This window comes from Myotis yumanensis, unplaced genomic scaffold (genome assembly GCF_028538775.1).
Source record: "Myotis yumanensis isolate MYYU_CA2020_CCGP unplaced genomic scaffold, mMyoYum1.0.hap1 SCAF_1, whole genome shotgun sequence".
NCBI classification, from domain to species: Eukaryota; Metazoa; Chordata; class Mammalia; order Chiroptera; family Vespertilionidae; genus Myotis; species Myotis yumanensis.
The window spans coordinates 72071743-72329483 of record NW_027223752.1 but is presented as its reverse complement, the minus strand read 5'-3'; the positions used below and the strand labels follow the sequence as shown (position 1 = coordinate 72329483).

The following is a 257741-nucleotide window of genomic DNA, read 5'->3' as shown; positions in this document are numbered from 1 at the left end:
GGAAGAGAAATCAGGAATCACAGTGGACATCTGGTAGTTAGCACATTGCTTTTTAAAGGAGGAGATTGGAAGGAACGGGAGGTGCTCCACTCAGGAAGCAATAGCAGAGGTTTGGCAGGTGGAGGAAGTGGTCCAGGCAGGCTGGGTCCCGGGCTTGCTGAGATATAGGGGGGAAGGAGGGAAGGACTTGAATGGGCGGGACTATAGCTTGGTGAGAGGCAGGTGTCATGAAAAGTGGGAGTTGAGGCGTGACCATGGGAATTACCAAAAGGGAGAAACTTCCAGCAATCAAATGGCTTCCCTAACTAAAGCAGAGGTAAAAGGGGGCCGCATTCATTTGTTCCTAATGCACCCAGGCTTCCTAGAGGGGGGGCCTCAGTCACCAATGGTTATTAGGAAGGGAGCTCCTTGGGGTATTAAGGACACAGAGTGACCCTATTCCTGCATCCCAGCTCAGACTCTGCCACCAGCCTCTGATGATCTTGAGCAATTCCCTTCTCTAAGCCTCAGTTTCCTCACCTTTACTACCTTTAAGCTTATGGGGACTTGCAGGCCACACGAGGAAAGCACAATATAAGGCATAAAACTGAACAAGAAGGAGTCCAGAGAGCGGCACTGGCTGAGTGTTTAGGAGTCAGAAGTTCTGGATTCAGATACGTCTGTCTTGCTCAGACACTCACTAGCTGGGCCTCTAAGCCTTTCTGAGCCTGTTTCCCCACAAGTGAAATGAGCAAAATAGCATCTTGAAGAGTTATTGTGAGGTTTCAAAATGACTCAAAAAATACGCCTGGCATTCAATAAATGGAAGTTAATACTACACAGAGGGATTAATCAGGGCTGCTGTGTGCGATTGGCAGCAGGCGCCTGGACACAGGCTGGGTCTCCCAGAGGAGTGGGGGGCTGCCTCCACCATGCCTGGGATTAAAAGTGTCATTTCCTTGTCTGGCCAGTGTTGCTCAGTGGTTGAGTGTTGACCTATGAACTAGGAGGTCACGGTTTGATTCTCAGTCAGGGCACATGCCCAGGTTGTGGACTTGATAATGATTCTCTGTCATCATTGATGCTTTTCTCTCTCTCTCTCTCTCCCTTCCTCTCTGAAATAAACTATATATATATATATATATGATCTCAACAAGTTTTTTTAAAAAGTGTCATTTCCAGCTCTAACCTCTTACCTTCCACAGTGGAGAAGTCTGAGGACCAGGCTCTGAACATGGCCCATAACCGGGGCTGGGTAGGCCCAGACATCCTCCTCCCAGAGTGTGAGGCGAGCTCCCTCTCAGTGCCAGGGAACATGGTCACCACCCCTTCAGGGGCCAGGCAGAGTGGGGAGGCCCCAGCAAGGCTCCAGCGGCCTGAGTCTTGCCACCATCCCATGGCAGAGTCATTCCAGCGTTCCACAGCCATTCTTTCGGTTTAAGAAATCATCCCACATAGATGCAAAAGTCAGACAATCATAGTAAGGAGCTGTCATTTATTAACTGGCTCTTTGTGTGAGGTGTCTGTACACCTTTTCTCCTATTTTTTATTTTGAGAATGTTCAAACCTACATAAAAGCTGTAAAAATAGTACAGCGAACACCCATAGACCTAGATTCACCAGTTCACATTTTGCCGCATTTGTTTGATCTCTCTGTATATGTGTTTTTCTAAACCATTTCAGAATAGATTGTAGACTTTGTCATGCTTCACCCCCAAAATATTTCAGCATATATCTCCTAAGGAAAAAACGTTCTGCTATGTAACCCAATACTATAATCAAACCTAAAACATTTTACAGCAACATAACAGTATTATGTAAATTCACATTTAAATTTTCCCAATTGTCCAGATAATGTTTTTTAACTTTTTATTTCAAAATCTAATAAAAGATCATGCTTATTTAGTTTTCATGACTTCTTAGTCTTCTTTCATCTAAAACAGTCTCCCACCCCTGACTTTGGTCTTTCATGCCAATAACGTGGGTTTTTTGTGGTTGTTAATCCTCACCTGAGAATATTTTTTTTCCATTGATTTTTAGAGAGAGAGTGGAAGGGCAAGAGAGAGAAACATCGATGTGAGAGAGATACATCAATTGGTTGCCTCCTGCGTGTGCCATGACCAGAACCAGGGATCAAGCCTGCAACTGAGGTATGTGCCCTTGACTGGAATCGAGCCCGGGACCCTTCAGCCCATGGGCTGACGCTCTATCCACTGAGCAAAACCAGCTAGGCTCATTAACGTTTTGAAGCTGAAATTCAAATTAGTTATTTGCAAAATGTCCCTCAATTTGGATTTTCTGATGTTTTCCTCATGGTTAGATTCAGGTTGATTTGCATATTTGATTCTCCTTGCGACTTCCTGATGGATTTTACTACTTCATTTTGCAGAAATGGAGGCCAAGGCTCAGAAAGGATTGTCTCACAGCCCCTGAGGGGCTGCCCAGAGGGTGGATGCGGAGCCTGGTCCTCAGCCTGCGCAGGCTCCACACTGCCTGGAGCAGCTGTGAGGTCTTACCAGTTGGGTTATAGGATGGATATGTTTATCAGCCCCTTCCGGAACCTTGACCATGAATGGAGAGCAGATTTTGACAGGACCTGGCATGGGAAGAGGAGTGATATCTCAGGAGAGGGGCACCTCCAGCATATTCTGCAGCGAGCCCAGTCTCCACAGTCAGCCTGGCTGGAACCTCAAATACTCCTTTAGGCTGTTTTAGAAATTTGACTTTTTCCACCCCTTTCTAGACTTCCAGGGGAAGTGATGCGTCACAGCACACACACACACACACACACACACACACACACAGCTCGGGTATAACAATTTCCTGGCTACCATCATAGGTGAATTCTGTCCCGTTGCCTAGCAACCCCAGGGTATTTCTGCCCTTCCCAGCCAGACGGTGGGTAGAGAGGGCAACCACGAGACTGGCTGGGGGTCGCCTGCTGTGGAATCTGCTGGCCTGCTTCCTCCTGACCAGTGCCTGACAGCTAGGTGCTCTGGGGAGTTACCTTCCTCCTCATGGGGAGTGAGCAGAGCCTTTTGGGGCCTTTCCTCCTCCACACAAACGCATGTAGAATGAGGGCTCTTCCCGGGGAGGGGTGCCTGGCTAGGAAAGGGAGGACGCGCCCCTCACCTGGCAGGGCATCTTTGAAGAGAAAGGGGGAAAGGAGATGCTGGATGAGAGCCGCGTTGTGCCAGGACAGGCTCGCTGCCTGTGGTGTGGCGCCACAGAGGCCCAGCGACCTGCTGGCCCACAGTGTGGGTGTGGGGCCGGCCACGCTCCCCGTGAAAGGAGGAGCTGGTGGATGGTCCATGCACCGGCAGCTCCTGAATTATCCAAACCTGCCGCTAAACTTGAATGTGTATGTATAAGTTTAACCACTTTATTGAGGTAAGATTTAGGCCAAGGGTCCTTGTCTGGGATCCTCAGGGCCCCTTAGGGGTCCGTGGACAGAATTCAGGGGGTTGGTAAACTTGGGGGAAAGTTACTCTTTATTTTCATGAACCTCTTCTGAAATGTGTGAAATGTTGGAAGTTCATAGTTTTATGAAATAGTAAAATTGGTGACTTGGTCATCTATAGAAATACTTTTATATCATTTTGCAGTTGTTGAAGATATCACAAACTATTGATTATGCCAATAGCTCCTTAGAAATTATGACAGTTATTAGACCTGCCACTAGATCCTTAATGTGTTCATAAAGAAGCACACATCAGTATCACATTTTTGCTTTTTAATATATTTTATTGATTTTTTTTACAGAGAGAAAGGGAGAGGGATAGAGAGTCAGAAACACTGATGAGAGAGACACATCGATCAGCTGCCTCCTGCACACCTCCTACTGGGGATGTGCCCGAAACCAAGGTACATGCCCTTGACCGGAATTAAACCTGGGACCTGTCAGTCCGCAGGCCGACGCTCTATCCACTGTGCCAAACGGATTAGGGCTGCTTTTTAATATTTTAATAACTAAATTATAATGTAATTGGTTTCCTTTGCAGTCCTATGCATTTTTTTTAATGCAAAAAATTATTCTGAGGCTTCACCAAACTGCCAAAGGGAGCTGTGGTACAAAAAAGGGTTAAGAGGCTCAGGGTTAGACTATGGAAGTTTTTGTTAAACTAAGACTCAAGTATATATTTGGGGGAGTCTTCTAATTTGAATGTTCAGTGTTGATGCTAACTAACACAAACCACTCTATAACTTCTTGATTTTTTTATCCTCACCGAGCATATTTCCCATTACTTTAATTTTATTTTTTATCACACATTCTGTGGACTTATTCATTTTATTCCACCTCAAACACAATTCTCAGAGCTGCACAATTGCCTCCTGAACTTCTCTGGCCCTTCGGGATGAAGTTAGCACAAGTCCATTGTGTTTACTTTTCCCCAAGGCTTTTAGATAGAGTGGAAGGGAGGGGGAGAGAGAGAGAAACACTGATGTGAGAGAGATACATCGATTGGTTGCCTCCCACATGCACCCCTACTGTGCTGGGGATCGAGTTGCAACTGAGGCTCATGCCCTTGACTAGAAATCGAACTCGCAACCCTTCTGTGTGCAGGCTCAAGCTCTAACCACTGAGAAAACAGGCCAGGGCTGATGTGGGGTTTTTAAAACATGTTTTCATTAATTTGAGAGCGAGAGGGAGAAAGAAATAGAAACAACGATGAGAGAGAAACATCAACACTGACCCGCTGCCTCCTGCACGCCCCCCACAGGGGATTGAGCTGGCAACCCTGGCATGTGCCCTGACAGGGAATCCAAATGGTGACCCTCTGGTGCACAGGTTGACACTCAACCATTGAGCCACACTGGCTGGGCTTCCTGATGGTTTGAGCGACTACTTGACAATCCAGTACTGCCCTGCTGCCTCAGCTTCCGGGTTTGCATTTACAACAGAGGTGGTGCCAAGCAGCTTCACCTGAACAGTTCCATTCTGGTTAGAAAAGAACAGAGACAGAGTAGATATGTAAATGATGATGGTACAAAAACCAGCAGCAATGGTGAGGAAGTCAGCTGGAGGGCTGTATCGAACTCAAAGAGCCTGCAGTCTAGTGCCCCACCCCACCACTGTCAGGTGAGCAGAATTCAGTTGCGGCAACACAGTCTCATTTGTCACATAAAAATAATTATTTCAACGGATTGTTTTTCGTGGTAATTTTGTTTTGGTTTCCACAGTAGCACAATAACTATTAGCATCCATATATTTAGCTTCATTTTTTGTACTTGCTTGAAAAACAAGTCGACAGAGCACTTTTCCTTTAAAGGGGGTATGTTACTCACAGGTGAGAGATGCTGGGCGCAGGGACGTACTGACGCGCTTCGTGTTTCCTTCTCTAGCTACCCCTTTTCCACTGAAGAATGATGAGTTAAGGTCTCAAGCTTTAGAGTGACTTGATTTCAAAGGTTTCCCAGATACACGATTAAATCGCAAATTACTTAGTCATCTCTGGAGATGTGAAGTGTATGATTCCTTGATTTGTCTAGTCACTCTCGCATCGCGAGGACTGGAATAAGGGTGTTTTTTATTCCAGTGAGCTTTCTACACCGTTTAACTTTCTCAAGACATGGCTTCCTTGTGATGTGAGCACTAATAATGAGGTTGGGGGAGCACCTGACAGGCCACGCTGAACATACGGCGTATATGAAACGTCCCTTTTTCCTGCTCTACCCTAGAAAGCATTTAAGTCACATTTTCTAGAGCTCTATCATTTAGTGTATATCTGCTATATATGTGGTATGTGTGTGTTTTTTCTGTTTTGTAGCAAGGCCTGAAATGAGAAAACCTACAGTGTCAGAGGGTTCAACTTTGATTAACTTTTACCCTCTTAGGGATCAAATATCAAGCAGTTTACCAATGTTAGTGTTTTATTTTTTTAAGTTACTATTTTTTGAAAGCGTGTTTTATTATTTAAATATGATTTTATTGATTTAGAGAGAGAGAGAGAGAGAGAAACATTGATCGGTTGCCTCTCCTACATCCCCAACCAGGGATCAGTTCACAACCTAGGTGTGTACCCTGACCGGGAATTGACCAGGAATTGCACGGGGTGATGTTCCAACCAAAAGAGCCACTTAGCCAGGGCGAGAGTACGTTTATCGAAGCCGGAACAGTGCAACAAGGGAAGGGCTTAGGGAAGGAAAAGCAACAGGAAAGAGCCCAGAGGCGCTCTGCTTTGGCCCTCCAGGAACATTAGAAGAAAGCAGTGAGCCCGTTGGGGCTGCTGTCAGCTCACTGAAAAGTCAGAGAAAAGGGGCCTTGGAGGCAGGCTCAGGGGGTGAACCCGGAATAGCTGCCCTGCCCATTGCTCCCCTGCCTTTAAGTCTTGTGGGAACCCTGGGAGTTCAGGCAAGAAAAGTGAAGGTGCACACCTGCAAGGGACGAAAGCGTGGGGGTGCTCCAGAGGACCCCCCCCCCCCCCCTGTGTTAGTAAAGCAGTGTTATCCCTTGTTGGACTCTGAGCCCCGTTCAGTACGGCAATGTCAGTCCCAGCTCAGGCTTCCTCTCTGAGTCCCAGCTGCTCACACTGCCCTCCCCTGCCGCCCGGGGCCTTTCCAGGCGTCCTGTGACCTCACTCTGTGTTTCCAGGCTCCTCAACAGCCTTCGGAGGAGCGATGGCCAGCCTCGGACAGCATGTCCTTCCTCAGGGCAGCTTCCTCTTGGCACTGCCTTCTCCCCACCCAACGGTGTGTACTCCGTGCTGCCATGTCCTTACAAGTACAGCTCCCCGTGTCGCCACGTCTGACTCTGAGGCCGGGATGGTTTCTTGTCCATGGTTCTGTGTACCGCGCCAGCACGGCCAAGGGTGAGCCTGAGAGGGGGCAGTGAAGGATTAGAAAAGACAGACAAGAGAAGAAAGCTGAGGCTGGGTGGGACGCTGTCCTCTCTGATGGAGAGAGACAGCGCCACAGACTACAAGCCGTGTCTTTATTTTATAGCAGATTCCATGAGACAAAATGAGGGCATGATCAAGATGTTTACAACATTCTCGTGGGGTTCGATCCTACTCAACTACATGCACCTGAACTCTATCAAGCCCACATCACTCAGGCACGTGGGGCCACGTGTTCAGACCGTAGGTTCAAGCTTACAACTACAGCTGTTGGCTATAATTGTGCTGGGAGGGCTCTGGGACTTGCACGTGGCCATGAGAGGACTGTGCCCTCTCACTAATCCGAGGCTTGAACCTGTCCAAACACTGTAGCCGCTCTCCACAGTTCTGGCTCTTGAAGTGCCCAGAAAGCTCAGTTTTAATTTCCTTTTCTAGAAGGAACTTGGAAAATAAGTCTCCCCGGACGTGGCTGGGGGACTCTGCTTGGAGAATATCACTCAGAGCACATCAGATGAGGCCCCTGGACAAGGAGTACTTTTGTGTATGTCTGTGGTAAAAAAAAAACAAGGCAAAACAAAACAAATAAAACCCATAACTCTACCCTCTTGACAATTTTAAAGATCACGGTACAATATTGTTAACTGTATGCACATTGTTGTACAATAAATCTCCAGAACTTTTTCATCTTTCATGACTGAAACTATACCCATTAAACAACTCCTACTTCCCTTCCCCCCAGTGCCTGGCAACCACTATTCTACTCTCTGACTCCATGAGTTGAACTTCTTTAAATAGATACTTCATATACTATAAGTGGAATCATGCAGTACTTGTCTTTTTGTGGCTGGATTATTTACTTAGCATAATGTCCTCAAGGTTCATCCACGTTGTAGCGTGTGACAGGATTCCTGTAGTAAGGCTAAATAATATTCCATTGCAGGCATATACCACGTTTCGTTTATCCATCCACCTGTTGATGGACATGTAGGTTGTTTCCACATTTTGGCTCTTGTGACTAATGCTACAGTGGACGTGGGGGTACACATATCTCTTCAAGAGCCTGTTTTAAATTCTTTTTTAAAAATATGCTTTTATTGATTTTTAGAGAGAGAAGAAGAGAGAGGGAGAGAGAGAGAAACATTGATGTGAGAAACATCTATCAGTTGCCTCCCACACCCACCAGGAATTAAATCAGCAACCTTTCAGTGCACTGGACGATGCACAGTCAACTGAGCCACACCAGCCAGTTTTGATGTATAAGAGAGGTTACTGAATCATATGGTAGTTCTAGTTTTCTTTTTGAGAAAACTCCACACTGTTTCCTATTGCAGCTATGCCATTTTACAATCCCATCAACAGCGTATAAAGGCTTCCAATATCCCCACATCCTCACCAACACGTCTTTTTTTTTTTTTTTGATAGAGGTCATCCTAATGGGCATATCTCACTGTGACTGAATTGCATTTCTCTGATGGTTAGTGATGTTGAGCATCTTTTCATGTGCTTGCTGTCCATTTGCATGTCTTCTTTGGAAAAATGTATATTCAAGTCCTTTGCCCATTTAAAAAAATTTTTTCTTGCTGAGTTGTACAAGCTCTTTACTAGTATATATGCTGGCTATTAACCACTTATCAGATATGTGCTTTGCAAATATTTTTTCCCATTCCGTATGTTGCCTTCCTACTATTTTGGTTGTTTCTGTAGTTGCACATAAGTTTTTAAGTTTGATGTAGTCCCATTTGTCTGTTTTTTTATTTTGCTTTATGGTGTGTGTTTTTTGTGTTGTATCTAAGAATCATTGTCTATTCCAATATTAGGAAGCTTTCCCTTATGTTTTCTTCTAGTAGTTTCAAGTCTTAGATTTAGATCTTTAATCCATTTTTTAGTTAATTTTTGTAGCTGGCATAAGATAAGGGTCTGTCTTTATTCTTTTTTTTTTTTTTTAAATATATATTTTATTGAATTTTTACAGAGAAGAAGAGAGAGGGATAGAGAGTTAGATACATCGATGAGAGAGATCGATCAGCTGCCTCCTGCACAGCCCCCAGTAGGGATGTGCCCGCAACCCAGGTACATGCCCTTGACTGGAATCGAACCTGGGACCCTTGAGTCCGCAGGCTGACGCTCTATCCACTGAGCCAAACCGGTTCGGCAAGTCTGTCTTTATTCTTTTGCATGTGAATATCCAGTTTCCCAACACCATCTGTTGAAAGGCTGCCCTTTCTTCCTTGTCTTGGCACCCTTTTTGAAAATTACTTATCATATACACAAGGGCTTATTTTTGGGCTTTCTGTTCTGTTGCATTGATCTCTACAGCTGTCTTTATGCCTGTACCATACTGTTTTGATTATTATAACTTTATAAGTTTTAAAATCAGGAACTATGCAGCCTCCAGCTTTGTTCTTCTTTCTCAAGATTATTGTGGCTATTCAGGATCCTTTGTGATTCCATATGAATTTTAGTATAGTTTATTTCTATTTCTGCAAGAAATGATGTCACTTGTAGACCAGTGGTCCCAGAATTCCTGGATGGCATTTGGGGTGCTGAGAGTCCTCTAGAATTGTGTGTGCCTGCCTCCAATCATTTTTACTTGGTCTCTGCTCAGACGTCGGAGGGTTCCCAGGAGCCTGCAGATTGGGCTCCTGATCACACATTCTACAAAGGTCAAAATGATGGCCATGGGCAATGGATTTGTCACGATACAGGGGAAGTCACACATAGGCATCAAACCCAAAGGAGAGCATGGAATACAAATGTAGCCTGATTGTTAATTAGTATTGTTGCTGTTGGATTTTTCAGTTACCACTATTGACACTTTGGGGAAAATATTGCTGTCTTGATCTGCACCCTTGCAGGCTTTATTAATTAGAAAGGAATATTCCATCAAATGATTATCACTTTAGTGTGTTTTGTCCTAAAATAAATACCTGTTTTTCTCAAAACCTGTCTTTCTTTTCTGTTTGGGTCCCTGGTGGTCTATCATCTCAGACTGTAAGCCCCACAGGGGCAGGACAAGTGTCATTTTTAATTGTTCATGTCTCGTCATGTTAGTGTGGGAGTTTGGTGATGAAGCTGTTACTGTGCATGTTCCCTGGTGGTGTCTAAGCAGGTTGGGGGACAGCTTTACATGTGTTGACACATATTGTTCAGCAGCTTGCATTTTTTTTTTTATCCTCACTCGAGGATATTTTTTCCAATGATTTTTTTAGAGAGAGTAGAGGGGAGGGAGAAAGGAAAGAAGGAGAGAGAGAGAGAGAGAGAGAGAGAAACATTGATGTGAGAGACACATTGATTGGTTGTCTCCCGCACGTGCCCCAACTGTGTGCGGCTGGGAATCAAGCCTTTGACCGGGAATCAAACCCAAGACCCTTCATCCATGGGCCAGTGCTCTAACCACTGAGAAACCCGGCCAGGGCAGCATGTACTCTTAAGCACAATGGAACAAAAATCTTTTACAATAATTGTTAATGCAATCATTGTTAAAGACCTCTATGGACTGAATGTGCCCTCTCAAAATTCAAATGTTGAAGCCCTAATCCCCAGTGTAATAGTATTAGGAAGTGGGCCTTTGGGAATCAATTAAGTTTAGATGAGGTCATGAAGGTGGAGATCCTCTCTCTCTCTTTCTCCCTTCTTCTCTCTAAGCATGTCCTTGGGTAATGTTTTTTTTTTTTTTTTTTTAAAAAGATTAATTAATTAATAATAAGCAAGACTAAAAGTTGTTCAGAACAGGTTTATTTTTTTTAACTTATGTACTATTTTAGATCTATTTCTTTCAAAATATATAGAGAGAGAGATTATAAGTCTTGGGATGCCTGTAAATATCACTCATTTGAACTGTATGCCACAGACTAGAAAACTTCACCTTCTATGTAAGGTCGTGTTCTTTCCAGGATATCTAGAATAGTGGTTAGGAACTCACAGTTGGAAATCAAGATCTGTATTCAAATCCCCGCTTCATTTCTTACCTGTATAATCCTGGGTAAATTCCTTCACCTCTCAAAGCTTCAGTTTCTGGATCTGTGGAACAGAGTTTGTTTGAAGGTTTAGATGGGATAATGCATGTAATGCTCTATAAACTGTAGCCAATCATATAAAGTACTACCAACACCATTACTGAGTCTGGCCTTGTGAACTAGCAGGTAGAATGAATGAATGTTGATTTTCTGGGTAGCAAAAAGTCTTCCCATCCTCTACTTAAAAAATTTTAAATATGTTTTTATTGATTTTAGAGAGAGAAGAAGGAAGAGGGATAGAGAGATAGAAACATCAGTGAGAGAAAATCATTGATCGGCTGCCTCCTGCACGCCCCCTACTGGTGATCAAACCTGCACCCCCAGGCATATGCCCTGACTGGGAATCTAACCTGTGACCTCTTGGTTTCTGGGTTGATGCTCAACCACAGAGCCACACTAGCTGCCACCCTCTACTTTTTGGTGATTACTTTTATGTGTCAATTTGCCCGAGCCACGGGGCACTCAGATATTTGGCCAAACATTATTCTGGGTCTTTAAAAATGAGATTAACTGAGTTCCGGGCGAGTCTCTAGGGACCCAGACTCATACGGGAGAAGTGGGACTGTCTGGCATCGGTCGGAACCCGAGGGCAGCTTTCTCTCCCAGGGGCTTGCAGCGATTACCGGGACACTGAGAAGCAGAGCCTCTGAGGGCAAGACTGAGAGTAGCCATAACTGTTAGCCCCACCCTGTTGATCCCGTGGGACCTGCCCCACCCAAGCCCTGCAGGGAGGCTTTTGCTGGATAGCCCCAGGCAAAGGCTAGATTAGCACCTCCCTAGAGATCCAGGAGCCAGGAAATCCAGAGGTCAGAGTGGAACCATCCAGTTTGCAGCTCCGTGGAACCATAAAGGACACACTCAGGGGGCAGACTCAGTGAGCACCAAAACCCCATTGAAGCAAGTCTTGCCCCATAAGGGTGTCTCCAGCACAGAAGTTCTCCCACTACAGACACAGCTGATTCTCACAACCAATTGGCCTGGAGGTCAATTCCTCCCAGTGATACCTACAACAATCAAGGCTTAACTACAACAAGACTGTGCACAAAGCCCACAAGGGGGTGCACCAAGAGTGTCTACCTCAGGTAATTGGGACACTTAGCACAGAAAGTCACTCTATCGACACAGCGAAGCATAAAAAATGCCGAGACAAAGAAACAGGACACAAATGACAGAAATGGAGGAAAGCAAACTGCTGGATATAGAGTTCAAAACCACACTTTTAAGGTCTTTAAAGAACTGTCTAGAGCCACCGATAAATTTAGTAAGGCCCTCGAAAAGACTGGTGAGACCACCGATAAATGTAGTGAGATCCTCAAGAAAACTAATGAGACCCTCAATGTTGTGATAAAGGACCAACTAGAAATTAAGCATACACTGACTGAAATAAAGAATATTATACAGACTCCCAACAGCAGACCAGAGGATCGCAAGAATCAAGTCAAAGATTTGAAATACGAAGAAGCAAAAAACACCCAACCGGAAAAGCAAAATGAAAAAAGAATCCAAAAATACGAAGATAGTGTAAGGAGCCTCTGGGACAGCTTCAAGCATACCAACATCCGAATTATAGGGGTGCCAGAAGAAGAGAGAGAGCAAGATATTGAAAACCTATTTGAAGAAATAATGACAGAAAACTTCCCCTACCTGGTGAAAGAAATAGACTTACAAGTCCAGGAAGCGCAGAGAACCCCAAACAAAAGGAATTCAAAGAGGACCACACCAAGACACATCATAATTAAAATGCCAAGAGCAAAAGACAAAGAGAGTATCCTAAAAGCAGCAAGAGAAAGAAAGTCAGTTACCTACAAGGGAGTACCCATACGACTGTCAGCTGATTTCTCAACAGAAACTTTGCAGGCCAGAAGGGAGTGGCAAGAAATATTCAAAGTGATGAATACTAAGAACCTACAACCAAGATTACTTTATCCAGCAAAGCTATCATTCAGAAGTGAAGGTCAGATAAAGAGCTTCACAGATAAGAAAAAGCTAAAGGAGTTCATCACCACCAAACCAGTATTATATGAAATGCTGAAAGGTATCCTTTAAGAAGAGGAAGAAGAAGAAAAAGGTAAAGATACAAATTATGAACAACGAATACACATCTATCAACAAGTGAATAAATAATCTGATGAACAGTATGAACTGGTGATTATAATAGAATCAGGGGCATAGAAAGGGAATGGACTGACTATTCTTGCGGGGGGGGGGGGGGGCGGAAGGGGTGTGGGGGGTGCGGGAAGAGATTGGACAATAATCGTGCACCTATGGATGAGGACAGTGGGTGGGGAGTGAGGGCGGTGGGTGGGGTGGGAACTGGGTGGAGGGGAGTTATGGTGGGGGAAAAAAGAGGAACCAATGTAATAATCTGAACAAGAAAGATTTAATTTAATAAATAAATAAATAAATAAAAATGAGATTAACTGTTGAATCAATAGATTGAGTAAAGCAGATTGTTCTTCCTAATGTGGGAGGGCCTCATCCAACTAGTTGAAGGGCTGGCTGAATAGAAAAGAAAGGCTGACACCCTCACTCCTGAGAGTAGGGGAACTCCTCCTGCCTGGCTACCTGAGCTGGGACACTGGTCTTTTCCTGCCTTCAAACTCAAAAGGAAACATCTGCTCTTCTTCTTGAGTCTTGAGTCTGCTGGATTTGAACTAGAACTACACCATCAACTCTCCTGTGTCTTTAGCTTACCAACTGCAGATCTTGGGACTTCTCAGCATCCATAATGGTCTGAGCTAATTCCTTATAATAAACACACACACACACACACACACACACACACACACACACCCTGTTGATTCTGTTTCTCTGAGGAACCCTCAACAACTTTCGAAAGATATTTTTAAATTACAATTAAGATAGTCAAAATGACTAGAAAACCAACCGAAGGACTGGTATGAGCGTAAAATATACAGTTACTCATAGGACTAAGATGAAGTGAGGGTTAAAACTGAGAAAATACAATGTGTAAAGGCCATAAGCTCATATAATGTAGCTATAGGACAACAACAAAAAAGGGGGATGGGAAGGAATGGGGAGAGCATATTCAAAAAAGCAATTTTAACTGTTCTCAGTAATTTTAGCAATGGTGGCAGTATTCATGTTATTCTGAGACTATTGTGTATGTGATGTGGGATAAAGTAGATCATTAATAATGCGATATTCTAATTTTATCCTGCCCTGTGTTGTTGAGAAGTAGGCTCCTTGGCTAGAAGAAAAGATGCACTGATATCACGCACAGGCGGTTAAGTGAAAGCCCTGTAATCCTGCGTTCTTTGCACGAGCCAGGCTGGCCTTCCTTGTGCCGCGTCCTTTGTGTTCTCGCACCCAGCATGACACGACTCCAGCTTATTGAGATTCCTCTTGCCTGAGAATTGCCCTTCCATTTGCCTCCCCAGTCTCCACTCCCAATGTCATGCTTATAACACATGAAAAGGCCCACCAGCTGGAGTGTTTAAACACCTTTTACTAACCACATGCATGATGAAGTGGAGGAAGTGGGTCTGGAGAAAGAAAAACAAAAAGCTGCCCCATAGAGAAGGGCTGTCTTGATCCCTGACAACTTTCTTATCCCTGGTTCCACTCCCTTCCCGGGGCCTGGCTGCATTTCTGTTCTTGGGCTCTGTGTGGGTTTTTGTTTTGTTTTTGTAAATCCTCACCCAAGGATATTTTTTTCATTGATTTTTAGAGAGAGTGGAAGGGAGGTGGGGAGAGAGAGAAAAACATCGATGTGAGAGAGACACATTGATTGGTGCCTCCCGAACATGCCCCACTGGGCGGGAAATCAAACCTGCAACCCAGGGACACGCCCTTGGCTGGCAGTCAATCCGTGACCCTTTGGTGCAAGGGCCAACACTCTAACCATTGATCCATACCCACCAGAGCAAGGACTCTGTGTGTTCTCATACTAAGCTTCCCTTTTCTGCTTAAGCTTTCTTGAGAATTTGTTCTCACCTGTCAGTTTGGAAAAGGTCTAGCTAATTCTTACTAAAGTATACATGACTAATAAAATGCCCTAAGATTTCTAAACAAAAACAAAAACCTTAGTCTTGATTCTGAATTGAAAGCATCTGTAGGAACTCATGAGATATTATATTTTTATTTATTGACTGATCTATCAATCTATCAATCAATCTCTCTATCCTAGCTGTATCATCCGACGAGGCCTAGAAACAATAACCAACCCAGTAGCAATGAGTACCTATAGTATTCAGATTGTAGTCTTGAAATATCATTTTCTAGATATTTCTAGATAAACCAGAGCTTCTTGGAGAAATGGTTAATTCTAGGTCTGGGGTAGGAAATAAACAAGATCAGCCTGAACATCTGTTTTACTGGATAGCAAGGAAGTGATCAAAGACTACTGTGATCATGTCAAAAGACTCAGGATCCAACTTTAAAAGGCTCCCACCAGGCAAAAATGAGACAATTTTAACTTCAATAATTGTAACTTATTGAGACCATTGGCTGCATTCAAATTTGTGATTTCATATTATTATTTTCATCTGCAGCCCCGCCGGTGTGGCTCAGTGATTGAGCATTGACCTATGAACCAGGAGTTCACGGTTCCATTTCTGGTCAGGGTACATGCCCGAGTTGTGGGCTCGATCCTTAGTAGGGGGCATTAGGAGGCAGCCGATCAATGATTCTCTCTCATCATTGATGTTTCTATCTTTCTATCCCTCTCCCTTCCTCTCCAAAATCAATAAAAATATATTTTAAAAAATTATAAGATAACTAGAGGCCCAATGCATGAATTCGTGCATGGGTGGTGGTGGGGGGGGGTCCTGCTGGCAACCGCCTTGGCTGGCGTGGGCCACGCCTGTGGGCTGGGGGCAGCTCCTGTGTTGAACATCTGCCCCCTGGTGGTCAGTGCATGTCATAGCCACTGGTCGTTCCACCAGCCTTTCTGCTGTTTGGTTGATTTGCATATTAGGCATTTATTATATAGGATAATAATGGCAAGTCCATGCATACACAGACACATACAAACTCTTAAGATTCTAAATGTTATTTAAGAAGATACATGCAAATGCTAAAACCTTAATTTTAAACTAGGTGTAGAAGAGTTCAGTGGGGTCCTCCCCATAAATCTGGTTTGGTCTCCACCAACTATCACCTTGATTCTCTCCGAAAATGAAGGCGGTGGACAGGATTGATTCTTCTGAGCATATGTTCCAAAAAGAGTGTCTTGCAACAAGGTAGTTGTCAAAACTGATTTTAAGGTAGTTGTCAAAACTGATGAAAAGATGTTGGAGGCAGCCTTGTGGAAGCAAGTGCCTGAGGCTCGCAGAGAGAGCAGCCAAAGTGTGGCATCTTTTTGACATGCCCACTGTTCTACGTAGGCTCCCACTCCTATCTCACAGCGTCTCTCTCCCCTCCCTTCCTGTCAGACCCAGCGCTGAGCTAAAACCAACATGTGAATTCTGTCTGCCTTGCCTAGACCCTGCCTTGCAGCTCCTGCATGGATCTTGCTCCCACTCCCCTTCAGGCCCAACCAGTTTTTCTGGAAGCAGCATTTACACTTGTGGGTGAATTTAAATCTCTGAGTTACCTTCTGCAGGGTCATAGGCATTTACACTTTATCTCTACTGTGATTCCAGACTTGCAAGAATTTTCGTGTGATTGTAATTTGTCACCATTCCCACCCTTCTCCCAGAGGGTCCTTTCCATTGGACATTCACCCCAGGCGTTCGCCTTCTTCCCCCAGCTTATGAGTGGCTCCAACAGGAGACCCTGGCGTCCTCTGGCCAGTCCACTTAGCATCCTGCCTCCACCCACCCACCTCTTTCTCCTCCTCCAAGACATGGAAATATCGATATTTATTAAAGTGAATTGTGGCATAAAGGAGATATTTTGGCAGTTCTGGAGTTTTTCTTAAACCCAACAAGGAACTCAGGTACTAGGAAAAACAAGCACGAGATGTCTGGACATATATAACTGTCACTGTCAAATAGCTATCTCCGAAAACCCTTCCTTTAATATTTGCGTGGTCTATGAATAAATATGGGTTAAGTGTGCCCAAAGCCATTTCTAAGTAAGTAGCAGCACTCTTGGTGTAGAGCAAGCATGTCAAACTCAAAGGCTAACACGTGCCGAATAAACGAGGCATGTGGCCTGCGGGCCGTGAGTTTGACATGCTTGGTGTAGAGTATCTGCTGTCAGTATGATTGTGCCGAGGAGATACAAACACCAATTTGAAAGCTGCAAACATTCTCTATTCTCCTGATGTGTATTTCAACTTTTTGGGGTTCTCTTCTTTCAAGGTAAAAAGGATAAAATAGAAGGAGGGGTACACACCTCTAAAATGAGGCTTTTGGGTATCAGAAATAGAGTTAGGAGATTTGGGGTGTATGCACACAGATTTAAAAAAATGTTGATTGTATAGGGAATATAGTCAATAATATTGTAATAACTGTGTATGGTGTCAAATAGGTACTAGATTTATCTGGGTGATCAATCACTTCCTAAGTTATATAATTGTCTAATCACTATGTTGTACACTTGAAACTAAAACAATGTTATATGTCAACTGAAATTGAAAAATTAAAAAAAAAAACACTTTTAAAAAACGCTGATTTCTATTCAGTACCAAGTGAGTGTTGTTAATGCCTTCAAATGGGTCAAAATGACTGAAGTATTGAGATCCAAAATGATTGAAATAATCCTCTGTCTTTGTTTGGGTATCAAAGTTGTGGGTATTATTGTACATTTCAGTATCTAAGTCCCTTGTCCCTCCTGGTTCTTGTTTGTCTCTTGAATGAGTGCCCTGTGCCCGTGTTTCTACAGCAGAGCTTCCTGTTGGTGTGTAGGTGGCCTCGGTGCTGTCTGAAGCATCACAGGCTGAGACCCGGTGCTGATGCATGCTGTGAGTCAGGAATTCTGATGCCCACATCCATCACGGTGATTGGTCTCTTTTCCTGTCACTTCCTGTTCCTAGTAGATCAACGGGCTAAAAATGCCCCCATATCAGTAACTGTTTACCAAACCACCTGCACATAGAGATCACACTGCTTAGGTTTACAAGTGAATACCCAAAACAACATTTGTCTTGTTGATGCCATGATATATGTAGCAATCCCACCAGCATCTATGCTCCAAAGATTCATTAAAGTGGCCATCGATTCTGTTAGTATGTGGATCCTATTGACAAACGATGGCTCTCTTTCCATTGAAATATGGTACTTGCTTCAGTGAATCCTAATGTACAGGTTTCAACATCATAATTGCATACTCTAAACAGGATAATCAAGCTTCTATAAATTGTTTATACCCATTGTCTCCATTTCATAACTTCCCATTTATTCCTCAACTCTGGCCCCCATCACTCTATAGAAACATCTTTCTCCAAGGTCAGATCTAGGGTCCTCTGACTCACTAGACCCAGTGGGTATCTTCAGGCTTCATTCCTTTTTTTAAAACATATTTTTATTTATTTCAGAGAGGAAGAGAGAGATAGAAACATCAATGATGAGAGAGAATCATTGATTGGCTGCCTCCTGCACGCCCCACACTGGGGATTGAGCCCACAACCTGGGCATGTGCCCTGACCGGGAATCAAACCGTGATCTCCACACTCAACTACAAGCCATGCCGGCCTGGCGAGCCTTCATTCTTGACTTCCCAGCAGCATTCAACCCAGTGGACCACTCTCTCTTTCCTGAAATACCCTCATTTTTTAACTTTTTGGAAATCCCCTCTACTAATATTCCTCCTCACTTTCTGACCTAACTGCTCTGGCTGCTTTGTGGGCTCATCTCCATCCAGTCCTTGAGTTTGAGGTACATCACGATCTTTCCTGGGCCCCTTTCTCTCTTACTGTATGCTTTATCCACCAGCCATCCGTTCATGCTCAATGTTTCAAGTATCACATATGTCAATAATCTCACACACAAATCTCTGGCCCAGGCCTCGCCCTCTGAATTATAGACCCTTGTATTCAGCTACTAATGAACATCACCACTTGCATGTCTCAAAGATATTTCCAATTCAAAATGTCCAAAACTCATGGTTATTCCCCAAGAAAAAGAAGGAGGTGGGAGAGAAAAGAAGGGAAAGGAAAGGAAGAGAAGGAGAAGGGAAGGGAGGAGAAGGGAAAGGAAGGAACAAACAAGCAAGTATTGCTTTTTGTGCTCCATCCCTGTCACAGTGCACATGACCGCCTCCTTCCAGTTCCACAGGCCACATACCGGGATTCTTGCTTAACACCTTTTCCTCCCCAAGTCGGGATTCTAGTCAATCTCCAGTCCTGTTCCCTTTACCTCCAAAATGCCTCTTCTCTCCATTTCTACTCAATCTCCTTACTGCCCAAAAGGAGGTGATAACTAACATTATCTTGTGCCTGGACTATTGCAATAACCTCCTTTCTCTTTCCCCAAACCACCATTGCCCTCATTCCAACCCAACACTGCTTACAGCCTTCAATAGCTTCCCTCTGCTCTTAGGATAAAGACCTAAAGACCCACATTCTCAACACAGCCATAGGCCCTGCATGGTCCAGCTGTTGTCCTCCTCTCTGATCTCCATTTCCCAGAACACTCTCCCTCCACATACGTCTTTCTACCCCTGCTTCCCTGCCTACCACAGGGCCTCTGCACATGCTGCTCCCTCTTCCGGAAATGCTCTAATGCTCTCCCTCCCCTGCCTCCACCCCACTTTGCCTATGGAACTTCTCATTCTTCGGATCTTCTCTAATGTCACTTCCTCTGGGGAGCAGCCTCTCTGACCCCTAGAGTAGATCAGTTGGCCTGTCATAGGCTCTCACAATGAGATGTACCTCATCTCTATGGCACTCCTGTCTATGTGTCATCATCTATCTACTGGTGCAATGATTTAATTAATAGCTGTCTCCCCATTAGCCAGTGGGTGGAGGCTGTGTCTAATCCTGCTTACCTTTGTACCCTCAGCTGAGTGTGGGAATCTTGCCTATTACAAATATTGAAAATGTTTAACAACAAAAGTAGCATTTCCATTTTGCTTTAAAGAAGCATTTAATGGGTTTGTATTTACATTTCCTTAAATGACCGAAATGTAGAGGTTCCCTACTCTTACCTCTTTTCTTTTGGTATGTGTTTCAGTCATGGGTGGATCTACAAAAATGAGGGCATGGTGGGTAGCCAAGAAGTCAGAGTTTGCAACAAGTGGTACTTTTGATGTCCAGGTCATGTTTAAACTTTGAATGTCCCGGGTGGTTGTGGCACTTGTTCTCACTGCTGCCACGAATGTCTCTCGAGAGACTGCCACTTGTTTCAGGGGACTGTGAACCATGCTACCCACAAATCCTCCCAATTCTGGACATTCAAAAAAATACACACACACACACACACACACACACACACACACACACACTAGAGGCCCGGTGCACAAAATTTGTGTATGGGGGGGGGGGGCGCGGTTCCTCAGCCCGGCCTGCACCCTCTCGCAATCCGGGATCCCTCTCGAAATCTTAGACTGCTGGCTCCTAACCGCTCACCTGCCTGACTGCCTGATCACCCCTAATCCCTCTGCCTGCCTACCTGATCACCCCTAACGCCTCTGCCTGCCTGATCACCCCTAACCATTTGCCTGCCTGCCTGATCGCTCTAACCGCTCTCCTGCCTGCCTGATCTCCCCTAACCATCTCTGCCTTGGCCCCCACACCCGGGACCCAGGCTTCCCTCTCTCTGGCTGGCCACAGGCACTTGGGACCCCAGGCGGCTTCACCTGGGTCCTGGCTTTGTCAGGAAGGACGTCCAGAATGATGTCCAGAAGATGTTCTGTCTATCCGGTCTAATTAGCATATTACCCTTTTATTAGTGTGTGTGTGTATATAGTTGATTTCATAGAAGAAGGAAGAGGGAGAGAGAGAGATAGAAATACCAATGATGAGAGAACATTGATAGGCTGCTTCCTGCACGCCCCCCCACTGGGAACTGAGCCCACAACCCAGGCATGTGCCTGACCAGGAATCAAACCATGACCTCCTGGTTCATAGGTCGGTACTCAACCACTGAGCCACGCCAGCCGGGCTGAACATTTTATCATCATGTTTTCACAACCTGACAACCCGGAGGTCAATCAAGGGCATAAAAAATGCAATGATCTCTAATGACAAGCACTGATACATTGAAGTCACTGGGTGTGGACCCAGCATACCACGCCCACCCTCTCTACTGGGTCAGCTCCACGCGCTAATACCCCAGCTGGCACTGTCCTCGCTGTTCCCGCCTCTCCCGCCTTACCACTCTGTAGCCGCCACTTTCTTACTGCTCCAGCCACTGACTGCCAAAAAGAGACCAGGGCCACTACCCTTTCAACTGACACTCAACTGCAGCTGCCATCCCCTTCAGTGTGGGGGAGGGTGATGGTTCCTTCACCGTCACTAGGCCCAGCTCTCTTGAGTCTGGGCCAAACCCTGAACAGTCTGGCTTGTGAGCAGAACACTAGCTAATTTCCCTGGATACTGTCCATGTAACCCAACCCTCTCCTACCTGCCCCCGCCCCCCCTACCCCCCCAGCTTGCTTCTCTCTGAAGATTGGGGTAGCATTTTTCTTTTCCTTTTTTTTAAAATTAATCCTCACTCGAGGATATTTTTTCCCATTGATTTTTAGAGAGAGTGGAAGGGAGGGGGGGAGACAGAGAGAAAAACATCGATGTGAGAGAGACACATAGATTGGTTGCTTCCACAGGTGCCCCTTGACCAGAATTCGGGCTGATGCTCTAACCACTGAACAACCAGGTGGGGCTGGGGCAGTATTTTTCTACCTTTCTTATTCCGGAGAGTTAATTTTGGAGCATCCAGAGCCCAGCCTTGAATCCCAATAGGCTTCTGCCATTTCCCCCGGGACACACAACTGGGCCTTCAAGTGGGGGAGGATCTTTGATACCAGCTGTTATCCTAGACCCTGCGGTGGCCCAGCACAATCCTCGCTACACTCTCCCCGCTGCGGAGACCTCTCCTGTCCCCTCACCCTCACATGGTCTGTGCCTCCTCAGCGCAGTGGTCACTTTCTCAGGGAGCCTCCTCTGACCCGCAGACCAGATCGGATCGCTCTGTGCTTTGCTCTCCTCTCCTCGGGAGCTCTTACTACAGTTTGTAATTCTATATTTGATTTCTATCTGCATCCCCCTCTAGAAGATAGGGTCATTGAAGGCAGCAATTCTGTCTTTTTTGCCCACCATTGTGTCCCCAGCAACCTGCACAGCATCTGGCCATGATAGGGGCTCAATAAGTATGTGTTGCCTGAGTGGATAAACTATGATTCACTTCATGATGTGTCCATCTTTTGAGTGCCTGTCTTCAATAACCCCATTTCTCTATGATGGCAAACAAAACACTGGGGAGCAGTCATTAACCAGCTTGCACTGCATGCGTTACCACCACAATATTGCTACGTGTGGGTTTGATACTCCAGCCCCATATTTTATTAAAGTATTTCGTTCAGATGGTAAAAAACACTCTGGTACCGGCTTGCTTGCGGGAAGTTAAACCTGGCTCTGGGGGGAAGGGTCATGTTACGACACTGCAGATAAGGGAGGATACCAGTGCCAGGTGGGGAGGAGGCTGCAAGAGGCCCTAGCTCCCGCCTGGGGACATTCTACCTCCTTCCTTCCGCTGTGCAGATTGCAGGGGACTTGAAGAAGGGGTGGACAGTTCCAGAACCAGCTGGCAGCTATTCCTACGATCCCGACAGTCATGAGGTGGCCCTTTGGAGGGATCTTGGCAGGGAACTGTGGTTGGCCTCAAACATTTCCCTGTTTGCCTTGTGGTTTGTCGAGTCATCACACCCTGTGTTGTTGGAAGATGACAACAATATGTTTGACCCCAAATGACAACAAAGCAGCTGTGATGCAGAGGGACGAGGCTGGCCTTAGAGTGAGAACCACTATCCAGTTCACTGGTTCTCAGTACAAGTCACACACCAAGAATGAACGCCCGGGGAGTGGAAGGAGGCCTCCTGGGAGCATGTGGGAAGGTGGAGAGAGCACTGGGTTTGTGGTCAAGGTTATGGGCTGCCATAGGTGACTGCTGTGCGGAGCACTTTGCATGCATTATCTCATTTAATCCCACAATAGCCTATGAGGGTTCGTTCTGGTCATCACCATTTTTCAGATAATAAAACCGAGTCAGAGTGAAAAAAAGTGTGCCTGAGAGAACACACTGAGCAAATGTCAGAGCCAGGATTTGAAGCCAGATCTGTTTGACTCCACATGGACCCACTTAACTCTGGGACACACTCACTGCCCATCAGGAAAGTTGGGTTTGAGCCCTTGTTCTTTTTTTTTTTTTTTAATATATTTTATTGATTTTTTACAGAGAGGAAGGGAGAGGGATAGAGAAGTTAGAAACATCGATGAGACAGATGTTTAGAGACAGCTGCCTCCTGCCTCCTGCACACTCCCCACTGGGGATGTGCCCGCAACCAAGGTACATGCCCTTGACCGGAATCAAACCCCAGGACCCTTGAGTCCGCAGGCCGACGCTCTATCCACTGAGCCAAACCGGTTAGGGCATTGAGCCCTTGTTCTTCCATCATGATGGTGTGCCTCGGAATAATTACTTCAGTTCTATAAAAGTTTGCCCTGGCCAGTGGTTCTCAATGGTTAGAGCATCATCCCTCACATGAAAGGGTTGCAGGTTTGATTCCCAGTCAAGGGCATGTGCCTGGGTAGCAGGTTCCATCCCTGGCCATGGTCGGGTGCTGTGCAGGAGGCAACCAATTGATCCACTTGATCTGTCTCTTTCAAATCTCTCTCTCTCTCTCTCTCGCTCTCTCTCTCTCTCTCCCTTTCTCTCTCTCTCTCTCCCTCCCTTCCACTCTCTCTAAAAAATAATGGAAAAATATCCTAGTGAGAATTAACCCCAAAAAAGTTTTATTATCTGCAAAATGTAAATAATATCTATGGTGGAGGGTTTCTGTGAGGATTAACAGAGGCAATGTGGATGAACTGTGCTAATACAGCAGCCACCAGCCACGTGTGGCTACGAAACACTTGGACTGTGACTAGTCTGAATTGAGATTTGCTGCAAGTGTAAAATAAACACGGGATTTTTAAAGACTTAGTATGAGGAAAAATGCAAAGTATTTTATTAATTTTTCATATGGAATATATGTTGAAATGATAACATACTAACATCAATTTCACCTGTTTCTTTTTCCTTTGTTAAATGTGGCTGCTAGAAAGTTAAAACAACATATGTGGCCCTAGCTGATTTGACTCAGTGGATAGAGCATTGGCCTGTGGACCGAACAGTTTCGATTCTGATCAAGGGCTCGTACCTCGGTTGCAGGCTCCTCCCTGGCCCAGGCCCTGGTCAGGGCTCATGCATCAGATGGCAACCAATCGATGTGTTTCTCTCACATCGATATTTCCCTCTATCTTTTTTTCTCTGTTTTTCTCTAAAATCAATGGAAAAATATCCTCAAGTGAAGATTGAAAAAAAAAAGACATGAGCACAAAAACTACATATGTGACTCATATTTCTATTGGATAGCACTGCTCTAGACCACTATAAAAATGAGTGATTATTGTTATGGTAACTTCACACAGAACTACATGCCATTTCACCTACACAGTCTGACATACACCGAGTCCCCATTTTTCTAAACATGTTTTAGTGAATTATTTATTTTTAATTTTGTATTTATTCATTGATTTTAGAGAGAGAAGAAGGGGGGGGAGAGAGAGAGAGAGAGAGAGAGAGAGAGAGAGACCTTGTTCAAGTAAACAAGGTCTTCCAAGCGGAGGGAAGTCTCTAAGTCTGAGTATATAGATGAAAACTGAAAACACTCTGACCCAGATTCTTTTTTTTTTTTTTCAGATTCTTTTTTTAAATGTTTTTTTATTAATTTCAGAAAGAGAAAGAGAGAATGAGAGAGAGAGTAGAAATATCGATGATGAGAGAGAATCATTGATCAGCTGCCTCCTACTTGCCCCCTCCTGGGGATGGAGCCCTCAACCCGGGCATGTGCCCTGACTGGGAATCACACCCTGACCTCCTGGTTCATGGGCGGATGGATGCTGAACTCCCAGCCAGGCCTGGCCCAGATTCTTTATTCAGGTAACTGGACAGTAAGCTGCATGTCACGGAGCACAAGAATCATGTTTCCCTTACACATAATAGAAATGATCCCCATTTTTCTTCCACTGTTAATCAAATGTCGCTTGTCCCAAGTCATAATAACATCTGAATCATTGTTTCAAACCACTGCCTATCAAAGCATATCATGTTAGCGTATGCCTACATTCCGTCTTGTGACTTTTGACCCATCATTCCAGTCTAGGTCATTTTGGATCCTGATACCCTGCTCGAGCATCGTGCTATCCCTCTCAGCTTCGTATATGTCTGCAGATTTCTTTTAAACCTCCTGTTGTTCATTCAGGTCAGTAAGTGAGACTAGGGCTCAAGACAGAACAAGCAACTAAATTATAAACCTCCATTAGGACAGAGGGACCACACTCACTTAGCTAAAAAGAGGACTGATCTACATTCCATATTAGAGTTATATTACAGGAAATTGCAACTTACATTGAAATTACTTTTGCTTTAGTGAGGGTAACACTGCCTATGTAACACAAAGCCCCAACACTGCAGAGGCTTAACCCTGCAGGTCACTCTCCCTCACGTAACAGTGCAGTGCTGAAGTTCCTTCCCGTGACTCAGGCCCGCATGTTTCTTCCCTCACCTGGCTCGGCCATCTCCTAGGACTTTGTCCTCCTCTTCAGCCAATCAGCAAAGGGGAAGCTTGGGAAAAGCACCCACATTTCTTAAGCCTGTCCTGAAAGTGGTATACAATGGCCTTTGTTCACGTTCCATCAATGCAAATTTAGCACACGGTCCCACCTAGACATAAGGGAAGCTAGAAATACAATTCCTGTGTGGGAAGCCCTTTTCTAGAATACATTATACTGTGAAAGAGGATCATGAAGTCTGATAGTCCGCTCTCCATTTCTACTGCCTAATAAATGGTAATTATTTCCTTAAGAATTAAGGCAAAAATGTCTAGATGTATTTTCATGCTTCACCATACAACATTACCCATTATCACTGCCCTCAAACACATTAAATAACACTTAAAATGCATTGCATAAACTAACAGGAATAATAAAAGACTGTAATCACATATTTTAGAGGGACACTGTGCTATTGCACCAAAGGCAATGATCATAAAAGGGTACCCCCAGATGGAATGAGTTAGTGAGTTAGTCATAGGAGGATGAAGGAGGGAGTGGCAAGATGACCAACCACCACCTCTATTCCCTGCATTAAAGGGGCAGATGCAGAAAGAGGAAAGATCAATCAATTCAAGGAAGGCTGTAGTCTCTGTGGTATAAACATTCGAGTTGGTAAAGAAGTAGTCACCTAATTCCCTTTTTCAATTTCAGTAACAAAAATTAAATGGTTATTCATATTTGCTCTCTCTTGGCCTAAGTTTCTGGATGACTTTCCAGCTAAATAACTTAGAAACACCGCTTAATACCTAAACTGTCATATAAAGAAGTACAAAATTATAGAAAATGTTAAAGGGTAAACATGAACAATGACCCCTCTATTTCTTTATATTACCCACAGTGCCTAACAGTGCCTCGCCACAGCAGGCACCTACTAAATATCTATTTATTTTTTTATTAACTAAGATGTATCCAGTCCAGCCGGTGTGGCTCCATGGTTAAGCAACAACCTATGAACCAGGAGGTCATGATTCATTTCCTGGTCAGGCACATGCCCAGGTTGTGGGCTCCATCCCCAGTAGGGGGCTTGCAGGAGGTAGCTGATCAATGATTCCCATCACTGAGTTTCTATCTCTCACACTCTCCCTTCCTCTCTCTGAAATAAATAAAAACATATTATTAAAAAAAAGATGAATCCAGAGTTTGTTATGATTGTATCTTACCTGAGTATTCTCTTCTAAAGTATTTATTTTAATAGTTTTATGTGTATTATAGGCATCAATTCCCCCTCATGGGTATTTCTTTCTTTGATGTGAAAAGGGTACATTCTATAAAACTATGAGGTCTTCCTATGTCGTTAGTTCTGAATCTGCTACCCAGCTCTGAATCTGGCAATTGGTTAAGAAACTAAATTTCTGTTCTTTACATGATTGAAACATAATAAATAAAATGTCTAAAAAGATGGACATTTTTCTGTATAAAAAAGCAGTCACTTTGTTCATATCATGCTTATTTACCTATGTGCTAATGCGGGGAACGGAAGGGGATCGATATTATGCAATAAATGCTTTGTATTCTTATAAAATTTTAGTATGTTCTGCTGGGGTTTTTGTGGGAGTTTTTGTTTTTATTTTGTTTTCACTTCCGCAACACATATTGCCCCCCTCTCATCATGATTTTTTAAATTAAGTTTATTGGGATAACATTCATTAATAACATTGCATACATTTCAGGTATACAACGTTATAATATGACATCTGTATACTCAATTCTGTGCTCACCACCCAGAGTCCGTCCCACACATTGGATCCCTTGTACCTTCTTCATTCTCTCCCAACTCTCCTTCCCCTCTGATAACCACCATCCTGTTGTCTGTAACTATGAGTTTGTTTTTTGATTGTTTTGCTTGTCGCTTTTTGATTTATATTCCACCTATAAGTAAAACCATACAGCTCTTGTCCTTTTCCATCTGACTTATTTCACTTAACATACTCTCAAAATCCATCCATATTGTTGCAAGGACAAAATGTCATCTTTTTTCTGGCTGAGTAGTATTCCATTGTGCATATGTGCCACATCTTCTTTATCCAATCGTTTATCTAATGACACTTAGGTTTTTCCATGTCTTGGCTATTGTAAATAATACTATGTTCTGCTGTTTTAAGAAGCTCCTCCTTTAAAGTGGGAAGACCTTTTTAATCTATATCTAAATCCCAGAAGCCACACACACAAATAATTGACAGATTTAACCACATTAAAAAAAAAATACTCCTGCCCTGACTGGTTTGGCTCAGTGGATAGAGCATCAGCCTGCAGACTCAAGGATCCCAGGTTCGATTCCGGTCAAGGACATGTACCTTGGTTGCGGGCACATCCCCATAAGGGGGTGTGCAGGAGGCAGCTGATCGATGTTTCTCTCTCATCGATGTTTCTAACTCTCCATCCCTCTCCCTTCCTCTCTGTAAAAAATCAATAAAATATATTTAAAAAAGAAAACACTCCTGCATGACAAAAATACTATAAGCAAAGTCAAAAGACAATGTAAAATTTGGAAAATATTTGCAAATTGCATAACTAAAAGCTAATTTCCCTGTTATATAAAGAACTCTTAGAAAAAAACCCCAAAAACTAATAGTCCAATAGAAAAGTAAGCAAGGGATATAAAAGACCATACATAGTAAAGAAATACAATGAGTCTTAAATATATGAAAAGATGTTCAACCTCATTCATAAGTATAAATTAAAACTATACTGAAAAAGAAAAAGAAAAAACAAAGCTACACTTACTGAAAATATTTTTCACTAAGTGTATGCAGCAAAAATCGGAGCCTTTGATAACACACTCTGTAGGTGAGCATGGGGATCGGAGGGTGCTGTGGAACAACCTCTGCAGAGCATAATTTGACAATATCTCTTAAAACCAAAAATGCACTTACCTTTCCGCCCAGCAATTCCACTTTTAGGAATTTACCTCAGAGATATAACGTATGAGCAAAGTGACATGCACACTAGATTATTCATTGTATTATTGTTTATAATAACAAAAATACTGGAAACAACCTAAATGTCCATAGATAAGAGGGCTGGATAATTAATTTATGGTCCATTCATACAGTAGAACACTATCACATTGTGGAAAAAAACTTTTTTAATATGGAAGCTTTCTATGAGCTGATATGGAAAGACCTTCAAGATATACAAAGCGGCCCTGGCTGGTTTGGCTCAGTGGATAGAGCGTTGGCCTGCGGACTGAAGGGCCCCAGGTTCGACTCCAGCCAAGGGCATGAAAAAAAAAAAAAGATATACAAAAGGGAAAAGCGAGACACAGAGCAGTGTGAACAGTATGCTACATTTTGTATAAAAGAGGGGAGTGTTCCTATGTGTTCATTAGAACGTAAAGAAACTCTGGGATCAGACTAATAACAGTGGAGGAGAGTAGCAGAGAACTGGTGGGTAAGAGATGCTAGAGAAGGAAGACTTTCTTTTTATTACTTAAATTCTTTATTGTTTAATGTATTACATAAGTCTCCTTTTTCCCTCATTGACCTCTCCCGGCCGCTTGAGGAGGAAGACTTTGGTGAAAAAGTTTCATGTATCCTCTGATATTTGAACCTCGTTAATGTATTGCCCATTCAATAAGTTACACTTTAAAAAGTAACACGATCTTGGTGGACTTTTAATTCAGCGTTGATAAAATGACAATGGTCTTAGGAAAATGTGAATTTTCACACCCAGCGACGTAATTGTGTGGTGCAGATCATCTTATGGCTCGTCTTGTGCCCAAGTCTCTTCTCCCTGATGAATCTGCCAGCCCTCCCCTCTGCTGGAGCCTCCACAGTGTCTAACCCCGGCTCCCCGTCGGGGTCTAAGGACAGCTTGTTGGTTGGTTAGGCTTCTCAGATTTTCATCACAAGCACTTCTTACGTGTTTTCCGCTTTTTCCTTTCAAGTAATTCAAAATATTAGAACGAAAGGCCAAGTAAAGTAGAAACTTGACAGGTAAATTGGGCCTCCTGAGAGTGCATCTTCAGGTTTAAAAAAAAAAACACAAACTAGTTTCCATCTCATTGGGAAAAACGTGTTTGCTTTCTATTCAGTCAATTCCCTATTGTATGTTGGGTGGTATTTTCTGGTTCAAATGACTGTCTGCACCAAATGCCAACATTTAACATTTTTTTCCTCGCTGTGAAAAATCTATTTCCTCCACTCCTGTTGCAAGGCCGACAACTCTCCCGTTAGAATCTGCGAGTCTTTCCCACTAAAGGATAATTCAGCTGAGATGTCTGATTTTACGATTCAAATGTGATCTCACTTCTCCATGTGAGCTGCTTCCTGAAAAATCACTTAGTGGAAGAAAGACACAAAAACCCCGTCTCCAGCGCGTGCTGCGCTGTGCTGACCACTAGGGCTGGCGGCGGCAGGGGCAGCCAAGTCTGACAGCCTCCTCCCCGGGGCAGGAGGCCCTCCCCCGCGCCCCGCCCTCCACCCATCTCCTCCGGAGGTGGGAGCGGGTCCCCCCTGCAGGATCTTCAGAGAATCGTCTCTAGGCAAAGCATTCTAGCGTCCTGGTTACTGGGAGCGGGGTGTAAAGGGCAGCTTCCTCCCTGCAGCCTGCCGCTTCCTGGTGGGGGGCCTGGGCCAGCAGCCGTGGGCCAGGGGCCCGAGAAGGATCGGGAGGAAAGGTGTCATCTGCTACCCCAGGCGGAGCTCCGGACCCCGCGTGGACAGCGCTGACCCCGGACGGCACCCGGTCCCTCCCCCAGGACAGAGAGAGCCGCTCAAGGCTGGTTCCCGCGGGTTTGGCGCCCTCTTCCCTCCCCCTCACAGCCTTCTCCTTTTCTTTTTTTTCTTTGTTAATCCTCACCCGAGGGTATATTTTTCCATTGATCTTTTTAGAGAGAGTTTTAAGAGAGAGAAAAGGACAGAGAGAAGCATTAATGTGAGGGAAACACATTGATTGGTTGCCTTCTGCAACTGCCCCAACCGGGGCCGGGGAGGAGCCTGCAACCAAGGTATGTGCCCTTGACCAGAATCGAACCCAAGACCCTTTGGTCCGCAGGCCAACGTCTACCCACTGAGCCAAACCGGCTAGGGCAGGGCTCTTCTTTTTCTAGCCCCAGCTTTTCCTTTTCCTAATTCATTCCCAACTAGAGGGTCCCTAGAACACTATGCTTAGGCAAGGTATTTGGGGGCAATGAATTCGTCTGGCTGGGCCTCGTTTCCTCTTGTATATAATAATATCAAATTTTACAACCTTTAGAAGACTTTTTGGTAACTCCCTATTAAGTTAAATGTACACTTACTTAATTCAACCCCTAAGTAATTACCCAAGAGAAACGAAAATCTATGTCCTCTGAAATACTTGCCTACAAACGTTCATAGCAGCTTAATTCATAACAGCCAGACTAGAAAAACTCAAAGGTCCATCAACAAGTAAAAGGAAAACACATTGTGATGTATTCATACTTCTCAGCAACAAAAGGAACAAACTACGGGATACATGCTTCAGCACGAGCGAATCTCAAAAGCATTATTCTAAACAAGGCATACTCTGCGATTCCATTTATATGAAGTTCTAGGAAAAGCAAAGCTAATCTATGAGATAAGTCAGAACAGTTGTGTCTCTGGATGGTAGGGCTGAGAAGGGCAAAGGGGACTTTCTGGATGATGGAAATGCTCTTTATCTTGCCCGAGATGAAGGTTACACGAATATATTTGTCAAAACTTATAAAATTTTATTTAAAATTTTGTTTTATGTAAATGTAACTTTAATTTAAAATTATCTTTTGCCCTGGCCGGTTTTGCAGTTGGTTGGAGCATTGTCTCGTGCACCAAAAGGTGTAGGGTTTGATTCCTGGTCAGGGTGCACATGGAAGGCAAATGATCCATGTTTCTCTCTCACATCAGTGTTTCTCTCTCTCTTTTGTCCTCTTTCTCTAAAATAAATAAAAACATATCTTCGGATGAGGATTAAAAATTTATCTTTGAAAAATAATAGTAGCCCTAGCTGGTTTGGCTCAATGGGTAGAGCATTGGCCTGCGGACTGAAGGGTCCCAGGTTCGATTCCAGTCAAGGGCTCATGCCTCGGTTGTGGGCTCGATCCCCAGTAGGGGGCCTGCCAGAGACAGCTGATCAATGAGTCTCTCTCATCATTGATGTTTCTATCTCTCTCTTCCTCTCCTTTCCTCTCTGAAATCAACAAAAATATATTTAAAAAATAAAAATAATCGTACCTATTTTATAGTGCCGTTGTAATTATTAAATGAGTGAATATGTAAAGTATTTAGAGTAGTGCCTGACACAAAGATATTACTATTTAAGTATTTATATAACACTTAATAGTTCATGTTGTTCTTATATAGCATTTGTATATAATATTTATAATTAATCCAAAATCCATGAGACTGTGGGACAGACTTACATTTCAAGGTTCTATATGACAGAATTTTCCACAAAGGAATTCACACTGACGGAGGAGGAGCCACACCACTGTCCCCACCTCATAGGAGGTTGTGAGGGTTAAATGGGCCATGTGCCTCCGCTCCATTTGTATTTGATTAATAATATTTTAATAGTGGATAGTTAAGTCATCCAATTTAACTTCCTGACATAATTTCTATATCCGTGAAATGTTGCTTCAAGTCCAAATACCAACGAAGCACAGAATGAATCAAGGAAGCCACATATTCTGTGATCCGGACACTTACATATGCAACAACTCCATGATGACTGCCCATAGATGAGCCAGAAGACATCACCTCAAATATGGATATTATTTATCTATTTGATATATTTTTATTGATTTCAGAGAGGAGAGGAGAGGGAGAGAGAGATAGAAACATCAATGATGAGAGAGAATCATTGGGGATCAAGCCCACAACCCAGGCATGTGCCCTGACCAGGAATGGAACCATGACCTCCTGGTTCATAGGTCGAAGCTCAACCACTGAGCCACACTGGTGGGGCAAATGTGACTATTTAAACTGCCCCTCTGTGAGGCTGCTTGGCAGGAGAAAGAGCATGACTGCTTGGTGTAGAGAGCCCCTGGGAAGGCACATGGGCATTTCTTTAATAAATTGTCAGCTGAATCCAGGGCGACAGGCAAAGCCACGTCCTGGAAACACATCTTGCCAAAAAGGGAGAAGTGTTCTCAGCTTGACCTTCATTTTTGCCCAGGTGCCGGGGGAGTGGGTTTTATTATGTAAATCCAGCCAAGCACCAGGAATGAATAGGACTCGGGCCCACCCAAGCTCCTTTGTCTTGACCTTTGGTGAAACTTCCTGGTATTTGGGGTATAAAATAAACATGCTGTATTGGTGCTGGGTCCCAGTCTCTCCATCAGAAGAGGGCATCGGTCCTACCCAGTCCCAGCTTTTCCTTCCATCTCTGTGTCTGTCTCTTTCTTTCATTTTCTCAATCCCCAGCCGCCCCTACTCAGGAACCGGGCCGCTCTCTAGCTGCGCTGGATGCAGAAAAGAGAGAACTCTCCATAGCCTGGGTTTTAATGCTGGTCAGCCCTTATTACATGTGATATTAGGAAAGGTACTTAATCTTGCTAACCCTCAGTTTTCTCATCTGTAAAATGGGAATAATGCCTACCCTATGTGGATTTGGGGAATGGTTGGATGAGAGAAATGATGTGTTTCAGAAATAAAAACGGTGCTAATCTCTGCAGAGGGTGAATGCTGGCGATTAAAGGGTATTTATTTATGTCAATTCTCACCTGAGGATATTTTTTATATTGATTTTTAGAGAGATTGGAAGGGAGGAATGGAGGGAGGGAGAGAGAGAGAGAGAAACACATCGATTAATTGCTTCCAAAATGTGCCCAGAAGTGGGTGGGGAGGTGGTGGTAGGGTGGGGGAGTGGAGATCGAACCTACTGCTCAGATCCATGCCTTTGGCCAGGATCCATTTCACCACCCTTCGATGTGAGGCTGATGCTCTGACCACTGAGCACACCGGCCAGGGCCAGAGGGCCTTTTTGAAGCAGGCTGTGTGGTGTTCCCATGAGCAGTTCCGAAAAGGTGGGACCCAGCTGCTCTTTTCTGCATGAGGAAAGGGGAGAGATGGAGAAGCCCAGGGGAAGATCTCGGAGCGGGTGCCTGGGGCTGGGCAAGATTCAGAGAGAGGATGAGGAACAGCCAAAAAGGCAAATAAGGAAAGAAATGGTTCATGGAATGAAATGCTGCACCCTGTGCTGTACGTATGAAATTCCCTTTTCTTGGTCTCTATAAGCCTTAAAAAAAAAAATCTACAAGATTGACTCAAGTTCTTGTGTAAATGGATGTTTTGCAGAGGAGTGAGAGGACTTGCCAAGTCCTGCTTCAAGGGTAGCGCAGGGAGAGAGGGCAGGCTGTACACACCCACACCCACACCCACACCCACACCCACACCCACACCCACACCCGGCCACGCATCTGCAGGGCACGCAGCTGGGTCTGGCGCGCCGTGTTCCGGCAGCGGCTGCCTCCTTCCCCAGCGCGGGCTCGGGGCGGTGGCCCTGGGATAAGAGGCGTGTTTGCGCCTTCAGGTGGGCGCTGGCGGGTGAGGGTGCGGCTGGAGTGGCCCGTGGGCCAGCAAAGCCTCCCTCTCTGGGGCGCACATTATTCCCTCTCCATGTGGCTTCTGGCTGGTCGTCGGCGCTGGGCGGTAACTCGCCGCGGCCTGGTGTGACTCTCCCGCGGAGGTTCTCGTCCGGCCTCGCGGGTCCGGGGCCGGCCTCCCGGGGCCTGGCCACTGTGGCCCATCGGCCGGGGCGGTGGCAGGACGCTGTCTGCCCTCGGGCCCCGCGTGGACGGGCGGCTTTGCTCACCGAAGCCCTCGATCGCGACCCCGGCCTCCCGCCCGGCAGCCGCCCGCCCACCACGGAGCCCGCGGAACAGCGCGCGGTGCCCGGCCCCGCCCAGCGCTCTCTCCCCGGGGCCAGGCCGGGGTCAAGGTCTCGGCTCCGTGCGTCCCCGGCAGCGCCACCCGCTGGTGCCGAGCCGGCGGGAACGTGCCGGCTGCTCCCGCGCGGATCTCGCACGGCCGGTTCCACCGCAGCCGACCGGGCGGCGACTGGGCGCCGGCCCGCCCCCTCCACCCGCGCAGCTCCCCGCCGAGACCGGGAGGGCGAGGCCGCGAGGGGCGGGGCGCGGGCCGGGGCGCCGCCCCGAGGTCCCTCCGCGCCAGCTGAGTCCGCCGCCCGCCGGCGCCTCCGGGGCCCGAGCTCCGCCGCTGGGAACGGAATGTTTCGGACCCGCGTTTTAAGAGCACGCGCCCGAGTAGCGTGGGCCGGGGCGGGCGCGTGTGAGACGGGGCCACAGCCTCCGTGCGCCCAGGCGGAGCTGCCGCTGTGCACGAGCCCAGCCCCCCGGCTGGTAAGTCCCGGGCAGCCCTCCAGCCCACCGCAGAGGTCAGCAGCTCCTGACCTCTCGCCCTTATGTGCCTCGCCCTGCCCCTCCGCTTCCCAGACCCTCTATTTTTGGGGATAGGCATGAACTCCCCTGGCTCTGACCTCCTTACTTGCTGAGTGTCCATCATTCTCCTCCTCCTCTTCCATCACCCATCCTCCTCCGCTTCCTCCTCCTCTTCGCCTCCTTCCTCCCCATCGCCCTGTCTTCCCCGCTGACCCAATCTCCCCCAGCCCTACTCCTGACTTCACCGTCATCACAACTCAGGCTCGCTTAGCAGCTTCAGCAAGAACCCTAGTACTCTAGTCCCACCCCCACTCTCATCCCTGTGTCCCAGTCTTCACAATTCTGTGGCTATTTCAGGCTCCCTATTCCCCACCTCACCAATCTCCATCCTTAATGTGTGTTCCCAACACTGCCCTCCCCCAGCGTCATCATGGTCCCTGACTCAGCCCTCACCCCCCACCTCCCTTGAATCTAGAGTCACTGTCCCAATCCAGCACAGAACCTTCTCCCAACCCGGCCTATGGAATTTGGGTAACATGCCGCTGTCCCAGGCCCCACCGCAGCCGGGACCCTCACTTGTACTCACAGAACTATCAGTTGAGTCCAGAGGCCTGGCAGGATCCTCTCTTGTTCAGCAGACCTGCTGAGGGTCCACAGAGCAGATTCAGGCTCCTGCTTTTTCTACCCAAAGGATTGGAGCCCTATTTGTTTGTTTGTTAATAGTTTATTAATTTTTAGAGAGAGAGAGAGAGAAACATGGAGGTGAGAGCAAAACACCAATGGGCTGCTTCCTGCAACCCCAGCAAGCGCCCTTGGCCAGGATTCAAACTGGCAGCCTTTCAGTGCACGGGAGGACACCCAACTGAGCCACACTGGTCAGGACTGGAGCCCTGTTTTTTAATCTCACCTGCCATTGAGGGTCCTGCATCCTCCAAGGACCTCCCGGGTGATGAAGGATGAGGGGAGCTTACCTCATCCTCCCTCTGGCACACCAAGAGATGCTATTTAATCAGCTAAACATTCCCAAGAAGAATTGATAAAGGAAGCAAGGACTGGTTTGATCCTCAAAGTTTCGGCTGCCCAGTTTCCTGAGGTTGATAATGGCAACATAGCTACTTTACCCCTGTAGCACCTACCACACCTAGGATGGACAGCCAGTCACATGCCAAGGGAGGCCACTCAGGATGCGTGCTATGGCGGGTACCCAAGAAGATATGTGTGTGCAGGCCTCTCATGCCCTCAGAGCTGTTCTTGGCCCATTACTGAGAACATACTGCATCCTGCCTCCGGATGAAGTCAGGAGTCCATCCTTTCAGGGATACACATAGAAATAGTGTTTCTTGCGTTTTTGGATTTATTTATTTTTTTTTGGTACCAGGAAAAACATTGGTGGAGGGACCAACAGGGGATGTCTAACTTTTTACTTTGCCAAGTTCATTGATAAATAACTGGCATCTGCCCTAGCTGGTTGGGCTCAGTGGATAGACCATCAGTCTGTGGACTGAAGGGTCCCAGGTTTGATTCCAGTCAAGGGCATGAGGGGACGTGCAGGAGGCAGCCAATCAATGATTCTCTCTTATCATTGATTGTTTCTATCTTTCTTTCCCTCTCGCTTCCTCTCTGAAATCAATAAAGATATTAAAAATAAATAACTGGCATCTACTGTCACCATCATTTCATTTATAAACAAACTTCTTCTTAATTCTAAAAATATGGGAATGACGTCATTGAAGGATTACTAACAGATTTTGCTTTTGTCAACTTTTTATTTTGAAATGATTTCAAACTTACAGGAAAGTTGCAAGAATAGTACAATGAACTGCTGTATACACTTCACTCAGATTTTCCAATTACTAACATCTTTGCCATATTTGATTTATCATTCTCTCATTCTTTCTCTCCATACACGCATAACACACACAGAGAGAGAGGTGGAGAGGAAATAGTCTCTCTAGAAACAGATTTCTTATCTGAACCATTTGAGAGTAAATTGTTGATATGGCACCTCTTAACCCTGAAATACTACATTACATTACCATAATCAGGAAATTTAACATCGTTGATACAATGCTATTATCTAATATACACAACTTATTCAAATTTTGCCAATTGTTCCAATAATGCCTCCTTCCCTCCCCCTGCTGAGGCAGCTTCCTCCTCTGCCGCCTTTGCCTCCTTCTTCCCTCCTCTCTCTTCTTTCTCCTCCTCCTCCTCCTCCCCTTCCTCCACCATCCCCTTCTAAAAGCTATTGTTATCTCTAGTTCAGGATCACATATTGCATTTAGTTGTCATGACTCTTTCGTCACCTTCAATCTGGAACAGTTCCTCCACCTCTTTGTCTTTTATGATGTTGACTTAAAAAGATATATAAGCCAGTTAATATGCATAGTGTCCCTCCGTTGGAGTTTATCTGATGTTTTCTCCTTATTGCATGAAGGCAATGCATTTTTGCCAAGAATACCACAGAAATGATGTGTCTTTTCTCAGTATATCACACCAAGAGGCACATGACATCTGTTTGTCCTATTTTGAGAGATGTTAATTTTGGGCACTTGGTTGGAAAGGAGGCAACTAGGTTTCTCCACTGTGAAATTATTTCTCCTTTGGAATTGGTAAGTAATTTGTCAGGTGAATTAACAAATCTCTTGAGTGAAATAAAGTTGGCTTTTTGGAAAATTCACTTTATAGTCCTTATCTTCATCATTTGCTCTTGCCTGGTGAAAAGATCATCAGTGAGCCATAGATTGGCTCTTGAAAATCACTGCATAAAAATGCAAGCAAATCATTCATTTATCTAACAAATAGTTGAGCACTATATATGTCAGATACTAATCCAGACCCAGCCTTCTCCATCTAAACCCTTCTTTTTTATATTTTAGTTTTCAATAACAGTTTACATTCAATATTATTTCATATTAGCTTCAGGTGTCAGCATAATGGTTAGACAATCATACACTTTACAGAGTGGTCCCCTCCATATTTCAAATACCTACATAGATTTTACAATATTATCGACTATATTCCCTATGCTGTACTTTACATTTCAAGACTCTTTTGTAACCAGCAATTTGTATTTCTTAATCCCTTCACTTTTTTCACCCAATCCCCAAACCCTCCTCCCTCTGGCAACCATCAGTCTTTCTCTGCATCTATGAGTCTGTTTCATTTCATTTATTTCTTTATTTTGTTCTTGAGAATCCTGTATAATAAAACCCTAATACGTAAATAGACTGGACAGTGAACGACTGGTTGCTATGATACGCACTGACCATCAGGGGGCAGACGCTCAACGCAGGAGCTGCCCCCTGGTGGTCAGTGTGCTCCACAGGGGGAGTACGAGCGCAGTGGTGGTGGCAGGAGCCTCTCCCACCTCTGCTGCAGGTGGGCGGTAAGGAGCGAGGTGTCCTGGACTGCAAGAGGGCACAGGCTGGGCTGAGGGACATCCCTTCTCCCCAGTGCACAAATTTCGTGCACCGGACTTCTGGTTTACATATAAGTGAAATCATTTGGTATTTGCCTTTCTCTATCTGACTTATTTCGCTTAGCATAATACCTTCTAGGTCCAGCCATGCTGACACAAATGATAAGATTTTATTCTTTTTTTTATGGCCAAGCCATAAAAATGCATGAGAATATATATATATATAATCTCACAGTTTTTTATATTCATCTATTGATGGGCACTTAGTTTGGCTATTGCACATAACACTGCAATGAACATAGGGGTGCATATATCCTTTTGAACTAGTGTTTTGGGTATCTTCAGATATATAACGAGAAGTGGAATTGCTGGGTCATAAGGCAGTACCATTTTTTAGTTTTTGAGGAACCTCCATACTGATTTCCATAGTGGCTGCACCAAGATGCATCCCACCAACAGTGCACAAGAGTTCCTTTCCCCCACATCCTCACCAACACATGTTTGTGGATTTATTGATGATAGCCATTCTGACAGGAATGAGGTGATAGCTCATTGTGGTTTTAATTTGCATTTATCTGATGATTAGTGATGGTGAGCATCTTTTCATATGTCGGTTGGCCATCTATATGTCCTCTGGAGTAGTATCTACAATTCAGGTCCTCTGCTGACTTTTTAATTAGATTTTGGAGGGGGGTGTTGTGTTGTTTGAGTTCTTTATAAATTTTGGGTATTGATGTATTATTGGCTAATATCTCCTTCCAGTTATTAGGATATCTGTTCATTTTGTTGATGGTTTCCTTTGCTGTGCAAAAACTTTTGAGTTTGATGTAGTCCCATTTGTTTATTTTTTCTTTTGTTTCTCTTACTCGTGGAGATATAACAGAAAAAATATTGTTAAATGTCAGAGATTTTGCTGCCTATGTTTTCTTCTAGGAGTTTATAATTTCCAGCCTTACATTTAAGTCTTTAATGCATTTTGAGTTTATTCTTGTATGGGGGGGGGGGAAGGGGTACCACAAACAGGGAAAGGCGAAGTTGTGTGGCTTAAGAGTGAGGGCCGTCTTCCCGCATGCCACACAACTCCGCCGTTCCCTGTGTGTTTTCAGCACCCCCCAAGCCCGATCCCCGCAAACTCGAACAGAACTCCCTAAGAATATTTTTTAAAAGATCGCAATGTGGGCCCAGGGGCGGGCAGAGCCCAGAGCCCTGTGCAAGCTTGTCAGGGCGGGGCCTCAGGGAGCCTCAAGGTAGAGCGAGTGCAGCTCCCCAAGCTAATGCCTGGGAGGTGAGCCCAAGGAACAGTGGCTGTGTGGGAGGTAATGGCCCCAAAGCTATACAACTCGGTCTCTCCCTGTGTGTCTCTGACACCCCCAAGCTTTCCCAGAATTCCTTGAGAGCTTTTCAAGAAAGACCACAGCCCTGGTCTGGTCGTTCAGTTGATTAGAGCATCATCCCATCTACCAAAAGGTTGTGGGTTCAATTCTTAGTCAAGGCATATACCTTGGTTGCGGGTTCGATGCCCAGATTCAGCCAATTGATGTCTCTCTCACACATTGATGTCTCTCTCTCTCTCTCTCTCTCTCTCTCTCTCTCTCACTTTTTGGAGCTCTCTAAGAATCAATAAAAACATGTCCTCGGGTGAGGATGAAAAATAAAGGAAGACTGCACTGTGGGCCCAGGCTGTCCGCTACTGGCAGGGCAGGTCTCAGAGTGTCATCAGCTTGGAGCTAGTGTAGCCACCCAGGCTAACGCCATATGAGGGGAGTGCTCAACCCAGGAGAGATGGCGTCCTGGGCAGTTTGGGAGAGGGACTCAACACAGGGACATTGGCAGATGTTTATCCAGCCCTCTCCCTGGAGCCACACAACTCAGTCTCTCCTTGTATGACTCCAGCACCCTCCAAGCTGTCATCGCAGGAGCCCAGGGTGAGTGCCTGTGAGCGATATTTGGAGTGTTTTCCCTTTAATAGAATGCCTGGGTTTCCAGCAGTCTCCCATCTCACTAGGGGAGACTGTATCCCTGCTGATTTTCACAGCCAGATGTTTCATGGGTTTCTCCTCCTGACACTGCTGTTCTGGGGTTGGGACCCGTAAGTGAGGTTGAGACCCATCGCTCCTCAGGAGGGACCTTTGTAGCTGACATATATCTCCAGATGATTCTCAACTGTCACATGTGGGTGTAGGCCAGCTCTTTTTGCATCTCCACCCCTCCTACCAGTCTTAACATGGCTTCTTCTGCATAGTTTTAATTTTAAGACTTCTGTTCAGCTAGTCTTCAAATGGTTATCCAGGTTGATTATTCTGTATTTAGTTGTAATTTTGATGTGGTCACAGGAGGAGGTGAGTGCAGCTTCCACCTACTCTACCATCTTGGATCCCTCTCTAAACCTTTTTATTGGCATGTAAAAATGTAACAGATTTCTGTATATTGATTCTGAATCCTGCTACTTTGCTGAAGTCTTTATTAGTTCTAATAGTTTTTTTGGTAGATTCTTTAGGGTTTTCTACATAGAGTATCATACCATCTGCAAATACTCTATATATATACAAGGCTAATATGCAAAGTGTCCCCTTGGGAGTTTGACCAGGAGACCGGGAGTTCGATCGCTCGCTATGACATGCGCTGACCACCAAGGGGTGGCACGGAATGAAGGGAGGCCCTGGCCAGCAGCTGGCAGCTGGGGAAGGAAGGCTCCGGCCGGCAGCTAAAGTCCCCGATCTGCTCTGATTGCCAGCCAGACCTGGGAACCCTACCCATGCACAAATTTCGTGCACCGGGCCTCTAGTTAAATGATAAGAAGAAGAAAACTGCTTCCTTTCTTATTTGGATGCCTTTTATTTCTTTCTCTTATCTGATTCCTGCGGCTAGGACTTCCAATAGTATGTTAAATAGAAATGGTAATAGTGGGCATTCTTTTTTTTTTTTTTTTAAATATATTTTATTGATTTTTTACAGAGAGAAAGGGAGAGGGATAGAGAGTTAGAAACATCAATGAGAGAGAAACATCGACCAGCTGCCTCCTGCACACTCCTACTGGGGATGTGCCCGCAACCAACGTACATGCCCTTGACCTGAATCGAACCCGGGACCTTTCAGTCCGCAGTCCGACGCTCTATCCACTGAGCCAAACCGGTTTCGGCAATAGTGGGCATTCTTGTCTTGTACCTGATCTTAGAAGAAAGGCTTTCAGCTTTTCAACATTGAGTATGATATTAGCTGTGGGTTTGCCATGTGTGGCCTTTATTGTGTTGAGATATGTTCATTCTATAAGCACTTTATTGAGAGGGTTTTTTTAAATCATAAAACGATGTTGAATTTTCTCAGGTGCTTTTTCTGTATCTATCGAGATGATCATATGGTTTCTATCCTTTACTTTGTTAATGTGATGTATCATATTAATTGATTATGAATGTTGAACTATCTTTTCATCCCTGAGATGAGTCCCATTTGGTAATGGTATATATCTTTTTTAAAAAAATGCATTGTTGGAGTCAGGAATCGGAGAAACCAAGATGGCGGCATAGGTAAACACCGGAGTTTGCTGCCTCGAACAACCACTTCAAAAATACAACTAAAAGACGGAACGGACATCACCCAGAACCACAGGAAGGCTGGCTGAGGAGAGACTCTTCAACTAGAAGGAAAAACAACAGCATTACGAGGCTTAGAGGAGGCGCAGTGTGGAAAATTTAAAGGTACGGTGGTGCGGCGGTGCGCGCGCAAAGCGGGCTGGTGGCTGAGGGCGCGGTTGCCGTTTTCAATCAGGAGTGAGTCTCAGACTCTGGGCTACAGATCCGGGCAAGTCTCTAGGGACCCAGACTCAAACGGGAGAAGCGGGACTGTCTGGCTACGGTCCCTCCGAGGTTTGCAGCGGTTGCGGGGACAGAGAGGCAGAGCCCCTGGAGACGGACTGAGAGCAGCCATAGCTGCTCCCTCCCCCCGCCCTGTTGAGCCCGCCCCGCCCAAGCCCTGCGCAGAGCCATTTGCCGATTGCCTCAGGCAAAGGCTGGACTAGCGCCTCCCCAGAGGACTGAAGTTTTCCACACAGCTGATTCCTACAGCCAGTCGGCCTGGTGGTCAAACCCCTCTAGTGTTAACTACAACAATTAAGGCTTGGCTAGAACAAGACTGCGCACAAAGACCACAAGGGGGTGCACCAAGAAAGCATAAAAGATGCGGAGACAAAAAAACATGACAGAAATGGAGGATATGGAGCTAAAAATCACAATTTTGAGGGCTTGCTATAAACTTGAGCAGAGCCTCACGAAAACTAATGAGACCCTCGATGCTACGATAAAGAAATTAGAAAGTAAGCATACACGGACTGAAATAAAGAATATTATACCCAATAGCAGACCAGAGGAGCACAAGAATCAAACCAAAGATTTGACAAAAAACACCCAACTGGAAAAGCAAAATGAAAAAAGAATCCGAAAGTGTGAAGATAGTGTAAGGAGCCTCTGGGACAGTTTCAAGCGGACTAATATCAGAATTATTGGGGTGCAAGAAGATGAGAGACAGCAAGATATTGAAAACCTATTTCAAGAAATAATGGCAGAAAACTTCCCCCACCTCGTGAAAGAAATGGACTTACAGGTCCAAGAAGCGCAGAGAACCCCAAACAAAAGGAATCCAAAGAGGACCACACCAAGACACATCATAATTAAAATGCCAAGAGCAAAAGACAAAGAGAGAATCTTAAAAGCAGCAAGAGAAAGAGACTCAATTACCTACAAGGGAATACCCATACGACTGTCAGCTGATTTCTCAACAGAAACTTTGCAGGCCAGAAGGGAATGGCAAGAAATATTCAAAGTGCTGAATACCAAGAACCTACAACCAAGATTACTTTATCCAGCAAAGCTATCATTCAGAAGTGAAGGTCAGATAAAGAGCTTCACAGACAAGGAAAAGCTAAAGGAGTTCATCACCACTAAACCAGTATTATACGAAATGCTGAACGGTATCCTTTAAGAAGAGGAAGAAGAAAAAGGTAAAGATACAAATTGTGAACAACAAACATGCATCTATCAACAAGTGAATCTAAGAATCAAGTGAATAAATAATCTGATGTACAGAATGAACTTGTGATTATAATGAATCAGGGACATAGAAAGGGAATGGACTGACTATTCTTGGGGGGGAAAGGGGAATGGGAGATTCGGGAAGAGACTGGACAAAAATCGTGCACCTATGGATGAGGACAGTGGGTGGGGAGTGAGGGCGGAGGGTGGGGCGGGAACTGGAAGGAGGGGAGTTATGGGGGGGGGAAGAGGAACAAATGTAATCTGAACAATAAAAATTTAATAATAAAAAAAATGCATTGTTGAATCTGGTTTGCTAACATTTTATTGAGAATTTTTGCATCTATGTTCATCAAAAGTATTGGTCTATATATATTTTTTTGTAATGTCTTTATCTGGTTTTGGTATCAGGGTAATGCTGGCCTCATAAAATGAATTTGGAAGTGTTCCTTCCCTTCAGTGTTTTGAAATAGTTTAAGAAGGTTTTAATTCTTCTTTGAATGTTTGGTACTAATTCACCTGTGAAGCCATCTTGGCCTAGATTTTTATTTGTTGGATTTTTTAAAATTTTATGCTTCAATTACATTGCTGGTAATTGATCTGCTTAGATTTGGCACTTCTTCCTGGCTCAGTCTTAGAAGGTTATATAGAAATTAGAAATTTTATTTAGAAATGTATCTATTTCTTTAAGATTGCCAAATTTGTTGAAATATAATTGTTCATAGTATTCTTTATTGATTCTTTGTATCTGTTGTAACTTCTCTTTCATTTATGATTTTACTTATTTGGGCACTCTCTCTTTTTTCTTGATGAATTTAGCTAAAAGTTTGTCTGTCTTATTTGTCTTTTCAAAGAACCAGCTCTTAGTTTATTGATCTTCCCTGTTGTTTTTAAAATTTCTATTTTGTTTATTTCTGCTCTGATCTTAACTATTTCCTTCCTTCTCTTTACTTTGAGCTCTGTTTGTTCTTCTTTTTCTAGTTCCTTTAGATGTAGATTTAGATTGTTTATTTGGGATTTTTCTCATGTGTGTGTTTTTTTAATGTTGCTGAATTTATATATTTTTAAAATCAGTATAAGTTTTCTCTATCAATTTCTCATTATCAATTTTTTTACACTTAAAAAGGCTCCTAATTCAGTGGTTATGGAAAGTATATTGGTAATATATGAAACACCTTCCAAAATTCATATCCACTTTGACTTAGGAATTTAACCGAGAAAATAGCCATAAATTTCTGTAAAGATTCAACAACAAAGATGTGCATCCCAGTATTATTAATGTCAATGGAAAACTGGATGGAATTTAAATGTGTAACAGTAAAGGATTAGTTAGATTAACTAGAACCAGTCACCCAAAGAAAGGAATACCATGCATCCATCAAAAATGTTTTGGTATCAGCCATGTGTCAATAATCATTGAAGCTGGGTAATTTGTATATAGGAGCCCATTATGCCAAATTTTGTACATTTAAATTTTTTCCCTTAATTGAAAATAAAGTGTTGCAGAACAATGTTTAACAAGTGGAAAGATATTCGTACAATATTTAGTTTATGAGGTGGGGGGAAGTATGCACTGTATGAATATACACCCAAATGCCTTACCTTGGTTATCTCTGGGGGCTAGATTTACAGGTAATTTTTATTATTTTCTGTTTCCTTCTACTTTCTAAAATTTATAAAGTGAACATGAATTACCTTTATATTAAGAAAGAATATTAAAAATGATGATTAAGGAATACTACTGAATTATCCAATGGTTTCTTCTGAGATTAAGGGGCCCCACTGAAGGTCCCTGGGGCCTTATCAGATGTGTGACCAACCCAGCCACCAGGTGGCAGTGCTGGTTGCTGAGGTCACCCTCCTTGGACTGACACCCTCAGCTGCATCCCTGAGCGTCCTCTGCCCCCTGTTCTCCTCTTATCCTGAAAGCACGGGGCATCCCCTGAAAGAAAAAAGACAGCCTGGTGTACACCGGCAGCTCCTCCCCTCTCTGCACCAAGGTTAGGGGTGCAAATGGTACGGGTCAGTGGAGATGGCAAATCAGGAAATGTTTCTTTCCTTGGGGAAACTGGGAAGCCTCCCCCACCAACACTTATCTAGTCGCCTCTAGATGTGACAATCAAAGGCTGGCAGTTTGAGTGTGTGTGTGTGGGGGGGGGGGCGGGCGGTACATGCCATGCACCTGTATGAAATGTGTTTTTAAGAATGTATTCTGGCCCTCGCTGGTTTGGCTCAGTGGATAGACCATTGGCCTGCAGACCAAGAGTCCCAGGTTTGATTCCGGTCAAGAGCATCTACCTTGGTTGCAGGCTTCTCCCCCAGGGCCCGTGCAGGAGGCAACCAAACGATGTTTCTCTCTGTCTTTCCCTCTCTCTTCCACTCTCTTTAAAAGATCAATGAAAAAATATCCTCGAGTCAGGATTAACAAAACAAAATGAAACACACACAAAAAAGAATGTATTCTGCATATTACTAATTATGTCATTTCCTTCCATTTTATACGTGTTTGTTTTAATGTTTACAACCTGTTCTTTTATTACGAAACAACAATGTGAATATAAAATATTGAAGAAAACACATTTACTTTGTACCTAATTCTATGCATATTTTCTTCGTTTTTCAGACTATACATTGCTCATCATATTGAAAATCCTTTCTATACCTGCCTTTGAAGCAGGATCAATGCACTATACTGATAAAATTTTGCAAATAACAGCCAATATGAAATGTATTGAATAATGGTATCATTTTGTTTTGTTTTTTAATATATTTTTACTGATTTCAGAGAGGAAGAGAGAGATGGATACATCCGTGATGAAAGAGAATCATGGATTGCCTGCCTCCTACACACCTTCTACAGGGGATCGAGCCCACAACCCAGGCATTTGCCCTTGACTGGAATCGAATCTGGTACCCTTCAGTCCACAGGCTGACACTCTATCCACTAAGCCAAACCAGCCTGGGTAATGGTATCATTTTGTATTAAGCTCTCTAGGCTTATATAAAAGTACTTTATTTATAAAACAGTAATGTAACTATATTTATAAAATTATTTCCTAATTAAGAAAATGTTTAATAATTTATAAATGTGGACATTTGCATAATGATTTTTTTACAATTCACCTACTTGTTTAAAGTGTAAAACTTAATGTTTTAAATGTATTCACAGAGTTCTGCAACCATCTCCAGAGGCAATTTTAGAAAATTTTTTTCAGCCAAAAAAAACACTATCCATTAGTAATCAATCCCCATTTCCCCCAAACCCCCTCCTCTAACCTAAGCAAACACTAATCTATCTGCTCTCTATACATTTAGTCATTCTGGACATTTTATATGAATGGAATCGTATAATATATCATCACTTGTGACTGGCTTCTTTTACTCAGCATAATATTTTCATATATATAGTATACTGGAGGCCCGGTAAACAAAATTCGTGCACTGAGGAAGTGCCCTTCAGCCCGGCCTGTGCCCTCTCGCAGTCCGAGACCCCTCAGGGAATGTCTGACTGCCTGCTTAGGCCCGATCCCTGGGATCAGACCTAAGCCGGCAGTCAGACATCCTTCTCACAGTCCAGGGCTCTCACAGTCCAGGACCCCTCGCTCCTTACCGCCCGCCTGCAGTAGAGGCCGGAGAGGCTCCTGCCACCACCGCTGCTCTCACCAGCCGTGAGCCTGGCTTCTGGCTGAACGGTGCTCCCCCTGTAGGAGCACACTGACTACCAGGGGGCAGCTCCTGTATTGAGCGTCTGCCCCCTGGTGGTCAGTACATGTCATATCGACTGGTCTTTCCACCAGTTGTCCCACCATCCAGTCTATTTGCATATTAGGGTTTTATTATATAGGATGGTTTTTTAGAGAGGAAGGAAGAGGGAAAGAGTGATAGAAACATCAATGATGACAGAGAAACATTTATCAGCTGCCTCCTGCACACCCGCCACTAGGAATCAAGCCTGCAACCTGGGCATGTGCTCTGACCAGGAATTGAACCGTGACCTGTTGGTTCATAGGTCAATGCTCAACCACTGAGCCACACTGGCCAGGTTTGGCATAAAGTTTTCAACGTTCATCCATGTTGTCACATGTATCAGTAATTAAGTCTTTTAAATTGCCAAATAATATTCCATCACATGGAATTTTACTTCTCCATTCATCAGTTGATTGATAATTGGGTTGTTTTCACTTTTTGGTTAGTATGAATAATGTTGCTGTAAGCATTTGTGGACAAGTTTTTGTGTAGAGATATGTTTTCATTTCTCCTGGGTATAGACCTAGGTAACTCTGTTAACTTTTTGAGGAACTACCCAGCTATTTTCCAGTAGCAATATATGTGGGTTCCAATTTCTTCACATTCTAGACAACACTTGTTGTTATCTGTCTTTTTTTTTTATTTTATTGATTTTTTACAGAGAGGAAGGGAGAGGGATAGAGAGTTAGAAACATCGATGAGAGAGAAACATCGATCAGCTGCCTCCAGCACATCTCCCACTGGGGATGTGCCCGCAACCCAGGTACATGCCCTTGACCGGAATCGAACCTGGGACCCTTCAGTCCGCAGGCCGACGCTCTATCCACTGAGCCAAACCGGTTTCGGCATCTGTCTTTTATATCATAGTCATTCTAGTAGGTGTGAAGTGGTATTTCATTGTGGTTTGATTTGCATTTCCATGATGGCTAGTGGTTATTTGCATATCTTCTTTGGAGAAATGTCTATTCAGATCCTCTACTCTTTTTTTTTTAGTTGGATTATTTGTCATTTTATTATTGTATTATAAGATTTCTTTATATATGCTCAGTACAAGCCCCTTATCAGACATCTGATTTGCAAATATTTTATCCTATTCTGTGGGTTATCTTTTTACTTTCCTAATGGTTCTTTGAAGCCCAAAAGTTTTTGTTTTTTTAAAAATATATTTTATTGATTTTTTACAGAGAGGAAGGGAGAGGGATAGATAGTTAGAAACATCGATGAGAGAGAAACATCGATCAGCTGCCTCCTGCACACCCCCTACTGGGGATGTGCCCGCAACCAAGGTACATGCCCTTGACCGGAATCGAATCTGGGACCTTTCAGTCCGCAGGCCAACGCTCTATCCACTGAGCCAAACCGGTTACGGCCCAAAAGTTTTTAATATTGATAAAGTTTAATTTTTTTCTTGTCACTTGTGTCTTGCCCACGCCAAGGTCACAAAGATTTTTTAAAATATGTTTTTAATAATTTTTTTAGATAGAGAGTATAGAAACATCAATGAGAGAGAAAGATTCTGCACGCCCCCTACTGGGGATTGAGCCTGCAACCCAGGGAATGTGCCCTGACTGGGAATTTAACCAGCAACCTCTTGGTTCATGGGTCCATGCTCAACCACTGAACCACACCAGCCAGGTGGACACAAAGATTTATGCCTATATTTTCTTCCTATATTTATTCTAAGAAATATATAATGTATATTGTGTGAGGTAGAAGTTCAACTTCATTCCTTGGCAGTTGGATAACCAGTTGTCCTAGCACCATTTGTTGGAAAGATTATTCTTTCCCCCATTGAATTGTCTTGACACCCTTGTTGAAAATCATTTGATTGTAAATTAAAGATATGTATCTGAACTCTAACTTCCTTTCTGTTGTCCTATGTCTGTCTTTATGCTGGTACCCCACTGTCTTGATTATTATGAATTTGTAGTCAGTTTTAAAATTGGGAAGTATAAGTTCTTCTTTTTCATGATTGTTTTGGCAATTCTGGGTCCCTGGAATTTCCATGTGAATCTTAGAATCAGCTTGTCAATTTCTACCAAAACCCCCCAGTTGGGGTTTTGATATGGAGTATGTTGAATCTGTAGATCAATTTGAGGAGTACTAGCATCTTAACCATATTAAGTCTTTTGATCCACGAACATAGGATGTTTTTCTATTAATTAGGTGCATGTCTGATTTTTAAATTTGTTCTTTTACTGGACAGGAAACTAAAATATCAGGGGGTTCTGGTTTGTGCTCAAACATCTAACTACCTTGAATAAAGCCTACTAAGCAGGTGGGGGTCATTCAGCGCAGCGTAAGGAGAGCAGTGCCTCCCTTTGCAATACAGAGAGTTGATCAGAATAACTTGGAGTTGCTGCCACAAACTGCTGGTTGTCTGCTGTAACAAAGCCTGGGGAAGCCTTCTCCTCTGGACTTACTTTCCTTACCTGTAAAAGGGAAACAATAATGACCTCAATCACTTTTATAAAATTTTGTTAAATAAATTTTTAAAAAATCTATTATAAAAAATAATCAGACAAAAGACTTGAACACTTGTTAAAGGAGATATATAAATGTCCAATAAACAAATAAAAATATGCTCAGTATCATTAACCAACAGAGAAATGCAAATTTAAAAAACCATGATGAGGTACACACCCACCAGAATGGCTACAATTAAAAAAACTGACAATACCAAGTAGTGGTGAGGACATGGAATAATTGGAACTCTCATTCACTGCTGGTGGGAGTGTTAGATGGTACAACCACTTTGGAAAATAGATTGGCAATAATAAAGTTAACAACAAAAAAAGAAAAGACAAAAAAACCCAAAAAGAATGAAGAAAAAAAACAAAAGGAAAAAAAGTTAACATACATAATGTAACAATAATTTCATCTGTGGTATTTATCCAAGAGAAATGGAAATATATGTCCACAGAAAGATTTATATATAAATGTTCATAGCAGTTCTATTCACATTAACCAACAATCAGAAACAACTCAAACAGCATTGATAGGAAAATGAATAAATTGTGGTATATCCAATATAATTAAAGATATGTCAATAATTTTAAAGAACAAATTACTGATCTATAACATGCATGAATCTTTAAAATATTATGCAGAGTGGAAAAGCCAAACACAAAAGAGTACATGCTGGGTGACTTTATTTATATGAAATTCTAGAACAGACAAAGCTAAGCTGTAGTAACAGCAGATGGGTGGTTTGCTGGGGACAGTGGGGTGGGAAGATTGACTGTAATGAAGCAGGAGGGAACTTTCTGAGGTGATGGAAATGCTCTGTCCTCCTTGGAGTGACGGTTATAGGGTATATACCTTTGGAGAAATGTATCAAGTTGCCTTTAATGTACTTGATGCACACTCAAATTAATAGACTTAAAATGGGTACATTTCACTATGTGTAAATCAGACCTCAACAAAGGTGATTAAAAAATAATAAGTCCATACTTATTATTGGCTAATGCAAGTGCTTCAGCTATCTCTATATCTTATCTGTATCAGATACTTCACTAGTTATCATAATGAATGCTAAAAATGGGTTTTCCTTGGTAAAAATAAAGACTTATTGATCAATCAATGAATGCCTCTCTCAGTATTGTTCTGAGGATCAAATGGGATAACGTATATGCAAGTACAGCTTTGGTGGCTTTAGAGGTTCGTCATGGTTTGTAAGGCAGAGATCCCCCAGGCTTCAGCTTGTCCAGCCTCCCACAGTCCTGACCTAACTGCTGAGGGACCCTCTGGCTATTCCCTGCTCCGTTCTTGGCTCATTTACATCACCTCCAGCCCTCACTTTCTTTTCTTACCTTTTCTTTTTATATTTTATTGATCCTTTACAGAGAGGAAGGGAGAGGGATAGAGAGTTAGAAACATCGATGAGAGAGAAACATCAATCAGCTGCCTCCTGCACACCCACTACTGGGGATGTGCCCACAACCAAGGCACATGCCCTTGACCGGAATCGAACCTGGGACCCTTCAGTCCACAGGCCGACGCTCTATCCGCTGAGCCAAACCGGTCAGGGCCAAACCTCACTTTCTGAAAGGCCGTATCCATTGGAGCCTGGTGGGGGAACCACTGGGAACTGCCCTGCCTCTGAGAACCTGGAGGCAGCTGGTCAGCCTTTGGCTCTTGGCCCTTCTGCAGGCCCCAGGCTGCTTCCTGCCTGGGAGTGCTTGTAAGCCGTCTTGATGGCACTGCAGTCACTCGAACCCTGTTATGGCTCGAACTCTGTTATGGACTGAATGTTTGTATACCTCTCAAACTTTGCATGTTGGAGCCCTAACCCCCACTGTGATGGTGGGATTGGTGTCTATAAGAAAAGGAAGAGACCAGAGCTCACGCTCTCTCCACCACTTGAGGCTATAGAAGGTGACTGTCTGCAAACTGGAAAGAGGATCCTCACCAAGAACTTGACCATGCAGGTACTCTCATCATAGACTTCCCAGCCTCCGGAACTGGGAGGAAGGTCTGCTGTTTAAACCACCCAGTTTACCGTAACGTGTTAGAGCAGCCTGGACAGACTAAGACAGACTTCATCCTGGTACATTGGAAGCGAACTGTGGGCCTTTCTCTAAAAGTCCCCCAAACTATGTTGTGTCTCCTACATTTTGAAAAATTCTTTCTGACTAATCCAAAGTCACACTGTTTTGTAACCATTTCCAAAACCTCAGGGAGGTCGGCCTGTTCTTAAGTGACCTCTCACCCACATCCAGGTGTTTCTCTGATCTTGCCCTGGTCCCCCGGGGCCGACATGGTCCCTTGAGCTGACCCTGCCTGACATCTCTTTTTATCCCTTAAGCTTTGAGACAGAGACCAGAACTTTCAGGATTTAGCCGCTGGAACATGAACCCCCTGCTCTAGGCATATTGGCTGACGCTGGCCTGGGCGCTTCAAGCCTTAGAAGCCACCCACCCACAATGTCTGGCTTGCACAAGGCCCAGGCCTCTGCAGGTGCCTCTCCTTAGATATAAATAAAACAGTGTTCTGAATAATTGGACATCTTGTCCTTGGCCTTTTTCGCTATGACCCTGCAAGTTACCTTGAGGGGGGTTGGGAGTGGTTAGGCTTTACTGTTCTTTTCTATGGAAAGAGCAGGACTAAAGGCAACCAACAACAACACCTGTGAGCTGCCAGGTGTACGTGTGGGCTGCCCCCTGCAGCCCCACCTCTCACGATGTTGCTTCTATAGACCAGAGCCAGGGAAACATAAAGCTGCTCAGACCCAGGGGAAAGTCACTGTTATCACTGGTCACTGTCCTTCAAGGGCTTTTTTTAGCCACATGAAAATATATGGGCTTGTTTACAAATGTGAGAATGGTCATTTTCTTTTGAAAACAGTCTGAGATCATATTCTTTCAATTCAATATGTATGTGTTTATTACCTACTATATGCTGGGCAGTTTTTTAAAAGTATATTTTTATTTATTTCAGAGAGGAAGGAAAAAAGAGAGAGATAGAAACATCAATGACGAGAGAGAATCATTAATCGGCTGCCTCCTGCATGCCCCACACTGGGGATTGAGCCCACAACCCAGGCATGTGCCCTTGATCAGAATTGAACCTGGGACCTTTCAGTCCGCAGGCCGACGCTCTATCCACTGAGCCAAACTGGCTAGGGCTGCTAGGCAGTTTTTGATCATTGAAAATAATGTTGCAACTTGCAGCTTTTGCTTAAAAGCATAAAATCTTTCCGTGCCACTATATAATAATCTGTCATTATTTTTTCCTGGTAGAACATTAGTGTATTTATCACTGTAATGTATTTTATACTCTGATAAATATGGAATCTATTGAAAGTCCTCTAGCTACTTCTATCACCATCCCTGGGTGTTTGTGATAACTGATACTGAAGGGGGTTTTTTTGTGGTTAGAGGACAGCATGAGGAGACGGTAGGGCTGGTGATGGACCCTGAGCACCTAGGACATTGGAGGCCATATAAAGAGCCATGGGAGGAAATGTAGAGTTTTAAGCAGGAGCAAGATTAGAATTATATTTTCTTCGCCAATTTTGGGATATAATCCTATATAATAAGACCCTAATATGCAAATCAACCGAACAGTGGTTGACACGCACTATGACACGCACTGATCACCAGGGGCAGACGTTCAACACAGGAGCTGCCTCTGGTAGTCAGTGCACTTCCACAGGGGGAGTGCTGCTCAGCCAGAAGCCGGGCTCACAGCTGGTGAGCACAGTGACAGTGGTGGGAGCCTCTCCTGCCTCCGCTGCAGGTGGGCGGTAAGGAGCGAGGGGTCCCAGACTGCGAGAGGGCGCAGGCCGGGCTGAGGGACTCCCCCCTCCAGTGCACAAATGTCAGGCACTGGGCCTTTAGTTGACATATAGCATTGTATTAGTTTTAGATATATAGCATAATAATTTGATATATGTATATATTGCAAAATGATCACCACAATAAGTTTAATTAACGTCCATCAGCTCTCATAGTTACAAGTTATTTTCTTGTGGTGAGAACTTTTAAAGTCTACTCTCAGCAACTGTTAAATATACAAGGTTGTTTACTATAGTCTACATGCTGTACATTACATTCCTAGAACTAATTCATCTTATAGCTAGAAATTTGTATCTTTTGGCTAACTCCACCTAACTCCCCATCCCCAACCCATACCTCTGGTAACCACCAATCTGTTATCTATTTCTAATGAGTTTGATTTTTTTAGATTTGACATATATGTGAGATCACACAGTATTTGTCTTTCTCTGTTTGATTTATTTCACTTAACATAATGCCCTCAAGGTCCATCCATGTTTTTGCAAATGGTAGGATTGTTTCTCTTTTTATGGCTGAATACTATTCCTTTGTGTACATATAGCACATTTTCTCTTTTTTAAAATACATTTTTAATTAGAATGTAATAGAATTTTATTTTGTTTTCCAATTTTGGGATATAATCCTATATAATAAAACCCTAATATGCAAATCAACCGAACAGCAGACGAGGAGGCAGGTCCAGAAAGGAAGGGAGAGGGAGAGAGATAGAAACATCAATGATGAGAGAGAATCATTGACCAGCTGCCTCCTGCACGCCCCCTACTGGGTATCGAGCCTGCAACTGGGGCATGTGCTCTTGACCAGAATCGAACCTGGACCCTTCATTCCACAGGACGACGCTCTATCCATTGAGCCAATCCAGTCAGGGCTAGCACATTTTCTTTATACATTCATTCATTGATGGAGACAGGTTGTTTTATGTCTTGGTTATTATAAATAATGGTGCAGTGAACAAGGAGGTGCAGGTATCTCATTCATTTCCTTTGGACATATACCCAGAAGTGGAATTGCTGGACCATATGGTAGTTTTTTAAAAAGGATATATTTTTTGGTCTATAAGTAATTTTGTCAATCTAATAGGTGAAAATGGGCAATAACCTTTTCTTTTCTTTTTTTAAAACATATTTTATTGATTTTTTACAGACAGGAAGGGAGAGGGATAGAGAGTTAGAAACATTGATGAGAGAGAAACATCAATCAGCTGCCTCCTGCACGCCCGCTACTGGGGATGTGCCTGCAACCAAGGTACATGCCCTTGACCGGAATCGAACCCAGGACCCTTGAGTCTGCAGGCTGACGCTCTATCCACTGAGCCAAACCGGCTAGGGCAAGGGCAATAACTTTTTCAATAAAAATCAGCCTCAGCCGTCAATATTGATGGAGCAGCTTGTGACCTTCAGCACAGGGCACTTGCAGAGTATAGATGAAGCCAGGTCAAACGCTGGAGGCTCCAATGGATAAGCTTTAGGTTTGACTAGCACTTGCCCCAGCTAGTCATGTGCTTTCACATGCAAGGTCTCTGTTCTCCCTCATCACCATCCTCTGAGGTAAGTGTCATTGTGTTTTTTATAGATGAGGAGGCAGGTCCAGAGAGGCTGACTCCTCCAAATCACAGGGTTAACAAGCTAAGAGCCAGGGAGGAAGGGCATGTCAGGGTGGAGGGAAGAATAGCAAGGACAAAGCCATTATTAACCCTGGGGTTGGGGTGGGGCCAGGCCTGGGTGTCAAGGCCGGAGCCAGACCAGTTGGGATGGAGGTGGGAGCCAGGAATGATGCTAAATTCCTTCCTGTGGGCTGCAGGGTGTGGGATCTGTTCTGCTTGTGCCTGTCCCGGTTGGGCATGAGGCAGAGGCTGCAAATATGGAGAGAGGAACGCCCTGCGTGTGGTAACCCAGAAGGACCAAGGGAAGAGGGGGGTGGACCTTTTCCCGGTGCTGGTGGAGGGTGTGTGGCTGATTATATGTGTGCAGGCCTTGTCCACAAACTCCTGGGGAACCTCTCCCATCCTTCCCCTGGCTGCTACTGCAGTCACTGCCCAGGGCCCTCCGCACAGACTCCTTTCCTCCAACAAAAAGCAGCCCCGGAAACAATCCTCCTTGTACAGAGGTGTCTCTAAGCCTCGGAGTTCTAAGGGCTGACTCTGACTTAACCACTTCTGGCTCCAGCGCTTGCAGTTTGGCCCTTAGAACTCAGTGGTTTGAAGAGACATTTCAGCAGACTCTGGTGGGGGTGGGAAGCCAGGCGGGAGCTAAGTGACTTTCCCTTGAAATTCCATTCCCCGGGAAGCTGGGCCCAAGGGGACAAGCTTCCGGGGTCACAGAAACCTCCGTGGCCCTGTGCGTGCAGAATCCCAGTCCCGGAAAGGAGCCTCTCCAGAGGTGGCTCCTTCTCACCCTCCTCCATACAACCTGGGCGGTGGGGGGAGGGGCACGATCCCGGTCCCTCAGCCGGTGCTTTACGGGGGGTCCTGCCCACCGGCAGCATGACTGACCTGCAGGTGTACTGGTGTTTTGAGATGTGAGATGCTCAGAGATTGCATTCTGAACCTAGTGAGATTGTGGTCAGGATCTTAAGAAAAGAAGACATATTCTCTCGACTTTTTTATTTTTAAAATAGTAAGAAATCTATCCTGTGATTATATAAGAGAATGTCTTTATTTTTTTAAATATATTTTTATTGATTTTAGAGAGGAAGGGAAAAAGAGAGAGAGAGATAGAAACATCAATGATGAGAGAGAATCATTGATCAGCTGCCTCCTGCACGCCCCCTACTGGGGATCAAGGCCACAACCTGGGCATGTGCCCTTGACCAGAATCAAACCTGGGACCCTTCAGTCCGCAGGTCGACGCTTTATCCACTGAGCCAAACCAGCTAGGGCAGAGAATACCTTTATTTTTAGTAAATGTATGCATATATATATATATATATATATAGAGAGAGAGAGAGAGAGAGAGAGAGAGAGAGAGATGCAAATAATTGGTGATTCTGGGTAAAAGGTGTTTGGAAATTCCTTATATGTACTGTGCAACTTTTCGTAAATTTGAAATATATCGAAATGTATTGCTGCCCTGGCCAAGTGGCTCAGTTGTTTAGAGTGTCGTCTGTACACCAAAAGGTTGCAGGTTCGATTCCCAGGTTGTGGATTTGATCCCTGGTGGGTGCAAAGAGGAGCAAGCCAATAAATGTTTCTCTCTTCTCACATCGATGTTTCTTTCTCTCTTTCTCTCTCCCTCTCCCTCTCCCTCTCCCTTTCCCTCCTCCTCTCCCTCTTCTTCTCCCTCTCAAATGATGTTTTTTAAAAGTCCTCAGGTGAGGATTAAAAAAAAATTTGTCCTGGCTAATATGGCTCAGTTGGTTGGAGTGTTGTCCTGTACACCAAAAGGTTGCAGGTTCTATTCCCAGTTAGGGCACATACCTAGGATTTGATCCCTGGTTGGGGTGCATATGGGAGGCAACCAATTGATGTTTCTCGCAACAATGTTTCTCTCCCTCCCTTGCTCTCTCTAAGATCAATAAAGAAAAAATAATAATTGGTGACCAAAAAAATCATAATTACAAAAACCAGAGGAGCACATTTAGGTAAATTAATTCTCATCCCCACTAGACTAGCCCAAGAATGTATGGATTTTTTTAGGTTTTTAATTATTTTTAGCCAGTTGTCATCAGGGACAATTTTGTAATCTGCCTTTTTTCACTCAATGTCAGCCATACGCTATTTTCCATGCTACTACACACTCCTGGTAACTATCATTTCAATGATATATTATTCCACTATATGTCATAACTGATGCTTTCCTATTGATAGGCCTACCCAAGAGGAAGAAGGGGATTGATATTAGTTCATCATGAACTTGGTTCCAGGTGCTATTCACCATAGGCCATGCACAGGCATTATCTTATTAGACCCTCACAATTCTACTACGATAAATATTTTTACCCCCAATTTGCAGATGAGTTGCTTATAACATTCCAACCTCATTCAATTAGGGCAGATTCAGGGTTCAATTCCAGTCTCCTTGATTCATCAACCTTGCCCCATCCCTCGCCCCCACCCCCATGCCTCTGCTCATGCTTTCCCTCAGCTTTTTCATGACTGAAAGTTTTCTTTCTCCTCCTCTAACTGCCCAGCTCTTTTTCTGCTCTGCTGCTTCGATCTTGTATTGTAGTTATTAATTCCATGTCTCAACTCTAAGGCTAAACTCTCAGCTCTTCCAGGCTAGAACGCACAGCAGATTCATCTTTGGAGGCCTTGACATACTTAGCCCAGTGTCTTACACATAGCAGGAGCTCACATCATTCTCCTTTAACAAACACTGTGTTTGTGGAAGACCTCCTATGCCCCAGGCGCTGTCCTAGATTCTTGGGACACATCAGCAATTCAATAGAGAAAATGGAGCTCACATTCTGGAGGAAGGTGCTATACAATAAGGAATGTGCATCTATAATAATAAAAGCATAACATGCTAATTAGACTGGATGTCCTTCCAGAAGACCTTCCAAAGGAAGCTGGGGCAGCAAGGGAAGCCCGGGTCCCGGGTGCCAGAGGGAAGCCAGTGCCGGCAGTCGGGGGAAAGAAGGCCTATTCTTGCACAAATTTCATGCATCGGGCCTCTAGTAATAAATAAAAAGTATATATTGTTAGGAGTTGCTAAGTAAAATAGAAATGGAGCAGGGTAAGGAGAACAAGGGAGTACATGAGGAAGGGATGTTTCAATTTTAAGTAATCAGAGTAGGCCACATTGAAGAGTTAACATCTGAGCAGACTTGGAGAAGATAAGAACATGTGAATATCACATCAATGAACAAATAAACAAATAAAATAACTTTTATGATTCATTCTAACTATGTAATTAGAAAGCAGGCAGTTAGAAGGGCCAAGAGCCCAAGTTTGAAAAGATCATTCCAAAGAGAGATAAGATCAAAGTTTAAAAGAGTATACTAAGCATAAACAGGGTGAACAATGACTCATTCCAGAACGAATGCCAATCTGCTGCCTCAAAGTCATTTTGGAGCAAACAAAGAAAGCTGCTTTACACACAGCAGGCAGTACACAGGTGAGATTTATGCCCCGAAAGATGGCATGGGCTGAAGCAACAAGACAGTTCTGAATAAGATGCAGGCCCTGAGATCAGTGATTGAAAGTTGGGGATTTTTTTGTTTGTTTGTTTGTTTGTTTGTTTTTAAATATATTTTATTGATTTCAGAAAGGAAGGGAGAGGGAGAGAGATAGAAACATCAATGATGAGAGAGAATAATTGATTGATTGTCTCCTGCACACCCCACACAGGGGATTGAGCCTGCAACCCAGGCATGTGCCCTGACTGGGAATCAAACCGTGATCTCCAGGTTTATAGGTTGATGCTCAACCACTGAGCAACACTGGCTGGGCAAAAAATAAAATAATGTTTTGCCCCAGCCAGTGTGGCTCAGTGGATAGAGCGTCAACCAATGGTCTGAAGAGCCCCAGGTTCGATTCTGGTCAAAGGGCACATGCCCAGGTTGAGGGTTCGATCCCCAGTGGGGGGCATGCAGGAGGCAGCTAATCAATGGTTCTCTCTCATCATTGATGTTTCTAACTCTTTCTCCCTCTTCCTTCCTCTCTGAAATCAATAAAAATATATTTTAAAAATAAATAAAATAATTTTTAAAACAACATTAAAAAAAATAAGGCATTGATGTTTTAGGAAAATTATACTGTCCCCGGAATGAAATTAAAGGATGAATGTTAGTGTTATGACATATTGACAGGGTCAGGAAAAGTATAGTCTGAGTTCAGGAAATGCCATCTCCTATGTTTTCCCATTAAGTGTAGTCTAGTATTTTAAGTTAGCTGACCTCAATTTTGTTTTAGAGATTTACTCAAGATACAGCCTATTTGCATGCTTTATCAGATGGAGACCTCTGCTCTGATTTCACAAAGTCTACCATCTCTGCCCTTCAAGATTGCCTTTTCTTTTATTTTTACTACATTGCAACTTCTGAAACATGAAGACTTTAGTAATTACATGAGCCACAGATATGAACATATAATTCACACAAGACAAGATACAATTGTAAGTCAATGCATGGAAAACATTCCACCTCAATAGTCAAAGAAATTTAAACTAAAACAAAGAAATACCTTATTCAATTAGAAATGTATTCAAAGGTTATTATTCCCAGTAGAGAGGAGGGTCTGGTGAAACTTGTATGTATCATTAGCTAAAATGTGAATTGGCTCAGCCCTTTTGCAAAGCGTATGTTAATTCACGCAGCCATAAAAATATTAATGTCTTTTAATGTGGCAATCCCACTCCGGGAATTTGTCCTGGGGTAATGTTTCCAAAAAAGAAAGAACGCTGTGGTAAGATCTTCACTGCAGCTGTATCCATCGTAGTGAAAAGGTGATGGGCCAGATAGAAAGAGCATTGGTTTGGGGGTGAGGTGTCCAGGGTTTGAGACTTTGATTTCAGGATCTGCCACGTGGTATATGTGTGGTCTTGGATAAGTGACTCAATCTTCCTGAGCCTACGTCTGCCAAGATGGAAGGAGGGAAATCAGGCTGGGAAAGTCATGTGGGACCAGATTATGGAGGATCCTGACTGCGAAGCCAAGGTCTCCAGGCTCTGTGCAGTCGGCAAGAGGAACGTTGCAAGTTTTTGATCAGAGCTCTGCGTCAGGAAAATGAACCCAGCAGTGGCGTGCAAGATTAATGGAACGAGCAAGAAGGTGGAAGATGAGGCGGGGTCTCAGGGGATCACCAGGGCAGAGCGAACAGGGTGGACCATGCTGATGGAAACTCAGGGGGGGCCCCTTAGAAGGCTTCTGCAGTTGTCTATAGGAGAGGCAATGACTAATTAAATGAAACAGCCCAAATTGTGTAAGTACCTTGTGAGGGAGGAGACTTTATCATTAATCTCCAGCCTTCCCGTAGCATCTGTTTTATAGTCTGCACTGAGCAGAAATATTACATAAGTAACAGCTTATATTTCTAAAGCCCTTTACAGTTCAAAAAGTACTCTCATGTATATTCCCATTTGATCTCATAGGGTGTTGTTGTTGTTGTTTTTTAATATAGTTTATTGATTTTTTACAGAGAGGAAGGGAGAGGGATAGAGAGTTAGAAACATCCATGAGAGAGAAACATCCATCAGCTGCCTTTGCACACCCCCCACTCGGGATGTGCCCGCAATCAAGGTACATGCCCCTGACCGGAATTGAACCTGGGACTCTTCAGTCCATAGGCCGACGCTCTAGCCACTGAGCCAAACTGGTCAGGGCTCATAGGGTGTTTTTAAGTTGATTTTTTTGTGAAGGAGTTTCCCAGCTATTGGACCCAGGACTGTGCATTTTTATGTCCAGGATCCACTCCTCCTCTCCTCCTTCACTCAGCTTCCCTTTGTTCAGTGCTAAAGCACTTCATGGTTCTTTCTTTTTTAAATATATTTTTATTGATTTTATTGACTAGAGAGGAAAGGAGAGGGAGAAAGAGATAGAAACATCAACGATGAGAGAGAATCATTGATTGGCTGCCTCCTGCATGCCCCACACTGGGGATCAAGCCCACAACCCCGGGCATGTGCCCTGACCAGGAATTGAACCGTGACCTCCTGGTTCATAGGTTAACGCTCAGCCACTGAGCCATGCCAGGCCAGGACTTCATGATTCTTTATTTTAAAAAGAAATAAAGAAAGGTTGGCTGAATAATGCACCAGGCTCCTTGCTTAAATCCCTTTGAAGACAGAGCAGTCATCAGCGTGTTGGCTTTGAGCACGTTTATTTTATTTAATCATTTGTTCATCTTTCTCTGCTTGCAGTGGAGTTTCACATGTCCCGCCATATGCTGTTCCTGGGACGCTCTGTGCACATAAGTGAGAGCCCGGGAGGGCCCAGAGTTCCTTCTCCTCCTGCAGTTCCTGCCCTCCCCCTTCCCAGGGAATGGCATCTCTCTCTGGGGACCCAAAAAGGAATCCCAAGTCACACAGCCCCAATCCACAAGAAGTGGGACTAGCGATCACCCAGGAAATCTGAGCCCTGGCCCCTCTGCAGCTCCGGGCTTCTCGGGATTCTAGAGCGCTAATGAGCAGGGCTGAGCAGTAATTAAGACTGTGCTGTTCCACATCACGCAGCACAGCTGCAGCCAGCCAGGAGGAGGGGGAGAGGGAAGACAGGAGGATGCCCCCAGCCCTCTCTTCCCACTTGGAGCCTGCTCTCCAGAGCTCTCTTTAGTGCAGCAAGAGGAGTCAGTAAAGCCATAAGATGAGGGGACAGCTATAGGAAACAGCCGCCAAGGGCTAGAGAAAAAGCATCCAGATGTTGACCAGGTGTTACTGCTCCATCTCTCCGTGGGGTGCCAATGGGCCAGGCCATGGTTTTATCACAGGTGTCTTGCAACCAGCCTGGCACTACAGGACCTGCAGCAGGGTGGGGCCCTGGTCTGACGGGGAAGCAGAGGCACATACCATCCACTACTCATTGCACGCAGGTATGGTGTTGTCTCTGGGGAGTCTGGGACCTTCTCTGGCTCACACCCCAGATCAAGAGTCTGCCCTGCAGGGCGGGTGGGGGGCGGAGGGTGGTCAATAGCAATAACAAGTATGCAGCGAGGGACACAGCCAAATTCTGGAGTTCTGGAGATCCACAGATCTATACGACCCAGTCTATTCCAGAAGGCACGCCCTCTAGTGGCGGAGCCTATGTGAAAACAGAAACATGGCCCCTATGATAGTGATTTTTTAAAAGAAGTTCCATGGGCAACAGAGTAGGCTAGGATAGACTGAGGAGAACTTGACTTGTACGGTGGCATTCGAGCTGAGCCTTTAAATGGAACATGGATCTACCAGAAAATATGTTTTTGGCGAAGGGAATAGACTGAGCAAAAGCATGGTGCACGAAATAGCTCAGTGAGCATGCAGAAGTCGTGGCCGGCCTGGCCCAGCGCATGAATGGAGACCGAAAGGATGGATTCTAAGAAAGCCATCCGAGGTCACAGGCCAAGCTGCCCACATGCACCAGCTTACACCACTTCAGGCGCTGGGCAGACGGTCTGAGACTTGACCAGCATCTCTGGGGAACTGTCCCAACCCCAGGTGCTGAGCGGAGGGGGATCGGGGCTGAGTTGAGGTGCTGACATAGAAAAGGCTGAACTGCAGGGAAAGGGCCTAGAACAAAGAAGAAGGGACTTGGCCCTGGGCTGGGTCCCACGCAGGGAAACAGTCACAACTAGGGGAGAGGAGTGGTGCAGTGCATGTGTCCTAGGGTGCAGCCTGGCCTCATGCCTGGGGTGTCAGAGCACCAGTTGCCCTCCTGTCCTCTGCCCTCCTGCCCTCTGCCCACTGCTCTGGACGTGCAAGTACAGTGATAGTTCTATAGGAGCGTAACTAGGAGGTGATGTCAATCAGCTCCCAAAGAGAGGCCCACAGCACATAAGCCTGTGAGTGAAAGAAAGGTATCTGATTGCCAAAGCAGCAGTTCCCTGGGGGGGGGGGGGGGGGGGGGTGAGGGGGGGGGGTGTCTGCTGTATAAAAGAACGCCTGGAACGCTGGCGTGTTAATTCACCTCTGGTCTGGTGAGCGCCCCTTCATGTCTTCCCTGAGTGTGGATTTCCAGTATCTGACAAGCCCTTATTTTTCATTCTGAGTTTGTGGTCTTGTTTTCCACAGCAGCGTGTCCAAGAGGCTTGAGATCTCTTGTGTGGTCATGACTGGGAGGCCTGGAAATGCGACCCACAGGTGAGCTGTGTTCTCTGTGGAGCTGACCTGAGGCGTCACAGGGTTAGCAGGGTGCCTGCGGGCCCCTCTTCCTGGGGCCGGCATGACTGCTCCAACAGGAAAAAGAGAAGGAGTGGAGCGAGTGTATGAGCGGGGAGGGGGGCTGTGAGTCCAAGCCTCCTTCACACACAACCCACAACCTGTCTGGCGTCCCTTCTTGTGCCGTGTCAGGGAAATGGACACGGGGTCCGTCCTCCTCTCTGCCCCCTGACCTGGCAGGTATGGGAAGCAACTGCGAGGGCCCCTTAGAGCTGGGGGAAGCGGAGGCAGGGTTAAAATGCCTTTTATTTTCAGTATCTCTCTTTGGATTTTTGCATTTATAATATTTCTATTTTTGAAACAATCATTTGGCTCTTTTTATTTTAGCATATTTTCCTTAGAGCAACAAAGGTTTTCGCAGCATGAGAAAAGTGACATTTGATCTGAAGGAGTCTGCGGGGAGCCCTGAGGGAGGGGACTGACCTTTAATAGCCGCCCACCCAGCGCTGCGGGGGCCAGTGAAGCGCAAGCCAGGCCTCCAGGAAGGACGTCTAGTGCCGGCCACAGGTCAGTTCACAGGGGGAGTCTTGGTGACGACCTGGGACCGTGTGCATGTGCGTGCGTGCTCCTGTCCCTCTCTCCGGAGGCTTCTCTCCGTGGCTATGGCTAACCCTCTGGCCTTTCACTCTGTCGCCGGCTGTCCCGGTTCTAAGTCGCTCCCTCTCTCCTTCCAGCGCAGCCCGTGAGCCTGAGGCCGGGGCCGGAGGGAAGCAGTTGTTGCTGTTTTCCCCCAGCTCCCGCTCAAACCTGACACCACAGAAAGGTCAAGCCCACGCGGTTCCTCATGGCCCCTTCCTGGCCCGCCCTGACTGTTACCATGACGACGACTGGAAGGGAAGTGTCCTTAGCCACCTCTACTTCTCTGGTGGCTGTCCCCGGCTCTAGTCTCAGAAAAGCCACTCCTGCCAGGCATTCAAGAGTTATAGGGCTTCTGGGAATACAGACAGACAGACAGAGACACAGAAAACTAGGCCAAGTCCGAGGCACACACACTGATGGAGATAAAGAGAAACAAGTATACTGAGGGCCACAGAAAATATGAAGATGCCAGAGAGTGAGGTGGTAACAGAACCTCCATGATGCAGGACTGAGGGATGCAGAAAGCAAAAACAGTCTGAGATGGAAATGAGAAAGAAAAAGAGACAAAGATGGACACAGGGGACCCATGCGGACATAGGGAGAGAGAACCCCAAACTTAGAATAACGGCGGGGGCCCGAGGGAGGAGGAGAAGAGGACGAGGTGAGAGAAGTCAGCTTTCACACGCTCCTTCCCATCCAGTCAGTTACCTGTTCTGAGCAGGGCTTGTATCCAAGAGCTTTCTTTTTGTCTCGTTCTTTCTGAGGTCTCAGCCAGGTTCTTCCTCTGGCTGGAGAACATTTGCCACCTTAGGACAGACCTTGCCCTAAGGCAGGGATGGGGAACGTCTGGTCCCTGAAATCATTTGGTCTGGCCCTGCCAAGGCAACCACAGGCGGGACTCAAAATTCAATAAACCTAGGAGCTTTTTTCATAGCAACACAAATTTACATTATGTGAATTATATTAAGCGAATGATGTTATAAATATCCAAATGGCCCTTGGCAGAAAAAAAGGTTCCTTACCGATGCCCTAAGCTAAACAGGTAAAATGGAATCCCAACATCCACAAACCCCTCCTTGCCCTGGGTAGGCAGTTGGTTCCATTTTACCCCAAACTCATCATAAACATCTGTTCTCAGCCTCACCTCTCCCAGGAGGTGAAATGGGCACCAGAACACTGAACAGGATGGTAAGCAATGAGGCAAAATTAGGGAGCAATGAGTGTGAATATCAGAGATCATCAAGCCCCTGGAGGTAATTAACATGAAAGTAGAGAGACGACCCCGAATGAAAAATCAGTGAGTACCAGACAGGAGTGTAGGGGTGAGAGGGTGAGAGAGCAACGGGAGGGAGAGAGACAGGCTCAGAGCTCTGACCAAGGCAGGGCAGAGGAGAAGTAAGGGGAGTGGTGGGCCAGCAGGGACTGGTCCTCCCCGTCTGGCCAGGAGCCCGCCTCCAACATTAGTGCAATGATTTCCCATCTTGGAAGTGACTCCGAGGCTCCGAGTGAGGTCCCTTAGGGTCTTTTGGAATCTTGGTCATTCTTAGCTTTTTATTCTTAAGAAACAATGATGCCCTGACCGGTTTGGCTCAGTGGATAAAGCGTCAGCCTGCGGACTCAAGGGTCCCAGGTTCGAGTCCGGTCAAGGGCATGTACCTTGGTTGCGGGCACATCCCCAGTAGGGAGTGTGCAGGAGGCAGCTGATCGATGTTTCTCTCTCATCGATGTTTTTAACTCTCTATCCCTCTCCCTTCCTCTCTGTAAAAAAATCAATAAAATAAAAAAAAGAAATAACGAGACCATCCGCAGAGAAAACTCTGGAGCCCGTCTAACTTTTGACTAATCCTGACCTTGACCACAGTGTGGAGGGGATAATGAAGCCAGCGTCCCTAATATAAGCATCTTCCAAACTTATGTGTGGGTGTAGAATAGAGCAGGTGGCAGACTGGAGAGCCCACTGCCCTGGTGCCCTCCGCCCACAGGGCTCAGTGAGGGAGCTGGGCCCAGAAGGGAGACTGGAGCACAAGAGAGTTATGGGGGACAGTCAGACAAGGCTATGCTGAACTAGCCAACCCAGTGAACACACTGGGTCACAGAGACTGGAATGTGAAAGTCAAAGGTCCCATATCCCTGGGAGATGGGTGCTGGCCTGGGCAGGAAAGGGACTATGGCAGACACTATTGAAGCCCACATCCCTTTAGCCCCTTCTGGGTCCAACTGCAGCTGCGGTGGATGGTTCTGGTGCACGCTCACAGCTTCCCACCTCTCCCTTCTCTGCTGGAGGCTTTTCTCAGCCCCTCCAGGGCAGCTGGGAAGTAGGAGCTTAACACTCCCAAAGGGCAAACTTCGACCAATGAGAGGTGGGCACTGGTGGGATTACACTCCAGGTGTCCCCGTCACTCGTCACTCGATGGGAAAATTCTGAGCTGAGATCTTTATGGTCCTCAGGGTGACCCCAGGGGGACTGAGCCCTACTCCACGCACCCTTCTCTGTCTCATCCTCCCTGCTCCCTCATTCCTGCTCTCCCCCCAAAGTAAACTGCCTCCATCCAAGTCCTTGTCACATTGAATGTGTTCAGAGGACCTGAAACAGCACAAGAGCCATCTTTCTGTGCTCTTCCCAGCCAGTGTCTGCCCCTCAAGGCTGGGCTAAGATGGAAGTGCTAGAGGGCTGTGCCTCTGACAGCTTACTGGTAGGTGACTGGGTGTTCATTGGAAGGGGTCATTGTCATCTCGGAGGCCAGGGCTGACGTATTAGAAGCAAGTCCCAGGGGGTCTCCAATGGACAACACAGACTTTCATAACGAAAGGACCGTGGGGTCACCTGATCTAGCTTTCTGTGCAATGCAGGGATCCCCTTTATAACCTCTCTGACACCTGCTTAAACACCTCCAGTGACAGGGAACTCACTATCTTTTATAAGGCAACCTGTCTACTCTTGGACAGCTATTAGAAAGATCTACCGATAGCCTGGCCGGCGTGGCTCAGTGGTTGAGCATTGACCTATGAACCAGGAGGTCACAGTTTGATTCCCAGTCAAGCACATGCCCGAGTTGAGGGCTCAGTCCCCAGTGCTGGGTGTGCAGGAGGCAGCCAATCAATGATTTTCTCTCATCATTGATGTTTCTATCTCTCTCTCCCTCTCCCTTCCTCTCTGAAATGAATTTTTTAAAAATATATTTTATTGATTTTTTACAGAGAGGAAGGGAGAGGGATAGAGAGTTAGAAACATCAGTGAGAGAGAAACATCGATCAGCTGCCTCCTGCACACTCCCCACTGGGGATGTGCCCGCAACCAAGGTACATGCCCTTGATCAGAATCGAACCTGGGACCCTTAAGTCCGCAGGCTGACGCTCTATCCACTGAGCCAAACCGGTTAGGGCTGAAGTGAATTTTTTTAAAAAGCATGTTAGGTCAACATGAAGGGAGAAGAGAGTCTGTCTTTTGGGGAGGAGAAAAACCTTTACTTCAGAATAATCTGTGACACATAGCTCTTGGGAAAGAGAGATGGGGAGAATGGAAGATGAGTATCTCTCAACCACACATTGACTCATGGAAGTGGGTAGGGGGTGGGGGTGGGGGCAGCACCTTGATGGCCTTCCTAAAGCCTGACGCTGGAGAGTGGGGACTGGAGGCACAGAGATCCACTGTCGTTCCAGTATGGCCTGTAGGCGGCAGTATTGCGCAGCAACAAAGAGCACGGGCTCTGGGGAGAGCTAGGCCTGGCCCTGAGTCCTGGCACTGTCACTTGCTAACCACCCAACACTACCCTCTGCCATATGCAGAGGCCATGCTTCATTCCCCCCTCTCTCACCCTTCATTCCACTCAGTTACCAAGTTCCAGTGGTCCTTCCCCAAAATGCTTCCATATCACTTCACTGCCACACGCATGTAGCTGTAATCTTCCAATATATCTTCTGCCCCATTTCCAGTCTCTACCTTCTGGGACTCAAACTACACGTTTATTAGATTGTTTTATATTTTCCCACAGCTTTTGGAAGCTTGGTTTTGTTCCCACTCCCAACCCCCCCCCTTCCCCCCCCCCGCCCCCCCCCCCCCCCCCTCACACACACACTTCTTTTTCTCTTTCTGTTTCAGTTTGGATGATTTCTATTGACCTTTCTCAAGTTCGCTGGTTCTTTCCTCAGCTGTGCCTACTTATTCAAAAGCCTATTAAAGGAATTCATCTCTGATATCATGGCTTATTTCTAGCATTTCCATTTGACTTTATTGCTGTTTCCACATCTCTACTGAAAGTCCCCATCTGTTTATGCAAGTTGCCCACCTTTCTCCACTAGACATATTAGTCATTATTATGTTAAAGTCCCTGTCTGGTGGTTCCGGTGTTTGTGCTATCTGTGACTCTCGTTCTACGGATTTATCCTTTGACAATGGAGTGCGGTTTTTCCTTTCTTGCCTTTCTGTGTGTTTCATAAATTTTTTGCTGAATGCCCATCGTGTGAGGAACAGCAGAGACCGAGGTAAAAGGTATTTATGCCTGGAAGTGGGCGTGCCTCTTCCGTCAGCTTGTTGGTCTGGGGAGTGTTGAGTCAACCTACTTAGGAGTCAGGCAGGTTCGGGTTTTGTTGTTGTCATTACCTCAGTGCATCACAGGCTTCGAGTTTCTCCGGTGGTGAAACTTAGAGTGGGGACTGGGGTGTCAGAAGGTTTTTCTGTGTTCCCGCTCCACCCTCAGCTCTCCAGCCATCCCTGCATGCCTGCCCTCCACCGGTGGTAGACCGCTGTTTGGTGATAGGCTCCTGGAGGGGCAGGGCGTGGAGGTGGAGGGCGTGTGTCTCTGTTACCCTGGTTCAGCTTGTCTTAGGCTGGTCCCGTGCTCCTGCGCTTCGGGAGAGGGGCTTTCTCGGTATATTCCGCCCCTACTCCCTGTGACAGCCAAGCGTGGCCTTTTCTCTAGGGTTGGTTTGGGTGGCCAGAGTTCTCCGCTCTCTCCCCCAGCAGAGAAGACCTTTGCTTGAATCTTCAGCCCAGGAGAGTATCCTGCTTCTCCCCTTGGGGTACAGGGCTTTTGCTTCTGTTCTTTCCCCAGAAACAACGAACCTTTGCCTGTGTTCCAGAAGCTTTTTACCCCTCACCCAGAAGCAGCTGAGTTTTGCTTTTATTCCTCCCTGGAAGCAAGAATTTGGCCCTCCCCCAGTGGTTTAAGGCTTTTGCTTCCGAGAGAGGAGGACTGTGGAAGCAGCTGAGGCTGTCTTCGTTCCCCAGCAGCTGCCTTCATCAGTTCCTACATGCCTGCACCACCGAGAAGGACAGGCCGTTGCCAGTTCTTGCCCTGCTCCCACACTTTCTCAGAACCTCGGGGGAGGCCTGAGGCAAAAAGCTTGCCTGTGAGTACGAACTATCCCCTGCACGTGCACACTAGCCCACGTGTAGCCTTTTAAATTGTGTTCAATTTGTGTTGGGTTCTTCTTATCTGCTCGTATGGCAGCCACCTCTTTCATGCAGGTCTGCTGAAGTTTAAACAGGCCATGTGTGTCTCTCACTCCTTGAAGAGCTTTACTTGGTTGCCTTGTGACCTCAGCTTTCTGAGGGCTCAAGAAAAGCTATGGTTTTGTAGACTATTTGGCTATTTCTCATTGTTAGGATGGGAGCGATATTTTCTTGCAGCATTCCTCATCCTAAGTAGAAACAGAAGTCCTCAAGATACCATCATCTCTTTCTCAGACAACTGCAGCCACCTCACAGCTGGGCCCCTGCAATTTTGCTCCTCTCTACACAGAATATAAAAATTCTGTCACCATCAGAAACTAAAAAGGATGCAAATACCTAGAATTAGCTACATAAAATCCGAAACCTAGGTCATGGTGTACCAGTTATCTATTGTTGAGTATCAAACCAACCCAAGACTTAGTGGCTTAAACCATGAAATGTATTTTGTTCTGGAATCTTCAGGGCTTTGCAGAGACAGCTGGGGCAGCTTTAAGACTAGGGCCTGAAGTGATTGGATCATTTATATGTCTGATGTCTGGGTGGGAAGACTTAGACGGTTAGGGAGTAACCTGCTAGGAGCACCTCTATCTGCATGGCCTCTCTAGTGTGGGGGCTTCAAGGCAGTCAGACTCCTTACCTGTTGGTTAAAACCACCAAGGAGCATGTTGAGAGAGAGAGAAGCATGTGGGATGTTTGTATGATCTAGCCTCAGAGGTCACATTGTGTATGCTGTACTCTATTAGCAAGGCATTGCATAGGTCTCCCCAGGTTCAAGGAGAGGGAATATTGACCCAATATCTCAATGAAGGAGTGTCCTCATCTCCCTGCAAGATCAAAGTGTGGGCTGTGATATATTGATATACCCATCTTTGATAAATACATGATTCTGTTCTGTAAGAGTGAAAAAATTAACTTCAAAGAAATCAAGCTAAAAAATTATAAAGGAAAACCACGAGCCCTCTAATTGTATTATTTCATGGAGACATAGCATTGTCAAATGTGAATTTGTGTTCCTCTGATCCAGTGGTTCTCAACCTTCCTAATGCCGCGACCCTTTAATACAGTTCCTCATGTTGTGGTGACCCCCAATTTCATTCTTACAAATTGAACATCATTAAAGCATAGTGATTAATCACAAAAACAATATGTAATTATATATGTATTTTCTGATGGTCTTAGGCAACCCCTGTGAAAAGGTCATTCGACCCCCAAAGGAGGTCTAATCAATTCAATCTTGTCAAGCCCATGGCAGCCATCAACATCTTTCTAGCTGTATATGCTGCTGTCCTCTTCCGGGACTTTTCTCTGCCTCCATGCTCTATCCCTTTATTCTCTCTGCTTTTCATTTTTCTGGACTCAGCTTCCTAACATGGCCTCTCTCCTTACCACACTGACTTCCTAGAGCTCTCATATCGCCTTCCTATACAGCGGGGCCTTGACTTATGAGGGTCCCGACTAACGAGTTTTTTGAGATACCAGCTGTCTCTCGGCTGATTTTTTGCATTGAGTTGATAGAGTAATTTGAGTTAACGAGCTCCTTAACGAACTCGGTCTCTGAATTAAACTCGTAAGTCAAGGCCCCACTGTATACCAGTGGTTCTCAACCTTGGCTGCACATTAGAATCACCTGGGAATCTTTTTAAAATCCTGATTTCTGGGCCTCATTCTCCAGAAATTCTGTTTCTTTGTTATGGGGTGGGGCCACATGTTTCTTTGTTAGTAACAAAGAAACAGAATTTCCAGAGGATGAGGCCCGGAAATCAGGATTTTAAAAAGATTCCCAGGTGATTCTAATGTGCAGCCAAGGTTGAGAACCACTGCTATATACTCTCAAAGCACCCTGTGCTCACACCTGGGCTCTACAACAGTAGTGATTACAGCACTAATTAGCTAGGCCATAGCTTCCCCTTCATCATTCCATGTGGGAAGATGTGGTTTTGTTTTTGTTTGTTTTCTTTACACTAACTTATACATTTTAATTGGTTGCACATATTAACATGTACTATAAAATTCTTTTCTAAGAAGTTCTATATAATAGATACTGTAAAAAGGTCTGATTAGTTAAAAGTAACAAGCATTGCCCTAACCGGTTTGGCTCAGTGGATAGAGCGTCGGCCTGCGGATTGAAGGGTCCCAGGTTCGGGCATGTACCTTGGTTGAGGGCACATCCCCAGTAGGTGTGCAGGAGGCAGCTGATCGATGTTTCTCTCTCATCGATATTTCTAACTCTCTATCCCTCTCCCTTCCTCTCTGTAAAAAATCAATAAAATATATAAAAAAAATATATATATTTTTTAATTGATTTTTTACAGAGAGGAAGGGAGAGGGATAGAGAGTTAGCAACATCGATGAGAGAGAAACATCGATCAGCTGCCTCCTGCACATCTCCCACTGGGGATGTGCCCGCAACCCAGGTACATGCCCTTGACCAGAATCGAACCTGGGACCTTTCAGTCCGCAGGCCTACTCTCTACCCACTGAGCCAAACCGGTTTCGGCAATAAAAAATATATTTTAAAAAAAGAATTATGTTGTTATTTAAAAAAAAAAAGGAACAAGCATCAACAGATGCATACAAAATCCAGCCTAATCATACTGGGTATGAGCCTGTAGTGAAGCATAGGGCACCAGCCTTTCCAAGTGGTGGCCTTCACAAGAGGAGGGAGTGATGGGGTAAAAAGATCACAAGACCATTAAAAAAATCAGATAACTAATTAGGCACAGATTAACTGTAAACAGTTCTCTCTCCCTCGTGGGCAAAAGGAATAAGCTTCTGATGTTGACTCTACACCAGAACAATTTCTACAGCTGGCCCATCCTGTTGCCACATGAGGGCTGATGCCGTGGGTGGGCCTGATGGAGCCATCACAGGCCTGGGCTGCTGGAGTCTGTCTGCTTGTGTCAGATCTGTGTGTGTGTGTTATATGGAGGGCTGAGTGTGTCTGGTGCGGTTTCTTTTGGCAGCTGGATATGAGAGATCACTTTGTTTTGTTTGAAAGAGGAGAGGGGGTTTGTGTTGGAAGTCCCAAGTGTGTTCTTGGTTTGTGAAGGGCTCTGTGCTCTCCTCTCACTGCCCATTCAGCAACGGTAGCTTTCCGCTGAGGCTTTGGCCTGGACATTCTTGTCCAGTTTGGTGGGTTCAGAAAATTCATAGTAAGGCTCCATCTCTGTTCCCTATTAAGTGCGTTCCGTGCGATCATCTGGAATGCCTACTCCACGCTGATGGCCTCCTTGGCTCTGGTCTTGAGGTAGGGGCTGTTGTTTTTGCTGCAGCACCAGGCCTGTGCTTGTTTTGTGGCCATTTGTCCGCTTTCAAGGTCAATCTTATTTCCCAACACCACGAAAGGAAAGTTTTCAGGGTCCCGAGGACTGACCTGGATGAGAAACTCATCTCTCCAACCGTCAGGTGTTTTGAATGTGTTGGGAGCAGTCACATCAAATACCAGAATACAGCAGTCTGCACCTCTGGAAAAGGCCACACCATGAGACTGGAACCATTCCTGTCCTGCAGGTCCCGATCTGCATGGTAACTAGTCTGTCACCCACCATCACCTCCTTTGTCAGAAAGTCTGTTCCTTTTGTGGTTTTGAATTTCTGAATTTCTGACTACTGAATTTCTTCTTCACACACTGGTTCGTGAGTGATGTCTTACCAACTCCAGAATCTTCCAGGATGATAACCTTAGCAACGCTTTCTTCCTAGAGGTCATCCTTCAAACTCGACTGCTCCACTGGGGGCTCTGAGCCGGGCGTGTCACCAGCGCTCTCACCAAGAAGGAGACTCAAGGAAGGACAGGGACAGAGAAGTCCAAGTTCCAATTCCAGCAGATTCTTCAGCGCTCTCCAAGACGCCAGCTCTGCTCCCACTTCCACCACCACTGCGCCTGGTTTTGTTTTATTCCCCACCATGCACAGTGCCTGAAGCATGGCAGGGGCTCAACAAATACTGGTTAGATGAATGAATCTGTGCCTTCAATAATCTCTTTCTGGGTTCAAGTAAACAGCCCTCTCACAAGCCTAAGATTGTTATGGCAGTGTCCTGTCTTTAATCTTTAAAAAATATATGTTTTTATTGATTTTTAGAGAGAGAGAAAGAGAGCGGGATAGAGACATAGAAACATCAATGAGAGAAACATCATGGATTGGCTGCCTCCTGCATGCCCCCTACTGGAGGATAAGCCCACAACTCAGGCATGTGCCCTAACCAGGCATTAATCCATTGACCTCTTGTTTCCTGGGTCAACACTCAACCACTGAGCCACACCAGCCAAGCCTGGCTTGAATCTTGTAACTGAAGTAGGGCCAGAGCTGATTGGAACAGTTTGGAATTTTCAGGAAAATACCTACTGTCTCAGGTGACTGGAGCTATTCTCAGCCTTAGGGACTCATTTCAAGACAGGGCCAGGGAGTGGCTCCAGGCTGTCTTCCTCTTTCAGCAATAGTCCTATGGGCAGGCCTGCCTGAGAAGGACACCTCAGCAACAACTGATAGGGATTTGTTTACTTGCTGTGCCTATATCTAGAGCCTATTTCTGGAGCAGGTACTGGATGCAAGCCTGTGCTGTTCCAGCACTAATCTTGCCAAGCCCTGGGTGATGAGTGGCATGTGCCGGAAGAGAACAGTAGCAGTCACTTAGCTTATCTCCTTGGCTCCAACCCAACCTTCTCTGGATATACCAAGTTATTACTGCTTTGCCCTTGTTGGTAATTGTCCTTCCCTGGCTCTAAGGTTTAGCAATATTTATTGCTCCATTTGCTCTAACTTTCTGTTTCACTAAGGACATGAGGAAGGAAGAAAGTTTGGTGTGATAAAAAAGGCTCTCTCAAGTCATAAATTTTACTGGTTTGAGGAAGTCCTCACTGGAGTTCTTTGGGAGTTTCCAGGGTCAAAGGAAACAGATCAGTATTTTTGGCCAATACCATTTTTCCTATGGTTGGTCCAATTTCTGAAAGGGAACTGGAACACAAAGAGGTCTTGACTTATTTATGACCACACAGTAAGCCACAGGCAGATAAAGATAGCACCCAAGACTCTTGGTTTCAAATTTAGTGCCACTTAAATAGCCAAAGGTAAATCTATTTTAATAAGTTAGCTTTGGGAACTAATATCAAATTTATTTTTGGTAAATAGTTTCACCTTCTTTTAGAGCCATCACTTAAATTGTCACCTCTAAAGCAATTAAGAAACCATAGTTACAACATATTGGACTCCCTTCTGTGGAAATCTATCTTTATTAAAGAGTGAAGCAAGAAGGTAAGCAGAGATCTGGGAGCTTCTCCTCATACCTCATCCAGGTTTTCATGTGGGGCTAAAAGCCTTTCAGTCCTACAATCTCTTTTTGGTTCTTTTAAATCAACTCCCCACATTCTCATACTAAAATTTCTGTTTCCTAAAGAGAAAATGGGAGGGAGGTAGAGAAAAGGCAAAGCTAGATTCTTGCCTGAATTACAGAAACACAACTTTCTGGTACAGAAATATTCCCTATCCATCTTATGATCAGCTACTCTTTGGGAGAATGTTTTGAGACTTTATTGCTTTTTTTCCTTAGTTGTTTATCATACCAGGAGAAGAAAAATCTTAGTCTTTTGGACTTCTGGCCAAGATGGTGGCATAGGTACACACTGATCTCACCTCCTCCCACAACCACATCAAAACTACAACTAAACTACAGAATAACCATCATTCAGAATCGTCTGAAATCTGGTTGAATGGAAGTCCTACAACTAGGGAATTAAAGAAGACACAGCAAGACTAGTATTAGGAGGGGAGAGTCGCAGAAGGGGCTAGTCCCACACCCACGTGTAGGGGATAAAAATTGGGAGGGATAACTCTGCTGCCAAGGTCTCCCCTGAGGAGTGAGGGGTCCCAGCTCCACACCAGGCCCCCCAGCCCCAGATTCCTGTGTCAGAAAGAGAAGCCCCCATAACTTCTGTCTGTAAAAACCAGGGATTAAGGGTGAGGGAGATGGAGGGCTGATGGAATCTGAGGCAATTCCTCTTAAAGGGCCCACACATGGACTTAATTGGACTCACTTGCTTTGAGCCCCAATGCTGGCACAGTGGCTCAAAAGGCACCAGGGACATACAGGAACTGAATTGTCCTGCATCAAGCAAGAGCTTGGGGAAGCTTTCTCCCAGACAGAAGCACTGGCAGAGGCCATTGTTCCTTCTCTGAGCCCTTACCCACAGAGTTGGCAGGTGGGCACCATATTTGAGACTCCATCAACCTGGCTCACACAACCTGGCCCCATCCTGGTGATTCCTTGAGGCCCTGCCCCACCCAAGTTTTGGGCCCACCCAAGTGGTTTCCAGTGGCTTTTCCATACAAATGGCCTGTATTGGCTCATGCTTCAGATTTTCCTAAAATCTCTCAAACAAGCAGCATGTCCCATACCTCTCAATAAGTGGCCAGGCACTACCAAGCCCAGCACAAGTAGCAGCCATCTGCATATTTCTTTGCAGCTCATGCCAGGCAGCCCTGTATGTCCTCCCTGTATGTCCCTGGGGAGAACACAAGTGGCTGCTGACCTTGACCTATACCTCCTGGGAGGCCCAAGAGTCAGGACACCCAGTGGACAGCTTCAGACCACATCAAAGCACCACCCAACCACCTGCACAAGTGACACACTCAAGGGGCGAACTCAGTGGGCACCAGAGCCCTGCTGAAGTAAGTCCTGCTCTGTGTGGTGGGCCCCTGCACAGCTGATCCTCCACGGTAGTCAGATTAGTGGTCAGTAGTTTCAGCCAGTCCTTGCAGCTGATGGGCCTGAGGGTAAATCCCTCCCATTGATATGAAACAGCAATCAAGGCTCAACTATAAGAGGAGGGTGTACACAGCCCACACGGGATGCATCTCTAGTGCCCAGCTTGGGTGATCAGGGAGGCTGTGCCACTGGACCCTACAGAATCCCTACTACTTTAGGCCACTCTACCAAGCCTGAGAGACATAGCAGCTCTACCTAATGCATAGAAACAAATACAGGGAGGCTGAGAAAATGAGAAGGCAAAGAAACATGTCCCAAATGAAAGAACAGAACAAAATGCCAGGAAAAAATAACTAAACTAAATGGAGACAATCTACTAGAGGCAGAGTTCAAAACACTGGTTGTAAGGATTCTCAATGAACTCAGTGAGAACTTCAATAGCATAAAAAGGACCAAACAGAAATGAAATATATACTAACTGAAATGAAGAATAACTTACAGGGAATCAACAGTAGAGTAGATGAAGCAGAGAATCAAATCAGCAATTTGGAATATAAAGAAGCAAAACACCCAGTCAGAACAGCAAAAAGAAAAAAGAATTCAAAAAATTTAGGATAGTGTAATGAGCATCTGGGACAACTTCAAGGGTACCAACATTCGTATAATGGGGGTACCAGAAGGAGAAGAGAGCAAGAAATTGAAAACTGACTTGAAAAAATGACAGAAAACTTTCCTAATTTAGTGAAGGAAATAGACATACAAGTCCAGGAAGCACAGAGAGCCCTAGACAAGATGAACCCAAAGAGGCCCACACCAAGAGAAATCATAATAAAATGCCAAAGTTTAAATATGAAGAGAGAATCTCAAAAGCAGCAAGAGAAAAGCAGTTAGTTAGTTACAAGGGAGCTCCCAAAAGACAGTCAGCTGATTTCTCAACAGAAACCTTCAGGCCAGAAGGGACTGGCAAGAAATATTCAAAGTGGCAAAAAGCAGGATCTTACAAATTTGATTACTCTACCCAGCAAAGTTATCATTTAGAATCAAGGGACAGATAAAGAGCTTCTCAGACCAGAAAAAGCTAAAGGAGTTCATCACCATCAAAACAGTATTATATGAAATGTTAAAGGGTCTTTTTAAGAAAAGGAAGGGAAAAAAAGGATCAAAATATGAACAATAAAATGGCAATAAATACATATCTATCAACAATTGAATCTAAAAAAACAAAATAAACAAACAAGCAGAACAGAAACAAACTCATAGATACAAAGAACATTTTGATGGTTGTCAGATGGGTTAGGATTAAGAAGTACAAATTGCCCTGACTGGTTTGGCTCAGTGGATAGAGCGTGGGCCTGCAGACTGAAGGGTCCCGGGTTCGATTCTGGCCAAGGGCATGTACCTTGGTTGCGGGCACATCCCCAGTCGGGGGTGTGCAGGAGGCAGCTGATGGATGTTTCTCTCTCATGGATGTTTCTAACTCTCTATCCCTCTCCCTTCCTCTCTGTAAAAAACCAATAAAATATATATATATTTTTAAAAAGAAGTACAAATTGATTGTTACAGAATAGTCATGAGGATGTAAAGTACAACATAGGAAATATCTATATATATAAAAGCCTAAGCAACCGTTTGACTGGTAGCTATGACATGCACTGACCACCAGGGGGCAGATGCTCAACATACGGGCTTGGAAACATGGAACAGACTGATGAATCTCAGAGGGAAGGGAGTGCGGGGAGGGCGGGAAGAGATTAACCAAAGATCTCATATGCATACTAGAGGCCCAGTGCATGGACTCGTGCACTGGTGGGGTCCCTCAGCTGGCCTGTGGCGATCAAGCCGAAACCAACAGTCTGACATCCCCTGAGGAGTCCTGGATTGCGAGAGGGTGCAGGCCAGGCCAAGGAACCCCACCACTGCACGAATCCACGCACCAGGCCTCTAGCAGTCAATAATATTCTAATAACTGTGTATGGTATCAGATGGGTGTGAGATTTATTGGGATGATCACTTAGTAATGTATGTAATGATTAATCATTGGAGTGTACACCTGAAACTAATTTAATAATGTATATCAACTGTAATTGATAAATAAAAAATGAGCCCGACTGGCGTGGCTCAGTGGTTGAGTGTCAACCTGTGAACCAGGAGGTCACGTTTCGATTCTGATCAGGGCACATGCCCAGGTTATGAGCTCAATCCCCAGTGAGGGGTGTGCAGGAAGCAGCTGATCAATGATTCTCTATCATCATTGATACTTCTATCTCTCTCTCCCTCTCCCTTTCTCTCTGAAATCAATAAAAATATATTTTTTTTAAAAGAAAAAAAGGGGAAATATATCTGGAAACTACAACAGAACTATTCATATAATTAGAGAAGGATACAGAATTACTTGGGTGGTTACCATCCTTTCAAACAAGGCAAATACTTGATTTAGAAATAAGCAATAGGCAGTAAAATTTCAGACATTTCTTGTAGCAATATTTTTGCTGATGTATCTCCTTGAGCAAGGAAAAAAAGAAGAAAATAAACAAATGGGATTACATCAAACTAAAAAGCTTTTGTATAGCCAAAAAAAAAAAAATCAACAAAATGAAAAGGCAAACCATGGAATGGGGGAACATTTTTGCTAATGACATATCTGATAAGGGGTTAATTTCTAAAACATAAAAATAACAGATACCAAAAAGAAGAAGAACTTATAAACTCAACACAAAGAAAATGCAATTTAAAAATGGGCAAAGAACCTGGATAGACACTTCTCCAAAGAGGATATACTAGTAGAGATGGCCATTAGACATATGAAAAAATGCTCAGTGTCACTAATCATCAGAGAAATGCAAATTAAAATCGCAATGAGATATTATCTCATGCCAATCAGAATGTCTATTATCAATAAATCAACAAACAGCAAGTGCTGGAGAGGATGTGGAGAAAAGGGAACCCTAGTACACTGCAGGTGGGAATGCAGACAGGTGCAGCTTGTGTGGAAAACAGTACGGAGTTTCCTCAAAAAATTAAAAATGGAACTGACTTTTGCACTGGTCCGAGTGTAGTGAGTTATCACAAATGGTTGTATCACAGTCTGTTACAGATTGAAAAATGGAACTGACTTTTGACCCAGCAATCCCATTTCTGGGAATATATCCAAAAACAACAAAAACACTCAATTGAAAGAATATATGTTCATAGAAGCATTATTTATTAGAGGCCCGGTGCACAAAAATTTGTGCACACGGGGGGTGGGGGGTCCCTCAGCCCCGTCTGTGCCCTCTCTCAGTCTGGGATCCCTCGGGGATGACCACCTGCTGGCTTAGGCCCACTCCCCGGGGGGTTGGGCCTAAGCTGGCAATCAGACATCCCTCTGGCAGCCTGGGAGCCCTCAGTGGATGTCCACTTGCCAGTGGGGAGCAGGCCTAAGCTGCAGTCTGACATCCTCAGTGCTGCTGAGGAGGCGGGAGAGGCTCCCACCACCACCGCTGTACTGGCAGCCATCAGCCTGGCTTGGGGCTGAGCAGAGCTCCCCCTGTGGGAGCGCATTGACCACCAGGGGGCAGCTCCTGCATTGAGTGTCTGCCCCCTGGTGGTCAGTGTGTGTCATAGTGACCAGTCATTCCCAATCTTTCTGCTGTTAGGGTCAATTTTCATATTACCCTCTTATTATATAGGGTAGAGGCCTGGTGCACAGGTGGGGGCCGGCTGGTTTGCCCTGAAGGGTGTCCCGGATCAGGGTGGGGGTCCCGCTGGGGTGCCTGGCCAGCCTGGGTGAGGGGCTGATGGGTGTTTGCAGGCTGGTCACACCCCCTTCAGGGTGGGGGTCCCTACTGGGGTGCCTGGCCAGCCTGGGTGAGGGGCTGATGGCTGTTTGCAGGCTGGTCAAGCCCCCCCCCCAAGTGGGGACCCTCACCCCATGGAGGTTTGGCCAGCTTGGGTGAGGGGCTGATGGCTGTTTGCAGGCTGGTCACACCCCCTTCAGGGTGGGGGTCCCCACTGGGGTGCCTGGCCAGCCTGGGTGAGGGGCTAATGGCTGTTTGCAGGCTGGTCAAACCCCCCCCCCCAGTGGGGACCCTCACCCCATGGAGGTTTGGCCAGCCTGGGTGAGGGGCTGATGGCTGTTTTCAGGCAGGCCACACCCTCTTTAGGGTGGGGCGTCCCCATTGGGGTGCCTGGCCAGTCTGGGTGAGGGGCTGAGGGCTGTTTTCAGGCTGGCCAAGCCCCCTGGAGACAGAAGCTCCCTGCCTCTCCTTTTTTTCTTTTTTATTCTGGGATTTATTTACCTCCTATAATTGAAACTTTGTTGCCTTCAGTGGAGCTCAGAGCCAGCCACGGCAGGCGGGAAGCTTGGCTTCCTCCATCAGTGGGGCAACCAAGCCTCCTGCTCACTCCAGCTCCGTGGCTGCCGGCTGCCATCTTGGTTGGGTTAATTTGCATATAGTCTCTCTGATTGGCTGGTGGGTGTGGCTTAAGGCATAGTGAAGGTACAGTCAATTTGCATGTTTGTCTTTTATTAGATTAGATAGCTAAGATCTGGAAACAGCCCAAGTGTCCATCAATAGATGAGTAAATAAAAAAGCTGTGGTATATTTATACAATGGAATACTACTCAGGCTTATAAAAGAAGGAAATTTTGCCTTTTGTGACACCAGGGATGGACCTGGAGATTTTTATGCTAAGTGAAATAAGCCAGTCAGAGAAAGACAAATAACATATGATCTCACTTATAGGTGGACTCTAATGAACAAAATAAACTGGGTCCTTCACAAAATAGAAACAGAGGCATGGATACATCGAACAGGCTGACAACTGTCAGAGAGAAAGAGGATTGGGGGGCTGGATGAAAAAAGGTGAAGGGATTAAGCAAATATCCTATATAATAAAAGCCTAATATGCTAAGTGTCTGGTCATCTGGTCATCTGTTCAACCAATCAAAGCATAATATGCTAATGATATGCTAAGGCCTGCGGGATCGGGCTGAAACTGGCTCTCTTTTATTTTTATTTTTTTATTAAATCTTTATTGTTCAGATTATTACATTTGTTCCTCTTTTTTTCCCCCCATAACTCCCCTCCTTCCAGCTCTCACCCCACCCTCCGCCCTCTCTCCCCACCCACTGTCCTCATCCATAGGTGCACAATTTTTGTCCAGTCTCTTCCCGCATCTCCCACACCCCTTTTCCCCCCAAGAATAGTCAGTCCATTCCCTTTCTATGTCCCTGATTCTATTATAATCACCAGTTCATTCTGTACATCAGGTTATTTATTCACTTGATTCTTTGATTCACTTGTTGATAGATGCATGTTTGTTGTTCATAATTTGTATCTTTACCTTTTTCTTCTTCTTCCTCTTCTTAAAGGATACCTTTCAGCATTTCATATAATACTGGTTTGGTGGTGATGAACTCCTTTAGCTTTTCCTTATCTGTGAAGCTCTTTTTCTGACCTTCACTTCTGAATGATAGCTTTGCTGGATAAAGTAATCTTGGTTATAGGTTCTTGGTATTCATCACTTTGAATATTTCTTGCCACTCCCTTCTGGCCTGCAAAGTTTCTGTTGAGAAATCAGCTGACAGTCGTATGGGTATTCCCTTGTAGGAAACTGAGTTTCTTTCTCTTGCTGCTTTTAAGATTCTCTCTTTGTCTTTTGCTCTTGGCATTTTAATGATGATGTGTCTTGGTGTGGTCCTCTTTGGATTCCTTTTGTTTGGGGTTCTCTGCGCTTCCTGGACCTGTAAGTCTATTTCTTTTACCAGGTGGGGGAAGTTTTCTGTCATTATTTCTTCAAATAGGTTTTTAATATCTTGCTCTCTCTCATCTTCTGGTACCCCTATAATTCTGATGTTGGTACATTTGAAGCTGTCCCAGAGGCTCCTTACACTATCTTCGTATTTTTGGGTTCTTTTTTCATTTTGCTTTTCCAGTTGGGTGTTTCTCGATTCTTCGCATTTCAAATCTTTGACTTGATTCTTGTGCTCCTCTGGTCTGCTGTTGGGAGTCTGTATAATATTCTTTATTTCAGTCAGTGTATGCTTACTTTCTAGATGGTCCTTTATCACACCATCGAAGGTCTCATTAGATTTCCTGTACATCTCATCAAGTTTATCGACAGACTCTAGAAGCCTCTTGAGAGACCTCAAAAGTGTGGTTCTGAACTCAATATCCTCCCTTGATAGTTTTGTCCGGTTTCTTTGTCTCCGCATTTTTTATGCTTTCTTGGTACACCCCCTAGTGGTCTTTGTGTGAAATCTTGTTGTAGTTAAGCCTTGATGGTTGTAGTTAATACTAGAGGGATTTGACCTCCAGGCCAACTGGCTGTGATAATCAGCTGTGTCTGCAGTGGAAGAACTTGTGTCCTCTAGGGAGGTGCTAATGTAGCCTTTGCCTGAGGCTATCCAGCAAATGGCTCTGTGCAGGGCTTGGGCGGGGCGGGTCCCACGGGATCAACAGGGCGGAGGAGGGAGCAGTTATGGCTGCTCTCAGTCCGTCCCCAGGGGCTCTGCCTCTCTGTCCCAGCAACCGCTGCAAACCTCGGAGGGACTGTAGCCAGACAGTCCTGCTTCTCCCGTTTGAGTCTGGGTCCCTAGAGACTCGCCTAGATCTGGAGCTCAGAGTCTGAGGCTCCCTCCGGATTGAAACAGACAACCGCGCCCTCAGCCACCAGCCCGCGCCGTGCACACTCCGCACCTTAGTATTTTACTTCAGCACTGTGCCTCCTCTGATTCTCGGTTCCTCCTAGTTGTAGAACTTCCACTCAGCCAGCCTTCCTGTGGTACTGGATGATGTCCGTTCCGTCTTTTAGTTGTATTTTTGAAGTGGTTGTTCGAGGCAGCAAACTCTGGCGTTAACCTATGCCGCCATCTTGTTTTTTTCCGAAACTGGCTCTCTGACATCCCCCAAGGGGCACTGGATTTGCCAGAGGGCTCAACCGCTGGCTATGACATACACTGACCACCAGGGGGCAGACAGTCGACCAGTCGCTATGATGTGCACTGACCATCAGGGAGCAGACGCTCCAACCAGTAGGTTAGCTTGCTGCTGGGGTCCAGCGGATTGGGACTGAGACAGGCAGGACATGCCCTGGAACCCTCCTGTGGTCCCTCCCCGGCTGGCCAACCTCCTGCGTCCCTCCCTGGCCCTGATTGTGCACCAGTGGGGTCCCTCGGCCTGGCCTGCACCCTCTCACATATCCGATGCCCCTTGGGGGATGTTGGAAAGCCAGTTTCAGCTCAATCCCACAGGCCAGGCTGTGGGACCCCACTGGTGCATGAAGTCGTGCACTGGGCCTCTAGTATGTATGTATGTATGTATGTATATACATACATACACACACACAGAGACAAGAGTGTGCTGATAGCCAGAGGGGAAAGGGGGTAGGGGGTAAGTGGAGGTGGGCAAAGGGGGGATAAATGGGGATGGAAAGAGACTTTACTTTGAGTGATAGGTGCATGATGCAGTGTGCAGATAATGTTTTGTTGAGTTCTGAGGTTTGGCTTGTCAGAGGGCACATGTTAAAAACAGAAGGCTGACAAAAGTTACCGGCTCATCTGCATTGGCATGCTTTTGTTTTTACCTCCCCACTGCCTGGGAGCATCTCTCAAGGAGGAATCAGGTCAATTGCACCACACATACAGCTGTTCTGATGAGAAAAGTTTTATATGGACACCACCATCTGAACAAGAGCACCATAAATAAGGAGGGAAGCACAGGCTCATCCAAAAAAGCTGCTACAAGTAGCAAGCAGGGAACCATTCAAGCAGTGGTATCAAATACCAAAACCATATTTGCAAGTCTAATTTGGAACTTAGCCCTTTATAAGTGCAGGAGGAAGTTAGGGGAGAAACCACTCGTGAAATTTAAACACACACACACACACACACACACACACAGAAAAACACCCACCTTTTCACATTTCTTTTGTCCATTTCCCCCACAAGGAACAAGTCAAAGGAAAAGCACAGGCTCTTTTGCTAAAGTCCTCATATTTATTATGGACTTAGAGAAGCCCCAAATGGGGCTTGGATTTAAGGAGGCAGACTTCACTTTCCTTGGCCCCACTCACCCCTGTCAAGTTACCCAGGGAATGCTTGGGACACAGGTAGGAAAATCCAGAAGAGGCAAGGATAAATATGGCTCACTTAACTTAAACATAATACACAAGGGCATTAGCTGCTCCACATACATTTACATCTGGGTCCTTCACTAGATTCTCAGTAGACTTCTCACCTGCACCACCAGAGCTCAAGCAAGCTGTGAGACATACAGGAAACCGGTATTTTGATCTAGCGTGCGCTGGGTCAGTCACTTCATCCAAGACAGACACACATTCCAGCCCCAAGCAAGTCCTCGGGTACCCACAGCTGTTTGCTTTGTGGAGTGGAAGGTTGGGCTTTGCCCCTCGAGAGTTTTCTCCTTGCTGATACTGCCACTGAGCTCCCCACTGTTCGCTCTGGACTCAAAACAGCTGCTCCACGCAAGCTTGTGTGTGTGTGTGTGTGTGTGTGTGTGTGTGTGTGTGTGTGTGTGTCTACCTGTCTATCTGTGTCTGTCTGTCTGTCTACTTGTAATTTATTGTTCCGCTGCCGCTGGCTCGTCCCCAGCCACTGGCTTCTCCACCTGTGACTCTGGAGGAATCAGATACTGGACCTCCTCTGTACTGATGGCCACCTTATCTGGCTGGAGCCACCTCTTGAAATGTTCCAAGGTGCTAGAAAAGAGCAAGAGAAAAGGGTGACTGCATTAGACCTGGATGGTTAATTACTTAATGATTATCTCAGTTACTCAAGCACTGCCTTCCCACCCACAACCAATTTCTTCCTACAATTGTTTTTCACTGCCAACGTGGGGAGAAGACTATACTCCTCTGACAGCTGTGCATCCTGGCAGCTCCCAGGCATAATTTACCCCCTGGTGGGCCCTTTGGCTGTAAGCAGCATCGGAACCCCTTGGAATGCAGAGCCTCTGAGGCTTGATGAGAACAGCTGGAGAGCTAATGCCTCAGTCCTGTCTTTTTGTTTCCCCTCAAAAGAGGAGAGAAACTGTCAAAGGGAGAAAACATTCAAATAAATACGAAATTATTAGTGAGGCAAAAACCTGAGCGACTTGGAATGTCAGACCTGAGATAGTCTGAGACTCAATGATGCTTAGCTGCACTGAGAGCAATTTTGTTTGTTTGTGGGCTTTTTGTTTGTTTAGTTCACCCTACAACAAGTCCCCAAGATGGAAACACTTGAACAGCAATGTCCCCATAAAGGAATGGCCACCAAGCCAGAAGGCCCTTTTTGGTTTGGATCTGTGGGGAAGGGAGGAGTGGTCTCCCCGCCACCTTCCTCAAGTACACAGGATTCTCAGTCTACAGCCATCAGACATTCACAGTAAAATACAAATGACCAGAAATAATGTTAACCACATTCTATGCTCTTCAATAGCACAAAGTCTTAAGCCAAGAAATAAAGCCATAACCAGCGGATTTAAGACATCTGTCAGGGATGGGGATTCGTGTTGTGCACAGTTGGATTGCTCAGCCATGACTCCCTTGCCAAAAGCATGAAGAGGGTGGCCTTCCTGGCCATCACGTAGGTGAAGAACCACACAATCCCCTACAAAATGGCCTCTGTTTAAAACATAAACTTTGAAGTTTGAAAACAAATGCATATATACTGTGCTCTGAACAATGATAGAAGTTTTCCCACCGATGTAGGCTTGGGGGAACAACAGCCCAGCTCAGGGGACTCAGATGCTGCACAGGCGTTTAATCTTCACCCACCACACTTTTCATAGAATTATTTCAATTATTTCTTTTTTAAAATATATTTTTATTGATTTCAGAGAGGAAGGGAGAGGAAGAGAGAGCTAGAAACATCAATAATGCGAGAGAATCATTGATTGGTCACCTCCTGCACGCCCCCCTATTGGGGATTAAGCCCGCAAACCAGGCATGTGCCCTGACCAGGAATCGAACCGTGACCTCCTGGTCAACCCTCAACCACTGAGCCATGCCAGCCGGGCTCAATTATTTCTATAGAGAAGGGAAAACCACATTATTTTAGCTATCGATAAATACACAGAAATGTTAACGAGTCTTGGTGCTGATCTGATTTCAAAGAAAAAGAATTCTTAGTTGAGAATTAGGCAGGAGAAAGTTTTATCTTTTCTTCTTAGAGCTGGAAAGGAAGGAAATATTCAAGGGGAGAGAAAACACCAAATTATTAGTGAGTCAGGAATCTGTGTATTTTCAAGTCTTTTGTATTTGGGGCAGTTTAAAGCTCAACTGGATTGAGCCTTTAGATACAGAAAAGAGCAAAATTTGAATTATTTTTCTGAACCTGAGAAGGTAGCTGGCCTGACCTTAGATGCCACACCGATTTCTGAAGGATCTCGAGGAATGCTGATTTGGTATTTAAGATAATGTAAGTGAAGCTACTTTGCAAATTAAAAAATAAAACTCATGAAGTTTTATCACATATTGCCCACAATTTCAGCAGCAATATCTTCATCTGACACAATGGGACTCTCAAAATCAATGTTAAAGATATGTTGTATATTTATTAAGTCATATTCCCCTCAAGACCTTTTGTTAAAATTGAGGTTGTTATTCCCCTCACTGATCTTATTTAAGTTGTTACTGAACTTTAAAATTCTGTTAGCACCCTGGCCAGTGTGGCACCGTTGGTTGGACGTCGTTCCATGTACCAAGAGTTGCTGGTTCAATTCCTGGTCAAGGGCACATGCCCCAGTTGTGGGCTCAATCACAATAAGGGGGCGTGCAGGATGCAGCTGATCCATACTGTGCTCTCATATCCATCGATGCTTCTCTCTCCCTCTCTTTCCCTCTTTCTCTAAAAATCAATAAACTAGTCTTTAAAAACAAATAAATAAATAAGATTCTGTTAGGAAGAATAATATTAATAATAGCTAACACTTACATAGCACTTACCATGTATCAGGCACTGTTCTAAGAACTTTACACACAGTAACTCATTAAACCTTCACATAACCTTATGAGGTTTCCTGTGCTTCACAGAGGAGGAAACTGAGGCACACACAGTTTACTCACCCAAGAACATACCACCACTAAGTGGCAGAGCCATTTTCCCGGTGTCACGCATTCCCTGCCTTGTGGCAGAATGCTCTCTCTCCTTTCTGCATCGGGCCCACCTGCAGGTACTGTTCAAGTCCTGCCTCCTCCCTTGGCACAAACACCAGAGCCCAAAGGGAGCTCAATGGTCTCTCAACTCCTAAGGCATGTCCTGTCGCTTCTTCTCACCTGGCTCTTCTCTCATGCTGCCTCATATTATTAGGTACGTCTTTATACCTATGTGTCATCTCTCCCCAACTAGTTACAAGGACAAAAAAAGAGGGTGTTAAACTTCCTTACATCTCCCCTCCACCAGGACACCAGGCACAGTGCCTTCACTCAGTAGATGCCTAAGAAAATCATTCATTTAGTCTACACACATTTGAGAGGCAACAAAATGACAGAAACTCTGTAAGGCAACAGAGATTCGGAGGTAAGAAGACATACTGCCAGTTGTTGACTGATTACTACTTTCTCAAGTGCTTTATGTACTTGCACTTAAAAATGCAGACAATGGCCCCGGCCAGGTGGCTCAGTTGGTTGGAGCATCATCCTCTACACCAAAATGGTTGCGGGTTTGATTCCAGATCAGGGCACATACCTAGGGTGTGGGTTTAATTCCTAGTTGGGGCATGTATGGGAGGCAACTGATGGAGTGTTTCTCTCTCTCTCTTCCTTCCTCTCTCTCTGAGAATCAATAAAAAATATATCCTAGGGTGAGGATAAAAAAATTTTTTTTTTAAAAAGGCGGCAATGGTTTATCCTCAACTACATCCAATCTGTGATCAAGATGTGGCTGGAGTATTTGCCTTTTGGCAAAAATACCCTTTCTCAAAAATCTGCTGCTGTACTAAGAGCAAATAGAGCAAAAATAAAGGATGATTTTAACTCAGAAACGCTGATGTTGATACCAACTAATATCTCAACTCAGATGTCACTCTCCTGAATTCTTTAGAGAAAAAGAAATGCCCACAGTAAAACAGACTGTCACCTAGAACTGGCCTGGGAATCAATTACCTCTCATCAGAATCAAGTCCATCCACGAAGAACTCTGATGCTAACTTTTCCTGGAGGAACCGGTCCCAGCATTCCTTCTTGGCTTGGGCCAGGGTTCGAAGCATGTCCTTAGAAGTCACTTCCTGATTTAAACCTTTGATTCTTCTCAGTTTATTCTCTAAAGAGAGAAGAAATGGAGCTTAACAAGGAAGGTGATATGAAATGAAACTAAATTTTAATTGAAAATGCCAACTTCAAAAATTCTCTGACTGATGAGTACATCCACACTCTCTACAAAAAACAACAACAACAAAACCCTAATTTTTTAAGGAGGGCAGCTAAAGAGAAATGTACAATTTTCCGTTTCCTGCACAATGTTTTCACTCTACATTGCACCAAATAAATGTTTAACCCCAGAAAAGGGAAAAGCCATACGTTCTCATAATAAATTGATGGCATGTTTTCTTTGAAGTCACAGAAGCCCAGCAGGTATCTCTCTAAGGAATGCTTGTTTTCCCTGGCTTGACATGTGTATACTATCATCTTTTTTTAACTCCTTGAAAATAGTCTCTCTGAGGAGTAAATGGTTTTTCTTTTTGCTACAGTGTCATAAAGTGGTTGTCAAACCTCATGAGAAAGACTTAGAGAAAATGATGAGAGATCCAATGGTTCATTAGACATTAAAATTGACTTGATAAGAACTCAATAAGAGACTTGTAAGATTTCTATGTGTGATTAAATTCTTGATTAAAGAGAAGGAATCTCCCAACATTTTTTAAAGTTGCTCAACTTCGGGCCTGGATGTTGGAGCCTAATAAAAACAAACATCTTGTAATCTCTTTGAGAGTGGTCCATATGGCTTCCTGATGATAGATGTTTAATTACTCTTATTTGCATTTTAAGTGTAACTGTTGAGAGCAGATATCCCCTTTTGAAGAATACAAGAGAGGGTATCACCATGTACCTTCTGCCTTTGTTTAGTCTTGCCTTCAACTATAATAAATGGGTAAAAGATAGCTTTTGGGGATGGTGAACATCAAGCCCAGAACCAATGGAAACTTTATGATTTACAATCCTGTTTCATTTCTAAACTAGAGGCCCGATGCACGAAAATTCATGCAAGAATAGCCCTTCCTTCCCCCGGCTGCCGGCACCGGCTTCCCTCCTCCGGCCACAGGCAGGCACCTGGAACCTGGGCTGGCTTCCCTCTGGCCCCGGCTTCGTCAGGAAGGACATCCAGAATGACGTCCAGAAGGACGTATGGTCTAATTAGCATATTACCCTTTTATTATTATCGATAAGCCACATCAGCTAGCATCCACTGATTAAAACAATAAGTACCTTCTGTTGATGCAAGTTACCTCCAAGTGCTCACCCATGTAGAACACCTGTAAAATATTTGAGGAATTTTCTTCTCCTTGAGGATATGAAAAGAATTATGTATATCTCATGTTGAACTGACTAAAGACTAAGGTTTTAATTGGTGATCTTAGTGAATTATCTTTGATATAGTTTATTTGGCAATAAAAACAATCTTTATATTGTCTGTCCTTGGCTGTCAAGGTGGAAGGTGCTCTTTGGGCTAGAAAAGGTCTTCCCCTCTCTGAGTGTGCTGAGTCCATGATCAGGTGTGACCTAAGTTGGGCAGGCAGAAGCAGGTGCCATTACATACTCCAAACCTGCCTGCCATTGTCTCCCAAACTCTGCCATAGGAGCCAGAAATGGTTCTTATTTTCCTCAGAGAAGGAAATTTTAATCATTATCTTATCTGATTTTAGAAAATATCAAGGGAATTTTAACTTTCTGAACCAATCAAAATTATCACTGAATCCATGAAAGCTTCTTTTATTTTGTCATAAAATATGGATATTTTATTCCAGCTCGGGGAAATAAAAAACACATCCTTCCATACACCATTCTAATTTAGCTGACATTAATTACAAAAAGCTAAAGCACATATACCTGTGTATATGTATAAGTATTTATATATACACATACGTGTTTCAAATTTTAGTCTCAAAAATGTTCACATATTCACTCTAATTTTTGTTGTTTTTATAAACACCCTTGAAAGTCATCAAATGCATCCTAATACTACTGCCTCTTCACTAATCATTTAATAGTATTTGAATTGTATTTGCTGTGTGTGTTTTAAATATTTATGTGATTGGCCAAACTATCCATTAGAAGATCTAAAGGATAAACTTGCTTTAAGTTGTACTCTGTGTGTCACAGTTACTTATTACATGATCTTTTTCGTCATTATTTGGAACTTCACACATCCGTAGTTCTCTATTAGACTAGTTCAGCTTCTACTGCTGTACATATCTACACCTTCTAGAGGGGACTGCTTGTGACCCATGATCCATGTCAGGCATGAACTGTGTAGCACCTGAGGTGAATTCTGATTTGGTCTTTGTTTCAGAGCTGAGTTCTGTTGGCAAAGAAACGGAATGTTTCAAGTCGTGAGTTGTTTTTGCAGGTATTTCTATTTCAGTAGAGCTTCCTAGCTTTGTTTTTTCTTTAGATTCAGGAAGTGATTCTTTTTTGGTGTTTTTGTTTGTTTGTTTTCCATAATGATTTACCTGCTTCAAAAATTTTCTGGCCTTTACCATATGCCTTTTTTCTAGTTACCTTTGCAATTGTTACGGACTGAACTGATAATAAACAGTTGCTCCTAAAGTGGTCCGTCCCAGTGGAGAACCAATTTTCTTAAATCTAGAACCTTTTCTTGCTGAAACCAAGCCTACCAATCCTGAAACTAATTAGTCCAGTTTTCAGAAGAAAATTCCGTGGTGGATTCTTCAAGATAAACATATGCCTCTTTTCCAAATTGTACTGTATCCATTATCCCATTTTCCACAAGGACATAAACACCCTTGCACCAGTCAGTATAAGGACCAGCTGCAGTGTGGATGGAGCCAAAGCCCACTTGTAAATTACCAGGCTGCTCTTCAACATATTTAGACTGGAGAGGTGGTTTCACTAGCTCCTTTTTGGATTCCTCTTCTCTGGCTGCATGCACACATTTAAATGCAAACATCAGACTTGCAGGTATAGTTGTCAGCTTTCCCATCCTAACAGCCATGTCTGTAACCCATGAAAGTTTCTTATAACCCTTGGGCACAGAGCACCAACAAGCCAAAGGATCTGGTTTTTTAGTTTACTCAAAATGTTGCTTCTTCTCCTTATCATCATTAAACAGATGTTCTGACTACCACAAAACAGAACTGCCAACCTCCTCAGCCATGGTCATAGCCTATCTTTGGTGGCTTCCTGAGAATCCCACATTACACCCTCATCTTTCTCATTATCCATCATTCCACCTGTTTTTCTCATATCTTTTCCTCCAGTACACAGTTATCAAAATTCCTTTTGTTTTTCCAAGATATTTCTCAGCAATTATGTAATCTCTACTCTGACTCTTCTTTCTATCCTTTCTTAAAAGCTTCTTCTTCCTGAATTGCCTTTCCTTCCTTAAACAATTATTCCTAGGTTTGGTTTTGTGACACGTAGATGGGTCTCATGAATGTTTAATAATAAGAATATACACCGAAACTGGTTTAGCTCAGTGGATAGAGCGTTGGCCTGCGGACTGAAAGGTCCCAGGTTCAATTCCGGTCAAGGGCATGTACCTGGGTTGTGGGCACATCCCCAGTAGGAGATGTGCAGGAGGCAGCTGATCGATGTTTCTCTCTCATTGATGTTTCTACTCTCTGTCTCTCTCCCTTCCTCTCTGTAAAAAATCAATAAAATATATTTTTTTTAAAAAAGAATATACTACAATTTTAAAGCATGGAAATTACTGCCCTCGACTGATTATTTCTCTTTCCCCTAGCCTGGAACAATCTGAATCTCTTTCTTGTATATTTAGTCTTTCTAAATACTTACACTTAAGGCCATAAGACAGGACTGTGAAGATGTGTTCAGGAAATATTAAAAAAATAAAATAGCTAACAAGAGGCAGAATGAATTTTATGTCAATATGCTCCCATTCCAACAATCAATCTATCTACTATAACAGTTTTTCAAACTGTAGCATCATAAATCCACATGTAGCTCTAGGCCATGACCTTTTCTTTTAGGATAGCATAAGATTTGATATTTTTGAGTTATTTGAATATATGAGCCACCAATAGTAGGCAAGAAATAAAGCAGAATTTTTTAAAATATATTTTTTTTATTGATTTCAGAGATGAAGGAAGAGGGAGAAAGAGAAACATGGATGATGAGAGATCAATAGGCTGCCTCCTGCATGCCCCCTACTGGGGATCAAGCCTGCAACTGGATATGTGCCCTTAATTGGAATTGAATCTGGGACCCTTCAGTCCCCAGGCCGACACTCTATCCACTGAGCCAAACCAGCTAGGGCATAAAGCAGAATTTAGATATAACAGAGGTAAGAGATTGCAAAGATCATTTTAATCCCTATGTACAAGGAAAATGGGGTCCTTCCCACAACCAACCTGAAACAACCCCTATACTTACTTACACCTGACAGATACATGTGGTGAGGACAAAAAATATTTTTTTAAGAACAGAAAACCGAGCCAGCAACTGAGGTAGAAATAAACCTTAGACCAGTGGTCTCAACCTTCCTAATGCTGCGACCCTTTAATACAATTCCTGATGTTGTGGTGACCCCCAATTTCATTGTTACAAATTGAACATAATTAAAGCATAGTGATTAATCACAAAAACAATATGTAATTATATGTGTTTTCCGATGGTCTTAGGCCACCCCTGTGAAAGGGTTGTTCGACCCCCCCAAAGGGGTCGTGACCCACAGGTTGAGAACCGCTACCTTAGACCTTTCCATCCACAGGTCCAGGCTCTATCCACTGAGCCAAATCAGCTAGGGTTGAGCATGTCTTTTTACAAAGAAAGAAAGAAAAAGGAAAGATTCTAAAATTAGATAGTGGTAACTGTTAGATTGTACAACTCCGAATATAATAAAAACCACTGAATTGTACATTTAAAAAAAGAAAAGAACAGAAAACCACACTGGCTGATGTGGTTCAATGGTTAGACTGTCCGCCTGTGTACTGAAGGGTTTCGACTGGATTCCCAGTCAAGGGCATATACCTGGGTTGCAGGTTGGAGCCCCAGGCCCAGTTGGAGCCTGTGTGGGAGGCAACCAATTGATGTGTCTCTCACATCAATGTTTCTCTCCTGATCTCTCCCTCCCTTCCACTCTCTCTAAAAATCAATGGAAAAAATATCCTTGGGTTAGAATTTAAAAAAAGAACAGAAAACCAGGTTTAATGTAAAGGAACTTCAACAAGCATCTTTAAAACCATCAGTTTATGATTTTTTTTAAAAAGCCATCTAACTTACCTAAAGATGCTAAATACACTTCTGAATCCTGCAAGGGAGCCCAAGGCTTTATAGCTGGCTCAGTAGCAAAGTCCGGGGCCTCTCTCTGGCCTGTGCTTGCAGGATAAGAATCCATAAAGGAGTCTGAGAAGGCATTTTTGGCACCATCCTCTTGGTCCGGATTTGGCAGACAGGAACAGATTTCAGCCCAAAGATCCGGGCCAGATTTTGTAGCTGCAGAGTCAATGCTTTCAAACATTTTCATTTGGAATTTGAGCTGAAAAAACAGAAGCTCAAGTGAGCAAGGACTGGCGTTAAGGATACGGTATAAGTATGTAGTATTCAGATATATGTTTACCCATTGAAGGTAATAGGCTTTTAAGAACTTTAACAAAACTTAAAATGTCTTCTATTAGGTTTCTGTGTTAGAGATAAAAAGATGACAAAAAGGTAATTGGGTTCCTCTTTTGGCTCTGCACTCAAGTTGTTTTCACAATGAAGTTTGTCTTCAAAAATGGAATTTCTATGCCCTACCCGTGGTCGGCAAACTGCAGCTCGCGAGCCACATGCGGCTCTTTGGCCCCTTGAGTGTGGCTCTTCCTAAGCCTTAGGAGTACCCTAATTAAGTTAATAACAATGTACCTACCTATATAGTTTAAGTTTAAAAAATTTGGCTCTCAAAATAAATTTCAATCGTTGTACTGTTGATATTTGGCTCTGTTGACTAATGAGTTTGCCGACCACTGCCCTAGCTGGATAAATGTCAGCCTGCGGACTGACGGGTCCCAGGTTCAATTCCTGTCAAGGGCATGTATCTTGGTTGAGGACACATCCCCAGTGGGGGGTGTGCAGGAGGCAGCTGATTGATGTTTCTCTCTCTTCGATGTTTCTAACTATCTCTCTCCCTTCCTCTCTGTAAAAAAAATCAATAAAATATATTTAAAAAATGGAATTTCTACAAGCCAGATACAAAAGGATAAATATTGGATGATGCCACTTATGTAAGGTGCCTAGTGCAGTCAAATTCATAGAGACAGAAAACTGAACAGTGGTTGCCAGGGGTTTTTGGAATGGGGAATGGAAGTTATTGTTTAATGGGTACAGAGTTCCAGTTTGGGAAGTTCTAGATATGGGTGGTGGTGATAGTTGCATAACAATGTGAATGCCACTGAACTATATATCTAGAAATGGTTAAAATGGCAAATTTTACTTTTGTATGTTTTAAAACACACACACACACACACACACACACACACCCCACAGATGCGTGCACATTTCATGACATTTCCAGTGAAGACAATCAGCTTGCACTTTTCTCCAAAAAGCTCCCAGATTCAACAATTCTGTCCTCAGCTAATTAAATTCCGTTTTCAATAAGGCACTAAAGGTCTTGCACAGTTCCATATGCACAAGGATAATAAAAGTGCTGCTTGGTGAAAAGTGTCTCTCAGAGAGCACTGTCATATGCAGAGGCCCATTTGCTCATTAGAGGCAGAAGTTGGGCTTGTGTTCTTATTTCAGTAGAAACACTAATAGTCATTTTCATCATTGTGCAGATGAAGAATCTGTAGGATCTGAGGATCAGAAGGGTAATTACTGGATTGGAAACCAGACTGGTGCCACTCCAAAATCTGTATTTTTACCAGATATCATTCTGCCTGATTGGGAATATACTGAAAGTGGCCCTAGCAGAGGTAGGTCCTGGAGGCTTTCATAACTATCTAGTCTTACAGGATGGGCCTTTGAGACTAGGAAGGCTGCCAACAGAAAGGTTTGACTAATTCCAATTCTAGGAGAGCCCAACCAGCGCAAGGGCTGAGAAGTAAACGGGACAGGCACGTCACGGCAGCCCTGAATGAACTAATGCCAGGGGGCGCAATGAACCCCCACCCCCAGTGGTTCTCAACCTTCTGGCCCTTTAAATACAGTTCCTCATGTTGTGACCCAAGCATAAAATTATTTCCGTTGCTACTTCATAACTGTAATGTTGCTACTGTTATGAATCATAATGTACATATCTGATATGCAGGATGGTCTTAGGCGACCCCTGTGAAAGGATCGTTCCACCGCCAAAGGGGTCGCAACCCACAGGTTGAGAACCGCTGGCAAACGCACCCAAACCAAACATTGCCTCACCCCGGAGCCCGGTCCCCCTCCCCTCCTAGGAAGTCCGGACAGCGCAGGGAACTTGGGTGTCCAGACGGGCCTCCGTCACTCCGGCCTCCAGGACGGGCTGGGCGCGATGAGTCAGGCTCCGAGGCCTCCCTGCGGCGTTCCAGGATGGGGCCGGCACCGCGGATACAAATGCTGGGCCCCCCACCCCTCCTCACCTACAGCAACTGCCTGCCGGGCAGCCCGCAAACCCTCCGCTCCGCTCCGTCTCCGGCAGCCGGAAGAAACGGTGGGCGGAGTCTCCGAGTGACGGATCCAGGAAACCCTCCAACCACCGCCGACCTGGCGATGTTCTGTGCGTGGATAGGTCGCGTGGATAAGGAAGTGAGGAGCTGAGTGCAAGGAAGCGGGGGGGTGGGGGGGGGGTGGGGGGGGGGGTGGGGGGCGGGGCCCGTTGTTGCCGGGAAACGGCGGAGCCGCGTACCCGGGCCCCGGCTTTCCCCGGACTTCATTGATTCCGCCTTTTCCTGGTGTTCCAGCCGCGCGGGCGGCGTCCTCCCCCATCCCCTGCTTGGACGAGAAAGCCCGGTTTCCAAGGCCTTTGACTTGGCGTGGTTCCCCGAGCAAGTTCACCTCTTCAGCAATTGCCTGGGCCGGTGTTCGTCTCCAAAATTTTCAGCCCTTCGCTACCCAAGTTAAAGCACTTTGGGGCTTTAAAGGGGTAGGAGGGGACTTCGTCCCTTACAGGAGACCCTTGTCCCATTCATGTGATGAAGCTTTTCCTCATTCATTTTTTATTTTATTTTATTTTATTTTATTTTTTATTTCTTAAAGTATTACAAAGAGTATTACATATGTCTCCTTTTTTCCCCCCTTGACATTCCCCCAGCCCCTACCCCCCGCCCCCCCCCGCCCCGTGTCTTGTGTCCATTGGTTAATCTTATATGCATGCATATAAGTCCTTCAGTTGGTCTCTTAATCCCCCCCCCAACCCTCCCCAGGCTTCCCACTGTAGTTTCACATTCTGTTCAATGTTGCTCTGCTTCTGTATCTACCCCTGTTCATCAGTCCATACTGGTCCCCTTTATTTGTCCCAAACTCACTGGAGTAGTCTCAACCTCACCAGGGCCGTCTGAGCCTCACCAGGGCCGTTTCAACCTCACGGGGGCCGTTTCAACCTCACCGGGGTCGTCCCTACCTCACGGGGGCCGTTTCAACCTGACCCGGGTTGTCCCTACCACACTTTCCTCATTCATTTAGTCAATAGCCGAATTCCTGCTGTGTTCTAAGCACTGTCTAAAGCGGGAATTCAAGGCAGATAGACTCGGTATGGGTCCCGGAGGTCTTCACAGCTTAGCGTAAGAGGGTGCGTCATGGGGCACACAACTTTACAAATAACAGCAAATAGTTATAGAGGATAGAACAGAAGTGTAGCCAGAGTACATAAAGGAGAGAATGGTCTTGGGAGGTGTGTGTCAGAAACTCTTTTTAAAAGGAAGTGATCTTTGGTATCTGAGGGATTATCAGTAGGCTGAGCTGCAACTCTTCCTCGCCCCTAAAACCCCAATTTCCAGAGCTGGTTACTCCTGAAAGAACGTGCGGAAAGACATTAGCCAACCATCAGTGGAAGTAACTTGGCTTATGATAGAGTGTCTAGATGTGTCCAAAGTAAATTAATGTGGCTATGGTGTTAATAATCACCAATATGTGAAAGGAAACTACAAGGTCCTCCGTTGCTCACATTTATAACCATTCTTAGAATGTGCAAAGAGAAGGAAGTGGAAAGCAAGATTACAAAAAAAGGAACTTAGAGCAGGCAAGATTTTGACAGCTTATCTACAGGGAATGAATGGGGGAGTGGAATCTCCCACGGAAGGATCCTGAGGCCTCCAACTACCATCCTATGTAACAGGAGCCTGGCAGCATCTGACTCGCAGAATGAGGCAGTCTCATAGGCTTATGGATGCTTCATCAAACCACTCCATGGCCAGTATGGACATTTTAATTATGTTAATTCTACCAATAGATGATCATGGCCTATTCTTCCACTTGTTTGTATCTTCCTTCTATCTCTTTTTTCAGCGTTCTGTAATTTTCCCGAGTACTGGTCTTTTACCTCCTTGGTTAAGTTTATTCCTAAGTATCTTACTTTTTTTTTGTTACAATGGTAAATGGGATTGTTTTTTAAAATTTTCTTTCTGAGAGTTCATTATTGGTGAATGAAAATACCATTGATATCTGAGTGTTAATTTTGTATCCTGCTACACTGTTGAATTCATTTACTAAATCTAGTTTTTTGGTGGAATCTTTAGGACTTTCTATGTACAGTATCATGTCATCTGCGAATAATGACTGTTTTACATCCTCCTTTCCAATTTGGATGTCTTTTATTTTTTTCTTCTTGTCTGATTGCTATAGCTAGGACTTCCAATATTATGTTGAATAAAAGTGGTGAAACTCTGTCTTGTTTCTGTTCTTAGGGGAAATGGTTTTAGTTTTTGCCCAGTGAGTATGATTAAAATGACCTGCTAGAATGGCCATCAATATATCAACAAACAAGTGCTAGCAAGGATGTGGAGAAAAAGGAACCCTACTACATTTTTTTCAATGTTCTGCTGGTGGGAATGGAAAACAGGCTGAGTTTCCAAAAAAAAATAAAAAATGGAACTGCCATTTTACTCAGTGATCCCACTTTTAGGAATATATCTAAGAAGCCTGAAATACCAATCAGAAAGAAAATACCTACCCCTATTTCATAGCACCATTATTTACAATAGCTAAGATCTGGAAACAGCCTAAGTGCCCATCAATAGATGAGTGGATAAAAAAAGCTGTGGTTCACTTACCCAATGGAATACTATACAGCTGTAAAAAAGAGGGATTTCAGGTGGACCTCGAGAGAATTATGCTGAGTGAAATAAGCCAGTCGGAGTAAGACATATATTACAATGACCTCACTTATATGTGGAATCGAATGAATAAAACAAACTGACAAACAAAATACACATAGATCCAGAGACATGAAAGCATGCACCAGACCGATGAATCTCAGAGGGAAAGAGGTAGGGGGAGGAAGACATTAACTGCAGAACTTACATGCATATATGCATAGCTCATGGACACAGACAATAGTGGGGTGAAGGCCTGGGGAGGAGGTGGGAGTGGGGAGGAAGGGGTCAATGGGGGGAAACAGGGGACATGTATAATAGTTTCAGCAATAAAGATAAAGAAAAACAAAACTACTCCATGGTCTCTCGACTCACTTATGTCCTTTTTTCTGATTTCCTGCTCACCAAACAAACTTGGCTATTTACAGTAGCTAAGATATGGAAGCAACCTAAGTGTTTACCCATAGGTGAGTGGATAACGAAGATGTGGTATATAAATACAATAACACCACACTGCCACTGCAGCTGGCATTGCTGACTGGGAACTGGGCACAAGAACCTCCCCCCCTTGCGAGCCCCCGAACCAGATGCCTCCACTACCATCTTGTCAGACACGATGCTTGCTTCCTCTGCTGTGTGCCTCGGGTGCCAAAGGCTTTGCGTGCCCGATAGAGCCCAGAGGATACACCAATGTGCAAGATGCAAGGGACGCTGGGAAGAGCTCCATTCTTTAAAGCATACAACACAATGCTTAGATATTCCTAGCATATTCGGAATTCAGCGCTCCGTTTTGTTTTAAAGTCTGTTTGTTTCCACTATGTTCCTTTCAGGAGCTTTTCCATACTCAAGGAACTTTGAGTATATCTACATGAATTCAATGCTTTTGGTTGAGTCAGCCTCTCAACTCGCCACGCCATTCAACTCACTTCCTCCCTTCGCTGTCCCCGCCTCGCACTGGGCCTCGTTGATTGGCTGGTGCTGAGTGACGTCTTCAGATCGCGACCCAGCAGTGGCGCTCACGTGGTTATGAGACTGGGCGGCTGCAGGTGGCTCCGGGGTCTCGTGCCGCGGAGTTTGAGCCTCTCGTGCCGCAGCCTTGCCAGGATTTGGGGTGGCCGCGGAGGCCGGATGGCGGACATGCTCTCCACCGGGGCGGGGGCGGCGAGCGAGCTGAGGGCTCCGGCTCAGCTAAACGGAGACGCGGACGGCGACGCCAGGGACGAGCGACCCCCAGGGCGCCCGGAGCCGGCAGCCGCGGGAGTGGAGTTGGCCCCGGGGGTAGGGAAGCAGGTGGCGGGGAGCGAGGAGCAGGCCCCGGCTGCAGCGCCGGGCCCGGGCAAGCGCAAGAAGCGACGGTTCGCGCCCGGGGAGCGCGTCGTGCCGCCCCCGAAGAAGCGGCGGGCAGGGGTGAGCTTCGGCGATGAGCACTTTGCAGAGACCAGCTACTACTTCGAGGGCGGCCTGCGCAAAGTGCGGCCCTATTACTTTGACTTCCGAACCTACTGCAAAGGCCGCTGGGTGGGCCGCAGCTTGCTGCACGTCTTCAGTACCGAGTTCCGAGCCCAGCCTTTGGCCTACTACGAGGCCGCGGTCCGAGCGGGGCGCCTGCGCCTCAACGAGGAGCCGGTCCAAGACCTCAGCATCGTGCTCAAGGTGGAGTCCTGATGGGCTGGTCGGAAGGGGACCAGGAAAGGGGCAGGGATTTTTTTCCCCTGAGTTAGTGGCCATAGATACTGGAGTAAAATCGGGGTAATTCCGAGGCTTTCTGGTTTTCACTTGAAACAGTCTCAAAGCCCTCCCCTCCCACCCCATCGCCGCAAGTAGCCTCAGTGCTTCAGAAACACTTTTCTTGTTTCCAAAGCATAGAAGTTGGAATTCTTGTGCAGTCTGTGCCACTGGCACGAACATTGGTCACGTTCTATTTTGCATTGTGAATCTCTGTACAAATAGTACAGTAGAGGCTATCATTTATGTCTCCTTACTGGGTACAGAGTTAGGCATTTTGAGAACTTTAATAACATTTAATTTTATCGATCGCCTTGTGGGGTAGGTATTGCCACCTCATTTTACCTGCGAGGAAACTAAATTAAGGTAAACCTCACAGAGGTAAGGCAACAGTGTCACCTCCAAAGCCTGTGCTGTTATAACTACTGAAATTATTTATTATAGAGACTAAGATGATAGAATTGTGAACTGTGCGGGATAAAGACTAGAGCTGTCTAGCCCAGTGCTTTTGACCCTTCTTTAAAATTCCTTCACAGCTAAGAGGTACCAGACACCCCTGGCTCACCAGGCTGTGAGGGGAGACAAGGCGATCTCAACATTTGGGGAATGAGTGGCTTGAATCCTCTCTCCCATCCCAATTTTGAAAAGCAAGCGTCTGGTCTAGCTGTCACATTTTATAGATCAGGAAACTAAGGCTTAGTGAAGTTCAGTGAAATTACCACCCATAATCTCACCACGTGGAGATGGTACCATTAACCTTTTTGTGCCTTATCCTTCTAGTTCTTTTTCAGTGCCTGCTGTCTGTCTGTCTGCATTTTTACAAAATGAATATGCACTGTGCATACCGCTTTTTGTGTAAGGATATACTTTGACCATTCTTTCATGTCAATAAATAAGAGAGGAAGCTGTGTGTGAGGTTGACTGATTATAGGTTGCTAGTCCCTGGGTTGAACAATTGCCTATGTCATCGGCAGGACAATGACTTCTTGCGGAACACAGTGCACAGGCATGAGCCACCAGTCACGGCAGAGCCTATCCGCCTGCTGGCTGAGAGTGAAGACATGGTGGTTGTAGACAAGCCCTCTTCCATTCCTGTCCACCCCTGTGGCCGCTTCCGGCACAACACGGTCATCTTCATCCTGGGCAAGGAGCACCAACTTAAGGAGCTACACCCACTGCATCGGCTCGACCGCCTTACCTCGGGGGTCCTCATGTTTGCCAAGACAGCAGCTGTTTCAGAGAGGATACATGAGCAAGTTCGGGACCGGCAGGTGAGCCTGGCTTTTGTTTCACGCAGGTCACTTTCTGGGCTCACAAATGCTGTGTCAAAAGGGCAACACTGACTTCTATCTGAAGTGGGCCTTCGTATTTTTCTGGCCAGGCTTCCTACCTTCAGGGAGGTCAACACCTAAAGTACCCAAAACAGGTTATTATCTCTTATGTTTCAAGAGGTTTTTAGAGATGGCATACACTGCCTATCTTGGTAGTTAGCTCTTTTGAAGTTTTTTGGGGTTTTTTAAAATATATTTTATTGACTTTTTACAAAGAGGAAGGGAGAGGGATAGAGAGTTAGAAATATCAATGAGAGAGAAACATCAATCAGCTGCCTCCTGCACACCTCCCACTGGGAATGTGCCGCAACCAAGGTACATGCCCTTGACCGGAATCGAACCTGGGACCCTTCAGTCCACAGGGCGACACTCCTTCCACTGAGCCAAACCGGCCAGGGCAGTTCTTTTGAAGTTTTACAGTGCCAACAGGCTGAGCAAGGTTTTCAAGGTTTTGGGGAGAGCCTCGTTGGTGGAAAGATTGTGAATGATGCCCTAGCCGCTTTGGCTCAGTGGATAGAGCATCGGCCTGTGGACTGCAAGGTCCTGGGTTCGATTCCGGTCAAGGGCACATGCCCAGATTTCTGGCTCAAATCCCCAGTAGGGGACATGCAGGAGGCAGCCAATCAATGATTCTCCCTCATCATTGATGTTTCTATCTCTCTCTCCCTCTCCCTTCCCCTCTGAAATCAATAAAAATATTTTTTAAAAAAAGATTGTGAATGAAATTAGAAGAGGCTTGGGTAGAATAATTAAGTGGTACTGATTGTGGTCTTGAGACTTGTAATTCTGGATCTGATTATGATACATTTATTGAGTGCTTACTGTATATCAGACTAAGTACCAAGTACATTAGAGCACGGGCCACATGCAAATACAAATATTGTATTTGTTCCCATTTTGTTTTTTTACTTCAAAATAAGATATGTGCAGTGTGCATAGGAATTTGTTCATAGTTTTTTTTAAACTATAGTCCGGCCCTCCAACGGTCTGAGGGACAGTGAACGGGCCCCCTGTTTAAAAAGTTTGAGGACCCCTGCATTAGAGCCTAACTTACTGAATCCTTATAACAGCCCTTTGAGGTTAATGCTTTTCTAATCTTACTTTTTCTAGACAAGTTAATGGTATTTAAAGAGGCTAAGTAATGTACTCAAAATCTTGAAACTGGCAAATGGTGAAGGTGGGGTTTGCATCCTCTTCTGCCTGGCACTGTTGCATTCCTCACCACTTGCAGTGGGTCTGGGCTTCATGAGTTTAGGCTTTGTGCTGATTTTCTCCCTCTTCCCTCCTGTGTAGCTGGAAAAGGAGTATGTGTGCCGGGTGGAGGGGGAGTTCCCCTCCGAGGAAGTGACCTGCAAGGAACCCATCTTGGTAGTGTCTTACAAGGTAGGGGTGTGCCGCGTAGATACTCGGGGCAAACCCTGTGAGACAGTGTTCCAGAGACTGAGCTACAACGGCCACTCCAGTGTGGTGCGGTGTCGGCCGCTCACAGGTCGCACTCACCAGATCCGAGTCCACCTCCAGTTCCTGGGCCACCCCATCCTTAATGACCCCATCTACAACTCAGGGGCCTGGGGCCCCTCCCGGGGCCGAGGTGGCCACATTCCCAAGACAGATGAGGAACTGCTGCGGGACCTGGTTGCAGAACACCAAGCCAAACAGAGCCTGGACGTGCTAGATCTCTGTGAAGGTGATCTGTCCCCAGGACTCACAGACTCTACAGCTCCCTCCTCAGAGCTGGGCAAGGACCACCTAGAAGACTTGGCTGCATCTGCTCAAAAGATGGATGGAGTACTTGAGGCAGCCCCTCAGGATCTGGACAAAAAGGCCCTGGCACCAGGGAATGCAGCTGAAACAGATGTTGTGAATCAAGAAATAGACCCCCTCTGTGCAGAGTGCCGACTGGTGCGACAGGACCCCTTGCCCCAGGACCTTGTGATGTTTCTGCACGCCCTGCGCTATAAAGGGCCAGGTTTTGAGTACTTTTCACCCATGCCTACCTGGGCACAGGATGACTGGCAAGAGGACTGAGAGCTGTGGCCTATGGCGGGATTACTTCTTGGGTTGGAAGAAGCCATGGAGTAGGAACTGACCTCATTCAGCTGGTACTCAATGTTTCTATAAGGAGTAAAGTTGGGCACTTAAAGGAACTGCTTATACTTGCTACCTCCAGCTAGTTTGGGAACTTTTGGTTTGTAAATGTATACCTTTTGCTTATACCTTATACCTTGTGTGTCTGGTTTTCTTACTGCTTTTTTTCTTTATATATATTTTTATTGACTTCAAGGAGGAAGGGAAAGGGAGAGAGAGAGAGAGAGAGAGAGGGAGAGAAACATCAATGATGAGAGACTCATTGATTGGCTGCATCCTGCACGCCCACTACTGAGGATTGAGCCTGCAACCCAGGCATGTGCCCTTGACCAGAATCGAACCTGGGATCCTTCAGTCTGCAGGCCAATGCTCTATCCAATGAGCCAAACCAGCTAGGGCTTCTTCCTTTTTTTTAAGAGATAAGAAGGGGGAGAGAGAGAACCATCAATTTGTTGTTCTGCTTATTTATATATTCAGTGGTTGATTCTTGTATGTGCCCGGACGGGATCGAACCTGCAACCTTGGTGTATTGAGACACCAACTGAGCTACCAGGCCAGGGCCTTTTTTTTTCACATAACATACAATTAACCATAATTGTATACTATTTAGTGGCATTTAGCACATTCAGTGTTTGCAACCATTACCCTTTTCTAGTTCCAAAACATTTTCATCACCCAAAAGGAAACCCATACCCAATAAGCAGTCATTCCCCATTTCCCCTTCCTCCCAGCTACTGGTAACCATTAATTTGCTTTTTTCTCCCTGTTAATCCTCACCTGAGAATATTTTTCCCATTGATTTTTCAGAGAGATGGAAGGAGGGAGGGAGGGAGAGAGAGAGAGAGAGAGAAAAACACATGGATATGAGAGAGACACATTGATTGCCTTCCACATGCACCCTGACCAGGGTGGGCATTGAACCTGCTACCCAGGTACATGCCCTTAACCAGAATAGAACCTGTGACCCTTCGGTACATAGGCTGACATTCCAGCCACTGAGCTATACAGGCCAGGGTCCATTAATCTACTTTTTGTCTCGATGGATTTGCCTACTCTAGACACTTCATATAAATGGAATCATACGTGCCCTAACCGGTTTGGCTCAGGGGATAGAGTGTCGGCCTGCGGACTCAAGGGTCCCAGGTTCGATTCTGGTCAAGGGCATGTACCTTGGTTGCGGGCACATCCCCAGCAGGGGGTGTGCAAGAGGCAGCTGATGAATGTTTCTCTCTCATCGATGTTTCCCTTCTTCTCTGTAAAAAATCAATAAAATATATATTTTAAATGGAATCATACGCCTAGCCAGTGTGGCTTAGTGGTTGAGCATCAACCCATGAACCAGGAGGTCATGGTTCAATTCCTGGTCAGGGCACATGCCCAGGTTGCAGGCTTGATCCCCAGTGTGGGGCAGCTGATCAATGATTCTCATCATTGATGTTTTCTTTTCTCCCTTTCCCCTCCTCTCTGAAATTAATAAAAACATTTTTTTAAAATTATAAAATAATAAATGGGATCATATAATTAAAGATCTTTTGTGTATGTCTTGCTTAGCATAATGTTTTCAAGGTTCATCCCAATTTATAGTATGCATCTGTACCTCAATCCTTTTTACAGCTGAATAATATTCCATTGTATGAGCACACTACATGTCATCAGTTAATGGACATTTAGGTTATTTCCACCTTTTGGCTGTTGTGAGTAGTGCTGCTATGAACATTTGTGTACAAATTTTTGTTCGAATTTGTATTTTTAGTTCATTCTTTAGTATGTACCAAGGAGTAGAATTGCTGAGTATATGGTATTTCTATGTTTAACTTTTTGAGGAGTCATGAAACTTCTCCACAGTGGCTGAGCCATTTTACATTCCCGTCGACAACACAGGTTTCCAATTTCTCCACATCCTCACCAATTCTCATTTTCTGTTGTTTTAATTATAGTTAGCCTAGTGAAGTCTTATAATCTTGTTTCATTTGCATTTCCCTAGTGAAGTCTTAATCTTGTTTGATTTGCATTTCTCTATTGATTAATACTGTTTAGCATCTTTGCATGTGCTTGTTGGCCATTTATGTATCTTTGGAGAAATGTCTATTCAGGTTTTCTGCCCATTTGAAAAAATGTTTTTATTGATTTTAGAGAGAGAGGAAGAGAGAGGGAGAAAGAAAGATCAATGTGAGAGAGAAACATCAATTGACTTCCTCCTGCACACTCCCTTCCAGGGATTGAGCCTAAAACCCTGACATGTGCCCTGACCAGGAATCAAACCAGTGACCTCTTGGTATATGGGATGATGCTCAATCAACTGAGCCACATTGGCCAGGGCTCCTTTTTGCCCATTTTTTAAAAAAATATATTTTTATTGATTTCAGAGAAGAAGGGAGAGGGAGAGAGAGATAGAAACATCAGTGATGAGAGAGACTCATTGATTGGCTGCATCCTGCATGCCCACTACTGGGGATTGAAAGCCTGCAACCCAGGCATGTGCCCTTGACCAGAATTGAGCCCGGGACCCTTCAGTCTACAGGCTGACGCTCTATCCACAGCCAAACCAGCTAGGACTGCCCATTTTTGAATTAGGTTGTTTTCCCTTTTGTTGTTAAGTTATGAGTTCTTTATATATTTTAGAGATGAGACCATTATCAGAAGTATGATTTGCAAATATTTTCTTCCATTTTATAGGTTTTCTGAACATTTTATTGATAGCGTCCTTTCATTCACAAAAGTTTTAATTTCCTTTTTTTGTGATAACACTTCACATGAGATATACCCTTTTATGTGTACAGTACAGTATTGTTAACTATAAATACAAATGTTGAACAGCAGATCTCTAGAATGTAATCATCTTGCATAACTGAAAGTCTATACCTATTGAATAGCAATTCCCCACTTCCCCTGCTCCCAACCCCTGATATCATATTCTACTCTCTGCTTCTATGTGTTTGACTGTGTTAGATACCTAAAAAGAACATCTCGTTTTCCTTTACTCACTATTCATAGAATACTCTATATTTCAAACATGTGGGGGTTTCCCCACGCCCAGCAATTCTCTGAGACAGCTAGGTGACCTATAGTTTTAACTCAATACTGACACTGTCTACCTGGAGAGAGGGTCAGTCCCTACATTGCCAGTCTCAAGTTCAGCTTATCACCTGTGCTTCTGACCAACCATAAATTAGAGATTCTCGCAACCCTCTTCTCAGGTTCAGTCATTTACTAGAATGGCTCACAGAACTCAGGAAAATAGTTTATTTGCTAGCTTACTGATTTATTACAAAGGATATTAAAGGATACAAATCGATGGCCAGGTGAAGAGAGATATAGGATAAGGTCTGGAAGGGTCTTGAGCACGGGTGCTTCTGACCCCATATTGCTCAGGGTATGCCACCCCCTATATATGTGGATGCCTTCTTGTTCACCACCCTGAAAGTTCTCTGAACCTAGTCATTTGTATGTCTTATGTGGAGAAATATCTATTTAAATCCTTTGCCCACTTTTAAATCAGCTTATTTGGGTGTTTTGTTTGTTTTGCTATAGAGTTGACTTCCTTACATTTTTAAATATTAACCCCTTATCAGAAATACGGTTTGGACTTGGCAGGTGTGCTCAGTGGTTAGAGCGTTGGCCTGTGCACCAAAATGTCTTGGGTTCAATTCCAGTCAAGGGCACATATCTCTGTTGCAGGTTCCCTCCCTGGCCATGGCTTGGGGCATGTGTGGGAAGTAACCGATTGATGTGTCTCACATCGATGTTTTTCTCTCTCTCTCCCCCACCCCTCCCTCCCTCCTTACTCTCTAAAAATCAATGGAAGAAATATCCTTGGGTGAGGATTTAAAAATAAATAAATGAATATGCTTTAAAAATATTTGTATTGATTTTTAGAGAGAGAGAGAGAGAAAAGAAAAACATCGATGTGAGATTGATTGGCTGCTTCCTGCATCCTCCCTACCAGGGATCAAACCCACAACCTGGCATGTGCCCTGATCAGGAAATGAACTGGCAATCTTTTGGTGCACAGGATGACCACCAACCAATTGAGCCACACCAGCCAGGGTGGTGATGAGATTTTTTAAAGTTAATTTTTTATTGTGGTAAAAAATTTCATTCTAGCCATTTTTAAGTGTACAGTTCACATTGTTGTGAAACATCGCCAGCATTTTCTCCTCTTGCATGACTGAAATTTTACAACTCCCCTTTCCTCTCCTACCCCTAGGCCCTGGCAACCACCATTCTACTTTCTGTTTCTATGAATTTGACTACTTTGGATACCTCATATAAGTGGAATCATACACTTTAGTTTTTTGTGTTGGCTTATTTCACTTAGCATAGTGTCCTCAAGGTACATCCATGTTGTAACATGACAGGATTCCTTATTTATTAAGGCTGAATAATACTCCACTGTGTGTGTATATCACATCTTGTTTATCCCTTAATCCATTTATGGGCACAGGTTGCTTCCACCTCTTGGTTATTGTGAATAATGCTGCTGTTAACATGTTAAAAAAATACTTTTTAGCCCTAACCAGTTTGGCTCAGTGGATAGAGCGTCAGCTGGCGGACTGAAAGGTCCCAGGTTTGATTCTGGTCAAGGGCATGTACCTTGGTTGCTTGCAGGCACATCCCCAGTAGGAGGTGTGCAGGGGGCAGCTGATCGATGTTTCTCTCTCACCGATGTTTCTAACTCTATCCCTCTCCCTTCCTCTCTGTAAAAAAATCAATAAAATATATATTTTTAAAAATGAGTCCTAATTTAAGAAATAGGATTTCCCATACACCCTTTCCTTTAAAAAAAATTTTTTTTTTATTCATTTCAGAGAGGAAGGAAGAGGGAGAGAAAGAGAAAAACATCAATGATGAGAGAGAATCATTGTTCAGCTGCCTCCTGCACACCTCCAACTGGGGATTGAGCCCACAACCTGGGCATGTGGCCTGACTGGGAATCGAACCATGACCTCCTGGTTCATCGGTCAATGCCCAACCATTGAGCCACGCTGGCCAGGCCTGTGCAAATACCTCTTAAATATCCCACTTTAAATTCTTTTGGGTATATATCCAGAAATGGGTTGTTGAATCCTGTGATAGTTCTACTTGTAATTTTTCGAGGAAACTTCCATACTGTTTTCTATAGAAGCTGCATCATTTTACAATCCTAACAATGCACAAAGCTTCCAATTTCTCTACATCCTCACCAACATATTATTTTCTGGGGGTTTTTTTGTGTTTTTTTGTTTGTTTGTTTTTTATAGTAGGGATCTAATGGGTGTGAGGCAATATCTCATCATAATTTCAATTTGCATTTCTCTGGTGACTAGTGACATTGAATATCTTTTCATTTGCTTCTAGGCCATTTGTATATCTTAGAGAAATGTCTATTCAAGTCTTTGTGCATTTTTTAGTAGAGTTATTTGATTTTGTTGTTGTTAAATTCCATCCATGTTCTTTACATGTTCTGAATGTTAACCCTTACAGAAATATGATTTGTAAATATTTTCTCCCATCCTCATTCTTTTTGTTCTGTTGATTATGCCCTTTGATACACAAAGTTTTTAAGTTTGATGTAGTCCCATTTTCCTCTAGCAATGTTTTGTCATTTCCAGTGTATGTGTTATACCGCCTTTGTTAAATTTATTCCTAAATATTTTATTCTTTTTGATGCTATTTTAAATGGAATTGTTTTCTTAATTTTATATTTGGATTGTTCATTGCTAATGTATTGGATTACAACTGATTTTGTGTTGATTTTATATCCTGCAACTTTGCTGATTTATTAGCTTAATCATTTTTTATTTTTTTGTGCATTCTTAAAGTAGGTATGTGTATTTTTTCCCATGACTTCTGAGAATAGAGATAATATTACTTCTCCTCTAAACACTCTGTATACTCTCTTCTTTTCCTTTCATTTGAAGCTTGTTCATGTTTTCAAAAATGCAACATTTTTATCATCATTCAGTACATCAGAACAATTAGGAATTGCCTGGTAAAGTGACTGGCTGCAGCTGAAAGCTTAATAGTGCAGCTCATGGGCTCGCCAGAGGCAGTGATGGCACTGGTGAGGACTGCAACGACAAGGACCTGTTGACCATTCTGACCGTGGAAGAGGTTTACCAGGATTATGGCATCCTAGCCAATGGCACAGAGCATGTGGGCCGGGTGGCTCAGTTGGCTAGAGCATCACCCCATACACCAAAAGGTTGCAGGTTGATTCCAGGTCAGGGCACATACCTAGGTTTCAGGTTCGATCCCCCATCTGGGCATGTACTGGAGGCAACCAATTGATCTCTCTCTAAAATCAGTAAGCATGTCCTTGGGTAAGGATTGAGGGTGGGGGGATGGGGGAAGGAAACCTATCAAGTGATATTGGATGGTGTAAAAGGTGGTGCCAAGGAAAAAAGATTAGTAGCTCAATTTATATCAAACTTCTTTAAGCATTTTTCAGAGTTGGCTGCTTCTGCTATCAATGCACAGTCCTTTGTGAGAATGAAGATGTATCAATTTGCTGGCAAGCAGTTAAGAGCTTCCTCAATTTGCCACTAGAGAAAATCTTCCCCCAGTGGCAGATATTCTAATACGACTTTTGCAGATGACTGCAGAATTTAACTTAGTGAACATGCCTTGTTAACTTTATTTAAGATGGATGCAAAAGGAACTTTAGGTGGCTTATTCAGCCTAATTCTTCAAGGAGAGGACATTCTTAGAGTATGAGCAATCATAATCTTTACAAAATTTAAGACTTTACCAGATGGAGTCTTAACAAAGGAAGTAAAGGAACTTATACTAACTGAACCCAAAAAGGTCCTAGAAGATGTGACTCATGAAGAATTTGCCCTTTTCATGAAGATACTATCTGGGTTAAAAAGCTAATAAACAGTGAAAGGAATACAGCAATTTGTAGAGTTGGTAGCTGAACAGACTGACCTAGAACAGACCTTCAACCCAGCAGATCCCGACTGTATGGATCGGCTCTTACAGTGTGTTTGGCAGGCGGCACCCTCTTCTCTAAAAATGTGCATTCTACAAGGTTTGTGCCTTCTGTGAGCAGGTTCACCCTGACCTCAGGTCCTTGACTACCCCAGTGGAAAGTCTCGATATACAGTTGGGAGTCATTGACACTGTTGATGGAGACAATTTCATTTTGTGGTGACATGGAAAGGTTAGAAACAAATCTAAGGAAACCGATAAATTATTGGAATATATGCCTCCCTCCAGAAGAAGCAGAAAACGAGGAGAATCCTGGCAATGAAGAACCCAAGCTGCAATTCAGTTATGCGGGATATTTGTTGTACAGCTTCCACAAGTTGGGCTGAAAAATTCCAGATTTATTTTTTTAAATATGTTTTTACTGATTTTTTTTAGAGAGGAAGGGAGAGGGAGATAGAAACATCAGTGACGAGAGAGAATCATGGATTGGCTGCCTCCTGCACAGCCCCTACTGGGGATTAAGTCTGCAACCCGGGCATATGCCCTGATCAGAAATCGAATGGTGACCTCCTGGTTCATCAGTCGAAGCTCAACCATTGAGCCACACTGGCTGGGCAGCTGATCTAGAATTGACAAAATTTGGCTCAGTGGATAGAGCGTCGGCCTGCGGACTGAAGGGTCCCAGGTTTGATTCCGGTCAAGGGCATGTACATTGGTTGCGGGCACATCCCCAGTGGGAGGTGTGCAGGAGGCGGCTGATTGATGTTTCTAACTCTCTATCTCTCTTCCTTCCTCTCTGTGAAATATTAATAAAATATATATTTAAAAAAAAAACAAGTCAAAACATTCAGATAACAATCTTTGAGAAAGGCAGAGGGGGGAAAAGTACTCAAGAGTCAAGGATTTTATTTAGTCCAAAGAGATATATGAAAAACTTACTTCATAGTATCACAATCAAAAAAGGAATTATTGCTTCTGTTTCTAACTCAATGGAATCATTAGATTATGCCCCCAGGTCTTGCCTTCATCCATTAACTTCACCCTATGGGGTTGGGTTTAAGCCAGTTTTACTTCATTCTGGAGATTTCAAATGAAAAAAATTACTATGACATTTAAAATGTAGGGCATTGCTCCTCCTCAGAATGATGAGAAGGAAAGGTGTAATTGGTTGTTGCTTGTTAACTATCCATAGCTATCTCAGCAAACAAAGCATGGATATCAAAAGTGTTATTCCCCTTTTCCCCTAGCCCAGTGGTCGGCAAACTGCGGCTCGAGAGCCATATGCAGCTCTTTGGCCCCTTGAATGTGGCTCTTCCACAAAATACCACGTGCGGGCACACACGTACAGTGAGATTGAAACTTTGTGGCCCATGCGCAGAAGTCAGTAATTTGTGGAAGAGCCACACTCAAGGGGCCAAAGAGCCGCATGTGGCTTGCGAGCCGCAGTTTGCCGACCACTGCCCTAGCCTATTGGCGTTTATTCACTTTGTCTTTCTTTAGCAAGGTTACTACAAACTAGATTTCAGTTTTTGCTCTATTGGTCTTCAATATAAAAAAAAAATCATTTCATTTTTAGCTCAGTAGACATTCCCAGAAGCTGTTATAGCAAGGTGGATGTTTTTACATGATAGCATGCTGCTCAGGGAATGAATTGAGCAAAGAAAAATGTTTCGGGTTGGTCTTGCAGACTCAAAGCAGAAAGCCTGGATTCATTCTTGAACCTCTCCAGGCCTTGTCATGGCTGTTTTCCCAGAGCTGGTTCTCCAGTGGGACCACACTTACTAATGGTAAGAAACAGACTGAACTCACTTCTGTCATTGCCTGCCTCTCAGAATCAATCTTTGCAAGTCTTGCAGCCTGGAGTCTGGGTTTTTCTTGCAAGAATTAAATAAAACTGTAGACAAACAAACAAACACATAAAAATCATTGATTTCAATTATTTCTTCAGAGCTATGTCATATAGGGCTTCTGACACCCTAAGGGCCTGCCCAGCTGCAGACCATCATCAACTAAATGCTGGACAGTTCTTATCAGAGCTCCTCATTCTCCAAACATAATGTGTCTTCTTCCTGAAACTGGACTGGGATAATGAAGGACTATTCCCGGGCACTGAAGTGTTTGTTAAGAGAGCTGCAGTACTTGGTAATGCATTTGAATGCAATGTTTTTTTCTCCAGTGGCCTTCCAGAGGTTGAGGGGTCCTGCAATGGTTCAGGATAGGACTTGGGGAGAAGAACCCTGGTGTTGATGGAGAGTGGTTTCCTTGAGCTGCGGTTTGTTGACAAATTTGGGAGAGTAATGGAGATCTTTCCAAACCTAGCAGCCATTCCTTTAGAACTACGTATCTTGTGCAAGCCTTGTGGTAGCTGCTGTCCAGTAGATGGCGCCTCTAACTTTCATATTCCCTTAGTTTATAATAAATTGCTTTTTCCATTACTAATTCAAGTATTCCCCCCACACTCCCCGGGGGCTTTGAAATAATCTAGCATGTTGTTGATTCTTTTGATTCTCTTAGAAAAAGGTAAAAATGGTTCTCATAGATGAATAGACCATAAATGCAAAAAAAATGGACTGTTGGAGCAAGTCTTAACTGCAATTTATATGAAAGACACCACAAATGAACTACATAAAAACACGTACAGAAATGAGGTATAGAAAAGTAAGTTTTCCAAAATTTCTTTCTTTCCTTCTCTCCCTCTCTCTCCTCTTTCTTTTTTTACCTCTAGACACTTCCAGTGCTTTGTCTTTTCAGAACTTCCACAGCTGAAGATATTCCTTTGAGAAGAGAATCCACTTACTTTTTATTTGTAGAGACTCAGCACATTGATAGGCCTATCAATTTTCTATAGGAAGTTATCACTGCAAGAACCAGGCAAAACTCAGAAAAATGATGCCGTTTTTAGAGGCTGCAGCACTAATAATCAATTTAAATACTGTCTGGCAAGTGCTGGGGGAAACCCAGGGACTACTGGAGCATCTAGAAGGGGACCAAAGGTCCTGAAGCAAGAGAGAACACATGGGCTAGTTGAAAGGAAATCTGAGGAAGCTTTAGGTTGCAGGACTAGGGGAGGCTTGATGATGAAGGAGGAGCAGGAGCCAGCCAGGCAGGGGTAGATGGGAAAGAGGTATTGGTGAGTGGGTGCCTGCTCCAGAGAGAAGTAAGGACAGCATCTGCAAAGGTCAGAGAGAGAGAGAGAGAGAGGCCTATTTCAGGGAAAGGTTAAGATCAGTGTCTATCTCTTATTTACACATTCATTGATTCTTGTGTGCCCTGACGGGACTGAACCTGTAAACTTGGTGTAGGGCAGCTATTCTCAACCTGTGGGTCGAGACCCCTTTGGGGGTCGAATGACCCTCTCACAGGGGTCGCCTAAGACCATCGGAAAACACATATTGAATATATAATTACATGTTGTTTTTGTGATTAATCGCTATGCTTTAATTATGTTCAATTTGTAACAATGAAAATACATCCTGCATATCAGATACTTACATTACGATTAATAACAGTAGCAAAATTACAGTTATGAAGTAGCAACGAAAATAATGTTATGGTTGGGGGTCACCACAACATGAGGAACTGTATTAAAGGGTCGCGGCATTAGGAAGGTTGAGAACCACTGGTGTAGGGGGAGGGCGCTCTAACCACCTGGCAACCTGGCCAGGGAAGTACTTGCAGAATTTGAGCAGCTTTATTGAGAGCTGCATCTCCCCCGCCCAGCTGGTGTCGCTCAGTGGTTGAGCACGGATCTATGAACCATGAAGTCACCGTTAGATTTCCCCTCAGCGCACATGCCTGGGGTGGGGGCTTGATCCCCAGTAGCGGGTGTGCAGGAGGCACCCGATCAATGATTCTCTCTCATCATTGATGTTTCTACCTTTCTCCCTCTCCCTTCCTCTCTGACATCAATGAAAATGTATTTAAGAAAAAAACAAACTGCATGTCCTGTGTCAAAACCAAGAATATGCTTATCTAAAGCAACGGGCAATTGCTATTTTGTTTGATTTGCTTTAGCAGCTGCATCCTGTGTCAGGCGCTCCTGCACCAAAATGCGAATTGCCGTAAGCATTACCAGGCAATCATTATGATTTTGAGTCTTAAGGTTAGCTAAAACCATTACGCCAGCCTTAAAATCTGGGTTATTTACATCCAGATTGATGAACGGCTCCGCATTTTTAGCTGCATTGTCGGTATTCCTTCCCTTTTCTTCACCTGTGAATTCAGAACGCTCCAAAAGCTGTCTTTTAAATATCTCAAACCTGAGATTAGTGGTGCTAAAGTAAATGGACTAGTAAACTCACAACTGGAATCTATTCAACTATTTTATTTCCGCAAATAAATACGTCTATTCAAATCTGAGGCAAAAATTACTTCCGACGAGGATGGGATTCGAACCCACGCGTGCAGAGCACAATGGATTAGCAGTCCATCGCCTTAACCACTCGGCCACCTCGTCCCAGAAGCCTACCTCTTCCTGGTAGCTATAGGGAGTAATACCAGGGGCTGTGACGCAATATTATGATGGCCGCCATTTTGTACGGAAGCAAAGCGCGGATCTTTTTTATACCAAGTAATCAGAAGAAGATGGCTGCTCCCACGATATGGGAGGTCTGCAATGAGGGAAACAACAACAACAAAACTGGTAGACAACGAGAAACCCCGAAGGAGATAAAATCGGCGTGCAGGCTGGAAAGGAAGCTGGGTTAAAGGAGCCTTCGGAAGGGGGCTGCCCCGGCGCCTAAGGGGCGGAGCCGACGCATAGAGCGGCTTTGCGCTTGCGCAGCATCTGGGCGGTTAGATTTGAATGCGGACCGGAGGCTGCCCGGCTCTGCGCGCAGACGCCGAGGCCCTGGAGAGCTGCTCCCTGAGGACCACGGACCCCCGACAGGTCTGAGGAGAATTTGTCAAGCGGGAGGCTCGGCAGGTAAGGAGAACGGGCTTTCGTTCCGGGCTCCCGGCGGGGACGGCGGGGGGCAGTTGGGATTGTCTGAGGGCCCTGAAAGTCCGGGGCGGGAGGCCGGGGACGCGTCCTCAGCCCGGCGGCCCCGAAAGCGCCGGGCCCGCTCCTGCTGCCGCCGCCCTCCCCCCGAGCAGCTCCCGCCCACCCCGGGGTCCCCGGCGCCGCCGCGGCCTGCGGTCCGCGCTCCCCGGCCCGTCCTCGCACCCGCCGCTCTTCCCTGCGGAGCTCCCGCGGTTCGTGTTTCCGACCCCGTCTGTTCTTGGCTGTAAATGAGGTGACAGCAGCGAGTGATTTCACACTCTCGGCCTGTCGTGGTTTATTTACAGTGTTTGGGGTGCTACCGACACCGAACAGACTCGCCGTTTCCGGCAGATAAAATAACAGCAAATAAGCCGGTATTAGTCCTCCAAAAATAAGCTTTTACAAACCTTCCTCTGTCCATTATGAGCTCAGAGTGAAAGCCCCTTTTTCTTGCTAGTTTAAGAAAAAAAAATCTTTGAAAATTGCCCATAAGTTCACAGACATGTCAGAGAAGACTCAGCAGAATTTGCGCTCTAGATCAGTGGTTCTCAACCTTCCTCATGCCGCGACCCTTTAATACAGTTCCTCATGTTGTGGTGACCCCCAATTTCATTGTTACAAATTAAACATCATTAAAGCATAGTGATTAATCACAAAAACAATGTGTAATTATATATGTGTTTTCCGATGGTCTTAGGCGACCCCTGTGAAAGGGTCGTTCGACCCCCAAAGGGGTCGCGACCCACAGGTTGAGAACCGCTGCTCTAGATACTAAGATTGAAGCTTTCATTTCAATTGAAGTAGATCAATCGAATTCCTCAGATTATGTATCGGGTGTCATATTGCCTTAGGCTAGGGCGGGGAGCAGCTGGTTCAGAGTCCCCAATCAGAAAGAGCCCACAGTCCAGAAAGGGAACAGGGTGCACAAATGATTAGGGTACCAGCCAGGTAAAGGACCATAGGGCGAGTCACAGTTGTGTGGGGCACAGAGGAGGGCCTGATTGATACCTCTGACTGTGGAAACGAAAGGAGGCGTCCGGGAGAAAGCGGCATCTGAGCTGTAACTTGGAGGAATGACATATGGAGGTAAATGTACCCTAAGGTTTTTCTAATTGAAGGTCAAGTTCAAAGCAGTGTAATTCTTCGTGGCTGTGTGATGGCTGGGAATGTCTACAAGATGTCAAAGAGATGAGAACAGTAAAAATGTTTGGCCTGGTAGTACTGATGGTGTTTTTGATGATAAGTAAGAGACTGACTGTATTAGCCACTCTGGATACTGGTGGGACAGCTGTCCAATAGAAGGCTCGGTGATGATGGTAATGTTTTACATCTGCACTGTTCAGCTCGGCACCCTTCAGTCACATTCGACTATTGAGCACCTGGAATGTGGCCCCTGTGACTGAAGGAGGGAATTTTAAATTTTATTTTCATTAACTTAAGTTTAAATAGCTACTGTGTCGGACAGCAATGGGCGGGAGCCTGTCACTGGTCACCATGGAACACATTAACTCTTGTTATTGCTAGTGTAAGTACAGGAGTGGACAGGGAGCCAGAAAGTAAATATTTCAGGCTTTGCAGACTACATGGTCGCTGGCATGGTCTCTGTCACATATTCTTTTTTATTTGTTGTGTTTTGTTTTCTACAACCCATTCAAAATGTAAAAAAAACAACGAACACACACACACACACCACTTTGAAGGCCTCATTTGGCCCAGTAGCTTTGTTTGCAGACCTCTGGGTTATTTAGACTAGTAGTTCCTAAATTTTCAGCCAAAGGAAATACTTATGGGTTCCATTTGTTAAATAGTTAGGTCCAGACAACTTAAAGAGTTGCTATTAAGTTGAAACAAATGTATTTCCTAACTACATAGTAGCCTTTTAAAATTAATAATATGCATAAATTAAAGGAAAATATATTTTAATTTTATTCTTTTAAAAAATATATATTTTTATTGATTTTTTACAGAGAGGAAGGGAGAGGGATAGAGAGTTAGAAACATCGATGAAAGAGAAACATCGATCAGCTGCCTCCTGCACACCCCCTACGGGGGATGTGCCCACAACCAAGGTACATACCCTTGACCGGAATCGGGACCCTTCAGTCTGCAGGCCGACGCTCTATCTGCTGAGCCAAACCAGTTAGGGCTTAATTTTATTAATAATCACAATTATTTACTAACTAGAGGCCCGATGCACAAAATTCGTGCAAGGAGCTTGGCCCCCACCACCACGATGGCCTCGGGCCTCTGCCATTTCTGCCTGGCCCCCACCTGCTGCCCCCCACCCGCTGCCCTCTGTGGCTTGGTCTGGAAGGACGTCTGGTCTAATTAGCATATTACACTTTTATTATTATAGATTGGATATGTGTGCCTGTTGAGCACTGCACAACTTCTCAAATCTTGGAGTTAGATCGGCCACTGCCTCCCTCATTTCCTGTACTACGTTGATTAAAAGAACTGCTTTATATCACAGCATCTGCCAAAGACCCAGCTTTGCAATAATACAGGGTGTCCCCAAAACATGTATACACACTTTAACAGCTGATAGCTCAATTAATGTTTCTTTTCAGCCAGACTAAGCTTTGAACAAAGGAAGTTCATCCTAAAATGCTACTGGAAGTCTAAAAACGCAGTTGAAGTACAAACACTGCCTTTATAATTCCCAGGGTGTTGCCCCCCAAAATTTATTCACACTTTAACAGCTGATTACACTTTAACACTTAATTTTCAGTCCTTTTCAGATTTAACTGATTTGAAATAAAGGGTGAAGTTAGACCAAGCTTTGAACAACAACAAAAAATTTATCCACTAGACTTTTTATGGGGATACTGGCAACATTCGACGAATTGAGGACACATAAATACTCAACAAAATGATTTTTGATGTTTGTGATTCCATTGCTTCAAGTTCTCAGCAGTGCCTGGACCAGAATGGTCATCAGTTTAAAAACAGCCATTGACAAAAAAAAAAAAAAAAAATTCATTTATGTAGATTCTTTTAAATTTTTTTTTTAAATATATTTTATTGCCGAAACCGGTTTGGCTCAGTGGATAGAGCGTCGGCCTGCGGACTGAAAGGTCCCAGGTTCGAGTCCGGTCAAGGGCATGTACCTGGGTTGCGGGCACATCCCCAGTGGGAGACGTGCAGGAGGCAGCTGGTCGATGTTTCTCTCTCATCGATGTTTCTAGCTCTCTATCTTTCTCCCTTCCTCGCTGTAAAAAATCAATAAAATATATTAAAAAAATAAATAAATAAAATATATTTTATTGATTTTTTACAGAGAGGAAGGGAGAGAGATAGAGAGTTAGAAACATCGATGAGAGAGAAACATCGATCAGCTGCCTCCTACACATCTTCTACTGGGGATGTGCCCGCAACCCAGGTACATGCCCTTGACCGGAATCGAACCTGGGACCCTTCAGTCCGCAGGCCGACGCTCTATCCACTGAGCCAAACCGGTTTCGGCAAGATTCTTTTAAATTTTGAAAATGAACTGTATGTTAATAAATTCTGACTTTATAATCATTCAAAGTGTGTATACATTTTTGGGGGACATCCTATATGTTATCAAAACTAATGTAATACGAATAGGTACTATTTTGAGCTAGTAGTTCATGCGGTGCCTGACATGTTGGGAACTGCCATTTCTCACAAACTTTAAAATATCTCAGGACACCTCTGTGAGTATACAGTAGTACCCCAGGTGTAACCGTGACCTTCTGGTTCATAGGTCGACGCTCAGCCACTGAGCCAAGCTGGCCAGGCCATAACAGAATTTTATAAATGAGGCTTAACATGGGAATCTAGGGTCTCCTATTTCTGTTGAAGTTGGAACTTATAGTTATGTGATAAATAGAATAATTTTAAAAGGAGACTTAAATAATTTTTTAATCTCTCCACATAAGTGCCAGCTAGTTTGTAGATTAGACAGGAATGATGCTCAGTGCTAATTTTAAACAGTGAAGATGTTTAGGTGATTCTGATTAGATAGTATTTAATATCATTATTTGTGAATTTGAATATGTTACTGAATTTTAAAATATTCTCAAAAAGAGAAAAAATATGCAAGTGAGTGATCATAAAGTAACTTTTAAGAATTATTTCTTAATTACTCATTCAGCAAATTGGTACTATGCTGGACTCTGAACTTAAGAGACACTGGCCCTATTCTCAATAGTTTACTGTTGCCCTAACCAGTTTGTCTCAGTGGATAGAGCATCAGCCTGCGGACTCAAGGGTCCCAGGTTCGATTCCGGTCAAGGGCATGTACCTTGGTTGTGGGCACATCCCCAGTGGGAGATGTGCAGGAGGCAGCTGATTGATGTTTCTCTCTCATCGATGTTTCTAACTCTCTATCCCTCTCCCTTCCTCTCTGTAAAAAACCGATAAAATATATTTAAAAAAATAGTTTACTGTTGGGGCAAGGGTAGTTTGGGGAGATAACAGGAATAAATTAATTTACATAACAGACTTAAATTACAGTGTGGTAATATTACAAAGGAGACATATGCAGTGCTACAAAGCGTGCTTTTCTTGGCTTTCTTGACAAAGGAGAATATAAATTTAATGACTCAGGAAAGAGCTTTGTGTGTGCAAGAATAGAAATGCTAGTGTGGCCAGCATGGTGAATAAGGAAGACAGTGATATGAGAGACAGTATGAAGTCTGAGGGACAGATAGGGATCAGGTATTGTAGAGCTTTGGTAGGTCCTGGTGAAGTTTATCTCAGTATGATGGGAAGCCATTGAAGAGTTTTAAGTAGGGGAAGATAACTGTCTAATAAGTGGGAAAAGGATGAGCGGGGGTGGGGGGTGGGGGTGGGGATGGGGAGGATAAGGGTGAAAACAGGGATACCAGTGAGGTGGATATTGCAGTATTGTACACGAGTGATAATGGTAGCTTGAACTACGGTGGTAGTACTAACAATAGAAGTGAATGGGTTTGGAATATATATTGGAAATAGAACTATTAAGACTTGATGATGGATAAGAAGTGGAAATAGCTGTCATACTTGTTTGATCTTTCTCTCTTTTCTCTTTTATTGGTCTTAGAGAGAGGATGGGAGAAAGGAGGGGGGAGAGAGAGAGATCCTTCAATCTAGGTATCTACTAGTAGGTATGTGCCCTGACTGGAATCAAACCCTCCACCTTTCAGCGTACCAGTCAATGCTCCAATCAACTCAGCCACACCTGCTAGGGCACCCTTGTTTGGTCTCAAAGGGAAAGTTTTCAAAGTTTCACTATTAAATTGATGTTTGCTATTGTTTTTAAAATAGATATTGTTTAGTAGATTAACAGATTTACTTTCTATTCCTAGTTTGCTAAGTTTTTCTTTTGTCTTAAACATGAAAGGATGTTTAAAGTTCATCAAACATTTTTTTATTGGTTAAGATGATCATATGATTTTTTCATTTTAATCTGTTAGTATGATCAATTATAAAATTAATTTTCTAATGTTAAATCAGTTTTGCATTTCTGGAATAAAACCAACATGACCATGATATATATCCTTTTTACAAATTGCTAGCTCCTTTTTGCTATTTATTTAGGATTTTTATATTAATGTAGTGTAATCTTTTCTTTTCATTTTTTTAAATATATTTTTTAATTGATTTTTTACAGAGAGGAAGGGAGAGAGATAGAGAGTTAGAAACATCGATGAGAGAGAAACATCGATCAGCTGCCTCCTGTACATCTCCCACTGGGGATGTGCCCGCAACCCAGGTACATGCCCTTGACCGGAATCGAACCCGGGACCCTTGAGTCCGCAGGCCGACACTCTATCCATTGAACCAAACCGGTTTCGGCTTTTCTTTTTTATTTTAATATATTTTATTTATTTATTTATTTATTTATTTATTTTTTTTTTTACAGAGAGGAAGGGAGAGGGATAGAGAAGTTAGAAACATCGATGAGAGAGAAACATCAGCCAGCTGCCTCCTGCACACCCCCTACTGGGGATGTGCCTGCAACCAAGGTACATGCCTTTGACCGTATTCGAACCTGGGACCCTTGAGTCCCCAGGCTGACGCTCTGTCCACTGAGCCAAACCAGTTAGGGCAATCTTTTCTTTTAAAAAAAAATTTTTTTTATTGATTTCAGAGAGGAAGAGAGAGATAGAAACATCAATGATGAGAGAGAATCACTTATCTGCTACCTCCTGCATGCCCCACACCAGGGATCAAGCCCGCAACCCAGGCATCAATGTGCCCTGACCGGAATCAAACCTGAACCTCTTGGTTCATAGGTTGACACTCCACCACTGAGCCATACTGGCTGGGCAACTTTTCTTGTATTGTATTTATCTGTGTATGGTGGAGTAGGGTGGATGCTTGTGTATGTTAGATGGAGGTGGTTGCAAGGAAAGAGCTTTGTTTTTAAATTTTTTTAAAAAAATATTTCATTGATTTTTTACAGAGAGGAAGGGAGAGGGACAGAGAGTTAGAAACATTGATGAGAGAGAAACATTGATCAGCTGCCTCCTGCACACCCCCTACTGGGGACGCGCCCGCAACCAAGGCACATGCCCTTGACCGGAATTGAACCCAGGACCCTTGAGTCCGCAGGCTGGAGCTCCATCCACCGAGCCAAACCGGTCAGGGCAGAAAGAGCTTTTTTAAAATACAAAATAGTTAGCTTAAAGTAGTGAAAGTGGTTGCTTTGGGGAAATGAGGAAATTGAAGATGCTTTATAAAAACTAATCTTGTACAATCAACTTCTTATACTATGTACAAAAAACTAAAATTTAAAAATATTACTTTAACTAGATATGGGTGTTGTCTGTGAACAAGGGGGTAAATGATACCAGAAGAATGGATGAGCATAAAGTAATGGAGGACAAAATGAGAGGGTCAGAGATCAAATCCTAACAAATGCCCTCATATATATGTATAGCTGATTGAATAAATTGATATTAAAAAATAAACGTTTTTATTTCAGTTTGAATTTCAGGTGCATTGTGAAGAATCGTTTCCTAAATTGTTTTTTGTTACATAGGATGAAAGCATATAAAATAAGATATCTTTTAAATAACAGGGTTTTTTTTGTTTTTTTTTCTGGTGTACACAGTCTTTATTTATTGAGTGTCCCGATGTCCAGAGACTGGGCCCATATCCAGGGCCCTGAGAATAGCATCTGGTCACTCACTCTTCAGGGCTGGGGGCAGTAAGTGGCCAGTCACTCCTGTCCAGCTTTCACATGGTCCAGAGTCCTCAGGAGGCAGGACGTGGCTGTGCCTGCACACTTGCAGGTGGGCTCGCCGGCTGCACCTGCTCAGCGCACTGCTCCGCACAGTTGCCTGTGGCTGCCTCATTCTGCCGAAGACACTCCTCAAAGGCCTCTGCACAGGCCTGGCGGATCTGACGGATGATTGGGTGGTTAGAGGTGCAGCGAGCGACGCTCATTTTGAGGTGGTGACAGTCCCGCTGCCAGGACTCGGGTTTGGCGGCCACACTGGCTGTACTGGTCCAGTTCCCGGCCGCAGTGGCGGGCAGTGACCTCCAGCGCCGCCTGCATGTCGAGGCAGGTGCCGGGAGAAATAGTCCGGAGGAGAGTCCCGCCTTTTCCGGTATCAGGTTGTCTTCAACAGGGTTTTTATTTATTGCTAAAATAAGAACATGGATTCTAACAGTTTGAGTATATGGTATTCATTTAGTGTTGTACTAGAAATGTTAATATTGTTGAGTCAAATCTCTAGTATTCTTTTTTTTTTTTTAATGGAATTTTTTCTTACCCAGGGGTGAGGTTCAAAAGTTAATGCATAAAGTAAAAATCTCATATAGTAATGGCTAGGGAAGAGCTAAGACCAATTGAGGAAATGTCAGGTTATGCCTCTTATTTCACACTTTTTCCAAGACAATCACTCATTGAGTGGAATTGTAAGTGTAATCAGCTGCACTATTTATTTTTTTTAAAAAAATACATTTTATTGATTTTTTTACAGAGAGGAAGGGAGAGGGATAGAGAGTTAGAAACATCGATGAGAGAGAAACATCGATCAGCTGCCTCCTGCACACTCCCTACTGGGGATGTGCCTGCAACCAAAGTACATGCCCTTGACCGGACTTGAACCTGGGACCCTTGAGTCCACAGGCTGATGCTCTATCCACTGAGCCAAACTGGTTAGGGCATCAACTGCACTGTTTAAAACATTATTTTCACATCTTAAAATTGTTTTGCTGAATATTTATATTTTCATAAGATAAACATGCATAATATGCAAATCTAGTTTGATACCTAATTAACTTTATTTTGGGATTGAATTATTATGTAATCCATAAATTTTTATAAACTAGGGCAAACCTTTATTTTAACCACTAAAGTCCATATCATCCCATTCAGAGTTAGTCACTGATTTTATCTTAAATACTAGAGGCCCAGTGCACGAATTCGTGCATGGATGGGGTCTGGCCAGCCTGCTCCTATTGGGGCCCCATCAGGGCGGGGCTGGCCGGGGGAAGGGGCTGCGGGCCAATCGGGGTGGGGGAGCCCATCAGGGCTAGGACCAGCCTGGGGGAGGGGCTGCAGGAGGTTGGCCAGCTGTCCCCACACCCTATTGGGGTAGGGCGGGCAACCAGAGGCGGGGCCGGTGGGGGGTAGGGGCTGCAGGCCAATCAGGGTGGTGGGGGCCCATCAGAAGTGGAGCCGGCCTTTGGGAGGGGCTGCAGGAAGTTGGCCCTGCACCCTATTGGGGTTGGGGTTGGGGGAGGCAATCAGGGGCAGGGCTAGCCAGGGAAGGGGCCGCAAGGGGCGGGAGGTTGGTCAGCTGCCCCGTCCTTGATCGGGGTAGGAGAGGCTGATTGGGCCAGTTCGCTGGCCGCAGTGGGCATCATAGCGACTGGTCGTTTCGGTGGTTACAGTGTTCCGGTCACTGGCTTTTTATATATATAGATAATTTTAAATATAATTTTCCAGGAGTGTTGATTATAATAGAGTATATAATTTAAACTTCTCAAAATTTCTGATCTTATGGCCCCATAGTGTAGCTTTTCATCCTTTTTTTTTTTCCTTCTGTCTTTCCCCAGAAAGTAATACTGAAGTTAAAATTCTGTTCTTAGCCCTAGCTGGTTGTTCAGTGGTTAGAGTGTCAGCCCGAAGAGTGGGTTCGATTCCAGTCAAGGGCACTCCAGTCAAGGGCATGTACCTCAGTTGCAGACTCACTCCCCAGTCCTCGTCAGGGTGTGTGCCAGAGGCAACCAATCTCTCCCCCTTCCACTCTCTTTGAAAATCAGTGGAAAAACATATCCTCGGGTGAGGATTAACAACAAAAATATCTGCTCTTAATCTCTTCATGGGTTGTACTTTCTCTTCTTTCTCACCTTTTCTAATATTGTGTTTGTTACAGAAAAGGTTTTCTTCAAAAATGGATGGGATGTCTTCAGAGACTAATGAAGAAAAGTAAGTTCATTTAATGCCTCTAAAAGTGTTAAACTTTATCAGAGAAAAGATACTTCTTCAACTAGTAAGACCTATTGACTTTGTAACATTTATTTTTTTCCCCTGGAAGAGAATGGAAAAAGATTTCAGAAGTTATTAATAGGTCTTCCTTGCCATATCTTTCTATAAACTCATCTAGAGTCAAAACAGAGAGGCTTTAGAGACCATGTCTCATCTCTTCAATTTAAGGATGAGAAAATTGAGGCATAAAGAAATGAAAGGATTTGTATAAAGTTGGCATCACAAACTGGTGACCTGTTTACAATCAGAGACATAATTTTTTTTCCTTAAGCTGGGTTTTTTAATTTTTGAATCAATTGCCAAATTTCAAAATTTCATATAACAATTAGATTTTCAGCTTCTCTTGAAAAATCAGCTGTGGCTACACTGGGTTTATATTTATGCTTGGCAACAATTAAATGGGTGGAGTAATGGCTATGACCTTCAGACTAGTCAGGAACTCTCCATTATAGTCTCCATCCCCCCTATTTTTCTTGCACTTACTAAAGTATATGTTTTGCCTCCATAGGCATTTGAATGTTTACAACCTGTTCTAAAAAAATCACACAATAGTAAAACCAGAACTAGAATTTCTTGATTTATAGCCCATTTATCTTATAATTGTACCTTTGTAAATATTTTAAATTATGTTGTACTGTGTTTTAAGAGATAGTATTGTAGTATACAATATGTATTTTAACCAGTTAACTACCACACATCCAAAACGGAAACCATCCCCACACGCCACAGTATTTTGAATGTAATTTAAAAAATCATCTGACTCTGAAGTTGAATAAAGGATGTCATCTTGTTCTTCTTGCGAGGTGCTTGGTTCAATTATTTCTTCATCTGATGCTATTTATGGGAATTAACTTTTATTTGCACAATATAATATATTACAGTGATAAATTCAGTAATAAAATAATAATTTTCAATTCTACGGAAATATAAGCAAAAGTGAGCGTAAAATAAAAATAAACCATCGACACGAAAAGCCTCAAAAACACTAAATTTTGTTGATGCTCCAAAGACCAAATCTGTAAAAAAATAATGAAAAATGCACACCGTGTTTACCATTTTAGGCATGAAATTCATGATAACACAAACAAATCTCAAGTGTCACAATGAACAAAAAAATCTCAAGTGTCTGAGTGTTTATCTCTTGCATGTCTGAATGACAGCCCTATATATCAATATTGAAATTTCTTCCATATGCGCTGGAATATTTACGAATTTAAGTTACCATAATTTTCTTTACAAACCCAGTGATGTCACTAACAAGTCTGATTTTAAAATTGGGCAACCAGAGTTGATATGCGAAGTTTGCAGATATAAGCGCATGTGGCATGTGGGGAAGGTCCACTGCTTGCGTCTATAGATGCTTATGGTGTACAAAGGGTTAAAACACTGACTATAAATATTGAATTTAGTGTTATAAATTTTGCTAAGTGAAAGTAATGCCAAGTTTGTTAAGTGAAAGTGATGGCCAATTTAAAAGCATGTAAGGGATACTGTGGACTTTTGAAAATTCATTCTTCTTTCAGTGTCTATATAAAAATTTTTTTCTCTTTCAGTGACAATACAGAGAGACCTGTTAGAAGACGACATTCCTCAGTAAGAAATACTTATATTTAAGTTAATTGTTAACATTTTTTGAATGATTACTATATACAACAGTAATTTTGACTGTGGCATCACCATCCCACCCCCACTGGCTTCTATTGCTTTCTGGATAGACTCAAATATTTAACCTGATTCACAATTCTACAAATACATTAAAATTTTTTATTTCATTAATTTCATGGTAATTTTATGAATAGTATGCTATATAAATTATCTACTTATATAAAAACCTTGGGTGTAACATCATGGCCAGAAGCGTGACCAACCGGAAGGAAGTCAGTCCTGCAGGGGTCGTCTTGGAAACAGCTGCGCCCTCCCCCAGCTGTTTCCTGGAGGGCGAGGTTTCAGGCAGGAACCCACCCTCAGAGCGGAGCGTGGAAGTGAAATGATTTGTAATGGGTCTATTATTGAAGCTATCTTTGGAAATACTATATCTATAGATAATATTAAAAATATATCTAAATGTGCAATTCTTTGTCCAAAAATGAGCATGTTCAAAAATTAAATGAAGAAATTTTGGATATACTCGGTGAAGATTTTCACACATATGTGAGTGATGATTCCATTGATTCCACAGATAATGCTGAAAAGGAAAATTTTCCCATCGAATTTCTTAATAGTATTACTCCTTTGGGAATGCCGTGTCATAAATTAAAATTGAAAGTGGGTGCAATCATCATGCTACTGAGAAATCTCAATAGTAAATGGGGTCTTTGTAATGGTACCAGATTTATTATCAAAAGATTACGAGCTAACATCGAAGCTGAAGCATTAACAGGATCTGCAGAGGGAGAGCTTGTTCTGATTCCAAGAATTAATTTGTCCCCATCTGACACTGGCCTCGCATTTAAATTGCTTCGATGACGGTTTCCTGTAATGCCAGCATTTGTGATGACTATTAATAAATCACAAGGACAAACTCTAGACAGAGTAGGCATATTCCTACCTGAACCTGTTTTCGCACATGGTCAGTTATATGTTGCTTTCTCTCGAGTTTGAAGAGCATGTGATGTTACAGTTAAAGTTCTAAATACTTCATCACAAGGGAAATTAGTCAAGCATTCTGAAAGTGTTTTCACTCTTAATGTGGTGTACAGGGAGATATTAGAATAAGTTTAATCACTTTATCAGTCATTGTTTGCATCACTGTTGTTTTTATATCATGTTTTTGTTTTCATATCATGTTTTTGTCGTTTTTATATCATGCCTCTGTTGTTATATCCTTTTGTTACTGTTTATTAATAAATTTATATATTCATAATACATTTTACTAATTTCCTTTCATCTCTCACACTTCTATTATAGAGACAGGGCAAATAGCAATATTAAAATATCTCCGCTAATTAATTCCCTTTTTTAAAAAAAATATATTTTATTGCCCTGACTGGTTTAGCTCAATGGATAAAGCGTCGGCCTGCGGACTGAAGGGTCCCAGGTTCGATTCTAGTCAAGGGCATGTACCTTGGTTGCAGGCACATCCCCAGGAGGGGGTGTGCAGGAGGCAGCTGGTCGATGTTTCTAACTCTGTATCCCTCTCCCTTCCTCTCTGTAAAAAATCAATAAAATATATTTAAAAAATATATATATATTTTATTGATTTTTTACAGAGAGGAAGGGAGAGGGATAGAGAGAAACTTTGATGAGAGAGAAACATCTATCACCTGCCTCCTGCACACTCCCCACTGGGGATGTGCCCGCAACCAAGGTACATGCCCTTGACCGGAATCAAACCCCAGGACCCTTGAGTCCGAAGGCCAATGCTCTATCCACTGAGCAAAACCGGTTAGGGCAATTAATTCCCTTTCAATGTGCACGAATTTCATGCACCGGGCTACTAGTACTTTAATAAAACTGTTTTAAAAAATATTTACCGGAGACCAAGATGGCGGCGTAGGTAAACACCGGGGACCGCTGCCGCAAACAACCATTTCAAAAATACAACTAAAAGACTGAACGGACATCACCCAGAACCACAGGAAGGCTGGCTGAAGAGAGACTCTACAACTAGAAGGAAAGAGAACAGCAAATTCGAGGCTCAGAGGCGGCACAGTGTGGAAAATACAAAGGTACCGAGGTGCGCGCGCAAGGCGGGCTGGTGGCTGAGGGCGCGGTTGTCGTTTTCTGTCGGGAGTGAGTCGCAGACTCTGGGCTCCAGATCCGGGCGAGTCTCTAGGGACCCAGACTCAAACGGGAGAAGCGGGATTATCCAGCATCAGTTGGAACCTGAGGGCAGCTTTCTCTCCGAAGTTTGCAGCGGCTGCCGGGGTTCTGAGAAGCAGAGCCTCTGGGAACGGGACTGAGCGCGGCCATAGCTGCTCCCTCCCCCCGCCCTGTTGATCCCGCCCCGCCCAGGCCCTGCGCACAGGCATTTGCCGATCGCCTCAGGCAAAGGCTGGATTAAGCGCCTCCCCAGAAGGCAGACGTTTTCCACACAGCTGATTTCCACAGCCAGCCGGCCTGGTGGTCAAACCCCTCTAGTGTTAACTACAACAATTAAGGCTTGGCTAGAACAAGACTGCGCACAGAGAGAACACAAGGGGGTGCACCAAGAAAGCATAAAAGATGCGGAGACAAAAAAACATGACAGAAATGGAGGATATGGAGCTAAGAATCGCAATTTTGAGGGCTTGCCATAAATTTCTGCAGAACCTCACGAAAACTAATGAGACCCTCGATGCTACGATAAAGAAATTAGAAAGTAAGCATACACGGACTGAAATAAAGAATATTATACCCAATAGCAGACCAGAGGAGCACAATAATCAAACAAAAGATTCGACAAAAAACACCCAATTGGAAAAGCAAAATGAAAAAAGAATCCGAAAGTGTGAAGATAGTGTAAGGAGCCTCTGGGACAGCTTTAAGCGCACTAATGTTAGAATTATCGGGGTGCCAGAAGATGAGAGACAGCAAGATATTGAAAACCTATTTCAAGAAATAATGGCAGAAAACTTCCCCCATCTGGAGAAAGAAATGGACTTACAGGTCCAAGAAGCGCAGAGAACCCCAAACAAAAGGAATCCAAAGAGGACCACACCAAGACACATCATCATTAAAATGCCAAGAGCAAAAGACAAAGAGAAAATCTTAAAAGCAGCAAGAGAAAGAGGCTCAGTTACCTACAAGGGAATACCCATACGACTGTCAGCTGATTTCTCAACAGAAACTTTGCAGGCCAGAAGGGAATGGCAAGAAATATTCAAAGTGCTGAATACCAAGAACCTACAACCAAGATTACTTTATCCAGCAAAGCTATCATTCAGAATTGAAGGTCAGATAAAGAGCTTCACAGATAAGGAAAAGCTAAAGGAGTTCATCACCGCCAAACCAGTATTATATGAAATGCTGAAAGGTATCCTTTAAGAAGAGGAAGAAGAAGAAAAAGGTAAAGATACAAATTATGAACAACAAACATGCATCTATCAACAAATGAATCTAAGAATCAAGTGAATAAATAACCTGATGTACAGAATGAACTGGTGATTATAATAGAATCAGGGACATAGAAAGGGAATAGACTGACTATTCTTGGGGGGAAAAGGGGTGTGGGAGATGCGGGAAGTGACTGGACAAAAATCATGCACCTATGGATGAACACAGTGGGTGGGGAGTGAGGGTGGAGGGTGGGGTGGGAGCTGGAAGGAGGGGAGTTATAGGGGGAAAAAAGAGGAACAATTGTAATAATCTGAACAATAAAGATTTAATTAAAAAAAAAAAAAAAAAAAAAAAAAAAAAAAATATTTAAACTGCCCTGGCCTGTGTGGCTCAGTTGGTTGGGCATCCTTCCATGCACCAGGAGTTGCTGGTTCTATTCCTGGTCAAGAGCACATGCTGGGCTTGTGGACTCAACCCCCGGCAGGAGGCATGTAGGAGGCAGCTTCCCTACAATGTGCTCTCACATTGGTGTTTCTATCTCTCTCTCCCTCACCCTTCCTTTCTCTCTAAAAATCAAGAAACTATTTTATAATATAATATAACATAATGTAATATATATATATATATATATATATATATATATATATATATATATATTTTAAACTGGTATACAAAGCTATAGCAAGACCCCAAAATATCCAACTTAAACTGATTTGACCTAAAAATTTATTGGGTTGAAATTGAAAAATCCAAAGATAGGGATGACTTTAGGCATGATTTACTGACAAGGGGTTCCAACAGTATAATCAGTACTGGGATAATCTTTCACTTTTTCTACTCTGACTGCTTTCTCTAGGTAATCTCCATTATTAGACAGGTTCTATGAGCTTACTACTTCCGGGTTCAAGTCCTACATAGAAAAATAGTGTGTATATCCTCAAGATAAAAACAACTCAGGGTTGAATCGTTTGGCTTAATTATCTTGATATGGGTCAAGGGTCAAGACCTCATTCCTGAACCAATCACTATTGCTGAGAGAATATCATGTGTAGATTGTTCTAGACCAGGGCTACATCTTGTACCCTAGGTTGAAATGAGCTTTACCCAGACCACGTGGGGTCAGAGTTGGAAAAATAATTGGGGAAGGTAGGCAGGAGGGAGAAGGTATTCCTATTTGATACCAAATATTTATATGAGCCACAAAGCATAGCACTGAACAGTATGATTTTGAGGAATATGAGAGGTTTTTATAGGTATTTTAGCATCTCTACCTTTCTACTTATGGTATAACTTGAAATGAACTGATTATTAGTAGATATGCCAGATTTTCTTCAACAATTCTCTTACTTCTAGATTTTGAAACCCCCAAGGAGTCCTCTTCGGGATCTGAGAGATGGGAATGAAATAGTTCAGGTAAGTTTCTAGTGTAAATGCTTTATAGATGACTATTTTCAGTGATATTGTTAATAGTAAGGAACTTTGTTAGCCATATGAAGAGAGAACATCATAAATGATTCTCTATTGAATATGAACAAGTAAGCATGCCATGGTTTTCAGATTAAAATCCAAACACTTGAGTAAGCTGGCACTCATGATTTTTAACCCCTATTTACTTTGCAGCCTTCTTTCTTGCTACTCTCACACATATATCTCACCGATTAGAATTGCTTACTATTCCCCAAGCAAGACATGAACTCTGGTACCTGCAAGTATTTACATATGATGTTCCCTCTGCCTAGATGGCTAGTTCTTCATTCTTCTTTTTTGTTTTATTAAAAATTTTTTAAAAATATACTGAAAGTAGGAATAATTTTACAGTGAATGCTCATATAGTCATCAACTAGATTCTAGAATTAATATTTTATCATACTTGCTTTATCACAAATCTGTAGACCTCTTTATTTGGTAATTCCTATTTGTCTTTCAAAACTCAGGTTTGGAATCACTTGTCTCAGAAAAATCATCCCTCTATACCTTCTATTGTAATTATTTACTAATGTCCTTTCTAAATTGAGAGCTCCCTAAAGGCAAGAACTTTATCATGTGTTTTTTAAATATATTGTGCCCAGCCTGCCTGGCATGGCTCAGTGATTGAGTGTTGTTGACCTATGAATCAGGAGGTCATGGTTCCATTCCTGGTCAGATTCCATTCCTGGGTTCCAGGCTTGATACCCAGTAGGGGGCGTGCGGGAGGCAGCTGATCAGTGATTCTTTGTCATTAATGATGTTTCTACTCTCTCTCTCTATTGTGTGCAGTAAATAATGGCTTCTAGTACATTTTGTTGATGGATGCAATGCAAATAGTTTTGGAGAACATATAATTCTGAGTCTCATTCTACTTTGGCCTCTTTAATCTTTCTTCCTTTTTTTTACTTTCACTTTAAAAAAAATCTTTTCAATTAGTGTTTTGGGTTTCCTTTTTTAAATATATATACTAGAGGCCCGGTGCACGAATTTGTGCATGGGTGGGGTCCCTCGGGGTGGCCTGCGGGGATCAGGCCAAAACCCGCAGTCCAACACCGCCTGCAGCTCCTACCTGCTGCTCCCACTCATCCTGGCCCCACTGCGCCTGCCGCGGGCTCGCGCCCAATCAGTCCCGGGCGGTTGGCCGGCTGGCCCCGCCCTCTGGTCGAACTCCTGTTTTAACTCCCAGTCGAACAGTCGGGAACAATTTGCATATTAGCCTATTATTATATAGGATTTTTTATTGATTTCAGAGATGAAGGGAGAGGGAGAGAGAGAGATAGAAACATCAATGATGGGAGAGAATCACTGATCGGCTGCCTCCTGCATGCCCCCTATTGGAAATTGAGCCCGCAACCCGGGCATGTGCCCTTGACCGGAATCAAACCTGGGACCCTTCAGTCCATAGGCCAATGCTCTATCCACTGAGCTAGACCGGCTCTTGTTCTTTTTTTATTACAGTTTACATTCAGTATTATTTTGTATCAGATGTACAGCACAGTGCTTTGACAATCATAAAGTTCACAAAGTGCTCCCCCTGATATTTTTAGTACCCACCTGGCACCATCCATAGTTATTACAATATTATTGACTGTACTAGAATCCCAGTGCATGAAATTGGTGCATGGGGGGAGACGGTGCTGTTCCTCAACCTGGCCTGCACCCTCTCCAATCTGGGACCCCTCAGTGGATGTTGGACATCCCTCTCACAATCCGGGACCGCTGGCTCCTAACCACTCTCCTGCCTGCCAGCCTGATCGCCCCCTAACCACTCCCCTGCTAGGCTGATTGATGCCTAACTGCTCCCCTGCCGGCCTGATCGCCTCCAACTGCCCTCCTCTGCTGGCCTGATCGCCCACAATTACCCTCCCCTGCCAGCCTGATGGCCCCCAACTGCCCTCCCCTGCTGCGACCTGCCTCCTCCGCCAGGACCGACCTCTTCCACACCACGCAGAGCTGCAGGACCCCCAGGCCTCACTGTGTGGAGTGGCCACCGGGCCCCCCCTCCGCTGTGTGCATGGCCATCTTGTGGCAGCCATCTTGTGACGATGTTGCACGAGGACGTTGTGCAAGGGCGTGACACCACGTAGGCTTTTATTATATAGTACTAGAGGCCCGGTGCACAAAAATTTGTGCACTCGGGGGGCGGGGGTAGGGGGGTCCCCCAGCCCGGCCTGTGCCCTCTCACAGTCTGGGACCCCTCTGGAGATAACGACCTCCTGGCTTAGGCCTGCTCCCGGGTGGCAGAGGGCAGGCCCAATCCCTAAGTGCAGCCCCTGGTCAGGCTCAGAGCAGGGCTGATTGGGGAGTTGGGACGCCGCCCCGTCTTGCACAGAGCAGGGCGGATCGGGAGGTTGCGATGCCACCCTCAGTCACGCTCAGGGTAGGGCCGATTGGGGGGTTGGGGCACCGACCCCTGTCACACTCAAGGCCGGGTCGATGGGGAGGTTGCGGCACCACCCCCTGTCATGTACAGAGCAGGGCCGATCAGGCGGTTGGGGCGCTGCCCCCTGTCACTCATAGAGCAGGGCCAATCAGGGGGTTGGGGCACTGCCCCCTGTCACTCACAGAGCAGGGCCGATCAGGGGGTTGTGGCCCTGCCCCCTGTCACACACAGAGCCGCAGGGCAATCAGGGGGTTTGGGCGCTGCCTCCTGTCACGCTGATCCCGGTGCAGGGAGCCTCGCTGCTCCGCTGATCCCGGTGCCGGGAGGCATATTACCCTTTTACTTTATAGAATAGAGGCCTGGTGCACGGGTGGGGGCCGGCTGGTTTGCCCTGAAGGGTGTCCTGGATCAGGGTGGGGGTCCCCACTGGGGTGCCTGGCCAGTCTGGGTGAGGGGCTGAGGGCTGTTTTCCGGCTGGCGAGTGACTAAAGCTTCCAACCGTTCCTTGTTTTCTTTTCTTTTTTTTTTTTTTATTCTGGGCCAGCTTTAGCTCTGAGGCCTTGCTGCTGAAAACATGGATACAATATTTCGGTCCGGCTGGCTTTCAGTCCGGCTGTTTTCTGGGGGTTTGTTTAGCTTATTTGCAACATAGTACATAGTTGCTTAGAGTTGCAACTGAGAGGCCGGCAAGTGAGGCGGGGAACGTTGGAGTCCGCAGCAAGCAAGCCTCCCTGCTCGCTTCAGTGCCTGGCTACCGGCCGCCATCTTGGCTGACAGTTAATTTGCATATACTCACTGATTAACCAATGAAAAGGGTAGCGGTCGTACGCTAATTACCATGTTTCTCTTTTATTAGTGTAGACTAGAGGCCTGGTGGACAAATTCGTGCACAGGTGGGGTCCCTAGGCCTGGCAGGAGATCGGGGCCAATTGGGCCATCTCACCCAGTTCTGATCGGGGCTGATCGGGGCCAGCCAGGTGCGGGGAGGGACCATGGCAGGCTGGTCGGCTAGGGGGAGTGACCACAGGATGTTGGGCAGCCACAGGAAGTTAGCTGTGAGAGCATACTGACCACCAGGGGGCAGCTCCTGCATTGAGCATCTATCCCCTGGTGTTCAGTGCACATCATAGCAACCAGTTGACCCATCATTCAGTCGCTTAGGCTTTTATATACATAGATTCCCTGTGCTGTACTTTACATCTCTGTGACTGTTTTGTAACTATCAGTAATTCTTAATTCCTTCATTTTTCACCCAGTTCCTCAATGCCTATCCCCTGGCAACCATCAATCTGTTCTCTGTATTCGTGAGTCTGTTTCTGTTTTGTTTGTTTATTCGTTTTGTTCTTTAGATTTTACATATAAGTGAAATCATATGGTATTTGTCTTTCTGTGTTTGACTTATTTCACTAAGCAAAATACCCTCCAGCTCCATCCATTCTGTCACAAATGGTAAGATTTCATTCTTTTTTATTGCTGAGTGCTATTCCATAGCTTGCTTGCTTGCTTGTTTGTTTATTTGTTTATTAATCCTCACCTGAGGATTTCCAGTGATTTCTTTTTAGACAGAATGGATGGGAAGGAGGAGCGGGAGCAAAACATCAATGAGAGAGAGACATATCGATTGGTTGTCTCCCGCACACACCCCAACTGGGGCTGGGGATTGAGCCTGCAACCGAGGTTCATGCCCTTGACCAGGAATTGAACCCAAGACCCTTTGGTCTGTGGGATGATGCTCTAACCACTGGCCAGGGCATACCACAGCTTTTTTATACACTCATCTCTTGATGGGCTCTTGGGTTGCTTCCATATCTTGACTATCTTCTATAACAGTGATGGCGAACCTATGACACGCGTGTCAGAGATGACACGCGAACTCATTTTTTTGGTTGATTTTTCTTTGTTAAATGGCATTTAAATATATAAAATAAATATAAAAAATATAAATCTTTGTTTTACTATGATTGCAAATATCAAATATTTTCTATATGTGACACGGCACCAGAGTTAATTTAGAGTTTTTCAAAATGCTGACACGCCGAGCTCAAAAGGTTCGCCATCACTGTTCTATAATAATAAAAGCGTAATATGCAAATTGACCAAACGACTGAACAGTGGAACAACCATCCGATGACCTTCCGGATGAAGCCAAGGGCTGCGAGGGCCGAGGCAGCCACGGCTGTGAAGGCCTACTCTTGCACATATTTTGTGCATCGGGCCTCTAGTTATAAATATAGCTGCGATGAACACAGTGGTGCATATATTCTTTTGAATTAGTGTTTTGAGTTTCTTTGGAGATATACTCAGAAATGGAATTGCTGGGTCATAAGGCAGTTCCATTTTTAACTTTTTAAAATATATTTTTTTTATTAATTTCAGAGAGGAAGGAAGAGGGAGAGAGAGAGAGAAACATCAATGATGAGAGAGGATCATTGATTGGCTGCCTCCTGCATGCCCCCCACTGGGGATCAAGCCTGCAACCCAGGCATGTGCCCTTGACCAGAATCGAACCTGGGACCCTTTTCCTTGTCTGTATCCACTGAGCCAAACCAGCTAGGCTCGTTTTTAACTCTTTGAGGAAACTTCATACTGTTTTCCATAGTGGCTGCACCAATCTGCATCCCCACCAACAGTGCATGAGAGTTCCCTTTTCTCCTTATCCTTGCCAACACTTGTTTGTGGATTTATTGATGATAGCCATTCTGACAGGTGTGAGGTGATGATTCATTGTGGTTTTAATTTGCCTTTCTCTAGATGATTTTGAGCATCTTTTCATATGTCTATTAGCCATCCTATGCCCTCTTTGGAGAAGTGTCTATTTAGGTCTTCTGCCCATTTTTTAATTGGATTTTATATTTTTGGTGTTGAGTTGTATGAGTTCTTTACAAATTTTGGATAGTAACCTCTTATCAGATGTATCATTGGCACATGTGTTCTTCCATACAATAGGTTGTTTTTTCTTTTTATTGATGTCCAATCTTTCTATTTTTCAAATACATTAAGCTTTTTTCTGCATTAGAGCTCCTGTACATATTCTGCCTAGAATGCTTTCCCTGTTCCCAACCCTTCATCGGACAAATAATACTTATACAAATAAAGTTTAGGTTTCAACTTAAATATACTCTCGAAAGAGATCGTCCCTCATTCTCAGGCTAAATTAGTTTTTTGTTTTTTTTTTGGAGTGTTTTTTTCTGTATTCTTTATTTTTTTATTTTTTATTAAATTTTTATTGTTCAGATTACATTTGTTCCTCTTCCCCCCCCCCCCCCCATAACTCCCCTCCTTCCATTTCCCACCCCACCCTCCGCCCTCACGCCCCACCCACTGTCCTCATCCATAGGTGCACGATTTTTGTCCAGTCTCTTCCCGAATCTCCCATTCCCCTTTCCCCCCCAAGAATAGTCAGTCCATTCCCTTTCTATGTCCCTGATTCATTATAATCACCAGTTCATTCTGTACATCAGATTATTTATTCACTTGATTCTTAGATTCACTTGTTGATAGATGCATGTTTGTTGTTCACAATTTGTATCTTTACCTTTTTCTTCTTCCTCTTCTTAAAGGATACCTTTCAGTATTTCGTATAATACTGGTTTAGTGGTGATGAACTCCTTTAGCTTTTCCTTGTCTGTGAAGCTCTTTATCTGACCTTCAATTCTGAATGATAGCTTTGCTGGATAAAGTAATCTTGGTTGTAGGTTCTTGGTATTCAGCACTTTGAATATTTCTTGCCATTCCCTTCTGGCCTGCAAAGTTTCTGTTGAGAAATCAGCTGACAGTCGTATGGGTATTCCCTTGTAGGTAATTGAGTCTCTTTCTCTTGCTGCTTTTAAGATTCTCTCTTTGTCTTTTGCTCTTGGCATTTTAATGATGATGTGTCTTGGTGTGGTCCTCTTTGGATTCCTTTTGTTTGGGGTTCTCTGCGCTTCTTGGACCTGTAAGTCCATTTCTTTCACCAGGTGGGGGAAGTTTTCTGCCATTATTTCTTGAAATAGGTTTTCAATATCTTGCTGTCTTTCATCTTCTGGCACCCCTATTATTCTGATGTTGGTACGCTTGAAACTGTCCCAGAGGCTCCTTACACTATCTTCACACTTTCAGATTCTTTTTTCATTTTGCTCTTCCAGTTGGGTGTTTTTTGTCACATCTTTGGTTTGATTCTTGTGCTCCTCTGGTCTGCTATTGGGTATAATATTCTTTATTTCAGTCCGTGTATGCTTACTTTCTAATTTCTTTATCTAGCATCGAGGGTCTCATTAGTTTTCGTGAGGCTCTGCTCAAGTTTATAGCAAGCCCTCAAAATTGCGATTCTTAGCTCCATATCCTCCATTTCTGTCATGTTTTTTTGTCTCCGCATCTTTTATGCTTTCTTGGTGCACCCCCTTGTGGTCTTTGTGCGCAGTCTTGTTCTAGCCAAGCCTTAATTGTTGTAGTTAACACTAGAGGGATTTGACCACCAGGCCGACTGGCTGTAGGAATCAGCTGTGTGGAAAACTTCAGTCCTCTGGGGAGGCGCTAGTCCAGCCTTTGCCTGAGGCGATCGGCAAATGGCTCTGCGCAGGGCCTGGGCGGGGCGGGCTCAACAGGGTGGGGGGAGGGAGCAGCTATGGCTGCTCTCAGTCCGTCTCCAGGGGCTCTGCCTCTCTGTCCCCACAACCGCTGCAAACCTCGGAGGGACCGTAGCCAGACAGTCCCGCTTCTCCCGTTTGAGTCTGGGTCCCTAGAGACTCGCCCGGATCTGTAGCCCAGAGTCTGAGACTCACTCCTGATTGAAAACGACAACCGCGCCCTCAGCCACCAACCCGCTTTGCGCGCGCACCGCCGCACCACCGTACCTTTAAATTTTCCACACTGCGCCTCCTCTAAGCCTCGTAATGCTGTTGTTTTTCCTTCTAGTTGAAGAGTCTCTCCTCAGCCAGCCTTCCTGTGGTTCTGGGTGATGTCCGTTCCGTCTTTTAGTTGTATTTTTGAAGTGGTTGTTCGAGGCAGCAAACTCCGGTGTTTACCTATGCCGCCATCTTGGTTTCCTGTCTAAATTAGTTTTTTATGTAGTTTTCCTTCTTATCACTTGCCATATTTTGAGTTTTATGTTTGTATGGATTTTTTGTTTTAAAAATCTCAGTTTCGTCCTGGCTGGTTTGGCTCAGTGGATAGAGTGTTGGCCTGCAGACTGAAGGGTCCCAGGTTCGATTCCAATCAAGGGCACATGCCTGGGTTGCCGGCTTGATCCCCAATAGGGGGCGTGCAGGAGGCAGCTGATCAATAGTTCCCTCTCATTGTTGATGTTTCTATCTTTCTCTCCCTCTACCTTCATCTCTGAAACCAATAAAAATATATTAAAAAATAAAATAACTTCTAAAAAAATGTCAGTTTCACCATTAATTCCTAGTAGAATAGGACTGTATTTTTTTTTTAATATATTTTTATTGATTTCAGAGAGGAAAGGAGAGGAAGAGAGAGATAGAAATATCAATGATGAGAGAGAACCATCGATCAGCTGCTCCTGCACACCCCCCACTGGGGACCGAGCCCACAATCCGGACATGTGCCCTTGACCGGAATCAAACCCGGGACCCTTCAGTCTACAGGCTGATTCTCTATCCACTGAGCAAAACCGGCCAGGGCAGGACTGTATTCTTTACCACTATTTTTCTATCACTCAGCATGGGATCTAGAATGTGTGTGTATTTCTAAATATGTTTATTTATTTTTTTAAATCCTCACCTGAGGATATTTTTCCATTGATTTTTAGGGAGAGTGGAAGAGAGAGGGAAAGACAGTGAGAAACATCAATGTGAGCGAAACACACTGAGTTGCCTCCTGCACGAGCCCTGACCAGGGCCTGGGCCGGGGAGGAGCCTGCAACCAGTGTATGTGCCCTTGACCAGAATCCAACCTGGGACCCTTTGTTCTGCAGGCCAATGCTCTATCCACTGAGCCAAACTGGCTAGGGCTAAATTGATTTTAGAGAGGGAGGAAGGGAGAGGGGGAGAGAGATGGAAACATCTATGAGAGAGAAACATCAACATCAATTGGTTGCGTCCTGCATGCCCCTTGCTGGGGATTGAACCCAAAACCACATGTGCCTTGTTTGAAATTTAACCAGTGACCTCTTGGTGCATGGGTTAGTGCACAACCATTGAACCACACTGGCCTGGCTAGAATGTGTGTATTTTTTTAAAATGTGTTGTTTATTTTGTTTTTTATTTAATTTATTGGGGTGACATTGGTTAATAAAATTATATAGGTTTCAGGTGTATAATTCTATAATACATAAATAATACATCATCTGTAGATTGTATTGTGTGTTCACCACCCCAAGTCAAGTTTCCTTCCTCCTCTATCCTCTCCTATCTACCCCTCACCCCCTTTTAAGAAAGTGTTTTGTTTTTTTGTTTTGTTTTTGGTTAATCCTCACCTGCGGATATATTTTTCAATGATTTATTTTTTTATTTTTTTAGAGAGAGAGGAAGTAAGGGAGGGAGGGGGAAAGGAGAGAGAGAGACACAGACAGACAGACAGACATTGATTTGAGACACATCGTTTGGTTGCCTCCCGCATGTGAGGGATTCCTTTGCAATCCAGGTACATGCCTTTGACTGGGAATTGAACCTTCAACCCTTCAGTGCATGGGCTGACATTCCAACCACTTAGCCATACTGGCCAGGACAAAAAATGTTTTTAATGAACTTTAAATGATTAAATGACAGATTCATAGATTCATAGAGCTATAAAATCAATAGGACCTCACAGTAATCTTTTTTGTTGTTGTTCCTCTCCATGGAAATCTTCAGTAAAAGGCAAAAAAGATTTATGCCATCTGAAGAGAAACCAGAGTAATCTTGAATCTATTTTTTTCCCATTTTATAGATGAGAAATATGAGGTCCAGAGAAGTTAAATGTTTTGTCTAAGCCCACACACCTACTTAGTAACAGACTTCAAATTAGAGCTCTAATCTTATTTCAAATATACCACACAAATTTGTTTTTCTTTTTTAGAAAGAAATATGCTAGTATTTGGATCTGAGAATACTGTTGAAGAGCAGTAGAAAGCCCCAGCCATTGAAGACTTGAAAGTCTAGCAATTTCCCTTCCTGTCTCTTCTGATAGAACTAATCAAAGTTAGTTTACAGAGATTACAGCCGGTGAAGAAAGAAGTGAATATAAGTACCTTTGGAGGAATGTAGATCTAGTCTGTGTAAGACCACACTGCCTAGATCCACGATGCTTTCCAAAAATACTGAGGAGAGTGCAGTTTGCATTTTGAAGATCAGTTCTGAGGGAACTGCCTTAGGTGATAAGTTGCTTGTCACACATTCTTTTTTTCATGCAGAAAACTTCACTTTAGATCTTCAAAGACTTCTGTAAAGAAAGCCTTTCTAGCATAAAAAGACACATGTTAAAGTTGTAGAAAAAAGAAAAAAAAAGAAAGGTATTAATCTCTTTTAGTCCTAGTATTTATTTACTGTGTCAGTATTATTATCATATTAAGCTTGAGGTCACCTATAGCATCTGCCAGGATGAACATTCCTGATTCTTTGTTATAATAAGACTTATGTTCAGATATTCAGGTATTCAGAATTATCGCTGTAAAATTATCTGTGGATGTTGTTTGTTTCTCTGTCTTGCTTTATGTGTTTGGTATCCATGAGAGTAAAAATGTTTGCTCTTGTTAAGGAATATGAGGAAAAGTAAAAACTGTATATTATAATGAAAGATGCTCAACATCACTAATTATTAGGGAAATGCATATTATAACCACAATGAGATGTCACCTCATACCCATTAGAATGACTACCATCAAAAACTTAGAAAATAACAGTGTTGGCTGGTATGTGGAGTAATTAGAACCTTTGTGTCCTGTCGTGGGAATGTAAAATGGTGCAGCTGCTATGGAAAAAACAGTATTGCAATTCCTAAAAAAATAATAGAATTACCATATGATCTAGCAATTCCACTTCTGGGTATATACTCAAAAGAATTGAAAGAAGGATCTTAAGAAATGTACACCCCTGTTCATAGCATCGTTACAATAGTCAGAGGGAGGAAGCACCCATGTCCATCGACTGATGAATGGATAAACAAAATGTGGTGTCAATGGATCATTATTCAACCTTAAAAAAGAAGGGGATTCTGGCCCTGGCCCGTGTAGCTTAGTTGGTTGGGCATCACCCTGTGCACTGAGTGCTTGTTGGTTCGAGTCCCTGTCAGTGCACATGCCCTGGTTGCGGGTTTGTTCCATGGTAAGGGGTGTGCAGAAGGCAGCCGAGCACATCCATTTTTTTTCCTCTCCCTCTTTCTTAAAAAAATCAATTAGATCAATTTATTTTTTCCCTCTCCCTCTTTCTTAAAAAAAATCAATTAAAAATAATCTTGAAACCATTGTGCTAAGTGAAATAAACCAGGCACAAAAGGAAAAAAAAACTTTTATGATTCCACTTGTGAAGTACCTAGAGTATAGAGTAGAGAAAGAAAATTCAGTTGGGGCGGAAGCTGGGGAAGGTGATATGCAAATTCATAGAGACAGAAAATAGAATGGTAGCTATGGAAAGGTTAGGGGAATTGTTTAATGGATATAGAATTTCAGTTTTGCAAGATGAAAAGAGTTCTGGAGATTGGTTGCATAGCAACCTAGATACACCTAACTGAACTGTACACTTAAAAATGGTTAAGATGCTTGAGTACATTATGCTAAGTGAAATAAGCCAGTCACAGAAGGACAAATACTATATGATTCCACTTACTTGAGGTATCTAAAATAGTCAGACTCATAAAAGCAGAGAGCAGAAGGATAAGTGGTTGCCAGGGGCAGAGAGGATGGGGAAATGGGGAGTTGCTAATCAACAAGTATAAAATTTCAATTATGCAAGATGAATATGTTCTAGAGATCTGTACAATACTGCCTATAGTTAACAATATCATACTGTGCCTTTAGAAATCTGTTCAGAGGGTAGATTTCTTATAGAATGTTCTTACCACAATAAAATAAAAATACATGTTCAAAATGGTAAAGGTGGTAAATTTTATTTATGTGTATTTTACTACAATTAAATTTTTTTAAATCTTCAAAATAGTATAGTAAGGTTACCATAATAGACAACATATCATTTGCTTTATCCTTTGTCTTTTTTCTTGATAGTAAAATAGCCATTCACTTAAAAGAGAGAGAAGATAAGGGGCAGTATCTCCTTAAATATATGTTGTTTATGTCACTATACTTAGTGTCATTCACATTGAAAATTATATTCGTGTTTATTAAGTGTTTCTACATTGGGATATCTTGGAGACTAATAATAATCAAAATTAATAATAATATAAAATTATTTCAGAATAAGACTTGGTCTATATGTAGTACTCTAGAGACCTAATTAACAGTGGTTTCATTAAGAATCATACCAAATATTCTCTGCCCTTAGGAACCCAATGCTTCGAGAAATAAGAAAAGCTCTCGCCGAGTCAGCTTTGCAGATACTATAAAGTAAGTTGAAAGGAGAAATAATTTTAAATGACAGTAATGCTTTATTGTGTGTCAAACTAAATATGTTACTGCTGAATTAGATAACCTGTGTTTCTATTAGATAAGCATTAGAGAATTGTTATTTAAGAGGTTGTTATTTAGCATTATGCTTAAAAGAAAAACATTGAGCCCTAGCTGGTTTGGCTCAGTGGATAGAGCGTCAGCCTGCAGACTGAAGGGTCCGGGGTTTGATTCTGGTCAAGAGCTCATGCCAGGGTTGCAGGTTCAGTCCCCAGTGTGGAGTATGCAGGAGGCAGCCGATCAATGATTCTCTCCCATCATTGATGTTTCTATCTCTCTCTCACTCTCTCTCTCTCTTTCCCTTCCTCTCTGAAATCAATAAAAATATACTTAAAAGGAAAACATTGAAAGTGTTCCCTCTAAAGTTAGGAATAAAACTACTAAGTTTTACTACTGAGAGAGATGGTGCAAAGGTCTGGGTTACATACACCACTCTAAAGGAAGTGGAGGTATAAAAAAAGGTTATGGGAAGTTTAAAAAAAAAGACTTCCAATTTACTCTTCCTTTTTTTCCCTTCTATTTTATGATTAAAAGTTATAACATAGAGAAAATAGTATCATGAAAACTCAAGTATTCATTTTCAGCTACAGTGTCAACTATGGCCACTCTTCTTTCACTACACCCCCACTTAGTTCCTTTTCCCCTCCTACTGAATTATTTTCATGTGAATCCCAGATGTATTTCATTAGTTATGTCTTTAAAAGACAAAATATTTTTAAAGAACCTATTAATAATGCTATTATTACGTCTTTTAGAAAGCCAACAGTAATTCCATGATATCAAATATCTGGTCAATGTTCACATTTCTCTGATTGTCTCAATTCCCCGAACCACCCCCCCCCCCCCCCCCACTTCCCCCTGCAGATGACTGGTGTGACTCAGTATCCTAATAAGGTTAATACATTCCATTTGGTTGATTGCCTCTTAAGTCTCTTAATCTATAGGTTCTCCCTCCCTTTTTTCTATTAAAAAACTGAGTTTGTCCTATTGAGTGTCTTATATTCCAGATTTTGCTGATTGTAATGGGATAACTTTTTTAATATGTTCCTCTACAATTGATTTCCTGTCAATTGGTTGTTAAAGGTGGAAGGCTTGTTTGACTTAAATTTGTTGTTTTAGACAAGAATATTTCATAGGTAGTGTCCTGTGCTTCCATCAGATGGTACTTATTGTTCAGTTACCTCTTTTTTGTGATATTAATAGACATTGATGATCTTTGCCTAGATCCATGATACTTTTAGAGTTTTTGCTAATTGATAATATTCTCATTCTGTCATTCCTTTTTTTATTTATTAACAGCACTTCTATTGAGGATTTTCCCATAAAGCTATTTGTTTACTTGAATTGTGATTAATATAGGAAAGGCAGATTAAACACTTGGGGGTGTTGTTTTTCTTTATTTACTAGTTTTCAGTATAAGTTAGTTTCCTAGTATCCTTCAAAGCTGTAGTGAGGTATCTTTACCTAAATATTTAAATCTAAGAATCTATTTTTTTTTTAAATATATTTTATTGAGTTTTTACAGAGAGGAAGGGAGAGAGATAGAGAGCTAGAAACATTGATCAGCTGCCTCCTGCACATCACCCACCATGGATGTGCTTGCAACCAAGGTACATGCCCTTAACCGGAATCGAACCCGGGACCCTTCAGTCCGCAGGCCGACGCTCTATCCACTGAGCCAAACCGGTTTCAGCAATCTAAGAATCTATTATCATGAACTTAAATATATTTAATGTGTATCTGCCCCAGACCTTGAATTAGCCATTTCTCCAAGGTGCGGCTCAGCTCTTTTTAGTAGGAAATGGCATTTAGAAATCACAATATGGATGCTATAGGTTCTCCTTACTATTGAATTAGTCATTGTTGCTATGTCATTTTTTTGATGTGTATAGTTGTCTTTTTCTTCTGACTTGTTAAAGTTTCTTAATTGTTAGGGATATCAGCCCTTTTTCATCTGCATTGCAAATTTTTAAGAAATATTTTTTTTTTTATTTCAGAGAGGAAGGGAAAGGGAGAGAGAGAAACATCAATGATGAGAGAGAGTCATGGATCAGCTGCCTTCTGCACACCCCACACGGGGATGGAGCCCGAAACCCAGGCATATGCCTTGACCGGAAATCAAACCGTGACCTCCTGGTTCATAGGTCGATGCTCAACCACTGAGCTTGTTTTAATTTTCCTTATTTGGTATTTTCCTGTATAAAAGTTTTAAAATTTTTATATGGTGATATCTGCCTGTGTTTTTGCTTCTGGTTTCTAGATTTGTTTAAAATATCAGATGCCAAATTATTTTTTTAGGTCACCTGTATTTTCTTCTGGTCTCTTTATAGGTTCATTTTATTTAACCCATCTAGAATTTATTTTGGTGTTAATTAGTACAGTGGAACAATCAAGTTGGATTTTGTTACTGTTTTTATTTTTAAATCCAAGTCCACATTTTTCATACAGTTGGAAGGAACAGATCAGATATCATTCTTATATATTTTTATTTTTAAAATATTCTTTCTTCTTCCTAGAAGCAATGTCTAAGAGTCTTCTTTCCTTCTTAGATTTCTTTTTTTTTTAATCCTCACCTGAGGAGTGAGGATATTTTTCCCATTGATTTTTATAGAGTGGAAGGGAGGGGGGAGAAGAGGAGGAGGAAGGGAAGGAGGAGAAGAAGGAAGAAGGGAGAAAGAAGAAGAGAGGGAGATGTGAGAGAGACACATGGATTGGTTGCCTCCTGTGTGTGTGCCTGACCCGGGGCAGGGATGGAACCTGCAACCCAGATACATGCCCTTGACCAGGAATTGAAGCCATGTCCCTCTGTTGTGCAGACTTTTGCTCTAATCACTGAGCAATGGAAGATTTTAAAAACCCTCTTAGCTTTTAAAAACTTGAGAATAGGTGCTTGAATTATTTCTCAAAAAAAAATATCTATCATCTTAATAATCATGTTGAAATGATCTTTTTAATATAGGAAGATTACCTGTCTCAAATATAATTGAAAGTGGATTTATATATGTCAATTTTGGTTTATTATTAACTAGAGGCCCGGTGCATTCGTGCACTTGGCGGGGAGGTCTCTCAGCCCGGTCTTTGCCCTCTTGCAATCTGGGACTCCTCACTTCTTACTGCCCAGCTTGCTGCTCCTTAGTGCTGCCGCAGAGGTGGGAGAGGCTCCTGCCACTGCTGCTGCGTTTGCCAGCTGTGAGCCCAGCTTCTGGCTGAGCAGTGCTCTCCCTGTGGGAGCACACTGACCACCAGGGGGCAGCTCCTGCATTGAGCATCTGCCCCGTCATGGTCAGTGTGCGTCATAGCGACCGGTCGTTCTGCTGTTCAGTCGATTTACATATTAGGCTTTTATTACATAGAATAGCTAATATTGAATATGTACAATGTGACAGGCACTATGTTACTATTTACATTTATTGCTCATTGAATTCTAACAATCATATCTCATTTTATGAATAAGGAAACTGAGGTTTAGCTCAGGTTCCCATTCTTATTAAGGGGTAGGGCTCAGACTTTGGACTATTTCACATCAAGTATTCTTAATCATTTTATTATGATGTCTTCTTTCACATGGTTGGTATTTTCTTTTTCCTCTAGTACAGTGGTTCTCAACCTGTGGGTCGCGACCCCTTTGGGGGTCGAATGACCCTTTCACAGGGGTCACCTAAGACCATCGGAAAACACATATATAATTATATATTGTTTTTGTGATTAATCACTATGCTTTAATTATGTTCAATTTGTAACAATGAAATTGGGGGTCACCACAACATGAGGAACTGTAAAAGGGTTGCAGCATTTGGAAGGTTGAGAACCACTGCTCTACTACCTGTATTAGGAAATTAGATGTATTTTCTGGGCCTATCTGATTGGTATTCCAGTGTTTCTATTCTTTCTATTTTCTTTGTTTTTCACATTTGCTCTGTTATTAATGCTTACTTGGCTTATTCTTTCCCTTCTCTTTGTTTTATAATGAGTTTGGCTAATTAAAAACATTTCCCAGAAGTCAAGAAGGGGTGCCTGGGATAGGATTTCTTTCTAACTGTCCATAAAATAGTTAGATATATAAAATTTTGTGTTTTGGATGATAGCATGTTAAAATTAGAAGAAATCTTAGCAAGAAGATACAGTCCCAACTCTCCATTTTTAAAATTGGTATGCATAAGAATCTCTAGTCTTTTACAGTATATTTTTATTGATTTCAGAGAGAGAGGGAGAGGGAGAGAGAGATAGAAACATCAGTGATGAGAGAGAATCATTGATTAGCTTCCTTCTGCACACCCCTTACTAGGGAATTGAGCCACAACCTGGGCATGTGCCCTTGACTGCAATCGAACCCAGGACTCTTCAGTCCACAGGCCTATGCTCTATCCACTGAGCCAAACCAGCTATGGCCCAACTCTTCATTTTTAAGGTGAGAAGATTAAAGCCAGAGGGGTGATTTTACTTTCCCAAGATAATGTAGATAATGACAGAGCCACAATAATAATGTAGGTCCTGCCTGGCCAGCGTAACTCAGTGGTTGAGCGTCGACCTATGAACCAGGAGGTCACAGTTTGATTCCTGATCAGGGCACATGCCCGGGTTGCGGGCTCAATCCCTAGTGTGGGGCATGCAGGAGGCAGCTGATCGATGATTCTCTCTCATCATTGATGTTTTTATCCCTTTCTCCCTCTCCCTTCCTCTCTGATATCAGTAAAAATATATTTTAAAAAAATAATGTAGGTCCTCTGATTCCTAGTCTACTGGTTTTTCCACTGTTTCTGATTACCTTTCCCAAGTGCTGTTAAATCTATTCCATCCTTTCCTTTCCTTAACAATAATCTATTCACCTACTTATTTTTCTAAAATGACTCTGGAATATTAAAAGGAATTTCAGATTCAAAACAAAACAAAACAAAACACCTGGCAGAAGTTCTGGTTTATCACTAAATAGCCTCTAGTTCAAGTCATTCAACTTATCAGAGCATCAGTTTTCTCCTTTCTTAGGATAGAAATAATAGTCCTTACATATCTCATAGTTTATTATTGTATGACGAGAATAAGATAGTATATGTTATTACAGAAGGTGTCAATTTAGATAATACTAACCAATACATAAGCAGCGTTTCAAAAAGATTCTTTGTTCAAATAGATCAGCAATTTTCAACTGGTTTGCCACAAGAATTTTTAAAACATGCAATATCTGACTGTTTAGTCAGGGGGACTGACCTCTTCTTCCTTAGATTGTCTAATAAAAAAATGACAACAGTCAACACAACAATAGCCATCAGTGTGAATTTCCTGTCTTGAACCATAAATATATAGGTCATATAATAGAGTTGTCTCTTATTGGTCATATCACATAATAAGGTTATATCTGATTGGTTAATTCTTGGTACTAGAAATCCTTATATACAAGTATAGGCCTTTGATTTTTTAAAAAGTCATTTTGAGGTAAAAAGAGTAACTAATTCCTATTATTTTTTTGCAAATTAATCAAAATTATACCTATTTTTTTGTTAGACTGGCAAAAATTATATTTATTGGTGTGCCACTGAATTTTAGTGTTTAGTTTATGTGTGCCATGAGACAAAAAAGGCTGAAATCTATTGAAAAAGGATCAGGGTGTGGGGAGGTTGAAAAGTGTAAAGGGGGTCAAATATATAGTGATGGAAGGAGACTAAACTTTGGATGATGAACACATTGTAATATAGAGCTGATGTATTACAATACTGTATACTTGAAGCTTACATAATCTCATTTACCAATATCACCCCAATAAATTTTTTTTTAAAATATATTTTATTGAATTTTTACAGAGAAGAAGGGAAAGGGATAGAGAGTTAGAAACATCGATGAGAGAGATCCATCAGCTGCCTCCTGCACAGCCCCCAGTAGGGATGTGCCCGCAACCAAGGTACATGCCCTTGACCGGAATTGAACCTGGGACCCTTGAGTCCACAGGCCGACGCTCTATGCACTGAGCCAAACCGGTTCGGCGACCCCAATAAATTTAATAAGAAAATAAGAACCACAGGATTCTAGACATAGAAACAAATACAGTAAAATAGATACAGAAAACATATAATAAAAGCTTTCTTAATATTGTTTTGAAGTATGCTTAAAAACTTTATAAATACACTAGAATTGGACTAGTAGATCCACACTCAGAGTAAAGATCTCAGATTGATATAAGGAGATTTGCAAATTAAAGTCCAAGTTTTTAAAATGGTTAAGGTTTATATGGATCAGTTATGATTTTTTTTTTTTTTTATAGCAAAGGTGGAGATTTATTGAAGAACAAGTACAGACTCCCATGTGGGGAAGGGGAAATAATCTCACAGCACAGGCTCCCAAGTGGGGAGGAGTAAGGAGTCCCACTGACTTCCTGTTTCCAAGGTTTATAAAGGATGCAAGTCCCAGTTATGATTTTTTTTAAAGACTTTTTTTTAAAGCATAGCAGATGAAATTTTTTAAAAATATATTTTATTGATTTTTTACAGAGAGGAAGGGAGAGGGATAGAGAGTTAGAAACATTGATGAGAGAGAAACATCGATTAGCTGCCTCCTGAACACCCCCTACTGGGGATGTGCCTGCAACCAAGGTACATGCCCTTGACCAGAATCAAACCTGGGACCCTTCAGTCCTCAGGCCAATGCTCTATCCCAGGGGTGGGCAAACTTTTTGACTCAAGGGTCACAATGGGTTTTTAAACTGGACCGGAGGGCCGGAACAAAAGCATGGATGGAGTGTTTGTGTGAACTAATATAAATTCAAAGTAAGCATCATTACATAAAAGGGTACGGTCTTTTTTTTTTTTTTTTTTTTTTTAGTTTTATTCATTTCAAACGGGCCGTAGTTTGCCCATGGCTGCTCTATCCATTGAGCCAAACTGATTAGGGCTAAAGACATATTTTGATTAGTTGACCAACTACTGATCCTGCTCACCTATAATAATAAGAGCATAATATGCTAATTAGACACAGTCCCTCCCCGACCCCGATCGTGCACCGGTGGGGTCCCTCGGCGTGGCCTGCGCCCTCTTGCAATCCGGGACCCCTCGGGGGATGTTGGAGAGCCAGTTTCAGCCTGATCCCCGCAGGCCAGGCTGAATCTGTGCACCAGGCCTCTAGTTGGTGTATAAACATGCAATCGATTTCTGGATATTTACTTTGTATCCTGCTACTTTACTGAATTTATCAGTTCTAGTAGTTTTTTGGTGGGCTTTTTAGGGTTCTCTATATACAGTATCATATCATCTGCAAACAGTGACAGTTTTACTTCTTCCTTTCCAATTTAGATGCCTTTTATTTCTTCTTTTTGTCTGATTACTATAGCTAGGACTTCTAGTACTATGTTCAGTAAGAAAGTGGACATTCCTGTATTGTTCTGATCTTAAGGGAAATGCTTTTAGTTTTTCCCTATTGAGTATGATGTTAGCTGTCGGTTTGTCATATATGGCCTTTATTATGTTTAAATAAAAACAGTATAAATTAATACCATAGTGTTCTAATTCAAAATGACAGATTTTCATTAATCTTTATTTTCTTTTCTAGGGTATATCAGACAGAATCTCATATGAAAATAGAGAGAAAGTCAGAAATTGCAGGTAACATATTAATGCAATTCCTTCGAGTCTGTTTTGTATAAAAATTTACTGTGGGTATCTAACCAAATAATTGATATAACTTATTCTTTATTTTATTGGTTAGAAAGTATAACTTGTGTCGGGGGGGGGGGGCGCGGGGACAGTATTTTTTTTATTTTTGTTAATTTTTCTAATGCTTTATCAGAGTATCTTTGAAAAACTTTAATTTTTTTTAATTTTTAGAAACAGAAACAAGAGAAAATGTTCTGTTTATACAGTAAGTAAGAAAAATGTGATTCAAATTATATTTTAAAGTTATTTATTCCTACTAATAAAGTACTTTTTAAATTAGTGTCCTTTTTAAAAAAAAATATGTTTTTATTGATTTCAGAGAGAGGAAGGGAGAGGGATAGAGAGAAACATTATTGATGATAGAGAAATTCTTGATCGGTTGCCTTCTGCACGCCCCCTATTGGGGACTGAGCCCAAAAGTCAGGCATGTACCCTGACCAGGAATCAAACCGTTCATAGGTTGATGCTTAATCACTGAGCAACACCAGCCACACTAAGTTAACATCCTTTTAGTTTTTTTATTTTTGTATCTCTTTTGTGGAATATTTAGGAATAATTTAAAAAACAAATTGTTGCCCTAGCTGGTTTGGCTCAGTCGATAGATGGTTGGCCTGCGGACTGAAGGGTCCCAGGTTCAATTCTGGTCAAGGGCACATGTCCAGGTTGTGGGCTCGGTCCCAGTGGGGGCGTGCATTGATATTTCTCTCTCTCTTCCCTTCCTCTCTGAAATCAATAAAAATATATTAAAAAACAAACAAAACTTGTTCTAAAGAAAAGAGTATATACCAGACATTACTTTAAAAACAACAACAACCACAAACAAAACAAATTGTTTTTGCAAAATTTAATGTACTGTTATATTTGACTAGAGGCCCGGTGCACGAAATTCGTGCACTCGAGGGGGGGGGCTCCTCAGCCCGACCTGCACCCTCTCACAATCTGGGAGTCCTCGGGGATGTCCCACTGCCATCAGTCAGACATCCTTAACACTGCTGCAGAGGCAGGAGAGGCTCCTGCCACCGCTGCTGTGCTCACCAATTATGAACATGGCCTCTGGCTGAGCATTGCTTCCCCTGTGAGCGCTGCAAGAGCTCCTGCATTGAGTGCCTGCCCACTGGTGGTCAGTGTGTGTCATAGCAACCAGTCGTTCTGTCTTTTGGTCAATTTGCATATTACCCTTTTATTATGTAGGACTAGAGGCCTGATGCACGAAATTCATGCAAGAGTAGGCTTTTGGGGCCCCAGCTGCCTCAGCCCTCCTGGCCCCGGCTGCCTCACAGCTCCGGCTGCCTCATGGCCCTGTGGCCCCACAGCCCCTGCCCACTGGTTATTCCAGAAGGTCGTTCTGCTGTTCGGTCTAATTAGCAGATTAGCTCTTTATTATATAGGATAAATATGTGCATTGTACAGCTTATTCTTTTAATAAAGTGATGAAATACTCATTTATAAATCCTTAAATACATCAGCTGGTATCTACATTAATAAAAGAGAAAAATGGTAATTAGCATACGACCGCTACCCTTCCCATTGGCTAATCAGCATATCCTTATGCAAATTAACTGTCAGCCAAGATGGCGGCCGGCAGCCAGGCAGCTGGAAGCGAACATGAGGCTTGCTTGCTGCAGTGACTGCAGACTCCAACGTTCCCCGCCTGACTTGCAGGCCTCTGAGCTGGCAGTTTGAAACTTTGTAACAAATATAGCCGGCTGGGATCTCAGAGCTGAAGTTATACATTGTTTCGATTATAGAACGGCAAAGAAACCAGCAGCGGAAGCCTCAGAGCTAGAGCCAGAGCTAAAGCTGGCCCAGAATAAAAAAAAAAAAAGAAAAAAAGGAGTGGTTGGGAGCTTCAGTCAAAACCGCCAGCCTGAAAGCAGCCCTCAGCCCTCACCCAGACTGGCCAGGCACCCCAGTGGGGACCCCCACCCTGAAGGGTGTGTGACCAGCTGCAAACAGCCATCATCCCCTCATCCAGGCTGGCCAGGCACCCCAGTGGGGATCCCCACCCTGATCTAGGACACCCTTCAGGGCAAACCAGCCGGCCCCCAGGCCTCTATCCTATATAGTAAAAGGGTAATATGCCTCCCAGCACCGGGATCAGCGGAGCCAAGAGGTCTCCTGGCACCAGATCAGCATGACAGGGTGCAGCACCCAAACCCCCTGATCGCCCTGCGGCTCTGTGTGTGACAGGGTGTGGCATCCCAACCCCCTGATTGGCCCTGCTCTGTGTGTGACAGGGGGTGGCGCCCCAACCCCCCCACCCCCCCACGGGCCCTGCTCTGTCTGTGACAGGGTAGAGCCATAACCTCCCCATCGGCCCTGCCCTGAGTGTGACAGTGGTGGCGCCCCAACCCCCTGATCCGCCCTGCTCTGTGTGTGACAGGGGGCAGTGCCCTAACTCCCCTATCGGCCCTACTCTGTGCGTGACGGGGGAGCTCCCCAACCCCCTGATGGGCCCTGCTCTGTGTATCACAGAGGGTGGTGCCGCAACCTCCCCATTGACCCTGCCTTGAGTGTGATGGGGGCGGTGCCCCAACCCCCCAATCGGCCCTACCCTGAGCGTGACTGAGGGTGGCATCACAACCTTCCAATCTGCCCTGCTCTGTGCATGACAGGGGGCGGTGCCCCAACTCCCCAATCAGCCCTGCTCTGAGCCCGACCAGGGGCTGCACCTAGGGATTGGGCCTGCCCTCTGCCACCCAGGAGCAGGCCTAAGCCAGCAGGTCGTTATCTCCTGAGGGGTCCCAGACTGCGAGAGGCCATAGGCCGGGCTGAGGGACCCCCCCTTCCCCACCGAGTGCACAAATTTTTGTGCACCGGGCCTCTAGTCCTATATAATAAAAGGCTAATATGCAAATCGACCAAACAGTGGAACGATAGGTCGCTATGACATGCACTGACCACCAGGGGCTAGACCAGGGGTAGGCAAACTTTTTGACTCGAGGGCCACAATGGGTTCTTAAACTGGACCAGAGGGCCGGAACAAAAGCATGGATGGAGTGTTTGTGTGAACTAATATAAATTCAAAGTAAACATCATTACATAAAAGGGTACGGTCTTTTTTTTTTTTAGTTTTATTCATTTCAAACGGGCCGGATCCGGCCCGAGGGCCGTAGTTTGCCCACGGCTGGGCTAGACACTTAACACAGGAGCTGCCCCATGGTGGTCAGTGTGCTCCCACATGGGGAGCATTGCTCAGCCAGAAGTCAGACTCACAGCTGGCAAGCGTAGCAGCAGTGGCGGGAGCCTCTCCTACCTCCACGGCAGCTCTAAGCCGTCAGTCGGACATCCCCCAAGGGCTTCTGGACTGCGAGAGGGCACAGGTCGGGCTGAGGACCACTTCCTCCTCCGACTGCATGAATTTCATGCACCAGGCTTCTAGTAAAACAATAAATACCAATCTTCAGATTTTTAAATTAAGTTTATTTTTATAATATTAATACATAGAAAAGTAAATACCAGTAGCTTTTGAATACATGAAAAGATGCTTATCTTCAGAAGAGAAATAAAGACTATTGAGATATAATTTTTCATCCAGTTAGTTAAGAACATAGGTAAAACATCACTCATTGCTACTGGGTATAAATTGTAGAGGGCAATTGGCATTATTATTCAACTGTTGTAATTCTTGGTAATTGTGATACAGATTTTTAAAACATTTTTTTATATTTTAGGAATAAGACTTCAGAAGATAATTACTGTGAAATTACTGGTGAGTATGATCAGAATGCTTTTCTTATCATATACCTTTCTCTTCATCCAGATTCCTTGATAAGTAATATCTAAAAGAACAGTGAAAAAAAGAGTGCGAAGAGAGCTCTGTGTGTTACACAAAATTTTTAGTTTAAAATTTCACAAATTTACTTTACTTCTTTCAAAACTGCTGTTCCTCTTGTTTCCTCTATTTTTGACTCTCACTCATTTATTTTTATTTATTTATTTTAAAAAATATTTTTATTGATTTCAAAGAGGAAGGGAAAGGGAGAGAGAAATGGAAACATCAATGATGAGAATCATTGATCCGCTGCCTCCTGAAAGTCCCCCACTGGGGATTGAGCCCGAAACCTGGGCCTGTGCCCTGACCAGGAATTGAATCATGACCTGGTCAACGCTCAACCACTGAGCCACACCAGCTGGGTCTTACTCATTTATTCACTCAAGTCAGGAATTGAGTCATTTTTTAATATTTGCTTCATTTTCTATATCTATTTGGCTATACTCTTTCTATCCTGTCTCTTAAATATCTTGCAGATCTCTTACTGTTTCTCTATTCCTTCTGCCACTGTTTGAATTTAAGTTCCTATTATTCTTTCTTGGGTTGCTGTAAATAGTTTCTTATCCTTCGAATCTATTCTATGTATTTGTAAATCTGATCATACTACCTTCTAGCTAAAAATTGTTCAATGACACTTTTTTGCTTGCAGGATAAAACGCACACTCCTCAGCATAGACTTAGAAAGCCCTTTATGATTTGGCTTGTTGTCTTCTCCAACCTTATTTCCTTTCCTTTATAGGCATCTTTTCCTCTAGCCCAGGGATGGGGAACCTTTTTTTTTTTTGCCAAGGGTTTGTATAAATGATACTATAAATGATGTTATAAATAACATTTGTAACATAATTCACAGGCCATACACATTTATCAACTTAAAAATTAGCTTGCAATATTTGGTCAAACATTTAATTAACTCACCCCTAATGCTTTGGCAGGGCCAGACAAAATGATTTTGGCCTGGGGGCCAGACATTCCCCATCCCTGCTAGTCCATGAAGAACTATTTGCAATTCCTCATGTGGACTTTTTTCCTGCTTATATCCATTGTAAATGCTATTTTCTCTACCTAAAGTGCTCTCCCGAGCACTTTGCCTAGCGTTCTTCTCTTTTTTCACATAGCATAACTTTAGTGCTTTTCAAAGTAACCAGTCCACAAAATATTACAATCCATGACTGAGAGGAAGTTACTCTGGAATGTAAATCAACTGTGGCTGTAAGCTATTATTTTGTTTAGCTGACATTTTTTCTTAGCAAGGGAAATGCTTTTGATTTAGCAGTTCACAGACTGGCACCATACACTAAGTAGTACTGGCTTAAATGGAGTTGTTGTTTTTTGGCAAAGCCAATAAGTTAATCACTCTTTCCTGTGTTTTGACAACACTCCTTCTGTTTCTCAGTCTCTTGTAGAATTTATCACATTGTAGTTTTGGTATTTACTTGTGGCTCTTTTGTTAAACGAAATTTTTTGAGTCCAAAAATTTTGTCTTCTCTTTGTACTTTAGTAGACAGTTGTTTTGGGGATCATAATAGGTTCTGAAGCAGTATTTGTTGAATAAATGAGTGGAAACTTAATAAATAAATAAGGCTTCTAACAAAAAGCCTATAATTACTTCCCCATGTTTAATCAAGGTTGCTGGAAACTCTTTAAACTATTCTAAAGATTTGCCTTTATTTTTACTTATTTATTTTAATTTTTATTGGTTTTAGAGAGAGAAAAAGGGAGAGGGAGAGAGAGAAACATGGATTGTTTACCTCCCATATGTACCCTGATCAGGATTGAACCTACTACCTGGGTATGTGCTCTGACCTGGAATCAAACCCAAAACTCTTCAGTGCATGAGGTGACAATCCAACTAACTGAATCACACTGGCCAGAGCCTATTTTTACTTATTGTTATTACTAGAGGCCTGATGCACGAAATTTGTGCAAGAGTAGGCCTTCCTTCCCCCGGCTGCCGGCACCAGCTTCCCTTTGGCACCCAGGACCCAGGCTTCCCTCACATCTCTGGCTTCTTCCAGAAGGTCATCTGGAATGAGGTCTGGTCTAATTAGCATATTATGCTTTTATTATTGTAGATTTTTAAAAATATATATATTTTATTGATTTTTTACAGATAGGAAGGGAGAGGGATAGAGAGTTAGAAACATCGATGAGAGAGAAACATCGATCAGCTGCCTCCTGCACACTCCCTACTGGGAATGTGCCTGCAACCAAGGTACATGCCCTTAACCGGAATTGAACCTGGGACCCTTGAGTCTGCAGGCCGATGCTCTATCCACTGAGCCAAACCGGTTAGGGCATGTAGATTTTTAAAAAATATTTTTTTATTGATTTCAGAAAGGAAGGGAGAGGAAGAGAGAGATAGAAACATCAATGATGAGAATTGATTGGCTGCCTCCTACATTCCCCCTACTAGGGATTGAGCCCGCAACCTGGGCATGTGCCCTTGACTGGAATCGAACCCAGGACCTTTCAGTCCACAGGCCAATGCTCTATTCAAACCAGCTAGGGCTATGATAGATTTTTTAATCCTCACCTGAGGACATGTTCATTGAGTTTTAGAGGGGAAGAGAGACAGGCAGAGAGAGAGAGAGAGAGAGGGAAACATAAATCGGTCGCCTCTTATATGCAAGTGTACAGGATGATGCTCCAACCAACTGAACCACACCAGCCAGGGCTAAAGATTTACTTTTGAACTTAAGTATTTAAAAAATATTTCCTTTTTTATTATAGCATCTTCAATCCCATAATTCTAAAGTCCAGTTTGTTACCTAAACCTTTATATTTTAACTAGAGGCCCGATGCATGAAATTCGTGCAAGAGTAGGCCTTCCTTCCCCCAGCTGCAGGCACCGGCTTCCCTCTAGCACCTGGGACCCGGGCTTCCCTCGCAGCCCCAGCTTCGTCTAGTAGGTTGTCTGGAAGGATGTCCGGTCTAATTAGCATATTACGCTTTTATTATTATAGGTTCTAAAATGTCTTGACTCTAGTTCCTTATTTCCATTCTCATTGTATCTTGCTCTAACATAAAATCTCATCAAGTTGTGTCTGAACTATTACAGTAGTTTTCTTTCTTTTTTTTTTTTTTTAAATATATTTTATTGATTTTTTACAGAGAGGAAGGGAGAGGGATAGAGAGTTAGAAACATCCATTAGAGAGAAACATTCATTAGCTGCCTCCTGCACACCCCCTACTGGGGATGTGCCCACAACCAAGGTACATGCTCTTGACCGGAATCGAACCTGGGACTCTTCAGTCCACAGGCTGATGCTCTAGCCACTGAGCCAAACTGGTCAGGGCTACAGTAGTTTTCTTATTGGTTCTTCTTTTTCTTGGATCTATTTCATTCTCCTTCTCTAGTATCCTATATAATAATACTATATAATAAAGAGGTAATATGCAAATTGACCCTCACTCTGTCACGCCATCACAAGATGGCTGCACCCACAGCAGAGACGGGGTTCCTGTAATGAGCAGTAACGAGCAATCAGCAGGAACCTGAGGCTGCGTGGTGCCAGGCTGGGGCAGGGGACCTGAGGCTGCACCCCACACCCAACGGGGCTTGACGGGGGACCTCAGGCCATGCCCCCCGCCCCAGGCTGGGGGACCTGAGCCTGCACCCCACAACCCGGCAGGGCTTGACAGGGGTGGGGATGGCCAGGTCTGGATCTTGCCCATTGGGGGTAGGGCCGGCCGGGTCCGGGTCTCGTGCGATTTCGAGGTGCACACAGCTGGGTGGGGACTTGACTTGGGTCCCGCGGCATGCCCCATACTCTGACAGGAGGAAGATTTTCTTAATACATTTTACTAATTTTCTTTCACCTCTGACACTTCTATTATAGAGAAAAGGCAAATAACAATATTAAAATATTTCCTCTAATTAATTCCTTTTAATGTGCACGAATTTTGTTCACCGGGCCACTAGTTATTTTTATAAAATGCACATTTCATCATGGGAATGTCTAGAGCAGGGGTGGGCAAACTTTTTGACTCGAGGGCCACAATGGGTTCTTAAACTGGACCGGAGGGCTGGAACAAAAGCATAGATGGAGTGTTTGTGTGAACTAATATAAATTCAAAGTAAACATCATTACATAAAAGGGTACAGTCTTTTTTTTTTTTTTTTAGTTTTATTCATTTCAAACGGGCCGGATTCGGCCCGCGGGCCGTAGTTTGCCCACGGCTGGTCTAGAGTCCTTAACATAGAATAAAAGGTGATTCAAATCTTATCATGTAATCTCTGCTATCCAGAAAATAAAAATGGAGAAGTAAAGGGGGGGAAAAGTGGTCCAATCTTTCCATGTTTAAAATTTGCGCCACATTCTAAAAACATTTTAGTCACACAGAGAATACAATAACTGTTTCTGTCTAACATGGAACAATTAAAAAGTCAATGAAATTTAATACCTAAGTCCTTATAAAAGGCTTAGTAACTAGTAAAACTTTAGTAAATACAGTAGCCCCCCTTATCAATAGGGAATATGTTCCATGAATTTTCCACTTAATATTTTTAGATCATGGTTGACCACGAATAAATGAGACTGAAAAAAGCAAAGACGCTGATAAGGTACTACTGTACTTGTAACCAATGAAGAATCTAACAAAAGGAAAATCAGGCTCTTGGTGATATATATTTTTGTCATTGACTATTTTTTTTTTCTTAATAGGAATGAACACGTTGCTTTGTGCTCCCATTCAGACCCAGATGCAACAGAGAGAGGTATGAGTTCATGCAAGTGCCTTCATATTTAATTTCCCTTGACAGTTGAAACTTTTTAAAAACTCAAAATTTAATGGTAATGGCATGACTTAGGGGTTATCTACCAAAATGGACCTATAGACTGGGAAAACTTCCTACCCTTTGAGTTAACTGAGGAAAGTTAAATCACTGCCAGTTTAAATAGTAGGGAAATATATTAGTTATATCAGGACTTGTTACACTTTAATGGGCATATGAATCATCACAGGATTTTGTTTAAAAATATAGATTTTTTATCCAGTAGATCTAGCGTAGGCCCTGAGATTCTATACTATCAATCTCCTGGGTCTTACTACTGCACTGGTCTATAGACCATACTTTGAGTAGCAAGGAGTTTGACCATATCCTTACAAATAAAATCACTACATTAAGATTCAAAGAGAATCCAACTTCCAAGGGTTCAGAAGTGTTCTATAAATTAGTCAGCTATGCACTTATCCCTTTCTGAGTCTTTTATTTAAAAAGAGAATGACCTATCAGTAATTATAATTTTCATTATATTTGCATTTGGAATTGTCAGTCCTTTTTATGTTTAGTCATTCTAATGGGTGTAGAATTAACCTTGAACTTTTAATTTGTCCAAAAATACTAAAAGTATTTCTGGGAGAGAAAGATAGAAACATCAAGGATGAGAGAGAATCATTGATTGGCTGCTTCTTACATGCCCCCTACTGGGGATCGAGCCTGCAACCCAGGCATGTGCCCTGACTGGGAATCCAACCATTACCTCCTGGTTCATAGGTCAACGCTCAACCACTGAGCTACACCTGCCAGGCTAGAAAAAAATTTAATAACAAATTATGTACTACACAGCACACCATTGATTCAAACAAACCAATCATTGACAATTATTTTTACAGTACATGTTGTAAAATACGTTTTTAAAGTTTTTATTGTATTTGATTTTTTAAAATATTTTGCTTTCATTATAGATTTCAGTTACAGAATACAACCATGAAGAGACACATTCAAATGACCAGACAGTCATCTTTTCAGATGAAAACCAGATGGACTTGACAGCAAGTCACACCGTGATGATTACGAAAGGCCTTTTAGATTGTACAAAAAGTGAAAAGTCCACCAAGACAGATACCACATCGTTTGTGGCTAACTTAAAACTTCACACTGATGATTCAAGAATGAAAAAAGAATTGAATTTTTCCATGGATCAAAACACTAATTCAGAAAAGAAAATAAATTTCAATGACTTCATAAAAAGATTGAAAACAGGGAAATCTAATACTTCTTCTACAGGACCTGATAAAGAAAATTCTGAGATACCTATTCATTCCATAGAATCAAATAAGGCTTCTTCCATACATCAAAAGCATGTATCCCTTAATGTAGATAAAAATAACAGTAATATGACTAGAATCTTTATAGAAGATGATGATGGGATGAATTTCACCAAGTGTTATACATCCAGTATTCAAACTTTGGTTCCCACATCCACTGAAGCCAACTTAAGGGAATTTAAAAGTGATATTACAGTTTATGGTAATGACTTGATGGACTTGACAATAAACCGCACTATACAAATTTTACCCTCTGCAGATAATTTATCTGAAATAGAAAATCAAACTCAGACTGTCATGATGGATATTACAACAGGTTATAGAACTAAAGCTCCAGCAAAGACGACAGTCTTTGAGAATGAACCAAATGCTGCTTTTCCAGACTCTCCCTTAAACCCTAAAGGTGACATACATATTACCAGAGGTCATATTATGGGGACAGAAACTCACACAGTCACACAGACTTCTAACCAAGATGTCAAAACATTGGCCATGGTCCCGGAATCTGTATGTTTCAGTCCAGCAACTCAAGATTATAAAACACTTTTGTATTCTACTTGTAATGATGCCATGGAACTGACCAAGTGTCTCTCGAGTATGAAAGAGGAAGAAAATTTGCTAAAGGATGACTGTAATTATGCCAAAATGTGTCATAATCCAGATACCAGCTCTCTTCTCATGGAGAAAACCATATACTCAGGAGAGGATAGCATGGACATTACCAAGAGTCAGACACTTGTAATAGATAATCAGATTTTTAAAGAAGATCAGACAAATGTCCAGATAACGGCCAAACCAATATCTGAAAAAGAAATGATGCTCCAAAATCACATAACTATGTCAAAGGATGAGGAAATGAATGTAAATTGTATCTCAGTTCCTCATGTATCTAAGGAAAGATTACAACAGGCCCAGGCAGATCCTTTGTCTACTTCATTGGCTGGTAAAAAGACTGTAATCTTCACAGGTGAAGATAAGGGTTTGACTAAAAGTCATACAACTAATTTAGGAAGTCAAGCTCCTTTTGCATCTTATCATCTAGCATTCAAGGATGCCAGTACATCTCACTCTGACAGCAAAAGCCTTTTAGATGAATGGGGAAAAAAGACCAAAACTCATAATGAACTCTCCCGACAACCAAAAATAATATCTACAAACATCCTAACTGATGCCTGGAGCAAAGAAATAGATCAAGTTTTGAAGATTTCACCCTATTTTGATAAAGTTTCTCCTCAGCCAGTTGATATTAACCAGGACAAAGCAACAAGCTATAATATAGTATACTCTGGTGGAGATCTTCATAAACAAGTAGCACTGGGAAAGAATAGAAATACAGTTTCATGTGAGCAAGCTTTGTTTCCAATCACTAAACTGTCTTCAGAAGGCCAATCTGCCATGGAAAATCTTAATACTGCTGTTAACAGTCATATAGTTAAATCTGTACCAGACCAGAATTCTAAACTGCCTGAGCCACTGAGGAAAAGTTTAGGTAATCCCAACCTTGACTGTTCTCATGACAAGATAATTACTTGTTCAGAAGTGGAGGAAAATATGGATCTAACCAAGAGTCACACTGTTGTCATTGGATTTGGTCCTTCTGAAGTACAAGAACTTAGTAAGACTAATTTAGAAAGAACTGTACTTGCAGACAGACCTGACTTTGAACTATTCAAAAGGAAAAGCCTAGGAAAAATAAAAGTGACCTCTTCTACTGAGGAGAGTGTTTCCTTTCTGGAGAATGGTGAAAGTGACCATTCAGCAGCAAAAGTCAGCCAGCTAACACTTCTTGGGGACCGATCTAATAGTGGTCCTATAGAGAAAGCTGTAGCATTTATAGCCGTTGAGAACATAGACGTGTCTACATCAACTGTTTGGAAAAATGACAAAGATATACAAAAGCCTGGATTTCTGAATGAACATTTGTCAGGCAAAAGTCAAAGAAGGAAAAGCCTTAGACTCAAAGATGACAAGCCCATTGCATTTTCAAGTAATGATAAAAATGATATGGATATCATCCAGAGTTGTACAATGGAAATAAATAACAAAAATGCCCTAGAAGATATAAAAGATTCTCTGTTGGTGCCTTTGGCAGGAACTTCTAAAACTGTTTTGTATACAAGTGGGCAAGATGACATGGAGATCACTAGAATTCACACAACTGCCTTAGAATGTAAAACTGTCTCACCAGTTAAAATAACCACTAGGCCAATGGACAATACTGTATTGTTTATAGATAATCACAGTGATCTGGAAGTCACCAAGTCCAATACTGCTTTCATTGATTGTCAAGCCACAGAAAAAATACTTCAAGAGTGCCCTAAATTTGGAATAGTAAAAAGAAAAACCTTGGGTGTTTCTTTTCCTAAGGATGGTAACTCTGTTCAAGAAATCACTAAACAACAAGCACAGGCTATAGAAAACAAAATTGTTCTTCAGACTGAGCAAGAGCACCATGTGATACCCTGTTCTAATACATTGTCTGGGGATCAAGCTCAGATAGAAATCATCAAATTCCATAGTACTGCTGTGGATGAAAAGGTCATGGCAAAAGTTGTAGATAAGGCCTATACATTGGAAAAAGCCAAACTTGAAAGCTGCCACTTAAATAGCACAGGTAAAAGAAATGTGGATTTTACAAACAATCATGCACCTGCTATTTGTGGATCTAGCGACAATTATTCCTTTCTACCAAATGTTATTTCCTATGTTGATAATTTGGAGGGGAATGTCATGTCCTTATGTGATAAAGATGAGAAAGCCAGTAATTGCCCAGTGCAAAATGATCTTGCTTATGCAAATGATTTAGCCAGTGAATATTACTTGAAATCTGAAGCACTGCCTCTCTCTGCTCCTTGTTCTGTGTTAGAGAAGGAAAAAGTTACTCAAACGAATACCCAAGGACAGCTAAATGACTGTGTCATAACAGTGCTCAAAGATCAAGGTCTGATTAAGGAGCCCCCAAATCTATTAGCTAATCAAACTTTAGTATATGGTCAGGATTTGGGAAACATGACTAAACTTGATTCAAAGCAAGTATCTTTTAAGTTTCCAAAGGATCAAATGGAGAACTTTGTTCATAATACAGAACATAGTTTAAAGCAGACCTTTGTTGATGATGTTTGTGTTGATTCCCCACTTCATCTCTCAACTCAGCTATCTCCATTACCTCAACAAGGACAGAGTATTGTTAATAAAGGTGAAGCAATATTGTCTCAAGCTGCAAGTAAGAATTTAAATATTCTAAGAAATTCCTCTGTACCCACATGTGAAAATGAGTCCAAAGTGCTCAATAATGAGAAACGGTTGACTGTAGCCTGTGAAAAAGAACTGGAGAAAAATATCCAAACTGCTAAATGTAATACAGCCATAGATTTCCAGAGTAACTCAGACTTGACTAAGCATGTTATTCAAACTCATGCCAAGCCTAAAGAAACATCAGATCCTGTAATTGCATCTAATGCTGCAAGTTTTAGTAGTGGCAAACAAAATCTGAATAATTTGAATGGGAAAACTGAAGAATTTTTAGATATCCAAGCTTTTCATATACCACCTTTTCCAGAACAATTACTTGAGTTAGTAAATAAGGCAGACAGTGATATGAGTATAGTGCAAGCTACAGAAAGAAATAATATTAACACAGTGTCCAACAATGTTAAAGATGATAGAGATGAAGAAAATAAAATTTTTCATAATGGAGCTGAAACCAACTCAGTACCAGTTGTAAAAGATAAAATAAGGAGATGTTCTTTAGGAATATTTTTGCCCAGATTGCCAAACAAGAGAAATTGTAGTGTCACTGGTATAGATGACCTGGAACAGATTCCCTCAAATACAACTGATTTAAGTAACTTAGAAACTCAGCCGGTCTCCAGTAAGGATTCAGGCATTGGATTTATTGCAGCTAAACTGAACTTAAGTCCATCTCAATATATAAATGAGGAAAATCTTCCTATGTATCCTGGTGAGATTAATTCTTCAGACTCTATTAGCATAGAAACTGAGGGAAAGTCTTTGATGGAGACATACCAGAAAGAGATTTCACCATCTGAAAATAAAATGAAAGAAACCTGCAATAGCCAGAAAAGAACCTGGGTACAAGAAGAAGATGATGATACTCAGAATGAGAAAAAAATCAGAAAAAGTGAGATTAAGTTTAGTGATACCACACAAGATCAGCAGGTGAGCTCTGTCTTGAACTGAGGAATGTTCTTGATTTTTAAAAAATTATGAGTATTCTTGAATTTTAATTTTAGTCTTGGATAAGCAGGAACTTACTATTCTTAGTTATAGGGCTGAAGAAACATTTCTTTGTAGAATCTTAAGGAATTAATGAATGGACTTAAAAATGATTTTTTTTTTTAAATCTTTATTGTTCAGATTATTACATTTGTTCCTCTTTTTTCCCCCCATAACTCCCCTCCTTCCAGCTCCCACCCCACCCTCCACCCTCACTCCCCACCCACTGAGTTCATCCATAGGTGCATGATTTTTGTCCAGTCTCTTCCCGAATCTCCCATTCCCCTTTCCCCCGCAAGAATAGTCAGTCCATTCCCTTTCTATGTCCCTGATTCATTATAGTCACCAGTTCATTCTGTACATCAGGTTATTTATTCACTTGATTCTTAGATTCATTTGTTGATAGATGCATATTTGTTGTTCATAATTTGTATCTTTACCTTTTTCTTCTTCCTCTTCTTAAAGGATACCTTTCAGCATTTCATATAATACTGGTTTGGCGGTGATGAACTCCTTTAGTTTTTCCTTATCTGTGAAGCTCTTTATCTGACCTTCAATTCTGAATGATAGCTTTGCTGGATAAAGTAATCTTGGTTGTAGGTTCTTGGTATTCAGCACTTTGAATATTTCTTGCCATTCCCTTCTGGCCTGCAAAGTTTCTGTTGAGAAATCAGCTGACAGTCGTATGGGTATTCCCTTGTAGGTAATTGAGCCTCTTTCTCTTGCTGCTTTTAAGATTTTCTCTTTGTCTTTTGCTCTTGGCATTTTAATGATGATGTGTCTTGGTGTGGTCCTCTTTGGATTCCTTTTGTTTGGGGTTCTCTTCGCTTCTTGGACCTGTAAGTCCATTTCTTTCACTAGGTGGGGGAAGTTTTCTGCCATTATTTCTTGAAATAGGTTTTCAATATCTTGCTGTCTCTCATCTTCTGGGACTCCAATGACTCTGATATTAGTCCGCTTAAAGCTGTCCCAGAGGCTCCTTACACTATCTTCACACTTTCGGATTCTTTTTTCATTATGCTTTTCCAATTGGGTGTTTTTTGTCGAATCTTTGGTTTGATTCTTGCACTCCTCTGGTCTGCTATTGGGTATAATATTCTTTATTTCAGTCCGTGTATGCTTACTTTCTAATTTCTTTATCGTATCATCGAGGGTCTCATTAGTTTTCGTGAGGCTCTGCACAAATTTATGGCAAGCCCTCAAAATTGCGATTCTTAGCTCCATATCCTCCATTTCTGTCATGTTTTTTTGTCTCCGCATCTTTTATGCTTTCTTGGTGCACCCCCTTGTGGTCTCTGTGCGCAGTCTTGTTCTAGCGAAGCCTTAATTGTTGTAGTTAACACTAGAGGGATTTGACCATCAGGCCAACTGGCGGTGGAAATCAGCTGTGGGAAAACTTCAGTCCTCAGGGGAGGTGCTAGTCCAGCCCTTGCCTGAGGCGGTCGGCAAATGGTTGTGCGGTCCGGCAAATGGTTGTGCGCAGGGTTTGGGTGGGGCGGGCTCAACAGGGCGGGGGGAGGGAGCAGCTATGGCCGCTCTCAGTCCGTCCCCAGGGGCTCTGCCTCTCTGTCCCAGCAATCGCTGCAAACCTCGGAGGGGCCGTAGCCAGACAGTCCCGCTTCTCCCGTTTGAGTCTGGGTCCCTAGCGACTCGCCCGGATCTGTAGCCCAGAGTCTGAGATTCGCTCCTGATTGAAAACGACAATCGCGCCCTCAGCCGCCAGCCCGCTTTGCGCGTGCACCCTCACCACCGCACCGCCGTACCTTTAAATTTTCCACACTGCGCCTCCGCTGAGCGTCGGAATGCTGTTGTTTTTGCTTCTAGTTGAAGAGACTCTCCTCAGCCAGCCTTCCCGTGGTTCTGGTTGATGTCCGCTCCGACTTTTAGTTGTATTTTTGAAGTGGTTGTCCACGGCGGCAGTCTCCGGTGTTTTACCTATGCCGCCATCTTCAATTCCAAAAATAATTTTTTAAAAAATATATTTTATTGATTTTTTACAGAGAGGAAGGGAGAGGGATAGAGAGTTAGAAGCATTGATGGAAGAGAAACATCGATCAGCTGCCTCCTGCACACCTCCTACTGGGGATGTGCCCACAAACAAAGTACATGCCCTTGACCAGAATCGAACCTGGGACCCTTCAGTCCGCAGGCCAACGCTCTATCCACTGAGCCAAACCAGTTAGAGCCTTAAAAATGATTTGACGTGACAAATGGTCACAAAAATTGAAATGGAAAGTATTACAAAAGTTAATGTTGAAATTGTGTAATTCTAAATATTCTGTCACCTTTGGTGATTTGTTGTGGTTTTTGCATATGAAAATTTCTAGGCAGGGTATATGTAATTTTAATTAATTATTTTTATTGATTTCAGAGAGGAAGGGAGAGGTAGCTAGAAACATCAATGATAAGAGAGAAGCATTGATTGGCTGCCTCCTGCATGCCCCCTACTGGGTATCAAGCTGGTAATTTGGGCATGTGCCCTTGACCGGAATGAAACCCAGGACCCTTCAGTCCGCAGGCCAATCCTCTATCCACTGAGTCAAACCAGCTAGGACTACATGTAATTTTAAAAGTCATCTTCAGTGTTATAAATACTTGGAGGGTAAAAAGTCTTTATTATGCATAAAGAAAAGCTTGACAGAATTTTCTTGGCAGATGAGGATATGTAGAAACTGAAAGTACATATCTTTAGTGGATGGGGAAATACCTAGGTCAAGTCCAGTATCTCAAAGTGAAGTAAGTGAGATTTTGTATTTATGAAAGAAAGTCGTAAATATTAAAGCTGAGGGACACTGATTTGGATAACCTGTCACTCAAACTGAGTTTTATAGCTGGAGAGATAAAGATTAAAAATATTGGAGGTTAGCCCTAACCGGTTTGGCTCCGTGGATAGAGCATCGGCCTGCGGACTCAAGGGTCCCGGGTTCGATTCGGGTCAAGGGCATGTAACCTTGGTTGCGGGCACATCCCCAGTGGGGAGTGTGCAGGAGGCAGCTGATCGATGTTTCTCTCTCATCGATGTTTCTAATTCTCTATCCCTCTCCCTTCCTATCTGTAAAAAATCAATAAAATATATTGAAAAATATATATATTAGAGGTTCATAGAAAACAAAGTTTAAACTCTTAAGAAATATGTAAGCTTAGAAGGTGATTTCAGTGGTTCTATGAGAGGAGGTGTTGAGGAAATGGTTTGTCTATGAAGCTTTGAGAAAGTACTAACAGTAATATAAAATGTACTAGAGGCCTGGTGCACCAATTTGTGCCTGGGTGGGATCTGACGGGCCTGCTCCGATTGGGCCGGCTTGGGGGAGGGGCCACGGATGGTTGGCTGGCCAGCCCCACCCCCGATCTGGGTGTTGGGGGCTAACTGGGGGTAGAGCCAGCTGGGGATGGTGGGGGGCCGATCGGGGCCTTGATTAGGCTGGTTGGCTGCCGTAGTGCGTGTCATAGCCACCAGTCGTTGTGGTCATTCTGCCATTCCAGTTGCTGGGCTTTTATATATATAGTAAACTGAATAGATTCTATGAAAATTAGTACTATTTTGTTCAATATTGAATATCTGCCATGTCCTAGGTACTGTTTAGGTTGCTAGGAATGCCTCAGTGGGAATTGATAGACAAGAATCTTCTCTCATGGAACTTACATTCTAGCATTTAGACAAAGAATATAATGTCCTCAAAAATATATGTAAGTAGGTAGATGAAAATGACATTTAAGGCTGTAAAATCAAATGATTAAAATGATAGAAACAGGACCACATCACTTACACTGGATTTGACTTCAGCCAAATGAGTCTTGGTCATCAAGTGTAGAAAGCACTGAAGCCTGGAAATGTTTCTTTTCTATACACTAGCCAGGACTACCTTGTACAGCCAATATTCTGTTCTGGTTTTCTGTAGTGTGGTAGACCTGACTCTGTTGGCTAGTAGTTGAATAATTGGGTAGGTCAACATTTGATAGCTCATAGGATCTGGCTATAACTTAAATACAACTGAGAAATAATTTGCTTATACAGTGTATTGCAAAAAGTTAGTTCTGTGTATTTTAAAATAAAATTACTTTTAACTCTAAAGGCTTTAGTTGTATATTAATTATTTAAATTCTTTGCTAAGGGATCTCATAAGAGTTATATTATACATAAATTTTATGTTAGAAGTATTTCTGTTAGTGTTCAACAAACAGTCATTATAAGTGTACAGTGTTATACCTTTATCCTAATGTTGTTTCTTAATTGATAATTTCAGACTTTTTATCATGCTGAAGGAGATACAGATAAAAATGCTAACAGTGTATTGATAAAAAGCCTGGGCAGGACCCCATCTAGTTGTAGCAGTTCTCTGGATTCAATCAAGGCTGATGGGACCTCTCTGGACTTCAGCAGTAAGGATGATGTTCATGAAAGTTAATTTTAATAGAAGTTATTTATTGACTTGAATAATAAAACTTTATTTAAATTCAGAGATGTTTGAAATTTGTGTAAGCTTTTGGGGGGATATAAGTAGTTTATAAGTAAAATAATACTTTATATTTAATTCTTAGTTATTTTAATAAATGGAGAAGTGAAATACAACATGGGGTAGAGTGATTTCCTTAAGAGGCTTATAAACTCAATAGAGAAACATTGAATGAGCTTTAAAACTGTAACATACTTTGCCCTACAAATGACTGTCTTCCCAACAAGATCCTAATGGATAGCTTCAAAAGCATGAACCACACATACACCTAATTGATAACTAAAAAATTAAGTTTACAGTTTAATTTTGACTTGTTCATCACCTGAATGCCTTACTTTCCAGCATACCGCAATAGTCAAATGGAACCACAGTTTCTCACAGACACTGTTTGTGAAGAGAGCTTGAAGGAGGTATGTTAAGTATTTCTCATTTCTAATGCAACTAATTTCCCAGTTTTGTTTTTTCTTTTTTAATTTTTAAAAAATTATGAAATGTTTTGTTCATTTATTTATTTTTAATCCTCACCTGAGGATATTTTTCCCATTGATTTTTAGAGACAGTGGAAGGGAGGGAGGAGGGAAAGAGAGAGAGAAACATCGACTGAGAGAGACACATTCAATTGGTTGCCTCTCAAACCTGCAACCAAGTAATGTGCCCTTGATGGAATCGAACCCGAGACCCTTTAGTCCGAGGGTCGACACTCTAACCACTGAACATACCAGCCAGGTTATTAAATATTTTAAATATATAGAAGAGGAGTTTTCTTTTCTCTCTTGACCCAACATGGCAGTTAATTATATGAATATGAAGTAGAAATAATGATTAGAAAAACTCAGTTTTGTTATTTTTTCCTAATTCTACTGTTACTGAATAACCTTAAGAAATAAATTTTAGATAAAATCTGTTCATGTACAGCTTACAAAAGCTGGATAGTATTTCCACAAATATTTGCAAAATACTTTAAGCTGTTTAGAAAAAATGAGGTGGTTAAAATCAAAATGAGCTCACCTTAAATCAGCGGTTCTCAACCTGTGGGTTGCGACCCCTTTGGGGGTCGAACGACCCTTTCACAGGGGTCGCCTAAGACCATCAGAAAACACATATATAATTACATATTTTTTTTGTGATTAATTACTATGCTTTAATTATGTTCAATTTGTAGCAATGAAAATACATCCTGCATATCAGATATTTACATGACGATTCATAACAGTAGCAAAATTACAGTTATGAAGTAGCAACGAAAATAATGTTATGGTTGGGGGTCACCACAACATGAGGAACTGTATTAAAGGGTCTCGGCATTAGGAAGGTTGAGAACCACTGCCTTAAATGGTTATGCAAACTTTTTTTTTCTTCCCTCAGAAACTCAAAGATGGGAGAATAACAATAAAGGAATTCTTTATTCTTCTTCAAGTCCATATTTTGATACAGAAACCCCGACAGAGCACTCTCCCAACCAAAGTAAGTGCAATTTCTTGGCAAAATAGTTGCCTCAGTTAGAATATATTGTACTTATTTACTAAACTGCATCAAAGTAAGAATTTATTCAGAAACAAAAAGAAAATCTAAGGAAGCAAAATTTCCTATAGAAGTTTTCCTGTAATAGATACATTTGTGGTTAGCATAAAAACTGATATTTTTTATGTCATGGATTTTCATAAGGTGAAATTTTATTTTCTCATTCCTTGCCATCTATTTTGTTTTTGATACTTTTTCCTGAACATATGCTCTTTCCCACCATTAAACAAATCTAAAAATAGCAGTTTTTAATAAACATTTTTCAAAATAAATATGTAAGATCATAGAATATTTGAACAATACAACCAACAAACTAAAAAAGATTAATAGAAAAACTTGTAACTCTTTCATAAGAATTTTTTCCTTTTAGTCTGTTGAACATTTATAAAAATTAGTTATGCCCTTGCAACAAAGACAACATTAACAAACGGAAAAAAATGGAGATTTTATGGACCATGTCATCTGATCTTAATCCAATAAAATTAGTACTAATAAAAGGACTAAATATTCTTTAGGTTCTTAAAAATTAAGAAACACTTCTAAATAATTCTTTTTAAAAAAAATAGATATTTAAATTAATTTTATAGAGAAAGGTAGAGAGAGAGAGAGAGAGAGAGAGAGAGAGAAACATTAGTGAAGAGAGAGAATCATTGATCAGCTGCTTCCTGCACGCCCCCACACTGGGGCTTGAGCCTGCAACTTGGGCATGTGCCCTGACCGGGAATCGAACCATGACTTTCTGGTTCATGTGTTGCTGTTCAACCACTGAACCATGCTGGCCGGGCTAGATAATTCTTATATCAAAGAGGCAATCAAAACTATTTAGAAAGCAAAGGGAATACATTTAATACCAAATCTGTGGAACATACAGCAAAAATTAAGCTTAACAGGAAATTAAAAGTCTCATATCTCCTATATAATAAAACCCTAATATGCAAATCGACCAAATGGCGGAACGACTGGTCGCTATGATGTGCACTGACCACTAGGGGGCAGATGCTCAACGCAGGAGCTTCCCCCTCGTGGTTAGTGCGCTCCCACAGGGGGAGTGCCACTCAGCCAGAAGCCTGACTCATGGCTGGTGAGTGCAGCAGTGGTGGTGGGAGCCTCTCCTGCCTCCACTGAAGGCGGGCCGTAAGGAGCAAGGGGTCCCGAACTGCGAGGGGGGATGTCCGACTGCCGGCTTAGGCCCGATCCCCAGATATTGGGCCTAAGCTGGCAGTCGGACATCCCCTGAGGGGTCCCGGACTGCAAGAGGGCACAGGCCGGGCTGAGGTACCCTACCCCCTACCAGTGCACGAATTTCGTGCACTGGGCCTCTAGGCTATGTATATACAAGCCTAAGCGACCTTTACAACCGAATGACCGGTTGCTATATATATAACTATATCTATATCTATCTATCTATCTATCTATCTGTATATATATATACATATATATATACACACAAGCCTAAGCGACCTTTAAACTGAACGGCTGGTCGACCCATCGCTATGACGCACACTGACCACCAGTGAGCAGATGCTCAACGCAGGAGCTGCCCCCCTGGTGGTCAGTACTCTCCCACAGACAACCTTCTGCAGCTGGCCAACCTCCTGTGGTCCCTCCCCCTGGCTGGCCGCAGTCCCTCCCTCTGGCCAACCGGCCTCCAATTGGCCCAGATTGGGCCGGCAGCCAACCTCCTACAGTCCCTCCCTGCACTGGCCAGCAGCCTTCTGCAGTCCCTCCCCATGGCCGGCCAACATCCTCCCACGGTCCCTCCCCCCAGCTGGCCCTGATCGCCAGCCAGGCCTCGGGACCCCACTCGTGCATGAATTTGTGCACTGGGCCTCTAGTTGTTATAGAAGAGAGTCTAAAAATAAAGGAATTATGTTCATAGCAGTACAATTTACAATAACTAAGATCTGGAAACAGCCCAAATGCCCATCAGTAGATGAGTGGATGAAAAGGCTGTGGTACATTTATACCATGCAATACTATGCAGCAGTAAAAAAGAAGACTCTCTTACCCTTTGAGAGAGTATGGAGGGACCTGGATAGTATCATGCTAAGTGAAATAAGTCAGTCAAAGACAATTATCACATGATCTCACTCATATGGAATCTAATTAATAAAATAAACTGATGAATGGAGTTCAGAGACATGGAAGCATGAAACAGAATATAGAATCTCAGAGGGAAGGCGGGGGAGGGTGGGTGGGTGGGAGGTAATCAACCAAAGACCTTGTATGCATATATGCATAACCCATGGATGCAGACAGTGAGGTGGTGAGAGCCTGGGGTGGGGGGTGAGGGTGGGCTGGAGGGGCTTGATGGGGTAAAAAGGGGCATACATAATGCTTTCAACAATAAAGATTTTAAAAAATAGTAAAAATAAAAATAAAGGAATTATTAATACTTTAAGAAATTAGAACAATAAAATAATATACATAAAAAGGCAGGAAGACAATGCAGATAAATGGTAAAGCTAATGTATTTTTAGGTATTGATTTACTTCAAATAATGTATAGCCATTTTATTTTTATTTTTTTCCAGCTTTATTGAGGTATAATTGACAAATAGCACATAGCCATTTTAAAATCACTTAAAATCCCATGTGAGTGGAACATACAGTTTCCCTAAACATCTGTGGAAAATGGACTTTGATGACAGAGACTTGAATTCAAATTCCAACTTATAGCTTTACTGGGTATAAGAATTTTAATAGAGTATTCACATTTGTCTTTGTAGACTTTTAAAAATAGGCACTCTGAAACTTGAAACAGTTCTTAAACATGATTTATTCTCAAAATACCAGTTGTAAGGGACTGATTTTTTTTTTCCAGTTTACTATAAACACACAACCTACTCCAGAAGATCTGATGTTAAGTCAATATGTTTACCGACCCAAGATACAGATTTATAGAGAAGATTGTGAGGCTCTTCGCCAAAAGATTGAAGAGTATGAAAGTTTTCATTTTTTTGTGTTTGTTGGATGGGTGAACATCTGTGTGGTAAGGTTTTGATGAGAATAACAACATAGAAAAAAGTTGATGGCATTATCGGTGGTGTAGTACAGTATGTTTATAGAAAGAGCTTTGGCTTTCTGATTGAAGCTTAATCCTGTCTATGACACTAACTATGTAACATTATGTAAGTCATTTAACCTTTATTTCCACATCTATAAACTGGGAATAATAATACCTACTCAGCAGGTAGATATGAACAGTAGAAAATAGTGTATATAAAATGTTTTCATGCCATTTTTAGCAAAAAGTGTGTCCTCAGTGAACAGTAATTATTAAATTATGATATCATAAATTGATTGCAAAGGAACATCTTCAAAAGAGAGATGTGTCTTTATAGACTTATAGATAGTGCTTAAAATCAGGATTGCCTTAGGGTTTATAATTTTATCACATTTGCCTTTGATTTGCATGTATAAAAGAACATCCTTTCCTCAGACTGTAGTTTAGTGCTTTGGTATATATAGATGCTGCAGACTAATTTACAAATTTATACAGTATACCTAGATTCCCAAAAATAGAGCAGGACTTGCAACCAACCCAAAATAATGTTTATATCATACTTAAGTAGAACTATCCAACTAAATTTGAATCAATCTAACAAACAGAAAAGTATATAGTTTTAAAAATAGAGACTTTAGATGCTGTTAAATTATTATACTGCAGATTTGCCTGATTATGGCTTGTTTATTTAATAAATGTACATATTGAGCACCTAGTATATGTTAAGTCTAGGTACTGTTTTAGGTACTGGGGTTCTTCACTGAACAAGACAGACAAGTTTCTTCATGTTGTTTAAATGAGTTGGGCATCTGATGATTTGTTTGAGAATGTTTTATTTTGAATGAAATACAATGAATAGTCTGTTTAGATGTGGTCTACTATTTGATTTTGCACTTCTATACCTGTATATATCTTTGAACTCTGGTAGAGATTTATTTCTTGTGCTTATTAACAAAATATTAATAATATATCTTTGCTACTTTTATACATGCTATTCGGTAAAGGTGAGATAGGACTTTGAACTGAATTGGGAACTTCTGTTTAAAATAACTAGAGGCCTGGTGCACGAAATTCATGCACGGGTAGTGTCCCTAGGCCTGGCCGGCGATTAGGACCCATCTGTGGGGCGACCAGTGGGTTAATTGGGGGCCTCCACTGGCACCCACCTTGGCTGGCCTGGGGCCTGCAAGCTGGGGGCAGCTTCTGCATTGAGCGTCTGTCCCCTGGTGGTCAGTGTGCATTATAGCAACCGGTCATTCCACCAGTCATTCTGCTGTGTGGTTGACCTGCATATTAGACTTTTATTATATAGGCTAGTTATAGCTCTGGTGGGTGTCTCTCAGTGGTTAGAGCGTCGGCCTGTGCACCAAAGGGTCTTGGGTTCAATTCCCGGTCAAGGGCACATACCTGGGATGTGAGTTTGCTCCCCAACCCTGGTCAGGGCACATGCAGGAGGCAGCTAGTCCATGTGTCTCTCTTGCATCAGTGTTTCTCTCTCCCTCACTCTTTCCCTTTCTCTCTCCCTTCCACTGTGTCTGAAAAGAATGGAAAAAATATCCTCAAGTGAGAATTAACAAAAAAAGTAAATAACATCACAATTATGCATTGATAGGTCTTAAAGATTCTTTATTAGCATCATGTTTTCATATTGGAAAAAGCTGATGCTAATAATATTAGGCTGAGAATTCTATTTGTGAGAATTTTTGTTTTGTTTTTAAATATGATTTTTTTGATTTCAGAGAGGAAGGGAGAGGGAGATAGAGAATCATTGATTAGCTGCCTCTTGCACTGCCTACACTGGGGATTGAGCCTGCAACCTGGGCATGTGCCCTGACCAGGAATGGACGCTCAACCACTGAGCCATGCCAGCCAGGCAAGAAGCTTTTTTGATTCATAATCTTGAACTGTTCTACAAGTGTTGAAAAATAATAAGGCTGGTCACTATTCTTTAGTGAATTCCCCTCTTTTAATGTAGAAAAAGAACTAAGAAGATCTACTATGCCTGTAAATCTGAGTTGATTCATTGAAGCTGACTTCTGAACTCTATGCTAATTAACTTTTCTGTATTTTAGATTAAAGCTTTCTGTATTGAACCAAGATAAACTGTTGACTGATGTAAACAGGAACCTATGGGGAAAAATGAGACATTGCTCTGATGAGGAGGTATGTTTGTGTCATTTTCTGAATGGGAATCAGTATAGACATTTTGAACAATTCTTATTATGAAATAGACAATTATTACTTGGTAATTAGTGATGAGTTCAACTTACTTCTCAGGTATATGTTACCAAGGATTTATTTAAGTATACATGAGTAATTGTTAATACATAATTTTTTCAAACCTGAAATTATCAATTTAATATATGAAATATAATTGAAGTTTATTTAGAGTTCTCTCCTTGTTTGCCTTTCACTTAGACTTACATGAGGAAAGATTTAATTTATCAAATAATAAGTTACTCATTTCTTATGTGCCCTAATATATTTAAAGAGTTTTAGTAGAGCCTGTCATTTTTAAATTTGTAATATAAATAAAGTGAATTAAAAGCAGGAATCAAAATTAAAATTTTTGGTTGTGCTTGTAAACTATTAAATGGAATTAAATTTGCAAATGAGAAATGCCCTGTCTTAGGAATCAGAGTCTAGAATGGGCAAAGCTTAGTGTGTATCCTCTGAACCAGCCTTCTCAGATCATTTGCTTTTTCAACTCGTTTTAGTACATTGTAGCCTTTGACTTTTCCTTACAGCTGAAGGCCTTTGGAATTTACCTGAACAAAATAAAATCACATTTTACCAAGATGACTAAAATCTTCACTCACCAAGGAAAAGTGACTCTCTATAGCAAACTGGTACAGTCAGCTCAGGTAATTTGACACAGTTAATAACATAGAAAGAAAGATCTATTAACACGTTAAGTGCCCAATCTGTTTTGTCTTCTGGACGGAAAGTATAGTGTCAGGGCGCTTAATGTGTTAAAATTACTTTATGGTAATTTTACTAATATGGGCCTATTTCTTATCTCAAATTTGTTATCCATTATACATATTGAAATAAAACAATATAGGATTCTGATCTTTCATTGCTAAGGACTATACTATAGTATTATTTTCCATATAGTTCATACCTAGCTGTGTACATTTGTGTATGTGTTTAAAGAAGCATGTCCCAAAATGATTGTTCCTTAAGAAAGGTTCCCTATTTAAAAACTTTCTATTAACAAATCTGGGAAATGTAACATGTAATATTACCCTTTTGAGAAATTATAATAGATACCATATTAATGTCTTTCTTTAACAGTCTAAAAAGAAAAAAATATACCATAATTCTATTGGGCCAGTGTTTCCCATATTCATTTGACCATAGAACATTATTTAATGAACTCTTTTTTTTTTTTTTTTAAGTAAAATTTAAGTCTAGACTGGCAACTTTGACCTTCATTTTAAGATCTGCCTGTTTATAATTTAGACATAGCAGTTATATCAGCTGTTTGAAACATGATAATGTTATAATGTTTTGTTTGGAACTTTAACTTGACAGTCTATAATATTGTGTGTTTAGAATGAGAGGGAGAAACTTCAGTTAAAAATAGATGAGATGGACAACATACTTAAGAAGATTGCTAACTGTCTCACTCAGGTGAAAATAGGTAAAGTATTTGGAAATTTTTTCAAAAGAAAATTTAATTTTATCTAAATGCTTCCTTTCGTACAGATTGCTATTATCACTATGCTGAAGCCTTGTATCAGTAGCTTGAGATATTAAATTAGATCAAATTAAAGCTCCTTTACTATACTCCTTCATAACACTATCAACAAGAGATGCCCAAAATTGGAAAGCTCTTCATAACCTAGACCAGTGGTTCTCAACCTTCCTAATGCTGCGACCCTTTAATACAGTTCTCATATTATGGTGACCCCAACCATAACATTATTTTCATTGCTACTTCATAACTGTAATTTTGCTACTGTTATGAATCGTCATGTAAATATCTGATATGCAGGATGTATTTTCATTGTTACAAATTGAACATAATTAAAGCATAGTAATTAATCACAAAAACAATATGTAATTATATATGTGTTTTCTGATGGTCTTAGGCGACCCCTGTGAAAGGGTCATTTGACCCCCAAAGGGGTCGCAACCCACAGGTTGAGAACTGCTGACCTAGACTATAATCTGTTTTTTTGTGTGTGGTTTTTTTGTTTTTGTTTTTTTTTTGGATGTGGGTATCCAATTGGTCATTGGTTTTGTTTTTCTTTCTTTTTTTTTTTAAGATGCCAATTTTTTAAAAATTTATATTTTATTGATTTCAGAGAGGAAGGAAAGGGAGAGAGAGAAACATAATTGATGAGAGAGAATCATTGATTGGCTGCCTCCTGCACGCCCCTACTGGGGATCTAGCCCACAACCGGGCATGTGCCCTTGACTGGAATCGAACCTGGGACCTTTCAGTCCACAGGCTGATGCTCTATCCACTGAGCCAAACTGGCTAGGGCTGTAATCTGTTTTTAATAGATGAACTTATCTCCATTTAAAAATGAGCCTTTTGCTCTGGCTGGTGTAGCTCAATGGCTGAGCAATGACCTATGAGCAAACGGGAACATTGTCTGAGGTAAAGCTGGAGATGTCACTAAGGGCCAGGCCAAAGAGGTTCTCTTAAGGAATTTCGACTTTTTTAAAGAATAGTGAATAGGCATTTGAAGGGTGTTAAGCACTGGCTGAAGTGTAGAGATGGGATTTGAATAAATCAAGAGTAAATGTACTAGTAAGACTGGTATAGTTAAGAAAGGACAGTACCCTGGCAGGGTAGCTCAGTTGGTTAAGAGCATACACCGAGGTTTCAGGTTTGATCCCCAATCAGGGCACATACAAGAATCAACCAATGAATGCATAAACATGTGGCACAACAAATCGATATTTTTCTCTCTCTCAAATCAAATTTTTAAAAAATAAAGTATGGTAGCTTATATTAAGGAAAGCTGGTGATGGTGGAGGAAAAAAAAGATTCAACAAAATAATTTTTTGAGGTAAGAATCTAGACTTGGTTTGGATTGGGAGGAGAGAACGGAATTTTAAGGATGACTCCAAGGAGTGTTTGTGTTTTTTTTTTTCTTCATTGTTGACACTATTACTGGATGACTCCAAGGTTTGAGAAACAAATTAAATAAAAAAATTTAAATGTATGTGCATGCAGTATCTGTTCTTGCTTAGTCCACAGGGTTATTGTTAGGGTTGCCTAACAATAATTTTGATTATGAAAATTTATATAAATAATTTCCAATTCAGAATGGTCCTTGAAAAGCTGCTACTGGAGATCATTGTTATCTGGCTCAAAGTTCAGTTGTCTGCTACTAGAAGCAAGTTTTTGTATGAAATTATGTCTCAGTGCTTTATTGGCAAGAAAAGGTGGGATAATGATGAGTGTTTGTCAGATATTCTTAAATCATTTTAGGAGCATTTTTCTTTTCATGTCCAGTTTTTAAATTATTTTTAACTGGGTTATTCTAATGCACATTGTCTACTTTAGAAAGTAAGAATTTAGAGAATGAAGAGAAAGACAATCCTGTGGAAGAATGGGATTCTGAAATGAGAGCTGCAGAGAAAGGTAACTGAATTAATCAAAAAGATAAATAGGGGAACACACCCTTTTGTTCTATGATTATTTAGGTGACATTAATTGAGCTAGAATTTTCAATAAATGGATGATTTTTGTAGCAACATTTTAGTGTGTCTACTCTGATTTGTTTTTATTTTTCTTTTCAAAGAACTGGAACAGCTGAAAACTGAAGAAGAAAAGCTTCAAAGGTCAGCCTTCATTTTGAGTGTTAAAAAATATGCAAAACTTCATTAGGGTAAATGACTTTCTACCCCCCAAAACTGATAAGATTGGGAACATGATTATTGACTAAGGCTGACTCAGGGCTTTGACCTTCACCCCGAGGTTGACAGTATTTTCTAAGCACTATTGTTGACAGGGCATTACTTCAAGGCAGTATTTCTCAAGTTTGAATAATAACAGGATCTTTTTTTTTTTTAATCCTCATCCGAGATATTTTTTCATTGATTTTTAGAGAGACAGGAAGGTGGGAGGTGGGGGAGAGACATTGATATGAGAGAAAAACATTGATTGCTTGCCTCCCACATGAGCCCCGACTGGGGCCAGGGATTGAACCTGAAATCCAGGTATGTGCCCTGACTGACAATTGGACCCAAGACCTTCTGGTGTACGGGATGACACTCCTACCAACTGAGCGACACTGGCCAGGGCTCAGGATCCTTTTAAAGGAAATAAACCTAGCATTAAACTATTTTTATAGTATACTTAAGTAAATATAAAAAGAGGTGTATATTTCTTATACTCATGAATTTTATTTAACTAAAAGACTAAGATCAAATATAAATAATGACAAAACCAGTAAAATTACAGTTGATAACATTAATTTGACAGGTGATATTGTTTGGTTGAAATTAAATTGATTCTAGCAAAATGACTAATAAAGCATCAGTTCTATTTAGATCTAAAAAACTAAATTAAACCAAATGAAGGCACTGAAATTATGGTATGTCTCAGTTTTAAGGTAGGCAATCTCATAATCTGCATTATGCTTATATTTTATTATAAAAATGAAAATGTAAATTTTAATAATCTCAAAGAACATGAGAAACCCTAAGGGTATCTTTATGGATTCTAATTTGAGAGCCATTGATTTAGGCCTTTTCTAAATAGACCTATGTTTCTAGATTAATGCTCTTTCTAAAAACCCATTTGAGAATGCAAATGGATGCCATTCACCTCTTTGGGGAGCCATCTAGCATGTAACTTCTTGTCATAAACCTTTTATTTTAATAGCGTATGAATTCTCTAACAATGGACTTACCTTTCTGTGAATACTTTTTTTGTAGAAATCTCTCAGAACTAGAGGTACAGAAAGAGCAGACCCTTGCTCAAATAGACTTCATGCAAAAACAAACAAATACAACTGAAGAGCTGCTGGATCAGTTGAGGTAAGGAAAAACTAGTGTCATTAGTTTGCATTTTATCCTGTGCCTTTGTGGTTGTCTAAACCTACTTGAGCATTTGACATGTGTTTGTAGTGTGTATCACTGTTTTTAACCAATGTAGCCTCAAAAACAGTTAATGTACTCAATACTAAGTTGAAAGTATACAAGGTGAAAAAAAAAGAGAGAGACATCTGTAATACTTTCAATAATAAAAATAGGTGGGTACCTTTCTCAGTTCTGGTGCTCTTTGCTGGGTGGCCCTGCTTTGGGATTAGACTCCAGAATTCTCAATGGCAAACCCCCCAGCTGAAATATTTCTCCAGAACTTTAGTTGCTGTTTGTGGGAGCCCGGCCAGCCCTTTTGCGCCTCCACCCCTCCTACCAGTCTCTATGTGGTTTTCACTTTCCATCCTCGGTTATCAGGGTTCTCTCCAGTGAGTCTTCAATTATTTATTCAGGAAGTTTTTCTGTATTTTAGTTACAATTTCAATTTGGTTCTGGGAGCATGTCCGTGCAGCATCCACTTACTCTACTGCCATTTTTAATCTCCTCAGCAATAAAGTTAAAATTAAAAAAACAAAACAAAGAAAGAACATATACAATATGAGAGAGCTGTGGAATTAAAATTTTAAAATATTGCTTATTTCTTTCAAAAGCATCTTTGTACATTCACAATATTTGAATTAAAATGTTGTCTCCTGCCCTGCCGGCGTGGCTCAGTGGGGTTGAGCGTCAACCTATGAACCAGGAAGTCACGGTTCAATTCCTTGTCAGGGCACATGACTGGGTTGTGTGCTCGGTCCCCAGTAGGGGTGTGTGCTCGGTCCCCAGTAGGGGTGTGTGCAGGAGGTAGCCAATCAATGATTCTCTCTCACCATTGATGTTTCTATCTCTCTCTACCTCTCCTTCTCTGAAATCAATAAAAACATATATTTTTAAAATGTTGTCTTCTGCCCTGGCTGGTATGGCTCAGTTGGTTGAGCCTCATCCCATGTACCAAATTCCCAGTCAGAGCACATACCTGGGTTGCAATCAGGGCACATTCCAGAGTTGCGGGCTTGATCTCCAGTAGGAGGAATGCAGGAAGCAGCCAATCGATGTTTGTTTCTCTTTCTCCCTCTCCCCCTGTCCCTTCCAATTTCTCTAAAAACAATAAAAACATATACTTTAAATATATATATATTGATTTCAGAGAGGAAAAGAGATAGAAACATCAATGATGAGAGAGAATCATTGATTGGCTACCTCCTGCATGCCCAACACTGGGGATAGAGCCTGCAACCCGAGCATATGCCCTGACTGGGATTTGAACTGTGACCTTCTGATTCATATGTTGACACTCAGCTACTAAGCCATGCTGGCCAGGCAATAAAAACATATTTAATAAATAAATAAGTTGTCTCCCAATCCAGTCAAAAACTAGCAGCTGCTGCTGGTACTTTTTGGGTGGTATCTGAAGTTAACTCTCTTCTTTTATCTCAAAAACAAATTTTTTTGACTTGTTTATCTCTCCAGCTTGTCTGAATGGGATGTCACTGAGTGGAGTGATGATCAAGCTGTATTCACCTTTCTTTATGACACAGTAGAACTCACCATCACTTTTGGAGAGCCAGTAGGTGAGTAGCAAAAGTAAGATAATTCTGCAGAAAACTTTATGGCTAAACTCAAATCTTTATTTTAATATAATAACTATTAACATTAAAGCACTACTGAAACTCTTAGAAGAGGTGGTCACCTCAATTAGTGAGAATAGAATTTTTTATTTTATTAGATAAAGAGTAAAATAAAAATTCAGCCTGGCTGGTGTGCTCAGTGGTTGAGCATCGGACCATGAACCAGGTCAAAGTTCGATTCCCAGTCAGGGCACATGCCTGGGTTGTGGGCTTGCTCCCTAGTAGCGGGTGGGCAGGAGGCAGCCTCTCTCATCGATGTTTCCCTCTATATCCACCTCCCTTCTTTTCTGAAATCAGTAAAATTATATATACTCTAAAAATTCAGCTAAAGAAAGTGCCCTTTGTACAGTAGAAATTTTGCCTATCCAAATATTGATCAATATGCTATTCAAATCTATTTACTGTGAGTTCCTTCTGTGTCTTTTGTGATAGAGAATTTACTCTAATAGCTGGTGACTCTTTTTTTTTTTTTAAAATATATTTTATTGATTTTTTACAGAGAGGAAGGGAGAGAGATAGAGAGTTAGAAACATCGATGAGAGAGAAACATCGATCAGCTGCCTCCTGCACATCTCCCACTGGGGATGTGCCCGCAACCCAGGTACATGCCCTTGACCGGAATCGAACCTGGGACCTTTCAGTCCGCAGGCCAACGCTCTATCGACTGAGCCAAACCGGTATTGGCTAGCTGGTGACTCTTGACTGTATTTTTGTACTTCAGTTAATCTAAAAGTTAATTGGAAGTCCCGCATATATTGGTGGGCTCATCAGAGTAGGTAGACATCACTATATGGTGACTGGAGAGAGTACTAGCTGTTTTGTTGGATTTGTCTGTTAGTATCTTTAGGTCTTTTCTCTTGAAACAGTTAATTTCATCATAGCCAACCATGGGTAAACATGGCCAAATTGGAATTAAGGATCTTTATATTCTTCCAGCCTCTAAACATGTCTCTCTTGAAAAGTTCCTTTTCTCAGTGAATAGCATTAACTTCCATTCAGGTCCAAAATTAAAACTTAGGAATCACTCTATATCTCTTTCTCCCTACCAGGTATATTTAAATCATTAATAAGACTGATTTTAACTTAATATTAATCCACTTTTTTTTTGCCTCTTCTGTCCATAGTCATCTCTAACCTAGATGGTCTTTCTGGATCTTCTCTTTTTCCTTTCCAATTCATTCTCCTTCTGTAGCTATAATGATTGTTGGAAATCTGATCATGCACCTACTACTCTTAGACTAATGACCAAAATATTTAACATAACCTATAAAGCTCTTTTTTCCTCCTTTTCCTGCCTCTTCTTACATTGTTATATTTATGTCAGGAACAATGAATTTCTTTTATTTCCTTAAAACAGGGGTGGGGAAACTTTTTTCTGCCAAGGGCCATTTGGATATTTATAACATCATTCACCATACACAATTATCAACTTAAAAATTAGCCTGCTCATATTTGGTCAAATATTTAATTAACTCGCCCCTAATGCCTGGCAGGGTCAGACCAAATGATTTCACAGGCCTTATATGGCCCATGGGCCAGATGTTCCCCACCCCTGCTTTAAAAGATCATGGTTTTTTATTCTCAGTCATATTCTATTTTACTTCAGCACCTACATACTGATGTTTGTTTGTTTTAAATATATTTTATTGATTTTTTACAGAGAAGAAGGGAGAGGGATAGAGAGCCAGAAACATCGACGAGAGAGATCGATCAGCTGCCTCCTGCACGCCCCCCAGTGGGGATGTGCCCGCAACCAAGGTACATGCCCTTGACCGGAATTGAACCCGGGACCCTTGAGTCCGCAGGCCGACACTCTATCCACTGAGCCAAACCGGTTCGGCATACTGATGTTTTTTATTCCTGGGAGCTCTTTCCCTGTCTTAGTCCATTTGGGCTGCTATAATAAAAATACCATAAACTGAGAAGCTTTTAGGCAACAGATGTTTATCACAGTTCTGGAAGCTGGAAATCTGAGATTAGGAAGCCAGCATGGCCAGGTGAGGGCCCTATTCCAGGCTGCATGCTTCTGATTGTATCCTCACATGACAAAAGGCCAACCTAGCTCTCTAGGATCTCTTTTAGAAGAGGTCTCTACTCACATGACCTACGCACCTCCCAAAGGTCCCACTTCCTTATACCATCACGTTGGACATTAGGATTTCAACATACAAATTTGGAGGAAACACAAATGTTTAGATAGCACCCCCTCTTCACTACATAAGTTTCTAATAATTCTTGTAAGCACAGCTTAATTATCACTTTCTCAGGAAAGTTTTATCTATTATACCTATTCCCTCTGCTACTTGCCCTCCTGTTACATGTTCTCATTGCTTCCTGAAGTTTTCCTTGATAATTTTTATTACAGTTTGTAGTTCTTGGTGTGTTTATTACTGCAGTTATCTGTGTGTTCCCCTGAACTGTAAGCTTCCTAAGAGAATAGATCGGGGTGGGCAAACTTTTTGACTCGAGGGCCACAATGGGTTCTTAAACTGGACCGGAGGGCTGGAACAAAAGCATGGATGGAGTGTTTGTGTGAACTAATATAAATTCAAAGTAAACATCATTACATAAAAGGGTACGGTCTTTTTTTTTTTTAGTTTTATTCATTTCAAACGGGCCGGATCCGGCCCGAGGGCCGTAGTTTGCCCACAGCTGGTATAGATTGATTGTGTCTATTTGTCTCATGATTGTATCCAAAGTAAAAAGAATCAGAATTTGAGAGATGGGAGATAACTCTAGAATCTGGCGAAGCAAGCAACTATTCTGGTTACCTAAAACTCATTACTGTAATACTAAAAACATAAATGATTTTTACTGTATTTGGGCAAAGATAGTAGGTGTGGGAGGTCACAACCTCTTTATATGGTTCCTGAAAATAATATCTTTGCACACCAGTTAAGGAGCAAAGGAGGAGGCCTTTATAAGTATATTATAAATATATTACACCTTAAGTTTCTTTCTTTCTTTTTTTTTTTTTTAAATATATTTTATTGATTTTTTACAGAGAGAAAGGAAGAGGGACAGAGAGTTAGAAACATCAATGAGAGAGAAACATCGATCAGCTGCCTCCTGCACACCCCCCACTGGGGATGTGCCCGCAACCAAGGTACATGCCCTTGACCGGAATCGAACCTGGGACCCTTGAGTCCGCAGGCCGACGCTCTCCACTGAGCCAAACCGGTTACGGCTTAAGTTTCTTTCAAAGGCCTGCCAATCAGTATAGTTCAGCAGTCGAGGGGAGCCTTTACCATATAGAGAGAATAATATGATTCAAGTATATACCTTCAACTGCCTATGAAAATGTTCTGCTACCCAGAAAGAGTAGGACTCCAAAGTCCTTGAGTTGTATATAGTTTACAATCAGACAATGAAAAGAAATACTGTCCTTATTCTGATTCTTCCTAGTTGGTCTCCCTTTCCTGAACAAGGCTAATAGGAGGATTGTTGACCTGAATTTTCAGTCTCTGTTAGATGGTAAGTTCAAAGCATTTAAGCCATTAAAAATGTGTTGGAAATTTACAAGAGTGAATTGCTTCTTGAGAATTCTCACATACTAAGTTAAATATAAACATAATAATAATTTGTCTTTAGAAATGTGTAGTAGAAATAGACTGCTAGGATAATGTTCCAAATATTGGGTAGGTTTTAAAATAAATTATTTTTTTAATTATGACTAAGCCTTGAACAGTGATTAATAATAGCTAATTCCATAATCTAAAAATTACCATTGTGAGTATTTGTTCTCTATTAGGCATGTGTATTACTTACATCAACACCATGAGGAAGGTATTATTCCCCATTTTACAAATTAGGGGCCTACAGCTCAAAAGAAATATGTGTTGTGCTTAGGATCATTCAGGTAGTAAGGAAAGAAAGGATTTAAACACAGGTTTATGTTACATTTAAACCTATGCTCTTAACCAAGTTTTATTCTGTATGTGATAAAAACTTATATTTTTATAAGAATGTCTTATGTGAATCATATATTCTGATTCATGTGTTTGAAAATAAAGATATTTAGACACCTAGTAGTTTGAAGGTATTTTTAGTTTGTATAATATTTCTAGTTTATATATTTTTCTTTTTTCTAGCTTATATATTTATATAAAATATTTGAATAATTAATACCCTGCTTTTGGTTTATTTTCTTCCTTCCTCAGAGGATAAAGCTCCTCCTTCCTCCCTTTTAGTTCATAAGCTTATTTTTCAGTATATTGAGGAACAGGAATCCTGGAAGAAGAAATGTACAACACAGCATCAGGTATCCAAGGTAAATTCTAATTGAAGTATATAAAGGCAAATTATGTTATCTGTCCCAAAAAGCAAAACTAAATTTTATTTGTGTAATAGTGTATCATGAAATGATAAATATATTAAATCATTTAACTGTGGGGGATTCTTTATTAAAGAGCCACTAAACACTGAAATGTTTTTATAATTTTTTTTTCTTTTGTTTTTCCTAGATGCTTCAAGAAATCTCACTGGTAGTAAGCCATTGCAGACTCCTTGGAGAGGAAATTGAGTTTTTAAAGAGATGGGGACCAAATTATAACCTAATGAACATAGATGTAAATAATACTGAGTAAGTATAGTTCTCTAGGGCTGCCATACAAGTGTACTACAAATTGGGTAGCTTAAACAACAGAAATTTATTATCTCACAGTTCTGGAGGCTGGAAGTCTGAGAGCAAGGGGTCAGCATGGTTGGTTCCTTTTGAGGGCTGTGAAAGAGAATCTGTTTTATGCCTCTCTCGTAACTTCTGGTGATTTGCTGGCAATATTTGGCATTCCTTGGCTTGTAAATATGTAACACCACCATCTGCGTTCATCTTCACATGATGTTCTTCCTGTGTGTACGTTTATGTTCAAATGTCCCGTTTATAGGGACACCAGTAATTTTGGATTAGGAACTCTCCATACTTCAGTAGACCTCATCTTAACTGCAATGACCTTATTTCTAAATAAGGCCACATGCTGAGGTGCACTGGGGTTAAGGCTTCAACATATGAATTGGGGGGAGGGCACAGTTCAATCATAAAAGTAAATAGTAGAAAACTTTTAAAAATATTTTAAATTTCATAACTAGTAATGAAAAGCCAACCATAATAATATTTTGTTCCAGATGTTATACCTTCGGTCTGTCTGATAAGGACAAAAAATAATGTTCACCTGCCCTGCCAGTGTGGCTCACTTGGTTAAGCATCGTCCCATGTACCTAGAGGTCACCTGTTCGATTCCTGGTCAAGGCACATGCCCAGGTTGTGGTCTTGATCCCCAGTAGGGGGGCATGCAGGAGGTAGCTGCTCTCATATTGATGTTTCTATCTCCCTCTCCCTTCCTCTCTCTCAATATCTGTAAAAACATATTTTTAAAAAAGGAAAAATAATGTACACCTAAGTTTCACGTGCCATTGTAAAAGGAAAGTATATTTGTGTTTTATTCTGGTTTTGTTTTGTATTTTAATTGAGGATTTTGTCTTTTACAGATTGAGGCTTTTATTCTCCAGCTCTGCAGCATTTGCAAAGTTTGAGATAACGTTGTCTCTCTCAGCACATTATCCATCTGTCCTATTACCTTTCTCCATTAAAAATCACCTTGGAAACATCAGGTGAGTGAAGGGCCAGCAGGATAGCACTTCCAATTACTGTTTTACCTCTGTTATATTATTTGAAAGATCCTTCAAAGTGGTCAGCAAATGACAGATCATAATGAGAGTCAAATGTTACTTATCTCTGACTTCATTTTGAGGAATTTGTTCTTTTAAGGTCAGTGACGTTCACTGCTATGTCCAGAGGCTGCTGGAGACCACTGGTCTGTTTTTTCATACTAGATCCACTTTTTAAATCCTCTTACCTAAAATAGGAATTAAGGAAAAAATCCTGCATAAGGATAGCCCAGGTCATATATGAACACCTTTTATGCTCTTAAAACAGAATAATCATTTAAAAAGCTGTGCAGTCATAATGCTTTTCTCAATTAGCCTATAGAACAAGACCTATTTAATTCCTACTATATATTGTGTGACTTTTTAGACACACTGCTGACAGATTGTAAAATGGCAGAATTTAGAATGTGCGCACCTCAAATACATCAGCAAATACCAACAGTCCAACAGTTTAGATTTTTATAGCCAGAGAAAGCAGCTAGGCCAAGATAACTCATAATTGCATGTAAAATTGGTTCTTAGGCTTTGTTTTTAGACTCTCAGTTCAAACTGAATAGTTTAATTACTTCCAGAAATGCCTATTTGTGCTTCCTGGGAGACTCAGAGACTATACAGAGCAAAACAAAACAAAACACGAGTTCCACTGAAATGGAGATAAGTGTAAGTTTCCAGAAAAATTAATTAACCTTTTGTTCTTTCCAGCCATGATGAAATCTCTGCCCTTCTATCTAAAGTGCCACTGGAGGACAACTACCTAAAGAATGTAGTCAAGCAAATTTACCAACATCTGCTTCAGGGCTGCAATTTCCACCAAGAGACCCTTGGACCACAGCTGTAACAACCAAGCACAGTACACTTAATAATGATTTATGTTGGAGTCTCCATTGCTGTTTAATTTTCATCTTCAGGTCCTAGAAAGAAGCCTAGTAAAATTCCTTCTGATGATTTTCTAGTTAATTGGTAGGGTTAATTTTTAAAGCTCCACGGTCAGGAATAATGAAAGGCCTCAAATAGCCTGCTATCAACTTGCTTATTTTTCTACTAAAAGTTTAAGTGGTAGGAAGTGTAATTTTGTAGGGAAAGATCATTGATTTTGGCCCAGTATATATATGTAAATATATTAATATTGATTTTGTGTTTGTGATGTAGTAAGGAGATATATAGAAATTCCCAGTGATGTTTAGAGAGATACCATAAGGCAGTTTCTGTCTTTCTGAAGGTTGCCTTACAGCGATATTCTCAACTCCTTTTATTAAATAATTACACTTTAAATAATATAACACCCAAAACAGCAGTTTTGTCAAATTCTGGCAATAGTAATGAATTTAGTATAAGTATTGGTTTTTGAAGCTATACCTTCCTTAATATAAAAAAATAAAAATATCCATTTATATTGACTGCGCATTATCTGTGATATAAACAAATAGAAAAGACTCTTACCCAAACTTTAGTCAAATCCTAATCATGACCATTTTTGTTTATATTTAATTCTAAACTAAAATATATTAGCATTTTTAAACTAATTCATCTTAAAATTCTACTTTATATTTGAAGATCAGGTTAAAGTCCTGTGTTTCTCTCTTGGTTTGCTTTGAACTTCTGAGTTATTAGTCAAAAGATTACATGGTCTTTTAAGCTTTAAAAGTCAACACAACTAATTTGCCATACAAATCAAGATGTAGATGTTCCCTATTCCATGACCTCCTTGAAAAACTTTTAAAGTTACCAATATGCTCTGTCTCCCAGGTAACTTAAATTTCTTTTCTTACTGGAGTTGTTTTATTTCTTTTCTGTAAGCCTAAAAGTAGAAGTTTTATTTTATGCATTTTGGTAACCTGGAATTATCAGTTCCAAAATGATTTGGCTTGTAATGATGATTTCTGCTTTCTTGTGTCTGGAGTACATAATTGTAATATTTACTTAGTTATTGATTTTTATTTTTTTCAAAATATTGCCTATTTTTAAAATTTTTGGAAGTTTTCCTTTACTGATTGGAAGCAGATTATTTTTTGCACTATTAAAATAAGTTTATTATATGAAATATTTTTTAAGCAGCATCTCCTTATGAATTAAAGAGTGTTTTTACATCTATCCAAAAGACCTCTGAAGGTATGACAAAGAAAACTCCCTCTAGGTGTATCAGAACAATACTCTCACCAATTGAGCTACCCAGCCAGGACTAGTATTAGTTTTCTTTTAATATATTTTTACTAGAAGCTCAGTACACAAAAATTTGTTCACTCGGGGGGGGGGGGAGGGGTCCCTCAGCCCGACCTGGCCCTCTCGCAATCTGGGACCCCTCGGGGGATATCCACCTGCTGGCTTAGGCCCGCACCCCAGGGGATCGGGCCTAAGCTGGCAGTCAGACATCCCTCTGACAGCCCGGGAGCCCTCAGGGGATGTACACTTGCCAGTGGGGAGCAGGCCTAAGCTGCAATCGGACATCCTTAGCACTGGCAGCTGTCAGCCTGGCTTGTGGCTGAGCAGAGCTACCACTGTGGGAGCGCACTGACCACCCGAGGGCAGCTCCTGCATTGAGCGTCTGCCCCCTGGTGGTCACTGTGTGTCATAGTGACCAGTCATTCCCAGTCATTCTGCTGTTAGGGTCAATTTGCATATTACCCTTTTATTATATAGGATTGATTTCAGAGAGGAAAAGAGAGGGAGAGAGTTAGAAACATCACTGATAAGAGAGAATCATTGATCGCCTGTGTCCTGCACACACCCCTACTGGGAATCAAGCCCACAACTGGGGCATGTGCCCTTGACTGGAATCGAACCTGGGACCCTTCAGTCCACAGGCTGATGCTCTAGCCACTGAGCAAAACTGGCTAGGGCTAGTATTCTTATTTTTAAAAATGTTTAACCTCAATCTAATCATGAGGAAGGAAGTAACTAAATCTAGATTGTGGGACATTTTTTAGAAACCTGGCTTGAACTCTTCAAAAATGTCAATGTCATGAAATAAAAGCAAAACAAAAAGACAGGGGAACTCTCCTAGATTACAGGAGACTAAAGAGACAAAACAAACAAACAAACAAACCAATGCTTAATCCTTGATTGAATTCTGTATTAAGAAAACAACATATAGCCCTAGCTGGTCCCAGGTTCAATTCTGGTCAAGGGCATATGCCCAGTTTGCAGTCTCGATCCCCAGTAGGGGGCATGCAGGAGGCAGCAGATCAATGCTTCTCTCTCATCATTGATGTTTCTGTCTCTCTCTCCCTCTCCCTTTCTCTCTGAAATCCACAAAAATATCCTATATAATTAAGAGGCAATATGCAAATTGACCCTCACACCCTCACAAGATGGCTGCCTACAACCAGGCCAGCAAGGGGGTTAGTGAGGGACAACCAAATGACTGAACAAGCAGGCTGCGTGTATTGACCAGGCCGGCAAGGGGATTAGTGAGGGATGACCAAACAACTGAACAGCAGGCTACATGGGGTGACCAGGCCAGCAAGGGAGGGCAGTTGGGGGCAACCAGGCCAGCAGGGGGTAAGTTATAAGTAACCAGGCCAGCAGGGGGGGCAGTTGGGGACAACCAGGCCGGCAGGAGGGGGGCAGTTAGGAGCAATCAGGCCGGCACGCAGAGGCAGTGAGGAGCGATCCGGCTGGCCGGGGGGATGGGGGGGGGGAGTTAGTTAGGGGCGACCAGGCAGGCAGGCAGGTGAGCGATTAGGAGCCAGCGGTCCAGGATTGTGAGAGGGATGTATGAAACCAATCAGGCCTAAACCGGCAGTCGGACATCCCCCAAGAGGTCCTGGATTGGAGAGATGTAGGCTGGGCTGAGGGCCCCCCCCCCCCCCCCCGCACGAATTTTGTGTACCGGGCCTCTAGTATTTTATAAGAGAAAAAGAGAAAAAAAACCTGTAAAGGATATTTTAGGGATACTTGGAAATTTGAATATAAACTATATATTAGATTATATTCTATTTTTTTTCACATTAATGGGAACAAGTCTTTATTAGGTAACTTTCAATATCAGAAAATTAAAACTGTTAGAATTATTTTTACAGAAAATATATACTATCAGTACTTTGGGCATCTTAAGTTAAAGGCCCTTTATCATAAAACTAGAGGCCCGGTGAACGAAATTCGTGCACGGGGGTGGGGGTGGGGTCCCTCAGCCCAGCCTGCACCCTCTGCAATCGGGACCCCTACACCTTTTTCTTATCTAGCTAACCTCTTCACATTTAAAAAAATTAACTGAAATACCACCTACTCTAGGAAATCCTCATTGAACAAATCTCTTTACAATGTGTACTAAGTATTTTCATAGTATACCATTCTTTTTCTTTAGCAGCAACTTAGAGTGGATGCAATGTGCTTCTCATTCTTGCGTCTGAAGTTTTTCTTGTTGCTCTTGTAATAGCGAAGCTTATCCAATTTAATTTGCCCTTCAAGGGCTTATATTTGGCTCAGTTTCTAGTTGGCTCCCTGCTTTTTTTAAGCAATAAATTTGGGTTGTGATAGTAAACCTCACTTGTAATCAAGCCTGTAGGTCTCCCTATCTGAATATTTCTATAATACCTATCACTTTAGCATACCAGAGATTGTGTTCATTTATAGAAAATAACAATAAATGTCACCTGATCATTTGATCTTCTAGTAATATTTTATAGTAAGATGTAATATTCTAGTAATTCAACTATTACAAAACTGAGACATAAAGAAATAAATCACATTGAACAATAAAGAATGTCTTAAATATCAAAGCATAGTACACTTAGGGCCTCCCTGTTCTGTACCTCAAATATCATAGCATAGTACACAGTTCACATGGAACTCAGCTTCCTTTAAAATAGGAAGGGATGTCATACTCATGAAGCAGCTACTTCCACACATTTTTTTAAATTTAATTCACAGGACATACTCTTTGTACTAATTGTTGGAAAATCACTCTAGCAATTGCCTCTGTTCTTCTCTGTATTGTTGCCTTACATTCTGATGTCATTATTGCCCTTTTATCATCCACTTGCTCTAATAAGATTGTGAATTATTTAGGCAGAGATCATGACTTGAGGTTGTGTTTCTCTGTCATGGTGCCTAGATGAATACTCAAATGCCATCCAGTCCAAATGACTGTGATGAGAGAGGCCCACCGTTGCTGGAGAACTCTGATTTTTATTTAAGGGGCCTCACTTGTTCTATGCCTTTACAGGGGGGTGAGTAGGGGCTGAGGGAATTTGGGGAAACCCAGACAGAATTCTCCTCCTGCAAGCTTTTGCTAAGCTGGCTCCCGGGACCGCTGGGCATTTGTCCAATTAAAACCCGGACACACAGCAATAACAAAGGCACTGGTCTCCTACTGCTAATGCGTGGGGATCAAACCCCAGCCTGCAGGAACTCACCCCGCAGTCAGGACCGGGCTGCTGGGTGGACCTGGGCTGGTGCTCCTAATTCTGGGGAGAGGGAGACTTCCTGTGACCCGGGAAACTATCAATCGAAAAATCAGAAGCACCGAGGATGATTCAAAAACATGAAAGATAACACTGGTGATTCCTTCAATCTCTGGGGTAAAAACAAACCAAAACAAAACCCTGAACTTGTACACACACGCGCGGAAAAACGTTGCTTAAGGAAAAGCAATTCAGACCCAGGCTGGAGGACTGCAGGCTAGAGGCCCCGAACTCCACACCATGCACCCGCACAGGTCCATAGCACAGGCTGGTCGGCGGAGTGGCTTCTTTGCCCAGGACCTCGGGTGGCTTGGCCTCTTTGCCCCGGGTCCACTGGGCCTCCCGCCCCCTGTGGGGCCATGGGATCTGCAGTGGCAGGTGGGCAGAGCAGCTGGCCCTGCCCCCGCTGTGGGCACTGTCATCTTGTTATGGTGAGATGGTCAATTTGCATATCCCCTCTTTATTAGATAGGATATATAGTTTTAAACTTTACTCTAATTGAATTTATAATCCCTATGACTTCCCTACATATACATAACAAAAGAGTAGTAAAATTAGCAAATACTAAACTATATGGATAATTTATCATTCTTAGTTTGTGGTTTTAGAAAGAGTACACGCACCTAATATATATGTCGATTCCTTGGCTTATTAGTTGCAGTGTACAATGCAAGAAAATACAAAATACATGCTTGGCAAACATTCATATCTACAAGACAGCACTAAGGATTAGGTTTCAATACTGACATTTAACTATCCTACAAGCAATTAGCATTACATCATAATATGCCATCAAGGCAATATTTTTTATACTGAAAAAAATCAAAATGAAAACCGTTATTTGTAAACTTTTATACAAAATGTAACTCTTCAAGTGAAAATAAAAAATAAAATGTGTTTATGTACTATTCAATACAATAGGATTGATTATATTCTTTGTGTTAGTGCAGTGGTTCTCAACCTTGGCTGCACATTAGTATCACCTGGGAATCTTTTTAAAATCCTGATTTCTGGGCCTCATCCTCTGGAAATTCTGTTTCGTTGTTATGGGGTGGGGCCACAACATTAGTAACAAAGAAACAGAATATCCGGAGGATGAGGCCCAGAAATCAGGATTTTAAAAAGATTCCCAGATGATTCTAATGTGCAGCCAAGGTTGAGAACCACTGTGTTAGTGTTTAATTCCTGGGTGTGATAATAGTATTATGGTTCTATGGGAGAATGTCCTTATTAGGATATAATGTCTACAACTTAATATGTGTGTATGAAAGAGAGGAAATAGGAGAAAGTAAATAAGCAAAATGTTAACAATTGATGAATCTAGGTAATTGGTACATGGGTGTTTAATTGCACCATTCTTTCAACATTTCTGTAGTCTTTATTTTTTTTCAAAATAAAAAATTGGTTTGCTTGGTGGCTAAGTAGAGATAGTATAATTCTGAGATTTCATTCAGGCTTTAGGGAAGCCTGATGAACCACTACTGCAGCTGTTTTTTAGGCCAAATTTAATTAATTTCTGTCCTAGACTATACCAAATTCTTGCTCTGATGTTCCCCAATCCTTTGAAATTTTTCCAAAAGGAAGAGTTTTTATTGTGTTCTTTTTTTAAAATCAGACATGGGGAGACTATCCTGGATTAGCTGGCTGGGCCCAATGTAATCACAGGATCCTTGTAAGGATGTTAGAGAAGATGCGGTGATAGAAGCAGAGATCAGTGATTGTTGGCTTTGAAGAAAAAAAGGGTCTTGACTCAAAGAATGTAGATGCCTGTAGAAACTGTCAAGGCAGAGTCTTTCGTAGGACCTCCAGAAGAAACACAATTCTGTCAAAACCTTGATTTTAGCCTAGTGAAACCTATTTAGGAATCCTGACCTCCAGAACTATAAGATAATACATTTTTGTTGTTTTAAGCTACTAAATTTATGGTAATTTGTTATAGCAGCAATAGGAAATTAAGACACTGGGATAAATAGTCTATTCCATTGACCTAACTTTTTTGTGCAAATACCTTTTAATTACTGTAGTTTTATAATATCTTACTATCTGGTCAATGCAGACTCTTTTATTTCAGGATTTTCCTGGATCTTCTTGCCTTTTAAAAAAAATAAACTTTTATTAATTTCAGAGAGAAAGAGAGAGATAGATAGAAATATCAATGGTGAGAGAGAATCATTGATTGGCTGCTTCCTGCATTCCCCACACTGGGGATTGAGTCCAAAATCTGAGCGTGTGCTCTGACCAGGAATCCTATGGTGCAGTCGTGACCTCCTGGTTCATAGGTTGATGCTCAACCACTGAGCTATGTCTGAGCCATGTCGGCCGGGCTCTTCTTGCTTTTTATTTTACCACATTAAAAGTGAGGACTAGCTTGTTCAGTTCCCAAAAAAATCTTTTTGGCATTTTTACTGAGATTGTTACATTAAATTTAAAGATCAACTCATGAGTAACTGATATCTTTAATATGTTGAGTCTTCCAATATAATACATAGTATGTTTTATTTGTTCTGTGTCCTTCTTTAATATCTTAAAAGTTTCCTTCATATATGGTGTGCACTTATCTTGTTAAGTTTATTTCAAGGGATTTTATATTTTTGTTACAATTTTAAAATTATCACAAAGTCAAAACAGATTTATAACAAAAATTCAAACAAGACAAAAAAGAATACAGATGAAAGCAAAGTTATCCAAAAGCTTACTACTGACATCTTTCTACACATGAGGTTCTTAGTGATAAAGAAGGGCAATGACTGTTGGGCAGGCAATCCTATAATAATAGGATTATTATCTCAATAATCCTATTGGTATTTATATTGAGAATTTACTGGTTTTGAAGAATTTTCAAGTTTATAATATGAGCCTTCTCCTCTGGGAACATAGTTTTAGGTATTTTTCCCATGTAAGTCCTGAGCATTTCTAAAAGTTTATTCCTAGATATTTGTTTTTTGTTGCTACTGTGGATGGGATTTTTATTTTTTCTATCTCATTGTCTAATTAGTTATTGTTAACACTTAGTAAAGCTCTCATCTTTTTATATTTTATATATTTGTAATTAGTTACACTAATGTAATCTCTTATTTGTCCCTTAAACTATCCAGGTATATAATCATATCTGTAAATCTTTGCCAATATTTACATCTTTTGTTATTTATTACTTAGTGGCACTTCCTGAACAAAAATAATGACAATAGACTATTTTGTTCTTGGTTTTCATGAAAGTGTTTCTAATGTTTCACCAGTAAGCAGATGATGGCAGCTTATTTGGAGTGTCTGTATTTATTCTTGATCATGTTTAGGAAACATATCGTTATCTTTTTTCCCTTAATCAGGAATTTATGTTGAATTTTATTGAATGAGTTTTAAAATGATGAAATTAACTATATGATCTTGTCTCTTTGACCTGTTAATATTAATGAAAGACTTCCTAATATGGAATCATCCTTGCACTACTCAAAAGGGTCACTTGGACACTGGGTTTCCCTTTCCAGATTTCTCTTTAAATGTTCCTGGCTGACTATGCTGATGAGATTATTTTTCTTCACACAAAAGTTTAGGCTTCTGCTAATTGAGTTTTGGTCTTACCAGAGGTTACCTCCCTGAGATTTCAGGTAGGTCACTTAGGTTATAATTAAGGATATATCAAAATCTTTTCAATTATACATTTATATAAATACTAGAGGCCCGGTGCACAAAAATTTGTGCACTCGGGGGGGAGAGGTGGTCCCTTAGCCCGGCCTGTGCCCTCTCAAAGTCTGGGACCCCTCAGGAGATAACGACCTTCTGGCTTAGGCCTGCTCCCGGGTGGCAGAGGGCACACCCAATCCCTAGGTGCAGCCCCTGGTCAGGCTCAGAGCAGGGCCGATTGGGGAGTTGGGGCGCCGCCCCCTGTCATGCACAGAGCAGGGCGGATCGGGAGGTTGTGATGCCACCCTCAGTCACGCTCAGGGTAGGGCCGATTGGGGGGTTTGGGCACCGCCCCCTGTCACACTCAAGGCAGGGTCGATAGGGAGGTTGCAGTGCCACCCCGTCACGCACAGAGCAGGGCCGATCAGGGGGTTGGGGCGCTGCCCCCTGTCATGCACAGAGCAGGGCCAATCAGGGGGTTGAGGTGCTGCCGCTGTCACACTCAGGGCAGGGCCGATGGGGAGGTTATGGCTCTACCCTGTCACACACAGAGCAGGGCCCATGGGGTGGGGGGGGGGGGGGGGGGGTTGGGGCGCCGCACCCTGTCACACACAGAGCAGGGCCCATAGGGGGGTTGGGGCACTGCACCCTGTCACACACAGAGCCGCAGGGCGATCAGGGGGTTGGGCGCTGCCCCCTGTCACGCTGATCCCGGTGCTGGGAGGCATATTACCCTTTTACTATATAGGATAGAGGCCTGGTGCACCGGTGGGGGCCAGCTGGTTTGCCCTGAAGGGTGTCCTGGATCAGGGTGGGGGTCCCCACTGGGGTGCCTGGCCAGCCTGGATGAGGGGCTGAGGGCCGTTTTCAGGCTGGCGGGTGACTGAAGCTCCCAACCTGTCCTTTTTTTATTTTTTTTTTATTCTGGGCCAGCTTTAACTCTGAGGCCTTGGCTGTATTTGAAACAATGTTGCGGTCCCACTGGCTGAAGCCTGGCTGACTAAAGCAGGTTTCTGGGGTTTTGTTTAGCTTCTATATTTGTTACAATGTTTCTTAGAGAGCAGCTGAGAGGCCAGCAGCAGGCGGGGAACCTGGCTTCCTCCATCACTGGAGCAAGCAAGCCTCCCTGTTCGCATCAGCTGCCTGGCTGCCAGCCGCCATCTTGGTTGGCAGTTAATTTGCATATCTCAGTGATTAGCCAATGGGAAGGGTAGCGGCTGTATGGCTAATTACCATGTTTCTCTTTTATTAGATAGGATTCTCATGAATTGCTAAATTAACCACTAGTGAGAAATCTAGTTTGTCTTATTCTCAAGTTCTTAGTGGGTTGTCTTGGAGGAAGGGAACAGAAAACTACTCAAATTGATTTAAGCAGGAAAAAAAGGTAGATTTATTGGAGTGTAGGGCCTTACAGACCTGAAGAGCAGTTAGTGCTATTGGGTTCATAAGAAACTGGAAGAGAGATCTAGAAAGCAGTTTGAATTCAAAACTGTTTCTGTCTCAGACTCTCTCCCACTTGCTTAGTCTCTCAGTTCCTTTTTTTAATTGATTGTTTTAGAGAGAGAGAAACATCTGTTTGTTGCTCCACACATTCATGCATTCATTGGTTGACTCTTGTATGTGTCCTGACCTTGGATGGAACTCTCAACCTTGAGGTATTAGGTGATGCTACCAGGCCAAGGCAATCTCTCAATTTCTTAATCTTTCTGCAGATGAGGTTTCTCTCATTTAACATCCACAAAGCCACAGAAATTTAAGTAAAGATCAAAGAAATGTGACTTTAGTCAGTTAAGTGGGGGTGGGAGCCTATGGATTTGTAGATGCTCTAAGGAGGAATATATGTGAACAATGGGAGGTAAATGTGGGTGTCTTTGGTATGGAAGGCAGCTCATTATCCCCAGGTACTATTTATAATTACTAAGTTAGGTTGGTTGTACTTCAGAATGCTTCCTGAATCTTGTCATTGCTCTAACTCAAGCCTTCATCTCTTGCCTGAAGTACTCCAAGAACTTCCTAACAGCTTTTGCTCTCTTGACTCTCTCCTGAAATTTATCCTGCAGTGCCACAAGATAATGGTGTGAGGATTAAATGAAAATTTTATGAACTTTAAAACACTTCATAAATGTAAAGTAATGTTGGTGGGGAAACAGATGTAACCATATGACTCGTCTGCTTAAAATACTTTTCAGTGATTTCCCCATTACCTAAAGACTGAAGACCATACATGGTCTTAAGCCTCTTCATAGCCTGAACTAAAACGTAACTCCAGTCTCAGAACCTCCTACGACACGTTCCCTTCATCAGACAATACTGTTCCTTGACCATGTTAAATTTCTACGTCCATAGTGCTCTTATTTGCTTGTCTTCCAGCGCTTCTCCTTTGCCGGGGAAACCCTATTCATACTTTAAAAATCGGAATAACAGATTAAACTTTCCAGTAAACCATAAGGTTTACCTTAAAAATCAATTCCTCCTTCCTTCCTTCCTCTGCAGTCCTGCAAATCTTCAGCACAGTTACCATTTTCTTTTCTTTTCTTTAATCCCCTCCACGCGCTTGACTTCCAGGTTTCTCCACCTACTCTGGCTTCCTCAGCTCCACCACCTCCAGAGATCTGGAAAGCGCCTGGCTCCAGGAATTTGAGTCAGAGAGGCCCAGAGCTACCTAAAGCACCAACAGCTCACATTTAGATACTTAAGTTAATCATGGGTAGCTCTCAGGGGCGAGGCTATTTCCGGGAGAGGCTGAGGACACACTTCCGCCCAGTCCGCGGGCGGTGCATACTGGGAGATGTAGTCTCTAGCTGACCCCACTGCTTCTTGAGAGTTGTAGTCCTCAATCTGATAACGAGAAGGCGGCAACTCCCAAATTTCGAGTTAGTTTTAAGGGATAAAAGGAAGAGGGCAGTACATAGTATCATGTAAGGTCAAGTTCCTTGGCCTTATCACCAGCTCGCGAGCAGTGGCGGGACAGGCTAGAAGGCGGACTCGAGGAGGGCGGGGAGACGTTACGTTGACGCGGGCGTGACCCTGCCCAGGAGGGTTTGGCGGGATTTACGAAACTGCCTGGGCAGAGCGCGCACTGTGACTGGAGCTGAGGCCTGAGGGGAGCAGAGGCGTCCCCCGCGGCGCGTAGTTGGGAGCTGAAACTCTCTTGAGTTGTGTGCAGAAGGTCGGAGCAAAGGAGGAGAGAAGTGGGGCGCCAGCGAGGGCGTCTGGAGTTCGTCCAGGGCCGGGCGCCTGCCGGGCCAGCGGGCAGAGGTCGGAGCGCGCATCCCGCCACTGCGGGGAGAGCTGCAGCCCAGGTGAGAGTGTCAGGCGCGGACGGGCGCCCTTCCCCCGCCAGGACCCTCCCCGCGACAGCCGGGCTGGACCGGGCCGAGCTCCCCACCCGGCTTCTGGGGCCCTCCGCCGAGTGTGAGGCGGGACATGCCCGGGCGCAGCAGACTCTCGGAGCTCGTTATGGCGTAAACGGAAGCGGGCGGGTCTGTGGAGCGGGGGTGTGTCGGGGGAGCCTTTCTGAGGCCCTCATTTCCAGCTCCCGTTTGTGGGCGTGGGCGCGGAGGCCACAGACTGAAAATCACAGCTGTTTTGGGTTAGAGCCAGGGCTCCCGGGTTCCTCGGCAGTCCTCCCACGACACCAGGCCTTGCTTACCCCAGTTGCCACAAAGATACTTTCATTTCCAATCGGAAGGCCGTCCGCGTGATGCCTAGGGAATGACCTGTAGTGAGCTGCTGTTCTTTAAACTTCTAAAGCCAAGTGTGGCCCTGGCCGATAGTCCCGTTGGTTAGAGCGTCCGGATACACCTAGGTTATGGGTTCATCCTGGTCTGGGCGCTTACGAGAAGCGAGTGGAACCACAAATCAGTATTTCCCTCCCTCCCTCCCTCCCTCCCTCCCTCTGACCTGTATAATCACTATAAGCACCGCTCAGGTCAAAAAATAGAATGCTGTCCGCACCTCAGAAGGCCCCTGTGCCCCCTCGTCTGATACGCTCCCCTCTTCTCTCCAGAGGCAACCACTGTTAATTTCTAAGACCGCAGACTAATTTTGCCTGTTTCTGAATTTTATATAAGCAAATATATGCGTGTGTGTATTAATTTATGAGTTTATTTGTGCCAAACTGACGGCATATGCCGGGAAGCAAGATCTCAAATGCTCCTTTAAGTAATACTATGCATTTTCATGTCTGACTTGGCTCAGTGTTCTGTCTTTCGGTTCTGCATGTCTTCGCATATAGCAGTAGTTCTTCGTTGTTGCTCTGTGATATTCCTTATTGTACTCATGGCGGCCGTTTGGGTTGTTTCTGTTTTTTAACTTGTATGAGAAAGGCTGCTGAGCGCATTCCTGTGTACCTCTGGGTGTACACGTGTATGCTTTTCAGCCCGTTAATAATATAAAGTAGTGAAATTCCTGGGCCATAGCATTTGTCTATTTCAGCTTTCACATTTAATGCCTTTTCCAAAGTTGTACCATTTTTATACTAGAGCCAGTACTTCAGTGTGAGAGTGTTTAGTTGTTCCACATGCTTGCCAACACGATATTGTCAATATTTTTAATTTTAGCTACTCTGGTGGGTATATAGTAATACCTCATTTTAATTTTCCTCACTATTAATGAGGTTGAACATTTGTTTATATATTTATTGGCCAATTTGATATCTTTTAGTGTGAAGTGCTTATTCAAATTTCTTGCCTATTTTTCTTTTGAATTGCCTTTTGTGCTGATTTGGAGGAGTTCTTTATTATATAATTGAATTATCAACCCTTAGTTGTATATGTGGTAAATATTTCTTCCCTCACTGTAGTTTTACTTTTCATTCTCTTAATGGTCTCTTTTATTTATTTTGTTATTTTTTAAATATTTTTTAATTGATTTTAGAGAGGAAGGGAGGAAAGAGGGATAGAAGCATCAATAATGAGAGAGAATCATTGATCGGCTGCCACCTGCACGCCCCCTACTGGAGATCGAGCCCGAAACCCAGGCATGTGCCCTTGACCGGAATCAAACCTGGGACCCTTCAGTCCACAGGCGGAGGCTCTATACACTGAGCCAAACCAGCCAGGGCTTAATGGTCTCTTTTAATGAAACTTAAAACTTCTGAGTTTGAATATAGTCCAGTTTTTCAACCTTTTCCTTTTAGCTTATTGCTTTATGTATACCATTCAAGAAATCTCTGTCCCAACGTCATGAAGATATTCACCTATACTCTAAAAGCTTTGTTTTACCTCTTACATTTAGATCTATAATCTCTAAATTGGAAACAGATTTTTTTCCTGTTGTTTTCTTATTCTCTAAGGCTATCCAACCAACTCAGCACTATTTATTGAAAAGACCATCCTTTCCTGGTTAATTGCAGTGTCATCTTTTTCATAAATTATTAAGGAAGAGATTTAAATTGCATTCAGGTAATTTCAATATTTAAATTATGCTAAAACTGCCATCTAAGAGGCCTGTACCTGAACCAATCAAGAACAAATGGTCATCTGTCAAGTCTCTAAGAATGGAGATTTCATATCTGTTATCTTTTGAATTAGATTTATCCTGATTGTTAAATTGTCCAGATTGTTTTGGTTTGATTTAAGGCCATTTATTCTTGTGGACATTAAGACTTGTTCACTTTTACTAATAAAATCTCTTGAAGATAATTTAAAAAAATTTTTGTTCTCGGTTCTTCTTTTCAACCTGAGCAATCTTAACTCTATCGTAATAATCACACTTTAGGTATAGCCCTTATGCTTAAATGGAAGATTTCAGACTGAGCAGGGTACTTGCATGTTATTTATTCATTGCACATTCCCTGAAGTATGGAATTGATTAAAATGTTGAACTTAAATTTCATACACTCCTGTTAGGAGCATAATGTGTAACTACAAGCTATGATCCTTGCCTAAGATGGGAAGTACTTCTCTCATATCAGTCCACTGTATCAGGAATGGAGGCTATGGGCAGTCACTCTGTACATTTATTTCAGTCCTATCCCACCACCTCCAGCTCCTCCTTGCTGGAAGGGAACAATGGAACTGAAGCAATTTAACCTTTCATTTAAAAAAAAATTTTTTTTCTTTCCATTTTAAGTAGAGCAAGCATGTCAGACTCAAAGGCTAACACGGGCCAAGTAAACAAGGTTTAAGCTTATGTGGGCCGCAAAAAAACCAAAAGCTTCAATTTTCATAGAAACGTAGGTTTATTTCAATAGAGACATGCTGAATTCAAAGGGCTGAAATAAATGAGTAATCATTAACATAAAATAATGGAACATTTTAATAAAAGTTAATATTTTTTCTTGAACATTAACTTACCAGACAAGGAATAACTGCATAAATTAATAAGCGTAACGTATGTAAACCTATTTTTCTTGTTCTCCGAAAGTGAAATATTTCCTGTTGCGCACACCATACAAGTCAGTCCAAGACTAATGATGTGGCAATTGGCTGCTAAAATATTCACTGCTAGTATTAGTGGAGAGAAATGGTGCACCTGCATGTAAGGTGCGTAAGGGAAATGAATGCAACACGATTATAGTAATCAGCCATTAGCAAATGTTGTAGTTCGTTATTAATAATTATGCATAACAGGATATTGTAAAAAATAAGTTACGAAATTTTTATTAAAATGTTTCTTATATTGGGCCACAAAAATATTCGTTGTGGGCCTTGAAGTAGAGTCTTGGAAAGTCTGCATTCATTTACCCAACACCTAACATTTATTATGTATCATGGGGTATATACAAACAAAAAAGGCTTGGCCCTACCCTCAGGGAATATGAAGGAGGGGAATGGGGACATAGTTGATCTAGTTAAGCTTTGCATTTTTTTAAAAAATATATTTTATTGATTTTTTACAGAGAGGAAGGGAGAGGGATAGAGAGTTAGAAACATCGATGAGAGAGAAACATCAATCAGCTGCCTCCTGCACACCCCCCACTGGGGATGTGCCCGCAACCAAGGCACATGCCCTTGACCGGAATTGAACCCGGGACCCTTCAGTCCGCAGGCCAACACTCTATCCACCGAGCCAAACCGGTTAGGGCTAAGCTTTGCATTTTTAAGAAACAGAATAGTCCTGGCTCTTCCTAAAGTTTTTCTGATACAACTAGCTAGGTAGAAGGGAAAGCTGGTGAGAGATTTGTTTTTTTTCTTGAAATAGGTAGGTCAGTGATTATACCAAAAGCTTAGGAAGTAATTCTTAAGAGATCTATTGCAAACATAAGTTTGCAGCTCTGTACTTTTTCTAGTGTTCTCCCTGATGGCCATCTATATTTTTCAGTATTAAACGCTGAGTAATGGCTATGCAGATGCAGCTTGAAGCAAATGCAGATACTTCAGTGGAAGAAGAGAGCTTTGGCCCACAACCTATTTCACGATTAGAGGTAATGTGCTTAATTGCTAATTTGGGAATTTTAAAGCTGGTCTAGATTCTTCTACCTATTGGGAAAAATCACAGCCTTTATATAAACCACTAGAGCCCCGGTGCTCGAAATTTGTGCACAGGTGGAGTCCCTAGGCCACCCTGTGGTTCCCCCCCCCCCGTCCTTCCCTCGCCACTGTGCCGCCACCACAGTGGGTTGGCAGCGGACCGATTGGGGCCTGCTGGCAGGGGGGAGGGACAGGGCACAGGAGGTTGGCCACCAGCCCCAAGGAGGGAGCCGGCCCTCGGCGCCCCCTGGGAAAGGGGTCGCATCCGCCGCTACCCACCCCCAGTTCCCTATCCCAGCCAGGGCCTGCCAGCTGCGGGGAGGGACCGCAGTAGGTTGGCTGGCTGGGGGAGGTTGGCTGTGGGAGTGCGCTGGCTACCAGGGGGCAGCTCCTGCGTTGAGTGTCTGCCCCCTGGTGGTCAGTGTGCATCATAGCAACTGGTCATTCAGGTCGTTCGGTCATAACAGTCACTTAGGCTTTTATATATAGAGATTGCTTTATACCTGTGATCAAGACCCAAATTAGTTTTCAGAAGGGTTGTCAAGGATCCTGTGGAAAGGCTTACGATAGTTGCAAAACATGTCAGAGCAGATCTCTTGTCAAGAATTCTCCTCCTACGTTGTCACTTTTCTTTCTCAGAGCTGGATTGTCAGAAATGAAGAAGCCCTAGTGTCCCATGGTAGAGTCTGCTGTTTGTACTAAGTATTAAACAATAGTTGTATTAAACAACTGTCCAGGGAATTACAGTGGCCTGACTGGTGATGCAGAGAGGAAAGACCCAGATATGTGCTGAAGTTACTAGCAAGACAACTGTCATGGTCAAGGAGAAGGCCTTGTAGTTATCCTATATAATAAAAGCCTAATATGATAAGTATCCGGTCAACCAATCAAAGGGTAATATGCTAATGATATGCTAAGGCTGCTCAACCGCTCACTATGATGTGCACTGACCACCAGGGGCAGACACTCCAACCAGTAGGTTAGCTTGCTGCTGGGGTCCAGCTGATCGGAACTGAGCTAGATGGGCCAGACACGCCCTGGTGCCTTCCTGTGGTCCCTCCCTGGCTGGCCAACTTCCTGCATCCCTCCCTGGCCCTGATTGTGCACCAGTGGGGTCCCTCGGCCTGGCCTGTGCCCTTTCGCAATCCGGTGTCCCTCAGGGGGTGTTGGAGAGTCGGTTTCCACCCAATCCCACAGGCCAGGCCAAGGGACCCCACTGGTGCATGAATTTGTGCACTGGGCCTCTAGTTAAGGTATAAGAGCCCGGCTCTATTCAGGAATCTGCACAAGAACATCCAGCACTAGAGCCAGGGCCTTGCACTGTTTCTGCTCATTATACGGAGGCCCCAGTATGAATGCAGGTACATCGGCTGAAGTAGGAGGGAAATTAGAGAAAGCCTTCATTTTTCTGTCTCTTTATGCATGTTATTTCCATCCCCAGCTAGGCTTCAAGACTCCAGAAGTTACAAATAGGTTTGTGGCGTTATATGCACACGTGTATTGCTTATTGCCTAAATACTAATAGCAGACATGGTTTCTATGGGCAAGTATTATTATCTCATCTCCCAAACCTTCCCTGATTCCCTAATACAGTCGCATACCTCCAACTCATACTCTCCCAGAAGTCATGGTTTCAGTGGCTAATAAAATCAAAGCTGACTTTGTATATAGGGAGAAAGAAGTGATATACAAGTTTGTGACCAAAAGCAGTTTTCCCCATTCTCCGTGTCAATGGTTAGGGCAGAACTTTCTAGTCATTGTATTACAAAAAAAATTGTTTTTTCTCCAAAAAGATTATTTTTTATTTTTTATTTTTACAGAGAGGAAGGGAGAGGGATAGAGAGTTAGAAACATCAATGAGAGAGAAACATCGATCAGCTGCCTCCTGCACACCCCCTACCAGGGATGTGCCTGCAACCAAGGTACATGTCCTTGACCAGAATCGAACCCCAGACCCTTCAGTCCGCAGGCCGACGCTCTATCCACTGAGCCAAACTGGTTAGGGCTCCAAAAAGATTATTGATATGCTAAGATAGTGCTCCCCTCAGCTCTGGGGCAGCCTCATCTCCTAACCCCAGTTTAGTGTAAAAAATGTCATTTTTTTATGTGTGCTTGATGTAAAAAACATTGGGAAATACTGGCTTAAAGTGGCCTTTTAGGACCCAGGGTCTCAAAGTTCATTTAAAGTCCCAGTTATAAAAGGTTGAGAGTTACAGGTTTATTTCCAGTGGTTAGAAGTTACTAGTTTAATCCACTTAATGTATATGGGATAGTTCTAGTCTAAAACTCCTGGTTTTGGTAATTAAATACCTTATGTTTAGGGCACAGTTTTCAAAGCTTTTGTATTCCAAACAACTCTGAGTAGGTAGGGCAAATTATCCAGATTAGACAGATGAGAAAACTGAAGTTTAAATTAACCCATGGTTTTCTTCACTCGCAGCAATGTGGCATAAATGCCAATGATGTGAAGAAATTGGAAGAAGCTGGATTCCATACTGTGGAGGCTGTGGCCTATGCACCAAAAAAGGAGCTAATAAATATTAAGGGGATTAGTGAAGCCAAAGCTGATAAAATTCTGGTAAGTACTGCTTCCGTGCCCTAGGGAGGCATTAAAGGGAGGAATACAAAAGGGCATATAATGAAAGGTGGTGGTCTTCCTACTTCCATCCCTTGTTGTGTTATCTTGTTCCCCTTTCCAGGGGTGACTGCATTACCAGTTATCTCTGTAAGTGCCTTTTTGCATAAATTGGGATTTTCTCTTAGGAATTGCAGTAACATGAGTTATGACATAAATACCGCCAAGTTGACTACTAACAGTGAGTGAGTGGTGTACACCTTATCTTTCTAAATATTTGATCTCATGCCTTAGAAATATTCTTTAGAATGCAGCCATTTAAAACAGTTTCAAAGAATATTTATTGATATAGGATAATGTTCCTGATACAAGAAATGTTAACAAAATGTGTGTGTATGCGCGCATATATACATGCTTGATTTTTGGTTTTAAAATGTATATTTATAAATGTATAGCACATACACTAGGGATAAATACACTAAAATATTAATGTAAACTTCTGATGGTAAGAACGTAAGCAATTTTTATTTTTGCCTCAATTTTCTAAAACTTACAACATGTTTTTTTTTTTTTAATATATTTTATTGATTTTTTACAGAGAGCAAGGGAGAGGGATAGAGAGTTAGAAACATTGATGAGAGAGAAACATCGATCAGCTGCCTCCTGCACACCCCCTACTGGGGATGTGACCGCAACCAAGGTACATGCCCTTGACCGGAATCGAACCTGGGACCCTTCAGTACGAAGGCCAACTCTCTATCCACTGAGCCAAACCGGTTAGGGCACAACATGTTTTCTCTAATAAACATGTTGTACTTTCAAATAGAAAAGCTGTTTGAATTGCTTGAATATTAAAGTCATATTAATTAGGTCCTCAGTTATATAATTTATTAGCTAATCATAGGAAGATTCTTTAATAATGACAAGAGAGCCAAAACCGGTTTGGCTCAGTGGATAGAGCATCGGCCTGCAGACTGAAAGGTCCCAGGTTCGATTCTGGTCAAGGGCATGTACCTTGGTTGCGGGCATATCCCCAGTAGGAGATGTGCAGGAGGCAGCTGATCGATGTTTCTCTCATCGATGTTTCTGGCTCTCTCTCTCTCTCTCTCTCCCTTCCTCTCTGTAAAAAATCAATAAAACATATTTAAAAAAAAAATAATGACAAGAGGGTATGATTTTAAGTCATGCACTTAGTTTTTTTATATCTTAATAAATGACATAAAAGTAATTTTTCTGGCTTAATTGAAATGAGGTAGTAACTTAATTCCTTATAAAGCACTTTTACTTTGAAATCTCATCTTTTTTATATATATTATTCCTTGGCCTTCATAACAGAAATGAGAAAGATAGGTAGAGCCAGCATTACCTGTTTTGCTTCTGGTAATCTACATAAAACATAGTTTTACACAAATTTCTCTGAAAAGTAATCTTGAAAAACTAGAGAATCTTCCAAAAGAGTGTATCCTTTGTTATTGGGTAGCTTCAGTACATGTAGTTCTGCTATGTAACTTACTCAAACGGACGGTATCTGAGATTTATGTATACTTATTTAATATCTTACACATAAAATACGTATATAGCTCAGTAAATTGTTTTACTGGTTATTATACTAAAGAGCTTTGAATTTTTAAGCAATGGCAGGGCTGTTACTCCATTTATTTAGTACCACTCTGTAATAGTAATTTAGTCAGGGCTCAGAAATCATAAGGAATTCTTAATTTGAGAGGAAAGATGTTGTCATTTATTGGATTATTCAAATAAATAAATGTTTGAAGTGGTGACTTAATTGGAAATAAGAGTTCTGAGTCCCTAATACCATATTGAAAGATTGTGATATTGAATAAGCCAGTAGGTGTCCCTAAAGTCTATTTTTTAAAAATATATTTTTTTTTAATTGATTTTTTTACAGAGAGGAAGGGAGAAGGATAGAGAGTTAGAAACATTGATGAGCGAGAAACATCAATCAGCTGCCTCCTGCACGCCCCCTACTGGGGATGTGCCCGCAGCCAAGGTACATACCCTTGATCGGAATCGAACCTGGGACCTTTCAGTCCACAGGCCAACGCTCTATCCACTGAGCCAAACCAGTTAGGGCCCTAAAGTCTATTTATTGTTTCTTTTTGAACATCAGTGTTTGTGACTGGACAGATCCTGGCAGGATCTTTATTTATGCCTTGTCAGACCTTTTAGAAATCAAATAAATGTTTTGGTGCAAATATACAAACCTGTACTGTAATAAGTGAAATGAGATGTGCAAAATGATATAGGTATTTCTGTTTATATTTCTGTCCTCTTTTTTTTTTTTTTATATATATATATATTTTTTTTAATTAAATTTTTATTGTTCAGATTACATTTGTTCCTCTTCCCCCCCCCCCATAACTCCCCTCCTTCCAGTTCCCGCCCCACCCTCCGCCCTCACTCCCCACCCACTGTCCTCATCCATAGGTGCACGATTTTTGTCCAGTCTCTTCCCGAATCTCCCATTCCCCTTTCCCCCCCAAGAATAGTCAGTCCATTCCCTTTCTATGTCCCTGATTCATTATAATCACAAGTTCATTCTGTACATCAGATTATTTATTCACTTGATTCTTAGATTCACTTGTTGATAGATGCATGTTTGTTGTTCACAATTTGTATCTTTACCTTTTTCTTCTTCCTCTTCTTAAAGGATACCGTTCAGCATTTCGTATAATACTGGTTTAGTGGTGATGAACTCCTTTAGCTTTTCCTTGTCTGTGAAGCTCTTTATCTGACCTTCACTTCTGAATGATAGCTTTGCTGGATAAAGTAATCTTGGTTGTAGGTTCTTGGTATTCAGCACTTTGAATATTTCTTGCCATTCCCTTCTGGCCTGCAAAGTTTCTGTTGAGAAATCAGCTGACAGTCGTATGGGTATTCCCTTGTAGGTAATTGAGTCTCTTTCTCTTGCTGCTTTTAAGATTCTCTCTTTGTCTTTTGCTCTTGGCATTTTAATGATGATGTGTCTTGGTGTGGTCCTCTTTGGATTCCTTTTGTTTGGGGTTCTCTGCGCTTCTTGGACCTGTAAGTCCATTTCTTTCACGAGGTGGGGGAAGTTTTCTGCCATTATTTCTTGAAATAGGTTTTCAATATCTTGCTGTCTCTCATCTTCTTGCACCCCAATAATTCTGATATTAGTCCGCTTGAAACTGTCCCAGAGGCTCCTTACACTATCTTCACACTTTCGGATTCTTTTTTCATTTTGCTTTTCCAGTTGGGTGTTTTTTGTCAAATCTTTGGTTTGATTCTTGTGCTCCTCTGGTCTGCTATTGGGTATAATATTCTTTATTTCAGTCCGTGTATGCTTACTTTCTAATTTCTTTATCGTAGCATCGAGGGTCTCATTAGTTTTCGTGAGGCTCTGCTCAAGTTTATTGCAAGCCCTCAAAATTGCCATTTTTAGCTCCATATCCTCCATTTCTGTCATGTTTTTTTGTCTCCACATCTTTTATGCTTTCTTGGTGCACCCCCTTGTAGTCTTTGTGCGCAGTCTTGTTCTAGTTAAGCCTTAATTGTTGTAGTTAATACTAGAGGGATTTGACCACCAGGCCGACTGGCTGTGAGAATCAGCTGTGTGGAAAACTTCTGTCCTCTGGGGAGGTGCTAATCTAGCCTTTGCCTGAGGCGATTGGCAAATGGCTCTGCGCAGGGCTTGGGCGGGGCGGGATCAACAGGGCGTGGGGAGGGAGCAGCTATGGCTGCTCTCAGTCCATCCCCAGGGGCTCTGCCTCTCTGTCCCAGCAACCGCTGCAAACCTCGGAGGGACCGTAGCCAGACAGTCCCGCTTCTCCCGTTTGAGTCTGGGTCCCTAGAGACTCGCCCGGATCTGTAGCCCAGAGTCTGAGACTCCCTCCTGATTGAAAATGACAACCGCGCCCTCAGCCACCAGCCCGCTTTGCGCGCGCACCACCACACCTTTAAATTTTCCACACTGCGCCTCCTCTGAGCCTCGTAATGCTGTTGTTTTTCCTTCTAGTTGAAGAGTCTCTCCTCAGCCAGCCTTCCTGTGGTTCTGGTTGATGTCTGTTCTGTCTTTTAGTTGTATTTTTGAAGTGGTTGTTTGCGGCAGCAGTCTCCGGTGTTTACCTATGCCGCCATCTTCGATTCTCTCCTATTTCTGTCCTCTTGATCTCAGACATTTTATATTGTGAATATCTGCACTAAAGATTATGCTATTTACTTTTAAAAGGCTAAAGATTTTTTTCAGTACTGTGGCTATTCCCTTCCATTCCCCCAAAATCTTTGGAATTGAGACTTTAAGTAAGAATATCCATTGTCACAGTGGAGAAGGGAAACTATCCAGAATTATTTTCATTTTTATTATTATTAAATTTATTGGCGTGACATCTATACTAATAAAAGGGTAATATGCTAATTAGACTGTACATCTTCCAGACGTCCTTCCGGACAAAGCCAGAGTGGCAGGGGCTGAGGCAGAGGCAGTTAGGGGCGATCAGGCTGGCAGGGGAGAGCAGTTAGGGAGCGATCAGGCCGGCAGGCAGAGGTGGTTAGGGGCCAATCAGGCAGGCAGGCAGGTTTGTGAGAGGGATGTCCTGGATTGGAGAGCGTGCAGGCCTGGCTGAGGGACACCCCTCCTCCCCCGTGCATGAATTTCATGCACCGGGCCTCTAATCCTATCTAATAAAAGACAAAAGGGTAATTGACTGTATCTTCACTACGCTTCCCATTGGCTAATCAGGGTGATATTCAAATTAACTGCCAACAAAGATGGTGGTTAATTTGCATACATAGACTCAATGCTGGGAGGCGAAAGGGGAAGAACAGAAGAAGCCAAAGAAGCCGCCTGCCGCTGACAGTGATCGGAAACCCAGGTGGCAGCCAAGAGCCAGGTGGCGTGATTGGAGAACCGGGCCACCTTTGCCCGCCCCGGGCCAATAATTGGAGAAGCTGGGCGGGGCAGGGAAGAGGTGGATGTCCGGTGATCGGAGAAGACCCAGAGGCGGGGCCAGAGGCCGGGCTGTGTCACTGCCTGGGGACGCGATCCGGTCCCCGAGGGCCGATGCAGCCAGGCCCCAGAAGGAGACCCAGGGGCTGGGGCTGCCCGCCCTGCGTCAGGGAAGCGGGAGGCAGCTCTTCACCTGGAGGCTTAAGCCCAAGGTGGGAGGTGCCATTTTCTGTGCGGAAAGGCAGGGGGCGTGGCTAAGCACAAGGCGGCACCATGTTTGTGTACAGAGAGGCGGGGGGCATGGCTCAGAGCAGGGCGGCACTATGTCCCGAGAGACCGGTGTTGAGGCCGGGTGTTCCCCTCAGGATGTGAGGGGAGGAGCGCGAGGTAGAGGAGGTGCGGCTTCAGGCAAGTGAAGGAAAAGGGCAGGTCGCCCAGCCGGGAGGCTGTTCCAACCTTCCCACCCCAGGTTTTCAAGTGTAAATATTACTTCAGATGTTGTAGTTGCACGTAGTTTATTCCCTTCCCCTCATCTTGGTTGTAAAAGTCATGCCCACCCCCTGGGCAGCCAGGCCTCACATTCATGGCACAGACAAGGTTTGGTTCTGGGGTCACCCCTTAGATTTTAAGCGGCTGCTACGCTTGGTGGATAGGAAGAGTGAGACTTTAGCCCTGAAAAGACGGAAGGCTTGGGGCAGAAGGTTCCCTCAAGGGCTCAGCCCACTTTTGGGCCGTAGGCACAGGGAACGTCCAGGGCAGCCCCCGGAGCAGGCGTCTGGCTAAGCTCGGACAAGGCCGTTTTGCAGCCTCCCCTTCCTCCGTCCCAGGTGGTGGGGGCCGTGACTGCCTCGAGGCTGCTCCCTGGAAGCCATTCTCCCCTCCGCCTGTAGCTGTAAAACAGCGCATGCGAAGAGAATCTTTTTTTGTGCCTCATGTTAAAAAGTTAAAAAAAAAAAAAAGGGTGTGCTTGACTCCTCACTGTGTTCATTTGTAAAAAAAAAAAAAAAAAAAAAAAATGCTCTTAAGACCCCGGGCAGCGAGGCAGCCCAGCCCTAAAGAAAATATATGCACACCCATGGACACAGACAACAGTATGGTGATGGCCAGAGAGAAGTAGGGGGCAAGAGCTGGGTAAAGGGGACAAAAGGGGGAAAATAGGGACATCCTATATAATAATAATAAAAGGCTAATATGCACATTGACCGAACAGCAGAATGGCCAGTTGCTATGATGCGCACTGGCCACCAGGAGGCAGACGCTCAATGCAGGAGCTGCCCCCTGGTGGTCAGTGCACTTCCATATGGGGAGTGCCACTCAGCCAGAAGCTGGCTTATGGCTGGCCAGCGCACAGGTGGTGGCAGGAGCCTCTCCCACCTCTGTGGCAGCACTAAGAATGTCCAACTAACGGTTTAGGCCTGATCCCCCAGGGAGTGGGCCTAAGTCAGCAGGTGGACATCCCCCAAGGGGTCCTGGACTGTGAATGGGCACAGGCTGGGCTGAGGGACACCCCCCCCCCCCCCCGCGCACAAATTTTTGTGCACCAGGCCTCTAGTCTACACTAATAAAAGAGGAACATGGTAATTAGCGTACGACCGCTACCCTTCCCATTGGCTAATCAGTGAGTATATGCAAATTAACTGTCAGCCAAGATGGCGGCTGGCAGCCAGGCACTGAAGCGAGCAGGGAAGCTTGCTTGCTGCGGACTCCAACCTGCGGCCTCTCAGTTGCAACTCTAAGCCAACTATGTACTATGTTGCAAATAAGAAGGTAAACAAAACACCAGAAACCAGCCAGACTGAAAGCCAGCCGGACCAAAACTTTGTATCGATGTTTTCAGCAGTGAGGCCTCAGAGCTAAAGCTGGCCCAGAATTAAAAAAAAAAAAAAGAAAACAAGGAGCGGTTGGGAGCTCCAGTCACTCGCCACCCGGAAAACAGCCCTCAGCCCCTCACCCAGACTGGCCAGGCACCCCAGTGGGGACCCCCACCCTGATCCAGGACACCCTTCAGGGCAAACCAGCCGGCCCCTACCCATGCACCAGGCCTCTATTCTATATAGTAAAAGGGTAATATGCCTCCCGGCACCGGGATCAGCGTGACAGGGGGCAGCGCCCAAACCCCCTGATCGCCCTGCGGCTCTGTGTGTGACAGGGGTCGGGGCCACAACCTCCCTATCCGCCCTGCTCTGTTCGTGACAGGGGAAGGCGCCCCAACCCCCTGATCAGCCCTGCTCTGTACCTGATACGGGGGAGCTCCCAACCCCCTGATTGCCCTGTGGCTCTGTGTTTGACAGGGGGGAGCTCTCCAACCCCCTGATCGGCCCTGCTCTGTGTGTGACAGGGTAGAGCCATAACCTCTCCATCGGCCCTGCCCCGAGTGTGACAGTGGTGGCGCCCCAGCCCCCTGATCGGCCCTGCTCTGTGGGTAATAGAGGGTGGCGCCCCAACCCCCCTCCACGGGCCTTGCTGTGTGTGTGACAGGGTAGAGCCATAACCTCCCCATTGGCCCTGCCCTGAGTGTGACAGGGTACAGCACCCCAACCCCCTGATCCGCCCTGCTCTGTGTGTGACAGGGGGCGGTGACCCAACTCCCCTATCGGCCCTACTCTGTGATTGACAGGGGGGAGCTCCTCAACCCCCTGATTGGCCCTGCTCTGTGTGTGACAAGGTACGGAGCCCCAACCCCTCTGATGGGCCCTGCTCTATGAGTGACAGGGGGCAGCGCCCCAACCCCCTGATAGGCCCTGCTCTGCAAGTGACAGGGGGCAGCACCCCAACCCCCTGATCGGCCCTACTCTGTGCGTGACGGGGTGGCGCCGCAACCTCCCCATCGACCCTGCTTTGAGTGTGACGGGGCGGTGCCCCAACCCCCCAGTCGGCCCTACTCTGAGCGTGACTGAGGGTGGCACCGCAACGTCCCGATCCTCCCTGCTCTGTGCATGACGGGGTGGCGCCCCAACTCCCCAATCGGCCCTGCTCTGAGCCTGACCAGGGGCTGCACCTAGGGATTGGGCCTGCCCTGTGCCACCCGGGAGCAGGCCTAAGCCAGCAGGTCATTATCTCCCGAGGAGTCCCAGACTAGGAGAGGGCACAGGCCGGAATGGGGGGCCCCCCCCCAGCCCCCTGAGTGCACAAATTTTTGTGCACCGGGCCTCTAGTCTATATATAAAAAGCCTAAGCGACAGTTCGACCATCCGACTGGTAGCTATGATGCACAATGACCACCAGGGGGCAGACACTATGACCGGTAGCTATGACATGCACTGACCACCAGGGAGCAGACGCTCAATGCAGGAGCTGCTGTGCTGCAGTGACTTGGCAGCTGTGGTTCTTGGGTGATGCACCCCGGAGGAGGAGCCCAATTCCAGGGTGTGTCACCCAAGAACTGCCCTCTTGCAATCCGGGACCCCTCGGGGGGTGTTGGAGAGCCAGTTTTGGCCAATCCCCCACAAATCCATGCACCGGGCCTCTAGTTTGTTAATAAGATTATATGGGTTTCAAGTGTACATTTCTATGATACATGATCTGTGACCTTGAGAATATTATGCTTAGCAAAAATAAGCCAGAAAAAGCTAAGAACCATATGATTTCACTCATGTGGGTTTATAAAACTGAAACTCATAGACACAGACAACAGAATGGTGGTTACCAGAGGGAAGGGGGTTGAGGGTAGGGTAGTAAAAAGAAATTGTCATTGGCTTTTGTTGAGCTGTTCTTTCTTGCTTGGTACACCACCATAGCACTGACAGATTCAGCATGGATATTTTTTAAAATATTTTTTTTACTTGATATTTTATGTTTTGTGTCCGAGGGTTCGATAGTTCTTGGCTGTCGAAAACTTCTAAAGACTTCTGCCTAGCACAGATAAAAGCTAGCTTATTTTGTTAAGTATAAGAAAAGAAGTAAAGTTCTGCTAGATTAGGCAACTGGACAGTTTTTACTTCAAATTTCCCTTTGGTTTAATATTCTGTTCCTTTAAGAGCTCATAGACAAGAAAATGTAGAGGTTAAAATGAAAAGAAGGTAAAGCATCTCCTGAGTTTTCTCAACATTTTGTTATTAAAATTTTTGAACTTATTGCAAAGCTGAAAGAATTATATAGCGAACAGTCATATACCCATCACCTGGGCTATACCATTAACATTTTATATATAAAAAAGGTTAATATGCTAAGTGTCCTTCCCACTATCCAACTGCTTGCTATGGCGTGCACTGACCACCAAGGGGCAGACCCTCAACGAAGGAGCTGCCGTGATGCACACTTGGCATTTACCGAGAAACGGGCAGCGCGGACTTGGCTGACAAAGCAACACTCGTCTTCCCCCAAGTGGGACACAGGGCACACCACCACCGTGGAGCGACAGCCCACCAAATCACAGTCGTTGCTGCTGAGACCCCATGGCCAACCCAGAAACAGTCACTGTGGGCGCCAGGTAATGACATCACATAGCGACGCCCAGCTTCCTCTTCCTACGACTAGCCTCCTTGGAGTTTCTGCAGCCCAGGGTCATGACTTGCTTTATACCTAGGTGGAAACATTTACACTTTAATTAAATGTGTGTGAAGCATTTTCCCAGGTCTCATCTCATTTGATCCTCACAGAAGTCCTGGAGTAGGTAGATAGGAGACTCAGTGGAATCCTATTTTCTTTTCATTAGCCAGAAAACGGAGATTTAGAAAGCTTAGAAACTTGACCCAACTGAAAAGAAGTAAGAAATGGTGGACCTTGAAAATGACTTTGGGTTTTCTCACTGTGCAGAATATAGTCACACACTGCTGCAGTTAAATATTTTACCCTTTGTTCTCCCTGTGTGATCCTCAATAATAATCTGCTTTGTGTTGATAATTACTGCTGTGTTGCTGACAATGACCTGAAAGAGAAGTTGGGGTGCTTCACTGGGCTGGAAAAAGTTTAGCTAAATCAGAGAGCAGGTCTAACTAAACAAGTTTATTCTATATCTATAGAAGGCTAAGTTGACTCACACATGCGCAATACATATAAAGCTCTCGTGCCAATCACACCCTTGTGTTTCCATTTGTCATTGTCGATTGTGAATTTGGTTGACACTTCTATTATAGAGAGAGGGTGAATAGCAATATTAAAATATTTCTTCTAATTAATTTCTTTTCGATGTACACGAATTTGTGCATCGGGCCACTAGTTTAATATACTTGGTTTATCACCTGTTTATTTCTCTATCCAGCAGTCAGTCCATCTTGGGTTGTTTTTTTTTATGCTTTTCAAAGAAAATTGCAGAAATTAATACATTTTCCCCTAAATATTTTAGCATACATTAACTAGATTTCAATATTGGTGTATAAGCTTCTTCCCCCTTTCTTTGATATTTTTATTTTCTAAATCTACTAAATCTTCATTCATCCTGAAGATTAGTAGAAGTTACAGGAAAAAGGGAAGAAATTCTCAAAGAAATAATACAAGAGAAATTGACAGAGTTAAAGAGAAGCAAAAGTCTTATATAGTAATACCCCATAGAGTATCAAAGATGAACACCTAGACAAATCAGTGTGTGTGAAATTTCAGTATACCAATCATAAAGAGAAGGTTCTGAAAGATTTCAGAGAGAAAAAAATAAGTGACCTCTAAAGGAACAATCATCAGAAAGTACGTTTTCTGTCAGAAATCTGGGTGATAGAAGCAGGTAGAGCAATGCCTTTAAAGCTCTGAGGGAAAATAATCTTAAGCCTAGCTTTCTATATATAGTAACATTATTAATCAAATATTAGGGCAGAATAAAACAATTTCAGAAACAAGAATTCAGAACATTTTTCTCTCATCCATTTTTTCTTATGAAGTTACTTGAGGATATACTTTACCAGATTGAAGATGGAAAAACATGGGATCTAGGTTAGAGTGGCTCCAACTCAAGTGCTAAGTGAAGGAAGGCCCAGGATAGGAGCTAGCCTTGAGAGCAGAAAGTGCAGTTGGAGAAGGAAAGATCTCGGAGCGGGGAAAGGATTCAGTAGAATACATAGTGAGATTGAGCCATTGGAAAATTTGAGAAATGAATAAAGTTAGAGAATACTAGAGAGACGTGGCTCAGATATAAAAGCAAGGTAAAATAGAGCATGATTTTGAAACTGTTTTAGTATAAAAAAGAATTCATTTGAATTTGACAAACTTTTGAGAGACATAATGTAACAAAACAATTGTATTTCTGTCACACAATTAGTTCTGCGATGAATTATATGTACAAAACTAACAAACATTGTAATGAATTGTTAAGTGAAGTTTTAAGAGCTCTGTCTGGGTAGCTCAGTTGGTGAGAGCCTGGTCTCCATACACCAAGGTTGGGGGTTTAATCCCCAATCACGGCACATGGAAAAATCGACCAACAAGTGTGTAAATAAGCGGAACAACAAATTGATGTTGGGCGTGTGCTGGCACACTGTCTCACGCACTCTCTTTCTCCCTTCCTCTCCCCCCTCCCCCTTTTCTTCCCTTCCTCCTTCTGTCTCTAAAAATCAATTTTTTACAAAAAGAGTCCTGTGTGACTCGGTTGGGCATCATCCTGTGCACCAAAGAGTTCAATTTCCCGGTCAGGGCACATGCCCAGGTGCGGGCTCGGTCCCCGCTAGAGAGTATGAAAGGAGGCAGCCAGTATTTCACTCTCATATCTATGTTTCTCTCTCTCCCTCTCCCTTCCTCTAAAATTCAATTTAAAAAAAAATTAAAAAGAATGTATAAAGAAGTTTTGAGAAAGTTTTTAAATTTTAAGTTTAATCTCTTGCTATTGATCTATTCAGACTTCTTTTATCTTTGTAGTGCAGACTCAATTTATTTACTAAATTTAGACTCAAGTTCAACTGATCTTTCAGTGCCTTGATTTGGGTTTTTTCCTACTTGAATAAGTTTGAATCTTTCTAGAAATTTATCTATTTCATCTAAGTTGTCTTATTTGTTGGTATCATTTTATTTTTGTAAGGTTGGTAGTGATGTCCCCTCTTTCATTCCTGATCTTAATCTTTTTGGTGGGGAGGGGTCTGGCTAAAGGTTTATTAATTTCTTAAAACATATTTTATTTATTCAGAGAGGAAGAGAGAGATAGAAACATCAATGATGAGAGAGAATCATTGATTGGCTGCCTCCTGCATGGACCCTACCTGGTACTGAGCCCCAACCCGCAACCCAGTCATGTGCCCTGGCCAGGAATGAGCCGTGACCTCCCTGTTTATAGGTCGATGCTCAACCACTGAGCCGTGCCTGCTGGGTAAGGTTTATTAATTTTAATGATCTTTTCGAAGAATTGAGGTTTGGTTTAGTTGATTTTTTCCTATTATATTTCTGTCCTCTATCTTACTAATTTGTGCTCTAATATTATTTCCTTCTTTCTGCTTGTTTCTTTTTTTTTCCAGTATCTTAAAATGGACATTTAGGTTATTTAAGATTCTCATAGCCCTGGCCAGTGTGTTCAGTGGTTAGAGCGTTTGCCCACGCACCAAAGGGTCTTCAGGCTCAGTTCTGGGTCAAGGGCGAGCACCTGGATTTGCAGGTTAGATCCCTGGTGCTGGTCCTGGCACATGCGGGAGGCAATCAAGGAAATATTTCGATGTGTCTCTTTCACATCAGTGTTTCTTTCTCTCCCCACTTCCTCCCTCCCTTCTACTCTCTCTAAAAAGAAATGGAAAAAATATCCTCAGGTGAGGATTTTTTTTTAAAGGTTTTTCTAACATAGGCGTTTCTAGCCACAGATTTCCCTTTACACACTGCTTTTGCTGCATCCCATAAGATTTGGTGTTTGTGTCTTTGTTTTATTCATCTCAGTATTTTACCCTGAGATTTCTTGGCTTCATTGGTTATTTAGGAGTGTGGTATTTTATTCCCACATGTTTGGGAATGCATTTATTTTTAAATTTTGGAATCAACTGATAGACTGATTATTGAAGATGTATAAGTAACTACAAAACAGGTTACAAATGGGTCACAAAAAAGTAAAAGGTAAAAGAAAAGGAATAGCTGACAGAAGTGGGGAAGTAGACATGGAAGGAGAAGAGATCAGACAAATGTCCTCATTTAACAAAGTAGATAGAAAGTTGTATAACCTATGGTTGATGGTACAGGAAATGAACGTTTAAATCTGTTCTAGACTTTGTACAGTATTGTCACATTTGTCATAAATTAGATGAAGCACATATGTGTGCGTCTATAATAGTTTTTTTAAAATATATTTTTACTGATTTTTTACAGAGAGCAAGGGAGAGAGATAGTCAGAAACATCGATGAGAGAGAAACATCCACCAGCTGCCTCCCGCACACCCCCCACTGGGGATGTGCCCGCAACCAAGGTACATGCCCTTGACCGGAATCGAACCTGGGACCCTTCAGTCCACAGGCCGACGCTCCATCCACTGAACCAAACCGGTCTTGGCTATAATAGTTTTTTTTAAGTACATGAATGTATTGCTTGAATTGGCAATTTAAGCATTAATATTCATGGAGTCTCTAAATTAGCTTATCCTTTAGTTGTCAGAGAGATAAAATAATCCTAGAACTACTAGTATTTTTTTTAAATATATATTTTATTGATTTTTTTACAGAGAGGAAGGGAGAGGGATAGAGAGCCAGAAACATTGATCAGCTGCCTTCTGCACACCCCCTTCTGGGGATGTGCCCGCAACCAAGGTACATGCCCTTGACCGAAATCGAACCTGGGACCCTTGGGTTCACTGGCTGATGCTCTATCCACTGAGCCAAACCGGTTAGGGCGAACTACTATTATTTTGATGACTTCTTAAAGAGAAATCGTAATGGAAATTTGTTAGATGTTTCTTCCTATTATATGCCTGGTTCTTGTTTTGGTAAGCTTTTTTGTTGATTTGACATTTCTTGTTTTTCCCAGACTGAGGCAGCTAAATTAGTTCCGATGGGTTTTACCACTGCAACTGAGTTCCACCAAAGGCGATCAGAGATCATACAGATTACTACTGGCTCCAAAGAACTGGACAAACTACTTCAAGGTGTAGTAATTCTTTATCCTATTTTGTGAACTGCAGTTAGCAAAGCATCCAGGTCATAGAACAAAACTAAAGTACATGTGTTCGATATGATTAAGAGATAAGAGAAGTATTCACATTTATGAAGTAAGACTGCTCCAGGGTGGGACCTGACTTGTAAAATGCTAAAGTGATCTGCCAATTAAATAATTTAATCTCCATTTAATATTGCATTCAGAGAGTAAGCTCCCTCTGCCTAAAGAAATAATTTTAATCTTCTACTTTAACACACAAGTTTGAGAATCTGATGGCTGATTAAAACACTCCATGTTTGATCCTAGCTGGTTTTTTGGCCCAGTGGATAGAGCATTGGCCTGTGGACTGAAGAGTCCTGGGTTCGATTCCCGTCAGGGCACATGCCCAGGTTGCGGGCTCAATTCCCCAGTAAGGGACGTGCAGAAGGCAGCCAATCAATAATTCTGTCATCATTGATGTTTCTATCAATCTCTCTCTGCTTTCCTCTCTGAAATCAATAAAAATATATTTTTAAAAAAACAAAAAAAAAAACTCCATGTTTTAATACCGCACTGTAGTTTACACTAATCTTCAGGACTTTATGGAAAGCTATAGTTTTATTTATGCTTTTATTTATTTTTAAATTTTAGAGAGGAAGAAAGAAAGAACAACATTGATATGTTGTTCCACTTATTTTTTTTTCCTTTTTTTTCTTTTTGTTGTTCCACTGATTTATGCATTAATTGGTTGATTCTTGTATGTGCCCTGACCAGGGATCTAACCCGCAACCTTGGTGTATTGGGAGATGCTCTAACCAACTGAGCTACCCAGCCAGGGCAGAAAACTATAGTTTTTGAACTTTTGGAAGCATTGCTGTCCTAAGTTAGATTTGATTCTTGTTGCTTCCCCAGATATTTAAGCATTCAAGTTATCTTTTTATACAGTGCAAAATATCCTGAGTTCAGGAATCACACTTAAATTTAAGTGTTAGCCCTCCCCTCTGTGCCGCTGTATCATCCTGCAAATATCTTTCTGATGAGCTCCAAGAACATTTCTATGATTATTGTTTCTAAACATTTGTATTGTGCTAAGAGGTGTTTCTTATTGCTCTGTTAGGAGGAATTGAAACTGGATCCATCACAGAGATGTTTGGAGAATTCCGAACGGGGAAGACCCAGATCTGTCATACACTGGCTGTAACATGCCAGGTGAGCTGTTGGGCCTCTAACTAATCAAACCAGCAAGAAGTTATTTCCACTGTTTTCAAGCATCTTTTGGGATGGATATTAAAGCACTTTCTCTGTTCTCAAGAATCCCATGTGCTAGTTAAAAAATAAATTCCTACTGCAAAATTCTTCAACATCATAGAAACTTGCAGATCATTGACTTCAAATACTTTCTTACCACCCACCAAGCCTCCCGTGGCTTTATCTCCCCTTTTCACTATCTAGATTTTATGATTCATCATTAAAGTCATTCCTTTACCACCCCGGCCAGTGCGGATCAGTGGTTGAGCATCAGCCCAGGAACCAAGAGGTTATGGTTTGATTCCCAGTCAGGGCATATGCCCAGGTTTCAGGCTCAATTCCAGTGTGGGGTGTGCAGGAGGCAGCCGATCAATGATTCTCTCCCATCATTGATGTTTCTATTTCTCCCTCCCTCCATCTCTGAAATCAATAAAAATATATTTTTTAAAAGTCATTCCTTTACCAATACCCTCAGATTTATATCCTATACCTGAAGAGATGCCAATCTCAATGACCCCTGTCTTTTTAATTTTTTTTAAGTATGTTTTTTGTTTGTTTTTGTTTTGTTTTACTTCAGAGAGAAGAAGGGAGAGGGAGCGATAGAAACATCAATGATTAGAGAGAATCATTGATTGTTTGCCTCCTGCACGCATCCTACCTGGGCACGTGCTCGGACCGGGAATTTCACTGTGAACTCCTGGTTCATAGGCCGACGCTCAACCGCTGAGCCACACCGTCTGGGCTGAATCCTGTCTTTTTAATGCCTGTTCTCAAATAGCTGATCATACTAGAGAAAAATCATACCATAGAGCTGATTGGCTTCACTTTAAATTTATGACAAACTTTAGGTTAGCATTCAGTACTGCTAGGCAGATTACTGTTTCTGCATTTTTGCTTGCTTTTTCTCACTCAGTAAAGACAGTTTTATCAGTTCTTCAACCTTCATGCTCTTTTTTTTGTTTTGTTTTGTTAATCCTCACCCAAGGATATTTTTCCCATTGATTTTTAGAGAAAGTGGAAGGGAGGGGGAGACGGAGAAAGATTGATGTGAGAGAGACACTTTGATTGGTTGCCTCTTGCACATCTCCCAGCCAGACCAACGATCAAGCCTGCAACTGAGGCACGTGCCCTTGACCACTTTGAGGTGATTTTTTTCCCTTCACCTTATTGGAAAGGGGGAATTTATAGAATCATAGGTAAGTTGGTCAGTTATATAAAAAATACAGTGTTCATTTCTACTGTTATTTTTGTTCTCTCTAGCTTCCCATTGACCGGGGTGGAGGTGAAGGAAAGGCCATGTACATTGACACCGAGGGTACCTTTAGGCCAGAGCGGCTGCTAGCAGTGGCTGAGAGGTAGGTTACTGGATTAGACGAGAGAAGAATGGCTGTACCTGTCACTGTCATGATTTATAGGGTTAGTCTGGTTGAATAGTGTCTTCTTTTTAAAAAAAAAAAAAAAGTATGTATTTTCATTGATTTCAGAGAGGGAGAGAAAGATAGAAACATCAGTGATGACAGAGAATCATTGATTGGCTGCTTCTTGCACGCCCCCTACTGGGGATAGAGCCCACAACTTGGGCATGTACCCTGACCTGGAATTGAACTGTGACCTCCCATTTCATGGGTCAGTGCTCAACTATTGAGCCACACCAGCTGAGCATCGTCTTCTCGTATTACTCCATACTAGAGGCCCGGTGCACGAAGTTCATGCACTCGGGGCCCCTCAGCCCGACCTGTGCCCTCTCATAGTCCAGGAGCCTTCGGGTGATGTCCAACTGCCAGCTTAGGCCCGCTCAGCAGGGAGTGGGCCTAAGCCGTCAGTCGGACATCCTTAGCACTGCTGCTGTGCTCACCAGTCATGAGCCCAGCTTCTGGCTGAGCTGCGCTCCCCTGTGGGAGCGCACTGACCACCAGGTGGCAGCTCCTGCATTGAGCGAATGCCCCCGGTGATCAGTGCGCATCATAGCAACCGGTTGTTCTGCCCTTCAGTCGATTACATATTAGCCTTTTATTATATAGGAGGATTCCAATGGTGTATGTATGTAGTAGAGAAAAGCATTCTTCTTTAGTCAGAAATCTATGAGTTGCTGCCAGAGTGCATTTAAAAAACCCAACAAGATCCAACTATATGCTGTCTTACAGAGAAACCCCTTAGGTTCAAAGACTCAAATAGGTTGAAAGTAAAAGGATGGAAGAAGATTTGCATGCAAACAGTAACCATTAGAGAATTCTAGTAGTTACTCTAATATCAGACAAAATAGACTTTAAGATACACAAAAAATATTACTAGGGACAAAGAAGAACATTTTATAACTAAAAGGTCAGTTTATCGGGAAAGTATAACTATAAACATATAAACATCTAATAACTGAGCCCATACATATGTGAAACAAAAACTGACATAATTGAAGGGTAAAGAGACAATTCAACCATAATAGTTGGGGACCAATATCTCACTCTCAATAATGGATAGAACATTTATCAGATGCCCTGATAAAGGGCAACTGCAAAAAAACGTACAGCTTGCATCATACTTAATGGTGAAAATCTGAATGCTTTTTCCTTAAGGTCAAAAACAAGGCAAGGGTGTCCACTCTCACCACTTATATTCCACATTGTACTAAAAGTCCTAGCCAGTGCAGTCAGGAAAGAAAATAAAAGGCATCCAAATCGGAATGGAAGACATAAAATTATTTACCGATGATATGATCCTGTATGTAGAAAATCCTAAGAAATCTACACACATAAAAAAAAAAATACTATTAAAACTAAATTAGTTCGGCAAGCTGGTAGGTTACAATTCCTCTATACTGGCAATGAACAATTCAGAAATTAGGAGAACAGTCCCATTCACAGTAACATCAAAAATAATATTTAGTGCCCTGACCAGTTTGGTTCAGTGGCTAGAGCGTCGGCCTGTGGACTGAAGAGTTCCAAGTTCAATTCCGGTCAAGGGCATGTACCTTGGTTGTGGGCACATCCCCAGTGGGGGGTGTGCAGGAGGCAGCTGATCGATGTTTCTCTCTCATCGATGTTTCTAACTCTCTATCCCTCTCCCTTCCTCTCTGTAAAAAATCAATAAAATATATTTTAAAAAAATAATAATATTTAGTAATTTAATAGAAGTGCAAGACTGGTCCACTGAAAACTACAAAACATTACTGAGAAATTGAAATCTGAATAGAGAAACATTCCACATTCATGGATTGGAAGATGCAATACTATTAAAATTCTCCCTGAAATTGATCTATGGATTCAATACAATCCGTATTGAAATTCCAGCAAGCTTTTTTGTAGAAATTGACAAGCTGATTATAAAATTTATATGAAAACGTTAAGGACCCAGATTATTTCGGGGTGGGGTGTTGTAGATTGCAAGTCTTAGTCTTTGCAAACCTCCTATTAAGCAACAGTGTGGTGCCGAACCAGTTTGGCTCAGTGGATAGAGCATCGGCCTGCGGACTCAAGGGTCCCAGGTTCAATTCCAGTCAAGGGCATGAACCTGGGTTGTGGGCACATCCCCAGTGGAGGGCGTGCAGGAGGCAGCTGATCGATCTCTCTCATCGATGTTTCTAACTCTCTATCCCTCTCTCTTCTTCTCTGTGAAAAATCAATAAAATATAAAAGTAAAATAAAATAACAGTGTGGTGCTGACATAAGGATAGACATATGGATTGATGGAACAGAATTGAGAGAACAGAAATTGACCAAAGTTACCAAGGCAGTTTAATGGGGAAAATAATACTCCTTTTAATAAATGGCTAATGTAGTTGGATATCCACATGCAAAAAGATATATTTAGACCATTATACCACACTTAAAAATTAACTAAAAGTAGATAATAGTCTGGTGAGTCCTCAAAAAGTTAAACATAGAATTACAATATGATCCAACAATTTCAATTCTGGTTATATACTCAAAAGAATTGAAAGCAGGTACTCAAACAGATACTTTGTATACCAATGCGCATAGCAGCACTATTCATAACAGCCAAAGGGTGGAGACAAGTGTCTATCAACAAATGAATGGATAAACAAAATGTCGTATACACATACAATGGAATGTTACTCAATCTCAAAAAGAAAGGACATTCTTACACATGCTACAGCATGGACAAACCTTGAAATATGCTAAGTGAAATAAACTAGTTGCATCAAGGACAAATATTGTATGGTTCCTCTTATATGAGGTACATACTTAGATTAGTCAAATTCATAAAGACAAATTAGAATGGTGGTTTCCAGGGGGTGAGGAGAATGGGGACTTATTGTTAGAGTTTCAGTTTGAAATGATGAAAATATTCTGATGGTGATGGTTGCAAAACAATGGAAATGTATTTATTGCCACTGTATATTATTAAAATGTTAACATGTAATTTTATGTATATTTACAATAATTTTTTTAAAGATGATAATCTTAAATGTAAGAGCTAAAACTATAACACTTAGGGGTTTCTTTTCCAGTTAGTTAGAAGGGAGTCCATCGGTAGCTGGACATAGGTAGGCAGACTAGCAGCAGAGGCATAGACATTTGTATGTCTTTTTTTTTTTTTTTTTTTTAATATATTTTTATTGATTTTTTACAGAGAGGAAGGGAGAGAAATAGAGAGTTAGAAACATCGATGAGATAGAAACATCAATCAGTTGCCTCCTGCACATCTCCCACTGGGGATGTGCCCGCAACCCAGGTACATGCCCTTGACCGGAATCGAACCCGGGACCCTTCAGTCCGCAGGCTGACGCTCTATCCACTGAGCCAAACCGGCCCCGGCTGTATGTCTTCTTTGGAAAATGTATTTACAAGTCTTTGCCCAGTTTTATTATTATTTGTTAACCCTCACCTGAGGATATCTGATTTTTAGAGAGAGCAGAAGGGAGGGGGAGAGACACACAGAGAGAAACATCGATGTGAGAAAGACACATCAATTGGTTGCCTCCCACACGGCCCCAAACAGGGCCAGGGATTGAGCCTGCAACTGAGGTAAGAGCCCTTAACCGGAATTGAACCCATGACCCTTCAGTCCATGGGCTGATGCTTTATTCACTGAGCCAGACTAGCTAGGGCTAGACTGATTCTTTAAGACTGATAGGATCGCCAGAGCTGGTTTGGCTCAGTGGATAGAGTGTAGGCCTGTGGACTGAAAGGTCCCAGGTTCGATTCCGGTCAAGGGCATGTACCTTGGTTGTGGGCACATCCCCAGTAGGGGGTGTACAGGAGGCAGCTGATCGATGTTTCTAACTCTCTATCCCTCTCCCTTCCTCTCTGTAAAAAATCAATAAAATATATTTTTTTTAAAAAAGACTGTTAGGATCATAAACATAGAAACTTTTGGTTATCAGAGAATTAATAGCACATTGATTTGTTTAAACAGATTGTCTTTTGAACTATTACATTAAGGGAGTCAGTGTTATATTTTCGGACTGTAATGATTTTTATGGCATTAATATGAAAATATGATGAGTTAAATTGATGTGTATAATTTTCTTCTTGTATGGATTGTGAATAAACGCTTTACTTAGCAACATTTAGAATTTACTAGGTATAAAAAATATTTAAGGTAGACAAGCTTATCTTTAACCTCAAGGAATTTGTAGTCTAGTCAAATGGCAGGGTTTGTGGGAAAAAGGGTTGCCCTGCACAAATGCAATAAAAGATCTAAATCAGTTTTTTGGAAGTGCAGAAGAGGGAAAATCACATCTATTTGAGAGATAAATGGGAAGTTTATCTTTAAAGAAATGGAGCTCCATTAGGGTACATTTAATGAGAATGAAAACTGTGTTGTTATTCGAACCATTCATCTCTTAGGTATCAGTTATAAAGATGAGAAAATACAAATTTTTCTAAGAAAATAAGAGATATTTTATTTGCCTTTTTTAAATGCAGAGGGAAAAATCGTTATTGAGGAATAACTAATTACTAGCAAGAATGAAAAAAAATATTTGCTTCTCTCGAACTTCTTAGAGTTTTGAGTACTTGCTTAGGTTTTATTCCTATGTAATAAATTTATATGAATTTGGTTAATAGATCTTAGAGTGGTTCTTTTTGTTTGTTTCAGTCTCAATTCTGTCAGGTTGCCCTTGGTTTTTCCAGGAGAACATTGTTTCCTTATACTTGGAAATTTCTAATTCTAGTTCAGGAGTCCTCAGAGAATAGATTTGATTTATCTTAAAGTCCTGCCAGGTAGATTACTCCAAAGTAATAATTGTTGTAATCTCTCTGTGCAGTTTGTCCTAATAGAAAGGGAATTAATATTATTTAGTCCCAATACTTCTTACCTACCCATCCATGTAATTTCTTTATTAGAAATGAATTTCTCATCTGCCTGAGTCCTCTGTGCAGCCTAAAAATGTTCTCTCTTCTTTTCCAGATATGGCCTCTCTGGCAGTGATGTCCTAGATAATGTAGCGTATGCTCGTGGGTTCAACACAGACCACCAGACCCAGCTGCTTTATCAAGCATCAGCTATGATGGTAGAGTCCAGGTATGTGCTCAGAAGATACTGAATATGCTCCCAGGGCCCTTATCCTGAATCTTATATAGGCTATTTGGCCAAATTGATAGTAGCTTGAATTAGAAATGGGAAGATTTAAGTTTTAGTTCCTATTTTGACACTCTTACTTTGTGGTTAAGTCAAGTCACTGTTAAAAAATGAAGCCATAGCCGAAACCGGTTTGGCTCAGTGGATAGAGCGTCGGCCTGCGGACTGAAGGGTCCCGGGTTCGATTCCGGTCGAGGGCATGTACCTGGGTTGCGGGCACATCCCCGGTGGGGGATGTGCAGGAGGCGGCTGATCGATGTTTCTCTCTCATCGATGTTTCTGACTCTCTATCTCTCTCCCTTCCTCTCTGTAAAAAATCAATAAAATATATTTAAAATAAAAAAAAAATGACGCCATAGCCCTGGCTGGGTGGCTCAGTTGGTTAGAGCATCATCCCAATACACCAAGGTTGCAGGTTCAATCTCTAGTCAGGGCACAAACAAGAAGCAACCAATGAATGTATAAACCAGTGGAACAACAAATCGATGTTTCTCTTTCTCTCTCTCTCCCTTCCTCTCTCTAAAATAAAAACATAAAATGAAAAGAAACCATAATCCACCTGAACTTGTTAGAATTTTATCTTGTTATATGGGACCTCAGACATGGATGCTATACAAGTGTGTCAGTGAAACATCTATATACACGTGTAACTGAATGTGAAATTTTAGCATAGTGAGAGGAAGGAGCAGAATCTGACCGAAGCTAGAAATCAGCTTCCGAGAGCCCTTGTCCCGTAGGTATGCACTGCTGATTGTGGACAGTGCCACCGCCCTCTACAGAACAGACTATTCCGGTCGAGGTGAACTCTCAGCCAGGCAGATGCACTTGGCCAGGTTTCTGCGGATGCTTCTGCGACTTGCTGATGAGGTGAGTTGTCAGGTGGGGACAGTCTACTTTCAGGGGCCACGGATTTCAGGAGCTTTGCTGGAAGGCCAGGACATTGGGGCCTGGTATCAAGACACCAGTTAGATATGAAGAGAGACTTGAGTTTTTCATTGGTTTGTGGGGAAAAGGGTTGCCAGCAATAAAGTTAGTCCTTGCAATGTCTGTGGCCACAAAAAAAAAAAAAAAAAAAAAAATGACATTTATCCTTTCTCCATCAGTTTGGTGTAGCTGTGGTAATCACCAACCAGGTGGTAGCCCAAGTGGATGGAGCAGCCATGTTTGCTGCAGATCCTAAAAAACCTATTGGAGGAAATATCATTGCTCATGCCTCAACAACCAGGTAAAGTGATGGGACAGATGGTTTCATCCTGGAATGTCATGTTAACTATGAAGTGGACATGCAGATATAACATTTCCCTGTTAAAGCTACTATTGTGTAATTAGACAAAAGTTCTTGCTAAATCTCATTGTCATGCTTTGGTTAGTAGAGTTGTTTGCTTTTAGTTCATAAAAGAATTAAAAGCCCTCTAATGTGGAGAACTGAATATGAAGAATTCATATGTCTCTTCATTATTAAAAGAAAATAATTGTTTTTAATATGGAAAATCCACTAAGGGTGGGGGGTAGGGTGACAGGGCCCCAAGGAATACAGAAAAATTCTGGAAGTCCTTCTAAGAAGTATATACATCAAAAATAGTTTTAGTTCTATCATAAATAGGAAGAGCATTTTTTAAATTATCATAACTTGGGTGTTTTGATCTGTGTCTTTGGGTCAGACTGTACCTGAGAAAAGGAAGAGGGGAAACCAGAATCTGCAAAATCTATGACTCTCCCTGTCTGCCTGAAGCTGAAGCTATGTTTGCCATCAATGCGGATGGAGTGGGAGACGCCAAAGACTGAATCATTGGGTTTTTCCCGTGATAAACCTGAGTGCTGCAGCCTCACGGAGAAGACTGCTCCCTGGGGTTCTTCGCAGGCCTCTTCCTGTTGTGACTGCCAGAAAAAGGGCATCCGGGAACACAGCTATTGTATCAGCTTTTCTGATGGAGTAAACAGGAGACAGTCAGTAGTCACAAACTGATCTGAAATGTTTGTTCCTTCTCTAGAGAGTGTGCTAATCTCTATGTGAATTCTGTGGTTGGGGGTGGGGGTGGGGAATACCTCTGACATAGTGCCTTGAGATTGACATGGGACTAACAGCTGGACAATCTGGTGTCTCTATGAGAACTAAAGCTGGGAAGACCTAACTCTTCTCTCACTGTCTGAATAATGAAAAAATGTCTGAGCAACAGGGCAAAGGGGATGGGTCTCCTCACAGGTTCTTTTTCTCTGTTGTAAATCTGTCAATAAATCTGCCAATCAGACAGGTTTTTAAGTTTGTGTGCCCAAATTATCTTAAGTAAGAATTTGTTTTTATTTAAGGAGTACTGAGCAGATCTGTTGGGTCACTAACCCTTCACCATCTACTTGCTTGGGTTTTTGGGCTTGTGTTTTTTTTACTGCTAAGAGCAACTCAAGATAATTCTGGAATCTTAAGCATTTCAGAGGCTTATGTAAGTAGATTCAGTGTGGGATTGCTAGTAAGGTAGTTATTTGTAGTGACTGCTGTTTTTAGGAGTTATTCTGATACAAACTAAGTATTTCAAGATAGGGCCTTTACATCTTTTTTTGCACTGGGTAGGGGTGATCAGTTGCTATTGCTTTAAAATTTAAAAGGGAAGTTCTATATTCAGATAATTGAGCTTATTGTCTTCACCGTACTAGACTATTACAAGATGGATATGCCATGGCTGTCCTATGGCCTTTGTTTTTGTTCTGTTAGTCTCGTGTTGTGGAGGTCTGATGGTTCCCTAGTTATTCTACTTCAGGGATTCAAGATACTCTTCTTCCCCTTCAAACTTCCACTCAGGACTGCGTTTAACCAGACCTTTTCTTTTCAAAGGACCTCACAGCTGGTATTGGGAGGAAAGGCAGTGAAAATCTCTGCTGGTGCCTGTGTCGATCCTGCTATATGTAGGGAGATACAATCTAATGCAGCTTTGTTTTAAAAGCAGTTCTGTCCCCTGGCTTTTAAGAATGGAGGTCTTCTTTTACCAAAAAAACAAACCTGGGTGGTATAATAAAGCCACCGTGACAGATTGTGGAATGAGAGCTTGATCCTTGTATAAAAGCATCTCAGTCTCTTAGGATCTATAAAGTAAGCAAATGCCTCTGACCTAGAAATTTGTCTCCGTTTTTCTTGTAGGTGGCATTAGGCTTTGTGCTACTGGCTCTGAGTAAACATGCATGGGTCAGGGAACACCTGCTCAGTAGGAATAGGCCTTGTTAAGCTAAGAATCAGCTCTCTCTCTGCGTTTCAGACATAACTAGGATTCTCATGGAAACAGCACTAACCAGAGCATATTCTAAACTCTTCGGTGCTATTTTTCTACTTGTCTGCAACAGAGCTAATAGCAAACATAGGGGAACATAATCACTTCTAATCAAATTTAGTTTATTTTTAAGTTGGTACCAAAATATACTCCAGGCAACTCCTCAGATCATCGTTGCATAGTCTCATAAGCCTATGCACTGCTGTTCCAAAAGCAGCAAAGACTAGAAGTCAAGTGTCCAGCCCCTCAGCCCAAGAATAGTTAGAATCCGCATGATGGGTGAGAAGAGGGCAATCCCATGGACGGCCCTGACCCTTCCCTGTGGGATGTGATTTATAATTTTGGATTGAATAATCAGTGGACAGATTAGAGAGTACAAGTTCTCTGTTTGGTTTCTGTGACTCTTTGAAGTTCCTTCATCTTACCAGCAGTTAGAAGGCTGCCTTCAGTTCTCTGCCCACACTCAGCCCTAGGATAGGTCTTGATTTTTTCAAGAATTAACTTAAGGGAGAATACAACAGAAACCCAGGCCTCAGGTGCATCCCCAATTTCAGATTAATTAAGGAATTAACCAGTGGAATGGTAGGTAGCAGGTACTGGTTAGACCAGGATTCAGGATACTCCCTTAACCAGGCTTGCTCAGTTTCCTGATCTAAGCAAGGTCTAAGGGGGGGGACACACTTGATTCTCATCCCCCTTAAGTAGTGGTATTTCTCAAGTCATGAAGGCCACTGAAATGTGGTTAGTGTCCTAAGATGACTTCCAATTCTTCCAGGTCCTTCTGGAAAGCTGAATCCTAGGGAGACAAGAGAACAATACTAGGACCCAAAATCTAAGCCAACATTTTCCAAACCACTGGTACCCAAGAAGAAGGGCCCTTGACTTCTTTTCTGAGCTCTGTTATCATAACACCTACATGCAGAAGTGGAGGCTCTTTTCTAGGAAAATAAGATTTCAAGGGAAGATTTTTTCTTGAAAAGGCCCAGGGATGACTCAATGATGAAACCCAGGGTTAGAAAAGCTCTTAAAAGCATTACCTCACTAGTGACATCTGGCAGCTCCATGGCCAGCTTCACCCACTGTCTAGCTTCAGAGTTTTTTCCTAGTTCTCTGTAGCACTGAGAAGAGACAACAGTGAAAACCTGAGAGAAATACCACCAGGAGACTGGAAGGGGATAAGTAGGTGTGCTTTCAGGAGTTTCCAGAATATTATCAACATACATACTTTTCATCTGTGTTAAAATAAGATAGGTGAGTTTACCTTGGAAATATATACCCGTCCTGCTTTGGAAAATCCTGGCTGTATTTCTTCAGCCTGGAGGAGGAAGGAAGGCATTTCAGTAAGTGTTCCCAAAGTCAGGTCAAGCTCTGAAGTATATTAGAGATTTCAGCCCCTCCCTGGAGTCTGGTTTAGTGGGTCTGGGAATGTATATTTTTTATAAGCTCTCCAGGTGGTTCTGATTTTCCCATAGAACAGGCCCAATATAATGTCCTTAGGAAAAACAAGGTCACCCAGGCAGTTTTGGTTGCTGTCCACCCCCTCCCTTCCTTCCTCCCCTGATACCTTCAGGAAGCTCTGCAGGGCCTCTTCCACAGTAGCACTGGGAGGGCTTTCAAATAAGGCTGCAGCCGTTTTTTTTTCTAGCCAGCTCAGGTGAGCAACCTGCCACCAAGAGATCAAGGTGTGAATAAAGTTTTAACAAGAATTTTCAGAATATTGCATATTCTGTACTGAAAACAAACAGGGTCCAATTACAGTCACATGACCATTCAGAGGACATGGCACTTGAGCCAGGCTGAGGCCCAGCTTCCAATTTTTCACTGTAAGGAGATCAGTGTCACAGGACAGGGAGGTCCTTATATAAAGGCCTGGAATTTAGCTCACCTGGTAGCACCACCTGCCGAGGAGAAAGTGAGCCATGGGGTTTTCTGGCTGGAGAGCAAGAGCTTTGTCCACGTGCTCCTGAGGGGGAAATGTAAATATAAACATCAGACACCAGCATTGATAAGGGAAGAGGGGCAAGTCACAGAGGCAGCAGGAACACTGCAAGGAGCTAGGATGAGCAGGGAACACGGACAGCACAAGGGAAAGAAGAGAAGCCTCTCCTCACCTTGAAGCTAAAGCCACTCTGGATGCGCTTCTGGATGCCCTCATGCTCAGCCAGCTGACCACAAAGCACTGCATACCTAAGGGGGAAGCAGCAGCAAGCTCAGAGGCAGGGAGGGGCTTCCCCGAGACCCTGCACCCTCCACTAGAGCAGAAACTCATTTCTGTCTGTATGTAGTTCCGCTTCATAGACCTGTGGTCCCAATACATATTCTTTCGTAAACACAATGGTAGGCTCTCCAAAGTATACATACTAGGTACAAAAAGGCTGGGTCTCTCATACTTAATATTTAGGCAAGGTCTTGGTCCAAATCTCCAACAAATTTCCCCTCATCATGAGTACAGCCATAGGTATTATAAAAACTTAAAAAGCAGTTATCTATTCATCAGCATCAAAGATACTAGACCTGAGTACATTCCTTTTTATCTCCTGCAGACCCTAAGGCAGGGGTCCTCAAACTACGGCCTGCGGGCCACATGCAAATACAAATATTGTATTTGTTCCTGTTTTGTTTTTTAACTTCAAAATAAGATATGTGCAGTGTGCATAGGAATTTGTTCATAGTTTTTAAAACTATAGTCCAGCCCTCCAACGGTCTAAGGGACAGTGAACTGGCCCCCTGTTTAAAAAGTTTGAGGACCCCTGCCCTAAAGTCTCATGCCTTGGAAGTACACAGGTTACCATCAGTAAACTGCTCTAGGACCATCAGACTGGGGTGAGGTGCTCTAGGAATTCCTGATGTTAACTTGGAAACCAACAGAAGCAGAGGAAGAAATGCCTCTGATTTCAGCCTTCACATTCTCCCAGGGAGCAAAGCCAGCCAGCTTTCCATCTTCTGTCTTCAAAAACAAAGGTCTCATTACCCCATTTCTCCAGCATTGTTTCCAGAGCACAGTTGACATTAAATGAGTGTCTGAAGGCCCAAGTTGCTTTTTCATATATTCACTAAATATCAGACATTTCCAGAGACTTATTTCCATGTTTAGTCCGAACAGCTGTTCCCCAAGATAGTTAGGAAAACATGAAGCCAATTTCCATTCTTGGGAGTCCAGGAGCCACAGGGAATCAGCACCCATGACCCCCTAGAAACAGTGATGACCTGGCCTCTGAGATAAAGCTGAAACTTTACCTCAGCTACCGGTAGAGAAACAGCTTCTCTCAGCTCACAGTCTGAGGACAGAGCTACAGAAAGCAAGAGGGGAGGTAGGAAAGGAACATTTTCATTAATACTCAGAGGTGCTGGAACCAGGCCCCAGGACACGAGTTGGTGGAACTTTGCCTCACATGAGACCACAAACAGGGCTATATTTGAGATCTAAATACTGACTACTGAACTTCTGGAGGTAAACTCACATCCACTTTTCCTCATGCGAGCCAAGCAAAGAAGCAAAAGCCCACCACCAGCGAGGGATAGCAGCTAGGGGAAAGAGGAGGTTGTGCAGGAGATGGAGCTGCAAATTGTCCCAGCCTCCATGGGGAGCCCAGAACCCACAAGTCTTATAACCAGGGTTACTTACAAAGCTGCTCAATTCTCCAAGCCCTAAGGGGGTTGTGTGTGGGGGGGGGGCCGGGGGGTGATGTACTCTCCCCTGCCTCATCCTGAAGGCACCTGCCAAAGAAAAATTCCCAGGGCCCCCAGTTGGGGGTAGGGTGGGGCAGATGGATTTACAGGCCAGAGCTCCCTCTTCTGGTTCTTTTAGCAAATGCCTTTGTGGCCAGGACAGAGACAACAGAGCTCCGCCCCCTCCGCTCCTCTCTAACCCACACTGGCTCCTCATGGGACCCTGCAGGGTGTTATTACCATTGGTGGCAGTCAGCACTCTCATTCCCCTTCTCCAGAGCGGCCTCCGCTTCTTCTTTTCCTGTAGGACAGAGGATCCAGAGTAGATGAGGGTTCCCATGCACACTGCCCGAGGCGGGGCTTCAGGACGGAAGGCTGCTCCAGCTCTCAGCAATGCCTATCCGGCCTGGACTTGCTCAGAAATAGTTGTGAACTTGAACAGAAGGAAAAGCTGCAAGTAGCTTCACCTCACCTTCCCGATTTCTGTCGTCAGCTGTCCCAGCAAACTTGTTTTTACAATTCCCACTGATGTGCTTGCAGCACTTCAAATATAAAAGGACCCAAAGTCAATCCGAAACTGCCGGACAAACCTGAGCCTGGAGGGTTTTTATTTGGGGTCTGTAATAGGCTTCAGGGCATCCATGAATCCCTCTGAAGTTGTATAAAATTTTAGGTATCTGTGCATTTTATTGAGGAGAAGGTCCACAGCTTTGATAAAATTCTCAAAAGAATCCATGATCCAAAAACATGAATCACAGCTCTAGGCCAAAATTCACCAAACCAAAATGGACTGACGTATGACCAGAGGCCACTTTCACTTATTTAGTCTTAAGTTTCCTAGGCACAAGACTAACAAAGAAATTGAGGTCTAATTGTCACAAGGGTCCCCTCAAGTGACAAGAAGTCTAGAGCCTCAGATGAGGAACATCATGCCTACACAGTGGAGAAAGTAGCACCCTGCAAAAGGGGACTTCTTTGATTAAAATGGAGAGGGCTTGGAAGGGAACATGGAGAAAGTAAACTAAAGTAATGGTTGAGGTGGTAGGCTGGCTATTTGAAATGTTCCTTCCTCAGGTCAGATAAAGAGCTTCACAGATAAGGAAAAGCTAAAGGAGTTCATCACCGCCAAACCAGTATTATATGAAATGCTGAAAGGTATCCTTTAAGAAGAGGAAGAAGAAGAAAAAGGTAAAGATACAAATTATGAACAACAAACATGCATCTATCAACAAATGAATCTAAGAATCAAGTGAATAAATAACCTGATGTACAGAATGAACTGGTGATTATAATAGAATCAGGGACATAGAAAGGGAATAGAATGACTATTCTTGGGGGGAAAAGGGGCGTGGGAGATGCGGGAAGTGACTGGACAAAAATCATGCACCTATGGATGAACACAGTGGGTCGGGAGTGAGGGTGGAGGGTGGGGTGGGAGCTGGAAGGAGGGGAGTTATGGGGGGAAAAAAGAGGAACAAATGTAATAATCTGAACAATAAAGATTTAATTAAAAAAAAAAATGTTCCTTCCTCCTTAAGTGACAGTAATGATGGTATGTTGGATATGCAACAAATACATTTTTAAGGTAGCTTATCCCTTTCCAAACAGAAGAACAGTGCCCCCACCAATGAGGGACATTGTCTCTTGAGGGATTTCTCTCTGCCCCCTTCAAAGCACTGTCTTACTAGGAAATAATAGTGAAAAATGAGAACTAGTTCCTGCCAGGTTAGACATAGGGGTAAACAGATATTGCCTGAGATCCCAACGAATGGCTGCCTCCTGGTGGTCCAGCTTCTAGAGACAGAACAAAACGAAGAACTTTAGACCCAGCAAGGATGGTCCTAAAAAGCTGGAGTCCCAGAGCAGGGCCTTCCAAGATGCTACATAGCCATCTGACCTCCAGCAGGAACAGACTCGTCCAGGAGGCTAACCTCAGGAAACCAGGCCTGTGCTGGTGCGGGTGCTCCTACGAAGAGCTAAACAATGACCAAAGGGAAGGAAAGGTTCTTGTTGATATCAAGCGCTGATCAGAATCCTCACCTAAAATTTAGATGGGAAAGCAGGACATTTAAAAAAAATTTTTTTTTTTATTTTTTACAGGAAGGAAGTGAGAGGGATAGAGAGTTAGAAAGATCGATGGGAGAGAAACATCGATCAGCTGCCTCCTGCACACCTCCTGCTGGGGATGTGCCCGCAACCAAGGTACATGCCCTTGACCGGAATCGAACCTGGGACCCTTCAGTCCACAGGCCGACGCTCCATCCACTGAGCAAAACCAGTTAGGGCAACAGGACATTTTTTAAATAAAGAAGCAAACAATAATTAAGAACCTTTTGTTAAAATTCCCAGGGATTTTTCTGAAGGTGTATAACAATGAACAATTGATTTAATTGAGCTGTTTTTGTTTATTTGTTAACCTCACCCGAGGATATTTTTTTCCATTGATTTCTAGAGTGGAAGGGAGAGAGGGAGGGGGGCAGAGAGTGAGAAAGAAACATTGATGTGAGAGACACATCAACAGGCTGCCTTCCACATGCACCCCAACTGGGGCCTGGGATGGAACCGTGACTCCTCGGGGTGAGGGCTGATGTTCCAGCCATTGAGCAACACTGGCCAGGGCTGGCCTGTTCTTTTTATATCAACTTCCTAAACAAATGTTTAGAACACTTGGGGTATTATCAGATTCTACATTATCAAAGATTCAATAACATTTGCAAGGCTATATTTATAAAAGTGGGAAAGTAGACAAATCCATCCTACATAATAAAGAGCTAATATGCTAATTAGACCAGTGGGCAAGGGGCAGGGCGTGCCCCCGCCATTCCCCTTCTGTAGAGGCAGCTGCAAGGGAGCAGGCCTAAGCCACAGTTGGACATCCCCCAAGGGCTCCCAGGCTGCCAGAGGGATATCTGACTGCCAGCTTAGGACCAATCCCCCAGGGAGCGGGCCTAAGCTGGCAGGTGGACATCCCCCGAGGGATCCCAGACTGCAAGAGGACGCAGGCTGGCTCAGGGACCCCCTGGGTGCATGAATTTTTGATAACTAACTGAACCACAAGATCTGGAAGCCCACTGATGGTGCATGACTTAGGTGTGTACAGAGGCAGGACACATCATCATCCCTATGAAACCAGTTGCTTTTTGAGAGGGAGAGAGAGAGAGAGAGAAACACCAATTGGCTGCCTTCTGTACATGCCCCAACCAACCAGGAATCGAAGCCACAACCCAGGCATGTGCCCTCAGTGGGAATCGAACCAATAACCTCTTAGTGCATGGGACGAAACTCCAACCAACTGAGCCACTCTGGTTGGGCCATTTACTTTTTTTATTGTTGTTAATCCTCAACCAAGGTTATTTTTTCCCCATTATTTTTAAAGAGTGAAAGGGAAGAGGAAAGATAAAGAAGACATCAATTGGTTGCCTCCAGGGGTCAAACCTGCAACCAAGGCACATGCCCTTGACCGGAATCAAAACCAGGACCTTTTGGTCAACAGGTCGACTCTAACCACTGACCCAAACCGGCTAGTGCTGGGCCAGTCGCTTTTTAAAGTCCCAGGATTCTCAGTGATAGGGAAGGACGAACCCTGAGCCACATACACCCCAGAGCACAGATTTGGCAATAGATTTGCTAAATAGATCCCAGGGACTTCTAACCTGGCAGTATTCTCCCAAACTGCTACTCACAGGTGCTCACCAAATATACTCCACTCATATTCTTAGAACTGCCTCACACTCCATAACTGAAACCAGATTCCTAAATTGCAGCAAAAAACCTCTTCAGATTAAGAAAGAAGATTCTGCCCTCCTTTGTGTTTGGGGAGAAAAAGAATTGGGCTGAAAGGATACTAGTACTCCTCAAAACATGCACTGGTGACATGCTCAGATCACAGCGATGTGCAGAAGAGCACTGTTCTCTGTGTCAGGAAGCAGAGGATCCTGGGAGCCCGAGTTTGTTCCTAGTGAGTAACTGAGCCACAACTGCCCTGACAGCCTGCATCTTGGTGGTTCCTCTGGACCCCAGGCAGGTGGGCTGGCTCCACCCCCACCGTCAGTCACCTTCTCACCAGGAACCTTTCAGCACTCACCATTTTGAGCATATGACTTCTTCTCGCTCACCTCCTCCGCGAGCTCACACATGTCGCTGTAGGCCCGGGCCAGGCGCCAGAGAAAGTCCTGCCGGCTTCCATACTACAGACCAAATAGAGAGGGATGGAGGCCCTTCTTCCCTCGGAGAACGGGGGCTCTGGCCTTCCCACACCCTACACTGGAGCATGCACGCTAGTGTGTTAGATGCCCACTGACATTACAGCAGTTTTATGCATGGCCCTCCACCCCCATATGACCTCCCTTTTCTTGGGCTAACTTTGGGGCATTTTCACTCGAGTGAGCATCAGTTCTGCAGTGAACCTGAGGAAAAGGGAATTGCCATTGGAACCTTCAAGTGCAATAGGCAGCTTGGGCTCTGCCTCAAGGGAAATAAAAGGACATTCCAGTTCTCTCCACATCTCCCTCTACTGAGGGTGGAGCTCTTGCCCTAAAAATAGGAGGCAGAGACCTGCCCTCAGGATGAAGCTCTGGAGCAGGCATAAACCTAGGCGCCCAGAGCCGCATGTAGCCCCTTGGAAGAGGATGTGCAGTCCTGGGGGGGGGGGGGGGGGGGTGCGGCACCAGCCATCTCACCCCCATTTTCCTTCCCGTTGTCACCTTGCAGGGTCAGTAACCACAGGGCCTGCTCTCATTCCCTAGGAGTCAGCAGGGATCAGCAGGGAGGGAGGGAGGGAGGGAGGGGAGGACAGACAGCAGCTGGGGCCTCACCGCTAGCTTGTTGTTGAGCAGCAGCTGGAAGCCCTCCCGCTTGCTCTGCTCACCGCCCTGGTGCAGCTCGTCAGCCTGCAGCAGGAGGGGCAGCACGTCCTCCAGGCCAGGGGAGCCTTCAGCCTCCAGGGCTCTGGGAACTGGGCCTGAAGCCACCTCTGCCTCCAGGTCCAGAGAATCCTTTCTCCCCATCTTCACGGTCTCACAGCTCACTTCATCTTCCCCGTCTTCACTCTCCCTGTCAGATTCCCGCTCATAGTCAGACTCGGCATTAGCTGTTGTGTAACTGTGGCAGAGAAATGTAAGTTACAGCGTCAAAGGAGGGGATCATCAGCCTTAGAGCCCGAGGTCTGTCCCTTACCCACAAAGAGAGGCTCTCCATGACACTGTCCAGAAAACCAAATAAGAACCATACCCCACTTTCTTTAGAGGTCTAAGCAAAAACTAGTCCTCTCAAGAAAGCTTCTGTGGGGACTATGGGCTGGGGAATGATTTGGGAGAAGAGTGGCCAACTCCGGAGGCGCTGTGACCGTCTGGGGCCATTACCAGAGCCCCCTGTTTAGCTACTATCCAGTCTGCCAGGAAATAGAGAAAAACAAAAAGCCCAGAAAGGTCTGTACCAAATGTTGCCAGTCGAATTAAAAGGAAATTTTTGACCTGTCTGGGTGGCTTAGTTGTTTGGAGCTTCATCCCACTGGAGGCAACCAATGTATGTTTTTCTCTCTCCTCCTTCCTCTCTCTCTCCAAAAAAATCAATAAAAACATCCTTGGGGCCCTGGCCAGTGTGGCTAAGTGGTAGAGTGTGGGCCCAAGCCCTGAAGGGTCAAGGGTTTGACTCCCTGTCAAGGGCATATACCTGGGTTGCGTGTCAATCCCAGGCCCTAGTCAGGGAACATGCAGGAGGCAACCAATCAATGTGTCTGTCTCTTCCACATCAATGTTTCTCACTCTATCTCCCGCCCGCCCACCCGTCCTCCCTTTCTCCCTTCCCTCCCTCCCCCTTCCACTCTCTAAAAAAAAAGGAAAAAATATCCTCAGTTGAGGATTCTCTCTCTCTCTCTCACACACACACACACACACACATACACACACCACATATTCTCAGGTGAGGAGGTGAGGATTTTAACAAATTTTTAAGGAAATTATTTTTCTATCTTTTGTTTATTTTTATTTTTTAATATATTTTTATTGATTTCAGAGAGGAAGGGAGAGGGAGAGAGAGACAGAAACATCAATGAGGAGAAAGAATCATTGATCGGCTGCCTCCTGCACGCCCCTTACTGGGGATCAAGCCCACAACCTGGGCATGTGCCCTTGACCAGAATTGAACCTGGGACCCTTCAGTCTGCAGGTAGTATGATTGCTTTAATGAGCATATGCAGGGTATCCCAAAACATGTATACACAATTTAACAGCTGATAACTCACTTACTTTTCACTGCTTTTTAGGTTTAACTGATTTGAAATAATGGGTGAAGCCAATTTAAGCTTTGAACAAAGAAAATTTATCCACTAGACTTTTTTATGGGGATACATAAAGTTTATAGTACAAAACCGGCAACAGTTGATGAATTGAGGGCACACAAATACCAAACAAAATGATTCTCTCTTTTTTTTATTTGTTTTGTTTTGTTTTGTTTTGTTAATATTCACCCAAGCATGTTCTTCCATGGACTTTTAGAGAGAGTGGAAGGGAGAGGGAGAAACAGAGAAACATCAATGTGAGAGAGATACATCGATTGGTTGTCTCCCACACAGGCCCCAAGCTGGGGCTGGGGATCAAGCCTGCAACCCAGATACATGCTCTTGACCTGGAATCGAACCCTCGACCCTCTGGTGTGTGGGCCAGTGCTCTAACCACAGAGCCACACTATATTCTTATAAATAAAAAATAAATGAATGTTTAAGATTAAAACTTTAGCCCTGGCCGGGTAGCTCATTTGGTTAGAGTGTTGTAGAAGTACACCAAAGTTATGGGTTCAATCCCCAGTCAGGGCACATACAAGAATCAACCAAATGAATGCATAAATAAGTGGAACAACAAATTGATCTTTCTCTCTCTCTCTCAAATCAAATAAATAATTTTTTAAATAAAGATAAAAACTTTCATGTAGGTGGAGCTGATCTCCTGAGCTAGATGGCGCACCAGGCTCAGGGTTTGTGGATCTTTTTTGCTTTATCAGCCAAAGGCATCTGTCAGAACCAGCGTGGGTGGGTGCCAGGCTCTGAGGCATGGGCAGCTACAGATATCCACATTTTCTTTCTCAATTCAATGTGTGCCTCTATCCAAGCCAGCCAGCAAACCTAAACTACAACAGGAATAGCCCTTGGAAACCTTTGCAACTGCTAGAGGTGGGGTGAGGGCCGTTTGCAGGTAGAAGCAGGAGAGAAGGAAGATGCAAGCAGAACCCCCTGGGAAGGTATCTCTGGGCCACCATAAGCCAGGGAGCCCCAACCTCGATTCCCCACTGAGCAGGAAGCCAGGTTTCTCTCAGATGTTGGCCTGTACCAGCAGCTGATTAGGGTGTTTCCTAACTGCCGACTGAATCAGACAGAAACAGCAGGGGAGAAGGTAAGGCTTCCAGAGGCCAGAATCAGACACCAGAGAGGCCTCTGGACGGAGCTGAAGGAAAAGCAGGTTTGACAAGCCACGCGGCTCTGAAGCATAGAGAGGACCTTCAGGAGGTAACCTTCCTCCATCCTGGAATGAAAGGTCCCTATTGCTGGAGCAAAACAGAGCTGAAGGAGAGAGGTGGGCTGAACGCTGTAGGCCAGAAAGCCAGACGCGGTAAGGGGGCAGGTTCCATCCAGAAAGCACCAGGTGAGCAATCCATGCTGACTGCTTTATAGAGGAGCTTCCAGAATCCGCTAACAAAGGGGCCCTAGTAACATCTACCATGGGAACTGACAACTTCACCCTGCTTTTTAAGAACTTGCCAAACATCTTTCTCCTCTAGCAATTTGCAGGAAAAACTTGAGAAATTAAAGGGACAAGGCAAAGTGGCATCAGATTTCACAATCAACCTGAGTGGTGATGAGTGCGGCCGCACAGGGGCATCCGAGAGAAACCCAACGACTCATGGGGCCTGGACAATAACCTCCCCTACTCAGCCCGGCCAGGCCCAACGGCAAATGGGTGAATGGTTATCTGGGGGAGAACTTGAGTCTCATCAACTCCAGTTGCTAGAAAGAAGGGGAGACCCCATTCCCTGCTGGATTGAAGGCTGTCTCGGCCAATCAGGAGTCTCCCAGGAGGGACCCCTGCTCTTATGCTAGAGCACAGGCATCAACAGTCTCCAGGGAGCTGAGCCAGGAGGAAAAGTCCTACAATTTGTGATCCCTCTGGGTCCTAAAGGCTAAGGAGAAAGAGGTAAGGAGGGGCCTTTTTGCCACCAACTGAGAGGTGGTGGGGCCTCTGAGGCAGGGAGGCTCCAGCAAGGCTGGCACATGAGGAGGCCTTTTACTGCACCTCAGCCCCACTTTGAGGAGCTCTGCCTCGCTAATTTGCAAACCTGCTGCCTGGCACACAGTGGACAGGCAGACACTTGCTGAGTGAGCACTGACCTCAGCCCCATGGGCTTCCAGGGTTTGAGAGAGGATCACGTGCCAGAGCTACATGGGCTGCCGTCCCTACATCACATGCTCTCACACCCCTTGGACCACCATCCCAACCCTAGCAGAAATCCACGAGAGAGGGGGGTGGCCCTCTTCTTGAATATGCCAGGGAGCTTTGAGGTCAGCAAGGGACTGGCAGAGACCTCTGGAAAGGCCATTGGGATCTCTACACTCAGGCGGAACACTGTCCCCACAGGGGGCCGAGAACCCAAGGCTCCCTGGGAGCAGGGAGCCCAGAGCTATCCTACTCCTTGAGTGATCAAGGACTGTTACACATGTCTTCCTCCTGGCAATTAAGTTCTTTCCTTGAACTCCTAAGCCCCATGAGAGGGCCGAGCTGAAGCATTCAAAGACAAGCAGGTGTGGATTCTGACCCTGGGACCTCCCAGTGGAGTGAGATAACACCAGCCTAAATGAGGTGGTAAATGCCAAAGGAGATGAGATGGGAGGCAGTCCCTCTGGGCTGGGATGCCTGAAGGCTTGCTGGAGGGCTGGTGTTTCAGGGCGAGTCTGGTTTTTACAGGGGGGAACGAAAGCTGTGTTTGCTCCAATGCTCAGGGAACAAGCCCACGGACCCACACAGTGACTCTGCCTCTGCCACATTCAGTCAGTCCTCTGGGACTCAAAGTTACTGACTTATTTGGGGAATGAAGGGTACTGCAGCTTCCAGGGGACTGGAGTAGCCCATCAGATATTCTTATCCTTTCATCCCTCAAACAGGTACTCCTTGCCCCGGACCCACATGTTCAAAGTCATTCCAGAGTTTGAGGTCTCCCATAACTTCCCCTTGACCTATATGGCAGTGACCATGGCAAAATAATGACTCACTATGGCCACTGCCCCAGATGGCAGCCAGCTAAACCAGAGTCTTGCTTCACACACCCCATTCGCTTCCACACGTCACACGGTCAGTCGTGGGGCTGAGCCGCTGGAGCTATAATTAAGAAAGCCACCCTTCCTCTCATCCCATCACAGGCGGCTGGAAGGCCTGTCCTGTCCTGCCCCTTACGGGGGCCCCAGTGAGCACCCACAAGCTTCCCTGGTTAAGCAGAAGTTTGTTGAACTCCTTAGAAATCATCAAAGGCCTGAGTTCTCCATCCTGATCTTGGGCAAATCTGTGACCTCTCCTGTTCTACCTCTGACAAAGCTCAACATTAGTTCCCCACCCACGTGACCTGCTTCCTTGGGTGCATAAAGATGCTCTTAAGTCTCAGGGTCCATTAGCAACCACTCTGTCCTTTCAATCCAGATGTTCCTTTATGTCAAATAGTCCCTTTCTGCCCCTCCTCTAAAACAGCCCACCGGAAGCTCTCAGCCCAGAGTTATTAGGTAAACTGAACACAGACAACCCAGGCATCAGTAGCCATGAATGGAGGACTAAAGTTCTACTAAGACTTGCTTCTTTCTTTTATTAATTTTTAGAGAGAGGAAGGGGGGACAGAGTGAGAGAGAGAAACACCCATGTGAAAGAGAAACACAGATCAGTTGCCTTCCCCAGGTGCTCCAACCTGGGATAGAACTTGTAACCTGGGTATGTGCCCTGACCCGGAAGCAAAGCCGCCTTTCGGTGTATGGGACAATGCTCCAACCAACTAAGCCACACCAGCCAAGGAAAGACTTCACTTGTTTCAAAAGGCATCTGAGCAATAATCAAATCCAGCACCAGTGTCCAATGGCAGTGACGTGGAAAAAGAGAGTAATACTATTCTTAATTCTCTTAGAAAGCCAAAGAGTAAAGGCAGGAGAATGGCCCAAACAACGCTGAAATCTCTTGAGTGAGATGTACTGAACACACTGTACTCCTGTGGGCAGTGAGCTGTGGCAGCTTAGTCCATGGGAGGAACTCCCAGGGCTGCATGGGACCCGTCTTCCCGTGAAGGCCCTTCTGTGCCCTGACGACCAAGCCGTACCTCAGATCACAGACCCTCACACCTCTGCAGATGAGCCAGCTAACCCTGGACCTGGCAGTTGTACAACCCTGGGCAAGGCATCACACCTGGCCAAGCCTCAAGTCTGCTCTGAGAAACAGAAAAGCAGCATCTACTCCATAGGATTCTTGTGAGGATTAAGTCAGAAAATACCTCCAAAGTGCTTAGTACCATGCCTGTCACAGAGAACGAATAACCAGTACTTAATACTATAATGTGTTTCAGCTAAAGAGAGTGCTGCAAAGTCCCCCTGAATGGCCTGTTTATAGCTAAATCCGACATCCTGACCCAAGAGAGGCTTGAGTATTCTCTGCGCCAATCTTTTTCTCGAGGAGGAAGAGAGGTCAGCCTCTAGACCGCGCACACTACCCGGATCGCTGGAGCTGAGCAGCAAACAAGGGCCGATGCCGCCAGGACAGCATCAGGCGTTACAACAAAGGTGCTCATCCAGACTTCTTGCTTGGGACCAAAGTTTCAAAGTGGCACTTGTGGTTTCAAATCAAAAGCTCCAGCCTGACCGACGTTGGAGGCTGCCCACGAGATGCCTGCCTGCTGCCACCTCTCCCGGCCAGGCCTGTGGTCAGACTTGCTGGCCCACCAATTACTCGGACAGTCACCTCCCACCTGAAAGCTGACAAGGAAGCCAGCCTCTCCCGTGGGAAGAGGAGTGTATCCAGGGGAAGGGGAGCACACTCAGGGAAGGAAGCAGAGTTCTTGTGATAACACAGGAAAATGCTCAATTCGTGTTGCTAAATGGCAGGAGCAGTGGTTCTCAACCTTCTGGCCCTTTAAATACAGTTCTCATGTTGTGACCCAACCATAAAATTATTTTCGTTGCTACTTCATAACTGTAACGTTGCTACTGTTATGAATCATAATGTAAATATCTGATACGCAGGATGGTCTTAGGCGACCCCTGTGAAAGGGTGGTCATTTGACCGCCAAAGGGGTCTCGACCCACAGGTTGAGAACCGCTGGGCTAGAGCATTGGCCTGTGCACTAAAGGGTCATGGGAAGGGTTTCGGGTTTGATTCCGGCCAAGTGCACATAATGGGTTGCAGGTTTGGCCCCGGTCAGGGCGTGTGTGAGGCAGCCAGTCCATGTGTCTCTCTCACACTGATGTTTCTCTTTGTCCCTCTCTCCCTTCCACTCTCTCTGAAAAGCAATGGAAAAATATCCTCGGGTGAGGATTAATAAAACAAAAGTTGGTAATATTATAGAGAAAAATATAAATAAAAAACATACAATAACAATGTAAAAAACAAACCTACTCAGAGGAAAATAACAGATGCAAGCAGTAACCATTGTTAACATTTCTATTTGCCTGGATGACATAAGGTGGATGGTTTTTCTTATTTCAACTGTTCTGTATTTGTTTATACCAGGGGTGGGGAACCTTTTTCTGCTAGGGACTATTTGGATATTTATAACATCATTCACAGGCCATACGAAATTATCAACTTAAAAGTTAGCCTGCTATCTTCGGCCAAACATTGCTTAACTCACCCCTAATGCCTTGGCAGGGCCAGACCACATGATTTCATGGGCCTTATACAGCCCACGGGCCAGACATCCCCCACCCGATTCATACCCTTACTTTGTTCCAAAAATTATTTCTGGCAGCTTGGTGTGAATTTTCCATTGGTAAGCATTGCTTTCACAACATGTAACCTGGCTGGAGCCACAGCTGCCTCCAGGAGAGAGGCCTTACCCGCCTTCGCTCTCCGCATCTGTGAACGTGCCTCCCGAGGTGGCTGTGAAGTAGACAGAGCTGGAGCCAGTGGAGTCACTCCTCTCTCGGGCAAACGGGAACCTTCGCCGCCGAGCCACTCTCTGGTTCTCTTCCATGTGGGATCTGAAAAGCACGGTGGCTTAGGCCCACCCAGCCTCTTTCCCTCACCATGAGGGAGCCTCTTACTACTGCACCTCGTTAAGGGGCCAAGAGCAGAGAAAATCCTGGGTCCCGGCCCTGGCCAGGTCGCTCAGTTGGTTAGATGTCATCTGGCACACCAAGGTCACGGGTGGTCATTCATGAATGCATGAATAAGTTGAACAAATCAATGTTTTTCTCTCGTTCTCTCTCCCCTTCCTCCCCTCTCTAAAACCAATAAATTAAGAACAGCCGAAACCGGTTTGGCTCAGTGGATAGAGCGTCGGCCTGCGGACTGAAAGGTCCCAGGTTCGATTCCGGTCAAGGGCATGTACCTGGGTTGCGGGCACATCCCCAGTGGGAGATGTGCAGGAGGCGGCTGATCGATGGTTCTCTCTCATCGATGTTTCTAACTCTCTGTCTCTCTCCCTTCCTCTCTGTAAAAAATCAATAAAATATATTTTTTAAAAAAAGAACATATATTTTAAGAAAATCCTGGGTTTCTACACTCAAGAGAACAAGGGCAGCTCTCCGGATAGACCAGGGCAGACCAGGTTAGTCCGAACAAAGCGTTTCAGCTGCTACAACAGATTACAAAGGCCCAAAAGCAGCAAGGAACTTGCTGGCAGCAAGGCCAGCTTCCCTGCCAACTAGGTGAGGAGCTATAAAGCTGGCTTCCTCCTTGGAGACAGACAGTGAAGGCCAGAACACAGCTCAGCTGAAAAAGTGTAGAGGCTGGGGGCAAGGCAGGAGAGGAGGCTGATTACTCACCGGAACTCTCCGACAATCTGCCCAGCAAGCCCCTGCAGGCTGCTCCTCAGCTCCTCTACCTCCCGCCGCAGCGCCACCAGACTGGTCAGCACGAAGTCCAGGCGATCCAGCACCATCTCCTGCCCTTCTGGTGGAAGGCTGGGCAGCACCGCAGCATCTCCAGCCTCCCCTGGGACCGCTCGCAATGACCTCACTGAAGGAAGGAGGACAGGAGACATGATGTCCATGGGACATAGTGAAGGCATATGTTCACAGCTGAAGTCTCAAGTAATTATCCAGAAAAAACATCAAGGTCCTGCCGAACCGGTTTGGCTCAGTGGATAACGCATCGGCCTGCAGACTGAAGGGTCCCAGGTTCGATTCCGGTCAAGGGCATGTACCTTGGTTGTGGGCACATCCCTACTGGGGGGTGTGCAAGAGGCAGCTGATGGATCTCTCTCATCGATGTTTCTAACTCTCTATCCCTCTCCCTTCTTCTCTGTATAAAATCAATAAAATATATATAAAAAAAAATCAAGGTCCTGATCCATAAACAAGAGCCCTCTGTTCCAGGACCCTCCCACACCAACCTGTGGCAGGATAACACACCAGGCCAGATGATATAAAATGCTTGCACGAAAAAATAAATATAAAATAAAATGCTTGCAAGAGTTAGATTCCTCAAAGTCAGGACAGTTGCCCTGCTAAACTGAAAGAAAAACCTGTATCTGACTACAGGCAAAGCTCGGAGACATTGCGGGTTTGGTTCCAGGCGACTGCAATAAATCAAATTTCACAATAAAGTGAGTCGTAATATTTTGCTAATGAAGATTTGGGGGTGGGGGGAATGCAATGTCTGTGAAGCACTATAGAGCAAAGCACAATAAAATGAGGTATGCCTGCATATAATGCCCAAATATCTGTCAATACCAACCACACAGCAAAACTAAAATTGAGTTCACTCAAATTCTGATCTTTCACTTCACAGAGAATAGCAAAGAACACAGCTCCTTTCAAGAACTTCTTTTACTGTCATCAGAGAGGGGCAAAGAGGAAAGGTACAGTGGGAAAAGCCCATCAAAAAAGTTGGAGGGCGGGAAGCTGGTGGAGGGGGGAGTGAGGGGGAAAGAGGGACATCTATAACACTCTCAACAGTAAAGATTTAATTTCAAAAAAGACATTGGAAAAACAGTATTATCAAGATCTGACTTGAGCTCTACATAAACTCCAACAGTAAATGCTAGTAAACGGAGAGCTACTACCTAAGGCAATTTTGCTGAAAAATGTAAAAACAGGAAAGAAACGAGGGAGGCAGAACCCACAGTCCAGGAAGCACAACTCCGTTAAATCTAGTAACAGTCTAGGCCAGATTACAATACACATCCAACAGTACTCAAGACTGGAGACAAGACGGTCCCTGGGAACAGAGCCACTTTCTCCCAACCTCAGCAGACCACTACTGCTGAGAAATTACAAAACACAAGGAAAATGAAGGAAAGACCAGCATACATTAGATTACTATCAGGTTATAAAATGCTGACAAACGTTACAATTTAAAATGATAACTCTTGCCCAGCAGGTGTGGCTCAGGGATTGAGCGTCAACCTATGAACCAGGAGGTGACACTTCAATTCCTGGTCAGGGCACATGCCTGGGTTTCAGGGATCCCTGGTATAGGAGGCAGCTGATCAATGATTTCTTTCTCTTCATTGTTTCTATCTCTCTCCCTTCCTCTCTGAAATCAATAAAAATATATTTTTTAAATGATAATTCTTTGACGACTCTTCTAAAACTAAATTTTCTAAACCACTTGGCATTTGGTTATCAGAGAAAAACTCATTTCCAATTAACATGGGGTGAGACTCGCTGAAAACTCCACTATTACAGGAACATGAGGTTTGAACCAGCCCTTTGCTCAAATGAATTAATTTAACATGAAAGTTTTGCAAAACTGAAAGCACTACCCATTCCAGCTGTGGCTGCTTCCACCCATACTCAGCTTCATTGCAAGTAAGCTCACTCGCAGCCCATGGCATGTGAAGTTCATGGGACTGGGTGACCAGGCCCAATCCTGCCTCTTGCTGTGACAACCTCGGGAAAGTTACACAATCTTTCTTAATCTTGATTTCATCATAAGAAGGATAAAAACACTTGGACTAGGTAGTCTCTAAGATCCCTACATTCTAATATGTAATTTAACACGTAAGCCTCCGGACTTTTAATTCCTACAAGACTTGTTTTTCCTTTTGCTTTCTTTTGAACTCTTCCTCTACTTATTAAACACCTCACCCAACACTAGCAAGTGTCTTTAATATGTATATGTAACACCACTGTGGCCAAAACCAAAAGTGAAAGCTAAGCAGCCTTTTCACGATATACTTTCCCGGGATTACAGGGGAAAGAGTACAGAAGAGGGAGAATGCTTTCCTTTTCAATAAGCTTTCCAAGAAGGTGAAACTCTCAGGCACCCGCCCCCGCTGTCCCGTCCCATAGGCTCTGCTAGGACAGGCTGCATCCCAGGCCCATCCACCAGCCGTGACTGCGGCCTCAGAGGACCGGCTCCTACCCTGGCGTCTGGGCCCTGAAGTCTGCGTGACGTCCAGGGAGTTGGGCAGGAGTTGGTTCTGGCCATGGCGCCGGGTCCGTTTCCACCGCTGTCGGTACAGGGCGTACAGGAATCCGAGGCCCGCGGCGGTGCCCAGCAGCAGTCCCAGCCCGGAGCGGGCGCTGCCCAGGCGAGGCATGATGCACCTGCAGCCCGCGGGAGCCGCCGCGAGCAGGCGGGCGGGGGGAGAGGTTCGTGAGCGTGGGCCACCCACCCCACGCCGAACCCCTGGAGATAGCTCCACACCCAGACCCTGAGCGCCCAATTACCCTCACCCCAGCCTGGACCCTAAGACTTCCGCCAGCCCCGAGCCGACTGCCGCGCCTCTCACACAGCGTGGAAGCAGCCTCCCCTCCAACACGCCCCCTAGCCCTGGTCCCGAGTCAGGTTCCTGGGCTTCCACACCCTCCGCTCCAGCCTCAGGACCCGCAGATCACTCACCCGCCGCCCTGGCCGCAAACGCCTGGCCGCCCCCGCGCCCTCTGAAGGGGCCTGGCCTTGCAGGAAAGAAACTTAGACCCTCACCGGGCCGCTCAGCACCCTGGCAGCAGTCGCCTCCGCCTCACGCTGTCAATGATCGTGACGTCATTAAGCGGCGCCATCTGCCCCTGCTCGCGGTTAGGAAGGCGCCGTGAGATGACCGCACTGGGCTGCGCCTCCCGCCCAAGTTTTTCCCAGGGGCGGTGCCACAGTGCGCCCGAGGGGCGGTGCCACAGTGCGCCCGAGGGGCGGTGCCACAGTGCGCCCGAGGGGCGGTGCCACAGTGCGCCCGAGGGGCGGGGCCACAGTGCGCCCGAGGGGCGGGGCCACAGTGCGCTCGAGGGGCGGGGCCCGCAGAGCGGCAGGAAAGGGGGCGCTGAGTCCGAGCGAGAGGCGGACGCTGACTTACTGGGGTCGATGCTCAAGCAGAAACCCTGCGGTCTGCCCGCTGAGTTACCATTTCTCTCCGGTCACACCTGCTGTTCCCGGGAGGTCTTTCTACCTTCGCGTCTGCTGTTGCTTCTGCCTGAATTACCCATTCTCTACCTGAAAAACGCCATCCCCTCCTCACCTGTTCTTGACAGTCTGTCGTAACTCCGACTCCATTTATTTCGGCTTATTATTTATGCATTTTTATTCAAACCATTTGCTAAACACTAGACAATAGCGCTTTTCGCAGTTCAACTTAGAACATGTAAACTATTGGTTGGCCACAAAAGGTGCCTCTGAGTCCCCAGGGCCAACTTCTTAAAAACTCTTACCTTGCTCTTTGATTACAAAATCCGCATTATTAACCGGTTAATAGTTAATCGTATTATTAACCGGTTAATAATGCGGATCAACCATTAACCGGTTAATAGTGAAGATTTTGTAATCAAAGAAAACACGGTAATTTCAAGAAAAACATCAAAAGTGCTTTATTCAAAGTAATGTTCATCACTAGCTACACATTTCCCCTGAAATTATATTTCAGGTAATGTGTGGATACTGTCCCAATAGAACTTTTCTTGTTTTGAGGCAGACCATTCCGAGACCCAATTTTCCACTTCTTCATACGTTTTGAAGTGCTTCTCAGAAAGTGCATGTGCCATCGATCGGAACAAGTGATAATCTGAAGGAGCAAGGTCTGGTGAATACGGCAGGTGGGTTAATACTTCCCAGGCAAGATCTTTTCACGTGTCTTTAACTGGTTTTGAAGTGTGTGATGGTGCGTCATCATGAAGCAAAATTACTTTGCTGTGTCTTCTGGCCCATTTGATCGTTTCACGATCAAAGTGTGGTTCAAATTGATTATTTGTTGTCGGTAGTGATCAGTATTAATGGTTTCACCTGATTTTAGAAGCTCATAATACACCACGCCTTCCTGATCCTACCAAATGCAGAGCATTGTCTTCTTTCTGAAGCGATTTGGCCTTGCAGTCGATGTTGATGGTTGACCTGGATCAACCCATGATTTTGTGCATTTGGGATTCTCAAAATAAATTTACTTTTCATTGCCAGTCACAATTCGGTGCAAAAAAGACTTTCTTTCGTGCCATTGAAGCAACACTTTACTGATGACTTTTCGGTTTTCCATTTGTCTTTCGTTCAGTTGATGTGGCACCCATTTTCCTTCCTTTAAAATCTTTCCCATTGCTTGTAAATGATTGAAATTTGTTTGCTGAGCAACGTTTAATCTTTCTGCAAGTTGTTTTTGAGTTTGACACGCATCTTCATCCAATAATGCTTGTAATTGTTGGTCTTCAAACTTTTTCAGTTGACCTGGACGTTCTTTGTCTTTCACATTGAAATCATCACTTTTAAAGTCTTTAAACCAGTGTTCACAAGTGTCTTGAGATGGAGCATGTTCACCATAAGCTTCCCGAAGTATACGATAACTTTCAGCAGCATTTTTCTTCAAAATAAAGTAATGAATTAAAACTTCCCACAAATGCTCTTTTTTTGGAATGAAATTCAACATTTTTAAGCGTAAAAATATTTATGATTTTAACACCTTCAGAAAATTTGACATATGAAGTTTTGAAGCTTGCTATCAATACAACAAAATAGCATACATATCAAATCGCATGTATATCAACAAATGTGTAATTCCATTTATTGAAAACTATCCACATTATTAATCGGTACACCTAGTATTGTAAATAATGCTGCAACGTGCAAAAAAATAATATATATGGAGCCTGAGCTGCCATTCCAGAGACACATCTTATGCCTCAGAACCTTTGGAATGTTAAACAGGGCAAATTAACCTTTGGGCTGGACCTAAAGCAACATTGTAGTACTAAAGAACTTTTTGCAAAGATAATAAGAAAGTGGACTGTTGACTATGGGCTGTTGACTACTGGACTGTTGACTATAGACTGAAAATCAACATTTTTTAGAATTAGCAGTACTATATTAGCTCATCCTTTTACTGATATACTTTACCCCTTTCACAAATACCCCTTGCCTTGGTTTCCTAATCAGAATATTATTATTATTACTAGAGGCATGGTGCACAAAAATTTGTGCAAGTTATCGTATCCCTCAGCCCAGCCTGTGCCTTCTTGCAGTCTGGGACCCCTTGGGGGATGTCAACCTGCTGGCTTAGGCCCACTCCCTGGGGGACCAGGTCTAAGCTGGCAGTCAGACATCCCTCTGGCAGCCTGGGAGCCCTTGGGGAATGTCCACTTGCCAGCAGGGAGCAGGCCTAAGCTGCAGTCAGACATCCTTAGTGCTTCTGAGGAGGTGGGAGAGGCTCCCGCCACCACCACTGTGCTGGCAGCCATCAGCCTGGCTTGTGGCTGAGCAGAGCTCCCCCTGTGGGAGTGCACTGACCACCAGGGGGCAGCTCCTGCATTGAGCATCTGCCCCCTGGTGGTCAGTGTGTGTCATAGTGACCAGTCATTCCCAGTCGTTCTGCTGTTAGGGTCAATTTGCATTACTCTTTTATTATATAGGATTTCACTAGAAGCCCAGTGAACAAATTCATACACAGGTGGGGTCCAGCGGCCCAGCCCCAATTGAGGTGGATTGGGGCTGAGCCTGTTGGGAGGTGGAAATGGTGGGAGGTTGGCCGGTCTGCCCTGATCTGGGCCAATCAGGGCTGGGCCAGTTGAAGGGAGGGGCTGTGGGCCATTGGCCAGTGGGACCCACCCCCAATTGGGGTTGGGGGGCTAATTGGGGGAGGTGCCTGCCATGAGGAGGGGCTGTGGGTCGGGGGCCGGCCAGCCCCACCCCCTATTGGGGTGGGGGGCTATCAGGGGCAGGGCCAGCCAGGGGGAGGGACTGCAGGCTGATCAAGGTGTTGGGGGCCTATCAGGGGTGGGGTTGGCCTCAGGGAGGGGCTGTGGGCCAATCAGGGTGGTAGGGGCCCATAGGGGGTGGGGCTGGCCAGGGGGAGGGGCTGCAGGGGGTTGGCTAGCCAGCTGCCCCCTATTGTGGTGGGGTGCGCCAATTGGGGGAGGAGCTGGCCAAGGGGAAGGGAAAGGGTAGAGGTGTTTGGCCTGCCGACCCCACCCTTGATCGGGGTGGGAGAGTCCAATCAGGGGTGGGCCAGCAGGGGGAGGGGCTGAGGGAGGTTGGCAGGCCCCACCCCCTGATCAGCTGGGTTCGCTGGCCATAGTGGGCATCATAGCTACCAGTTGTACCAGTAGTTACAGTGTTATGGTCACTGGCTTTTTATATATATAGATTATTATTATTATTATTATTTTGAAGAAGAAAAGAATGAGGAGGAGGAGAAGGAAAGAAGAAGGACCCCTAGCTGGTTTGATTCAGTGGATAGAGTGTCACCCCTTGGACTGAAGGGTCCCAGGTTTGATTCTGGTCAAGGCATGTACTTGGGTTGCAGGCTCCATCCCAACCCTGATTGGGGAGCATGTAGGAGGCAACCATTGGATGTGTCTCTCCCACATTGATGTTTCTCTCCTTCTGTCTCTCCTCCTTCCTTCCACTCTCTTTAAAAATCAATGGAAAAATATCATTGGGTGAGGATTAACAAAACAAAACAAAAGAACAGGATCTGGTCTGCCTGAATCAATGCTTCCCCAATAGGTATTCTTTGTTATCTCAATAAAGGATTGTTGCCTTTTCACTTTGGCCTTTTATTTTTAGGTTGTGCTTTCATATTGAAAGTGTGTTTTTAATATCCTGTCCCCTATTTTTTCTCACTTTTTTTCTGAACTGAGCTTGTGTTTCCTTTGTAATAAGAAAAAAAATTAACTTAATTTTGGAGGGAATACAAATTCATTTCCTCTGGTGGAATTAATCGTTGTATCTTTCTTTGCTTCTGAGGCTCAGTTACCTCCATTACACTTGCTTCCATGATTGCTTGCTTTCTACTTTGTCTTTGTGGACGAAAAGGGGCCACTTACTAAACTCGCAAGCTCAGAGGGAGCCTGCATGGTGGCCGTACAAAGTCAGAGACCTAAAATAACTACAAAGGATGTTCTGAAATGAAAACTTGTTAACTAAAAGCAGTTTATGGTGGCTAGTCATGTCCTAGGCCAGCACCTTCCCTGACAGGCCCATCTTTACCCTAACTGAGCCTGCCTATTGTCTTTCTGCATCTCCGATAACATACCCTTAGAATGTCAAAGTAATTTTCCTTTTCCTGAACCTCTCAAAACACAGACAGTGCTCTGCGGAGACCACAAATCCCCTCATTGTTCCTGAGCTAATTGCCGACTGTTAACTATCCTGCACCATCTCAGGGAAAGAAGCATGTGTCTATCGTTCTACTTTTTGTCCAACCCCAGAGGTTTCCCCACTTTGCCTTCTCCCACCTCCCTCATCTATCACCAATGGATTTCATGTAACCCACACACATCTCCTCTTTTGATTGTAATGTATAAAATAAGGTGCAAAACTGCCATTCTCCGGAACATTATCTCAATCCATTGAGATATTGCTTCCTGGCAATTGTCAACAGTTTGCCTCAAATGAACTCACAAAAATTCTCTATGGGTTTGAATGTTTCTTACGTTGACAACCTCACTGGACTGCTCACTGTTCTAGGACGGGGTGCATGCCTGATTCATCTCCATGTCACTGTGCCTCGCACAGCTCTAATGCAGAAGCCATCCATAAAAGCTGAAGAGAGGAAGGAAGGAAAGAAGGAATGACAATGCCCAGGCCCTGCCACTTTAATGAAAAGCTGTGTTGTGAAAGCACAATTTCTCCTCTATTTACAGGGGAGGAAGATCTGCCAGATAAACTGACTATGGCAAGAGGCAAGGCCAGATGGGCAGACCAAGCGAGGGAATTCATTTCCCTCTGGATATTAAAGATGTTATCTGGGTGAGGCTGCCAGGGTAATCAGCAGTGGGGTGGGTGGTTCTTGATAAGCTCTATCTTATGCTGCATCTGCAGACCAGTTTTTCAAGTGTAATAAAGCCCTGGCAGCCTGAGATGTGCACTGGCCTCTGTCTCCCCCCCACCTCCCACAGCCCAGTCTGAAAGAGGAGAGAAGAGAGAGGAGAGCAGACAGACCCCACACTCCTATTCTGCTCTCAGAACAGGACACCTTCACTTACCCGGCTCATCCAAGAGAGGCGACATGTCCAATGCCTTGGAACAGCAATCTTCAACCCATGTGGCACAAGAATTTTTAAAACCTGCCTTAGCTGGTTTGGCTCAGTGGATAGAACATCAGCCTGTGAACTGAAGGGTCCCGGGTTCAATTCCGGTCAAGGGCACATGCCTGGGTTGCCGGCTCGATCCCCAGTAGGGGGCGCGCAGGAGGCAGCCAATCAATGATTCTCTCATCATTGATGTTTCTCTTTCTCTCTTCCTTCCTCTCTGAAATTAATAAAAAATATACATATCTATTTTTTTAAAACCTGAAATACCTATTTAGTTAGGAGCACTGACCTCTTTTCCCTTAGATTGTCAAATAAAAAATTACAACAGCCAATACCACAATAGCTGTC

The 257741-nt window shown here is 43.2% G+C and overlaps 5 protein-coding genes, 1 non-coding gene and 5 pseudogenes across 10 annotated transcripts; 4 read left to right on the top strand and 7 right to left on the bottom strand.

The window, feature by feature from the left end:
- Positions 1 to 72274: 72274 nt before the first annotated feature.
- LOC139003333 (ras-related protein Rab-7a pseudogene) lies at positions 72275 to 72905 on the bottom strand (annotated as a pseudogene).
- A 10951-nt stretch (positions 72906 to 83856) lies between these two features.
- CCDC32 (coiled-coil domain containing 32) lies at positions 83857 to 95697 on the bottom strand. 2 transcript variants are annotated; one of them, XM_070425108.1, is made up of 4 exons: positions 95611 to 95697; positions 93302 to 93557; positions 87986 to 88142; positions 83857 to 84598 (listed from the first exon to the last, which is right to left on the bottom strand). In XM_070425108.1, the coding sequence occupies exons 2-4, from the start codon at positions 93543 to 93545 to the stop codon at positions 84460 to 84462; spliced, it is 540 nt and encodes a 179-aa protein (XP_070281209.1). In that variant the 5' UTR covers positions 93546 to 93557; positions 95611 to 95697; the 3' UTR covers positions 83857 to 84459. The 2 variants fall into 2 exon arrangements, with proteins under 2 accessions (XP_070281209.1, XP_070281214.1); XM_070425113.1 differs by lacking the exon at positions 95611 to 95697 and adding an exon at positions 95417 to 95590.
- Positions 90270 to 91040, bottom strand: LOC139003328 (MICOS complex subunit MIC27-like; annotated as a pseudogene).
- Positions 95698 to 99306: 3609 nt separating the features above from the next.
- RPUSD2 (RNA pseudouridine synthase domain containing 2) lies at positions 99307 to 104297 on the top strand. Its single transcript, XM_070425101.1, has 3 exons — positions 99307 to 99933; positions 100980 to 101276; positions 102630 to 104297. The coding sequence occupies exons 1-3, from the start codon at positions 99307 to 99309 to the stop codon at positions 103362 to 103364; spliced, it is 1659 nt and encodes a 552-aa protein (XP_070281202.1). The 3' UTR covers positions 103365 to 104297.
- On the top strand, positions 103377 to 110746 carry LOC139004484 (apoptosis inhibitor 5 pseudogene; annotated as a pseudogene).
- A 3964-nt stretch (positions 110747 to 114710) lies between these two features.
- On the bottom strand, positions 114711 to 114792 carry TRNAS-GCU (transfer RNA serine (anticodon GCU)). Its single transcript has one exon. It is a non-coding gene; the product is annotated as a tRNA-Ser (tRNA).
- Positions 114793 to 115175: 383 nt separating this feature from the next.
- Positions 115176 to 190324, top strand: KNL1 (kinetochore scaffold 1). Of its 3 annotated transcripts, none has more exons than XM_070425088.1 (26): positions 115176 to 115260; positions 124659 to 124711; positions 126325 to 126364; positions 131102 to 131161; positions 143012 to 143073; positions 150667 to 150719; positions 150942 to 150975; positions 154445 to 154482; positions 159210 to 159262; positions 160234 to 164775; positions 169077 to 169212; positions 169629 to 169696; positions 170652 to 170750; positions 173631 to 173746; positions 175886 to 175976; positions 176561 to 176677; positions 177372 to 177459; positions 179341 to 179418; positions 179579 to 179618; positions 180717 to 180818; positions 182331 to 182431; positions 185894 to 185962; positions 186649 to 186758; positions 186952 to 187070; positions 187973 to 188095; positions 188855 to 190324. In XM_070425088.1, the coding sequence occupies exons 2-26, from the start codon at positions 124677 to 124679 to the stop codon at positions 188988 to 188990; spliced, it is 6510 nt and encodes a 2169-aa protein (XP_070281189.1). In that variant the 5' UTR covers positions 115176 to 115260; positions 124659 to 124676; the 3' UTR covers positions 188991 to 190324. The 3 variants fall into 3 exon arrangements, with proteins under 3 accessions (XP_070281189.1, XP_070281181.1, XP_070281195.1); XM_070425080.1 differs by lacking the exon at positions 115176 to 115260 and adding an exon at positions 116334 to 116403; XM_070425094.1 differs by lacking the exons at positions 115176 to 115260; positions 124659 to 124711; positions 126325 to 126364; ... (2 more) ...; positions 150667 to 150719; positions 150942 to 150975 and adding an exon at positions 159057 to 159109 and having other exon boundaries at positions 154458 to 154482.
- Positions 122353 to 122830, bottom strand: LOC139003322 (coiled-coil-helix-coiled-coil-helix domain-containing protein 5 pseudogene; annotated as a pseudogene).
- On the bottom strand, positions 140314 to 140435 carry LOC138999641 (U5 spliceosomal RNA; annotated as a pseudogene).
- A 9932-nt stretch (positions 190325 to 200256) lies between the features above and the next one.
- RAD51 (RAD51 recombinase) lies at positions 200257 to 231228 on the top strand. The gene is made up of 10 exons (XM_070425072.1): positions 200257 to 200477; positions 204442 to 204544; positions 207031 to 207168; positions 220947 to 221064; positions 222172 to 222263; positions 223563 to 223657; positions 228672 to 228785; positions 229580 to 229709; positions 229946 to 230067; positions 230504 to 231228. Exons 2-10 carry the CDS (start codon positions 204458 to 204460, stop codon positions 230625 to 230627), a joined length of 1020 nt encoding a protein of 339 aa, XP_070281173.1. The 5' UTR covers positions 200257 to 200477; positions 204442 to 204457; the 3' UTR covers positions 230628 to 231228.
- A 976-nt stretch (positions 231229 to 232204) lies between these two features.
- RMDN3 (regulator of microtubule dynamics 3) lies at positions 232205 to 251878 on the bottom strand. Of its 2 annotated transcripts, none has more exons than XM_070425057.1 (13): positions 251791 to 251878; positions 251311 to 251495; positions 248766 to 248958; positions 247836 to 247979; positions 240583 to 240868; positions 239853 to 239955; positions 236009 to 236069; positions 234211 to 234286; positions 233985 to 234062; positions 233664 to 233762; positions 233361 to 233414; positions 233137 to 233217; positions 232205 to 232895 (listed from the first exon to the last, which is right to left on the bottom strand). In XM_070425057.1, exons 2-13 carry the CDS (start codon positions 251486 to 251488, stop codon positions 232842 to 232844), a joined length of 1407 nt encoding a protein of 468 aa, XP_070281158.1. In that variant the 5' UTR covers positions 251489 to 251495; positions 251791 to 251878; the 3' UTR covers positions 232205 to 232841. The 2 variants fall into 2 exon arrangements, with proteins under 2 accessions (XP_070281158.1, XP_070281165.1); XM_070425064.1 differs by having other exon boundaries at positions 251311 to 251398; positions 251791 to 251849.
- Between the last annotated feature and the right edge of the window lie 5863 nt (positions 251879 to 257741).

Coding starts and splice junctions, on each gene's coding strand:
- RPUSD2 (XM_070425101.1), top strand. CDS start 99,307: ATGAGACTGGGCGGCTGCAGGTGGCTCCGGGGTCTCGTGCCGCGGAGT. Junction 99,934..100,979: donor ACCTCAGCATCGTGCTCAAG/GTGGAGTCCTGA, acceptor TGTCATCGGCAG/GACAATGACTTCTTGCGGAA. Junction 101,277..102,629: donor AGCAAGTTCGGGACCGGCAG/GTGAGCCTGGCT, acceptor CCTCCTGTGTAG/CTGGAAAAGGAGTATGTGTG.
- KNL1 (XM_070425080.1), top strand. Junction 131,162..143,011: donor ATGGGAATGAAATAGTTCAG/GTAAGTTTCTAG, acceptor CTCTGCCCTTAG/GAACCCAATGCTTCGAGAAA. Junction 170,751..173,630: donor AGAGCACTCTCCCAACCAAA/GTAAGTGCAATT, acceptor TTTTTTTTCCAG/TTTACTATAAACACACAACC.
- RMDN3 (XM_070425057.1), bottom strand. CDS start 251,488: ATGCCTCGCCTGGGCAGCGCCCGCTCCGGGCTGGGACTGCTGCTGGGC. Junction 247,980..248,765: donor CAGATTGTCGGAGAGTTCCG/GTGAGTAATCAG, acceptor CGTGCTTTTCAG/ATCCCACATGGAAGAGAACC. Junction 234,287..236,008: donor AGTGCTGACTGCCACCAATG/GTAATAACACCC, acceptor CTTCCCCCTTAG/GTATGCAGTGCTTTGTGGTC.
- RAD51 (XM_070425072.1), top strand. CDS start 204,458: ATGGCTATGCAGATGCAGCTTGAAGCAAATGCAGATACTTCAGTGGAA. Junction 228,786..229,579: donor GCTATGATGGTAGAGTCCAG/GTATGTGCTCAG, acceptor CTTGTCCCGTAG/GTATGCACTGCTGATTGTGG. Junction 229,710..229,945: donor TTCTGCGACTTGCTGATGAG/GTGAGTTGTCAG, acceptor TTTCTCCATCAG/TTTGGTGTAGCTGTGGTAAT.
- CCDC32 (XM_070425108.1), bottom strand. CDS start 93,545: ATGAAAATGTTTGAAAGCATTGACTCTGCAGCTACAAAATCTGGCCCG. Junction 88,143..93,301: donor AGTGTATTTAGCATCTTTAG/GTAAGTTAGATG, acceptor TTCTCTCTTTAG/AGAATAAACTGAGAAGAATC. Junction 84,599..87,985: donor GGACTTGATTCTGATGAGAG/GTAATTGATTCC, acceptor GCTCTTTTCTAG/CACCTTGGAACATTTCAAGA.